Source organism: Parathielavia appendiculata, assembly GCF_033297405.1.
Source record: "Parathielavia appendiculata strain CBS 731.68 unplaced genomic scaffold N657scaffold_1, whole genome shotgun sequence".
NCBI lineage: Eukaryota > Fungi > Ascomycota > Sordariomycetes > Sordariales > Chaetomiaceae > Parathielavia > Parathielavia appendiculata.
This window is the reverse complement of record NW_026944220.1, coordinates 3,986,084-4,235,290: the sequence shown is the minus strand read 5'-3', so window position 1 is coordinate 4,235,290 and position 249,207 is coordinate 3,986,084. Positions and strand designations below refer to the sequence as shown.

Sequence of the window (249,207 nt, the reverse complement as noted above, 5' to 3'; positions counted from 1 at the left end):
TCGACTCTCAACATGGCCACCCGCAGAATACTCTCCCAGGAGAAGACCCTCATTGAGAAAGATGACACCGTCGGCTCAAGCCCAGCAGCAAATGAGAAGTCCAACATAGCCCCGGCCGTTCCGACGTATGCAACTCCAGCCACTCCTTCCCATCCTCTTCAGCTCCTTCCACCCTGATCTACATCACTTTCCGTTGCCCCCTCCAGTCTATGCTGATTCGATGTTTGCCAGATCCGTCATAATGAAACTCCTCGCCTTTACTCTCGGCATGATCGTGATCCCGATCGGTTCATACTTCCTGACAGTAGACACGGTCTTCATGGGTAGGTATTACAAATTGCAGTTACAACAGAAAACTAATCCCCTTTCTTGGTTCCATCAGAAACACATCACAAAGCCATATCTGACTACCATTCCCAGGGAACTCAACATATGCGGGAGTTTTGGCAGCTATCATGGCCAACGCAGTCCTCATCGGCTACATCTTCGTTGCCATGGCCGAGGACCAGTCCGAACAGCTGCCGCAGCAGGCAGCGGCGAAGGGCCCAGGCCAAGAAGGGAAGAAGGACCGGTAAACAGTCTATCCCTTTTGTCCATGTACGCATAATGTTCTATTATAGGGAGTAAAAGGGGCTTTATTTACGGTGAACATCTCGGAACTGATTTTGAATGAAAAGAAAGAGCCTGTAGTAATGTGCCCATCGCTTGCTGTCATTAGACAAGGGTTGCGGGTGAGGTCTAGCTGGTGTGCAGTACCGACCAACTTGGATTAGGATTAGGATACATGATAAGGTATGTTCCCCCATGGACTAAGGTACTTCTCCCTCCTATCTGTATCTCTTGAAGGCATTCGTGCCCCATATAAACAACACAAATGTAGAGAACAAGGAGAGAGAGGCAGTACGAGAGCGACAGCGCGGGGAGAAATCAGTCAACAATAACCTCCAAGACCCATCTCATTATGTTCATTATAATGCGCATAACCCCTTAACCATCACAAGCCCAATAACCCATTTGATACCCGCCCCTACGTCCATAAGAATCGCCTACCAAACAATTCCGAACGACCAACATAACAGAGTTCCGAACGACCAACATAACAGAGTCCCGAACGACCAACATAACAGAGTTCCGAACGACCAACATAACAGAGTTCCGAACGACCAACATAACAGAGTTGCGAACGACCAACATAACAGAGTTCCGAACGACCAACATAGCAAAGTCCCGCGAATGAGTGTCCAACTATTCATACCCGTACAACCTCCCTGATCTGTTTCACGACCCAGAGCTTTTTCCCAGGTCAAAGCAGCGTCACCGTAGAGTGAATGGGCTCCACCAGTTCCTCAGCTGCTGGCCAGAAAGTAACAACCCATACCATGCACGCCTTTCGAACAGTGCCGGCTGACATCCCTGTGTTTTCTGTCGTTGAGAACAGGGTATCGAAACAGCAACAAAGTCAAACAGAATTCGAAATGCCGCTTTGGCTTGTGTCCCAGGGGGGGTCAGAGGTCAACAGTGCCATTATGCGCGCTTGCTGAAGCGTCGCGCAAGCCAACTCTTCCTCTTCTCAGGCTGTGCGAGCCGTACCTCTTGCACATGGCTGGTGCTTATCTGTTTCCTTAAGACCGATCCCACATCTTTCCGAGGCACGGCAGGCGGTACAGGGTTGCCACCTTGATTTGGGTTCCCATAATTTGGTGAGCCGTCCAGTTGGTAGTTGCTGCCGTTCATCCCAGAATTCTGCACGCCCACTGTAGAGCTTGGCGGCTTGTACGACGGGCTCTGGCCAAAGCCGATGCCGTAGTCATTCAATGGTTCCGGCTGCCGCCTTGGCACGGATTGCACGGGCTCGAGTGAGCTGTTATCGCTGCCGGTGGGGTCGGTCTGGTAACCAGTTGGCTCTGCCGAGGAGCCGCTCCCTGATGCGGTTGTCACCGTCTCGTATGACCGATGATTGGGCGGAGTCGGATAGTCCTGGGGGTTCTGTTGCCGGTACGGGGGGCTGTATTGCGGCTCGGTGGGTATCCTAGGCAGGCCCCGTCGCCCGTTCTGCTGGGGTGGTCCGTAGCCGCCATACCCGAAGTTTTGCTGGTCATGATATCCGTCACGTTGTCCCATGCCCGCTGACCTCAAGTCGGGAAGGCTACCATCGGCACGATTGGCGTACATCATCGAAGGCGGGCGATTTCCATAATAGCTGTCGTGTCCGGAACGGCCGAAGTTTCCATCTGTGGATTCCCATGTGAGCAAGTTACACCGCTGTCAGATTGAAGGGAATGCGTACTGCCTCCGTAATAACTGCTCCGCCGACTAGCGCCCCAGGTTGCGCCTTCTGTGTCTACATAGAACATAGTGATTAGCTTGATGGCTTACCCAGGCATCGAGCGTACTCCGAATCATACCTGTGCGGATGATCGACCTACGGTTGCTGTATCCCCCATCAATTGCCGCCTCAAAACTCCGGATTGTGTCCAACGGGCGTTCCCATCTACTGCGGGTCGGATTTGAACGGTCCGGATCGGCTGTATGTGGAGCTCAGGTCAGCCATGTGCCAGAACTTGCGACAGTGTCTTAGATCATACCAATTGGATTTCCAAAGGCGTCCCTGTGTTGGATGCTCCTCAGAGGGGCGAGGGAGGACTTGCCCGTTGCGGCAACCTCAGCTGCAGTTATCTAGAATTTAGCAGCCTCTCAAAATTGAAGTCCGGAAGGGCTACTTACAGGGTTCCGCTTCTTGCATGGCGAGGGTCGGGTCTGCTTTGCTGTGCAGTCTCTTGGCCTCCTTCTCGTCATGTGTCTCATGCAAGTCGATCTTGTGCTGGCTGCCGCGAGACTTGTCCGACTTCAAACTAAAAGTTCTGGACTTTCTTGTTGGCCTCTGCTGCGCTGAGTGTAGCTGGGTTGTGTGTTGCAACGGCGCCTGTTGAAGTTGGTAGGGGGAACTGGATGGAGAATGGTTGTTTGGGACCGCCATCTTGCCGGTCGAGGAGATACAACGAGCTTATTATCTCGCAATCTGGCTCGGGGTCCACGCGATGGGGCCAACCCGTATCCTAGTCACGGAATTCGTGATCGCAAGGTTGCGGATCACTAAAAAAGGAGCTGACAGGCAGCCGTAGCGAAGGCCGGGAATAAAAGTGGATTGGTGGCTGGAACTGAGAGATTGCCTTTCTTGTTGGTGATTCTGACAGACAAATCCACTGACTGAGAGTTCGTCGCTCGTCGCAGGTCTTTGTGTGATTAAAATAGGCCCGGCGCGTCTTGAATGTCGGTCGCGTCGTGATCGGGTTTGGTCTAAAATGGAATGGTGGAAACAGGTGGAAGCAACCTGGAAGTAGAGGTGGTCTACCGGAGTACCCGCGTGGTCTGGCAACAAACACGGTGATAAACTGTGACGAGTGCAGCGTGGCGCACGGTGCGTTGTGAAGCTTCTTGGCGTTTGCGACCCTTATTGGCCCTTGACTTCCTTCACGTCTGATCGGCGCTGTCGATCCCGTCAGAGTCTTGCAGGGCTGGAAACAGCTCCACTGCAACCTGGTACCCCAGAGCACCGTTTTGTGGAGCCGAGACTAAGACCAGGTTACTGACGTCAGCGCCTGAGCCCCACCATGGAAGGACAGCTCGAAGAGCCACCGAAGGGTTTGATAAGACGGAGCCCCGGGTTCGAGCAAATGCTTTTGTTTCCTTTCGATTTTTCCGAGTTATGTCGAGTCCCGCGTTTCAGGAGGTCGACTGCCGCTCGCCGCTCTCGATTGGAGTCCCGTGAAATCGGCAGCGCACGACGAAATCGGTAATTATCAAATACGAGCTTTGGGATTCTTTGCGGAAAAAGGTCGGTGTTGGAACGGTTGAATGTGACGGTGCAGGAATCGCGCTAATACTTCGAGAAGATGCAGCGGCCGCCAAGTTGCGCGTATTTGTAACTTCTTCTGTCGTGTGTGGTATTGGAAACTGACTCGGGCGTAATGGTGTCAACAGACTTTTGTGAATACGATGAAATGAGAGATTGGAAACAACAAGCAACGGTATCGCAAGAGGCAGAGAGAAGACAGGCGCTCACTGCTTCGTAGAGTCACGGGCAAACGAGCGTCTCGAATGGAAGGACTAACGATATAAACGTGTAGGCACACAGCAGAGTCTCGCGCCGGAGTGTTTCAGGACGGAGAGGGAAACAAGAAGTGCGTGGCCGGGCAACGAATTCTTAAGATTTATTCGGTTTCGGAATACAGGACTTGGAAGGCGGGGGAGGGGTTCAAACCTGGGGCCGTTTTGATTTGCCGCTTGCGTTCTATCGGTGTCGTCAGCTTGTGACAAGGCGATGCACCCCTTCCAACACGAGTCGCCGATAGACAACCTTAGATCTTGGTGCTACACAACCCAATCGATCCACCTGTAAAGTCGAGGAGGAGTTTCGTGGCTTCGCTGGATTCCAATTTGGCGCAAGCAAGACATAGGTGGCAACTGGAATCACAGGTGCTGGTCAATCTTTTGCTGGCTCATGCCGCCTGCAGCAGGTTTTCTGGCACAGGGAACTCCTAGTGTGGTTGCTACGCCTCCTCAGATTGAGTCGGTCTCGTTACCGAGCAACTTGGAACAAAAACAATCTGGGATGGCGGCTATCCCCTCGAGCCCGTTGAGCCCCTCTGCGTTACTCCATCTGTGTTCCAGTTACCTTACCACTCAAGCTCTGTGCATCAAATCCCGGTGCTCTCGGTAAACAACCAACAAAGAGAGGCGGTTCGCGCTTACTTGGTTGGCATTTCTACAATGCTGTTCACGGGAAGACCTCGAACGCTTCGTCGTTGAGCAACACAACAAACAGACTTTATTATGCTGACACCACTGGCTCACTTGCAGAATAGACAGTAACCTGGACGGCATTTTCTTGCAGAGCAGGGACTTAGGCGCTAGAAGACTCGCTTTTCGGTGAGGCAATGACTTATAATAGCAGTAACAAGGCTGAAGAGGGCCGTTGCGGAGTGAGACCTGGTCTCAGACTTCGTTCCCATCTGAATGGATATCTTGAAGACGAACCTGGACCGCTCTTTGTTTGAATCGCAGTACAGCTCCATGACTCCAAGAGCGTATGCGTACTGTACCTAGCCGAACGTTCCGGCTGCTGTATCACGACTGAGCCTCACTGTTGCAGGGGCCGTTGAGCTGGGTTGACCGGGAGCTATCAACTGACAACTCGGCATGCCGTATCAGCTGCAGATGCAACGCTCAAACATGCCTGGCCAACCTGGATGGCTAAGCTAAGGGGCAACGGCCGGAAACCTGCATATCTTATTTGAAGGCAGTCGAGGCAGTTTTGGTCAAAAGCGATCATCCAAACTGCGCCTTGCCATATGCACCTACATGATTTTTCCGAAGCAGGTTCTTGATCTCTTGACCCTTGTGTAGGAGCACTCCGGTTCCTTGACCCCGCTCGCCACGCTGCTCCAAGAGAATAGTCCACCTTGGCAGTTCATATCCCTGACCTTATTTGGACTGACATGCGAATGGATACAAGATAATGTTCATAAGGCGGCCTGCATAGACTCCATCCTTCAGAGGGTTCATGGAAGTTCCGGGAGCGCGCCTTTGAAGTCCAAACCAGCCTCAACAAGGCCACCAACCGCACACTGATGCTTATGTCAGACCATACCGCGAGGGCATGTCATTGACAGAAGAGATTTGGTGTTGAGGGGCACTCTGCTGATGTCGCCGTTGCGGGCAGAAAGTCGGACGGGCCGATTCTGAAAAAACGAGTTGACTAGGCTGAGATGACTCGCGAGATTTACGCTCCCTTCGTTTGTGCACACAAAGCCGGAATTGTGCTGTCAATGTGCTGGGTGGAATACCTCCTCTATGCATCGGAACGACCCTTCATTTAAGCCACGCGCTTCCCATCCTGTCCTAACGGGTACCCGCGTAAACGGCTGGGTTTAACCAACATGCTCCCATTGCTGCAGCGGAGTACTCGTTACCCAAACCTAAAGCCCAGAGAAGATGTTTCCGTTGTTCCGTTGCACAATCGGGGCGCGACGTTCCAGGCAGGCGCACCACATCATTCCTAGGGCTAGACTCCGCCAATATTCCTGTCGAGGGCCTGAGTAACACAAGCGGGAGCCAACCTCCGGCGTTTCACATAGCTGACAATCCAGTCAGCGTAGTTTCCTCCAACACAAGATGTACAATCTGGGGGTTATCGTTTTGAAGGGTCAATTGGTCCCCGGGGCTTGCTGGTGTATCTGTTGTGAGGTGTTCAGCAGATCCGGAACCGGGTTCTCTTCAGTCACGATCCCGCAACTTGAACTGTCATTTGGACGCGTTTGTGTTGACCTGTAGGTTTGTAGCCAAGGTTTGGTCATTATCGTTGTTATTGTGACTCGGAGAAGACGGAAGTCTGCCCCTGAACTGCCTCGTGTCCCTCATGAGTGAAGTACTGTCTTGCACCCGATGTTGCGGATCCTCAACGGCATCGTCATTTTGGTATTCCCTTGATTTTGAATGCTAGAAGCAAGGCCATGTATGTCGAGGCCTCGCCTAACCCTGATGCACCGAAATCATGAACCACCTTTACCAACCAACTCCGGCCTGACCCGTTCCTTTTAAATCGAGGAGGGGTAGAGCATGATGCGAACAGAGGCGCCAAAAGATCTCGCAGGAAGGGGGTTTGTGAACTTCGCCCGGACGACACCAGAGTTGCCTGCAGGGCAATCGTTAGCCATGACCATCCAGTATACCGTATACCGGACCATCCGAGCCTACCGTGTGGCCTGGTCACCTTGCCCCAGATGACGCGGATCTTGGTGCCGCGCACCTCCTTCTGACCCCGGTAGACATACGCAACCCTCTTGCCCAAGTAGAAGCTGTATCCCACGTTAATCCGCGGCCTTCCGCACGTGACATCAGGCTCCTCAAACGTACTTGGCAGCAGCGGTGTCATCAACGCCCTCGATCTTGATCAAGCTGGTCTTAGGGTGGGTGTTACGGCGGCCACGCTGATAGCTCAGGTGGCGACCCCTAAAGGGCAAATCGTCGTCAGTCCATCGAGTCCATCGACATCGGTGTTCGGGCGGATTCATCTCGATTTTGCATCTCGATTTTGCGTGGGTCCAGCGCGTTGGCCGTCGAAACTCGGGTCTTTCGGTAGAATCGCCGGGGTCTGCACTTACTTGACGTATACTAGAAGACACGGTTAGCAAAGGTCAACATTGCGCAAGCAAGTGCATCAGCGACAACGAGGAGTCTCTCGCGACCGCATGATCCCTGGTCCGCGCGAGCACCGTTGCCGCATTGAGTCCGGGTCCGCTCACATCTATGACCAGCTTCGCTCGGCATCTTGTCGGTTTGATGTTTCCCGATCGATCAATCTCTCCCGGCCACGGTCAAGGGTGATCAGCAAAATGTCGAGCTGATTCGAGGTCCGGCGTTGGGCGACGTGGGATGGCTGTACTCTCCGATACAGCAAGCGATTTCGAAAATTCGCGTGGTGCGGCTGGTAGGGCTTGGGCGTACTTTTTGCGGGGCGGATTATCTTCGGCACCGGTGCTGGGAAGGTCGAGTGGAGACTTGGCTAACCACAAGCCGATTGATAAGATACCACAGGATCTCTGCTCAGCCTGGCTTGTGGCTTGGATAGTGCGCCTCCAGCCACATATGATGCCTTGAGAAAGACCCAGCATTCGTACCTACAGCACCAAAGCTGTCTCAATCCCTTCACCACATTGACAGCACACTTTGGCCCGGTGCAAACCAATCGCAACATTTTCATCAATCCTAGACATTTTACCATGCCTCCTGTTTGGATGATCCTAATGAATCTTCCCCATCACATGTGAGCGGACTCAGAAGCCTCGTCGGCTGTTCAGCTACAGAGTACGCCCATCACGACCAAGGGAAAACGCTCGAATCCGCAATCTCCGCAGCAGCAACATTTCCGCTCCAGTCATGATCCAGCATTCCAGCGCAATAATAAACCATGCAGAGAGTTGCCGGAGTGGAATCCAGCTCCACAACCTTTCTCCTAAGACTTGCGAAGCCGGTCCGGATTCGGAGGAAACCTCTCTGGCTACGCAGCCCAAAAGGCAAAACGACAAATTGTCCGTCTTGGCCCGCTTCCTTGGGGCCCAGCGGATGTCCAATTGCTCTGCTGCTGCTGCTGCTGCTGCTGCTGCTGCGAGCATCTCAATACGCGCGCCGCAGCCAGAGAACCGATTTCGTTCCCACTTACCTTAACAAAGATTGCCCCGCGGAGATCTGACCGGAGTTGTCAGGTGCGAAATTCAACCATTGATACAAGTGATACATCGGTGTCCTTTACAGTCCCGAGGAGTCGCGAGAGCTTTTATTCGTAGGTTTGACTCCAAATTCGCGCTCTCAATACGCCGAATGAAGCCATCGTACAAGAGGCAGCGTGGGGGGTCAAGCGCACCTTAGTATTCTGCCGGTGGGATCACCCTGGCATCTCAACGCTTCTGTCAAGTCTTCCACAATGTGCCGCTTTTGCCTGTAATGAAGTAATCCGGCGTCGAGACGAAACAGTGTGGTAATTTCTCCGTGGACAACAAAGCTCGTCGCCAAAGTGCGGGAGGGCGACCCACGGGGTAAACCAAGAGGAATGGAGTCTTTGGACGGTAACTAAGCGTGCAGCTCATCGAACCCAAACCTGATGAGTATTGGCTGCTGCTGCCCCACCATCCCACCAGAGATGCAGATGCCCCGCACGGGCTGCATTGAGCCGACAAAGTTGATGTACCGACTCGGGCGTTTTTCCAAACATTGATGCTACAAAACGTGCGACATATCAGAGGCAAGATCAGATTGGTGCTTGATCGCAATTCTCTTCTCAAGTTTATGGCTGCTAACCCGGACGTAGGCCCGGCCTGTAGGTGCCTTGCAGCTGGGAAGAGAAGCTTCGGATGTTGCGGCGTATGTGCAAGCACTTTCCAAGCTGGGATGCACCTGAACCGTATCGTACGGTCATATCAACACATCCATTCAAGCTTGCATCGAGCCGATGAGAGAACTGCAAAACTAAAGCTGGGAGAGAGAAGGCAATGATGCGCTACACCACAACCGTCAAGAATCATTCTTTTTGAATGCTATTGTAGACGAGGCCGTGACCCCAATGCGACGGCCATCTGGTCACAAATCTAGTGAGGGCGGTTTGTGTTACCTTATCCGGAGACGTCGGGACTCGGGGCGTCATAGAAAGAGCACAGTGGGTGAACATGACCGGTAATACCTAAAGGCGGGGTCCATGAGTAAGCTGGACTGCCCCTCGTCACAGCTCCAGTCTTTCTTCTGCCGCATCACTCATCGCCCCTACCGGTTGAAATAACCATTAACCCCGAAACTGGGTCGGACTCCGATCACTTTCCATCCACCATCTTGTCGACGCACCCCAACCCTTCTCACCAGCTTCCTAACACGCGAAACGGTTCTACCTTGATACTACGCCAGTGCCGAGTAGACACCTGCCCAGGTCAAAGCCACCCGACAAGATGGCCTCCAATCTGCATAACTCGGGAGCGTGAGTCTCAAGGCCCGCCATTCATGACACACTTTCGGTGGAGCTGCCCTGGCCAGCTGGGATAGCTCAGCCCGATCGTGTCGAGGCACAATTTTGGCGTCCCTGGCCGCAGCAAGCCACAAGATGCTCTGTGCGATAGACAATGGGTTGCGACGAGCGTGGGTTTGGCATTGATGCTGACTGTTTCCCAGCATCGAGCTCAAGGAGAACACTGTCATTGTTGTGCTCGGTGCCTCTGGCGATCTAGCCAAGAAGAAAACGGTATGCAAGCCATGACAGAAAAGCATATACCCCAGACGCGAAGTGTCAATTGACTGACCTTTGCAGTTTCCGGCTCTCTTTGGACTCGTGAGTCTGCAGCGTTGCCTTCCCGAAACTCGAGGGATCAAGTGACTGAACCTCTGGTAGTACCGCAACCAGTTCCTACCCAAGGATATCAAGATCGTCGGCTATGCGCGGACAAAGATGGACCACGACGAGTTCATTCGTCGCATCAGATCGTACATCAAGACGCCCACGAAGGACATCGAGCAGCAGCTAGAGGACTTCTGCAATCTGTGCACATACGTGTCCGGCCAGTATGACAAGGACGAGTCGTTCCAGCAGCTCAACAAGCACCTAGAGGACTTGGAGCAGGGCAGGCAAGAGACCAACAGGCTGTTCTACATGGCCCTCCCCCCAAGCGTTTTCACCATCGTGTCGCAACACCTCAAGAAGTGTTGCTACCCTACGAAGGGCATTGCTCGCGTCATCGTATGTCGGCTATCGCTGGCTGTTCCCTGTTGCTGCAGTGACTGACGCGGCGGCAGGTCGAGAAACCCTTCGGCAAGGACCTGGCTAGCTCCCGGGAGCTCCAGAAGTCGCTTGAGCCCGATTGGAAGGAGGAGGAGATTTTCCGCATTGACCACTACCTGGGCAAGGAAATGGTCAAGAATATTCTTATTCTGCGATTCGGCAACTCTTTTTTGGGGGCCACCTGGAACAGGCACCACATCGACAATGTGCAGATCACCTTCAAGGAGCCCTTCGGTACCGAAGGGCGCGGCGGGTACTTTGACGAGTTTGGCATCATTCGCGATGTCATGCAGAATCATCTACTTCAGGTCCTGACACTGCTCGCCATGGAGAGGCCCATCTCCTTCTCTGCCGAGGACATTCGCGACGAGAAAGTGCGAGTCCTTCGCGCGATCTCCGCGATCGAGCCCAAGAATGTCATCATCGGGCAGTACGGGAAGTCGCTCGACGGAAGCAAGCCGTCCTACAAGGAGGACGACACTGTTCCTAAAGACTCACGGTGCCCGACATTCTGCGCCCTCGTCGCGTACATCAAAAACGAGCGGTGGGACGGCGTCCCTTTCATTATGAAGGCGGGCAAGGCGCTCAACGAGCAGAAGACCGAGATCCGCGTCCAGTTCAAGGACGTCACCTCTGGGATCTTTAAGGACATCCCGCGGAACGAGCTAGTGATGCGCATCCAGCCGAACGAAAGTGTCTACATCAAGATGAACTCCAAGCTCCCGGGTCTGACAATGCAGACGGTGGTCACAGAGCTCGATCTCACGTATCGGAGGCGATTCTCGGACTTGAAGATCCCCGAGGCGTACGAATCGCTGATCCTCGATTGCCTGAAGGGCGACCACTCCAACTTCGTGAGGGACGATGAACTCGACGCGAGCTGGAGGATCTTCACCCCCCTGCTCCACTACTTGGACGACAACAAGGAGATCATCCCCATGGAGTATCCCTACGGTAAGCAAAAACATAAGTCGACCGTGTCTGCAGAAACTGACTTGTCCCAGGCTCCCGGGGACCCGCTGTTCTCGACGACTTCACCTCCTCCTACGGCTACAAGTTCAGCGATGCTGCCGGATACCAATGGCCAACAACGTCGGCTGCGGCGGGCAACAAGTTGTGAGTCGCTTGTTGGTGCTTGGCGGAGGAATCTGCAAACGACGAGTCGAACAGTAGTTGAAACGATGATTGTTGACGCAGCTGAGCGAATCACCAAACCCGATCACGGCACATGCCAGCACGGCTCGGTCGGTTGTTAGAGACGACTGTGTTTTATGACATGATACGACAAGGTTAGACTTAGGACACTCAAACGAAGCAAGGCGGGCAACACGGGAAAAAATGGGGTGGCAGTCGGATCTTGGTGGGAGCTGTGTTTTCATTTCATTGGTACCAGTGGTGCTAGCCCACAAGCCTTGCAGGAAATGAGGATTACTCGCTTCCCAATGGTATCCAGCATGGGCAACTGTGCGTTTGAACATCTTCACTGCCTTGAAGACATAGCAAATGTCAGTTTCTTCTCCAAAGGTTCATTTGGTATTGGTCTATAGATGCCTGGACAAGGATCAAGTCCGAGTTCGGCAGGGTGTGAATGACGTAGGGTGCCGATAGACGACCTGTACTCCGTAGCCGTACACCTCTTATCAGGAGTACGGAAGGTTCGGGAGGCAACCGCCCATGATGTCTTCCGTGCGCCAGAGATGCGGCTCCAACTAGGTTGAATGCTCAAGATACTCTAAGGCCCTTTTTTCTTTTGGTGGGGTAGTAACGCAATGCGAACCATCTTTCTATATACATCAAGGGCTTAAAGGAGCGGGAAAGGAGAGCAAATGTGATGGACAGAGAAATTAATCCGTCGCGCAGAACGGAATTACTGCGGTACCAAACGTCGATGGCACGGTGCACCTTAACAACCTGGAAGGTTTGGTTCCTTTGTGAAATGCGGCTGGTATTCCAGTCAAGTTACCGTATTATGCCAACCCGACGCCCGATCGAACGCGGAAGATCTTCTTTTGGCCCGACATTCGATCTTACACGTCGTGCCTGATTATTACGGCACCCTCCACCCCAGTTCGTCCAAGCGGCCCCACACCTTCTTTCATCAGTCGCTGTGCATTCCGTTTCTTTGGGGTGCCCATGTGTGTCGCCTCGAAACGCATCAACACCTCACAACCGCGACCACACCGACCGCGACCAACCACGAGAACGGAACAGCATCACCGATACAACGGCGAACTGCTCGCCCGATACCTATTGTCCGGTCCAGCGACCGAATCTGCGCTTGTTACCATCCTGACGACCAGCATCGAACAAACCATCGGCAAGAGGTAAAACGGCGCGGAACCACTTCGTGATCGATCATCTGCCCTCTCTCAACGCGGAATTCACCGACTGAGCCAGCGGAACAACTTCAGATACTACGCGCGGCGCACAGTCGGACTCGGAAGTGATGGGCGATCGCATTCCTTGCCCTGCGCTTTGCTTCTGAACCGAAACCTCCACTGGCGAGAATTGCCTGGGAGTGCAAAGCGCGCCGATGACGCTGCGCGACTGAGGGGGTTGGGAGTTGGAAGTCACACCGACATCCATCTTTTGGGGTGCGGGTCTCTGCCTTCCTCTGACCTAAGTCTAGCGCCCTTTTCCCTCGCCTCTCGCGGAACTCTACTACCCTCAGAAAGCGAACGACCGATTACCCTCACCTCACGTAGTGACCGATGCGCCGCATGGAAGCCGAGGGCCGCTCACACTCGCTTCGCTTGACACTCTTCTGTTCTCCGCACGGTCCGCCATTGCAACCGCCAAAATAGCGACTGTCTCGCCCCGTTCGATAACTCTCGTTTCAACTGCAGGGCCAGTGACGATTCCAACACCGAAACCGACCGCTCCGCTGGCCTCTGGAACTTCTTCCTTCCTCCTCAGATCGACACGATACCCAATTCATTCGCTTTGGACGCAGCACTACGCTTCACGAATTGTCTCACCGGCAGCTCATTGCGTCAGCTTAGCTGGTCGGCATACTGGTCGTCAGCTCTGCACGGATAGAGGCCCTTGTGGCGTGAAGCCGAAGGCGGTTTCAGCATGGACAACGGCATTCACAATAGACTACATTCCGACAAGGCCCAAGCTTCACTCGTAAACGGTGTCAAAGAAGAACCTGTGTCTACTCAGCGAACCCACTCGCCGGATAACAAGGGTGCCGACAATGGAGCGGCCGTCGTACGTGATTACAGCAATCCTGGGAGCAACCTGCACACGCTGCAGAACACCGAGATGGAGGAACTTCCAGACGAACTTCAGCACATCACGGCTGATTCTTTGCCGCTTAGCCTACTTTTGAGCAGACTTGCCCAGTTCTCACATGCAAAGCTTCAGGAGCTCATTCTCAACCTAGCATCGAAGCCCTTGCCAGAGTCGTTTTCCAATGGCAACAGTGGTGTCAATGGCGCCGTTAAGGGCTCTGCCAATGCCGGCGGACATGTGCCTGAGGACACCTCTCCCGAGAGCCTAGACAAGAAAACCATGGTCTTGAACTTCATCCAGGACTTGCATTCAAGATGGGTCAAGGCTTTGGTCATCACAGAATGGGCCAAGAATGCCGACGAGGTTGGCAAACTCATCGACCTAAGGACGCATCTTGCTGATAAGTTGGAGCTGTACAACAAGACTTTTTGGGAGTTGGTCAGGGTCAAGCAAGAGTTGGCCTTTGCCAAGGTTCCAAGTCCGGATCTCAAGACCGCCCTGGAAGTGCTCACCAGTGGCTCCGTCCATTGGATGCCAGACGTATGTTGTAGAACCCCCGTGTTTCTACCAGTTTGTGTGCTGACAAGCATTGCCCCAGTTCGGCTACCTACTCAAACCTCCATTGACAACGCAAGAGAAGTTGCACTGGCTCAATGAAATCGAGGTGACCCTGCATATGAGACTGCAGCTGCACGAGTATGAGCGGATCCCACAGCCATGGAGGCAGTACAAGGTTGAGAATGGCCGGGTTACCTTCACCGTCCCCGGCGAGTTCGAGGTGGATTTGACCATATCCGACGAGGATTTTGACTCGCAATTCTGGTTTCTGGACTACCGGCCGATCTTTACCCCCGCACCTGCCGAGGTCTCGGAGCATGCTCGGGCGTTCATCGAAGCCCAAGTCAACACGGTTCTCCAAACGGAAGGGTTACCCGGTTGCTACAAGTACCTCCACGAGCTGACCCTCACGGCCAAAATCGGAGAGTTTTATCGTCAGGCTGTTGAGCTTACCCGCACTGGGTTATGGGTCCAGACACTGAAGGTGGAGAGATTGGACAGGGCGATGTCCATTCAGTACTGGGCCCAGAGTCCACTCTCCCGGGGCACTCCAAGCTGGATCTTGCTCGGAGTTCACAGCGGCAAGGCTCCAGAAGGGCTCCATGACCCGGGCACTCCGAGCCATATCATGCTACAATGGTTCCGCGAGGGCAAGGAGGCCAAGGACATCTCAATCCCGTTCGACGTCGACACCATCTCAACCGAGAAGGTGCTGACAACGGTGATTTCCAGGCACGTTGAATACCTCCTTGGGTCAATGTACAACGCGCTCCTAGGCAAACCCCGGTTCACCCAACGCCAGGGCACAATAGCCCTTCGGATTGCGGATCAACCAGACACGAGCTCCGCGCTCACAATGCAACTTCTCGGCAAGCACGATGCCACCCTTGGAGTTGGGACGTGGATGGGCAATTTCTATTTTCACGAGCAAACCCCCACCGGGCGTGACTGGGCGCAAAGGTTTAACTCTCTGCGAAATCCCGCGCATGAGGGTGCGAACCTCTTGGAGCAAATCAGGTGGTCTTACACGGCACGGCGCCTGAGAATGTTGCCGAAGCCTGCTATTTGGGTCGTCCTTCCACAGGCCCCCGTCCCCTCGGATGAGGTGAAGAGCGTTGTTTACTCACCCTCTTCGTCCACCCGAGAACCATTTCACGCGATATGGGTCAGAAACACCCGCTGGCGTCCGCAGTGGTTCGCCATGATGAGCTTAAGCCTTGGTGGGGATGGCTGGTGGTTGGTTGAGGTGTAAGTGCATTGTGACACTCCATTTGCGTCATGTCCTGTGCGTCATGTTTTGTGTTCTAACGCGTCGCGTCTTCAAGGTCGGCCGAGGGACGAGGATTCTCGGGGCCGCGCATAACTACCTTCACGCAGCTGCCCATGACACCAAGCGATCCTCGCTTTCCGGAAAACTCATGGTTTCCAGAACTCACCAAGCACACAACCAGCATCATGGCTCACATTGACGATCTCCGTGGGCTCCATCAGCAACGCACTCGATATGGTTTCGGGAAATCCCGCGACTCTCGAGATTTGACGACTTACGTGCGATCACCGGACATGTTGGCGTCCCAATCTGCCCCGGATGACATATCCCCGTCACCATGGGCGACGCAGTTCATCCCGCTCGTCTATAAAGGACCTGCACCCATCCTCGGTCATGAATTTGCCGACCTGATAGCCGATGCCGGCTCGCTTCAGAAGCAACCGGCACGACAGAGGGTGTTGGTTGAGGCGAAGGTCGCTGTCACGAACCGTGCCCGATTCGTGCTGCTCGAGCGCAAGCTCGATCGCGATGTGTTCTACGACCATGAACTGGGTCAATTTACCCTGCGGTTCCGGCCTGACGCCGGCTCCGGGGCTGTCCCCTTACTTCGGGCTCGTATGCTGGCACTCAATCGGCTGGTCGGTATTGTCGACGGTCTCGCCCGAGCTGGCAAGCGGGTGATGCCCGAGAGGGTTACTCTCCGTGAGATAGTATTCACATACGGGGATGGCACCCACGGAAGTTTACCGCCTGATCAGCTCTCCGCGCCCAGCCAGGAAAAGCAGCAGACATGGAGATTGCGGCTGAACCTCGCCAAGGACCAAGGTGTGGACGTCATTCTCGAGGAGGGCAATCCGCACCTGCGCGTCAAAGACTATCTGCAGGCCTTCGCGAATTCGCCTAAGCTCAGGACGATACCTGGGTGGTTGTTCCTCACGCTCCCTCTCTTCCGAGCACTAGAACGGCTGGAAAGCTCGTGGGATTCCGTGCTAGCCAAGGAGCAAGGCGCCTGCTACACCTTCCATAAATCGATGGACTGGGTGACGATCCGATTCGCGCTCTCCGGGGCTAAGGGCCGGCGCATGCACCTCGACATCAAGCCCCGTGACAGGGAAGGCAACCTCGTCTGGCATGTCTACCGGCCGATGACGGACGCCAATGCCACCAACGAAAATGACGAGTTCAACAAGGTCCTGAAGGAGCGCGTCTGGTCAGTCGACGGACAGGGGTTCAAAGGTCTAATGAACGGCGCCTTGGCGTCGTGGGACGGCGGCATTGAGAACCTGATTGCCCTCATCGGCGAGACTATCCAATCCCTCGCCGGCACACCCCCGCCTTCCCTGGCTGCTGCTCAACCCCACCAACTTTCTCAAGCATTATCCGCGGCCCAGCAGCAGCAGCAGCAGCCCGCGGAGCACCATCAACCTGTCGCGCCACCCGGAGGCGGCCCTCAGCCCGCCAGATTCGCCTCTCAACAAGCGTATCAACAACAGCAACAACAAACGCCTTGCCTGCCACAGGCGAGCATGCACCCGCAGGGCCAGCCACAGGTTCAGCAGCAGCAACAACAGCAGCGGACTGGCATAGCCAAGAACAACACGCCCGTGGTGGTGATCGATTAAGACACAACGCGCCGGTTAGCGGACGGCGATCTCAACTCCTCTGGTACTATCCACCCTGCTGGCAGACAGGAGGGGTTTGGTCGGACGATGAACGATGGTATTTAAACCGGCTAAGGCGGGCAAGATGAGAAAGAGTCAGAATTGCTGGGCTTAATGGGAATTCAAGAACCTTTTGAGGGGTTTTTAAGAGTTTGGGTGGACCACCAAGGGAAAGGAGTTGTCCCCGACTGAGACGATGAAGAAGGATGAAAGGGACCGCTGAGCGTCGGGTGGCGGTCCACTGTTTCCCGCCTATTCATTGCCACATGGTCGTTTCTTTTTACCGACTTCAAAGGCTGTGGCTGGCATTGAAGTGTGTGGTGTATTTATTTCTGGCTCCGGTTCGGATGGGGATTGATTGTGTTTCTGAACCGGTCGGCAAAAGGGAACGAAAGGGGGCAGTAGAATGGGTCGCATGGAGGGGCCATACCATATGTGCAGGGACTCTGGGGTTGGCCTGGCACAGGTCTGGAGCATAATGATTGATACCAGCACAAAACAATGAGGATGTGGACGATGATTAAGCCTTACATATTTGGAGGTTCCGTCTGCGTTCAGATAGTGCTCGTAGTTTATCCTTCGCCGATTACGTGTGGTAGGCATGGCATGCCTTGGTCTAAATAAACACACTTTCTCCAAGTTCCATAAGGGACAATCCTACCTCTTTATGTGACAGCCAGACAGACCAAGATATTACACGGCCCATGTTCCATCCGGGCCTCGCAATAAGAATATGATCTAGTACACGGTACATACACACAATGAAACCCACCTTACCTCAACCCCTCCCCCTCTACCCAGCCCCCCCAACCCTCGGAACGACACAGCCGCTCTCGTCCACAATCGCCCCACTGTTATACCTTAACGGCAATAACGCCTTCTCCATGGCCTGGATCACAGGCGGCCTAGTGAACCTTTCGAGCCCGGTATCCCCGACCGTCCACGGTGCCATCTCTATCTCCCCTCCACCGTGACCGCCGGCGTCCCCATCACCGTCCGCGCGCTGCCTACTGATGACCTGCCGCCCGGCAATCTGCATCGCCACGTCCCTGCCCGCGCGCAGCATGCTCAGCACGCCGGGGCTCTGGTACGACTGGCCGGCGACGGCCAGCCGGCCCTTGAAGCCCCACTCGAGCTCGCCGTGGGCGGCGCGCATGCGCGCCGCGTGGCCGACGAGATGTTGCGGGATGCAGTCGGTGCAGAGCTTGGCGCTGCCGTGGGCGGCGTCGGAGAGTTCCGGAGAAAATTTCAGGTGGCGGGCGACGGCGCGCTTGGCTTGCTCGATCGCTTCCTGGGGCGTCGGGAGGGAAGTTGGAGGTAGCGAGTCCCAGTAGTGGCCGCCCATCATGACGGTGAGTTTGGTGCCCTGGAGCGTGTCGGCGCCGCGGTTGGTGGGCTTGGGGTTGGTGGGCGTGGGGAGGGGGAATTCGCGGTCCGAGTCGAAGATCACGCCCAGTAAACACTCTGGGTTTTGGGAGTAGGGGGTAGCTTGCGGGATGAGGTAGCCGAAGCCGTTGTGGGGGAAGTTGGCGTGTGGGACGGGGTACCAGAGGTTGACGAGCATGATAGTGACGGCTTCAGAGGATGCGAGGGAGGGGAGCTTGGGGGTGGCGATCTCATGGAGGCACTTGGCGTAGATGGTTGAGACTACTTTGTCGTAGCGTTGCGTACCGGATTTGGAGGAGACCTGGGTGAAAAAGGGCTGGTCAGCTATGCGTTTAGAGGTGAGTGCTTATGAGGGGCGATGGAGTGCATACAGAGACCTGGTCAAGGCTATCGATGTACCTAATTTCCGTGACGGGTTCGTTCGACTTGACAGTGACGTTGGGGTTGGCTTTCAGTGCCTTGGCGAGCGCATTACCAAGCGTGCTGAAGCCGTCCCGAAACCAGAGAGCACCCGACTCGAGGTGCTTCGAGGCTAGATTGAACACGGCCTTGTCCGCGGCCAACTGTACCATCATTTCATAGTCGGCCATCCGTACTGGGGTTTTGGTGATGGGCAAGCCGTCGCGGGGCACGAGCTGGTCCGCCAGGCCGCCGCTCCCCATGCTCATTTTCCACACGTCCCCGCCGGTGACGCCGTGAATCACAGCTGAGAGGACCTTATCCACCAAGCCCGGGCCGCCAAAGCGGGAAGCAAAGTAGTCCCCCACGGACATATCTGTTCGCCCTTTGAACATGTCCATCCGATATGGGTCCTTGGTTCGAAAGATGCTGATGATGGCAGGGATGAAGTCTCGAAACACGGGCTCGGTCAGAGCCGATGCGAGATTGGCAAGCGACTTGAGGGTGCCTATGGGGTCGATGAAGGGCTTTATGAACACGATGGGGATCGGGACTAGGTGGTCGGGGTAGTAGATGAACCCGAGGACAGTCTCGTCAGCCTGTTTCGAGGACATAAGTTGATCGGTGAGGTTGAGCTTCGTGACCTGGACGAACCGAAGGGGCACTAGCAGTCAGCAACAGTCCACAGCCAGCCTAATATTCCAGACAAGACGCACCAGGTCATAAAACACCAGGTCGTCCCATTTCGGGACCTTCGTTGGCGCGGAAGGTTGGGGCTTGACCATGCGGGCGGCGCGCTCGAAGAGCACAGTGCCTTTCCTGCCGTCGGGGGTTTCAACCTCATGTTTGACTGTGTCTATCCAGCCGCCCAAATTCTCCCGGGCATCGAAGATGGTTATTTTGGCCTTAGGCAGCAGGCGTGTAAGGTACCACGCTGTGGTGAGCCCCGTCAGTCCGCCGCCGATGACGGCGATGTTGCGCGGGGACTGCGTCTTGGAGACAGCTATGTAGTGTCTGCTACTCTGGTATTTGCATACCGGCGGGATGGTAACGACCGATCCTCGTTGTGCAGGCCGTGTTGTCGGCGATGCTGCCGAGAGATGGTGCTGGCTTCGTGTAAGTCGAGTGCCTTGCGAAGCCAAGAATCGATGCCATGTCCGCGAAGTGCTCTGACCGGCGCCATAGCTGCTTCGAATGCGCGCTACGCAGCGCGGACTGGTAATGTACATATCGAGTAGTGCTTTAATGACGGCATCCCGCATTGGAAGTCCGGTGAGCGCAACAATGGCTCGTTGCGGCTCTGGCGATGGCGTGGTTGATCGAGGTTGATGTCCACTCGGGTCGAGCGCAAACGCGATGGAAACGAACCAGCTTGTACCCTAACCCTGGCTCTGCAGAGCTACATGAGGTTTGGAGAGAAATGGAAGAGGCAATGAATAACGTGAAAGTCAAGAAAGAAGACAGATACTCCGACTCGACAACAAGCACTATGCATATATCAGCTGTACATACTGGAGCCTGAGTACGCAAGAGCACAGCGAACACGGTGGAAAGCTTCATGGCACAGATCATTGACACTGACACAGATCGAAGGTCTCAAAAAAAAAGTATGAGAGCGAGCGACTTCATTCTGTATTCTTTGCTCGTGCGGTGGCCTGGTATACGGATACCGCTGCCCCCTCTCCGCTGTAATCAAACATATAAAATAGCCCCGTCTAAGAGGAAATCAAGACCCCTGCCCATAATCCCAATGGCTTCTTGCCCCGTCAACGCCGCGATGATGATATACTAGTACAGTAATAACCCCATCCCTGTAGCAAACTTGTCACATGCCACCTGTGTCCATGTCCTTGAAGGAATTTTGTCCCCTGTGTTCGTTTCCTTTCCCACCCAGCAGGTGTCCAGACTCTCGTGATGTTCCCTTCAGTCCCCTTCGGTCGGCAATATCCACACATACCAAAGCCACCGGCCATTTTTCTGCAATCCAATGCAAACTCAACCTCGAGTCTACACCTAGATGACCACCTCAGCAACATCCGCATCCGACTGATGCTCGCCCGAGCCAGGGAGGATGAGATCCTCCTGAGCCCCCTCGTTGACAAACTTCCTCTCACTGACATGCTCCTTTGACCCATCGTCGGCCGTCCACACCTTATCTTGGAAGGTGCCGCGCTGGCCTTCCTCGTGTAAAAAGGGGCAGCTACGGTTGGTGCATGGGTGATACTTGCAGGGCGTCTTAATGTGCGTGTACTTGCAGTTGGGAACCTTGCACTCGCCCCCGTTGCGGCAGGGCGGCATGGCGGGGTGCCGGAACGGGCAATGCGGGTTCGCACAGTTGGGAAAGAACTTGCAATCCTGTTCGCTTTGGTGCGCCGCCTTGGTTGCCGGCGACGGGTGTCGCCCGACGCACTTTCGGTTCTTGCAGGCCGCGCCAAAGCTGCACACGTCCTTGACGTCGACGGTGACGCCGGGTGGTGCGGCCGGGGACTGGTGGGCAAACTTGCAGTCCTTATTTTGACACCGCAGGTTGAACCGGCAGACCGTCTCTTCGGGGTTTGGCGGCTCGCGCTTAGCTCCTCCCATCTCGACGTCGCCCTGCGAGGCCACCTCCGACTGGCCTGCTTCCGAGGGTTGCGCTTGTTGCTGCTCGGCGTGGCCGTTGTGCTGGTGGTGAGTGACCCCGCGTCGGAATTGGCCGCCCCTGCCGCCCCGGTCGTATTGATGCTTGCCACGGGCAAAGCCACCGCGATGCCCCATGCCGTTCTGCTGCTGTTGTTGTTGCATCAGGAGTTGCTGTTGCATTTGCTGGAGCACCTGGTTCTGTTGCTCCATCATGGCGAGGATATCCGGAGCCACGTAGCCGGCGCCGTTCATTGGGTTCATTGGCCCCATTCCGTTCATGGCCGCCGGGCCAGGGGGGATGCCGCCCATGCTCGCTAGGCCGGCAGCGATGTTAGTAGCGCGCGCATTGCCGATCCGCGGCTGTCTGCCCACACCCATCCTCGGACCAGCTGGTGGGCCCCTCCCAATTCTCTCGTTACCCGACTGGTTACGCACACGGTGCAGAACCGAGTCCTGTGTCCGATCCAAAGCACGGTTGATCTGACCCATGATGCGCTTTTCTCGGCCCCCGCGGACGTTGCCATTTCGCATCGCCTTAGGTCCAGTTGGCCTATTGTTTGTTAGTCCTCCAGGAATCCAGTGGAACGAAGTACTGAATAAACTTACGCATTCAGGGCGGCAGCGGGTGCATCCGACGTATCCATGTTGGTGTCAAAGGCGCCATCCATCGGGTCGTCCCTGGGCCCAAGCATGGCATCACCAGACTGTGCTGGCGCGGAGCCTAGTTGGGCGCTGAGGGCGCGAACCTGTTCGAACAGCCAATGTGCGAAGGCGGGGGCTGTTTTGTCATCGGGGCCGAGTCCCAGCAGGTCGCCAGCGATCTCAGCGGCAATCTCGGATTCTGTCTTTCCGTTGGCCAACATGAGGAGAAAGTACTCTGACATCGCAGAGCCTTCGGTGCCCGGACCGGCCCATTCCAGCTCCGCGATCTTGCCCTGGATTGCCATGTTAAGGGCCTCGGCGAGGGGTGTGCCGAGCGCAACCTCGACCGACATGATTGCGGTTGGGGTCGACAGAATTGTCTTGATGTCGTCGAAATAGAGTCCTGCGGGATGTATTCCGCCAGGAGAAGTGAGATTCGGGGTTGGCGCTCGAGCGGGATCTGGCTGGAGAATCGGCAGAGCAAGCAAGGCTTTGTTGATTGTCGAGAGGCAACTGTGGCGACAATCTGGGCACGCGAGCTACCCAAGGTCAAAGATTCGATGAACGGTATCGCAATGATTCGATGTAGAGAGGATACGGCCGTGCACTGCGGATGATGTTGTGAAGCAAGGTGGTGGCAGGTTTGCGTGATGGTGAAGTTTTAAGATTGGAGTCGTGGAGCCGAACCGCGCCAAAACCAAAGCAATGTTCCGACTTTCACCAGAAACGGTTCGAGTGGCTGGTGCTGCTGCTTGAAGCTTCTAGTGGCGGACTATCACGTGATGGAACATGCAAAGCACTGGCTGTGGCGCATCTGGATTCAACCTAAATACCCGCCTGCTCATTGCTCACAATGCTCAGTCATCAGGAGTCGAGTTTTCTCATCTTCCATGCGACCAAGCACTTTTCCATTTACCGTAACTGGGCAGTACTCAATACTTTGCATCGCAGGACTGCTCTTATTTCTGGCTCAATGCTCCGATCCGAGAGACCAGGTGTCGGCAGCTGCTGGACTGCATACGATCCCGAGTGCATATTTCAAGACCCAGACCTCATCATGCACGTCAACGTCGGCCTGCTCGACATGTGTGCAGCGCAAGAAGACCAGGAGTCCATCAGCCAGGTAATGATTGCACACATGGTACCTTAAGGTAGGGTCGCTGATACCACGAGGCCCCTAGCGAGGAGATTCAAGCTGTCATAGCATTGATTTTGGTTGGTTCCATTGCACCGCTTCACACCTTCCTCTCCAGGAGTTGTCGACACCAATTTCAATGCAGCACATTCAAGTTGCTTCAACAACAAAGATTTCCCAATCCTCTCGGCATGCAGATTGCAACCTTCAATCGCCCTCGCCATTGTTTCCCATGTCCAATTGGTCGAAGCGGGTCCGCAGTTTCATGCCGTTGGATATGTGTCCGTTTGTATAGGGGCTTGCCAAATTCCAGTGCAGCAGCTTTGTTAAGTCGTCGTGTTGTCGACTCACAGTTTCAAGCCCGTGTCCTTCAGCCCAACGGATACCTTAACATAGTCTAAAGGGCTGGGCGGGTGGCTGTGACGCCCATCAACCATGCGTTATGTTCTTGTCTCGGCTACCACGGATTATAACACAAATGATCCGCCGACGATCTCCATGTCTACAAGGATCCATGACAGCAACAGCCACTGCATACGGGCGCCGCCATGCCGGAGGATAGGACGCGATAAATGCGAGGCAAATATGCACACTCGTCTTCTCCAAAAGAATATAGAGCTTGAAGACCATTCCCAGATGTGGCTTGTTGAACTCCGAACAGGCATGGTTCTCCGCGCATCGCCAGTGTAAATGTAAGTCGACTGGGGTAGCATGGGCGTGTAACGTTGCGCCGTTCCCAGATTTACAAGGCAGGAGCAGGCTTGCAATTGAAATCGATCAGCGCCTTCTCCCTCACTCTCCTCGCGAGCAATCAGCGGCGCAAAAGGAGCCCGACCAGCAGCTGATCTGTACTGTATCCAGCCTCGGATAGATCGTGTGCTCCCCGCATCTCGCATCCCGCAGCCCGCGACACCACACGGGAGGTCACAGCCTGCTAACACCGGCAAACCGCCACGCAGTATCTCCCGTCCCATCCCGTCATCACACACCAACAAACAGACGTGGTCATATTTATGGTTATCCGTTCTCGGGCTGCAACCAACCTGTGCAACGGTAGCAAAGAGTGGTTTTTTCGATTGGGTTGCCCCAACCAACGAACCGACTCACCTGTCTCATTATATCCATACCTGAATGAGCATTTCAAGCAACCTATAAACATTCCAGTCGCTCCTCATAGCCGAGCAACCTTTTCCTTGCCTCCTCGCCTACACAACACAACACGTCATGAATCAGACGTCAAAATGTATCCACCACTAGTTTCTTGTCTCTCTCTCTCCCTAATCGCCCTCCAACCTGTTGCCGCCATCTGGCCGGCACCCCAGAGCTTCACCAACGGCAGCTCGGTCCTGTACCTGCACCAAAACATTGAGGTCACATATAACGGCGCATTCGTATGCTGGTTTTCCCCTTCTGAGTCCCCTCATCATGTATGCCTCGAGGAGGGATTGAATACTGAACATTTTGTGTACCAACAGATTCCGTACACGTACGGATATGTGCCCTACCAGTTGACCAGCAAGGAGGTCGTTCAGGCGGGCGTGTCCCGGGCGCTAGCCGGCATCTTCAACAGCCAGTTCGTTCCCTGGAAGCTGCACAAGCCGAATACCCAGTGGGAGCCCGACCTCTCGAAGGGCCAGAACTGGCTCAAGACGCTGCAAATCACCCAGACGAGCGAGGACCAGCCAAGCACCTTCAAGCCCCTGGCCGGCGAGGTGGACGAGTCGTACAACCTCACGGTGAGCACCGAGGGCGACGTTAAGCTGGCGGCAGTCTCGTCCATCGGCGTGCTCCGCGGCCTCGAGACCTTCACCCAGCTCTTCTACCAGCACTCGGCCGGCACCTTCTGGTACACGCCCTACGCGCCCGTCTCAATCCAGGATGCGCCCAAGTTCCAGCACCGCGGCGTCATGCTGGACACGGCCCGCCACTTCTTCCCCGTATCGGACATTCTGCGGACCATCGACGCCATGGCATGGAACAAGATGAACCGGCTGCACGTGCACGTCACCGACTCGCAGTCGTGGCCGCTCGTGCTCCCGTCGATGCCCGAGGTCTCGGAAAAGGGCGCCTATCATCCGAGCCAGACCTACTCCCCCGCCGACATCGACAACATTCAAAAGTACGGAGTTGCGCGCGGCGTTGAGGTCTACTTTGAGATCGACATGCCGGGCCACATCGGCGTGGTGTCGCTCTCACACCCAGAGCTCATCGTGGCCTACAACTTGCAGCCGTACTACTGGTGGTGCGCGCAGCCTCCCTGCGGGGCCTTCAAACTCAACAACACGGCGGTGGACGCGTTCCTCGAGAAACTGTTTGACGACCTGCTGCCGCGGCTGGCCCCCTATACGGCCTACTTTCACACGGGCGGCGACGAGCTCAACAAGAACGACTCGATGCTCGACGAGGGCATCCGGTCCAACTCGTCCGAGGTGTTGCAGCCGCTGCTGCAAAAGTTCATCGATTTGCAGCACGCGCGCGTGAGGGAGGCCGGGCTGACGCCCATCGTCTGGGAGGAAATCCCGCTCGAGTGGAACGTCACCATGGCTCCGGACACGGTCGTGCAGTCGTGGCTGGGAGGCAACTCGGTCAAGACGCTGACGGGCAAGGGCTTCAAGGTCATTGACAGCAACTACAATTTCTGGGTAGGCCACTCACTTCTAAGTCTCGCAATACCCTCTCAAGGTTTCGTGGAACACAACCGCTAATGCGCACTGTTTGGTAGTACCTCGATTGCGGCCGGGGCCAATGGCTCAACTGGGCCAACGGCGCGGCCTTCCAGCTCGGCTACCCCTTCAACGACTGGTGCAACCCGGCCAAGAACTGGCGGCTCATTTACTCGCACGATCCGACGGCCAACCTGACGGCCAACGAGGCCGCACTCGTGCTCGGCGGCGAGGTGGCCGTCTGGAGCGAGACCATCGACGCGGCCAACCTGGACACGCTGCTCTGGCCGCGGGCCAGCGCCGCGGGCGAGGTGCTCTGGTCCGGGCGGATTGACTCCCAGACGGGGCAGAACAGGAGCCAGATGGACGCCGCGCCGAGGCTGAACGAGTTCCGCGAGAGGATGGTCCTGAGGGGCGTCAGGAGCTCGCCTGTCCAGATGACGTTTTGTACCCAGGGAAGTCCCGAGGAGTGTGAATACCCTGCGTGAGAAGAGTGCTGCAAATTGGGGGGTTTCATATTGCCATTTTGTTGCCGGCGCTGGTTTAAGCATTGGGGGATGATCTCTTAGGGGTACGTCACCAGAATGATTCGTCGGAGTGGTTCCGAAAGGGTTTTCGGAATCGGCCCGCATGGCTGTGTCTCGGGGGAGTTTGTTCGGGTCGTAACCGGCGTGGTATCTGTACTTCCTTACCGGACTTGTGCCTGTGATCGGCTCACTCCAGAGCCTAACGCCAATGTGTCCTGTCCGCTAGTAATGCATACACTGTATTCTTTACTGTTCCAGGTTCTTGGCACGTGGTGAGGACCTTGTGAAACAGAAATATCCCGGGCAGGATGGCGATATCTCTTTGCATCTCCTGCAAACGAGGTAATCCCAGCAAGGCGGGGTCGCCGGCTCGCCGTGGTACTGTGTTTCTTACTCTCCGTGACATGCCGTGCGGTTCTAAATAAGCGCCCGTCCGCCGGCCGTAGACTGTCCCAGCCCGAAGAGAACTCGGCCGATCCCGTTTTGAGCGTCGGCACAGCCTTATGTATGCATATGCAGGAAAACCGGTAGATTGGCTGGACAGCATGCCCGTTGCAGCTTGAATATTCGCTCCTTTGTTACAGAGAAGTAGGCCACACAAGATGTTGTTGACCTGCATGTGTCCGCCACACATGTGAAGGGGTAATGGCGTGAGGCTCGATTCCTCGAATCTTGTGTCATGATCTCCAGAAGGTGTGTATCCAAATTGAGAGAAAACAGGCTGCAGAGAGCCCCGCTTCCCCGCATCTCAATAGGTGGGCAACGGTTTCAAAGAGCAGAAGCAGAAGCAGACGCAGAAGCGAGAGAGAAGCCTCGGGATTTCCATGATGGTCGCTCGCCGTCAGAGCTAACCGTCGAATCAACGGTAGAGTGTGTCGCGGACGGGTTCCGCGGAAGGCCGTCACCAGGGAGGAAAAGGTTGGCATCGCTCTCGATACCACTGAACTCTACGGAGTACGTCCGGAGTACAAGTGCAAGAACATACAGTACCACCAGAGTACATGCAGCCCCTGAGCTGGGGAGCGGGAAACCGTTTGATGAGGTCGCTCGCTTCAAGCTGGCCGAGTTGAGCCACGATACGTCATTTGACTTTGTTAAGCCTGTTCTTTGAAAGCTCCTATAAGTTTTCTGGGACTATTCCCGGTTAACTACTGTATGTACTATCCATAAGATACGTCCGTACGGAGTATGGAGGGTAGGTAACTTACAGCGCCTAGGCCAGGCCAGCGAGACCCAACTATCCGTACGATTGTCGTACAAAACCGTCGCTCTGCCTCGCCAACTTAATTCCTCTCAGCATTACGGATATACGACACGATATACGCATCCGTATATTACGACCAGGCAGAATTCTTTGCTTGCTGAGTTCCTATTGATTTCGCAGCTGACTATACCGCTGACTCTGTGATTCGCGTGTGTACCTGCTAACATTATTCGGTCGGTATTACGATGAGGGTGCCGAGCGTTGGCTGCCGCACTTCCCCGTAAAGCACAAGGCTATCAAAGTCCCGGTCGTCCGCAGATGGTGAACATTGCCTCGCGGGAGTCTGTAACGAGCTTGATGTCCAGGCACCGTAAGCTCTTTGACGATTTAGAAATGGCCCTGCTTATGATCCAGACAGCGTATCTCCCAAAGGATGAGTGAATTCTCGACACAATCTTCAATCGATGTGCCTAGCTGCCTCATGCTCGAGGTTCTGCTGGTTGAAATACGAGTGTGAGAATTCCCGATCGACTGAGCCCACGGTAGTGTGACAATAGCTGGGCGATGCCATCTCGGCACGAAAGACATGGCACGCAAGACATGGCACGGTTCCCATCCTCGTAAACGATGCGGGAAATTCACGAGCCGTACCGCACAAGTAGAGTACCTCGCTCCATGAGTACTCGTTGGACCCGGTAAAGGGCTTGAGAACATGGCCTCGGAGTCTCGGTGTTCCCTTTTCTCCGCCCAGCCGACTTCTTGCATGATTCCCTGCTGAACTTGGTGTAAGTCACGCCCTTCCCTGCCATATCTCCCTGGGCCCATATACGATTTCACGCCGAGAAACTGTTCACCCTGTTGTGGCAAAGCTCTAGGGAGCAGAATCATAAAGAGAACGGAGGCCACCCGACGAGACGTACATACTCCGTACATGTAGACCACCCGCTACAAGGCGTCTGGTACGTGTCTCATGTCCTTGCTCTGCAGCGCCCCCTACTTGCTCACTGCCCGCCCTGGGTTGTCCGTCTGTTCAACGTCCGGGCCACAGGGCTCTGTATAGGTTTACTCGCCCACCACCTCCGCAAGCACCCGACTTCTATCCTCCCGACCCCTTCTCTTTCCAGGCGAGGCCTCATAGCGGCCCGGGCAACCACAAGCGGTCCACCATGAGCTTCACAGTTTCTATCTCGGACTATGTCTCGGTCAAGTCGGCCGTGGCCATCTTGCCAGGCCTGCTCATCGGCTATGCTATCATAGCTGTCGTGGTGAGGACGGCACTGGATGAGATCAGGTTGGCTCGGATGCCCGGTGCAAGAGCCGCCAGAGTGCCGTCGGTCATGCCCCCCTTCGGTTCGTTAACCATATCTACTTCTAACTCAAGTGGCGGCTGATATAACATACCACTTACAACCCCAGGGTTTGACTATCTCTACGTGACCATCCGGGCGACCATGAAACACACGAACTTGGAGCTGTGGCGCAACATGTTTGCCCAGCTTGGGTCTCACACAGCCGAGTGCCACATTGTTGGCTCGCGCATCATCTTCACTGCCGACCCCGAGAACATCAAGGCCTTGCTGGCCACCCAGTTTGGCGACTACGGCAAGGGGGTGCCCTTCCACGAGGATTGGAAGGCCTTTCTCGGCGACAGCATCTTCACCACCGACGGCCAGCTCTGGCAGTCCAGCCGCCAACTCATCCGCCCCCAGTTCATCAAGGACCGTGTCAGCGATCTGCACGTCTTTGAGAGCCACATGCAGACCCTGTTCCGCGCCATTGCCAACGGAGGCGCCCTGGACGGCGAGAACCAGCCCGTCGATGTCGAGGCCGGCAACGGGAAGCCCGTCGACATCAGCGACCTGTTCTTCCGCTTCACGCTCGACTCAGCCACCGACTTCCTCCTGGGCCACGACGTCAAGTCGCTGAGCAACCCCCGTCAAGAGTTCGCCGACGCCTTCGCCGAGGTGCAGCGAGTTCAGAGCCTCATCTCGCGCACTCAGAGCATGAGCCTGCTCGTGCCGCGCAGCAGCTTCAACAAGGGCATGAAAATCATCAACGACTTTATCGATCTCTTCATCGAGCGCGCCCTGCGTCTCAGCCCGGACGAGCTGGCCAGCAAGTCCAAGAGCGACGCCGACTACACCTTCCTGCACGCCCTTGCCGCATACACGCGCAACCGCCAGACCCTCCGCGACCAGCTGATTGCCGTGCTGCTGGCGGGGCGCGACACCACCGCCTGCACCCTGTCGTGGACCGTCTACGAGCTGGCCCGCCACCCGGAGGTGCTCGCCAAGCTGCGCGCCGAGATCCTAGCCGTCGTCGGCTCCACGAGGCCGCCGACCTACGACGACCTCAAGAGCATGAAGTACCTGCAGAATGTCATGAACGAGACCCTGCGGCTGTACCCAGTTGTTCCCTTCAAGTGCGTCTATCGTCCCCCTACCCACCAACCACAACCGAAGGTAAGGTACTAACTAACTTTGCCTGACTAATAACCACTGCAGCGTCCGCCTCGCCCTAACAGACACCACCCTCCCCCGCGGCGGCGGCCGGGACGGCGCCCAGCCGGTCAAGCTCCTGAAGGACACGCCCGTCGCCTACTCGACCCTGGTGATGCAGCGCCGGGAAGACTTGTACCCGCCGCCGAGCGCCACCTTCGCCCCCGTCAACGTTTTCTCGCCAGAACGCTGGGCCGCGTGGCAGCCCAAGCCCTGGCAGTACATTCCCTTCAACGGTGGGCCGCGCATCTGCATCGGCCGGCAGTTCGCCCTGACCGAGATGGCCTACGTCCTGACCCGGCTCTTCCAGCAGTACGAGCGGGTCGACAGTTACATGGGCGAGATCGATGGTGGGAACCCAAAATTGAGGGCCGAGATCGTGCTGCAGCCCGGGGATGGAGTCAAGGTTGGTTTTTGGCTGGCCAAAAAAACATGAAGACCTGGGATTGCGAAGGGAGCGAGCGATATTCCAAGGTCTCATGAACATCCTGTTGCTGCTTTCGGGTGATGGTGCTTTACGGGAGGGCGCAATTTGATTTGGCAGATCGTGACGTTTTAAGGCCTCCCGAACGATCATTTGTTGCTTGTCTAATCTCTCTCATTATGGCGAAGATCCAAACGCTAGGCAGCTTATATGAGCGCTGTCTTCCTATTTTCCTGCTGAAGGAAGCCGTTGCTCCTGGTCTAACAAAAGCCATGGGATAGGCGTTCCGAAAGTTCATCAGCGCCTTCTCAGGTACCTGACTCCGATCAGATCTGATAGCTCTCCCTGATGGCCTCGCCAAGTCGTCTAATAGCCTCCCTCATGTTCTCTGGCGTGGCCGCCGCAAATGTGGCCCGGAAGTACAGGCCGGGCGGAGGTCTGTCCTGCTCGGCGCGGAACCAGGACCCACGGGCGACGAGCACTCCCCTGGAAATGCAGCTGTTGAATATCTCCTCCTCCATCTCGAGGATGCTCTTGGTCGAAGCGTGCGGATGCAGTTCATGGTTGACCTTCAGCCAGTGCTGTTGCTCGCGTCAGCACATCAAAAAAAAAAAAAAAAAAAAAAAAAAAAGGGGGGCAAGTAAACAAGCAGATCCACTCACAAACATGCCGGCCTGCGGCGTATTCCAGGTGACCAGCTCCCTCGGCAAAAACTCGTCGCACGCCTCCACCATGACATCCCTCCGCTTGGCATACTCCATCCTCAAGTTCATCAGCCACCTCAGATACCCCTCATGTCCCCATCTCTCGTCGAGCAGCTTATGCAGAATCACCTGCGAAAACCCGCTCGGCCCCTGGTTCGCAACCTCGGCATGGCGAATGAACCTTTCGATGATCTGCTCCGACGCAGTAACCCACCCCAGCCTCGAGCCCGGCACAACCACCTTGGAAAACGAATCCATCCTTAACACCCGACCATCCACATCCATACTCAGATAACTCGGGATCAAGCCCTCCAAAAACTCCTCCACGTCCCCGGTCGTCGCCACCCCCCTCCCCTCCCCCTTACCATTACCCTTATCTGGCATTTGCAGGTAATAATACGGCTCATCTTCCACAATAAACACATCATGCCTCCGAGCGACCTCATAAATTTCCCTCCTCCTCTGCTCCCCCTGCGTCGCCCCCGTCGGATTCTGCCCGCTCGGCACGGTATACAAGACATGCGGCTTCCTCCTCCCCCCCCTCAGCCCGGGCTCCCAACAGTCCAGTATCCGCTCCATGTCCCCCGGCAGCAGGCCCTGCTCATCCATCCGGACGCCCACGACGCCGACCCCGAGCGGCGCGGCCGTCTCTAGGGCGGTGCTGAATGAGAACTCCTCCGTCAGCAGACTGTCCCGCCTCGACGCGACTCCTCCTCCGTCGCACAGCATGCGAAGCGTCTGCTCGAGCGCGGACGTGCTGCCCACCGTCAGGCACACACGCCAGTCGGCGTAGGGGATGGGCCCGTGCACGAGCTCCGTGTGCTCCGTCACGAAGCGCGTCATTTGGGCCGAGCCTGTGGCTTGGGCGTAGTTGAGCGCTATCGAGAGGTCGTATTCGGGCTGTTGTTGGACTTGTTGTCGTGATGGTGGTGGGGGTTCAGGTGAGGACTGTTTTGGCGGTGGTGGTGGTGAGGAGGAGGCGTCGTATTTGCCGATGGTGACGTCCTCTCCGTCGGCCAGCGTTGCCGCTTCGGAGAAGTGAGGCGGGCGCGGGATGTGCAGAGTGAGTGAGGAGATGGGGAAGTATTCTGGGCACGGCAGCCCGCCACCCAGAGAGATGAGGCCGGGCTGCTTGAGGTGTTTGGCGGCTTGCTTTAGCTTGCAGGGCTCACGGAGGGTGGACTCTTTGGTGAGGTGGTCTGGGAGGCTGTCAGTTGAGAAAGACATAGGGAGGGAGGGAGGGGGGGGTTAGAAAACTAAAATGGAGCGTACGGTCCCAGCGCTTGGCTTTCGGCTTGCCTACAGTCTGTTACATCCAACATAGCATGGCTTAGCTGCTGTGCATGTCCAGCCTGACGTGACGGTAAAGTCGTCACGAATAGCATTGGGTTGGGGGGGGGGGGGGGGTTAAGCCACGGAGTGAAGGCTAAGGCTTTGCTTACAGGCGCTTTGAACATATCGGCATCGCTGTAAGACGCCGTCGGCGCGATCAAGCGTCCGGCCTTGGCTCGACGTTCTTTGATATCAGCGATGGTGATGCGCTCGCGGGGCGGCGCGGAAAGCACGGGCTCGGCTTCGGGAAGCTGGGCTGCGGTGCCGAGGGCCTCGGAACAGTCCTGGGATTTTGAGTGGAAGCCGTAACATGAGACAGCGGGCAGCCGGCAAGTGGTGCGGCCCCGGAGGTTGCGGAAGTTGGAGTGGAGCGAGGTAGAGGCGGATGTCCGGAGGTCCCGGAGAGCGCCGGTCCGGAGAACGGTCCGCATTTCGGCCCGGGCGGAAACGCAGCTGTGGATCAATTGGAGACACCGATTCCGTTTGGACTATCCACCCGGTGCAGAACGGATGAACGGGGCGAGACGACCAGAAGCTGCGAATTGATATCGATCTTCAGCGAACCTCTTCAAATTATTGAGTCAAAGGAACAAAAGATTTGAGACAGTCCCCAATTGATAGTGGAAGAGGAGGAGGTGCAACGGTTCTCTGCACGGGGTATGATAAGGGGCCGATGGCGGGGATTCGGCCCGAGAGTAGCCGTGGGTAACCCGCTGAATTGACACCAACAGCACGCCCTTGTGACCACAACTAACACCGCTATTCGCCTTTGTACGTAATATGGGAGATTGGATTGTCAAGGACTGAAACCCCAATTCCAGAGTGGAGAGAAGAGATCTGGGTCCATACCTACCAGATATCAGATATCGATTTGAAGATGGCACTCGCGTGTCGTGACGGTGTCCCATTCCCCTAACGTACTGTACAGCTGCACCCAAGTCTTGCCGCCCGTTTTGCGCTGCTTGGATTGGGCACCCCATCTCGACATCGTTTTGAGGAAGAAATCCTCCACTGTATCCGAACCCCCCCTGTGCTCCTGCGTCGACGCCGTGCCTCTGCTGGTGATGAGAAAAGTGAACCTTCTAGAAACCGCGAATCCCTCCAAAGCCCATGGCTCCCGCAGTTCAGCCTTGAGTCGACCCATCGGCACCGCCCCTTTTCTTGTGCTTGTTGTCCTCGTATGAGACCGCTCCATCTACCGTCATAAGTGTAGCTCAACGAGCCTCCCGAACTTGATAATTGCTGCGCGACTTCCGTGGTCCTCTCTATATATCTTAGATCAGAAGGGACACCCGTCACGTAATAGGTAAGTATGCTATGATATGATACTGCATGTCATGCTGGCCAATGGCCAGGTGTATAAATCCGCGTGGAGCTAGCAGCACCTATGTTGTTGATCCACGTCTTGGGGTTCGTGGCCATCACAGAAAAAGACGCAGATGAGATGAACGGTTGGCATGTCGACGTAACATCCCCATGTTGAATGAAGGAGCGTCTTAATCCGCGAGGATACACCATGGCAGTATTTCAAGGCATCCGGCCTCCTTGAGGCCCGAGCAAAGGATGGCTTGACTCCAGGGATCCAGGGTCCGAGTCCAAATCCATGTCCAGATCACGGTTCTCTTGTCTTCCTGGGCTTGGACTCCTTTGACATGATTTCCCTAGGGGTTCCCGCTCTGGCAGAGCATTTCCCAAAAAGTAACTCCGTGTCTGGGGATCCCATTCCGGTCGGCAATATCCTTCGACAATGGATAGTGTGATGTCGGTGATATCAGTGGCCGTCCGATGTGAGGTCCTTGACGGGGGCCCATGGTGGGCGAAGAGGAGGGAATCGTTTCGGTTGGACTCGAGCGAAGTCTGGACACCACGCTGAGTAGACATGGTTCGGCTGGATCGTTCACTCAATGTATCGATCGAAATTCCTGAAAGCGGTTCCCCAGCCGTAAAGGAAAGGGGCGCTGGCCCGACATGCTGTGAGATTTCGTATATGGCAACCGTGATCAAGCTTAGTGAGGCGATGAAGAGCGGTAGCCAGGGAATAAGGTCGGTCCTGGAGGATCCGGCCCCCACGACGGCGACGAGTAGGAAGAAGAGAGCGGCGGCGGCGGTAAAAGGGCCAAATCTAGATACGGGTCAACAAACCAGAGAACCTAGGACCAAAGTGACCCAGAGCCATTGTTACCTGATGAAGGGCTGAAGGTACAGGGCATGGAAGCCCAAGGCGCTTATTATAAATATTGACAGCGTTCTAGTCTTGAGTTAGTGTCCGTCTTCAAAAGCTGACCTCCCGGTTTAGTTACAAGGCTCGAAACTGGAACCCTTCGACATTCGCCAAAGGGAACAGGATGCCAGTGCCAATCATGCAGCCGCAGGCCATGACCTTGAAGACATGTCGGAGCTCTTGGTCCCTGTGCTGTTGCTGCCTGTGGAAAGAAAGACGCTCCATAGCGGGTAGTCTTTGGGACAGGTCGGAAGCAATGCTCCTCTTGACTTCGTCGTCGCCCGCTTAGCTGACGACAAGGTATGCTAATGAATGGAAGAGGACATTTGCGTGGGCGGAAGTCTTGATAGGCATCAGTCGTGTAAAGTGTTCTGAGAGAGAGAGAGAGAGAGAGAAACAGGCGGGGGGATGCCGCGTAAATAGGGCTTGCTTGCCTGCCCACTCCGTACGGTAAACCGATGTCGATGAATTCCTCTGATAGCGACAGTGTCACTCACGAAGGCAAGAGTGCCGCCGTCAACTGCGGGGAAAGGCTGACTGGCAGACAACCGATACCTCGCCTCGAACTGGCGTGGCTTGTCCCTTTTTCCAATTTCTTTCCCCTCGCGAGCCAGATTGTGTGGGGACTGGCATACATCGAGATCTGAAGAGTAGGGGGCAGCGGTTCGCCATGGCCCTGGCATGGTCCGCAATGGTTCGCCCTGTATGCGACTCAAGAGCTATGCGCAGCTGGATTGGTTGAATTCTTGGAGAGCGCCGTAAGCCCAACAGTCAGCCCTGCCGCCAAAGAGGCAGCCGCTCGATGCCCAATTGGTTTGCCTTGGGCTTTGATGCATGAATGGCGGGAACTGCGAGCCTCGTCCGCCTTGCCTCGCGTACATTGTCTAGATCCGACGAGCTGCATTGCGTGGAACAAGAGAAGGTGCAATTTCCCGGCAGGTTGTTCGCGGTTCTGCGATCACAAGGCAATGGTGCCCGGGAGCTGAGAAAAAGATATTTGTCCAAGCAAGGAAAACCTGCGTGTTCATTAGTACATTAGGGGCAAGAAGGTCCCCCCCCAGCCTTCCGAGAGCCATGGTCAGCCAACTCCCTGAATCCGGACCCCACGGGAAACTTTGGCCGCTTATCCGTCAAACCGACATTCGCACTGAACAATGAACGCTGCGCCATGTTGCTTGCACCAGAAACCTCGGACGGAAGTCCCAGATGCGGGACGTCGGTGTCCGGCATTCGATGTGCTTGAGATCGCCATCAGCTCTCTTTGCAGCGTCGTGATGTGGGAGTTCACGGTCCAGAATGAAGTTCCTCGGAGGGATGAACGAGTTAGTTCGAGGCGGTATGAGATGGGAACGCAAGTCCGGCTAACGGGTTTGACGACTAGGTGCTCGAACAGCATGGAGCCAGAGGGCTGACCGGCATCTTCGATTTCCGACCATCTCCTGCCCTCATGCTCTTCTCGTGTCTGCTATTCGGCTGCTGTGTGTCGTCATTCGCACTCGGAAGACACAGCCGGGATCCATTTCAATCTCTCGTTTTTCTCGTTCTGATTGGGGGGGCGGCTCTGGCCGGGTACGCTGTTCAGGAGGATGTTCACCTGATTCTCCTGGGTTATCTCCCCTGGGCGACGTGCGCGGCCATGGCCATCAGCATCTCGTGCCACAGCCTGTACAGACGGCTGAGGTCGAATGGTGCAACCAAGCAGGGAGACGAGCAAAAGGCTAAACTCTTGGGCTAAGTCATGGGTGAACGGGTAACTACGACACGGTCATGACCGAGCGTCGTCTGCACCATTGCCTCGAGCGGCATTTAACCACGCTTGAGTGAAGGAATGGGCGTGGGTACAAAGAATACGTTTCGGAATCAATGGATGGGTTGGAAAACCGTATAAGCGCGTCTCTGGTGTATTCTGCAGGCAGCGAAACACCCGAGCACAACCGGCGAGGGTGATGTGCCTTTCAAGTTGCCTGAACAGCGAGCGAGTTGGGCCCCGATTGCTCCAGTCGATGTACATCGACTGACCAAGCTGTTAGAAGGGGTAGTTGAGAGGAAGAATTTTTTTTTTACTTACATGATTTTGGGCCGCACTAACAACCGCGATGGAGTGGTACTTGCGAGCATGCTGCCCATAAGGGTATGCGCTGCTCCTTCCCAGACTCGTAGTTCATACCAAAGATGGCTCCATGTTGTTTCACTTTCTCCTGCTGTTTCAATGAAAGTTGCCATTCGAGCTTAGTTCATAGAGCTGACAGATCCAAAGTGACGAGAACCTGTTGGCGGGTGCAGCTGACGTCTCGTAGCTACGCTGGATCTCGATGTGATGTCTCGGACGGCCTTTGAAGGCAACCCCAACGTCTCCGCGTGTCCTTGAAGAGCGCCTGATTAGAGGCTTAAGTACGGAGTACCTACGACCCATTGCACTGAGCTTATGAGAGCTGCGAGTCCAGGAAGGGCGGCACTTGAGAGTCTCGGCTCTCTCACGAGTCCCGCGCAACACTCCTTCCTCGCCCACAACCTCAAGCTGCAAAGGTGATGCCACCGAACCGAGAGCAGGTAGGAGTGTCTCAGGCTGACTTTTGCCGTATACAATAAATCTCAAATCTGGATCATTTGAAGTTGTCAACAAACGACGTCCGATTGTGGTTGGAGAGAGATGAGTGAGCACAAGGCTTGAGTTCAGCTCTTCGGCGGAAGAGAGGGTTGTGGAGTTTGAGTAGTCTCCATCTGTGGCTGCCAGAGTCCTATCAAGATTACCTACTCCGTACGGCGTATAGCATGAATCTCCGCATTTTCTCTTCTCAGGGAAATCGTTGAACGGGGTGAGTTTTGTGAATTGCGGCTCAGCTGGCCGTCACCCTTGCCAACACGAAATAAACGGAGGAAGTGGGGCGCTGGCAATGCCAAGACTTTCCAGCCACCCAGCAACTCGCTCATCCAATGTTCCGAACAAAGAAGTCCCAGCCTCCCCAAGACGGCGCGTTGATCTTCACCACGAACCAATCCTTGCACGCCTGGACCACGGGCTTGGAATCGGTCCCTGGTTTCCACAAGCCGGATGATGACGATTCCAGGAGGTTGGTTATGTTGAATGTAGGTCTTCTTTGTTGACTCCTTTAAAAACCACTGATTAGCGCAGTGTCCAAGAATTCTGTTTGTCCTTTTTGTATTATAATCATAGTTGTACTTTGTACCGTCAAATACAACAAAGCTATCCGTACGATACCTACTCCGTACGCCACTCAAATTGTCTCGAAGTAGACCCCGTCATGTTCAGCAGAGGATGGCGAACAGCAGCAGCGACAGCCGCTGTGCTGCTCAGCAATATGACAGTTGCACAGACCTGGTCAGCATGTAACCCGCTCACATCAAGTAAGTTCACCAGCGCACACTCCTCTGCTGAGTACTTGACGGCTAAAACGCATCCAGCAAGTTGCCCAGCAAACACAGCACTGGGCATGACAATAAACGTGGACTTCACCCAAGGTGAGGTCAACTCGTTCGCCGCAAGCGGAGGGACACCAACATACGGCAAAGACGGCGTGTCCTTCACCGTTGCCAAGCGCGGCGACGCCCCTCAGCTGACCAGCGTCTTCTACATCATGTTCGGCCGCGTCGAAGTCACCATGAAGGCTGCCCCAGGAGCCGGCATTGTCAGCTCGCTTGTGCTCCTCTCAGACGCCCTGGACGAGATCGACATGGAATGGCTGGGCTCCGACGACAGCGAGGTCCAAACCAACTACTTCAGCAAAGGCCAAACCGCCTCGTATAATCGCGGCCAGTTCAACCCGGCGCCCAACAACCAAGCCGAGTTCATCACCTACACTATGGACTGGACCTCGGAGCGCATCATCTGGTACGTCGGCGGCACCGTTGTGCGGACCGTCACCTTCGACGCCGCCGCAGGCCAGTATCCGCAGACACCAATGCAGGTCAAGTTTGGCGCCTGGGCCGGCGGGGACCCGTCCAACCCGCAGGGTACCATTGAATGGGCGCGCGGGCCAACCGACTACTCCAAGGGCCCGTTCTCCATGGTCGTGCGCTCGGCCGTCATCACCGACTACTCCACCGGCAAGCGCTACACGTACGGCGACACCTCGGGCACCTGGCAGTCGATCCGGTCCGAGGGCGGCGAGATCAACGGCAACCTCGGCAAGGCAGGCGCCGTCACCGTGACTGCCAGCGCAACGCCGACCAACTCCCTCTCGCCGACCGTCCCCGTGGGCGGCATCATAGGCGGCAGTTCCACCACCGGCGCCAGCGGCTCCACGCGAACGGTAGGCCCGATCCCGGACGGGTGGGTCATGACATCGGAGGGCAAGATCGTCCCGGTAGGCTCTAGCACTGTAAGTACGTATTATTATTTGCCCTGGAAGCATGTTACATGTACATGGTCTCATGCCGTCTCCGCCGCGATGCTAACAAGCGTCCCTCATATCCAGACACCCCCAAGCCAGTCATCCTCTGGGGAGCCTTCCTCCTCGCCCTCAGCGCAGCCCACAGGCGGTGACACCACCTTCACCACAAGCACCACCGCGGGGACGTCGACGCCGCTCAGCACCAGCGGCGGCCGCGTCCCGACGGCTGCGCCAGGCGTGAACAGCGCAGCCACCCTACGACAGGGTCTCGCGCAAAGTATTGTTGTTCTCACTGGATCAATCAGCGGTGGCATCGGATATATGCTGCTTTTTTGATCATCATTTGGCGGCATTGTGTTTTCTGGGTTATTTTTTAGCGACATGAGAGCGGAGCAAGCTTGTATGATTTGGCGAGCATTTTGGCGGCGTTTGGGAGCATACATGAATGGATATTGGATGCTTGAGCATACTTGGTATGATAGAATTGGAGGGCGATTTTGATGCCATGACATGTATGGAGTACACCAAGACAGAGCGGAGGGGATAATAACTCGAGTTGACCGTACAGCAATGACATGACCTTAGCAGTTCGTATATTGCTCTCGACTCTCACTCGAAATGCAAGCATGGACGTGAAGGCGTTTCTTATTGACCTCAACCCATCGCTCCCTTCCATGTTGACTGTCTATTGCTTGTTTTGACCAATAACTCCAAACAAATCTTGCTCGCAGGCTTGTGACCACTTACATTACTGGTGGTGATGTGGAATGGCATAGCAGTAAGTCTGTCCGAGAGCTAAGACATATGCTGTGGAGGAGTGTGCTTATCCCATCTATCAACGCCGCCGCTCTGAACCGCTCAACTGCCTCCTCCCAGGCGCGCAAACAAGCGCGTGGGGGGTCGAACGAAGCACACCGCCAATATCCCGCTCCCAATGCACTCGATGCCGTAAGCCCAATTCAACTCTGGCTGTCTGAATTTGCACGACAATTGCAACGCACCAACGTCCATGACTCGCTCAGAACTCCCAACTGTCGTCGTCACCAACGGACTGTATGGCCCAGTTAAACTTGTCACGGAGCGTCTTGGAGAAGAACTTCTCGATCGGGACCTTAAACCTGTTCGAAAAAGCGACCGTGAGGCGCGGGTCGATGTAGTTCTACGCAGCAACGTCAGCGGGAAAAGTCGTAAGGAGTTCGACACGGTAGCAGTAACTCACGATCTTGGATGTGCCCAAGGCGACCTCCTTGTTGCCCTCGCGATCCGCAGACTGCAGCTCGAGGGTCCTTATGCGCTCGTCCAGCTTCTCAATGGCAGCCGTCAACTTCTCGACGCTCGGGCTCTTTCCCTCGGCCTCAATCTTCTTTGTCTTGTTCTCCATCTTGAACTTCGCCTCGAGCTCCGTGGAGACCTTCAGGCGCTCCTTTAGCTCCTTATCGGGCATCGGAGTTTTGCCCTCAGCAGAGAGCTTCTCGTTGTCCTTTTCGAACTTCTTGCGGATCTTTTGCTGCAGCTCATCTACCAGGAATTTCTGGTGCTGCTCAATCCATTCCTGGTCCAAGTCAGGGTCAAGTTCAAAGAACTCGGCACCCTTCTTCTTCTTCAATTTGGGGTTCAGGTCGAGCATCATCATCTTGGTACGCCACTTCTGATACTTCAGACCCTTGATGCGGTCCCCAAGCTTCTCCATCTGCGCTTCGTGGCTAGCGCCGACGGTTCGCTTATGGTTGCAGAGGATGGCGACTTCGCGATTGCAGTCATTGTAAAGCTTGATCTTCTCAGCTATGGTCCGGTCTTCCACCTTGAGCTTCTTCAAAAGTTGCGACATGGTCCAGGAAGCGTTGTAGGTACGGAAGACCTTTGCCGTGAGGCCAGGCATGTAGCTCGAGAGATGCTTGTTCAATTGCGAGGTCTGCAGGTCATGTCAGCGGGCAAGGTCTGCTGCTCGGGAAGAAGAGTTTCGAAACGTACGGTCAACCTGTCAAAGATGTCGTCTCCATCCTCCTTGGGGGGTTTCTTGAACATCTTCAGATTCTTGAAGACTTGGCGGTCCACAACGAACTCGTTGTAGAACCGAATACTGTCTTTACCCAGGAAGTCGAAGATGACCGTGTTGGGCTCTCTGAGAGTGACATGCTCGAATTTCAAGGAACAGCAGCCAACCGTCTCGGCCTCATTTTCAGTGTCCTTTTCGTTACCGGCTCTGAGGGCGAACTTGTCGATCAAGTACATGGCTGTGGCCCGCTGCCGATCTGCCATGACCTCACTCTTAAGCTCCCTCGTGTAGTCGGCGCGGATGCGGTCAATGTGCTTCTTGAGCTCGCGGGCCTTCTCGAACTTCTTGAAGTCGGCTTGGCCCTTGATGGTGCTGTTGGCCGCCAACATCACATACTTGTAATTGCCGTTGACGTTCTCCTGCCACATCGCCAGCCAAGTCGCCTTGTTGTCATGCTGAACGGCTTTCCACTTGTGACCTGGAGGGGGGTCGGGAACTTTGGCCTCCTTGCCGATGTTGATGGTAATTTGCTCGGGCATGACTCGCTTTTTGACAGTGCCAGTCTTTGGATGCTCGCCCCGGCCACGGAAGAGACCCGGCGGTTCGACGCGGAAGTTGCCCACTTTTTCTTTTCGGCCGTCCCACTTGCAGTACATGTAGGGCGCCTCCATCTTCTCCTTCTCGGCCTTCTCAGCCTTCTTTTCGGCGGCGGGACGCGCCTTCTTGGCATCACTGAGTCCCTTGTAGTGCTCAAAGATCTTGGTAAAGTCAAGCTTCTTGAACTCCTTGATGTCGACGGGTTTTCCGTTCTGATCCTTGGCGCCGCCCGTCTTCTTCAGTATGTCCTTGAAGTCATTGAAGAAGTTCTTTTGGAACACAGGGTTCTCAACGTTTTGGGTCGAGTGAAGCATGGAACCAAAAAAGGTCGCCACTTCCTCAGCCTCGACGTGCAAGTCGACGGGCTTCCCATCATAGTAGAGCTTCACATTCTTGGGAAGCGGCTCATACTCCGGGGGGAAAAGCACACCGTTATGCTCAAGCGTCGTCCACTTGATGGAGTCGTCCTCCTTCTTCGGAGCGTCCCACCATCGATACTCTTCATCCTCCTCGTCACTGTTCTCCTTGGATTCGTCCTTCACAGGCTTAGCCTCCTTGCCTGCCGGAGCTGCCTTGCCCTTCTTGGGCGCCGGGGCCGCCTTCTTTGCCTTCTTAGCAATGGGCGCGTCTGAATCGGACTCGGATTCTTTCTTGACACCATTTGCCTTCTTAGCAGATGACACACCGTTTGATTGGCGCTTCTTGGGTTTCGCCAGGGGCTCGTCATCGGATTCCTCTTTGACGGCCTTCTTGGGTGTAGCCTTCTTGGACTTGGCATCAGCACGGAGTGCTTTGGCTTCTTTCGCGGCTGCCTTCTCGATCCCGGCCTTCCTTTGAGCGAGCTTTGTCCCTAAGGGCTGGTCGTCATCCGACGACTCGAGGGTTGCAGTTTCATTGACGGAAGGAGGCAGCTTCGCAGCCTTCTGCTTGGCAATCGGCTCATTGTCGCTGTCGGACTCGGCTTTCTTGTGCTTCGACTTCTGACGTTTGGCCTGCAATCGTTAGTCCACAATTGCCTTGATCGATTTCTGGTAGAGACAGAGCAGGCCTACCAAAGGCGCGCCGTCGTCGCTGTCCGATTCTTCTTTGTATTTGACTGCTTGGCTAACTGAGCTTCGAGACTTGCGCTTCGCAGCACCGTTGGTAGCGGAGTCAATGTCCATCCGGTCGTCTACAGGGCCATGACGAATTGAAAGACCTGGAGGTGCGGGACGGGCCTTGGAGGCGGACCTGTCCATCTCGCGGTCGGTGGAAGCTGAAATAGTGGGAGCAGACACTGAGAAAAACAGAATGGTGGTCAGCAACCTAGCGCGATTGTCACATAATAGCATTGGTGGCGCCGAGAATGTGACACGCCAGCACCAGCTCAACACGTCCTGGTACTGCGTGCCACGATGGGAACCAAAGGGACGCAAGCGGCAGATGTGTTGGGTATTAACGTACTGTGACTGGTTCTTGCCAGAGGAACGTCGTCGTCCGAGCTGCCGGAGGGCATGGTTGGTGTATGAGACCGAGCTGGGTGGATGGTGGTCGTCGGGAGGCGCAAGGCGGCGCAGTGAAGAGGGTGAGATTCGCAAATTTAGGTGAGCGACTCGAGTCCCGAATCACTCACAAAGACGGCGGCGAGTGCTGTTAGCAGCCGAGGTCACAAAAAACCACCTGAAAAGACTCAACCAGAGTGTATGGGAAAGCAGGGCAGCAGGGAGGCGCGCCGTATGGGAAAGGAGGAAATGAAGCAAGAACAGGAGGCTGGGAAGGAAAAGGAACTTGGAGGAAGGGATTCAGTGAGACCAAACTCGGGGCGGATGGTGAGGTTAAAGATTGAAACCTTGGGACCCCACTTTTCTCAGTGGCCTGGAACCAAAAGCGTGTTCGCCTTGGCTGCGTTCTCTCTTTGTACCGTAAGGTACTGTGTAAGGTATTTGGACGAGTTACAACGGTGACTAAGCCCCGGATTTCGAGACAGCTGAGTCCCCACTTCCAGGTTGACCAATCGCCAGCTGCTAGGGAAAAGGACAGGAACTGAGCAGGCCGGCCACCCCACAGGCACGAGCAGGAAGCGGAATGAAAGTGGAGCCGATCTCAGCAAACCTCTCACGCCAATTGCGAGTCGTGCGTCCAATTGACCTCAACTTCCCGATCAACTGACGCCAGCACAACACGTTGTGGTCACCCGGGGCCACAGCTAGCAGAGACGGTCACTTCGAATCTGTGCACCATCACATTCAACCATGCTGTCCAGAGCTGCTCGCCCGGCGCTGAGGGCCGGTGCTGCCGTTTCTTCCCGGTAGGTGACCCCCTCCCGGCTCGGACTTTATCATCGCAATCGAGCTCTTGGTGGTGGTCAACATGGGATGTTGCACCTGTTGGAGGGCTGGGGAAGTTCGAGGGAAGCATTGGAACACGGAAACGACGGTCGCGGAGCAGGAAAACAGAACGACTATAGAGGCAAGGAACCTCGGGCTGACCGACGATTACTATGCGCAGAGCGGCAGCTCCCACAGCCACCTTCGCGACGCTGCGTGAGATTGAGGGCAAACTCAAGTCGATTCGAAACATCGAGAAGATCACCAACACCATGAAGATCGTCGCCTCGACCAAGCTTACGCGGGCCCAGCGCGCCATGGCCGACTCGCGCAAGTACGGCGAGACCAGCAACGAGGTGTTCGAGTCGGCCGAGACCAAGCCGCTCGAGGGCGAGGGCAAGAAGAAGTTGTTGGTGGTCTGCAGCTCCGACAAGGGTCTCTGCGGTGGTATCCACTCCGGTCTGTCGCGCTACATCCGCCGGAGGGCGCTCGAGAACTCCAACTTTGACCTTGTCGTTCTCGGCGAGAAATGCAGGTCGCAGTTGCAGCGCACCAACGCCAAGGATATCGTGCTCAACTTCGCCGGTGTTGGCAAGGACGTCCCCACCTTCGCCGAGGCCCAGGCTATCGCCGACCAGATTGTCATGCTCCCGGGCGACTACTCCGACATTGAGATTATTTACAACAAGTTCATCAATGCTACGAGCTACGAGCCCACCTCCGTCGCGGCATTTAGCGAAGAGGCCATTGCTTCGTCTCGTACGCTCACCCTATGCTCTGAATGTTACGTCCGGTCCGTCCGCTGACTTGTAGTACCTAGCCAACTTCGCCGCCTTTGAGGTCGATGAGGAGCTTCTCTCCAACCTCCGCGAGTACGCCCTGGCCAACTCTCTTTTCTGGGCTCTGTCGGAAGGCCACGCCTGCGAGGTCTCTGCCCGCCGCAACGCCATGGATGTGAGTTGCTTTTCTCACATATTTTCCCGCACCCCGCACCTCTAACGCAATCCCTGCAGAACGCCTCCAAGAACGCCGGCGAGATGATCAGCAAGTACCAGATTCTCTTCAACCGCACCCGCCAGGCCGTCATTACCGGCGAACTGGTCGAAATCATCACTGGTGCCACCGCTTCGGCGGACATGTAATTGGGTCGAAGTTCGTGATTCCCAAGACCGGAGTGGGAAAGAGAGGAGCGAGCAGCGAGGAGTTTTTCGTCTTTTCATCTCACCTCACCTCCGTGAAAGGGACCGCAGTGGAGAGGAGGAGGGAGAAAACCGGTTTTCCCTTTGTATATCAAGTCGCAGAAACGTTCGCCCTGCATCCGGCCCTCCGTGTACCATCGCCTTCCGAATACACAAGTTTCTTCCTGATAGACATTTAAAATGGGACCTTGGAGTGGCTGTTCGAATGGCTGCCAGCCAAATAAACCCAGAGCCCCTCCTGATCTATAGCTCAGGTTGCGCTTTGAATCCATACCCGTCAGCGCAACACTTCATCTATACGATGTTGGGACAAAAAGGATACTGTTGGCAGGTTGTTAAACTATGTCGTTATTGCCCCGACACCGAGAATAAAATCTGCACGTTCCTAATACCCCTTTTCCACATCCAGCATCGCAAGCAACAAAAAGCAGCGGACCTGGTTCATGGAACCAACGAAATGCCACACCCGGCGATGAATGTCCCGGCAAAAGTCGTATGACGCCCAGCAACGGTACTCACCGCCACCGCCCCCATTATCAAATCATCCCTCCATGCCCAAGACGGAGACCTGGACATTGCTGAGCAACGTATATACACAAACACAACACATACACAAATACACACCAGTCCGGGTAGAGTGATGCTCGCCTCACTCCTCCATCTCATCCCCTCCCCCTTCGACTTTCCCATCCTCCTCATCCACATCCACATCCATCGTCTCCCCACCTCCCCGCTCTTCTTCCTCTCCCTTTTCCTCATCAACCTCGCTCTCAACCTCAGCATAACTCTCCAACTTCATCCGACTCCTCCTCGCCCCATCCACCTCCGCTTCTTCCCCGCCACCACCACCACAATCACCATCCGAACCACTCCCCGCTCCCTCACTATCAAAGGGATTCTCCCTCTCAAACTCCTCCCTCACCTTACCCGCCTTTCGATCCCACCCCTCCACCTCCGCCCTCCACGACTCCATCGCCTTCCCATACGCCCTTTTCTGCTCCTCGGCCATGTCCACATACGGCCTCCTCTCCTCCTCGGACGCGTCGCGCCACATGCGCGCGCTCATGACGCGCACCTCGTTGGCCGAGGGCTTGCCCCCCTTGCTGGGCCGGCGCCCGGCCTCAAGGCGCTTGCGCGCGTCGTCGTAGTGCGCCTTGCTGTAGAAGATGTAGGCATTAGTGGCCGGTTTCTGCGGCGGCAGGGGCCGCGGGCCGAGCTTGGAGATGACGTGGTCCCAAAGGCGGGTTTCGTAGGCTTCGAGGCGGGATTGGGCGGTGTGCTTGGGTGTGGTTGCCGTGGGGTTGTTGGTGGCGTTGGCGTTGTTGCCATCTAGGAGCGAGCTGGCTTTGCGCTTGCCGATGAGGGAGGAGGCATCTTTGGGAAGGACGAGCGGAGTCGGAACGGGAATGGGGCCGAGCATTGCGCCGAGCACTTCGGAGGCGGCACGCAGGCCGGAGAGGTAGGCACCGTGGACGGTGGCCGGGTGCGTGCCGCAGGTGTGCTCGCCTGCGAAGAAGAGGTTGCCAATGGGGCGGGCCATGGTGTCGTAATCGTCGGCTTTCATGTTTGGGCCTGCGGACGAATAGCTGCCGCGGGCGAACTTGTCCGACGCCCAGCGTGTGACGACCGCTTCGATGGGGTGGGGGACCCGGGACCCGTACACGCTGCGGAGGATGTCGGTGGCCTCGGCAACGAGATCGTCATTGCACGTCTGCTCGGTGTCAAACCCGGCATCGCCGGCCATGAGGGCGATGAGGACCGGCAAGCCGCTGGTCCTTGTGACGTTGAACCACTGGAAGAATCGTCCCCGCTGAGAGGCATAGTCTTTTTGATCCAGACTGTGCCGGTTGGTTGGGTTTCTCAACACTCCAAAAATGTCGCGGTCCTCGTCCCAAAACGGCTCCTTATATACCAGGATGACCTTGTTCAAGACCCCAAAGCCCAGACGTTCGATGGCGTCCGACTTCCAAGACGGCAGCGGCGGCTCAAACGCTATATTTCCATGCTTCAGGACGCCGAGTGGTATTGTGGTCACCACATAATCGGCTTCTATGGTGGAGCCGTCTTCGCACGTCACTGTCGCTGGACCGGTTTGAGTACCAGACGTGTATGTGATTTTGTTGACTGGCGACTTTTGTCTGACGTCCAGAGGCGTGGGCAGGTGCGTGAGGCCCCTCGGAACGCTCTGATACCCTCCGACAACCATGGAGTGGCTGCCCTCCCACTCATTCCCGGCGTCGATGTCCCACCCTTGCAAGCTTAGCTGGTGATAGTTGGTAGCATTGCTGTACTCCAGATTGGCAATGTGCCAATTCATGAGCCTGAAGTCCTGGGCGGTAAGATCCAAGAGGTCCTTGTACTGAGCAATCACCTTGTCGGTTACGCTTCCTAGGGTCGCACCGGGTTCTCTGGTCGCCGACTCAATGTCCAGGTCCGCATCGTCGCTGACGCCGTGCCTCAGCGCCCAACCTATCATTTTGGCCTTGTGGGCCGCCTTGAGGGCTCCCGGCGTTCCGGGTTCAGTATGGATCTTTCCGGTAGCTCGGTCAGTTGACACCGGCACTAGGTTCACCTGTGGCGCGATATTTTGCTCCGCGACGGATGGCGCATACGGCTGGGCGGCGGCGGATTCTTCAGCATGCCGTATCGTCTTGTGTGTTTCTGCTGAGCTGTCCTTGCCCTCATCCATCAAATCCCTGTTGCCCTCAATCAGTTTTGATGTGGGCTGCTTGAACTTGTACTCGCTGACTCGATCGAGGCAGTCGTTGAAGAGATTTTCCACTAGCTGGTCTCGATGCAGATCTACTGGCTTGCCGTTGGCATCGTAAAGTGTGGTTTCCGGCCTCAAGAGGTGGTACGCGAGGCCGAGCTGGCCCCTGAGAAGGATGTTCAACGGATTACCCCTCTCAAACCCAGTGATGATCATCCCTCCCATCTCAGCGGTGTATCGCTTGCCCTCGAATTGGGCCGGCATGTGTTTTGGACGTGATTTGAACGATCGAGAGTAGACTCTGCCGCCGATGCGGTCCCTGCCTTCGAGAACAACCACTCGAGGCGGCTCCTCGCCCATGCTGCGGAACTTTTTTGCATACTGCATGAACAGCCCCTCGAGCTGTCTTGCGCAACCAAGACCAGCCATGCCTGCACCTACGACAACAACAGTTTTCCGTTTGCCCTGGGGAGAATCGGTTTGCTTGTTGTGTCTGCGCAAAGACCGGACCTCGACACAGCCAAAATTGATGTAACCCCCTCGAACAAGCCAGTCAAAACAAACGCTCGCAACGTCAAACCACCTAGGATCCTTTGCACATCCGACAGCCTCCTCTCGGGTGACAGGGATTTGTGGGTTTCGGACCCATAGCCTCAAAATGCCATTTCTGATGTTGAGGTATGTCGTCACCTGGGCGTGGCTGATGTGATCTCGCAGCAGCAGGTACTCTTCTTGGTGGAGAGAATAGGGGTTGAGTCTTGATGCTTCAGCCGCTGCGACGCACTGCATCGCATACTCGGGGAGAGGAAGATTGGGAGGGATAGAGACCTTCGGTCGCACATCCCATTTCCGCCTCGGCGAGTTCGTTGGCTGACTGAGACGGGCAATGCCGGCTGCCGGTGCTGGTGCCTCCCTTGAACTGTCGCCGTCGACAGGGGTGGTAGCCTTGCTCGACACGGATGGCGCGAGGGAGGAGAGATCGGACGGGTCGGATAGCGAGGATAATGAGGATAGCGAAGATGACTCTTTCGCGGGAGTTTCGTTTTGTATCGGTATCGGCTGTGTTTTGAGCGGGGGAGGAGGCGATAGCGGAGGCAGAGGAGACAGATGAGCAAGAACAGCAGGAGACGGAGGTGTAGGTGTTCTACTGCTGGTTCAGCATGATGTGCATATCCATGGCGATGGGCTGAGGAACCGGGAAACGAAGGATGAAGGTGGGAGAAGGACAATGAGCGAGTCGACGCACGCATGCCCTCGTGTGAGACTGGCAGTAGTAGACGAAAGGGGTAAGTGAGACGCAATAAGGGACACGAGACATACAATTTCTCCTCTACAGTTGGAGTGGCGGGCGTAGCCGGGCAGGCCAATTTAGGCGAGTCCATCCCCACACTGTCCATGTTTTCGGTCCAGACGACAATCACGTCCTCCGAGGCGTTGGCTGAATCGTGCTGGACTGTCTCTGAGTCCAGGGCAGTAGCAGACGGTGACAGTGACTTGCTGTGATCCGCGATTGAAGAGCGTGTTGGGCGGCGTGAGTCGATATTCCTGGCTCGTCTGAGAGGTGCCTTTCCTGAACTGCTAGACTGTCTAGTGCGAGCCCGCGGAGAAGTTCCCATTATATCGACCTAAACCACGAACTAGTGAATTCGTGCCTTGTGATTTTCTGCCGATATCTGAAGTCCGGAGAATTGGTCGTCGATGTTGACGGGGCCCGCTCGTTTCGAGCCATATACGGCACTTCGCACCTCACAGAGAAGGGGCGAAGGTTCCCGAGTCTCGAGGACAACGAGGTGTGCCACAAATTGAATTTACGAATCAAGTTCCAGTCGGGATTCGTGTGTGGCTATAAGAAAAAGGACGTCTGTATCTCTGTGTGCACACATTAGCATAACATTTTCGCGATAGACGAACACAAAATACCAGTATGTGAGGGCAGTAGATAGCAATCCAGAGCTGAACTGATTTTCCAATCCTACATTCTGGGGAAGCAACACCGTACCTCGAAAACGCATATCGCTTAGGAATCCCACCATGCCGCTCGCCAGATACACAACCTGGGACTGCTTTCGATCTGAATGATACCAAAAATATGGCCAGCGAGAAGAATTGACATAAGGACGCCCAGACTGGACGTCTCCGTGTAGGTGGGAACGATGAGCTGCTGAGACAGGCGCAGGTGCATCTCCACAGCACGTCGCCAAGCCGAGCTAGGGGCAATTACAGGCCGTTTCAGGCATGGCACCATCACGTGAGGGACCAAACGGCGACTTCGGCCATGCAACATGTACTTTCAACACCCCAGATTCCCTCGACCATTGCAACTCAGTCGAATTGAATCTCCCTTCCATGCTGTTGATTCTGGTCTCTTGCCCGGCGCTCTCTCGACCATCGATTGAATCGAGCGCTCCACGGGCACAACCGACAATAGGGACTCGACTAGGCAACTCAGATCTTCTCCGCAAAGTGCGGCCCCATTCTATCCCTCCGACTATGCAAGCGTCCTTGTGTCTCACGATATAGACATAGACCTTTATTTGGACGCAGTGGGCTGCGGGGTGCTCCTCTCAAATGACTCCTTCTCGATCGCGGCATCCATCATTCTGTTTCCGCTAATGATGGACGTGGTGCAGATAACAATGTCTCTTCGGGCTGCACAAAAGATCCAAGTCAGCTGATCCGATCTGACGAAAGCCCCGGGTTTCGCTTGCCCTCTTGACATACCTTCTTCCTGCTTCGCCAGGAATCGCAGCGCGGCAATTTCGGTAAACGTGATGCCGCCCACGAAAACCACAAACACCGTCTTCTTGTCGCCGTTGCCCGACAGCAGCGCCCGCGCCTTCACGGCCTTGTCCTCGCCCTTTTGCACCTCGTCAAACGTCTGACCCCGGGCGTGCTTGACGGCGTCCTCAAATCCCCGCCAACCTTGGGCGCCCCCGGCTGCCGGCCCTGGTGCAGTGCCGGCCACGCCGCCCCGTGTCATGGAAAGGAGATATTGCTTCTGCAGCACGCACTGCACGAGCCGGATCGATAAGGGAGCATAGCCGCTGTAGACGTAGGCGATGTCGTTGGGATCGCGCTCATCAACCTCGTCCACGATAAGCCGGAGCTGCTTGCGCAGATACGTGTAGTTTGTCTTGTTGCCCTGGCTGCCCGCCGAGCCAGCCATGGGGATCATGGAGGCCAGAGGGGACGACCTGGAGAGGAACATCTGCAACCGCTCCAGGTTGTGCAGGGTAAGAAGGTGCTGATAACCATATCCTTGCAAAATCAGTCGCCGGAAGTGATCCAGTTCTTTGGCCTTGATGCCGCCCGAGATGCACGAGTAGATGCATAGTAGCCTGAGGACTTGGGGCAGTGGGGTATCGCGGGCTATGAGTTCTTCAATGGCGTCAAACTGCGACGATGGGTCCGCCCCTGCCGCGAGGTTCTGCTGCACCTCGAGCAGCTTGTTAAAGCTCTCAGTTCGTGTGTATTTGATGATTTCTTCTTCCATGCCCGTGTGGATCGTCAGGCTTTGCTGCTCGGCTTGGTATCCGGGTAGCTTTCTTACAAATTCGACGAGCTCCGCCGTCGTCTTGGAACTGTGTCTGCTTTCATAGTCACTCCGCAGTCTGCGGGCCACCTTATTCAAGAGGTTGCCGACGATGGCAAAATTGGCGTCCCGGAGCTGCGCAAACAGCGCATCCGAGCCGTCGAGCTGTATCTTGCGCTTGCGCGAATGGCCATTGTCGACTGGCGCGGCCGTCGATGAGCCTGGCCCCGCTGGCTGCGCCGCCGCACCCACGATCGTCGAGTCGACTTCAGTCTGATTGTTTTGAACGCCAAAAATCTCGTCTAGTAGGCCTTCGTAGGTCAGCTGCGTCAGGAGCGGCGTCACGTAGTCGACTTCGCGGTCAATGATAATGACGCTCTCAATTGTCGTGCTGAGTCTCAGCCCGGCCTGGTCCGTTTCGCCCCCTTCTTCGCCGGCCAACAGTTCCTGCCGCATGCGAGACAGCAGATCGGCTACCCGTTTAGCGTTGTCCCCTTTGCCGATGATGCGCGGGAACAGGCCGTGCTTCTGCTGAATTCCCATCAAGGCTCGGGCGAGCAAAAACAATGACGTTGGGTCTTTCGCAAGGTAGATGTGCCGGAAGGAATCGTTCATCTCTAAAGACAGGACATCCTTTTCCAGCGGAAAGAAGAAGAGGGGCAGCTCGGCGACATTGGTATCGCCCAGAACACCGGCTTCCTCCAGCACCTTGTCTGACAGCAGCGTCCGCCGGGGCACCCAAAAAATGTGGAATTCGTGGGAAGATTGGCTCTCGCGCTGGAGCCGTAATACCTGGCCTGCGGAATTGTCAGCACGGTATGATGGCATCAACTGCATGTCTCGCGACGATTAGTGAGGCTATAGGATCGTGCTGGCCTAGACGGCTCCATATGCGGCCCATCTGACTGACAATCGCCGAGTGAAGTGAAGAGCTCGGTGCTGTCTACTCTAGAGCCGAAGAGAGGTGCACTTGGGATGGAGCAGAGGTTTTGAACGAAGGAGATTGCGCTCACCGGCGATGGCATGAGCAGTGCGGGCAGACTCGCCGCGAGCGATGAAGACGACATTCCGCTGGTTCGTGTCGGTATTGTTATTCTCGAGGAAGAAGAAATTGTCGACGCCGTAGTCGCGCAGGGTTGAGACCTTCACCACGACACCAACTGGACCGGCTAACTCCTTTTCAATAACGAGGTTCTTTTTTCCGCGAACCTAGGTGGGCGCGCACTGCTCGTCAGTCTCAGCGGCCCAGAGTCCATCAAAATTGAGCATAAACGGGGGCCGGATATGTTGACTTACTCCCTCGAGGAGATGGAGCAGGTCCTTGCGCGCTTTTTCTCGGACCTGCTCCGAGTCGAACCCCACACGAGGAACCATGATGATGAGCTCTCCATGGGGTGTCGAGTTCGGTGTTGAGCGTAGGTAGACCCTAACTCAGCGCTGGGTGACGAGTTCCACGAGATGGACAGGGAATATTCCTTGGCTTTGGGGAGGGAGCAGGTCCCGGTCTTGGCATTGGTCCAAGCTCCAGCCGCCCTGGGCTCGGTGGATAACGTTATCGCTAGGATCGGTGGTCGGTGCGCAACTTGGCCGAGCACCACTTGAACATCTCGATTCAACCACCAAGATTCCAACAACAACAGTAGGTGTGACTTAATCCATTTCCTCTTGGACGACCTTCGCGTCAGCACGTATCACTTCTCGGCTGTTCAATCTTTCTCCACAGCCAATGTCCACAAACTTGGCACTCAGACCACCCTTTCAGCTGTTTAAATGCGAAACTCCGCGTCAGAATGGTCTTTCCCATGATGTAGTTGTCTCCGCTCCATAGTTAAGGAGGTATGCAGTCCAATATCCGTACCCAGCAGACTGTCCTATCCACCGCTGAAAGTGAACGCCCAAATCCCAAGCCGTAAAATACCGAACGCCACCAAGCAAACTGCCAGCACCCCGTTCCTAACCAGGGAGTAGGCAACAACTGTTTCAGACGTCGTTATCATGGTAGTAAAATTCAATGTCCTTTGGACGGAGTCGGTTTGCGCGGACAAACTCCTCGTCTCCCGGCGGTCGCTCGTCCTTGGTATTTCCCGTCAGCATGCTCTGCAGGCTCATGCAGACGCTCTCCACGTTCTGCACTGGACTCCATCCTGTGCCGAGCAGGTCGAGGCAAATGATGCCGTTGGAATATATGTGCGGGTGCATCGGAATCGGACGATCGGGAACCTTCACGAAGATTACTTCGGGCGGCTCTGCAAACGGAAGGGTTAAGGTCAGTACGTACATGACTCGACCCAAACAAAGTGTGCAAGCGCAGAGGCAAGACAAGGCATACCAATGGGATAGGACGAGCCAAAGCGGAACTTCAACCTGTATTTCTCATTCTGGTAGAGCGGGTTGTTGTCGAGTACTTGGATGTCCAAAAGCCATTCCTCGAGGTTGTTTGCTGAAACCAACTCAATCCCTGGCGGCAGCGAGTTGCTGATCTGAGTCCAAAGCAGTTAGAACGGCCTATCCCGAGGCTCATGGTGCATTGCAAACCTTCTGAAGCTCCTTGCCCAGCCGCTTCGCAGCGAATTGCGCAGGCATCTTCACCGCCGGTGTCTCTCAGAGAGGCAACTACGAAAGCGGGAAGATGATGGAAGCCAAGGTGTCCCGAGGGAATCAGAGTGCTGCACCGCAAGGGCTAAATAAGGTAGGCGGGGGCGGGGAAAGAGGATCGCGATTTTGGCGACTGGGGTTGAGCCTGGCGCAGACGTGAGAGAGGTCGTGTTATTGGATCGGAATTTCCAGGCTGCAAACCGCCTGCTCGATGGTACAAACACGTTCTGTTGCATTCAATCCTTGAAATGCCACGGTATCAAGGTGGACAAGCAGGGAGAAGGCAAACGGGATGGAAGCTGGAAGCTTCTCAACGGCGCCGGCATGGGTGTCGTAATGCAACGACAGATGAGCCCCACCTGCCACCAACGCCTTTTTAAAGTGCCTTGAACCTCGCACCCGGCTGCTCGACGATATCAGCAACCGGGAACCACCAGCCTTACGCATTACCACCTCTCCCAGATTGAGAGACATGACACACCCACATCAGGTCTACCTTACCAATTCTACCTAAGTAGGCTGCTTATCCATTGGCCGCTTCTCATCTGGACGATGCAGGCGGCATCACGGATAAGGACAGGCGGCTCATCAAAGCCTTATTGAAGAGGCGTTGTTTTCGTTTGAACGATGTTCCATCACAGAACAATATCAAATGCTTAATGTTTCCGATACCTCCAGCCGTACGGATTCTGATTGCGCGGGCGCCAACGGAAGGACGTCGAGCGTAATGAAGTTACGGTTACGGCTACGCCGAGTCCAATGGCAGACCGACAAGACTCTACGCCTCTTCAACTGTGCCTTACAATCGAACCCTGCAGTGGTTTGTCTACTAGCCTGTGACGTTTTTGTTCCTACCAACCCACTTCCTGTAATGTGAGTGCTCTTGGAAGCGATACTAGCCGTGAGCGTATGATTGTTTTTCTTACTTTCTCTTCAGCTTTCCTTTCCGTTTCTCCTCTTTTCTCAGTCTCAGCTATTCGTTCTTTACTTTCCTTGCTCGTGTGCTCTCGTAGTTATGCCCGTGTCAAGCGTTACGCTAAACGGACAGGCAAGATTGGTTCAAAACATGCCTGACTACGGTAGGTGGAAGAGGCAGTGCTCATCTACAGCGCTCGGCCGCAAACAAAAGAGCGCACCACAGCCTGCAGTCGGAAGCTTAAACCTGAAAGAAATGTGAGCGAGATGGTAAACTGTGATGACTGTGAGTTGCGCAAAGATGAAGACGGCAACTCAGATATCTAAATTCCAAATACCCCCCTTACCTACCCGACAGTGAAGATATCAATCCGCATCCGTTACCTGCCATGCAGGAGGGATGGGGGGATGCGAACAGACTGTTGTGATCTTGTTTTGGTGGAAACAGACTGCTGCCCGAAGGAATTGACTGAACCCGGGCCTAATGGACTGAAAACAAGATGTCCTTAGCAGCATTTGACACTGCCTTTCCAGTTCGTGCAACCAACAGTATTTCAATGTAAGGACGGCTCTCTTTTGGCAGGTTCAATCTTGCCAAGGCCAACATTTCGTTTCACAGATAACAGAGTATCTCGGGCTCGAAGACTGAGCGTGACTTACAGGCAGGTATGCAGCTGCGTAGGTAGGTTTCATAGACTACGACTTCCTTCCTCGCTCTCGCACGTTGTGTTCCCCGTAGTTCAATCAGTAAAATGTGTGATGTATATTGTTAGCGCCCATGTTTAATTCTAATGACTTACAGTGCTCCGTTCAGTTTTCTAAATACAAAGAAAGGAAAGAAAATAGAAGGCAACCAAGATCTTCTTGAAAGTCGCTGAGGATAGCCCTAACCCTGGTTTTACCCTCTTAATACAACCTTACCAACGGTATGGTTTAGCTGAACAGCCTGTTTCTGGAACAGCCTTATACATTTTATTGCAAAGACACTCTATTATAGCATTTTCATACTATTGTGTCTACTCAATATTGCGCTCAAGGGGTTGGGGCAAACCTGTTCCAACAGACAATCTGTTCTACACCTGTAGGGCTTGCCAGTAGTTTGTTCACAGACCCTGATCCATCCAAGGTGGATCTAGAGCTGGCCTCGCACCGCACGGCGCTTTGTGGAGTTACCCACAGGCACAGCCCAGTGCATGAGATTAGGCTCGACCAGTTCCTGTGGCCTCTGGCTGAAACCAACAATCAATATCTACAATAAAGGGACCGGAGCGCAGTCTCTGTCTGCAGCTTGAGCTCTGGATTCAAACAACGATCTTTCCAACCCAACAAGGTCGCGAAAGACCGGGAGCCATCGTTGTTGACGGTCAACGCTGAAAGCAATCGGCGGGGTACTTTTGAGGTCCGCATCCAGAACCGACCCCTCGTCCAGCACAACTGCCAAGCCCCTTTCGCATCTGCCTCGTCTGCACTCCCGTCGCAGCCCATTCCTACCTGAGCCGTTAGCCTATCATCGTTTTTCAGACCTGAAGTCTTCTCGAACCGCCAGCTTCTCAGCCGCTTCTTGCAATCTCGCACCGCCCGGGCCCTGCCCTGCCCCTCTTGCGGAAAACCCCCCCACTCGTGCAACACAGCCGGCTGAGTCCAGCGCGCCCTGACCGACAGCGACAACATCGGCCGCGCCGAGTAGCCGCAAGCCTCGATCAGTCCGATACTTGAACCTCTTTGACCCTTCCCAACTTCTCTGAGTTTCCTTCTGAGCTTTTCCTCCTGAGAGGCTCGCAACCATGAGCTGTAAGTCACCCTCGATCCGCCAGGCGCTCTCGAGCTTCGGTCTGTTCCATCCAGTCACTACCCCTTACAGCAAGCCTCAAAGTGCAACTGGCCATGCAGAAACTAATGGGGAAATGCTGCGCAGTTACGACCATGCTCAACCGCCTACATGGGCAGCCCGAGAGCTACGACAAGAAGTACGCCCTTGCTCGCTTCCCCCCAACTTCCTCTCCTCGCAGTTCCACTAACACACCAGCAATTCAGAGCCAAGTACCGGTTTGGACGCACCCTAGGTGCCGGCACATATGGCATCGTCAGGGAGGCAGACGGCCCCGATGGCCGCGTCGCGATCAAGATCATCCTAAAAAAGGTCGTCCGGGGCAATGAGCGCATGGTTCTCGACGAGTTGGACATGCTCCAGCGCCTCAAGCACCCGCACATTGTCAAGTTCGTCGACTGGTTTGAATCAAGGGTACGCTGCTTCCGAGTCTTTGGAGCTCGCCAAGCTGATTTGGCCCCTGTGTCCAGGACAAATATTACATTGTAACTGAGCTCGCGACTGGAGGAGAGCTATTCGACCGAATCTGTCAGCAGGGCAAGTTCACCGAGAAGGACGCATCCCAGACCATCAAACAAGTTCTGGATGCTGTCAACTATCTGCACCAGAACAACGTCGTCCACCGCGGTGGGTCATCCTTGAGCCGTTGCCCCAAGTTCCAGTTCTCTAACCGTGAACAGACCTCAAACCCGAAAATCTCCTCTATCTCACCAAGGATCCGGATTCGGACCTTGTTCTTGCCGACTTTGGCATTGCGAAGACGCTCGATACCAAGGACGAGGTGCTCACAACCATGGCTGGGTCGTTTGGCTACGCGGCGCCAGAGGTGATGCTCAAGCAGGGCCACGGCAAGCCCGTCGACATGTGGTCCCTGGGCATCATCACGTATACGCTGCTCTGCGGCTACCCACCCTTCCGTTCCGAGCACCTCCAGGACCTCATCGACGAGTGCAGTGCTTGCCGGGTGGTGTTCCACGAGCGGTACTGGAAGGACGTCAGCGACGATGCCAAGGACTTTATTCTGAAACTGCTGCGTGCGAAACCGGAGGAGCGTTGGACAAGCGAGGTGAGCTTCTACCCCACTTTCAAGACGAAGCCCCTCGTCAGTGCAGTGTAACTGACCATACCCTACCCCCTTTTCCAGCACGCCCTCACCCACCCCTGGCTGAGCGGCAAGAACGCCTCGGACCACAACTTGCTGCCCGAGATCCGCGCCTATCTCGCACGCGCGCGGCTGCGGCGCGGCATCGAGATGGTCAAGTTGGCCAACCGCATCGAGGCGCTCAAGATGCAGGAGGAGGACCCGGAGAACTCAGACATGCCCAAGGACGCCACATTAGCAGCGGACCAAACGCGCCACTTTACGTCTACCGCTAAGAAGGTTGAGCCAAACAGTGCGCCTCCTGCTGGAGACGGCAGCGAAGGCGGCGGCGGCGGTAAGCGCAAGCTGTCCAAGACTATCAAGAGCGCCATCTTTCGCGAGGTGGTCCTGGCCAAGGTGCGGGAGATGAAGGAGCAGGAGGAGACGCTGAAGGTGGCGGGGGAGGCATCAAAAAAGGCTTGAACTGAAAGGGGAGAGATTGGGAATTGATATCACCAAAGAGGCTGAATACGACCGAGGAAGGTTGGGCATTTAAGACGGATTGATCTGCAGGATATTAGTTGGAAGCTGTCGGGTGAGGAAAAGGGTGGATGGAGGTTGCCATACCCCGTGTTGAGCTCTATGACTGAGAGCCGGTTTGTTGTTTTGCATGTGCGGATATCTTGAGAACTTTCTGCCATCTGATTTTGAATCACGCGGTTTTGCTGCTGTAGGTTATCCGGAAGACCTGGTTACCTTATAGAGCGACATTGAGGATCTCGTGTTGTTTCACTGTATCGTTTGCTCTGTGAAGCTGGATGAAGACATATCGTCCACTATCTTTGTCAAATCATGATGCTGAGATATTAACCTCTTGCACGCGAACTGTCGGGGCAGATGGTTCCGAGTCCTGTTCTCATCTGCTCAGCAGAGTGAAGCTGCGAGGATCTGAGTTAGCCGGTGGGCGCATGGTGTTACCCCAGCACTGCACTCTGACTGCGTCAACAACACGATATGCCTGCCATTCCAGAGTACCTACCAGGGCGAGACTGCTATCCTCAGCGCTGAACTGGATCCGCGTAAGGGATTCGCATTAGAAGGATAGCTACTGTACATCATCAGTGCCAGCAAGAAGGCTCATGGCAAGGGCGAGAACTGCACAAGCAGCGAAAAGTGCCTCGAATGTGAGTATATCTGTGCAACATGCTTCATAGAGCAAATGTGAAAAGTGTATATACATGTCGCCCATCACTTCAAATACAACCACTTGTGAGAAAACCACTGGAAGTTCTCCATTCAACAATGCCATGAAGCATCATCAACCAAACGCCAAATGGTAAGAAGATCAACACCACGAATGCCCCCAATGTACAGCAAACCCAACTACAAATGCGAGAAGTACAATCGAAAATCCTTGATATTTCCCCACCGACGAAAAAAAACCGCGCACCCTGACACCAAGCGCCACCGAAATGCCATCATAACTCGTAAACCTCCAAACTTGAAGTTTTCGAAGAACTAGACCCCTGCCTCCACCCCAATAAATCTAACACTTAAGTAAGAAAGCCATCAGGCCAACTCCGCCAAAGCGGCCTCGCACAACTCCTCGTACCGGGCCGGGTCAAACCGCTTCCGTTGCCAGCCATTGCGCCTCAGCCGTTCGATCCTCGCCTGGCGGTCAAGCGCGCGGGCTTCTTCGCTGCTAACTTTTGCCGGTATTGGCGTCGTTGACGATGTTGTTGTTGCTGCTGCTGTCGGGTGGTCCAGGGACGGCGGCGCCGGTGGCTGGGTGGAGACGAGCTGCTGGTGCAGGCTGGCTGAGTGGCGAGCGAGCTGGGCGCGCAGGGCCGAGAGGTGCTCGCAGCAGCGGGTGAGCGAGGGAGGAATCATGGAGGCCGTTTCGGTGTCGTCGTAGTCTTCCTCTTGTTGCTGTTGCTGTTGAGGTGGGTGAGCCTCGTCCGGGGTGGCAGTTTGTTCCTCAAACTTGTCCTCGGGAATGGTTTGCAGGGGCAGCTCAATTTCTTGAAATTTAGACGGGGGCTGCAGAGCCTCGAGGTTGTTTTGCCGGGAGACGGTGGGTTGGAATGTGTCCTCGAAGCCGAGCGTCGGCGAGTCCGGGCGGATGATGGGTTCTGCGGGCATGTGGAGGGAGGTTTCCTTGGGGAGGGAAAGAAATACTTTCTTAGCGCGCTTCGGGGGGGACTGAGGCGACTTCACAAGGAAGCCATCGAAGGAGCAGACGGAGTCGGTGGGCGAGGACACGCGAGTGTCCGGCGTCCAGGCGCGGGAGCTGACGGATCCGGACGGCGAGTGGCAGCTGGAGGCCCGGGATGAGCTAACTGAGCCTGGGCGGAACTTCCTGAGGACCGACTCCTCAGCTGCGCTGATAAGAGCGGACGCGTGATCGAAATGGGTGCGAGCTTGCTGCAACAGGTTGCTGCGCAGAGCAGATGTTGAAGGGAGTGGGCGGGCGCAAATCTCCATCGAGGTCGCTGCGTAGAAGTGAAGGTAGATCAAGTATACCGGCTCAACCTGAGAGACATCTTTGATTCCGTCAAGGACCTCAAGACACCTTGCCGAGCAAGCTCGGTATCGCTTGCCGAAGTACTTCCTCTTGACTTCGCCAATCGTCTTCCTCCACTCCGCCTCCGTGTACGGCAGCACCGGAATAGGTGCCGGCGCAGTGATTGACAAGCGCTTGAACAACATTGGTCTTGCCGCATGCGTCGGTGTCGTCGGACTCGTCGAGCTGGGCAATCCGCTAGAAGACTGACGCCGAGGCGACGTTTGAGAAGGGGCGATAAAACTCGTCCGGGAGCTCGAGGTGAGCATCAAAGGAATCAATCCAGCCATTGTTGTAATCGGTCGACAGTAGTTCTGGAGGAGTTGCTGTGGTACGGCACAGGAAGTTGTCGAGTATCTTCAAAGCTTCGAGCGGAGGTCTGAAGCTTGCCACAGCCGAGAGTCTTCGTTCTCAGCCTGACAAGCATCTACCCTGTTGCTCGGTAAATGATTGCCAAATACGACAATAGGCGCAATTCGCCAAGTTGAATTGCCGAGATGACACAACCCAGCGGGCTGGAAAGGGGACCACGCCGCCCTCCTTGAATTTGGCGCCACGTGCGAAGCACGACGTTGATCTTGGTACGGCCTTGCGGCTCCGATCGACAGCGGAACGACGTATGATCACCCTCGCCTTCAAAGCGAGAGTCGCACGCGACCCGAATCCGATGATCTGGCTTCACGAGTTGCGGGCCGGTATTATTGATTAAGCTGGGTTGATCGCCGTTTTCGAGCGGCCTGAGCGATTGTTCAATCTCGAGGTTTGGCAGACTGAGACACACCTGGCCTGGAAGTATCCGTACCGCAGCTGTGTTGGTGTTGTCAAGCGGTTGAGGAGGTCCCTGCTCGAGGTAACGAGTGTCCGTTGGTTGGAACCTGAAGAAATGAGGGCAGATTACTATGCACACAAGTACAGCAGTAAGTACAAGTACAAACGCTCAACAAGTTGGCCGCGACGAAGGAGTGGATGAGTTGCAAAGGCACTCGATGCAGTCGACACAAGCAGTTCAAGAGGAACAGCAGCAGGACAGGAGGGGGATTGACTCTGGCCCCTGGTGGGTAACCAAACACTGCAGCAGCATTAAGAGGGGAATAACGATTGATCCTCCCAAACCCTCCTTTCGCTGCATGACACCAGCGTCATTTTGGCACAGTTTTGTGGTGGCGTTTGTGCAAAAAGAAGCCCACGGAACTCGAACGTAACATCGGGCCAGGCGCCGCGGACGCAGGGGCCATAGACGGCGACCCTTCTGATTTTACCTCCCCTGCTTTCTATTTGTACTCAGCTAACTACTTTAGGAAGAAAGCTACTCCTTGCTAACTAGAAGTACTAATTTTAGCTAGTTATACTAAAAGTTGTAGATGATATTAATATCTGTAGTTAACTAAAGAAGCTTTTATTTAAAAGAAGTCAGTAGAATGATAAAAGAAAAGTAAAGGTAAGTATAACGTTAATCATACTTATCCTATAATTATAAACCTATGCGCGGTACTTGCTCTACTCTCTAAGCTAATTATGTTTAAGAAACTGCAGGGGACTGTGAGAGATAAGTAGTATTAAGGTGAGGCACTGAGCACTGCAAATGCCGATTCAATTCTGCTAATTGAAAGCTAAGGAAAAGAAGAGGGAGAGGATCAGGATGCGCGTCTGCGGTGCGTGAAGGATGTTGGGCAGCCAACAGTTACATGCTCAAGTAAGCTTAGATCAACCAAATGGTATTGAACAGATTGAGGTATGAAACGAAGCTTGAATTGGAGTCACGATTCCAGAGTGACCACACAAATGAAGGATCAAGATAGTGGGTTAGGGTGCCTCAGGATGTTCCTTTCTTGTCCTTTGAACAAAAATGTCCTCTCTAATCCTCCCAGGGGAATTACCCCCTTATATAGAGACAGTGTGCCATGATATGACGTTTATGTCAGGAACTGCGTCATTGTGATGGATCTGTGTTGACTGAGAGTCTCGCATTGAACATCAGTGCTCAGCCCCTGAATCTTGGTGCCAGGGAACCCACTCAGTTCAACGGACGTAGGCCTAAGTAATGCGCCAGGATTCATAACCCTGGGATAGGTCCAAGGAGGGTCGTAGCAAGGGCTCGTGCCGTAACAGCTGCAAGGGGCGCATGCCGAGCTCCTGGGCCCTAGTCCCAGAGCGGGAAAGCTTTGGCCTCCACCTTTGAATGGACACCACCTCGGGAGGGAAGGTGATGGTCTGATTCTCAAACGCGGGCGAACATCCCCGAACGCTCCCCTCAGACATGGTATGAGACGTCCCCGAGGTTTCGCCAGCAGGTGAAATCCATCGCAGCCAGTTTGATGGTGACTTGACCCACAGTCGACACGCAAAATCAATTGTGCCCGTAAAGATCGATGCTGAGGCGTAGGCTGTATCCGTACACCGCACAGCAAATTCACCCCTGACCACCTTGCTTGCCTACTCTTGGACCTCTTCCAATGTTCAGCTCCCAAAAAAAGCACTGACCGGCCGCGGGACGTTCACGGTCCTTGTCAAACACCCCACCACATGCTCGAAGTTGGGAGTCCGATTCTGTGACCTGGTCTGACGGGAGTCAGGGACTCGTGAACCTAGCTTTCCTTAGTCAACCTTGCCTGGTGACCTGGACTGCTTTAGCGACGAGAGTAAAAGCCCAGAGGAAATCGTTGCAGGGTCGTACTGGTTCTGGGGTGCCGGACAGCTGAGAAGATACCATCAAAGCATCACGAAGCCGTTACGGTTACCGATGCAGGGAAGAAGATTGGTTTCAATGAGACTCGAGACAAAACAGCATATAATGTTAGGCTCTTAATCTTATGGTAGCTTCGTCGACGACGGGACTGTTAGGAGCGGCGGTTGGGGGACTCTAACCCCGCATTGGCCCCTGCCAAAGGTAGGGGTTGTCTCTGAGTAGGTGGCACGGGAGGGATTGTAACGGTGCTTGAGCGTACACACAGTAGGACCTCCAAGTCCTTTGAAGGAGACAGTTTGCCAAAGAACGTCAAGAAAACTGAAGCGCCACAATAGTCTAGTTTTCAGAAGCCAAGTCTATAACCCGCCATGGTATCAGTGCCCTTCGCTCTACCGTGACATATTGCCCGTGATTTCTCAAGCCTTGATGATTCGTAGCGGGCCCCGGCCGGACGGTCTCGTTCCAGAGTCACATTACTCTGCAGGCTGGACCGCCTCTGCAGCGGCTTTGACATCTTCACCCTTGATGCCGTCCACCACCTTCAGGCCCTCGGCTTGCTGCGTGATACTGTCGAGCTGCTGCTTCCTTGCGAGCCGTGCTTGCACCTCCTCAATGAGGTTATCCATGCTGATAAGTTCGCCCTCCTTTAGCGGGTGGTCCTCGGGGAGACCCATCTCCTTGAGCTTCGCCTTGCCCTGAGCAAGTTCGTCCTGAGGGCCGTCGTTAGTTAACCGGTAAATCCCACTGTCAGAACGAAGAACGCATACCTCGCCCAGAATGAGAGCAAACGGCACGCCGCCTGCCTCGGCCGCCTTGAACTGGTTCTGCAGCTTTGGTTTCACCTTGTAGAGGAATTCGGCCTAACCAGTGTTAACCTTGGTATCACTTTGAGGGTTCTATGAGTCCAGCCAACCTTGATACCCGCGTCCCACAAACGGGCACAGACCTGGCTTCTCTCCTTGAGCAGCCCTGTGAAGTCCTTGCCGCCGCCAAAAGCCATGACAAAGACATCAACCTCGTTCCGCCTCTCCTTCTTCTTCTGGGAAGCCTGAATAATGGAGAAGATGCGGTCAATACCGAAGCTGATGCCAACGCACGGCACCTGCGTCTTCCCCGAGAACATGCCGACAAGGTTATCGTATCTACACCCCTGTTAGTTTGAACACAGGTGCAGAGCAACAGACCACACCAACCTGCCACCGGCAGCGACAGATCCTAGGAATGTCAGCGTGCTGTGCATCGGGGTTGCCTCCAAATGTACTTACCTATCCCGAGAGTTGGGTCGTCGGAACGATCCTCCTCCTGATCGCCAGGCTTGCCGCCCTTCTTTTTCTTGGAGATCTGCTCTTTGGCCTCCTCCGAAGCGGGGATTTCAGGGGCAGAGCCTTCTGTTACCACTTCATAGATAACTCCTGTATAGTAGTCCAGCCCTGCGTCATCGCCATCAGTATGGTCGGCGCTTCGCGGCCGATTCCTAGGTAAATCCAATACAACGTACCTCTGGCCAGAGACAGGTCAAATGACACGGTGTGCAAAGCGCCAAAGGCCTCGAGGTAAGTGAAGAGCAGCTCCATGTCCGAGAAGCCTTGCTGCATTGACGGGTTCGCTGCCAGCGCCTCATCCTTCTGCAGCTTCTCAAGAAGATCGCGCTGCCCCTTGAGCACCACATACTGCCCTATCATACCGTCAGTCAATCTCGACAAAGGCGGGTCGTTCTGAGCTACTTACCAATTTTGTCGGCCGCCTCGGGAGCCAGCCCCTTTTCGTCAACCATCTCCTTCCTGACATCAGCCCAAGGCATCTTATCAAGCTTATCCACAGCGGACGAGATGGGGCGAATGAGGTGGTCCGGCACGCCGCAGACTTGGAAGAGGCCGTCGAGGATTTTCCGTGAGTTAAGCTTGATGGTGTATTTCCCTTGCCAGCCTAGGCCCTCAAAAACCTCATTGATGATCCTAATCTGGTGGGGTTGTCAAATTCAGGGCCCAAGTCGAGGGTATGGTGCGATTGGATGCAAAGGGCAGACGTACGATTTCGGCATCGGGAATCATAGGATCGTACACGCCCTAGAATCCCTGTCAGTTTCACGTTACGGGGCATAGGTGCATGAAGCGAGGGTGATATGATAGGTCTTACAGCAATATCAAAACTATTTGAATGCGAGTGAACGGTTAACTCTGACATCCGAGGGAGTTCTTGCATGAAAAGCGTCTTCAGTTGGGACGTCAGAAAGAAACATACTCGCATTGGTACTATGCCGCCATGTCAGTCTGACCATTCATTGAAGGGAAGGCAGAAGGGGCTCTACAAATTCTCTCATGCGGCCCTTCTTCACTGCCGGCTGGTCTCTGCGGTAGACCTTGGCGATGTGGTAGCGCTTGATCTGGGTGACGTCCTTGTTCATGGCCAAATACCGAGCTACACCGTCGTTCAGTGTCACCATCGTAGGTCTTGGGTCGGTTGAGGGCATACCGAAAGGAACTGTCAGGTCATATCGCAAGCTGCAGAGCTCGCCGCCCTGGTCTGCCAGGTCGTACTGTGATGGAATCAAAGTTAGTCCCCAGCGCCTCTCATATGGAGTAAGAAAATAAGCCGAGCCAGAAAGCTACTCACGATGAGTTTGCTGTCCTCGCCGTATTTCCCTGGTGCGGCGCCTTGTCAGCTTGATCCCGGGCGGTCGAAGTGATCAATCTATGTACCTGCAAGAATTTCTGGTTACCGTCAGCTAACATATTGTCCCCTTAGACCAAATCGGCTGCGGCGAGAACCACCAACCCTTCAGCTCGAATACGGGCGTGTCGATGGTGACACCGCCATGGCGCTCTTTTTGTTTCGTCAGTCCCATTTTCTCGGCGCAACTCTTGCCAGACCACACACATACTGAAGACGTCGGTGATGGTCTTGAATATTTTCTCCCTGAGCACCATGTCCGGGCCAGACCCTGGACGTACTATTAGACTTGATTCGAGGAGGGGTTTATCTCGGCAAAACGCACAGTCTCTGGTGCCCTTAGGGGTCCTGCGGGGACTTGATTAGCCATTGCTTCAGAAGAAACCGGCCGGGATAGACGGGCACTGACTTAATCTCGAATTTGGGGGCTTTGGGCGCCATAATCGTGGCAACCGCGGGGTCGGCGGGGTTCGTCACCGAAAGCGTCGCCGAAGAGAAGGAGGAGGACGAGGTCGTCGCGAATTGTGGCGAGGGTTCGAGTTTGAAGGGTGCGATTGAGAGGGTAACCACTGTCCTAGTCAAGCCTGGTCGTGCTCGAGCAGACCGGATGGCGAGGATCCACGGGCTCTGCATCCAAAATGCGGGTGGAATCTGGCGCGGGGTGACTCAAGCTCTGCCTCGCCGTTGAGCGTCGGTGGCCGCCGGCAAAACCTCTGCAATCGTTCTGAATGCGGGTCCTGCAAGGCTGAGTGGAAATCAAAGTGCGGGACGTAGTTCGATTGGTTGCTTGACTGGCTTTTGAATCCGCCGCTAACCTTAAGTTATCAGATCCGTCTTTCAAATGAAACTGCAAACCAAAGCATCAGTAAGGGCGACATTGTCCCTCCGCAGGCGACGACGACTGGGAAAGCGTGGAGAAAGCGGACTCTGGACATGTTGTAATATGCAATGTGCCTACTTGTGGGCCTCTAATCAGACTTGTCCGTGACTGGCGAAATGCCAGTTCTTCGTATTCACCATTCGGCTTCAACTTTTACAACAACACCAGAGCATGGAGGCAACTTGGAGCCCGATGCATCGGGTCGACCTAATACTTGACATTGACACAAGGCTTGATGCGAGATGGAATCTTTCCTTTGCACATGTACTGTGGAGGATAGGCACAGCGCTCCACGACACACATACAGCATCCTTCTCGGTACCGAGTATGCGGTGTACTCCGTTCAGTGATTAAGGTTGGTACTGTACTGTACCCAGGCTGGTAGGTACAGTACGTAGTGTGTCTCGCTAATAACGGGCAGGCTGGCGGGGTTACGGGGTACGGTTTGGATGGCCCGCTTCCTTCCCGTCGCATTGCGTGGTGCTTTTTTGGGAACCCCAACGGCCGCCTTCTTGCATTCAACGCATCACGCCCCTACAGTGGGCTCTTGTCAACAGCTTGACAGAGAACAGGCTTCGTCAGACCTCACGCGTCGTATTTTTCCATGCCAGTCACTCATGACTGGCTGTCAGTTGGATGGGGCATCCGTCTTGGCGGCGCGGGAATCTGATGACAAGACTCGAAAGTTCCATAGCGGCTGATTGCGGCTGGACCAAAGAAAACAACTCTGAATCGCTCTGAACCATCGGGAAACCCTTGGCGCTATCTCACTCAGGTCACTTTTCGTATGCGTATTCCTTGTCAAAAGGCAACCCTTTTTGTGAGGCTCGGTCTTCGGACACTTGAGCACCCCGGCACACCACTACTACAATTCATATCAATTGAGGATTGCTTGCCTGCCTTGGGGCTACCAGGCATCCATTCATTAGTTTCTTCTGCTTATAGTTTCTCGTTTCTGATTTGAACAACACGTCTCGGTTTCATACAGATGGGCCTCGTCTGAAGTCTCCAATGGCCCCAACAGCCAACATGGCCGAGAGCAGCGCTGCTGATAGCGTCGAAAAGTCGGCAAACCCGCCGACTTCGGTTGACGACAATGAAACAAAGGCGGTCCCCGTTGACAACCAAGCCGATAGTGACGGCCCGGCCAAGAAGGACGTCAACGCGCGACCCGAGAGGGAGGCAACCGCAGGCGACTACTTCCGCGTCTTCACCTACGCGACAAAATGGGACTTTGTCCTGATGGCCGCTGCCGCCATCGCCAGTCTCGCCGCGGGCACCACCCTGCCACTGATGAATATCGTCTTTGGCAGGCTTGTCGTCGACTTTAACACCTTCTCGACGCCAAACTCCCCGGCGAGCGACGAATTCTCGAGCAACGTCAACCGCCTGTCCCTCTACATATTCGCCCTCTTCATTGCCCGCTTCGGGCTGAACTATATCAACAAGTTCTGCTTCCGTCTCATTGGCATCCGCATGTCGGCGGCCATTCGGCTGCACTACATCCGCTCTCTCTTCAGCCAGACCGTCCATGTCCTCGACTCGATGCCCTCGGGCGCCGCAGCGAGCACCATCACCTCGACCGCCAACACGCTGCAGCTCGGCATTTCGGAGAAGCTCGGCACTTTCCTCGAGTTCCTTTCCGTCATCGTTACCGCCATCATCATTGCCTTTGTCTACAGCTGGTCCCTGACGCTCGTGACGGCTTCCGTTATCCTGTTTATCTCCCTCGTCATTTCCATTCTTTTGCCCTTCATCATCAAGGGGCAGTCGAGGCTGACCAAGGCAGACGCCAAGGGCACCTCGGTGGCGACCGAGGCCTTTGGCACCATTCGCATGATCACGTCGTGTGGCGCCGAAGCCCGCATGAGCGAGCGATATGCTCAGTGGGTAAAGAAGGCCAAGCAGGCCACCCTCTTCACCTCGCCTTTCATGGCGGCCCAGTTTGGCTTGATCTTCTTTGGTCTGTACGGCGCCTTCGCGCTGGCGTTTTGGTTCGGCATGAAGTCGCAGATCGAAGGGCGCATCGACAACATTGGCACGGTCATTATCGTGCTCATGTCGGTAATGCTCATGGTTATCTCTTTGGAGCGCATCTCAACCCCTCTGATCGCCGTCTCCAAGGCCATGGTGGCCGCCGCCGAGTTCTTCGCCGTCATCGACGCACCCAAGCCCAACATGGGCACGCTGAAAGAGCCCGATGTTTCGGCCGACCAGGATATCGTATTCGAAGACGTCCACTTCGCCTATCCTAGCCGTCCGTCGAAAAAGGTCCTCGACGGCTTGAATCTCCGAATCACTGCCAACTTGAACACGGCCATCGTGGGTCCCAGCGGCTCTGGCAAGAGCACCATTGTCGGGCTGATTGAGGGTTGGTACACGCTGCATGACCAGTTCGTAATTGCCAAGGCCGTCGAGAAGGACAAAAAGAAGAAGGGGAAGGACGAGAAGGACAAGAAGAAGGACAAGAAAGATGATGACGATGAAGAGGATGAGGCGGATGCTGCTGCCCCGCTGGAAGCAGAAGATACGGGCCCTCCGGTCGAGCTGAAGGGCAGCATATCGACATGTGGAACGCAGCTCGGGGACATCGACATCAAGTGGTGGAGGTCGCAGATCGGCCTCGTGCAGCAGGAACCCTTCCTCTTCAACGACACCATTTTCCGCAACGTTGCAGCCGGCCTAATTGGGACCCAGTGGGAGAATGAGTCAGATGAGGTCAAGCGCGAACTCGTCAAGGAGGCCTGTGCTGAAAGTTTTGCTGACGAGTTCATCGACCGCTTGCCGGACGGCTACGACACCAAAGTTGGTGATTCAGGCGCCAAGCTGAGCGGTGGACAGCGTCAGCGGATCGCCATTGCCCGCAGCATCATCAAGAAGCCAAAGATTCTCATCCTCGACGAAGCCACCTCGGCCATCGACGTGCGCGGAGAGCGGATCGTGCAGGCGGCTCTGGAGAGGGCCTCGAAGGGCCGTACCACCATCACAATCGCACACCGGCTGTCGACCATCAAAAATGCCGACCGCATCTGCGTCTTGCAGAACGGGCGCGTGGTCGAGGAGGGGACCCACGACAGCCTGCTTGAAAACGAGTTGGGCGTCTACTACGGGCTCGTGCACGCCCAGAAGCTGTCGCTCGGCGAGGACACGGGCGAGGAGCTCCAGCACGAGGAAGACATCGGCGCTGTTCTCGCGCGCGAAAAGAGCGCGGCTAAGTCGGTGGCGGAGAGCGCGACGCAAGTCGCCAAGTGGAAGGAGCGGAACCTCTTAAACGGGTTTGGAAAGCTCATGTACGAGCAACGCAGCCGGTTCCCCTTCTATGCTATTGCCCTCATTGGCGCCATGGGTGCCGCCGCGGCCATACCCCTCCAAGCTTACCTCTTTGCCCAAGTAGTAAGCGTTTTCCAGGTTCCGGACCTGGATGAAGCTGCCTTCTGGTCAACCATGTGGACTGCCCTCGCCGCTGGGATCGGATTTAGTTATTTCCTCACCGCGTTCGTTTCAACCAACTTGGAGGGCTACATCGCGGCTGTCTATCGGCAGGAGTACTTTGAGTCAATCATGTTTCAGCCGACATCCTATTTCGACAAAGATGATAACGCGACCGGCCAGCTGACTTCGCGTCTCTCGAGTGACCCGCAGGCGCTGAAGGAGCTGCTGGGTATTAACTTGATGATGCTGCTCGTCGGCATCTTCTCCCTGGCAGGTGCGCTAGCCATCTCGTTTGCCTACGGTTGGAAGTTGGCGCTGGTCGCCCTCTGCGTGACGGTCCCGCTTGGCGTCCTGGCCGGCTACTTCAGAGTCCGGTACGAGCTGCAGTTCAACGCCATGAACGAGGCCGTGTTCCAAGAGAGCTCCAAATTCGGCGCCGAGTCGATCGGTGCCTTCCGGACGGTTACCGCCTTGGTCATGGAAGACAGCATCTGTGACCGGTACCAAGAGCTGCTCAACGGCCATGTCATGGCGGCGTTCAAGAAGGCCCGGCTCACGACCGTGATCTTTGCCTTTGCCGACAGCGTCAGCTTGGCCACCCAGGCCCTCATCTTCTGGTACGGCGGCCAGCTGCTCTTATCGGGGGAGTACGACGTCATCGCCTTCCTTGTCACCTACATGGCCGTGATCCAGGGCGCTGAATCGGCCGGCCAGTGGCTGAGCTTCGGACCCAACGCGGCGCAGGCTTCCGCGGCGGCAAACCGTATCTTGCAGGCGCGCGAGACGCGCATCAAAGACTCGGTCTTGCAGTCGGAGCAGATCCCCGAGACGGACGGCGGCGTCAAGATCGAGCTCAAGGACGTCTACTTCAAGTATCCCACCCGCGACGTCTCCATCTTCAAAGGCCTGAACCTCACCATTGAAAAGGGCCAGTTCGCCGCCCTGGTCGGCGCGTCCGGGTCCGGCAAGACGTCCATCATCAGCCTGCTGGAGCGCTTCTACGACGTGAACAAGGGCCAGATTCTGTTCAACGGCAAGGACATTACCGAGATGAACGTCTACGAGTACCGCAAGCTCCTGTCGCTGGTGGCGCAGGAGCCGTCGCTGTTCCACGGCACCATCCGCGAGAACATCCTGCTGGGCGTCGACCCGGCGTCGGTGACGGACGAGCAGCTGCACCAGTGCTGCAAGGACGCCAATATCCACGACTTCATCGTGTCGCTGCCCGACGGGTACAACACCAACATCGGCAGCCGTGGTGTCAGCCTGAGCGGCGGGCAGAAGCAGCGGCTGTCTATTGCCCGCGCTCTCATTCGGAATCCGCGCGTGCTGTTGCTGGACGAGGCCACGAGCTCGCTGGACTCCGGTGAGTATCCTCGGTTGTTAAGTGTTTTGGGATGGATTTGCTGATATATCATGACAGAAAGCGAGAAGCTCGTGCAGGCTGCGTTTGAGCGTGTCGCCAAGGGCCGCACGACGGTCGCTGTGGCACATCGTCTTGCCACGATCCAGGGTGCAGACATCATCTACGTCCTTGGCGAGGGCAAGGTGCTTGAGAAGGGCACCCACGCCGAACTGCTCAAGCAGAAGGGCGTGTATTGGCATATGGTGCGTCGGGCCCTCCACATGAACGGGCCGGATGTCTGTAGACTGCTTGTGCTAACAATTCTGACAGTGCCATAACCAAGCCCTTGACCGGTAGCCTTGGCAGTCACCTACCTTATTGTGGCCACTGCCTGCTTCGCCTTCTTCGTGTAATCACGCTTACCTTTCCTTTTTTTTTTTTTTTTTTTTCGTGCTACGGCTGGAGAGCCTGAATACCATGTTCCACTTACTTCTATGAAAATAACAGTTGAATTATCCGGTTTATTGGGCGCATGGGACGGTGGGAAAATACAGCTCAGGAAGTGTTCAGGGTTACTCGCTTCGCCGCTCGTCAACAGCACCCGCCTCTCTTGTATCAATGCATCTGCCACTCTCCATTCTGAGGAAGAGGAAAGGGCCATCTCTTGTATGTTTTCATATGCTAAATAGACGGCGGAAATCTTGGGTGGACTATTACCACACACGGCAATTATAGAATGCTCTGGTTGCCGTTCGCTCCATCTCCATGTATCCTAGTGTCGTGGGTGTCGAAACGCTGCCGCAATCGCGCCCCTTGCATTGGCGGCTGAGGTGGTCGGATCGGCGATTCAAAGCCTGGACAGGTACTCCGTACTGTACATACACGGTATATCATAATTAAATGCCCAGGCAGGCCTACATCCTCTTTCGCGTCGCGTTCTGCATGTAACATCCAGCCATTCCAACCTATCGCCATCAAAATGGCAGGGACAAACCAGATTTCAGCCGTCCAAGCCGCGAGATGGTTGTTGCCGCCTAAGACAGCTTCCACGGCCGCGAAACATCCTCCCCACTCGTACGGCCGTCCACGCGCCTGCTGAAACAGAGGCTCCCTCCGGCCGGTATTCGCGACGCAGCCAGGATCTTCAAGACCGGGAAGTCGCAGGTTGCCCGCCGCTTCAAGGCTCTGAGGCCGACCGAACGCCCTGCCTACAGCGATCGCCTACCAGGGAGGCCGCGGAAGCTAGAGGACCAACTGGTACGGCCGAGGAGGAAACCCAAAACCACAGACACAACAACTGTTATCTCAACCGTCGGTTACAAGCGGCACAGCCCTCAATACCCCGCCCAGCAACCTCCTGTTATCTGTGGATGTCCAGAACAACCAGACACCGACCCTCAAACCCAATCAACTACCACCACCGAATAATAATACCAGTGCCAACATTCCCAACCGAGCAAGCCACCGATCTTCGGCACCCAACCACCTAATAATAAACACAAGCCCAAACGAAGACGCAAAAGGAAAATGACCACCCCTCTCTCGGCCTCCTCCCCAGACGACGTAACCGCCGTCTGTGCAGCGCACGATCTGACCTTGGACGAGTTCCACGCGCTGCAGTCGCACGCCCAGGAAGCCAAAACCCGCGCCTACTGCCCCTACAGCAAGTTCCGCGTCGGCGCGGCGCTGCTGACTCGCTCGGGGGCATACGTCACGGGCGCCAACGTTGAGAACGCGAGCTACCCCGTGACGACGTGCGCGGAGCGGGTGGCGTTTGGAACGGCGGTTGTTGCGGGGTACCATCAGCAGCAAGCAGCAGCGCAAGCTGGGAACGGGAATGCAGCAGCAGCAGGAGGAGGAGAGGGTGGTTTCAAAGCGGTTGCCGTCGCGACGGATGCAGTTGGGCCCGCGAGTCCGTGTGGCATGTGTCGGCAGTGGTAGCTGTTTTTTTTTTTTTTTTTTTTTTTTTTTTTGGTGCTTGATCCAATGTGAAGGGGAGACGGCTGACTGGTGCATGCTGCTAGTATACGCGAGTTCTGCGACCTCAGCGTGCCCATCATTATGTTTGACAAGGACAGCAAGTTTATCGTGATGAAGCTGGAGGAGGTGAGTACTTCTCAGCCCGCATCATTTGGCTAGCTATTGTGCTGATACGCTATAGCTCCTTCCGCTGTCGTTTGGCCCCGATGCGTTGGGAGCCCCGGACCCGGCCAAGTCGTGAGCTGGATAACCTAGCTCAGTCAGTGTATTCGTGATATTTTGCGAGCATACATGTATTTGTTGGGTGGCCGGAGTTATGGAAGGGCTTATCAAGGGGATAGCGTCAACTTGCGGCTGCAATATGCAGGCGGGAAGCAGATCCGTCAGGAACGATGGGCGCAGCATACTTAGGTCGGGTCAGCAAGCATGCATTCCGATTCCGAAGCCGTCCTCTATAGCTCTGTTAACAAGGTCTCATCAGGGTCGAGAGTTGGCAAGCGGTCAACCAGACGACATCAGCGAACAGATTAGATCCAAACAAACAAGCTTTCTCGCCTCTGTCTCGCCAGATATCGCAATGAATGTCCCGCTACATAATGTACGGTGAGGGAATGGTATCTGGTTTTCGCATAAAGATATAACCCACGTGGTCAGCCCAAACTCCCATGTCCCAACACAAACTATACGCCTGCCAAACCCAGTTCCCAACCAATCCAGGTGTACGCCGCCCCTAATGACCCATAAATATGCCCTCCTTAGAAGACCCGAACCTTATGTCTCACGGCCCTAAAACCCATACCCATCATGCTGATGCATCGGACACCGCCCCGGATGCCTCTCCCACCAGGCATTGATGCACGCCCGATGGAACCGACACAGACACTCGAGCCGGGCCATGGCGACGCCCACCTCGAACTCCTCGAGGCAGATTGAGCACTCGGCCGAGTCGACACAGTCCTTCTCGGTGGCCGCGTAGGGGAACATACCCGTGAGGCGGTACGGCACAGGAGTGGGCAGCGCGCCCGGGTTGTTGCTGTTCCCCTCTCCCCCGCCGGACCCCAACGCTGACGTGCGCCCGCCGGACCATGTGTGGGAGACGAGGCAACTGGTGATGTGTGACTCCCGGAGCGACTCAAAATTGGGGAGGGTGCGCGGCGGGAGCTCGCGGTGGCAGACGGGGCATTCGTCTTCTTCGGCGATTTGGGGCGCTGGGCGGCGCAGGGCAGCGGGCCTCTGAAAATGGCGGATCGCAGATGAGGGAGCATATAGCGCCGCGGCGGATGAAGGACCTGGTCGGTGGCGGCCCTCGGTCAGCGCTCGGTAGTGTGGAGTGGGCGCTGGGTGAGGGCGAGGGGCGTGGGAGGTTGACGATGACACTGGCGGTGTACCCCAGAGAATGCGGTCCTCGTTACTCCTAGGCGGGGGAAAAGGCGATCGAGATGGCAATAACGGCCCAGGCTGCTGCGGCATAGGTTAAACCGAGTCCAATGTGACATCCAAGGAGCATGCTGGCGCCCAACTCACCATAGTGACGCTTCGACTTCTCGTTTGCACGTTGCCGGCAAATTCTCCGGCGCCAAAGTAGTGGCTCCATACACCACCGAGCAGCGGGCTTCCAACCTGTACAGGCGGGCTGGCGTTATTTTGCGGCCCTGACTGGCCTCCTTGAACCTGAGGCGGAGCCGTGTTGGGATCAGGGACGCAAGGGTTGCATAGCCTGACTCTCTCGCCACCACCAATCTCGGGGTACCATTCGCCATTCAGAAGGGCGAGTGAAAGCTCGCCAGGCAGAGCACTAGGCGTGCCGGGCGGCCGGACAATATACTGGGAGGGTATTGTGATGCGGTGCGGCGAGCACGAGTTACACACTACCCGGCCACATTTACTATGATCCGGGGGGTTAGCCTCAAGCCATTAGTCATGTTGGGATCGTGTACTCACCGACAGTGATGTTTCCTAACAAAGATACTGAACTGCGTGCCACAGATCGGGCAGTAGGTCGCTTCCGAATCCGGCTGCCACCGCGGCAGCACCACCTCCGATGGGCGGGCAGGCTGGGCCGGCGTCGACGAGGTTTGAGACGGGGTGGGCACAGGCCTCACCACCGAAGCAGAGCCAGCGGCAGACATGTTGAGAGCCAGGGGGCTGTGTGCAGATCGGCTGTCTCCGCTCAGGAAACCCCGGACTGGGGATGTATGCGTTATGGGCAGGTGCCGTTCTCGAGGCGGGCTTCCGGCGTTAGGCGTCGCCATGGCCGAATAGATGGCAGCACATCCGGCGCGGTCAACGGTTGAAATGCTGTCCAGAAGGCGGTTTTTCAACCAGGGAAGTGTATAAGAATGGCGTGTGTCGTTGGGTGCTAGAACTGGTTAGCCGGCCTCTCCGTCGGCAAGGCCTGCTCGGTCGCCCAGCCGAGTGCCGATGCCCGATGTACCAGAAACACAGTGTCTGCCCAAGAGGTGTGGGCCACAATCAAACGACCGGTGCTGTTGTGCTGAATTATAGGATGCAGTCTTCGAAGGGGGGGAAAAAAAAGCTAGGAGGCGGTGGACCAGTCGAGCGTTCGGGGGTGTTGGTCTAGGGCGGTTCCAGTGTCGCCGTCTGCTGACCTGCTTCTCGCCTCATCAAGCAGGAGAACGGCCGATATCCAGAAGGAGCGCGACGGCTGACTCCTTATAGTGCTGTTCCAGGACGAAAGGCTGACTTCTTCACAGTCCCGACCTCCAGCTTCTGGAGCTGTTTCCGCACCGATCCAGGACAGATGAGGGTGGTAGGTTGGAGGAGCAGTGTGGAGGGGCAACTTTCTCAAACGAGCTGGGTCAACATACCTCCTGTGGTAGGATGCCTTGCCACAGGCCGGGGCCAGATCCGGGGACGATAATAAGTGGGGCACATCGGTCATCGTTATCGCGTCCAGGCGTCAGCGGACAGTGGTGGCCATTGCCCCGAGTTCCAGTGATGTTCTCCGACATATCTCTCGAGATACCAAAAGCCATTGATGAATTAACGGCCTGCCAGATTTTCGAGATAATCATAGGCCGTTCCTTTCCGACCTTTCCCTCCAATATGTTCTGCTTCCGAGTCCTGGCTGTTGGGAAGTAAAGAGTGGGTTGAAACGCAGAGCGGCCCCTAAAAACGGGTTGCTTGACCAAACACCACTGATGCATATATTAGGTAGCTATTGAATTCAAGTCAGACCTTTCAAGACTCTCACCCCCCACACTCGCCCCATCGCTTTTGGGCTGTTTAGGCCGTCGATTTCGGTGATTACTCTCACTCCTGGCTTCGTGCAGCAGAACTGCCCAGAAAACTCTGACAATGGCAGGAATAAATGGCAGGCTCATGTTTTGTGGCATGGCTTGAATCGTCAGCTCTCCTGAACCAAGCTCCCGGCATGGACCGTTGGTCGGAGAATTGCAAGATCGAGCACAGAATGGGGTTCCGTGAGATGGCTCGTCTGCCCTTTGAGTCGGGCCTCTCGCTTTCCTACAGCCTTGCAAGTTGCTCGTGGCATGATCCCTTGCAGAAAGAAGCCAATCAGGTGTTGCGATACGCAGAAAAGAAAGCTACCATGACGCTGAGCAGGCGTTCCATTCTTGCTGCTGGCTAGATTTGAAAGTGGTTGGCGCCCGTGACAGGCCTTCCGGCCGGCGAGCTTACCAGGAAATAACTACTTGTACTACTTGTTGAAGTCGCGAGCCAGTCACTTCCCCTGTTGGATAAAGGCAAGGACAAACCTCAAACGCGGGTTATGCACACGAAGTCATGCGGCGCAAGACAAGACCAAGAAACCTTGACATGACAAGGTCCATATCCTTTCTTTGGTGTCAGCAGCTGAAGAAGGGGCCGGTCAAGGCGTCACGAAACGGTGACTGGTAATCCTGGTTCCAACGGTGGCCATTTAAATGAGTATCATTCCAAGCCACTGCGTTGCTGACCACGAGTCTGAGCTGAGGGTACCGGAAGATTCCATCTCTTTGCCTCGGTGAGCCACCGGCCACAAGCCCACGTACAGTCACACAACACCATGACGCCGAATCTGTAGATTGCCATAAACACCGGTCTTCTCATGACCTCAACAACGCGGCCAGACTGGAGTGAATCTTTGCCAGAATTGGAACCAAGGCTGGGCAGGAGAAGCATATATGCCCCCTTCCCATGCTGCCCATCACCTGCCCCATCCACAATCTTTGAAAGTCACAACCATTACCAGCCTTCACGTACAAAAGTACTCTCAAGCGCCCGAGCATTGGGCAGACCACCCTCCTACCACATCCTGCACATCCACATCTCACAAACCGGCATCCACCGTGGTGTCCACCGACTCCCTAGCGACAACGTCGACACCATGTCCAACCCCGCTTGCGGTCACATCAACCAGCAGGGGTGCTACTGCAGGAACATGTCCGAAACCGGTAAGACACTCTGCAAGCGTTGCGAGGACAAAAATTGCGGCCAGAACAACTGAGGGCCAGGCGGACAGGAAGGCACACCGAGTGATCAAGTCAGGCCAAGCAAATCGTGCAGACGGGGGGCGGTCCTGGAAATCACCAGGGGTGGTGCCTGAGTTACCCTGATGAGGACTGGGGCTGGATTGGTTGCAATTGGCATCCTGCGCCTCCGGGTCTCAAGCAGCAGAGAAGGAAATATAGAATCTCGAGATTGGAAGAGCGCGGCGTGTTTTCTTCCGTTGTTACTGTGTAGAGGGATATGGCCTGGGCATAGAGAGCTCTCGTTGAGGGAAGGGGGTAGAGTCTGAGGTGGGTTGGGAGTGAGGAAAACGATAACGGAGATGTTGCTCAGGGATAGTGCTAAGGGCCTCTTAGAAACCCTAAGCGGCGTATTTCAGCTGTATCTTAAATCAATTCGCGTTGCTTGGGCTTTGTTTGATTGCTTGCCATTGTAGCCTTCAACCCCCGCGATGTGGACAATGTGATAGTGTCCTACAAGTGAGCAATGTTTGGAATGGAACACCACATACGTACTTACCACGACGGCAAACCGGGCTAGCATCGAGGATTCGGTACATGTAAGTGGCCCGCGGCGCGAGTGAGGAGGTAAAAAATCACCATACCAAGGGCCAACCTGAAGGGTTGACCCGTATAGGAGAATGGATTCACCTTATGGTTTCCCTGACTTTTTTGCCCGCGACAATGCTCCGATCCAAGCTATCCCGAGGGCAGGACATGTGATTAGCATGTGCCTTTGCATGCATGAGCTACTTAGCCGATCTGCTGTGTAGATCATAGATCGGCAGACTCTGCAGACTCACTCTGGCAGGCGGTTCCCTTCGACAGGCAATTGCCTAAAATCATTTGTGGGAAGAATCGTCGATGTCCAAGGAGTGCTCGGGGCTAACATCAGACGAGCCAACACTGGGCAGGACCGACGAGTTTTTATCATTGTCAATTCATGCCAGGGTTTATTGCGCTCGCCTTGAAGCTATGCAACAAACCCCAACGAAACTCCTGGGCCATGATGCCCAAAGCCGTGCCGTTGTGGGAGCATTGCTTTCCTGTCTATGGTTCAACATGCCAGCCAGTAGCCCATGTTAAAAAAGGGAAAGCTACCAAGAGTCCCTCTGAGATTTCAAAAGTCCGTTCCCCTTCCCTCCCTCTCACTTAACCGAAAAGCCCCAAACATCGCGTCTCCAGGGAAATAAGTAATATGAGCCGAGTAAGAATCGAAAGTCGAAAAAAAACAAATGAGTCGGTTAGGGTATAAGTCGTAAACGCTAGATAGCTCGCCTCCCCTCCGTCCCTCTCAAAGAAACATCCACGAGAGATGTCGCACTTAAGCGAAGAGAGCAACGCCAGCGCCGAGCACACCGAGGAGCACAGCAGGCTGGACAAAGAGACCGCCGGCAGCGGCGGTGGAGACTGTCGAAGATGGAGCGGCCGTCGTCCTGGTGGACGTCACCTCGCGGCTCGAGGACGGGGCGAGGGTGGCACGAGAGCTGGAGGAGGGGGGGAAGGAAGAACCGGCGGTGGGGCCGCGGGTGCTCGTCGAGTTGGACACAGGGAATGATGCCCAGCTTGTCGTGGTCGAGGTGGTGGTGGAGGTGGAGTGGCCCGGGCAGTTGGTTGCGGACGGGTTGCACTGGGTGATGGTGACCGTCTTGGTCATGGTCTGGGTCGACGTGGTGGTGGTGTCGACATCTTGGGCAGCGACCAGGGACAGGCCGGTGGCCAGAACGGCGACGATGCTCTTGAACTGCATTGTGTCTGGATGGTGTGACTCAAACGCCGAGCGCCGTCGTGGTTGTCGTTGTTGGTGAGGATCGCGAACGATGTTTGGTCTCGAGATTGGCGCTTGGGAGATCGTGTCGGGCGAAGAATGATCAACGAGTCCTGCGTCTTGGAGAATGGGCAAATCGGCGAATCCAGAAAATCGATCGGATTGTTCTTGGAAAGGGCGGTTTTTAAAAGAGTGTGAGGCTGAGAGCCGAAGGCACGAAAAGGAGTGGATAGCTGCTGGGATGCGCTGAGTGTGAAAGGGGAGGAGGAGGGAGCGCGGAGCGGATGGGGTTGGGGATCCGTGTTTTTAGGGCAGCTTTGCGCCCTGGCACAGCTGCCCGGTGCTTGCGAGTTGCGACCATTCCTGCTGACAGCAACCGGGATTGCCACACACTTCTTGGTCGGACGAAAACCGGGTACCTTGCAGAAGTGGAGAGTGACCCTGAGTCTAAGACACTGCTCATTGGCTGTCTGGATCGAACCGCCAGGGGTAAAAGTCGCTTCGTCCACTCATTTGCAGATGCGGGTTCCAACTTGGCAATCTGCTCATCCTTGCTCCTGCCGAACTCTGAGCAGGCGGGAAGCGGGCGACAACTCATCAACAGATGGGATGACGAATGCTGCAAGAGTCTGCAGAAACCTTTTCTTGTTTGCCACGTTTCGGCACATGTACCGTAAGCTGTCTCTTCGAAGAAAAATGTCTCAAGCGAGCGAGTCAATACGATTGGCACGAGATTCCAAAAGTGTTAGGGGTGACAGGGCTTTACTGAAACGGCGTGTGCCATTCGGGTTGTGGCACTGTCTTACGGTGTGCGCCTCTGTCGTGGCATGGTGAGGGCAGAAAACCCGGAAGCCTGAACCTGATCGGGAATTCAGGACGAGAAAACAACGGAAAAAAGGCACGGCCCTCGAGGCTGGCTGCCGCCATTGTGACAACACCAAAACTTCCAACAGGCACAGTAGGTATGGCAAAGTATTGCAGCCGCGCACATGGCACCTTGATTTCGAGATAGATGATGAAGGGACGTGCCGCAACCTTAAAGGTCCCAAGACTGCTAATCTGAGACCGCCGATGTGCTTGGCAGAAGGTTATCCTTATTTCGGCTGTAAATCTCAAGCTGGCCACAAAACCCTCTCGAGCCCCCTTTCCAATCTCCATTAACTGCAGGTCCACCAACACCTGGGGTCGACGCGAGCCAGAGTACCGAAGACGGAGCACAACAGAAGATGTGGCCGTCGTTAACGGTACAATGTATATCCGTATGCCACAGGTCAGTCATCAGTTGCTAGAGCGGCTTTATATGGAGCAGCGATTCGAAAGTCAGGTTCCCGCGAACGGGACCACGGAGTAGGGACCTAGAAACCTGCCGTCGGCACGGACGTATTGGGTTGTCAAAGAAGGTTGGTCAGCCCAGCGAAGGCTTCCAGTACATGGTGTAATAATACCTTAAGTGATGGGCGGAACCAAGGAAAAGACGCTCGCTGAAAGGAAACAAACCACAAAGGCTACTCATTTGCCCTCGCGAGAGGGCTGATAGTCAACCACAATACCTGCCCGGTTTATATTACACTGCACTTGTACACATGCTCAGATATAACGTGATGTACTGCTAACGTCAAGCAATCAATTCCAACATAAACCCAATCAAGTGAGTGCCGTGCTACCTGGAAAAGAGTGAAGAGTGAACTCATGTCAACAAGGGCCCCAAAGATCGGCCACAACACTTTCTTGTCCAGAAGATTCTAGTCCTTCCTCCTGAAACACAGTTCCAGTAGCCTCGGCGGAACATCCACATCCCATGTCCGACCAGGAGTCAGTTTCTCGCCTCCGGCCAGGAGTCCGTTCAAGATTTGGACGATGATCCAGGCTATTCGCTGCTGGCCCCGCGACGAACCATGACGCCGTGAGTTGGGGGGTCGCGCTGTTCCTGAACCAGTTGAAGGCGCTGCTGTGCAAATAGCCCAAGGTGATCAGATATTGCACATACTCCATGGTCCACTCGTTGCAGCGTTTGTTGACCACCTGAGAACACGTTAGCATTGAGCACCAGGGGAGTTGACGCTGAATGGAAGAACATACACCATCAACAGGAGCCCTGACGTCGCTCTTCCCGGGGAGTGGCACCTCAAGAGCTGCCACATCAAGAGGCCCCAGGGCGCGTTGGTCACTGGAAACCTCATCGCTACTTGTATCGGCATAAAGGGATTCACCGGCGTATCCAAGTAAAACAGTCATAATCAACGTCATCGAGTCAAAGGTAACATAGTTGCGCTTGAATTTGTGGTAGAAGCCAGTTAGTGGGTCGCCAACGACATGTATAACTGTGCCACGGCACTCTTCGGCGTCCGAGGCGTTCGGAATGAAGATGGCGAAGTGGCCGTGTTGTTTTGAAGGTCGCCCGTTCCCAAATAGTTAGGCAGAACGGGAAGCCATTGCTGCTGGAAAAGTCAAAGAGAACGTATCAAGTCGAGGAACGTTAGGTATAGAATATAAGAGGAACTGTACCAGATGGTGAAATCACACCCAAAACTTATACTTCTTCGCCCAGAGGGACTATGTCTGGCCATGTGGCACCTATGGGACTGCCTGCTCTCCATCTATTTAAGGATACGACTAGCCGCCTGAAGAGCAAACTCATGCCCTGAGAACGCTGGCAACGGCACTGTGGCAGTTCTCCGTGAAGTCGAAAACCAATGGCTAGTACCTATCATGCGTTGGAGCTGGCTGTGGGACTGACCAGAGCCCATGATGGGTATGCAGAGAGTCGTTGGTGTTGGATCACGCCTGCTCGCGAGCCAGCCTCGAGAGTCAGGGGCAACTCGTATGACTGCTCCCTTGATCTCCATGGGCGAGTAGGCGCGTTGGCTTCGGGGTCTCCATTTTGGCCCGCAGCCCGCGAGGTGGCCACCATCAGCATAACGCTTCAATGTGATGACGGCGGCCCTCCATGGAGGCAGAGTCATGATCTTTCTGTGCAAAGCACTCAAAGACACAATGCAACTCCGCAAGAGGAGCCAACAAGGCCGCAGTCGTTCCGTAGCTTAGCGCCCATTATCCATGGAGAACTAGGTACTGAACGTTCTAGTCGGCTGTTGGCCCCGGCAGAGCGTTAGTGTTGGTTGGTACTTGCAGGGTGGCATCAACGCTCGCCTTTGATCTATGCAAATTAGGTGATACCTGTGGACCACATGCTCCATATAGAACATTGGAAAGGCACGATTCATCAAACCCCGAATTGTGACCCCAATGAGACGCGCGTATGCTGGGTGGGGATAAAGCTAACATGACCAATGAGGAACGGCAATACCGTACGGAATAAATGGTAAGCTGTTGTACTGTGCAGACCAGATTTGTTAGCGAGGTGTAGACTGCGACTGATAGAAGTACTTGGACCTCAGGCCAGACAACACAAAGCCAAACTGTTGTTATCAATCAAATCTTGATTCGTCCTTCTTTCGCAGTTTGGAGATTGGAGCCGGCTGCCGAAAGCTCCTGAGCCCACAAGAGATGCTCAAGGCAAGCGGAGCGCGGTTGGGTTCCAGGGGAGTTGGCGCTTTTAAGAGTTGGGTGTGTTCGTCAAGTACGGCCACCGCATAGTCTCCATTTGGAAGAGGCCCTGGCTCTGTGGTTGTCAATAAGATGTTTCCAGCCGACGAGGTGCCTGCCCCTGAGGTGTTCGGGTGGAAGACGGCTGGTGACAAAGTCCGGGAATACGGATTACAATTCCATCTCCATGGAGTTGATTGCCGGTGAGAGGCTCCGAGACGCGTGGGAGACTTTCAGTCAGACGGAAAAAGAATCCATATCCCATCAACCAGCAAAGATTGTAGGAACCGTGATGTCAGTGGAGCAAGACCCCGCCGATTAGTTCATCGGTACGTACCTAATGTTTGTTAATGTTTCGTGGATTTTGTCGTTGTTTCTACATAACTGTATTCCACCCTTCAGGCTCCTTGAACCGCGGTCCAGTCCAAGATGTCTATTTCAGTCCCGACTTCCAGAAGGACCCATTTGTCAGCGCCCCACAGTTCCATGATTAGGTGCAATTTGTGGCATTATACTGGATGCCCGTTGAACGACCGCCAGAACCGTACCGAGCTATGTTGCCGGAAACCGCGCGGATACGTCTGACCGATGGGGACCTCCATCTCGACAAATCAACCTCAGGTCACCGTGTCGCCAATCGTGGACTGGGAACAAGCTGGGTGGTACCCCGAGTATCTGGAATACTGCAAGGCCATGATCGTTGGGCGTACGGTGATGAATGGCGGGAGGACGGTTAGGTAAACATTCCGCTTCAGCCGTATGAGCAGGAGTTCGAGGCCTTAGAGGAATACTGGGCTTGGAAGTGCCCTTAAGGGGCGTCATGAAGGGGGCGTCACTCGGTCGGGGAATGGCCACACAAGAGAATAAATGGGGAACAGGTTTGCGCCGTCCCGAGACATAATTTTGACGAATCTACAAAGACCCAAACTCCCCGACCCCGCGAGTCTTGCAAGACCCGAACGAACCACAATACAATACTTACCGGTGGCATATGTTATCAAGATCTCAACCACCAATGTTACCACTCCCGTCGCGTGTCCTCAAGCCGAAATAGGGCGGCCAACAGTCCCAATCCGTCGTCTCGGCGGCTCCGCACCAATCTCAAAGAGTGAACTGGCCTGAGTATCGTCAAGCTCGGGGACAGTCGGGCACTTCAGGTTGGCGGAACCGCATCGAGTGCAAACGCAGCTACGACAGCAGATGGCCGACTCTCTGTTGCAACGCCCTGGGCTACCGGACATACCGGTCTCATACTGAGGCTCAGCTGTTGGTGGGCGCGGATTCTCGTCCCTCAGACTGTACGGGGGAGCTGCTTCGGACCGTGTCGGCTCGCCCTCAAGTCCCAGGCGCTGTCTCTCCAGCCGATCCAGTCGGTCTTGGTATCTCCATCTTCGCTGCTCTTCCAGCAGGCTTTGCTCGAGCGTCAGGCACAGCCGTGCCAGAGCTTCTTCAGCTACCACTGCCGAAGCCCTCGTCTCGTCCTTCTCTCGCAGGGAGCGTCTCTCTCGATATGAACGCTCCGAGTTCCTGGTCTCGCCCTCTTCTCGCCGGTGGGATCTCTCGCGTTGTGGACGCTCTAGATCACTCGTCTCATCTTTTACAAGCCGGTGCGATCTCTCTCGGTATTGACGCCCAGAACCCTTCATCTCCTTCTCCCCCCGCCGGTGAGATCTCTCTCCATGGCGATGCTCGGAAATCTTCGTCTCATCCTTCTCCCGGTATGAGTGCTCCGAGCATTTGTGGCAGGAGTACCTGGATCTGTGTTTCCGTGGCTTTTCCCTATGGTTGACGGGTAGCAAGAGACCGATCAGGCACATGTTGATTGGTTATTGGACTTGGATGGTGGATAAGACGATGCGTGAAGGACAACTTGGTTGAATACTCACTCCGAGGCCCGAGTTCAACTGACGGAGGGTCCAGACCGTATATAACACCCTCCATTGCAGTATTCAATGTTCCGGGCATCTCGTTTCTCGATGAACAGAGACTCGAGACGGCGCGTCTTTGTGACGATCCAGCTGGTCTTTGTCCCATCGAAGACTAACCATCCACGCCTTTTCTATCCTTGCGTGTGTGGGAGTCGGCCAACGGAACCAATGTGCTCTCCTCTTGCTGGGGAACGCTCCGAGTCCGGGATTTGACTCAGCCATGGGTTTTCGCCGGCAGTCTCAGATCCGAGTCAATGTAGTTCGTTTGTTGGATGTGTAAGCTTAATGGCCCGTGAGAAAGAGCCTTTTGCTTCTTGAAACATCTCTTCTAGGTGCCGCAACAAAGGAAAGGTGACTGGAATGTTTGCCTGTTTCGATGTGATCTTGCATCAACATCGAAACGATCGTGCACTGCAAACTCACTCGCATCAATGGCGCCACCGATGCTGCAAGTGTGAGACTCCTGTTTCAAGTGTTGCCTTTGATCAACATCACAACCTAAGAACAAGAGTGCCTCAAGCCTTTCAGCTTTGAATTCGATCTTTTTACCTTCTCCCCTTTGTCTTCCAAATTGAGGAAAATAAAGTCAGTTATGCTTTGGCTCTAGCCTCTTACACCTCCATCGTCCCCGGTCTCTTCTGTGGATTTGTGCCCCCTTCCTGGAGCTTGCCAAGGTACCCCGCAGGAGTGCGTGCCCCTCTACTCCAAGAACCTCCTCAATATACCCAACGTTGCGACCACCGTTGTGCACAAAGCGAATGAGCATAAGCGACTTGACACCGACTACGAACGCCATGGCGTCAGAACCCAAGTCGTACTCGACCGACCCTGCACTGTACATCTACACGTCGTTGACGGCTGGGTCCTCCCACATTGTCACGGCAACGTCGCGTCTCGAGACCATCCTGCGTGCCAACCGCGTGCCTTTCAAAGCCATCGACATTGCCACCGACGAGAAGGCGCGGATGCTATGGGGACGCCGTGCCGGAAAGGATGCGAGTGGCCGCGTCCGAAAGCTTCCTGGGCTGGTGCAGATGGGTATGGTGCTAGGGGTATGCCATCTCTTTCTAGACGATAACAAGCTCCCATGCTGACAGTAAATGTCTGTCCTTTCAAAAGGACCTCGTTGAGATCGAGGAATGGAACGAATACGGCGAGCTCAAGGACCACGTCACCTTTTACTACGACGAGTTCACCCAGCCCTCCATCAGCCAGGCCCCAAAGCAGCCTCCCGCAGCAGCTCCCAAGACGGCCGCAGCCCTGGCTTCCACGCCTGCTCCTCCAGCACCGCCAGCACCACCCGCCCCGGCAGCGAAACCCACCCCTACAGCCGCAAAGGCCACATCGGCAGTCTCAACCGCCGCCGCCAAAGTCACCCTCCCCGTCCGCAGCGTAGCCGAAGAAGCAGCAGCTAAAGCAAAGCAAATGCACCTGCAGTCCCTCCGAGATAAGGTCCACGGCAAGGGCTCACCCACTTCGTCCTCAACCACCCCCTCCACCACCACCACCTCATCCGCTCCCACGACAACAACAAGTAGCACCGCAGTAGCAATCACAACCGAACCCAAAGCAGCAGCAGCCGAATTTCTCGACACCCTCGCAGCAGAAACAGCAGGCCTCCAATCGCCGACCTCGTCAGGCTGGAAAGCGCCCTCGGCCCCGTCAACGATCCAGTCGCCCGGCACGACAAGCTGGCGGCAGACCGACGTCGAGCCGCCCGTGACCGAGCTGCGCGGGGCGCCGGTGGAGCCGGCCAGTCCCGAGGTGATTGCGGCCGTGGAGCGGGCCGAGGCGATTCCCGAGGCGCCTGAGGAGGAGGAAGACGACGAGGAAGAGGAAGAGGAAGAAGAAGAAGAGAAGTACGACGAGGAGGAGGAGGAAGACGATGAGGAAGGTGAAAGTGACGAAGAAGAGGAGAAGGGGAGGAAGGTTGGGGTGAAGGAGAAATAAGTGCTTTGTACCAGCAGGATAGGGTATGATTGGGACTTGTTGTCTCCGACAATACCTATGTTGGTGTTGGGGCTCAGGGTTGTTTCGATAGGGTTGACTACATGTACGCAAGCGGAGTTGACTACTGATGAACATGAAGTTGTTCTTGAGTGCGCAGTGTTTGTTGATTGCTGTGTCATCAAACCATCAGCACATATCCATTGATACAAACGACCCTCAACCAATCACTTCTAAGGCAAAGGTAGCTAACCTGTGAAAGTTTGCTGCAGTGCAGCCATACAATTGCGGTCATTGATACACAACCCCGATGATAGGTACAACTAGTCTTCTAGTCATATAACCCATCGTCACCACTCCCCGCCCCATCCCCAAACGGAGCTGCCGTGATTGGCGGCGCAATCTCCTTCCCCTTCCCTTTGTCCCTGGGGCTACACCCCTCCACGACCGACTCGTGATCGCAACGATCATCGCCCCCTTCGTCATACTCATCCTCGCTCCCCAGAGCGATTGCCTTCCCTTTACCCTTTCCCACAGGGGCTTTACCCTTCCCCTTCCCACCGACGCTCCTCGCCGACGCGCCCGAGGCGGTCCTCCGCCCCGCCAGCCCCAACCTCGCCGCAGCCGGCGCAGCAGCAGTCCCATTAATCCACTCCCTGCCCTCCTTATCTTTACTATTCTTGTTCCCTTCAAACGTGGCCCTGACATGCTCGTAGTGCGCCAGCTCGCCGGCGCTCACGCTGGGAATCAGCTCGCGGTGGGCGTCGAGGAAGTCCTGCTCGGTAACCATGACGGCTATGTCCTCGCGCGTGGCAAAGTGGTCGAAGAAGTAGGCGGTCGAGATGGGCGCGCGGAGGTTGTGCGCCGCGAGGTCGGCGTTGATGGCCTTGATCTTGGCGTCAACCAGGCTGGCTTGCCGGGTGACGGCCTTGAGCATGGCGTCGGAGCAAAGGGCGTAGAAATCGGCGCCCGTGTAGGTGAACGGGAGGCGCTCGGCTACGGCGCGGAGGGAGACCGAGGGATGGAGGGTGAACCTGGGGGTAGGAGTTCATCAGTATAAGTATCGGTTGAAATTAGGATGATAGGCCGACAAACTTACTTCCTTGTCAACGCCTCCATTATGGTGAGCTGCTTCTCGTGCGTGTCTGATACACCCAGGTACAGCATCTTGTCGAAGCGCCCTGGGCGTAGCAGAGCCGGGTCGAGAAGATCCGGTCGGTTGGTCGCGCCAATGACGAACACGCCGCCTCCAGTGTCCTCGCCGCCAGACATGCCGTCGAGCTCCGCGAGCAGCTGCGAGACAATGCGGTCCATGACGCCGCCGCTATCGCCCTGGTTCCCGCGTTTTGGTGCGACGGAATCCAGCTCGTCGAAGAACACCACACATGGCCTCGCGTCACGAGCCCGTTGGAACACGCGCCGCACGTTGGCCTCGGATTCACCAATGTACATGTTAAGTAGCTCTGGCCCCTTGACACTGAAGAAGTTGAGGCTGTACTCGGTGGCGATAGCCTTGGCTAGAAGCGTCTTGCCTGTACCAGGCGGCCCGTAGAACAAGATGCCCGACCGCTTCTTCATGCCCTTGGCGAAGAGCTCTGGCCTCTCCAGTGGCAACTGGATGGTCTCGGTCACGGCTTCCTTGACGTTGTTTAACCCTCCCACGTCATCCCAGGTGACATTGGGAATCTTTGGCGCGCCAATAGCGTCAGCAAAGTTCTTGCGCGCGGCCTCGACAGCAACCTCGAAGTCCTGTTTTGTAAGGCCAGACGCTGCCGGGCCGCCGGCGAGTTGTACGTCACGGACTGTCACGGCTTGGTCCTTGCTCGTGGCCTTCGCTGAGAGCTGCTCCAGGCGAGACCGCTGAGCAACGAGAGCCCTGTCGACGACATCGACCAAGTCTCCTGCCACGAGCGCGGCTGTCTTGAGGGCGATACCGCCAAGATCGACTTCCGGATCAAGGAGTACCCCGCGGTCATCGACGATGGATCGAAGAATGCCCTCGCGCTCCGCCTCATCCGGCGCGCTCATCTCCAGTTCATGAGTGAACACGGCCCTGATGCCGTCGGGCACCTTTTCCACCTCCGTCGTGGTAGCAATCAAAACTCTGGTATCCGCCAGGATCTCCTTGATAGAAGAAACCATGCGATCGGCCGTCAGGGCCTCGATATGGCGGATGAGGAGAGCGCAGCAGTCTGGCCCGCAGCTCATGGCACGCTCCGCCCGGGAGGCCAGGAAGCCAGCCGTCTTCACGTCGCTCCCGCCCGCGCCAGAGTCGTTTACGATATCGTAGGCGTCAATGGTGAATGTGTGCAAGCCAATGTCTGCGCAGGCCTGCATCGCCGTTGCGGCCTTACCAATACTCCGCTGCGCTGAGACAAGCAGGATCGCCACAGGGGGCATCTTGAGGTGGAGGGCTGGTTTGCTGGTGGCAGCGGCCATGAGCTCCCGGAGTCTCCTCCTCAGTGGCGAGACGTGTTGCCGATCTAGTTCAGCCAGGAGCGGGTTCGAAGGACCTCTATGCTGCTTGGGGAGTTTCTTGATCCCCAAATAGTATGGCCAAGTATTTGATGTCGTGCCAGGGACGCGGCTCGTGACGGAGCCGGTCTGCTCCAAGTGCGCCATGGAGATGTCCACACAAGCAACCGTGCCCCAGGGGTCATCTTCTTCCTCGATCTCTTCGGCCGAATCCTGCTTCATCGGTTGGACGTGGCCAACCTTGAACCATGCGACTTCGTCGTACTTTAGGTTGCGATCTGGCCGTCCACTGGCAATCATGCCCAACACATCGTCGACAGCTGATTCATCGCTAGCTGCAGTTGACTCCTGAAGCGCGCGACCAAGCTGGGTATCGATGGGAACCGCGATCAAGTCGCCTGTCTTGATCACTCGTAACCTTCTCTCAAAATAGAGTTTTAGCCCAGCCATGACTGCAGTCTGTACATCCCTCTCAACCGCAACCGGAGTCCTGACATGCTGCAATATCACCTCGCGAGCGAAGGGCGGCTGAATGGAGACCGACGACCTTGATTGTGGCCCCTTTGCCTGCGTACCACGCCTGATAGGGGAGAGGCGGAGGTAGGGGGGATTCTCCAGGTTCGACAGCATAATTGGAGAAAGGTACACGGTGGGACTCGAGGACCGCTGGACCTGGGAGTCAAAGAAGGACATCCTCCGGCCATCGTACTTGGAGCTTGCTACGCGGGCGACGGGACGGTTGGAGTAGCCCTCTGGCAGGCCATAGACCCTTGCAGGCCTCCAATCCAACTCATCCGAATCCTCTTCCACGAAGCTTCCCAGGCCGAATGCGCCAAAACCATTCACAGGTGGCGGCTTGGACGCCTCGATTCGTACCCAGTCGCCAGAGAAACAGCCAATCCTCGTCAGCTCTTTTGTATCAACGTAGATGCGCGCCTCTTCATCGTCGACGCAAGCGGGCTTCGGATGTAGGACGTCCGGCGGAATCGGCTGAAGGAGTCCATGGGCCTTAAACAAGCGGCCGCGGGGCCGGTCTGGCTTAACGGTTGTCGCAGTGAAGCTCGAAAACACAGATGCCGCGCCACTAACGCCATTGGTCCGCCGCCCACGTCCCATGGTAGTGGGCGTGCCTATTCCACTCGTAATGGCGGACGACAAGGTGGGGGCCTGAAGGGATATCATATCATCCATTGAGTCGTCTGACAGCACGTCTTCTTCCATCTCTGGTTCCTCGAATTCCGTCTCAGTCGCGGTGGCATCCGTCTCGGCAGTAGCGTCTGTCCGGACGCCTTCCTCGGTGGCAGAGAAGAATTGGTCATTCGACGTGTCTTCGTCGTCCTCGGCGGTACCATTTAGGCCCCGGGCTTGGGGGATTGGGGCCTGGGAATGGCTGTGCTTGGAGTGGACGCGGCCGCGGGAAACGATGATCTTGGTGTTCGGGCCCAGTATGCCCTGGGCGACAGGCTCGCAAAGCGTGATCTTGCCGGGGTTTGGGGGCACGTGAGTGACGGGGTGCGGCGCCAGAGGGAGCGGGAAGAGGTCGCCGGTGTGGACGACCTTCAATGTACCGAGGGCAGTCCGCAACGCAGCCGTCAAGCGCCCTTCAGGGTTTGAGGCAGCCAGGGCCTTGACCTTGCCTCCAGTGGGATGTTCCCGGAAGAAGTTACCTTCTCCATTCTCAAGTCTCTTGGCCAACTCTCCTTCGAGATTCACAAAGACAGTGTCCAACTCAATGGCAGCAACATCCAGAACTAAAACCTCAATTCCGCTCCTACTCCGGGCAGTCAACTGTGAGGGCGCTACCTGTTTCAGGTTCACGGCAAACGACTGTAGAGCGAGGGAGGAGGGCGAGAACTGTATGGTCGAAGGAGCGAGGGCAGACGACGGCGTGACGGGCACTATTGCCCAATTTGTAGATTCGGGAGAATGAGACGGTGTCCATGGGGCGATGGCAATGTGTAGGTGGCTTGGTGGATTCGGGGCTTGGTTCCCTTGATCGTGGGCTGCAATGTGCGAAACGGACTCAGCATGGGGGTTTAGAATAGAGGGCAGGGTGCGGAGAAACACACCGTCCTGCAGATGGGAAAAGAGTTCAGCGAACAGATCCTCGGACACGATGCCGACGTCGGTTTTGACATGGTCGTCAAGCACCAGACGCGCCGAGAGGGGCGCCTTGTCTTGCCGGCGCCTCCGTGGCCGTCTCTGGCGAACGCCGGCGCCCGCATCGTAAGATGGCATTTTTGAGGCGAGTCGAAAGTGCGGGAATGTTGGGCAAGCGGAGTGCGACTGTCCGAACTGTCGACTCGATGTTCGTCCACCGGGGTTCGCTCCGAGAAAGTTGGTGAGCGTGGAGAGGCGCTTGCCCGCCAGAAGCCGAGATGCCCAGTCTTTGGTGCTGAAACTATGATTGGAAATAGTCAATCAACGAAGTCCCGTGGTCTTCAACCGGCATTTGGGATTCAGGATGCCATCTTGACACGGATAACCCTTCGGCGCAACTCTTTGCGAGGTCGAGACCCGCCTATCAGGTACGGGGCAGTTCGTGCGTTGCACCTGGCCCGCGGACGGCTTCGGCTGACTTTTGGCCTCGGCTCATTGAAGAGGGGCCCGAAGCGGAATAACCCCAACCCTGAACGGGAAAATGAGCCTCCTATCCTGCCAAGACATTTGACATGAAGAGCCCCACTCAGCTGCATCTTCTTCAGATGCCGCCCTGCCAACCTGCCAACCTGCCAACCTGCCAACCTGCCAACCTGCTAACCACGCCAACCAACAAGCCCTCCCTTGTGAATTTCGCGCTGATGATGACTGCTGGAAGGCTTCCACTTTCGAAGGGTTTCAGTTCAACATCCAAACCCATATCAACATCAGCGCAGCAATTGTTGATTTCACATTTCGAAAGGTCCGCGGGTTCGCCATTTTCCATGGAGTGTCAGATTGATGGGTTAGGGGATCCCCGCCATGTCCATTGTTCAGCCTTCGTCTTCTTCCCTATTCATCCCAGTTTCCGCATTCGTCCATCCAATTCGCCTCTAGTTCCGGCCAGGAATGGAAATGACGTCGAGGGCGGCCATCCCCTTCGCCAATAGGCAATAAACATTGCAATGATGTCGTCCTACCGGTACCCCTTCTCAGTCTCTCTCTGTGAACTTTCTCTGCGTTGGGTATTCGACAACTGTTGTTTGACTGTTTCTTGCTTACCACCCCTTTTCCCGGTGATTGCGAGATTCGTTTACAACAATGACATTACAAAACACCATCCTGCAAAAGCGGAAAACATCAACTCAACAGGCCCCTTTGAAATTAGAGTCCAGAGGCTCTTGGGATAGGGCCGCTGCAGAGTTCATCAACCAAGCCGAGAAGCTGTCGCACCACCATCCGAGCGAGAGCGACGGGGACGGCGTCGCCATTGAAGCCCATTTTGTTACGCCCCACGACCCAGTTATTGTCACGTCCGATGGCAATCGCTTGCCTCCAGTTCCGTTGGACGAAGCCCACAAACTGAATGTGTTGAGGCAGGAGCTAAACCACCATGAACCAACTACAACAGCCGTCTCGGGAAGCGAAGACCACGCCACCGATGAAAAGCCAGCTGCGTCAGTAACCGAGAATGTGGCCAGAGTCGCGGCGGACAAGACGAAGAGGCGGAGTAAGAAGAGGACACCATCAAACGGGAGCTTAAGGGAGGCGACGCCTCCGACCCATACTAACCCCCTATTTCCTCCTTTGCCGCTCTATGGGCCCCCCTCCCTGCTTAGAAACATTCAATGCCGCATTTTCCAAATGTCGTCCTTTTTTCTCAGCTTGGCCTTTCTGGGCGTCATTGTCCTTGGTGCCCTCTTTACTGGCATCGGCCCTTCGTTGCGGCGTCTATGGCAGCAGGCGACACTCCAAAACCCAGATATCAGTCGCCCCTTTTACGCCGAAGAAATGCAGCGAAAGAAGCATAGGAAGGAAAAGGAGCGGGAATGGACGCGCGGGCAGTCCGCGCCGCATTCGCGCTCATCAGAAGAAGGAACCAGCGCCGACAATAATGATGATTACACACCGACCGAGGGCGGCCTCGACCCGATTATGTGCGACCCACCCTACTACGCCCGCCGAGTTGGTCTCGACATGGAAATGTTCGAAGTACAGACTGAAGACGGCTTCATCATCGACCTCTGGCACGTCTACGACCCCAAGGAACACGAGCCTCTCCCGCCAGAGGAACGCGCCCCTGGCAACCCAGAAATTTTCAAGACTCCAAAACGAAAACTTGCAACCACCACCAAACGCCAACCCAACAAAAAGCCCAAGTTCCCCGTTCTCCTCATGCACGGCCTCCTTCAAAGCTCGGGCGCCTACTGCGTGAACGACGACTCGTCGCTAGCCTTCTACCTCTGCAAGTCCGGCTACGACGTCTGGCTGGGCAACAACCGCTGCGGCTTCCGGCCCCGGCACACCCTGCTCGATTACTCTGACCCGCGCATGTGGTGCTGGAACATCCGGCAGATGGGCGTTTTCGACCTGCCGGCGCTCACCTCGCGCGTGCTGTGCGAGACCGGGTTCGACAAGCTTGGGCTCATCTGCCACTCGCAGGGCACGACGCAGGCCCTGGTTGCGCTGGCCAAGGAGCAGCGGCCCGAGCTGGGTGAGAGGCTGACGGTGTTCTGCGCCCTCGCACCCGCCGCGTACGCCGGCCCGCTCATTGGGAAGATGTACTTCAAGTTTATGCGGGTTATCTCGCCGGCTATGTTCAGGCTCATGTTTGGAATCCATGCGTTCATCCCGTTCATGATGACCATGCATGCAACGTTGCCACCCAGGGTGTATGGGTGGCTGGGGTACAAGGTGTTTTCGTTCTTGTTTAACTGGACGGATGAGAGATGGGACCGCGGGCTGCGGGACCGCATGTTCCAATTTGCGCCGGTGTATGTCAGCTCCGAGTCAATGAGGTGGTGGTTGGGGAGGGAGTGTTTCGCGAAGCATAAGTGCATCCTGGCTACCAAGGAGGAGTGGAGGGCCGAGGAACGGGAGGATCACGAGCTGGCCAAGGGGGCAGAGTCCATCCTGGATGCTGCAGAGCGGGATATGGAAGGGAATGGTGAGGTTGAGAAGTCGGAACGTGCGGCTGAGGCGCAACAGAGGAAGCCCAGGGGATCGACGGCGTGGTACAATCACCAGGCGCCTCCGTTTGCGCTGTGGGTCTGTGGGAGCGATGACCTGGTGGATGGCGACAAGCTGCTGCGGCGGTTTGAGCGCGGGCGGGAGCCGCATGTCAGAGTTGTTCACAGCAAGGTCATACCAGAGTTTGAGCACTTGGATGTCATCTGGGCCATGGACGCGCCAGACCAGGTGTTCAAGGAGGTGCGGGAGGTGCTGTGGAAGACGTGCCATGTTAGGGATTTGTGCCGTGTCCCTAAGGGATGCGAGGAGGTTGAGGCCTGGATACCGCCGGCCGAGGGAGAGGAGGAGGGGACCGATGGGTTGCAATCGAGCAGCAGCGAGGAATTGTCTGCGTGAGGTTGTTCATGCAAGGGATAGAAAGTGTCAGAGGCGGTGCTTGGGCGTTAGGCAACAGATACCCGGCATGGTGGCTGGTGGTTTTACGTTCTAAAGAGACTCCCGATAGAGAAACAGCAACAATTAGGGGGCCAATACACGTGTGTTCGCCGGGCATGCCCTGAATGAGGGTTGGCTCGGCACGACCACTTCCGTCGTTCCATCAAACCAGATCTCCGTGGATCAATTGAAAACTCGCGACTTCAACGGCGTTGTCGGCCTCCAAGGTTTAATCGCAAGTTGTGGGCTTTCTAGCATATAAGGTATCGAATGCTCCAGGAGACTTCATCAAGAGAACAACTTCCCCACGATGAAGCCAGGAAAGCGTGCTTGAAACGTTGAGATAACCCTCACGCAAACCAATGACGGGTTCACCATGCGCTCATACTTGACCCAGGTTTGGATACTGTTAATCTCTTTCTGGAACATTAGGCCATGGAACATCCGCGATAAACCCTGATACCCTTCGGCATTTCATAATTGCCAAGAAGTCCGACCAGCCGCCAAGGTAACTATACTTCGTATGAAGCCACCGACGAGGAGGGTTAGCCTGTTGCGACAAGCCGCCAGAATGTTACACAACCGGCACTTGACCTCCGCTCGGTACTTCCTTGGGAGGTGGCTGCCACCTACCTTATGTACCTGAGTTCTGTCCAGACGGTCACGGCAGGTCGACTGAGAAGGTGGTTGACTGTTTCGCCCAGCCCATGCCGTCATGAAACACATTCAACACGCTTCTGGTGCTTGACTGCGTCCGTGACGAGATAAGATGGTTCTCCCATTTTTGGCCAGCCCCCGACGGGGACGGTTGCTTGGAAATGCTATCCTACTGACCACCTTGGTTCTCTGGCTTGGTTATCGGACGCCCTTGTCGACTGTACATGAACCGTTCGACTTGCACTCGGGTCTACCGCCCAATGTGCCCAAGGTCCAGAAACAGAGCGATGACCACACAGGACCTTCTCAGAATCATTCTGGCCAGGGGGTGGGAAAGGCTGAGAACAGTCTGTACCCGCCGTCAACGCCGGACATTTTCAATGATATCGACGAGGGCGATGTCGATGTCGTCTTAGCTACTACCTCCACCACCACCATCAGCAGCCGCAGCATCCTCATCACCACGACGGCGGCCACAGATAGCACCAGATCAAACCCCACCCCGACGGTGCAGTGTCTCGACTTTGAGACGCTGCAAAAACAGAAACCAGGTCCTCTTTCTGAAGGCAGGCGCAAGTTTCCCTATGTCCGCCCGCCGCCCGAGTGCAGGAAATTCCGTCTCCCTGCTCTGGAGGCCTTGATCGACCGCATGAAGACGGTGATTCGGGACCCAGACCTGTTCCGGCTGTTTGAAAACAGCTATTCGAACACGCTCGACACCATGATTAAGTGGCGGGGCTACGCCATGAAGAAGGACAACGTCACCGGCGAGGCTACCAAGACAGACGAGGAGTTGACCTACGTGATCACGGGCGACATCGACGCCATGTGGCTGCGCGACTCGGCAAGCCAGGTGTACTCGTATCTGCCCCTGCTGGAGGCTTCCAAGGACCCAAACTCTCTCGCCAGTCTCTGGCGTGGATTGATCAATGCGCACTCGCGGTACATCATCATCTCGCCCTATTGCCATTCTTTCCAGCCCCCTCCCGAGAGCGGAATCGAACCTACACGTAACGGGGCGTACCACAACAACCACCCCAACCCGCCGTACGACCCGACGCTCGTTTTCGACTGCAAATGGGAACTGGACAGCCTGGCCTCCTTCCTGCAGATCAGCGCCGCGTACTACACCCGGACCGGCGATCTCGACTTCTTCGCCAAGTACTCGTGGGTCGATGCCGTCCAAGCCGCCGTCGACGCATCTGCAGCCATGCGTCTAGGCACCTACGACGAGGAGGGCCACGTGCTTCCGTCAGCGTGGACATTCACCGGCTGGACGAACCGCGGGTCCGAGACGCTGACCAACGACGGCCTCGGCAACCCGGTCAAGGAGAACGGCATGGTCAGGTCGGCCTTCCGCCCGAGCGACGACGCGTGCATCTTCCAGCTGTTGACGCCGAGCAACATGATGTTTGCGGCCTACCTGGAGCAGGCGTCTCACATCATGCAAGAGCTGGCGGATGGTCGTCTCAGCGACAAGGCGGCCAACCTGACGACAGAAATGCGCAAACTCGCCAAGGGGATCCGCGGGGGCATCGCACTCGATGCAGTCGTCACGCACCGTGACTTTGGCGAGATATTCGCGTACGAGGTCGATGGCTACGGCGGCGCGAACCTGATGGACGATGCCAATGTCCCGTCACTGCTGGCAATGCCGCTGTGGAACTACACCCTGCCTGCAAAAGCGGGTAAGAAGCTGGTCAAGTCTGTGAAACACAATCCTCGGGACGAGGCCATCGCAACAGACACAAGCGAGGACGCTGAACCATCAATGATATCCCACAGCCGATCCAGGAGGCCCGCCTCAACAGCAGGCGACAGCGATACGACCACCAAGAGCTCGAACTTGGCATCCTCCCCAACCGAAAACGAACACGACTACGCCAAAATCTACCAAAACACGCGCAACTTTGTCCTGAGCATGGCCAACCCCTACTTCGCCAAGGGCCCCGTCCTCTCCGCCGTCGGCGGCCCGCACCTCGGGCCCGGCAAAGGCTGGCCGATGGCGGCGATCGTCGCGGCGCTGACCGCGTTTGAGGACCTGGCCGGCTTTGCGTCGCTGCGGGAGCGCGACGAGGCGGTCACCGAACAACTATATGCGGTACTCAACTCGACGGCGGGCACCGGCGTTGTGCACGAGACGGTCAATGCGTGGAACGAGGCCGACTGGACCCGGTCTTGGTTCGGGTGGGCGAACGGCTTGTTTGGCGAGCTGATTATCCGGATTGCTGAGGATGAGACGCGGAGGGGGCTACTGGGGACCAAGGAGGGTTTGTTGGGGCGGTCGTGGCAGTATTAGGTGCTGAGTTGGATGATCGAGATAGATTTCCGCCGAGTGAGGTGCTTCTTGTCGAGCGTGTTGGGTCTGGTCTCCTTTTGTTACAAATACCGGGTATTCGTTTGGCGTTGTTTTATGGTTCTTCTTTTTGCCCCTGATGGCTGATACCTGTGTGTAAGCCTGCCCAGTTGTAGCTCTTTGTTGTTGATGGCTGCTCATAGGTCTTAAGATTTTGCATTGTCTAAGAAAAGTGGCATATCTGGGACATCCTCTTGACGGACACATCAACACTGAAAAAAAAATGATGCAATGGCAAGTGCTTGAACCCTCGACCTCCTTATGTTGTTAACTCCCCAGTCCATTTCTGGATGCAAGTCGAGGCTTCAACAAGCTTTACAGCATCATATCGGATAAAAAAAAAATCGCAAAAAAAATTGGTAGCGTCTCTTTGAGTAGCGTGTCATCCTTAGTGCAGGGGCCATGCTAATCTTCTCTGTATCGTTTCAACTGTGAAATGGTTAGTACTTTTGCAGTGTGCAACTCTTGACCGCTGGGCTAAACTCACATTGACCAAATGTCCCGTAGGACGTTGGTTGGACTCCACCAGCTCGCTTATAACGTACCAAGGCCTGTGCAGCACCCCACTCTAGCAACTGGCGACAGCCGATTGCCCCTCGCTTGTCGGCTCAGTTGAAAATTCAAAGAGCACTGACCCGATATTTTGGATGGAACAGGCGAAGAAATCCCCCATCAGAAGGTCAGTTCGAAGGACAAACCATGTTAACATGCTTGACAGAACGCTAATAGATGGTGTCAGAGGGACAATTGTTTCCAGCAATTCGCAGGGGAAATTTCTGCTTTATGTCCCACCAAGAGGCTCGAGCAGAGGACGCTAGTGCGGGAATTACCTAAATTCTGCGGGGTGGTGGAGGGGCCCGATTTCGCAACTGCCCCTCCATCTCTCATCTGATAGTGATTGATAGGAACCAAGGGAAAAGAACCCAACAGAGAATTACTTTCAGCCTTCGCGCCTGCATTTGATGGTGTGACATAGTTCCGCAGCCTCAACTTTCACTCGGAGCTCAAATTTCACTTGCAGGTTTGAAACTCAACCTTCCTTCTATATATTGCATTTGTCGATCCCACAAACACTCACTGTCTCCAGCTGCTTGCTCAAGCAGAACCAGCTGCGGGCTTCCCGTCGAGAGATAAGGATCCAGCTGATCGTGGATAACTATGTAATTAACCCCACTATCTTGACCGCGGGTTCATGAAATGAAGTACTGACAGCTTTTTGGACAGCTTCAGTTCCTCACGCAGCACCACGAGATCAGTCACAATGGTCGACCACCAGCGGATTGCCATTGTCTCGGTCTATGACAAGACCGGGCTTCTGGACTTGGCCAAAGGACTTGTCCAGCACAATGTTCGCATTCTCGCTTCCGGCGGCACCGCCAAGATGATCCGGGATTCGGGGTTCCCGGTCGAGTAGGATCTCCTGCTTCATTGCTCTCGGGGAGCGTCCGCTAACATAGCCTTCTTTGCACTGTTTGCAGGGACATCTCTGCCATCACCAAGGCTCCTGAGATGCTTGCTGGCCGCGTCAAGACCCTCCACCCCGCCGTCCACGCCGGTATACTGGCTCGCAACCTTGCCTCGGACGAGAAGGATCTCGCCGAGCAGAATATTGACAAGGTCGACTATGTCATCTGCAATCTCTATCCCTTCAAGGATACCGTTGCGAAGATCAACGTCACGGTGCCCGAGGCTGTTGAGGAGATCGATATCGGCGGTGTCACTCTCATTCGCGCGGCTGCCAAGAACCATTCTCGCGTCACCATTCTTAGCGATCCCAAGGACTATGCCGAGTTCCTGAAGGAGCTTGAGGCCGGAGAGATCAAGGAGTCGAGCCGAAAGATGTACGCCCTCAAGGCCTTTGAGCACACTGCCGATTACGATGCCGCTATTTCCGACTTCTTTCGCAAGCAGTATGCCGAAGGCGTCCAATATCTCCCTCTCCGCTACGGCGCCAACCCGCACCAGAAGCCCGCTTCGGCCTACGTCAAGGATGGCCACCTTCCCTTCAAGGTCCTCTGCGGTGCTCCGGGCTACATCAATCTGCTGGACGCCCTCAACAGCTGGCCTCTAGTCAAGGAGCTCAAGAAGGCTCTTGGCAAGCCAGCCGCCGCCAGCTTCAAGCACGTCTCCCCGGCTGGCGCTGCCATTGGCTTGCCCTTGGACGCCGACGAGCGCAAGGTGTACATGGTTGATGACATTCCGGGCATTGAGACTTCTGCTCTTGCCCAGGCGTACGCTCGCGCCAGGGGCGCCGACCGCATGAGCAGCTTCGGCGACATGATTGCTCTCAGCGACACCGTCGACGTCGTTACCGCCAGTATCATCTCCAAGGAGGTCTCTGACGGTGTTATTGCCCCCGGATACGAGCCTGCTGCTCTGGAGATACTCAAGAAGAAGAAGGGTGGCAAGTATCTGGTCCTTCAGATGGATCCCGAGTACGAGCCCGGTAAGACCGAGACCAGGACCGTCTATGGCATCAACCTCAACCAGGGCCGCAACGACGTTGAGATCTCTCCCGAGTCTTTCAAGAACATCATCACGCCCAAGAACTCGGGCCCGCTCTCCGAGAGCGCCCTGCGTGACCTGACTGTCGCCACCATTGCCATCAAGTATACCCAGAGCAACTCCGTGTGCTATGCCACCCGGGGCCAGGTGGTGGGACTTGGTGCTGGTCAGCAGTCCAGGATTCACTGCACCAGGTTGGCCGGCGACAAGGCCGACACCTGGTGGCTCCGTTTCCACCCGCGCGTCTTGGGTATCAAGTGGAAGAAGGGTACCAAGCGTCCCGACAAGAGCAACAACATCGACTTGCTCGTCAGCGGCGAGCTGCCCAAGTCTGGCCCGGAGCGCGAGACCTTTGAGGCCGCGTTTGAGGAGGTCCCGGCTGCCTTCACCGAGGAGGAGAAGAACGAGTGGATGGCCAAGCTGACCGACGTTGTCGTGTCGAGCGATGCTTTCGTGCGTAATCCCTTTCCCAAGCCATTAAATCTGGCAGCTAACATGTAGAGCCAGTTCCCCTTTACCGACAACGTTTACCGCGCCGCCCGCTCCGGCGTCAAGTACATCGCCGCCCCCGGCGGAAGCCAGAACGACGGTCCCGTCTTCGAGACCGCCGAGAAGTTGGGTATCACCTTTGTGGAGCAGAAAATTCGTCTCTTCCACCACTAGAGAACCCAGGGCGATTGGGAGGATCAGAACATGACTTAGATACCCCGACACGTCGTCTTGATTCCTCAGGTTCGATGTACCAAAACGCATCCTCTCTGGGCGTTGATTTCGTTTGATGCTATTTACGTGGATGGGCGGCTGGGAGGGTGGACATGGAAAAGTTCAACACTTTAGCAAGAGTTAGACATGGAATAAACGGCGTTGCGTTTTAGATTGCTTGAACGGGGCCTGAATTGCAATGAGCAAGCGGAACTTGTCAAGACCTCATGTAGCAGTGATACTAATCGTAAATTTGCATAAGGGCTTGGTGTGCTGCTAGATCGAGTGCTAGGATCTTCAAACAAACAACGCCCGAACACCTGCAGTGGAACCGGTGACCGAGAAAGAAGGAAACTCCCTGGAGAAGCTAGCCTAATCCTCATTCTCATCATGATCCTGACCACCATTACGTCCCTCCCCCTTGGACCGCCGAAACTTCTCCCTTCCCGTGGCAAAGTACGCCTCGACCATGCGGCCGGCAAACGCCCGCCCGTGCATGACGCGCAGGCATGCCTCGGCCGCCTCGCGCGTCTGGAACTTGACGCTTACGATCCCCTCTTCTTCCTCGTCGTACAGCACCACGTTGGTCACGGGCCCCAGCTTGGCGCACTCCTCGCGTATGTCCTCCTTGATGTCGAGGAGCGCGGTGGGGTCTTCCTGCAGTTCCTCGAGAGTGAACATGTGGCGGAGGATGACCACGCGGTCCCATTTGCCACCCTTTGCGGCGGAGGCGGAGGCGGCGGTGCTGTTGAAGGGGTCTGGGATGGCGGAGGGCTCGTCGTCGCTCCAGTCGGCTAGTTTGGCCGAGAGTTTTTGCGTCTTCTTGATGATCTTGGCTTTGTCCTGGGAGGGCCGGGTGTTGCTGCCGCTGCTGCTTCCCTCTCCTGGCTTGTTGGAGGTGGGGGTGTTGTTGTCGCCGTCGTATTTGGTCTTTTTGTAACTCGAGTCGGCGGCCTGCACGCGCATCTTGCCGCCCGTGCTTGACGAGCCCGAGGCCGGGAATCGAAAGTCGGTGTCGTCCAGGAGCATGATGGCCATGTCGACGGACTGCGGCTTGAAGAAGACAATCAGGGCGTCGCCTTTGAAGTTCCCGTCGGCGTCCGTGTACATCTTGATGCGCGGCCGGCCGCTGTCGATCTCCTCGGCGATGACGCCGCACTTGCGTGAGAAGAGCTCGGCGACTTCTTCGACGGTGGCATCTAGGGGTAGACCCGTTACGTAGACGGCCGTGTTCTGCTTAGGCTGCGGTGGCCCTCTGTTTCCCTGCCGTTTCGAGCTTTTGGAAGAGCGATCCTTATTGGTATAGTTGTCGTCCTGCTGACGCGAAACAAAGGTTACAACAAGCGGCTGGTCAGTCTCTCCCCGGATCTCGCGCGCGAGCGTTCGGGACTGTTCTTGTCTCTTGACTCTCTGATGGGCTGTTGGGCTATGGTGGGAGGAGGAGGGCATGGTGGCGGCGTGCGGGATGGCCGACGCTGCAGATGTGCATGCGCGCGCAGCTTACCTCGCGGTCGTTGTACGAGTTCATCTTCCTCTTTCTGCTCTGCGCCGGCCGTTCATCGTCGGCGTCGTCGTCAACGTTGGGAAATATGTATCCCTTCTGGTGTTCCTCGATCAGGGCTTCATCTTCTTCATCTAACATAGGTATCCAGCGACCCAATTGCGCGTCGAATTCGTACTCGGTTCCGTCGTCGTGCACGGCGATGTACTTGTTGTCGAGCTTAGAATACGAAATACGCTCATCTTGATCAAACTCATCTAGGTTGGTCGGAAACGACGATGTTGCGGCTTCGGCTGCCATATTGTTGGGCGTTCGCGGAGACGGCTCAACACGGGATGACAAAAATCCAAGCAGAAAGAGAGCTCGAGAACGGGATCCTAGCTGGGGATAACTTAAATCTGAGCAATGACGTTACGCAGGTCCCGCAGAGTACCGGCTTAGCATCGGCAGTAATGTTACATTACATACACGCTGAGACCCTGAAGCTACAGAGAGCAAGCGGGTGAGCACAGCGGTTATCACGGCGGATCATATCTGTGAAAGGCAATTGAGCTGGTCATTCAAGAAAAACAGAGATCTATTAGAGAGACGCTACTGTCAACTGATCTATGCCGCGCCCTGGGTTATGTGTCATGCCTGCACTTTCTTAAGGGCCGCGAGAAGGTCGTTATACAGTGAAATGCAGGATACGTGCTTCATCTTCGCCCGGGACGACCCAGTCACTTCCACTTTCCTACTTCTTCTGCATCGTCTTCTTGACGCCCTCCACAAACGCCTCGACGGCATCTCCGCCGCCCAGAGGAACTCTGCCGCCTCTGACGAGCCCGCCGTTTTCCACCGCGATGCCCAGCGCCTCAGCAATGCTTGGCAGGCCGCCGTCCCTGAGCGCAATTGTCAGACTCGCCAGGCTTTGGCTGAACTGCGGGCTGCGGAGGACCTGCTTCAGCAGCGCGCGCTTCTGGTCCGAGCTCATGGCTTGCTTGGCGGCTTCGATCGATTCGGCGCTAGGCTCTGTCACAATGGCGTCTCCGTCCTGCCCCTGTTGAGCCAGGACCAGCAACATGGGAGGCAGGAAGTTCAACAGGTTGTCGACGTATTCGTCCGTGGCGGAGTCCAGCATGGATATGGCGATGGATGGCTCGAGGAGGTCATTCAGAAGAGGATAAGCCTTGCCTTCGGCGTGGCTGGCCCCGAGGTTGGGGACGCCCTTGAGCGAATCGAGGAGATTCCGCACCGCGGCGGCGGCATCGTTGCCCAGCCTACAGCGAAATTAGCACGTGTGCAAGACATCCGAGTTATGGACAGGGGAAATGAATAAGCTTGTGTCTCAATTTCTCCTCCGCATTTGCCTGATGGCAGAAGCCATGATGTACACGCTATCTGCAGAGATGCTCGATGCCGTACGCCAGACCCAGCTCCTTTCCCAGGAGTAAATAGCAACCGCAATATGTGGACCGAACGCACCCGGGAAACCGTGCCAAATGGGGAAGATAGTCACCTACGCTCGTGCCCCGTCTGCTCCTCCTTCCCTGGAGTCCTCGCCTTCCTGTCTGAAGTCCCCACCGGTAGCATCTGGTCCGGCGCCCCCGTCGCCACTGCGGTGATGGCCATGCCGATTGCCGTGACCTTCAACGTCTTCCATGGTCTCGTCCTCGTCGTTGTCGGGGCGGCTGTCGTCATCATTGTTGCGCACGGCCGCCAACTCGCGGTTTACGTCCACCTCCTCGCCCTGCAGAAGCCTGTCGACGATATCACCAATTTTCAGGTCTCTCGGACTAAGCCAGGCCGGGTCGCCGCTGCGACCCTGAGGCTTGGACTGCAGCCAGAATAGGTGTCGCTGCGAGGAGGAGGCGAACTTGAGGACGAAGATACGGCCATTGGTCTTGGAGGAGGGGTGCGCGGGGTTGCGAGTGTCGTATGGAACAAAGTGGCCGTCGCCGGGGACCATGACCAGGTCAAGATCGGGCACGTCGAGGGGCGCAGACCTGGGGCGCCAGCAGAAGTGGATAAGATCTGTTGTGGTGTCAGCGGTGTTGGACAGCCATGGAGCAACAGCGCGATGGGACAAGTAACCGTACCATCTTCGGAGTAGAGGTAGATGTAACCAGGCGCCGGCTGAGCCTTGATCTTGAAAGGTTTCGAGGATTGCTAATGCCCAGTTAGCAATGCTGGCGTTGGGAGGGGCAATCGACGACGACGAACATCGACATCACAGATGCCCGCCTTGAATGTGATGATTGGTGTTATTGACATGGTTAAAGGTTCCGCGGACATTCGCAGTTATGTGCTTTCGAGAAATTCCAGACTTGTACTTGGGCGAAGGGCGTTGGGATCGACTCTGAATTGGCGAAGAAGTTGGTGTTGTTAGCAGCTTTGAGCTTCAAGTTGCTGGAGTCGGGAGCTTGGTTGAGAGCTCAAGGCGCCGACAGTTGACGTGGGCGCTGTACACTAGACTGCGACACCGTTTGCACACTGTGGGAGTACTGTCGTTTTCCCTACTTGAACGCCGATGGATTCTCGGGAACCAGGGTAAACAGAAAGCCATGCCAAACATCCATCCAGCTGTAGCATGCACCATAGTTCTCGTTCAAGGTATCTATCAGTAGTTATGGCTTCTGGGTCTGGGACACTACAGGATTTTCGCAACATGGAAGCGGTCACTGGCCGTTCGCTTCAAGTGGGTTCCGCCTGATTCACTCTTCTAAATTATGTATACGGACACTGGGCACGAGGTTTTGACACTGTGCAACTTTCGTCTGCGTTTCGAACTGATGAATGCTGCAACTCTATCTTGTGTTGAGCTCATCGGCGACAACCAGCAACCCTACCGACCTCCTTACCATTACCGTCAATCACTGCCGTGAATTAACCTTTTACGGTTGACGCGGCGCACGCTACGTGGGTTGCCATTGCCGGACTGTAAGCCTGTAAGCAACAGCGTCGCATTCTTTTCAGCTCTATGGGTCGCCTTCGCTGAGACCTATTTTGACGAACCCATGGCGCGTCCCATGGGAGCAGTCCGTCTGAAGAAGACGAATCCACTGACTCTTGCCGTCGGCGCGGCGCTTTGCATCTTCATTCTCTACTTCCTACTAGGCTCGTCGACTCCCGACTTTTCGGCTTCTCGAAAGGCCAGCGCCGCCTCCCACCCTCTGTCGCCGCCAACGTCTCCCTTCCGCAAGTCCACCGGTGGTGGCAAGTTGAAGCCACCTCCCGTCACACGATACAACCTCAACAATGTCACCATCACTCCCAAGCCGCTCGAGAACCGCGAGAACATTCTCATTCTAACTCCCATGGCGCGATTCTACCCCGAGTACTGGGACAACATTCTCCGACTGGAGTACCCCCACGAACTGATTACTTTGGGCTTCATCCTGCCCAAGACGAAGGAGGGGAACGATGCGACGAGAGAACTGCAGAAACAAATTGCCAAGACGCAAAAGTCCGGGCCGGAAAAAGACAGGTTCAAGAGCATCATCATCCTGAGGGAGGACATCGACGCACCTCTCATTTCGCAGGACGAGAGTGAGCGCCACAAGCTGAAGAACCAGAAGGTCCGGCGGGCAGCCATGGCCAAGGCTCGCAACTCTCTCCTCTTTTCGACCCTCGGGCCTTCAACCTCGTGGATCCTGTGGCTAGACGCCGATGTAGTTGAGACGCCGCCGACCATCATCCAAGACCTGGCCCGCCACGACCAGGCCATCATTGCGCCCAACTGCTTCCAGCGCTTCTGGAACTCCGACAAGAAGGAGATGGACGAGCGGCCCTACGACTTCAACAACTGGCAGGACAGCGATACCGCGCTGGAAATGGCCAAGCGGATGGGCCCGGACGAGATCCTGCTAGAAGGCTACTCCGAGATGGCAACCTACCGGACCTTGATGGCCTACCTGTTCAAGGAGGACGGGCTTCTCCACGAAGAACTTCCCCTGGACGGCGTCGGCGGCGCGGCATTGCTGGTCAAAGCCGACGTCCACCGAGACGGTGCCATGTTCCCCGCGTTCCCGTTTTACCACCTGATTGAAACGGAGGGCTTCGCGAAGATGGCGAAGAGGTTAGGCTGGCAGCCGGTGGGATTGCCGAACTACAAGGTAGGGTATCCTCCTCCCTCGGGTCAACGGTATTGATCGTGCTAACGATCGACAGGTGTATCACTACAATGAGTGACGTGTTGCAGGTTCTCCTCAACCCTGCATTGTTTCACCGCTAGTGACGGTAAAACACCGGATCTTGACTCTCAGTTGGTGGGAGAATATGTAATCTCTCTTGTTCTCGCAAATGCCGGTAGTCTCAAGGTTAAGGGCATGGCGGACTCGGCTGTTCAAGGCTCGGCTGGCACATGGCGCTGTTCCTGCAATGGCTATCACCTGAGCAGACTCCAACGCCTGGTCATCAGGGGAAGATGCCTAAGCAGAGAATGATTCAAAGCTGTACGATACAGCGTGCCACTTTAGCGGTTACGGGCGCTAGGTTTGAGGGTGGTTTTGACTTTTGGGCTGGACGTTGCGGGCAACCATGAATCAGCTGCGGTAAGGGCGTAAGCATGGCGTTGAGAAACATAGAGGATCTGATGGGTATCATTGTTTTGCGACATTGTTACAAGAACCATGTCGTGGTACCTCGTGGGTGGTGTTCTATATGGTCTCGATGATAAAACGGCTTCCCGACTCCCAAGTGAACAAGCTAACTCCGGCTTCCTCCCTGCCCAGCATTCTGGGTATGTGTATGTACGTCTGTATGTATGCAAAAGACACGCCGGCCAGCGCCACGCTCCCATGCCGCGAGAGAAAAGACAATCCAGAAACTCCATGCAACCTGTACACAGACTCCATCGTCTCTGCCTACTTCCCCTCATACTTTTCCTCCTCCACCCACAACTCAACCAGCCTCCTCGCGCCCAACGCATCCCCGTCCCTCAGCAGCGCCGCGACGTCAACGTTCAGCGGTGAGTCCACGCCGGGCGTGCTCAGCAGGATACGGATCGCCCGCACGCAATTGAGCACGCTGTACGCCGGCGTCCATTTGTCCTTGAGCAGGTCGAGGCATATCTCGCCCGTCTCGAGGCTCACGTTTGGGTGGACGATGGGCGTGGCAAAGGATATTTGGGGCGGTTGGATCGGGTAGGTGGGCGGGATCGAGATGCGGAGGAGCCAGCGGCCGTCTGTTGGATCAGACACATAAATGTCAGCCATTATGGCATGTAGAAAGGGAGAGGGCCGTGAACAGCAATAGGGCGATAAACAGGAAACGCACTCTCGTAGCCGTGCCCGACCCCACGGCCGTTAATGACCGACTCCCAAGTAAGCAGCTCGTCGTCGCTGACGGGGCCGAGGCGCTCAATGCCCTGCTCGCCGGCCGATTCGGTGTTCCACGTGTCCCACTCTTTCATCAGTCGGCGCATGGCGCTGCGGGGGACGTACCCGGCAGCCATCGCCGGTGCTGTTCGTCCAAGGACGGTCCCGTCGTTGCTGAGACCGGTGGTTGAACAAGGAAATACCACGACGGGGAGCAGATCGCTTGCGCGGACAACAAATTATTCGAAAGGTGTAGGTTTCAGGGTGTTCAAGTGGTCGAACCTCAAGATCTGAGGTCTGCAGTGTAATGCGGTTCGCCGGCAGTCAAGCGGTGCGATGCTCAAGTGAAAGTGGTCCGCCCCCAAGAAGCGCGTTGATGAGGCGCGCTTAGCCGAGGCATGGCCCGGTTTATGGCGTATTGCTGTTTTGTGGGGCTCTGGTCGGGCAACGCCACCACGGGTGCCATATGCCTGCCCCTTCATGACGGCTCATGGCTCAACACGCTGAAGTGGCTATGAGAGGCAAAGATACATGTCGACCTCGAGTTGGAATTGCCTTCGGAACAACGTCCTTATTGCATGGCGCGAACATGTACAATATGTGCAGAATCATCGCAGCCTGCGAATCAAATGTCCCATCTCCATCATATCCTCCCCGGTTGCCATCAAAACCGAAGCACACCCTGGCAGTTGAGATTTCCGTTCCTGATTTCATGTAACCTTGTTCCTCATACTGCCATCAGAAACGCCAAAGTCTGCAATATTAGAACCCCGCCGATCCTCTGTAATCCTACATGTAAGTTTCCGTGACAAAGAGTCAGATTCATTCACCCGCTGTTGCTCTCCTTGGGTTTCCAGAACTGCATCATTCGGCTCAGCCGCTTGGTCTTGCTGGGCTTGGCCTTCTTTTCCGGCTCGCTATCCATTGAAACCTCAATCGACAATTTGCTCCGCTCCCCGTGTGAGCTGTTGATCAGGCGGCTGAGACTCGCCAGGCTTGAACGCCGCCGCCCAAAAGCAGTCGACGTGAACGACGCTGGCCTCTGCAGCTCGTTCAACGGCGGATGTCTCGCTTGCGGATTCTGCGCAAAAAGGCTTTCCCTTGTCATTGTCGAGTTGCTGCTGGTCAGAGACGGAATATCATCAACTGATATCCGGACTTCCGGTCCGGGTTCGCCCATGAGCAGCGACTGGAAATTGTCCTCGGTGATGGAGGACGGAGCTGTCGAGATACACTGTGCATCGTACGACATTGGCGACCTGGGAGAGGGAAAAGCCGACGACTCGGTCATGGACCACGGACTGACGGGACCGAATGACGCAGCCGGAAGGTTAAGGGGGCTGACCTCGACAGGGGCCAAGTCCTTGGGGCGGAACACATGGCGGGGAGAAGGAGTTGCAGACCCGCACTCGGCCACGTACGGGGGAGTGGGTTCGACGAGAATTGGCTCGGTGCAATCCGAGTCCGACAAATGGTCCAGTGCAGCAGACGCCATCTTTTGGAAATTGTCATTTCCGGAGCTCTGGTGCTGATGAGATTTCGCGGGAGACGATTCAGCACTGTTCGACTGGGCGAGGTCGTTGCTCGCAGTTCGCACCTCCTCTCCCGACTTTGTTGCTCCTTCGGGTTTCTCGGCTGCAGAGGTGCCGGCAGCAGGCGTTGACGCACCAGTTGAGAGGCCAGTCGAGCCCTCTTCCTCCTCTTCCTCATCCTCCTCAAACACGTCAGCCATTGTTGAGCTGCTCCCAAAGCGCCGAAATCCAAAGCGGCCGCCCTCAAACGGCACTAGCTCCGGTGCACTTTCAGCCCGTCTATGGTAATAGTGCATGCCAGGTCCAGAGAATCGGCTCAAGCCAGCGGCGCTGTGCAGCTGCTTCTTGATGAGGCCTCCCGCTCTCTGAGCAGCCTCCCATTCAGGATTGCGGGGCAAAGGCGTGTTGAAGGGACCTAAAGCCGCATCCAAGTCAATCATTGGGTACGACGTGTCTTCATCTTGAGTCTCAACGGGCTTTGGAAAGGTCCACGCCGCCCAGTCCCCATTTTCAGACGACTGGTCGGCGGGGAGACTGGACACTGGAGCCTCAGGCTCCGGAGACATGTCAGGAATACCGTCATCCACTTCGTCAGCAGGCTCGAAAAGTCGCGGTGGCGGCGGCGTTGGCGCTCGCCGCTTTTGCTTGGCATGGCGATACTTGCTCTTGCGAGACAAGATGGAGCCTGCCCACGTCTTGACCTTCTTCTGCTTCTTGCTTCTCTTCTTGCTGAGAGGCTTGAGCGCCTCTAGGCTGTTTCCGGGGCCCTGACAGACAACATCGACAGGGCGTTCCACAAAATTGCGTTCTGTCAGGCTCAGATGAGAGGCGATCGAGTGAGGGCTGTCAGGCTGCGTCCGTGTCGGCGAGCCCGTGGCGAGAGAATCACGCCCAAAGAATGACCACTTTTTGGCAGATCTCGTGGGGCTCGGAGTGGCTGGGCAGAGCGGAATAGCAGGAGGGAGTGCACCCAAGAGAGGGATCGATCCTCTTCTTCTCGGTGATCTAGCAGCCAGGTCCTGTTCCTGGGCGCCCTGGGACCGTTCCATGACAGCGCCTGCCGTGCTAGGTCGACTGCCACTAAGCTTCTGAGAGGAGGAGACCGATGGGTTCACTTCCCGATCCAAAGTCGGAACGGAAATGACGGAGGAGATGCTCCCCGAAACAGAGTGGCCGGGTCGTGCGGTGACTGTGCTGGAAGTATCGGTCGATACGAGAGACAGAGGTCTCGGGATGTACTCTAGTGTATCAGAAAAACCGACCCTATTTCGCACTGCAGCCTTGGGGGTCTGCTCGAGCTGCGGGGTATGTGGTGACGGATGGCTGGGACTATCGGCAAAGGATTCGAGCACGGGGCTGGGTGCAGCCTTTTCAGCTTCGACGGTCTTGCCGAGAGCTTCGATGTTCCGGTCGAATAGTCGCTCCGCGGCTGCCGGGCTGGCAGGCGCGCTGCTGCCCTTGGTATCGATATTGGGCGGCGGGACGATGATCGAAGCTAGGTCATGGCTAGATATGGCAGCAGACCGACGATGAGCGTGTCCTCTTCGAGGTCTAGCCGGTTGAAGTAGAGGCGAGGCCATGCCGCTTTCCGGTTTAGTTGGGCTGTTGTTGAAGACGGTTATGGCTTCGCCGTCACGGATACTCCCTCCGACAAACTCGCTGCCACCCCTCCGATGTCCATGGCCGCCAGGTCGGGACGGGATCAATCGAGGAGAATTTGGTGCGGACGGCGATTGCGGAGGACTCAGGAACATGTTTTCTAAACCTGTCGGCGGCGGCATGGACGCCCCTGGATTGAAGGAGAAGGCCGGAAGAGCAGGCGATCGCGAGATGTGCTTATCGCCCTCAGTGCTTGCTTTTAGAGCCGAGTTTCGTGGCTCGATAGCAGAGTGCGGCCGTCTTCCTGTGGCTCTGGAGAAGGAAGACTGTACAGAGGACGATGGCCGTGCGGGGAAGACAAACGGCGGGTTCGGAGGAGGCGGGTGCGATCGGGGGGATGCCTGCACATTCGAGGGATGCGGCTGTTGGGACGCCATATCGCTCGTGGTCGGGGCGCAGAGGAGCTCTCCGGGCTCGGGCCCGTCCGGCGAGGGAGGGTCGATCATCAAATCGGGGCCGACTGTCATTGCCATATTACCAAGCCGCGCTGCGGCACCAGACTCGATCAGCAGCTTGGTTGACTGTGAATGACATGGAAATGCTGAGTGCAAAAGGCCGATTGGCAGAAGACTTGCAGCGACTGCGGTCTGGTGCCAGGTCGGGTAACTTGTCGTGGCTCAGCCAATGGTGAAATAAACAATTAAAGGCAATTCCAGCCCGAAATCTGTGGACAAGGTCAGCGCCACCCAGGGAGCAGACGATACACACGATCGCTAGTCGGATGGTCCGAGGATGAAGAAACGCACCATTGAATTGCTCAAAGTCAGCGAAGACAGCGCCGACAGGAATTAGGCAGCTGGACAGACTGCTTCCAGATGAATCCAATGGGTGGGTATAAAGGAGTGGACGGCCAAAACCAGAGCAAATCTCTCGATTTGCTACCGGAATTGAACCAGGTGCGGCGTTGAACTGAGGCCGCTGTTGATGGGGAGGCCGGCTGGGGAAGAACAAGAAGCAAAGTTGAGAAGGGCCAACAGGAACGGGGGAGGCAGGAAACCAATCTGAGATTGACCGCAGCCGCATAGTGTTTTTTGAAAGATACACTGTAGGTGTGTGTGTGGGTCATCAATTGTTCTAATCCCAATGCAGTAAGCCCTCCGATCACTTTCAGGTCAGCCTGGATCTTGGCCATTGCGCGTCCGGGACTTCATCTGTGGACTCGCGATGATGAGGCTCGGTCAGCAACAACATTAAGTACGGTACCTTATTGTGGTCTTTGAATGCGCCTTTCGGAGCGCCTGCAAATAATCTCGGTTATGATTATAATAGTCAATGAGCAGCTTCATGTGCAAAATATAATTCAGAGGAGGGCTGGTGGTATCCGCATCAGTTCAAGACCTCTTCGGAGCAAGAAATGCCCGAAGAGGACAGCAAAGTCCACGCACGTCTCGGCACACACGAGTGATTGTTCAATTTCGTATTCCACCACGATGGACGGCAACGCGACGGTCTGCGCCTCATTGCCTGTCTCGCTGGGTACCCCGCTAATTGTTCCTGCTCATCAAGCGGGCTGGTCCAGGGGTTCAATACAACCCCCAGATCGAATCCTCCACACTGTGCTTCCGAACCGGGCTCTCAATGTGAGCGGGACATGGAGGGGTGGATTCCCGTCTCGTTAATAATCCAATATCATGGTATGTTCAAACTCGAGTTAAGTTATTAACGTATCAGCTCACTACATAGATCCTGCTACTGTGTAAGAAGATACGAGCTTGTGAGGAGCCGCATCGAACTGCCACCGCCGGCCTGTTGAGTTTTGAGACCACTACGGGGCTATCCGTCCAGTACCTGGATATTCAACAGCCGGAATGTGAGAGGAAAGAGATAGGAAGGTAGCGATGCAAAAGAACAATGCAGTGGGGGAGAAGGGGAAGGGGAGCAGGTGTGAGCATCACGGCGAGACGGGGAAATGTCCACGGTGTGGACGCCGTCACTTCTCGCCGCGGCTCCTTCTTGGCCTGCAGCCCATGCAGCCTGGAGTGGCTTCTTGATGAGAAACGATCAAAGTCATCCAATGAGCAATCGTTCAGCCATCAACGCACGTACGATGGTGCAGGAAACCAGGGATTTTCAGCCGACTTGAGGTCTTCCGCGCCCACACATCCCGATTGCTATGACAACCGTCCCATGCGGTCAGATTGACAGCGCACGCTCTTCTCAGATGATCACAATAACCCGGCAGCCAGCAGTTTTCGGAAACGGCTCGGACGGGAGAGCAAGCTCCTTTTCAGAGAGTCAAGGAGATAATCGACTTGGCTGATTTCTTGATAAGGAATAACGGTGTTACACGGAGTGCTCGGCTGGTGACCAGTGTATTTCGCAAATGCTGCTATCTCACGAAGCAGCCACCGTTCCCATGCTCGCGGCCTCCCGATTCATAGGAGGCTTGTTGGGGGTTGGTCCAAGACCAGAAAGACAAGTTGCGCTCATTCTGAGGGTCGGTTCCTTGGTGTTCGATGCCAAGGGTACCCTAAGGGTATGTGGGACGAAGGCATGAGGGGGATCTCTTCATTCTACGGATCCGTAGACGCCAGCGCCAAGGCGCTTCTTCGTCCGACAAGGGCCGGGGCTCCCGCAGCGGCTGAAGCGGCACGTGCACCGTCCAGTTGAGGCGTTTAGGTGGATCCGTATTCTGCCACCAAATTCCGCCCAGATTGGACAATTCTGCCGTTTTCGTTGGAGACCGAGGCTCTGAACTTAGTGCAGTCTCTCCCGTTGAACCCTTCCAATAGAAAGAGAAACAATGTCCGCGACAACACTTGAAAGTGCTCCTGCGCCAGAGGCAGCGGTCTCTAAACAATTGGGAATGCGGAAAAATGGTACGCCTATATTTTTACGTACGTCCCCTCGGGTTTCTGGCTTCTGTTGCTGATTGGAGTTATAGGCAAGCAATGGCATGCCCCGAAGAAAGCTTTCCGACCTGGATCCGGTTTGACTCCCTACGAGCAGCGCGCAAAGGCAAGGGTGGCACAAGCTGCTGTGAAGGCCATGGAGAAAGAAATGAAGGAAGAAAAAGAGGCGGAACGACAGGTGCGTAGTCGATCGAGGGAGGACATGGGGGGCGGACAACAACCCAACGCTGACTCACGCGTTCGCAGAGACGGATACAAGCTCTGAAGGAAAAGCGAGCTGCGAAGGAAGAGAAAGAAAGATACGAGCAGTTGGCGGCGAAGATGCACAAGAAGAAGCTGGAACGGCTGAAGCGCAAGGAAAAGCGCAACAAGTTGCTCAACTCATGATTTCGATCAAGCGGGAAACGGTATACCAGCTCGATGTGGCCCATGACGTCTTCTATCCACGTCTCGGACACCGAACAACACTGCGCATGTCGCAAAGGGTCCGGAGTGCCTGCTTGCAGAAGCAGGAGCCCTTCTGGCCCGACTGGCCGGCTGAGCTTTCTTACGAAGATGTCAATTCGGCAGAATGATCATGGCACGAACAGCGAGGGCTAGTTGCGTGCAGCAAATGAAGTATCAAGCCTAGCAGTCGCTCGAGGATGCCAGCCCAGCTGATCTACTTCAGTCCTCCTGTCATTATGGACTACTTTAGGGACTATTCGTCCACGTACGCTAGATAGCATGCTACATGCAAAATATATTCCAGGGCCGTGAGTGTTCCTGGAGATGTCCCGCTTGTCTTCACATTGCGAAAGGATGGAACGCCGTACTGCGATTACAACTATCACATGCTTGCTCTCCTACCAACCCAAGCAGCTTGTGCCCCACCCCACCACAGACCATCTCCTGCTTGAGTTTGGCTGGTTTCGCCTTTCCCGGTTCAGCAAGCCTCTAGCGTCACTGTACGACTCACCCGCCAAAACGAAGACCATCGGCAAGTGATTTGGAGTAACATGTCCCAGAATGGAGGCGATGAAACCAAAACGTCGTCGCCGGTGCGCCCACGGCATCAGATCACGCGGTCAATTTCCGAGATTTCCTCGCCCATCCGCCTGCATCGACATCATTCGCATCGTACTAACAGGGAGACGGAGCGTGAGACGCGGACCTCAAACCCGCAATCAGCGATACTAGTCGTACAAGGCAGGCGCTCATTCGAGTGGGCACGCTCCGAAAGAGCGACACCAAATCTCACCCCTAGCGCTAGCCGGCGGACGAGCATTCTCTATGCCTCGGGCGATGAAATAATGCCACTGCCCGGAACTGCGAAGAATAACGGGATGGCAGAAGGGCTGGTCAAGGAGCAACAGAGAGCAGCCGCCCGAGAGAGGTCAGCATTAGCTTGCAGCTTGCAGCTTCCCTAATGTCAACGAAGTCCTGAGCTGACCCTGGTGACAGTGGCCTACAGAGGTCGCTAGCCGACCTCGAGACCTTTGCGAGATCCACGACGAAACAGCTTGACGACACATACTACTTGCTCCTCAAGAAGCTAAATACGCTACAAAGCACAGTTGCAGCCCTGAAGGAGCTCGTCGAGCACTCCTCGCAACTGAGCAGCAGCTTCAGTGCCGAGGCCGAAGAGTTAGTCACCGAGTTCGGCGCCCAGCTCGACGGATTCGGGCAGTTTGAGGACCAGCAGAGGCGCATCGAATCACTACAAAATCGCATACAGACGGGGCGAGAGCTGATCAGGTCATTAAGCGAGCGGGTCGATGCCGTCAGTGAACGAATCGAGAGTTGGGCGCGAGCAGACCGGGAATGGCAGGAAAGGACGAGGAAGCGTCTCAAGGCAATATGGGTCGTCACCTCTGTCGCTATCTTCCTCGTGTTTTCATTGTTCATCGGCTCGCAGTATGTGCCTGACGGCCTTGAGGAGAGCGTTGCTCACATCGCGAGCGACGGCTTGAACACCTTACGGGACGTAACCGGGACGAAGGCGGATATGCTGCGCAGCTCCCTGGACACAGGGTCACGAGGAGCCAGCATCACGTTATCACTCAACGGGACAGAACCACCAGGGCTATCATCCCATACGCCTGACATGCTCAGGGTGTTTGATGAGCTGTGAAATACAAGGAATCGGGCCAACAAAATGGCGCTAGTTCACCTTACCCTTATTCATCTCTCTGGTTCGGCTCGATATTTTACCAGCGACTTGACACAGTATGTACCTTGATTTACTGTAACCCTTAGGCTTATCCTAATTTCTCTATCACATTTGGCCCGCCGGTAGTGTATGGATACAGTGTACCTCTTAGCTCGGAGACGAATTTCGCAGACCAAAACCGGCAAGACCTTGCCGCTTACGGATATTACCGGTGCAGTTCAGGGGTCTCTGAGCACAGCTCGCTCAGCCCTGCCGTGGAGGCCTCTTGATCCTGAGGGTCCACATCGAATCAAAGAAGCACGATCAGGAAATCCGCTGTTCCATGAAGAATGCTGAAAAATTGGTAATTTGTGAGGTTGACGATGAGTGGTTTCCAACTAGTTTTTACACAACGACCAATCCGCAAAACTCTAGCATCCCATGGTGTGGCCAAGGTACCCGGAACGGTAAGGCAAACGGGCTTCACCAATTTCAGGAGAGCTTGTTTGCACGTAGCAGGATGCCAAGCCCACGTCATCAGGGACCTGGCGGGGCTTCTCGAGCGCTTCCACTGATCTGCGCCACCTACCCAATGCGTCATCTGGCGCTAGCATGGCCCGGGCTGTGGGAACTGTCTGCCGCAAGAATCACATTACTTTGGCCGACAACTGACGCCGGATTTCCGTTGGCACATATCCTGGTCTCGCCTTAAGTTGTGATGGATGGTCCTGGTTGAATCTTCAGTTCGGTCCTCAGTGCGTGAAACATAAAAGAGATCCATCAGTTTGGATCGCCGTTGATCTGCATCTCTACCTGTTGAGGTCCTCCTACCTACGCTGTCAGGCTGTGTCTGCTCGTTCGGTTGGCCATATCTTTGTTAAACCGACACTGTCAAATTTGATTGTACGTTGTTCCTCGGTCTTCCCCATCGACAGACCCGAGGTGTCGGTTTTCCCTTCTGTTTGCTTCAAGCGCCGGAACGAGTTGACGCACCGTGCCGCTCGCTTCCACAGACTCGGAAACGTAGGAGCGGCCCAGGCACCGGCAGTTTGGGCTCCTGAGCTTACTGAGCGCAACACTTTCCCCAACATCACGACGCAGGAGAAAGCCCTAAGTCTCCCACGAGCCTCAAGCGGTGAATAGGACCCAGCCGAAGACTCCTAAAGACGAACCTGTCGTGAGCTCTCAGAGTTCCCGTCGTACCCGCCCATAATGACAATGGGCTCGGACAACGCCTCGGAAGGATCTCGCAACGTACAGCCTGGGCAGTCGACAGAGCTCCCAGTGCGGACGGCATCGGCACCGGAACGCAAGCAGAGCCTGACAGGAAAGCAAGAACATTGTTTGTGGTCCCCTCCCTGCCCCATCAACTCAAGACCCTGCTTTCCACCTCCCGGCCCGCATACATCGTCCCCTGGCGCTGCTCGCCCGCCAGCGATTTCTAGCTGACCAACTGCTCGTCAGATTTGAAGCGCGAGCTCCTATCGGAGCAAGTCAAATGGGAAATCTCAGAGCTCAACTCTCCCACGGCGCTACGGCGGTTCGGCGCACCGTTCAAGTCTCCGCTCGGGGAGATCTCGCCGCTGGACTCCGAGCTGCCCATCCTCCGATACATCTTCGTCCACCATGTCCGCGAGTTTCCGTTCCTTGACAAGGCGAAGGAGAAGGAGTTTTGGCAGGACAAGTTACAGGTGGTAGGCGGTGCCTCGTGTTTCGGTTTTGAGAGGAAGGTCGGGCGGAGACATTGGGCTAATGTATCAATGGTGCTTCTAGTTCCTCGAATCGTTTGCCAGCAAAAACATTTCGTCATCAGAGGACAGGTTGGAGGAGACCAAGCGAAGGAAGCTGGCCATCAAGGCTCAGAAGCTGGTCGAGCTGATGATGGTGTCGGGAATTCCAACGTCGTCCGGCTTCGAGGAGAGAATTAGGTTTTCCGAGTTGGAAATTGTCGACGCTAATGCCATCGATACCGGTGTCCTCTCGAATCTTCCCGAGGGCAACTACTTGAATGGATGGGATGTCAACGTTGCCGGTGTCCGCACCATCTCCGTCAAGAGGAAGATCAGGCACCACAAGCACGCCGTGAGTTTCGTTTTGGAATGAGAAGCAACCAATCTTCTCGCTAACCATTTGGCTGCAGGAATTCCTACTTCGGGTTCGAAGGAAAAATGCGCCAGATCACTACGTTGGGCGGCGGTACGGTGACTTTGCTCAGCTGTATAAGGGACTGCGCCTCGAGTTTCCCGGCAAGGTCCTGCCACCTCTTCCTCAGAAGAATAAGTCAAATACCACAGCGCTCAGCACGTTTGGGAGCCATGATGGGAACAACTCTGAGACGTCGTCCATCTCGTCGGTCTCGACGCACATGCCGTCGTCCATCTCGTCAGTATCGATGCAGATGCCTGCCAGCCCTGTAACCAATGGCTCCGGGCATCACGGCGACACAGTTCAGAGGCTGCTCTCTGTGAAGGGTTGGTCTCGTCTCCAAGATTCTCATTACAAAGCCCACTAACGCATCCTTTCAACCATCCAGATTACCGCTCCGGTGACCGGCTCTCTCCTCGGAGTTCAGTCGACGGCAGGCCATCGAGCCCATCGCCACTCAGTTCCAAGTTTCAAGAGGTTAGTGTTCAGCCAGCAGACATTGCACGTGGCGGAGGCAGCTAACACTCCTAGGCTGTTGTGCTATTCCGAGAGAGCCAGCGCATCTCATTGCGCGCTTTCCTACGCTCCTTGTTGCATAACCCGCAAATCGCCAACACCAAGGCTATGGAGGAATTCTTGACAAAGGATCCAGTCACCCTGACTGACGAGAATTATGAAGATATTGCGCGCAGAAAACACATGGACGAGAAACGAGTCGAAGAGCAAAAGCAATTCTATGAGGTAGCAAGGAAACGTGCGGCAGAGTTGGATGTTTACATGGAACAGTAGGTTCAGTCCCGGGGAATGAATGCATTGTGTGCTAACCGCCGCTCTCTTAGGTTTCGACAGGACATTGTCGAACGCAATGGTCTGACGATGCTGTTCAAGGAGATTCGAGAAAAGGAGACGATCCAGGACCTGAGCTTGCAGTACCAGAAGTTTGCTGAGTGGCTGCGCATCGAAGTGGCGGCCACCATCTACCACCTCTTCCTCGCCGAGGACAATTCGCCCGAGCTGTTCGCTCAAGCGAAGCGGATCCATTCCTTGATCCCATACACGCTCGTAAAGAATGTGATTCGGGTCGCGAATCCGGCGGCCGTCATGTCGAGCATTCTAGACATCTTCCTCGCGCAGCCGTTCGGCACCAGGTCCCTGATGCAGCGTATCTTCTCCATGACTCTGCATGACGGCATCCGGAGCTTCCAACGGTCGATCGATGCGCTTGCCAATAGAATCGAGGACCCACTGTTCGTTGAGAAGCTGAAGGTGTACACGAATGCCGAGGAAGATATCAAGCAGGCGATTAGGGAAGAAGCCAGCAGCGAAGACGTGGATATCATTGTTGCCATCCTCCGGTCGGAGCTCGTCGGTCCGGCACTCGAACCCGAGCAAACGGGGCGCCTGTACAATGCCTATGTGGCCTTCAACAACGCCATTGAAAACGTCGACGAGGAGCTCCGACAGGGTGCGCAGCTCTTCTCCTACCTCAAACAGTTGTTGAAGCTGTATATTCGACAGAGGGATAAGGCCATGATGTTGAAACTCATTGAGGAGCCCGTGACGCTCCAGCTGTTCCGGGATTTGTTCACCATCTTTTACGAGCCCCTGGTGCGGGTCTACAAATCGGCCAACGTGTACAACAGCGTGACAGATTTTGCGCATTTCATCGACGACCTGATTGTGGTGAGTGCCAGCCAACCCTTTTCTTAGCTTTTTTTCCACATAAACATCAGAGCTGACGAAATGGACAGGTTGTCGAGCGGTGTCGCGAGCAAGATGCTTCCGCGGATCCTAACCAGACCGTGCAAGCCTTCATCGACCTCTGCCAACGGCACGAGGAGAAATTCTACAAATTCGTCCACGAGGTGCACACGCACGACAACGGCCTATTTACGCAGCTGATGGGCTGGATCCAGGGCATCCTCGAGTTCCTCCGGCACGGCCCCAAGAATGGCAGCCTCGACGTCAACGCGCTCTTCGAGGGCGCCACCAGCAGCGGCATCATCGACCGGGACAAGGCCATCGGCGAGGTCAACAGACTCATTGCCTGGCAGGAGGCGCGCAAGAAGTGGCACCACGACAAGACGCGGCAAAAGATGGCTGCCGAGGGGGCGCCCGGGGAAGGGGAAGCGCTGCCGGGGGCCTTGGCGTTCCGGCCGAGCGACTTTGGGCTGGACCAGGCCGACCTGGAGGAGATGGGGTATGACGAGGAGTCGGAAGAGGAGGCGGAGCTCGAGGCGGATGACGAGCTGGATCCCATCGAGGCGGAGCGCCAGCGGAGAGCGAGGAGGCAAGACCGGCTGCGGCGCTACGCGGGCGAGCCGGCGAAGCCCGGGGTGTCGGAGGTGCACAAGCTCAAGGAGAACTTCTTGGTTATGTTGCGGATGGTGCTCGCCGAGTGAGGCGTGAGGGGATGCGCGGAAAGTTGTCTTACAGCGCAGAGATAATAGACGATGTGTGTTGCAGTAGCTGAAGGAGAGGGCGGGTGCATGGGATACAGAGGAGGGCGTTGTCTGGTTCCTAGGTGACGCCTTAAGGGGGCAGTCGCTGTGTCCTATACCCACCTGTGCATTCTCAGAGTTGGATCGGCTTTGGCATCCTACTGGTATCAATAGGCAGTACCTACCTTAGTAATTCATGTTGTTAGGGAGTCGGATAGCATGCGGATATCATGAGAACCCCATGCTGGCAGCCCATCATCGGTGGCCGACATGCGGAGGAATGATTTGGATCGGGGTCAACAAACTCGCCCATGATTCGGACTCCTCTCTGCCTGGTCTTTTCCATACCGAATTTGGGTGACAGGGTGCTTCAAGTTGTAAGACATTGTGTAACTGTGTCAAGGTCCCCAACCTAGACGGGCAGCTGCCAAAATATGAAACAGACAACCTAAGGTGCCTTAGGTAGACGATGATCTGAAGGAGAAACGGAAGGGGCTGAATCTGTTTGCCGTTCAGTTGTTGCCCAGCCGGACGACAGAATCTCGGAACAGCTTCCCTGCCCCACATTGGATGGCCATCTTCCGGTCTCCCTTTGCGTGCGGCTTCTACCGGTGCCACCTCAGCGGAGCCTTGCCGGCAACTCGGGTAATCAGCCTTCGCTGATTGGCCCAGACGCTACCACTCATTGCTGTGCCGAGTCTTGGAATGGCGACGAGTGCATGACATCTGAGCGAGGCTCAAAATATTTCCCTGATGCCCACCACCTCTCCCCTCAGACCTCGTTAGACGACAATGGCTTCCTCAATGGCTTGGAGACGACTGGCCTCGAGCTCAGCGGTGAGTACTGGTTGTCTTTGTCCCCTTCCGCCGGCCCGATTTGCGCGCGGTCTTTTACTCGCTTCCGAAGTGTTCAGAATGGCTCACCCGAGGTCCATTCCGACAGCTCTCGCGTGCCTCTAGAAACACGATCCGGGCATTTTCCACAACAAGACCGGCCGGTAGGTTGGATTGATTCTATTCGCAACAAGCAAGGACACGGCGGCCTGACATATTGTCTGTTCACAGCTCGTGTCATCGCCAACGGGCCGCTCCGCGCAAAGGAGGCATCGCCGTTTGTCAGCACCAAGTACCCTGTCATTGTATGTCCCTCGGCTGGGAACCCTCGCGGCATTGAACGAGAACAAGGGGTTGACTGGGGCTCGAACTAGGATCATGAGTACGACGCCATCGTCGTCGGTGCCGGCGGTGCCGGTCTGCGTGCGGCCTTTGGTCTTGCCGAGGCTGGTTTCAACACGGCCTGCATTTCGAAGCTGTTCCCCACTAGAAGTCACACAGTCGCTGCCCAGGGCGGCATCAATGCCGCGCTCGGCAACATGCACGAGGACGACTGGAGATGGCACATGTACGATACGGTCAAGGGCTCCGACTGGCTCGGTGACCAGGACGCCATCCACTACATGACCCGCGAGGCCCCCGCCTCCATCATCGAACTCGAGAACTACGGCTGCCCCTTCTCCAGAACCGAGGATGGCAAAATGTAAGTGGTATATGGCTGGCTGAATGTAGGGGAGAACCGGAGGCTGACAGTCTCCGCAGTTATCAGCGTGCCTTCGGTGGTCAGTCCCAAAAGTACGGCAAGGGCGGCCAGGCGTACCGCTGCTGCGCCGCCGCCGACCGTACCGGCCACGCTCTCCTCCACACCCTCTACGGCCAGTCCCTCCGGCACAAGACTAACTACTTCATCGAGTACTTCGCCATCGACCTGCTCATGCAGGACGGCGAGTGCCGCGGTGTCCTGGCCTACAACCAGGAGGATGGCACCCTCCACCGTTTCCTCGCGAACAACACCGTCCTGGCTACCGGCGGCTACGGCCGCGCCTACTTCAGCTGTACTTCGGCCCACACCTGCACGGGTGACGGTATGGCCATGGTTGCCCGCGCCGGCCTGCCCAACCAGGATCTCGAGTTCGTCCAGTTCCATCCCACGGGTATCTACGGCGCTGGCTGCCTGATCACGGAGGGCGCTCGTGGCGAAGGTGGCTACCTCCTCAACTCCGAGGGCGAGCGCTTCATGGAGCGCTATGCTCCGACCGCCAAGGATCTTGCGAGCCGTGACGTCGTCTCGCGTTCCATGACCATGGAGATCCGCGAAGGCCGTGGTGTTGGTGCTGAGAAGGATCACATCTACCTCCAACTCAGCCATCTTCCCGCGGAGATTCTCGCTGAGAGACTTCCCGGTATCTCTGAGACTGCAGGTATCTTTGCTGGTGTCGACGTCCGCAAGCAGCCCATCCCGGTCCTACCCACTGTCCACTACAACATGGGTGGTATCCCTACTCGCTACACTGGTGAGGTTCTCACGGTGGATGAGCAGGGCAACGATAAGGTTGTTCCTGGTCTCTTCGCCTGCGGTGAGGCTGCCTGCGTCTCGGTCCACGGCGCCAACCGCCTGGGTGCCAACTCCCTGCTCGACCTGGTTGTCTTCGGCCGGGCCGTCTCTCACACGATCCGCGACAACTTCACTCCTGGCGCCAAGCTGAAGCCCATTGAGGCCGATGCTGGTGCCGAGTCGATCGAGACCCTCGACCAGATCCGCAACTCGAATGGCCCCAAGAGCACGGCCGAGATCCGTCTTGCTATGCAGAAGACCATGCAGCGGGAAGTCAGCGTCTTCCGTACCCAGGAGAGCTTGGATGAGGGTGTCAGGAAGATCACCGAGGTCGACCAGATGTTTTCGCAGGTCGGCATCAAGGACCGCAGCATGGTTTGGAACTCTGACCTGGTTGAGACGCTCGAGCTTCGCAACCTGCTTACTTGCGCGTGAGTAATCCTGACACACAAAGTATGTATGAAAGCAGACACTGACCACTTGGGGGAACAGGACTCAAACTGCTGTCTCGGCCGCCAACAGGAAGGAGTCGCGTGGCGCCCACGCCCGCGAGGACTACCCCGAGCGTGACGACGACAATTGGATGAAGCACACTCTCAGCTGGCAGAAGCAACCCCACGGCAAGGTCGACCTCTCGTACCGCCGCGTCATTGGCACCACGCTCGACGAAAACGAGTGCAAGCCCGTTCCCCCATTCAAGCGTGTCTACTAAGCAGACGCTCATGTGAGACCTGCGCCGTGTGTCAAGACCAAAATCTGAGTCTTGTTGGCCTGCAGGTGGGAAGTCAGACGTAGTTCTGGCGATTAAGGGATGTTCGAGGTCGAATTAGGGGAGATACCCTTGTGGCCGTGGGGCAGGCAACCATAATCCGTCCATGTGTCTGTGTGGTGTGCCATGGAGAGGTGAGATTTTTTGAAGCATAGCATCCTGTTTTGTTTCCCTCTGTCCTTGTTGTGTTTGGAAGTGCGCGGGGGGGCCTGTTTAGGGTATGTGTAGATCAAATTTGTGGGTTCTCACGGTGAATGAGAGGAATATTGCAGACAGGTGCTTCGACGCCCTCGTGCTGGGCTCGGTCGTGTATACAAACAAAAGCAGAATGGGAGGTGAAGAATTGAGGAAGAACGAGGTTACGAGAGGAGGATGAAATTAGTTTTTGAGATACTTGGTGTGCTGATCCTTCTGTCTTGACCCGGTGACTATTCCGCGCATGAAGGCGATGATATTCTGCTTGAATCGCAAAGCCGCACAGAAGCACCAGTACTCAAGCATTACCCTAGGTTTGTTCATATACGGTACCCAATTCATCCAGCAAGCAAAACCTGCCCACACTCATCCACCGCTTCAGGCCCTTCGACTGGGTTTTCCTTTAGACTTGCTTCCCAGCTTGGACGAGCTCCGCCATTCGACTTCGCAGTTCCGCTGTCTGCCAAGGGGTTAAACTCACGTTTCTGGCATTGCCCGTTTGGAAGACTTCAACTCAAGCCTACGATGCCGTGAGTAGAATCTCAGACTTTTCGGCAGTAGTATACCAGATCGCGGCCTCGATGATTCTGCACACGATTCTCAGATCATTCTCGTCTATCCAACACAAACAACCATGTCAGCACCAGCACACCCACTCCATAACGACTACGAGGGACTATGACGGGAAACGTCGTCAACTCACCTCTGGGGGCATAAATCATGGTATATGTCCTCGGCAGCGGACTCTGTATCAGTCCATCCCCTACCGACAAACGTTAGCTCTCTCCGCCTATCCTCTTCACACTCAGTTTTGTCAAAGTTAGGAGCTGTTGGGTTCAAATTTCATTTCACTTACACGCCATGGGATGCCTCTGACCCCAGCCCTTGTCCAGCACCTCCTTGATGTCGTCCGGATGGAGGTTCAAGTGCATGGACCGGTCCGAGGTGTGGATGTGGCAGACCTCGCCGTTGCCGCACACATTGAGCGGGTGCCGCGCGAAGAGGGCGAAGCCGTGCTTCTCCATGGACGACGTCGCCGTGACGAACTTGTCGGGAACGCGAGCGCAGAGGGATTCCAGGGCCGCGCGCAGAGCGGTGGACGCAGGCAGCGAGCCGTGCTGGTTCAGTTGCCGCTGCGGTGCCAGGCCGGCCACGATGGGCCGCGGGCCCGGGCGGTAGGGGAGATTGGAGAGGATGCCGGTCGCGGGCTGCTGAGTTGGATCTCGAGGTGGCGCGGTGAAGGGGTCGCGGAGGGTGAACAACCGGTACCAGGTCAGGCGGGCATAGCCTGATGGGGTCGGAGGAGTGCCACCGGGACCGAGCTTGAGGAAGTTGAGGTAGTCGTTGTGGATCAGGAGGGCTAGGGGGATGAGGATGATGAGGAACTCGAGGACTGGGCGGTCTATGAAGTGCATGCCAAGGACGAGAAGGATTGATACAGCTAACAGGGCTAGGGCGTCGAGGGTGACGTTGAAGGGGTCCTGCCTGATGACCATGTTGGCAGCCATCTGGTTCGTCTCATCCCCAGCCGATGCCTTTTGTGATTCGGTGGCCAAGGTGAAAGACATGGCTGCCGATACTGACACCACCTGATACTATGTGGCTGTCGGGCGGACATAGACGGTGAATGTATGGAGCATCAATTGTCGGCTCCTGGGATGGGATGGATTGTGAGAAGAACTGAGTGGGACAACAAGGAGGTTCAACTGGCCTTTAAAATGCCTCCTCTTTAAAGTTGGTCATACCATAGACGGTCAGCCGGTCAGCGCCCACCAAGTGAAGTCCGTATCAACACAATGGGGAAGAAGACGAGAGCTGGAATAGGAGAGCACCTGATCTCGCATCAGATTAAACGGACAGACTGAATACCTTAGGTAGATGGAGTCTAGATGCTGGCCCGCCGTAACTCAGCCAGCCATCAGAGATGTCGCATGCATAGGACTCGGCAGATCAATGCCAAGAAAATGCAAGACTAAGGGCTCGGCGAGTGTTGGTGTGGCTCCGGGATGCCGTCACCATTGTGTACAGCAGGTCCACGTAGGCCGGCCAAGCATTAGAGGTCCGAACCACTTCAATCCGAAGCACTTCCTCTCCACCTTGTGTCGGGCAGTCCCTAGAGGCGGTATGCACCAGTACCTTTGTACGATACACGGCAAGACCGAGAAAGCGGTGACTGGGTCTCAGGTCGATGACGCCGCCCAATGTCCCTTCTCCCGCCCTGAAGATACGGCGGCCATGCTACCTATCCTTAGCAGTAGTGTGCTGCCTCGTCTCAACCTAGCCGGCCGGCAACGTGCATCTGCCATACATCAAAGACTCCGTGCCTTCGTCCGCTGTAACTGATCCATCAAATGATACCGATAGCTTGCATACGAACTAACGCTAACAATTGCTGCAGCCGACGTGTCTCGGGTTCACTGGCTTGTTGAACACTATCAACGAATTGTCCGCTCGGCTAGGCCGATAGGCAGTGGAAGGAGGCTGACCTTGACGAAGATGCTCGGTACAGTACGGATCCGTACAGGAACGTATCTGACATACCTGAGTTCACTAGTAGTCGTTGTGATACTCCACAGCCTTACGGATTACAACCACAGATCTGCATCCGGGGCACTTCCACTGACTGCGGACGATGGAGTCGTCCATGCACCTGGTCAATTATCAAGCGATGGAAGCCCAGGAGACAAAAAGGAAGGGAGTGGACCCCAATCACCCCACCCTTAAACCAACCCCACTTCTGCAAGCCTGCAACGGTGTCGGTTGCTGGGCAACGGGCGATCCCTTGTATGTCGACAATTGACCCAACAATGGCCATTCAGCGGGCACCATGCGTGCAATGTAAGATCATGCTGCAAGACTGAGCCTCTTGCCCTCGTCTGTCCGAGACAATCTGCGATTTGAGTTCCGGAATTCCACATGACTCGTGCCCTCGAGACCTGTCTCATTGACACTTAGACACTGGGATCGTCTCAAACGAAGGCATCACTCTTCATTCCTCGGTGAGGAAACCAAGTCCTGCTCGTCATGGCTTGTGGCTGACATAGCTGACGGTCCGGTAGCCGGTATTCCCATTGCGACCATGGGGCTGCTGCCCTCCAACCTCTTCCGGCCTCGGGAGACAAAGGAGCCGAAACTCCCACTCTACCAGGAGATATCCTCCTCCTCCTCCTCGTCCAGAACACGCGCACCCCGTACGCCGCGCTCGCCAACCAAGGAGCGCTATTCAGATGCCGACGACTCCTCGGACGAGTCCGATGATGGCGACACCACCGATTCCTCCATCTCCAGCTCGGGCAGTTCGAGACGAACCTCATCATCTGCCGCCTCTGCAGCTCCACTCATAGTGCCCAAAAAGCGGCCCGTGGTTGCCGCCCGCCGAGGTCCTGTTAGAAGATATTTGTATCGTCTGCCAAACAAGATCATCCGCTATCTGTGTATTGCCATGATCTCAACCATCGTTATATTCATTTTTGTCCTTGTCCGAGCAAGTCAGGTCGAAAACAGGAGGATAGCAGAGGGCAAAATAGAAAAGAAACCCGCCGATCCGCCGCCCTGGGAGCAGTTCGACTTCCTCACCAGGTATTACGGTGGTATCAGATCAGTCATTCCACTGGCCAACAATACGCCCCAGTATCCGCGCCTCGAGGGGGAAAGACCTTACAGCGCCACCCGCCAGCAGCAGCAACAACAACAACAAGAACAGGAGCTTGAGCATTCGTCCACAGACACGGCGGCTGTGCCGCCAAGCAAACCGTTCACCGAGCATCCCACCGCGGCCATTCCGAAACCCGAGGACGGAATCCACGGATGTTTGTTGGACGATGCAAACCCGCTACTAAAGGTGCCATCAATCCGCTACCTCGAAGGACGCCCAGAGGGCTTCCCAGACCATATCCTCGGCTCCTACGAGCTGCTCTCCCTGCCCGAAGACATCTGCTTTGACCGCTTCGGGAGGTACGGGCCCTATGGTTATGGCTACTCTGTCCGCATGGGCGGCCTCGGGCTTGGCGAGCATGGCGACCAGGAGGGCGCCGAAGCTGTTTGGGGTTCGAACAAGCAGGTTGACTGGCGCAGGGTAGATTGGGCGGATGCCCAACGGCGATGCTACAGTGTCAATTCTGCACGGTTCCAACCACTGGCGGTGCGCGAGACCCCTCCCCACGGCTTCTACATCGGCGAGGGTCTCGAAAGCTCCCAGCTGGCGACACGCGAGTCCACCGATGAGACCCGCCCCAATGGGCAGAAGCTGCAGGGCGACATTCCGAGAACCGCGGTTGTCCTCCGGTGCTGGGACGAGTTTGTGTGGAGAGAAGAGGACATCGTCAATTTGAGAGCCCTCATCACAGAGCTATCGCTCGCTTCTGGAGGGCGCTACGACGTCCATCTCCTGGTGCAGGTGTGGGACGACGCGAAGAACCCCATCTGGGCCGACGACGACGCATACCGCAGGCGCATCAACGAGACAATTCCCGAAGAGTTCCGTGGGATCGCCACTCTGTGGTCTGTAACCCAAATGCTCGCCGTCTACCAGGGACTTCATGATCTTTACACAAGGGGTCCAAATCTGCCCGTTCACGGCTCCTACCGGGGGCTGCAGATGGCCATGCAGCACTTTGCCTACAACCACCCCGAGTACGAATACTTCTGGCAGTGGGAGATGGACATTCGCTACACCGGCCACTACCATGACCTTTTCTCCAAGCTAGAGTCGTGGGCCAAAGCCCAGCCGCGCAAGGGCCTGTGGGAACGCAACGCGCGCTTCTACATGCCCCACGTCCACGGCACCTGGGAGGACTTCAAGCAGATGGCCCGCGTGCAGACCGAGCACGGCACTGTCGGCCCCGACAACTTGTGGAACACAGTCCCGGGCTCCAAAATTAGCGATCCCAACAAGCTCTCGTCCTCACCAGGATCCCAAACATCCCGCGGCGAGCAATCCGTCTGGGGCCCGCAACGGCCGCTCTCGGAGAACGATTGGTTCGAGTATGAGACGGACCCTGTCCCACCTACTACGTACGAGCGCGACAAGTACACCTGGGGCGTGGGCGAGGAAGCCGACCTTCTCACGCTGTCCCCCATTTTCGACCCGGACGGCACCGGCTGGAAGCTGGCCGACGACATCACGGGGTACAACGAGACGGGCGGCATCGGCAAGCCGCCGCGGCGCGCGCAGATCATCACGGCTTCGCGCATGTCGCGCCGCCTGCTGCTCGCCATGCACCGCGAGACGGCTTTCAAGAAGCACCACGCCTTCCCCGAAATGTGGCCCGCCACCGTTGCGTTGCACCACGGCCTCAAGGCCGTCTACGCGCCCCACCCAGTCTACGTCGACCGTGCCTGGCCGCCCGAGTACATGGCCCGTGTGCTCAATGGCGGCCGGAACGGGGCTTCGGGCGGCGGGCGGACGTCGGTGTTTGGCGATCGCGAGCACAACATGCGTGGGCTGACGTGGTACTATAATGCCGGCTTCTCGGGGAACCTGTACCGGCGGTGGATGGGGCTGAGGGTGAATAACGATGGCGGGGAGGAGTTTGAGACGACGGTCGACCTGAGCGGGGATGACCTGACCCCGGGCACGATGCGCGGCGGCGAGGGCAGGATGTGTCTGCCGCCGATGTTGCTGCATCCTGTCAAGGGGGTGGAGTTGCCTGTTGAGACGGGGGAGGGACAGGCGATGCCTGTGTTCGAATCGGATCCGGCTGCGTAGTTTAAGGTCGGGATGGCTCGTCAGAGTGGTTTCGTTTCCTTTCTTTGGCTTCTGTTCCTGGTTTTGCCTCGGCGTTTGGGTAGACTTGATTTGTAGCTGGGCGATGGCTATGTGTGATATATGCATGGACGTATGAAACGAAGCATGGTAATGACATTGTTCGGTTGCGTGTTGGTATAAGGAAGCGTACAAAAGTCGACACAACTAGTAGGAAAGCTACCAATGTCAGTATCTGTGGTACGTGTCTCCTCATCTTAGCCGGAAATCCCTCGTTTGTCCGGTCGTCGGTCATCGTATTATCGTAACATGGGCCTTCCGGAGGTGACGGCTCTGGCTCATTGTCATGTAAATATTTGATTGTACACACCCGTACATCAGACACAGGGCACATGCTGCACCCAAGACGCCAAGAAGACTCCCAACCGTTGCCGTCCTCTAAGCCCTTCGCACGGCTAGATCTTGCGTCAAACGTTCCGTCATCTCGCACAAGCATCGCAGATAAATAACACGGGTAGTCATTCATGAATTAAACTACCCGCTTAACCTGTTCAGAGAAGCGAGGCATGTCAGTGTCTGCTTCAAACATAACCCTGGGCTGGGGAAGCAAGACTGCCTACCTCAAAGAATCTCCGCAGCCACCAGACCTGGAACACGCTCTCGCCAATGACGACGCCAATCACAAACAGGTTCCACCACTTGACGCGGCTGTTGGTGCTCTCGGCCGTGTTGCGGTGGGTGCGCTCGCGCACGACAATGTAGCTCTGCTCGTCCTTGACGCGCTCCAGCAGCTCCGACAGCTTGCGCACCTCGACCTCGAGCGGGTCCTGCGGCGCGTCCGCCTCGGACACGTAGACGATGCCGTGCACGTTGAACGACACCTCCTTGGATGAGGCGCCCCAATGCTCGTTGCCGAAGCAGTACATGTACTTGCCGTCATGTTTGGCGTCGAAAGAAAAGTCACCGTTCGAGACCGACTTGTCGTTGACTTCGTAACCGCCGCGGGGGTCGATGATCTGCAAATGGAAGGGGAGGAGAGACAGCGGTTAGCGGAGTGTCTGGATCATTGTACCCCTCCTCTAGCTGCACGGCGTGATCATACCCAAAAGTCGATTTCGAGGTTGCCGGCGCTGCCAAATTCGCGGTCGCCGACTTGGAAGGTGACGGTCATCTTGTCCCCCTTGTGCAGGTTCTCGTGGAAGCATTCGCGACCATGCGCCGGGAGCTGGATGTTGTGGGCCAGTGCTGAGCCCAGCAGCAAGCTGGCCGAGAGCAGCAGCTTAGCTGCCGTCTGCAGAAACATGGTGACTGTTCGGCGTTGTGGTGTGGCCGCTTGGAGTCGATCAGTCGATGTGCCAGATTTCTCAGTGCAGGTTCCTTTTTGGGAGTTTGTTGCAGGAACGCAAGGCCACCTTGGCGATTTTGGCGCTAGGCTGGGGCGCAGCTTCAGGGATGTCATACACTGCGGCTGCTAACTGTAGCTTGTGGAAACGAAGCCTGAATGGAAGATAGGAGATGCCCCGGTCCAATGTTGTTCCAGCCACTCCAGTACAAGCCAGATACAGGTGGCGGGGATGGCTTACCGGGCCGACCTCTGCTCATAAGGGGCTGCAGATAAGGTGCCTTCAAGGTACCGTGCACGGACCTCATCGTCCTCAATAGAACCGGCCAGCGCCCCAGTGACTGCCTTCCCTGGTCTGCGGTGGCTCAGCCCAAGAACAACTTTCAAAATCCAACCCGTTTTCCCCTAAGAGAGAGACTTTCCTTCCACACCGCCATCATAGCATCAACTCGACGGTAATTAGCCGCGTCGCCCATCTCGATCCGCCTCGAGAAACAACGCCGACTAGTAAGTCGCTCTCTCAGTCGACCTGCCCCCCCGTCTGTGAATTTGCGGCTTCGGCTTTCTGCCTCGGTCTCCGCTCGTTCTCTTGACTCCCTAAACGACCCAATCCACCACGTCTTGCGCGGCTCAAGGACCCCAGCCAAACGGTGCAGGGCGTCCAATCCGTCACGTTACTGGCCGCTGGGCCCCCCCTCCTGCTTTTCACTCGTAGCCGCCTGGGGGATGCCTTGAGCTTCGCACGTTGCGACGCGCTGTGCATATCTGTCCTCAGATCACGGACCACGCGAGTCAGCAGCTTTAAAACCGTCATCCCCGACTACGGCGGCTCTCTTTGTGTCGCAACACCACCACTTCCATCCCCGCCGTTCGGCCGAACCATTCCCGCGACTGTGCGGTGCTGTCATTGTTATTTACATTTGCTTACCAGTTCGACTTGCGCAGATACATACCGTTAAACCCGCTTCCCTGTTTCGCCTTCAAACTCCGCCAAGATGGGCATAGGAGGATCCAAGATGTGGAGCTGGCTCTCCCTGCTCATGAAGCAGAAGGAGATGCGTATTCTGATGGTTGGTCTCGATGCCGCCGGCAAGACCACGATTCTCTATAAGCTCAAGCTCGGCGAGGTCGTCACCACCATCCCGACCATCGGTACGCCACCCCCGTCCTTGGTCACGCGCCTCGGCTGGATGGAGGAAATACTGACGCTGCTAATTTAAGGCTTCAACGTCGAGACCGTCGAGTATCGCAACATTCAGTTCACCGTGTGGGATGTCGGTGGTCAAGACAAGATCCGTCCCCTGTGGAGACACTATTTCCAGAACACCCAGGGCATCATCTTCGTCGTCGACAGCAACGATCGTGACCGTGTTCCCGAGGCTCGCGAGGAACTGCAGCGCATGCTCAACGAGGATGAGCTGAGGGACGCCCTTCTGCTGGTTTTCGCCAACAAGCAGGATCTGCCGGTGAGTGGTGGCCTTACATGCGGGCTGCAAGACGAATTTCGCTGACGTATTGTTATAGAACGCCATGAGCGTTGCTGAAATCACAGACAAGCTTGGTCTCCACAGCCTGCGGCAACGCACCTGGGTACGCTATGCCCCTTTCCGTTGGGTCTAAATGTCGCGAATACTAACTCTGTCTGCAGTACATCCAATCCACTTGCGCCACTTCGGGTGACGGTCTCTTTGAGGGTCTCGACTGGCTTGCCACGGAAATTAAGAAGAACAACTAAAGCGACCGCGGCTTCTTTCGGGACCGGTTTCCCTCGCCCTCGGATATGCGTGGGTTCGATTGTGCTCTACCAGATATCCCTTAGGCAAACAGTCGACTAGCCCATGACCTTTTTGCGGTCGGTGCCTGCATCGTGAAGACCGTATACGAATGAGAAGATGAATGCAAGGAGGGGAGGGTGGCCGACACTCATTCTGAACTCTAGTCACTTTTCGGAAAGACAGAAGGGCGCATTGGGTTTGGGATCATGTACAATTTGATACACTCGTCAGGAGAGACAACAGTTTCATCCACTGCTTTCCTCGACTCCTGAAACCGGCCCTGGTGGTCCCATGGTGTCTCGTGCTGAGAGGACTGGAGGAGAGAAGGCTTGTTTAGCCGACAGGAGCAAAGTAGCAGGCGTTGTGTTTGGAGAGTGCAAGGAGCGGGGGCTGTTAACACAGGTGGTAATCATCAATGTCGAATTCTTGGTTCGTTTGTCCCTTTCTCTCGGGCTTCCAGCACTGGTTCATTGCCTCACCTACAAAACTTCATCCCCTTGAAGTAATACTCCACAGGAAACATGTGGTCGAAGGAAGACATATGATTACCGCAAGCTCGATCAACCTGTCATTGAGGAAAACCGTTCCCAGGCACAGCCTCTGGGTCTGCGAGCGGACAATCACACAGTCCCGCCTGTTCTCAGGTCAGGCAAGGGGACTGACATCCTCAAAGGGCTAGGCAACCGTATCAGGGGGCCAAGATGTGACCTCTTTGTCTTATTCAAGTCAATATCTGGCAAGATGAATCATGGTAGCCTGTCAGAGGTTTCTCGAGAGTGGAAGCCAAGCCCTGGTCATCCTCATCGCCCCAGCACAATTTACACCGGTGATAGTCAACTGTGGGAGCGGATTATGTGCTTCCATTTGGCATAAATACAATGTGAGGTAGCATGGAGATTGCTCTAAACGCCTCTGAAATGCTCCGCTTCCCACGCCTCATGACTCCAACTTCCCATCTTGAACGAAGCGGCGAGCGCTAGATAATAATACACACAGACCGTTTAACTCCTAGTGTACAACCAAAATCACCATCATCAACCATGGCAGCGTCAAGTTTCCTTGTCGGCATTCTGCTGGGCCCGAATGATCAGGCCGCTCTTATCCTCGTTCATTGCAACAACAGCCACATCGCCCATCTTGATATCCCCCCGAATGATCTTGTCCGCCAGGCCGTTGCCGATCTGGGTCGTGATCAGCCGGTTGAGGGGGCGAGCGCCAAACTTGGGATCGTAGCCTCTCTCGGCGAGCCAGTCCCGGACGTCGTGGGGCACGCACAGCGTGATGCGGCGGTCGTCCAGCCGCTGCTGGAGTTCCTTGAGCCGGATGTCGACAATGTCCCGCAGCGCCTGGATCGAGAGCCGCTTGAAGACGATGAAGGAATCAATCCGGTTGAGAAATTCGGGCGGGTAGTTGGCAGCGACCACGTCCATGACCGCTCTCTTGACGCTCGGATGGATGTCGCCGTCTTCGGTCTCCTTGTATGGGTGAATCGGATCGGCGCCAACCAGGATGTCGGCTCCGAGGTTCGACGTCAGGACGATGATGGTGTTCTTAAAGTCGACTTTGTGTCCTTGGGCGTCGGTGAGGTAGCCCTCGTCCAAGACCTGGAGCAGCAAGGCCGAGATGTCGCGGTGGGCCTTCTCGAATTCGTCGAAGAGAAGGACCGCGTACGGCTTCCGCCGAACCGCCTCTGTTAGTTGGCCGGCGTCTTCGTAACCCACGTAGCCCGAGGGAGCGCCGATGAGGCGGGAAATGGTGTGCTTCTCCTGGAACTCGCTCATGTCGAAGCGGACAACGGCGGTTTCGGTCGAGAAGAGGAAGCCGGCGAGCTTCTTACACAGTTCCGTCTTGCCGACACCGGTAGGACCGAGGAAGAAGAAGGATGCGAGCGGCCGGTTCTCGCCGCTGAGACCAGCTCGCTGCATCCGTACCGCGTCGGCAACAGCCTTCAAAGCCTCATCCTGCCCGCGAACGGACTCGCGCAGAATGTCTTCCATGTGTATTAACCTCTCAGTGTGCCCAGTTGACAGCTTGGATATTGGGATTCCGGTGATCCTCGACACGACGTTGGCAATATCGTCTGCGGTCACCGAGTCGTGGATCAGGGCGCCCTCGCCTTCGGCCTTCTCGCCCTCCTTTGGCAGCTTTTGCTCGAGGGTGGGGATCACGCCAAATCTCAACTCTGACGCCTTTGCAAAGTTGCCTTGTCTCTGAGCCTGCTCCAACTCGATGCGGGCCTTGTCGAGCTCAGCTTGGGTTTGTTTGATGGCGTCAATCTCTGCCTTTTCCTTCTCCCACTTTTCTGTCAAAGCCTGTGCCTCTTCCTGACATTTATTGAGGTCCTCTTCGAGTTTCTCCCGCCGCTCCTTGCTCGCAATGTCTTTCTCTTTCCGTAGGCTCTCAAGCTCGATCTGGATTGTCATAATTTTTTGGTCGAGGCGCAGAATGTCCTCAGGTTTGCTTTCCTGCTGCAGTCTCAGCGAGCTGGCAGCCTCGTCCATCAGGTCGATTGCCTTGTCGGGTAGGAAGCGGTCGGTGATGTATCGGTTCGAGAGGGTTGCGGCAGCTACCAGTGCCCCATCGGTAATACGGACGCCGTGGTGTACCTCGTATTTGTCCTTGATACCGCGAAGGATGCTGATTGTGTCCTGTACGTTGGGCTCGCTGACGAGGATGGGTTGGAACCGCCTCGCCAAGGCGACGTCTTTCTCGATCTGGCGGTATTCGGCCAGCGTTGTAGCGCCACAACATTGTAGTTCGCCTCGGGATAGAGCAGGCTTGAGAAGGTTCGAAGCATCAATTGAACCCTCCGCCTTGCCCAAGCCGAGAAGCGTATGGAGCTCGTCGATGAAGAGAATGACCTCGCCGTTCGCTTGCTGGACTTCAGTGAGCACCTTCTTGAGCCGCTCCTCGAAGTCACCCCTGAACTTTGCGCCAGCGATAAGGGAGCCGAGATCCAGGGTGATGACCCTCTTGTTCTTGATACTCTCGGGGACGGCACCCCGCACAATCTCGAGGGCCAGCCCTTCGATAACAGCGGTCTTGCCGACGCCGGCACTGCCGATGAGAACGGGATTGTTTTTGGTCCGGCGGGAGAGAATCTGAATTGTACGCTGGATCTCGGCCGACCTTCCAATGACGGGATCCAGCTTGCCCGCCTTGGCCTTCGCTGTCAAGTCGACTCCGTACTGTTCGAGGGCCGGCTTCTCCGGTTCGCCTCCGAGGTTCATGCGGTGCGTGCCGCCAGGAGGGTGTGGCCTGCCATTGGAATATGTGCGGACTGCGACGGTAGGAAGGGCGTGTTTCAAATCGGGCAAGGCCGCTAACCGTGGAGCGGGCGCGAGGGCTCGACGGAACTGGTGTTGTCGCAGAGCGCCCTTGGAAGCGGCGGCAAGTCGCCGGGAAGCGGCCGGTACTAAATGCGCTCTTGACTGCATGTTATGGTCTCAGAATAGAGGGGAATGTGGTCGCATCGACGTTTGACGGTCGATGTAAGAGCTCATCTCCCGCCTCTGAATAAATTGTTGCCATGATGCGCCGGCGAGCTGGAGCTCTGGAAAGCTCTCGGAGTTTCGGCCCCACTTCCTTTATCTTATCGAAGCGGTCGGACGTGGAATTGGGCCGTGCGGTCATTGTTGACTTTTTAAAGGGTTTCAAATTTATTTTCAACGTTTTCTTCTCTTGCCGTCTTCTGCACTGAATTATCTCAGTACCGACCGTAGGTTGCAGCTGACCGGTGTATTTTAATCCACAGGCTTCCCTTGAGAATCACTTTAGCCGGCTGGTACAAATTCTAGGTTTGACTTCTCATGGTACGTAGCTGGCCTGTTTACTTTGATCTCCTTCATTCCACTTTTGCCTCTCCTGATGATCCATATTGGTCCGTGTTACCAAGCAGCCTCAAGACCTGCAGATGACGACGAAACCCAGCATTGACATGCGTCTCTGACATCCTACTGTTCTTCATGAGATGAATTGGACGGCCAATTGGAGCTTTCTGCTAATTGCTCATGTCTACTAGATTATTACCCCAGTGTCTGCTGAGCTGTTGCCCTGAAACCGGCGCTCAACCAACTCCTGCTGGAGGCCACGAATGCGGAGTTCAGTCGTTGCCCTGATTCTCGCTCTATAGTTGGGGTTGTGCTGCTAAGTAGAACTGGGGATGCCCTGCGCCGGATGGCCCCAAAACATGAGTTGCTATGCTAGCAGTCATCCTTCGTCAGATAATAACTCAATACTAGGAGATAAAACAAGATGAGGCTAGCGCCCAGAACGTCATGGTGTAATGTAACAGGTGTGAGGTCCTCTCCTCCCCATGCAAGTCAAAAGGCTGGTCGACATGTCAGGTCTAAGCCAATCGCGTCCCATCTGCCGTGGCAGAACACTAGACCGATAACGTGCAATGTTAAAGTTAAACTTGTCTCTCGACATGGCGAGGAGAGCTACCCCGTTGATGATCGGTAGACACCTTGGCAGTACGTGAAGGAAAGTGGAGACGCGACTCCTTCCCAATTGGCTCGCCCTGACACGCCGCGACTTTGACTCTCAGGATCCAACCTGGACCGTTGAAAACGAATCTTACGGAGGGGAGTAGAACTTGAACACATCAGCGCACAACTTGTTATTGAGAAGGCGGAGGGCGTATTTCAAGATGCCTATGTACGGAGACTTGGGTAACAAGCTGGTCTGTATCGTCATAGTCCTCCGTCCTGCACCCAGCTAACACTTGGTCAAGGTCCAACACGCCAAACGGACACAAAACCTGGCGCATCTACCACCATATCAAACTGAGCTTGTTCGTGCTGTGACTCGCGAGGTGCGCGATTTGGACAAGGACGTTGCGAGCTTGCTGGAGCCGTTTCAAGGGTCCTTCGACCCCTCCGCGGACCAGCCCACGGCTTGCACCTTGTTGGTCAACCACCTGTCCATTCGCCGGAACAAGCGCTGCCTTCTTGCCTACCACCGGACGCGCACCGACAAGTTGGAGGAACTCGTGTGGAACGGGTCCGACGTCCTCGACCTTGCCGGGCAGCAAGCAGGTGGCGCCAACGGTGCGTCTGCTGCAGACGGCGGGGCAAGCAGTAGCCTGAGCCCGCAGGAAGAGGACTATGTGCGGCAATACGGGGACCTGTTGGCTGCATATAAGGGTCAGTGGACGGACATTGATCTGACGGGCAGCCTGGAACCACCGAGAGACCTGTTCATCGACGTGCGCGTGTTGAAAGATGCGGGCGAGATCCAAACAGAATATGGGTGAGTTCCCAATTGGCCGCACGCACCTTCTCATGATGCATGAGTGAAGCTTACTCGAATTTTAAGCGCCATCAACTTGACGAAAAACAGCCAATTCTACGTCCGGCAAGGAGATGTGGAACGTCTTATCGCGCAGGGCTACCTGCAGAAGCTCGGATGAACAAGGCCACCTAGAGTTTGCCTATCGTGCCGATGCAGACAATGTCGAGTTGTGCTGTGCCGGGGGCTTGAGGACAAGGGAGCACATTTGCAGGACTCTATCCTGGTAACTTACAGACATGGAGTTCTGGGACGCTTCTCGATGGCCTTCTGAGCAAGATGTGTGGTTCAAAAACGATCGCGCAATCCACAGCAGCGGATGAGGGAAGTCTCGCGCCACATGGACGGCAGAAGATGTCGTTTGTTTCACAGCAGGAGATTGGAGGACAAGATTGCCCATCAGGGTGCTCCGTATACCCTACATTGATTACGATGGTCGGAAAGCAGGCGAGGCAGCAAAGCAGTCGGAAGCATGCCGGCGCCATGAGGGTCGCAGGCGGGCACGGACGCGGAACGGTTCGTCAACTATTGTAACGCGCCTGCAGCTCACATGGCTCGCGAGAAGTTTTCTCACGAATCCTGGGGGCAAAATCCACAGTGGCCGTTACTGTGATGCGTTCTGGGGACTAGGCGAGCAAACGGCCTCTGTCCAAAGGCAAGGCCCATTGATTGTCAAATCGAACTGCTGTTGTGTGCTGTCAGAGGTCGGAGAATTTGAAATCTGCTCTCTCACATCAGAACAGTAATTGGAGGTACCACGGGAATATGCTAACATTTGGACGAATCGCATCCTGCCCCTTTAAGCTCCGAAAGTCAATTCGCACTGGCATTACATCATCCCACTTCCTCGCCAATTCAGCCCCACCAACGGTGCAACCGCTCCAAACGTTCCAGATCCAGCTTGCTCAGGAGAAGTTGCCTTCGGGCATTCTCATTAGTAGGAGAGTACACTAATAAGCTTGTCCAAACAGATCCTGCGCCTGCGTAGGGGAGTTTGGCGCGATATGTGGAGTTTGAACTATACACTCGGTGTGGGGCTCGAAAATATCAGAATGATGGTTTCATCAGCACCATTGACCTTATCTTCAACCACTATCGGGTTCACATGGCAATTGGAACCCGGCTATCTGAGCTTTGTTGGACTTCGTGTCCCAATCAACACACGGCACCTCAGCTATTGCGCTGTCCGTATTTCTGCCGTGGCTCGATTCATAAAGACACAGCGCCCCAACTGCCAACTGCTGCCCGTCAACCTCATAAACATCGACCTACCTTATCTAGTCTCACGTCATCTCAGGTTGTTGTGTCGTTTTGCTTTTGTGGAACCACCATGCCCACGCAGTTGGCTGATTCACCGGCGATCGCGTGTTGAAGAACCTCCTTTGGAAGAGGCTGCGCTTCCCGAATTACTTGCACGATGTCCTCGTCCTCTTTCAGCCCCTCCCCACTGGGAAGGAGGCGCTCGTCTACCTCCTCTCGAGGCTCACATCAGGGAGAGCACCCCGCCGCTTCCAGCCAAACCCAGTTCACACGCACTATTAGCAGTGATCTGAAACAGCTGTCCTCCTCTGTGGGCTCTGTCTCCCACCGCGAGCCCATAAGGTCCTTTATCCACGGCGCTGTCAGGGGCCACTTGGGTGAGTTCGCGCTGCCCATGAATGTGCAGGATAGTTGAGCTGACCGACGCGGCCAGCCCCTCTCGACAGCGCAGAGTCGGCGCGCTCCGTCCGCGAGGAAACTGCCGAGCTGGCCAACTACTTTCTCTCCGACAAAAAGGACGGCCGGGGTGCACCTTTGTTTCGCCGGCCGCGGCCTGCCTCCTCCCAAGCAGTGCGGCAGACCACTGAACAGTACGCTCCGGAGGCTATCTCGACGACGACACCATCCAATGCGATAATCGAGGTGTCAGAACCATCCTCGCCGGGAGAGACTGGGCAGTCTCCGGCTGAGGGACCATCGATGCTCACCACCATGTTTAGGAGATCGCCGCCAGACAAGAGCTATATCTTTGCACAAAAGGATAGCCCTGCTTATGAGGAGAGCATTCCGGCTGATGACGCCGGCGATGATGGTCTCGTCACGCTGAGCAGAGCATCAACCGCCGAGCCGCGCCCATTGCTGGCCCACCGCGATACTGACGACGACGACCCGAGCGATATGTCTCCGTTGCTGGCCACGAGGTCACGCGATGGCCAACGGGGAGGCTATGGCACTGGCCAAGAGAATGGGCACGGCCTTGACTTGGAAGGCCAAAAGCACTCGGGGCGGAGGGAGTGGTTCGGAAGGATAGCGGACGGTTTCTGGAACGCCGAGGGTGAGGTGGCGCATATTCTGCCCATTATCGGCAACCCAAAGCGCTGGAATCGACATGCCCTGTGGGAGAATTTGGTCGTCGCACCGGTGGCTTGTCTACCAGCCGTGGTTGTTGGCCTACTGCTCAATATCCTGGACGCTCTATCTTACGGTGAGCATTCATGGAATCTTGATATCCGGTCCGTACGCTGACAATGCACAGGCATGATTCTGTTTCCTCTGGGAAGCCCAATATTTGCGAGCTTGGGATCTGCCGGGATCTCCATGTTCTACGTTAGCTGCATCATCTCTCAGTTAACCTTCTCAACGGGGAGCATATTCAAGGGCGGCGTTGGCTCCGAGCTCGTAAGTCTGAAAGGCCCACTGAATTCACTGGACACTAGCTCACTCGAGCAGATTGAAGTCGTACCCTTCTTTCACAACATGGCCGCTACTATCACCGATATAGTCGGAGACGACAAGCCTGACGCTGTCATTGCTACGACCATCACCTCCTACGCGCTCAGCTCGATGCTCACAGGCGCCGTCTTCTACTTGATGGGCAAATTCCGGTTCGGCTACCTCGTTGGTTTCATCCCTCGACACATCCTGATCGGTTGTATTGGAGGTGTGGGCTGGTTCTTGATTGCCACCGGCTTCGAAGTGACCGCACGAATGGACGGCAATCTCAACTATGACTTGGATACGCTCAAGCACCTGATGCAGGGCGACACCGTTCCACTGTGGATAATTCCGCTTACGCTGGCGGTCATCCTGTTTTACGGCCAGTCGAAGATCACTTCCAAATACTTCCTTCCGTTATACATTCTCGCCATTCCCGCAGGTTTCTATGCTTTGACCGCTGCCTTGAACTTGCTGAATCCGGACAAGTTGAGAGATGGTGGCTGGGTTTTCGACGGCCCACCGGCAGATGAGCCTTGGTGGTACTTCTACACGCTCTACAGTGAGGCTCCTTCTTCCAGGCAGACTAAGACGCGGCTAACTAAATAATTGCAGAGCTCAACCAAGTGCACTGGGGAGCGATCGCGCAGTGCATTCCAGCCATGCTCGCGCTCACCTTCTTCGGCATCCTCCATGTCCCAATCAACGTGCCAGCCCTGGCCCTCAACACCGGCGAGGACCACGCCAATTTGGACCATGAACTCAAGCTTCACGGATACTCCAACTTCGTTTCTGGCATGGCAGGCAGCATCCAAAACTACCTCGTCTATTCCAACAGTCTGTTCTTCATGCGCTCAGGCGGCAACACACGCCTAGCCGGCTTTGAACTGGCAATCTTCACCTTGCTGGTCATGTTGATCGGTCCTTCGCTGATCGGCTACATCCCCGTCATGATGGTTGGGGTATTGATTTTTGACCTCGGCTTCGAGCTGCTTCTCGAGGCTGTGTGGCAACCGAGGAAGAAGCTGAAGCGCGTCGAATATTTTACGGTGGTGGCGATAGTTCTCGTCATGGGGACGTACGACTTTGTGGTGGGAATTGGCGTGGGCATTCTGCTGGCCTTCATGTCACTGACGTTCCAGACATCTCGAGTCTCGGCCGTCCGAGGCAGTTACTCAGGCGATGTTGTGGGTTCAACGGTGAGGAGGAATCCGACCCAGCAGCACTACCTTCGGCAAGTTGGTCGCCAGATCAATATCATCAAGCTCTCGGGCTATCTGTTCTTTGGTACCATCGTCGGTGTGGAGGACAGAATCAGGAAACTCATTTCCGACGAGGAATTCAGCAGACGCCCGATCAAGTTCCTGGTGCTTGACCTCTGGCTCGTCACGGGACTCGACTACTCTGCCGCAGAGGTCTTTAACACCATCAGCCGGCTGCTGAATGGCAAAGATATCGAGCTTGTCATCAGCGGCGTCGACCCAGAGCACGGCCTGGGCCGCAACCTGCGGGCCGTCGGGCTTGGCGAGGATGGCATCGAGGTCAAACTCCTCCCCGAACTCAACTCGGCTTTGGAGTACTGCGAAAACGAACTTCTCAAAACACTCTTCGTTAACCAGGAAGACTCAGCCAGCACCCGCACCGCTTCAACCGCCAATCTCGACGTGCCCAACCAGCCCGCACCGAAACTTTCAACCCCTGACTTGCTCGGCTCCTCCCCGCGGCGCGACCACCTCCGTGAGGCGGCAATCAAGTCGATTGGGCACGTGGACGCGAAGCGCTCGAGCAGCTGGCTGAGCTTCAAGGAGCCGCTGCGGCTGATGCTGCAGATCTTTCACGACGTGAGCGACAAGAACGAGGACTTTTGGTTCCGCGCGGTGCGCTACTTTGCGCGCGCCGAGTATCCCGCGGGAACGGTCTTGTTCCGCCGCGGCCAGCGCGCCGAAGGGTTCTACCTGGTCGAGTCGGGCATCTTGAGGGCCGAGTACGACCTGCCGCAGGGCTGGCTGTTTGAGAGCATCGTGGCGGGCACCACGTGCGGCGAGTTGCCTTTCTTTTCCGAGACGAACCGTACGGCGACGTGCGTGGTCGAGAGGGAGTGTGTGGTGTGGTGGATGGATGAGGAGAAGTGGGTGAGGCTGCAGAGGGAGGAGCCGGATGTGGCGCAGGAGCTGTTGAGAATCTCGCTGAAGCTGACGAGTGAGCGGATGTCGGTTATCACGTCTTATACATTGACGATGGCTGGGTAGTGGTCTGGATACGTGGGACGGAAGGCTTGGGTTTTGGCTTGGGTTGGTCCTTCAGCGAACATTCTGTTAGAATGGGATTTGGTTCACAAGACCATGTTGATCGATGCGTGTGTTGGGAGCTGTACATATTACCATGGTAGTAGCCCTTATGGGATGTAAGCTACCGGCATTAACTAAAAATCATTGATAAGCTCGGCAATGGCAAGACCAAGATTTCTTGGGGAAGTACCGTTTCTGAGACGGAATGCCCCTATCAGAGCTTTGAATCCATCGTTGTCCCCGTCGTGGGTTTATATTTTGTGACCGTAGTCGAGGTGGGAATCTTGGCAGCGCTTCCTCAGTCGGGATCATGCCTAGGATGCACAAGCATGACGAGACTACCACCCGACCCAGAGGTACCCCTTTACGGCAACACAGGAAGGCGCTCAGATTTGCCAGTTTCGGCGCAGTGGCGACTTTCCCGGACTCGGGGTGGGTCGCGCGCCCTTGCATCGAAGGGCGGCACGGCTGCCTTAGTTCGCTCACTTACAAGCGTTACACATGGTTAATAAATTCCCGGCGCCTGGATCTCGTTCATCCAGGCAAACCCTCAACTCAACATCAACGTCTTCATCATGACTTTACACTCAATCCTTGGTATTCCCCGTGTCAAAAAGCGATCATCATCATCCTCGGCCAAACGCAACTCCTCACCATGGACCTCCTCCCTCACCGGAACAAAGAGCGGCACAATGCCCCTTTCCTCTTCCCCCTCCCCCTCCCCCTCCAGACGCAAATTTCGAAACAATAACGGCACCAACCAGAACAACAACACACAAGTCGAACTCCCAAACCAAGGTCCCACCCTTCCCTTCCTCCCAGTCTCCCTCTCAACCCTCCCCCTCCGCACCCCTCTCCAAATCCATAACCTGATCCTGACAACCATGTTCGACCCCCTCCCCGCCTACAGCGCAGGCCTGGGCTCGGCACGAATCTCTGCCGTCCTCCAGTTTCGCGCCGCCGTGCCGCCCGTGGTCTCGGCCTCGCACCTGCGCGCGCTGCTGCTCGCGTCGGGCGTCGCCAAGTCGCCTGCCGCGGCCGAGAGGGAGGTTGCGGGACTGGTGCGTAGTGGGAACGGGAGGAGGGTGGTTATTCCTACGTTGATGGGAAGGAGGAGCAGCGGGAGGGAGGGGGAGTTGTTTGTTCTGAGTGAGACTCTCGAGGGGATGGTGAGGGACTGTCGAGGGTTGGGGGAGGGGGTGAAAGAACGGTTTGTGAAGTGGTTGAGGGCGAATCCCGGGCGGTTGAGGGTGGAGCAGGGGGAGGAGGGGTTGGTGGCGAGCGAGGTGGATGCGTTGGTGAGGGCTGGGTTTTTGACGGCGGTGAATGGCGGTGGTGGGAGTCTAGGGCTGCGTGCCCGGCCCGAGGAGAGGTATGCCATGATCAGTCTGGAGTCGGTGTCTCGCGCGGCTGCTGGGTCGGTGGCCGCCGCGGGTGGCGAGGGTGTGCTGCACGCCGCCGGTGGAACTGGGGTCCGGGGTATGGCAGGGCCGGTCCCAGCGGGCTCCAGTGAGTTCAACGTTGCGGTCCCTGGGAGCGGGGTGTTTGTCAAGCTGGTGTCGGCAGCGCTGGAGCACCTTGGCGAACTGCTTAGAAAGACACAGTACCGCGAGATGCCGGAGTCAGATCTTCGAGAGAAGTGGGATGGCGGTATTGTTGGGGAGAGCCAGGTAGCTCAGGCTAAGAAGGCGCGGGGCGAGTTTACGGGCGTCATGCCCGGGAGGACGAAGAAGTGGAAGGAACTCCAGGGGTTGGCGTTCAACTGGGTGCTACAGGAGGCCGTTGGTGCCGGCTTAGTCGAAGTCTTGGAGACAAGGAGTGTAGGGCGTGCCGTCCGGTTACTTTGACCCGGGCCAGCTTGCAGTTCGGTTTCCCAGAAGCGGCCACTCATCCAGGGAACGTCATTCGCGGTCCGAAGAGTTCCTTCGGAGCCACTGAGCATGTCACGTTGCTGTGGTATACTAGGGTGGCTGGACTATCGCGATATCGATACGAAGGATACGAGCCCCGAAGTCTGCACGTCCGAAGCAGCATGGGAAGGACACGCACGCCGCAGAGTTATGTAAGGGACGCTCCCATCGAGGTCGGCGCAACATCTTGAAGCTTCAGTTTCGTCGAAACTTGATGCAAGCGTAGGACTAGGGTTCGGAGCCGGTGATTTGAACACGGTCGGCGGCCCGGAGAACAAGGCAGGACCGGGGCCTTGATCCGTGCGGTTCCAGTCGCTGCCATGTCGGGGAGAGCCAGACGGACGGATGAGGTGCGTGTGCTGAGACACCCATGACATGCAATAGCCATGGTCTGCATCTTATAGACGCAAGCTCGGTTATTGTGGAACACCATTCGAAACCGAACAACACAAGAACAGCCTTCGCCGTCACCAATCAGTTGTCACAGAGCGCTCTTAAAACCTGGGGATCAGTCTAGTAGAGCTCAAGATGCGGGTGGTTCCAACTAGCGAGGGAAGAGCAGTGGGAGGAAGAGTCGATGTCAAGCCGAACCGCGACGGACGACCATGGTGATCGAAAGAAGGGTGATTTATTCAGTGCTGAGGTATGGTCAGCTAGCGCGTACCTACCTTGGGTAGCATTCCCTTCTCACTTTTCAAAAACAGAGTTCCATATGAGTTGATATTCAACCCCCCGTTCACCAGCCAGAAAGTCATCGTCGGAGACTTGGCGATGCGCCAGGCTTGCCATCGAACACAATCCGGGTTTGACGCGAGGGCAGAGGAGAGCAGAGCCGGGACAAGTCTGCAGTGTCAAAGCATCAACACAGGTAAGCACTTCAAGGCGAGGGGCGATTTGTTCGAAACGATGCATGAGTCCGGGCAGATTTACAGCCGGCTGTAGTTCCAACTTTCGAGTGGCTGGCTGATCAGGTTTGATGTTTATAGAAAGACTAGACCCTTGATATCCGCGAGGGCTAAGTGTTTCGATAGAGTCTCATGGTAATAGCTGATCCTGGCGAGATGGTGCCTGACAGCCAGAACCTCTCCGCTCTCTGCGGCAGACAGTCGGGGAGGGAAAGGTATCTGATATGTAGCCGAGGTTAAATGCTGCAGTATGTGAGTTAGTTTTGGGCGGATCTGAGCCGTTGCATTGGTGTCGATCATGGCTGAATTATGGTCGAGAGTGGTGGTAGCCCAAGGTCTCGCAGGTCTGCTTCATAGCATATGTAGTACATGAGCGTACGAGACTCGCCACTGGGCTTTGAAGGAATAAGGAGGTAACGTTTAGCAGCCAAATCTCGATAACACGCAGTTAATTTCACGTGTAGGCTCATACCCTTACCAAAGAAACCCTGCCAAAGAGAAGGTTACTTCGCATGCATGCATCTGCAAAGCGCCCCTGTTCAAAGATGCACATTGCGCATGGGCATTCAGCTGCCGGCCTCATAGACAACGACATGCGCCGACTGTGATTGTGTTCTGCCGAGGGCTTCCCGGATTTCTGGCTGCGGCAGGGCTCCGTAAATCGAGTTTTAGGGTGAGATTGCTGGACGATGTGGCGGCCACATGCGTGATGTCGATCCCAACTTGGATGGAACGGCTCCGGATCAATTTCCACGGCAGCCTGTCGGTTCCTCAGCGCTGAGTTGCAGGTAGGGCCTCGCTTTGGGGCTTGCGGATTCGGGGGATGGATGCCCTGGATCAAGTGGGGCAATTGGACGCGGGGAGACCTGCGCGTCGAACGAAGCGCGATTGTGACGGTGGCAATCATCGCCCACCGACCCCCATGCTCAACCATGAAATAAATGTCAAATCAGGAAACCAATGCAATGATTGAGGTGTGATGTGGATGGGGTTCGCAGAAGAGATCCGCGTCGCCTGGGTGCCTGGCCGGCGTCGAGCTGCATGTCCTGCCCTGTTCCTGCAGCCTCAGCGAGCTCGGCAAGCTCCATAGAGGGTGTGGTATGACCAGCGAGCTACCGGTAGGTACTGTACAATAAAGTATCTGGGTGCGCATTTTAAGTTCCCATCCCATGATGCCATTGGCGTCCAACCATGTTCCAAGGTGTTCTCAGTTGTGAGGAGGTGCTGCCGACGCATCCTTATTATCACACTCACCTACGGATCCGTACTCGGCCTCGAGGGTTTTCGGACGGCACTTGCACGTGGGGTGATTTATCCACCGACGTAAACTGAACGGGTGGAGCTGAAGAAACTCCAAATTGCGTGCCGTTAACCCCTGGTTCACCAAGAATGCCAAGCACCTCCAGTCCAGAAACGGCTTGGCGAGCCCGGGGATGAACTCCCAAGGATCAGCAGGGGCCCGATGATGGCCCGGTGAAATTGCTTCTTTTTCGAAGAGAGCCTGAGAGGCCAATGGCTCGGCTCGGATTGACAAGGGCTGCAAATGTGCCTTTTCTGGCAAGGTAGGGGACTGGGACCAGAGGACCAAGGGGGCCCGAAGCAGCGCCTCTGCTGCAGTGCTGGGGGAGATTCCAGGAGGTCCCGCAGGAAGGGGAAATGAGGGAAAAGGAATGATTGCCCACCCGCCTCTCCCGTTCCCCTTCGTTGAACAACCTGAACCACCAGGTGATGAGGCATTTCGACCGAGGGAGGGACGAGGTGCTCTGAGAGAGTATCTGCCGAACGACTATCAGGACCCGCTGATTGGGGGCAACACTAACGCCCCGAGTCTTTGCCTCGACGACACTTTCCCTGGTACCTGATCTCTCGTCCGATCTCTGACCAACAACGCTCCCATTCTGCGCCCACATAGCACATGTCCAGCCGGACCTCTCCAGCGCCTGGCATCACCGTCCTGCACCTCGATTGTCGCTCGTTTCGATCCTGATGCTGGGCAATCCTATCGACTCATTTGACGTCCTTGCAGTCGTTGTCTGAGACCGTGACGCCAAGGTCCGGACCTTGCCCTGGCTCGAGCACCCATTGTTCCCCAGCGCCACCTCGAAACATCGTCTGATCTTCGACATCCCTTTGCTACTCACTCACCTTGCCCTGTGCTCGGTTTATCCCAGCTATTGAGCTCGACGCATCTTGGGGTTTTAACACGAAAACACGCGGAACAACAAAAATCTCCGCCTGTGGCTCCGAAGCGCCTGGCGCGACACATCTTCCGACAATAGCGGCAGCGTGCAGCAACCCTTCCGTATGACGCAGGGCCACGAGCGTCTTTTTCATACCCACCAGCTTCGGCCTGCGCTATCAGTACCACTGCTTGCGAGCCACGCGCTCGTCACTTTCGGCCGCAGCTAGCCCCGGGACCGGTCCTTCGAGTTCAAGGTAAGACCCAGCCAGGCGGTGCACTAGCCTAGAACACGAGGGTAACAGACGGCCAGGGACACAGGACTCGGTTTGGCTGTGATTTAGGTTCAGCTGCAGTGACCGGCGATTACGAGCAACGACCGTCATCCTTGGCCTCGAACTCCCTCGAAAAGGCACGAAAGCGCCTCTTAATCTTTTCCACGAGCTGACGTTCTCTCCACTCATCTCCCAACAATTCACGTCCACCACCACGAATCTCCCCGAAAAGGCCGCCCGAAGCAATCCGTGATCAGTACTTCGTCTTCAGCCCAGCAACTGCAATGCTAGCGGATTTCGCCAAGCCGAAGTCTATCTTGTAGCGCAGCTCATCTCTGTGGAACTCTGCCACCGTGCCAACCACTAGGGTTGTGGTCCAGCAGACATACAGACGAGATGTCAACAGCACTTCCAAGGCCATCTCGGCCCTCAAATGGCCCGCCGACTATCGCGCTCCCAGCGCTCCCTGTGAACAAGACAAGGAAAAGCAGCAGTGGTTTGGGCAGCAAATCCACGCCTGCGACTCCTAAGAGTGGTCTTCGCGCGCCCTCAACGGGCCTGCTCCCTGCTGCAACACCAATTCCTGCAGCATCGCTCCCCCAGTCCAGATCAGTTTCAAGCGTCCATGCCGTCAATTCCCCGGGGAGGACGATAAGGAAAACCGTCAGCATCAATTCATTCCCGCAACCTCCACGGGGGGATGGTCGAGTTATCAGTCTCCCGCCAAGTCCTCTATCCACAAGTGCCCCTTCACGGAAGTTGAGGACACCGACTACACCCACTTACCAACTATCGGTTGGCACCCCAAGCTTTCTCAATGGCACAGCAGAGGGCAAGTCAATATCACGACCAACCACCACGAGAAATTCGGATGGCCTCATCAGCGTGACATCTCCACCACAGAGTCGCAGCTCCTCTGCGCAGGACTCCTACTCAACTTCAGCAACCCAGTATGACGACGTGAATGACTCCGCGCCGCTACAGTCCGATGTCGCCGTGAGCGGAAAGCGCTTGTCAAAGACAGACGGCAAGGGGAATGTCATTGTGAGCGTCCGAGTGCGCCCAGATGCCGGCGGGAATGACAATAAGGCGGATGGGGAATGGTTGGTCGATGGGAGGAAATCATTGATTGCGTACCGGGGCAAAGAAGGGGGAGATTATTTTTACGGTGAGAGTTTTGGAGAGGGAGACTGTTCGGACCTGTGCTAAATCCCTGCTGCAGATAACGTCTTTACGACCCATGACGACAACGCTAGAGTCTACGACCATATCGCCAAGCGGCTGGTACGAAGAGTGATGGAAGGCTACCACGGAACCGTGTTTGCCTACGGCATGACTGGCACAGGAAAGACATTCTCGATGCAGGGCACGGCCTCCTCTCCCGGTGTGATACCCCTCGCAATCACCGACATTTTCTCCTACATCCGCGAAACGCCATCCAGGGAATTCCTACTCCGCGTCAGCTATTTGGAGATTTACAACGAGAAAATCCACGATTTGCTGAGTATGGCCTCAAGCAATGGAAATCAGCAACAGGAGGAGATCAAGTTGCGGGAGGACAGCAAACGGGGAGTCTATGCGAGTCCCCTGAAGGAAGAGATTGTCCAGAGCCCGACCCAACTGCTCCGTGTGATTGCCCGCGGCGACCAGGCCCGTCGGACGGCGAGCACCCAGTTCAATGCCAGGAGTTCACGGAGTCATGCCGTTGTGCAGATTGTGGTGGAGAGCAGGGAGCGCGTTCCGGGAGGTTCTGGAGATAGCAAACGACAGGGTCTTCCACCCGGCGGTGTCCGAGTCTCAACGCTCAGCCTTATTGACTTGGCTGGTTCGGAAAAGGCGGCAGAATCGAAAGAACGGCGACAGGAAGGCTCCCATATCAACAAGAGCTTGCTCACCCTTGGAACGGTCATTGCGAAACTTTCCGAGCATAAGGACAAGGATGGAAAGCCGGCTGACAAGGACGGCAAGCACCTGCCGTACCGAGACAGCAAGCTCACCAGGTTGCTGCAAGGAGCTCTGTCAGGCAATTCGCTTGTCAGCATTCTCTGCACCATCTCAGTTGGCTCCGCGGGGAGCGCTGGCTCTTCCATCACGCACACAAACGAGACTCTCAACACGCTCAAGTTCGCCTCCCGAGCGAAGAACAATATCGTCAGCCATGCCAAGCGTGCCGAGGAAGCCCTGGGTGCGGGCGGCGATGGTGGTGCCAGAGTCCTGCTGGAGCGCTACCGGATGGAGATCATGGAGCTGCGCAAGGAACTGGAGGCCCAGACGAAAGCCAACAATAAGAAGGAGGCTGACGAGGAGAAGGAGCGAGATGCCGAGGAAGAGCGTGCTCGAGAGAAGGAAGCCGAGATGCGCCACGAAGAACAGATGCTGGAAATGCAACTTGCCCGGACCGCTCTCAAGGAGAGGATAGACCACCTCAACAGGCTCATCCTGAGCTCAAAGTCGATAGGAGTAAACGCGAGTGGGTCCTTCAGCGCCCTCGGCATTCACCCTCGCTACTCGCAAGGGTCCATCCGGTCCTCGATGGCTACCTCCGTTAACGGAGGAAAGTTCAGTCTCGAGAGAACAGCATCCCTGACCTCGAGCAACTCAACAATCGGCCGCAAGTCGGCCAGCCATCATTCAACGGGAGGCGGGGAGCCACCCGCGGCAGAGGACGAAGACAGCGTGGGCGAGTACGGAGACGGGACGGCGTCGCTCGCCGCCCAGAACCGTGCGCTCCAGGCGGATCTCGCTGACAAGAACCGATACATTCAAACCCTTGAGAAGCGGCTCCTCCAAGCTCGCCGCGCGAGCTCATCTCGCACCTCGGTCGGCCTGTCGGCAGGCAAGGGGATCATGGTCGGCGAAGACCACAGCGTCTCGGCTCTAATCAAGGAGAAGGACGCCGAAATCGCGGAGCTCCGCGCCCGTCTCGACGACAAGGACCGTATGCTCGCGGCGTTGCGCAGCGCCGCAAGGTCGCGAGACCATGCCGACCGGGTCGAGTCGCGGTCCGAAGTCCGCATGTCGGTGTCGTCGCAGATCCTCGACAGCAACCCCGGTCCGGCGCCGACCGGCAGCCCGCCCGTGGCGCCCCCTTCTCTGCTACGGCAGGTCTCGCATCTCCGGAAGCGGACCAAGAGCGTCGATGAGATGAGCAGGATGCTCGACGAGATGATTCATGAGCGTGTCGAGAGCGGCCAGATCATCCGCGGAAATCGCGGGAGTGTCAGGGTCGCCCCTGAACAGCGGAAGATCTCGTCGCCTATTCTGTCACCGGCTGGGCCGCCTCCCCCTGGCCCTCCGGCTGGACCGCCGATCCAGCTCCAGCTTCTGAGCCGGCACAGGACGTCGTTTGTCTCTGACCAGCAGAAATCGCTGGCGTTGGAAGTCTGAGGGCAGTTTGGTCGTATTATTTCTTGGATCGGCTCGGTTCTTCCGGTCATATCTTTTCCTGAATCGAACCAGGAGCCGGGTAGATTGGGTGCCGATGAGATCAATATACTTGTGATCTGGAGTTGTGGAAGGGCGGGATCGGTATTTCGTGGTTTGTTCGTTCTTGGTTTGATTGACTGTACCCTGTTTTTATATACCCGACCTGTTCTTTCTGTTCTCTTTTTGGTTATAGGGTGTGAATCTCACTCTACCTTATTCGGATAACATTCGATTCGCGTTCTTTCTTGATCCTGCCGACTGAGGTCTCGGGAACGGTGGCTCAGTACTTGAGCCTCGGCAGTGTACATTGTGTATCAGTAATGTCTTTAAAAAGGAAAAGGGGGTGATGGCGGGCAAAGTTGATGGAAACGACATGAGTGGATGAAGGGTGGCCTGGTCTGATGAGACGAATTGGTGAGGTAGCAGGCAAAAAGAATATATTCTTGGTCTTGTGCCAATCGCCAGCGCTGTCTGTTATGGTTCTCGAGTGAATACGGAGAAGATGAGTGAAGGAATGATGTTCTTGGGATCAGAGAGGTGACGCTACTTTGAAGAGCAGACAAACGGAGGAGACGGAGTACTTCATGACCCTGTAAGGACAAAGGACAAAGATCTGGGTCACAACAGATGTCTTTCATTGGCTGCCAATCAGAGGGCCAGACACTCGGTTTGCAGGCATGAGCTGAGTTAATTAGGGCTGAATCGGGCCTCTGCTTGGTGTTGCATTGCGTTTGTGTTCCTCTCGAGCTGACCTTCCCGAGTCAGCAAGATGGGAACATCCCGGAATGGCGCATAACATCGACTTAACTTATATGCCGCGGTTGTCCAAACGGGCAGGTCAGCAGTTACGATTCATGGCTTCCTTTCTGTTCCGTCATGCGAGGCAGATACGAGTTGTCCGGTATTCTAGACTTAGTGTGATTTCGTTGAAAGGTAACGGGTGTCCATGGTCGCGACAGTCAGCCGCTGGCTTGCGGACATCAATGCGTAATTACATACCGCGCATAATCTCCAGTAGATATCCGTGGGAATCGAGACGGGATCTCGCATAAAGGCAATCTTACCTTCCTTGGGCAGCCCAGGGGCCGACGTGTGTAATGTGGTACACCCGCGCTGTAGGTCGGGCCAGCCCGGTTTTAGAGGCAGATGAGGCGGCGTGGCATGAGAACATCGACTTTGCAAACCAGTAACAGAGTTCCGGTGGGAGTGCTGAATTAAGTAAGAGCCGGCTGAGGGCTACTACTATTGAGCAATGGATCCTTGAGGAGCTGCTTTGCCGTCTTTCTGTCTTCAGGGCGCCATTGCAGCATACCTCTCATGAACTCGAGGAATCTTGCTTTGTTCTCACCTTCAAGCCTCTCCTCCGAGGCTTCCAAGCTGTTCTTCTGTGGGATTTCGACATCGGCTATCCAACGGCCTGACATACTGTCGTTAGCAGATGGCGTGAACGGGGCGTTCAACGGGGAGCTCACCATCGTCGGCGAAGAACTCGGAGCTGCGAACGCCCCGGCGGAGCAAATCCAGGGCCGGCGGGCCCAAGACTGCAACCACTTCCGCCAAGTGAACCCGGGTCATGGAACCCTCCCCACTTGGGTCTTGACCGTGAATAGGTGTTTGCCCTCAAACAAGTCATATATCTGAGCCAAGAACGATCAGTACAATGTCCCGAAGTGAATGAAAACAAAGGGCGAAGAACGAGCCCTGCAGCCGACATTCCATATATCCACTGGATAGCTCCAGTCAACCTTGAGCATGGCCTTTGGCGACCTGTACACATCGGCTGCGCATCGTGATTTCGTTTCATGTCCCTGCGGACAGCAGAACCAAGATCGCTGAGCACAGAGACACCCCACTGTCTAGGACGCTTGAACCGCCGGGATAGCTAAACGGGAGCGACCTCCACGAACTTACGAGGGGTGGGGTTGTCCAGGTCAGCTTCGGTGAAGGCATCCAGAACTTGCTTGTCTACAAGTTCCATCACTATATTGTCACCTTTGATGTCTGCGGTGCAACACTAAATCAGTAAGCGCATCCTCTAGGGGGGGTCCGACAAGGCGGACGAACCAGTATGAACCAGCTTGCATTCGGTATGCAGATAATCAAGTGCGAGTAGCACCATCTTGATTCCAGCCTTGAGAAGATCCTTGGTGAATCTGCGGGAGGGGTTGTATCGAAGAAGATCTTTCTAACTGTTGCAACATGGCTTCAAGACAAGACAGTGATGGTCGCCGTCAGGTCACGGAAGAAGCAGCTGGTCCAACGCTCTTCGCACATAGCGAGATCCAGTATGCTGGGAGTCAGCATTGCTGAGTCGCTGATACTTTTGGAACTCATCTCCATTGCTACGTTCTCAAGTATAGACTTTCAGTGCGACATGTTGGTGGTCCCTGCTTGTGTTAGCCTCCTGTTAACATTCTTTCTCCATCATGAAGCCTGGAGATGCTCACAGAAGGTTGCGAGCGAGGTCACACCGTGGACGTGGTTCCGAAACCCAATCTGCCTAGAATTTGGCATTTGGAGGTGGGGACGTCCCCAATGTTAATCGGATAAAAGAGCCCTGCCTTGAATTTCTCGACGTGTTGCTCCTCAACCACCACCTCGGGGGAGATAATCTCAAAGCCTGTTGTCGGGAATCGCAAGAGCGCCAAGGGAGCTCGCCTTGTCAATACCCTGGCCCATTTCAGAACCGATCTCATCCTTACAGCTTCCTTATCACGTTGTTGGAAGAGTTGTGATATCGCAGTCCCTATCATCGAGCCCCGCAGGATCCGTCCGTCGGGTGATGAGTTGCTCCGAGATTGTTGTCTTGTGCTCGCTTCTTGATGTTGAGACGACGGAGTCGCTTGTATGTGTAATTGCAATCCAACCTTGGTTTGTTTGCTAGCGCGGAACTCGGTAACGAAACAGCCGAACTGCCCGGTATTCACTTACGTTCATTTTTCTCATTCTTCTCTTCCTTCTATTATCCTTCCTCATTCTTCTCTTTTGTTTCTTTTTATAACGTTAGTTAGTTATTCTATTTTCATGAGTGTTTTCTTTTCTATTCTTTCCCTTGAATAACTTTCTTTTTCTTTCTCAGCTACCGCGCCTGCCATGTGCCACGCGAACAGTCGAGCGATCCAGGGCTTGATTGTAGGCCGGTGGGGCTGTCGACCAATGACAATTTCCCAGCCATCGAACCTGCGGGATGTCACCCTGCGCGGCGGATAGTGGGGCCTTTGTGCCTGTTCATTGGACGCCTCCTCCAGTTCGAATGTTTCAGAATCGACAAGGGACCTAGAATGCGATCGACCGTTGTCCCGCTCTTGCCTTTTATGGCCAGCCGGCCTGTGAGGGGCACCTTCTTTCTTTCCAACCTGTTGATGGCTGTTTCATGCCACTTTCTTCCGGATGCTCAGTGGATGAACGCATCAGTGCCTCCCGTGTTCCGCTCCGCGGTTCTCCGGTTGCCCGCCGGCGAGCAGGAGGAAAACCGGGGACTATCAGACCTTGACAGCGCGGATCTGTAGCGTGCGTTTGCAGTCATTTACTAAGTTGGTAAAATGAACGTGTGGACAGGGTCTTCTTTATCACCAACGGAGACGGTCAGGTTCGCCGTGATTTTACTGGCGGCTGCCCTACGGAGACACTGCAAGAGGAATGTTGGATGGAACGGAAATGTGGTGGACCATGTGCTTCGGCCCTCACCCCATACAACCCCTGGGCAATAGTCACATCAGATCGACACTCCGCAGTGGGCTTCGGCCGATCTTCCTCATTCCTTCTTCTCCCAATTGCAGTTCTCAGGCTCAGGCTCTTCCAAGATGGCGTTGTTTTCCAGCCGGGGGTTCAGTTGACTGCCCTCAGCATCATCATTGAATTCTTTAGTCGAAGGCTTGAAGATCCCAACTACGCACATTTCATATTCTCCCTCGGTCGCCGCCCCAAGATGTGCTAGAAAACTATCTCATCCGATTCCGCCTCCAACAAACGATTCGCCATTGCTGTCGGGCTGTGCCCGGTTCTGCACTTTTGACCGCTGTCGGGCATCTTCGCCTCTCGCACAGCCGAATACTTAATCCAGGTACTGTAGAGCACTTGCCCTTCCCTCGCGCCGTTATTTCATGTCTGTCCTCCTTCCTCTACCGAACACTAACCTCTGCCCGATGATAGACGAGTGGGCACTGGCCCGAGGGGTGCTTTGACCCTATCTACTGTAATTCAAAATACTTGAACAACTGTGCGCAGTTACAATCACCGTTGTCGGTCCCCACGGCAATACCATCCGTTGCCTGCTACTGCTCCATCAGAAGAATAGTCTTGGGAAAAAGATTGTTTTTCAGATCTCGCTGCTGACACATGAATCGGAATCTTCAACCTCACCGACCTCTGATCGACGTGTCGGCGTAGAAGAAGCCGGCGCAGCCTGGTGGCATTGTGCGACTTGGACTTGGAGGGGTGCCGTCTCGTGTTCACCATCAGTTCCACCAAACTGGGCACATACCGTCACGAGTCTCGAATTCGAAGCCTTGGGTTTGCTGTTGGCGCCCGCTGGGGCCAGGTTGGGGCATGACTTCTGCTGCTTAAGAGTCTCGGCTCTCATCGGGAACATCCGACCGCCCTTCCACCGCCAGATACGGGGAGGGCATTGAGGCCACTGACGACCTGCAACAGGGTCCGGGAGCCGGCCTCTACAGCTCATGGGCTTTCCTCCTCGATACCCATCCCGCGTTGCCAATTCTCAACACATCCAGCTGCCATAACCATCCACCCAAGATGCCGCCAACGCTTGACCTCAGCAGGACCACTCACTCCAAAGTAGTGATATCTCCACCTCGCATCAACCTCCGCAGAGCGGCATCATACAACCATGACCGAGGGCCGGTTTCTTCAACATCATCGCGTTTCAATTTCAATCACTTAGTCTTCTCCCCCCCCCCGTCGCCAGGTCTCCCTTCTCTTTCACCTCACATCAGAAAGACAAAACGACGACTTTTGGGCACCTTACGCCCGCTCAGGTTCATCCGCTACGCAATCCGACTCCTGAGCATCGTCGTGGTCTTCTTTGTGGCCCTAGAAATCCTCACTTGGCTCTTCGGGGAGCCGATCCCGACGCAGATAGAACCTGCGAAACCTGCAGAGAGAGTCATGACCGACGTGGCTTCACAAATCGAAGCGCCAGACTTTCCGACTCCGATGGTTGTAACCGACAACCGAGGCAGGGCCAAGTGGACGGTATCTATACCACCAGGGTCCGAGTTTCCCCTGACGATGAGCCAGTACGCGGATATGTGTCTCAAGTGCCCACAGGTTGCGGAGCGGGCTAGGCACCTGCGGTCTCAAGGACTCGGGCTCCACCAGGTATCTCTCGGGCTCGGCTTGGATTCGACAGATGACTTTGTGGATGTGCAAGAGGCAGAACAGGCTGGCTACCTCCCAGGCAATAGGGAAAAGGGCTGGAATTCGGCCGGAGAGCTTGAAGCGCAGAAACCCGTGTGCAAAAAGAGCCTCACATTCGTGCTGGAGTCGGACGATGCTGGCTTGGGGAGAACGCTGATGATGCTGTGGATAGCATATGGGCTGGCTGAAGAGGAGGGTCGGTCCTTTTTCATCGACGACACCCGATGGGCGTACGGAAAATTCACAGACATTTTCCAACCGCCACCGCTGCCAACTTGCACGGCACCTCCAAGCCACGAGATTCTTCCCTGTCCGCGGCACGCCCGGCACTTGGTGGCCTCGGCTGCGACGATGGACGAGGTGTTTGGTAGCTTGATCAAGGGTGCTGATTCCACATCCGAGGCTCACAACCGGGCCCTTCGAAAGGCCCAATTTGGCCTCGCCCGTCGGGGCTACGAGTCACTCTCCCGACTGACCAAGGAAGACGCCAACTATGTGGAGACTCGCGTCCGCGAGCTCATGGCAAGGAGGATACTCCCCAAATCCAAAGGGCACGGGACCGGTCTCGCAGTTGGCGTCCACGTCCGCCGGGGCGACCGGCACCCGCTCGAGCACCAGTACCGCCACTCTTACTTGCCACTCAATTTATACAGCGACACGGCCCGCGAGCTGATTGAAACAAAGTTCAACCACTCGGCGCCGTTCACCGGCGGAAGCAAGGCGGTAAAGGAACAGAGCATGGTTATCCTCGCGTCTGACGACCCGACGGTGTATGAGAGCGCAGAGCTGGCCGGGGCGAGCCGGGCACAGGAACGCATCAAGCTGGCCAGCAAGCAGACGATCCAGAAGGTCAACCCGGACAAGTCAGTCATGCGCAAGTTTGTGGATGAAACGTTCGGCTGGGAGGGCGGCTTCTTCGCGGCCATGTTTTGGAACCTTGGCGCATCAACCGGCCACGCGACCAATCCCACCACCGGCGGCAGCACTGCTCCCTCTCCAGATACCCTCCGGCTTAGAAGCCTGGTGGGTCGAGCCTACATGATGGACTTGACGGTGCTGGCTGATGCGAGCGACGTAATTGTGTGTACCGTTAGTGCTACCGGCTGCCGGTTGTTAGCTGTCATGATGGGGTGGGAGAGTGCCATGGGCGAGGGGAACTGGGTTAATATTGATGGAGAGTACGGGTGGATGGGGTTGGAGTGGTGATCAGACACGCATAGCTGCACTATGTTATTCTCTTTTGGCATTTCAAGGACGTTTTCCTCGTGCCTTGATCATGGTGTTTTGAACCACGAGACGCAATGAGGCATATGCGAGGGAGCATGATACGTACCCGGATCGGCCTTCAACCGTTATTCATTACAGTCCGGAACAGTGTCCTCCTCTTACCAGTGACTTGAAGGTGCGAGTGGCTTGTACTGTCATGAGAGACTTCAGCCATGAAATTGAACGTGGAACGTAGTAAGGTTCCAAAGGTTAGGGTCGTGGCTGCGTATGTCGAACTCTTGGCAGGGGATCCGTTCTTGATGCAGGTTCATCCGATCCACTTGGGGCTCTTGCGTTTTCGGTACCTGGACGAGAACATCTGCGATTGTTCGGATTCGTGATCGGAACCTGATACCGTGCTCTGCACAAACTTCAAGCAAGAGATCTCGGACTAATCGGTGTATGTGAATCTCAGCGTGACGATGTCCTCCCTAATTCCGATACTCGAGAGTGGACGCATGCTGCGTACGATTGCTAGCAGTCTGTGGCATGATCATACGCCAGGTACCTGGTACCTTTTCGAATCCGAATACGAATGCATCGACTGATTGGCTGCAATATCATCACTCCCAGGTTGCCCCAGCTTGCCAATGTGACGCCTCCCATTCCCATGCGCTGGTTAAAAAAGTTATGAATCTTTGAACTCGGCACCTCCCTACATTCTGAATTTTTTCCTCCAGGCGACGGGGTTCCTCAGTCAAACAACCAACAGCAGGCGCGTGGCTTGTGTCTCCCGTTCAGCTTTCTTCTCCCTCGTACATCTGACAATCCTTTCACCGCCAGAATGGGTCTGGTGCAGGAGCTTGGGGGCCCCCTGGCCGAGGGGTTCGCGCGCCTTGGACTGGCTTCGCAAGTCGCTGTCGCAGTTGGGGGCTTTCTGTTCCTGAGCGTCTTTTTCAATGTGCTCAGTCAAATTCTCTTCAAGAACCCTAATGAGCCACCACTCGTCTTCCACTGGTTCCCCTTCGTGGGGAGTACCATTACCTACGGCATGGACCCTCCGCGCTTCTTCCGGGAGAACAAGGCGAAGGTGGGCAAACCCTGTCCTGGGCTGCGCAATTGGCTATGTAGCTAACACTGCCTTTTGATAGTACGGCGACTGCTTCACCTTCATCCTTCTCGGCAAGAAGACGACCGTCTATGTCGGACCTAAGGGTAACGACTTCATCCTGAACGGCAAGATCCGCGATGTTTGCGCCGAGGAGATCTACACCGTTCTGACGACGCCTGTCTTTGGCAAGGACGTCGTCTACGACTGCCCCAATTCGAAGCTCATGGAGCAGAAGAAGGTGGGTTGATTGGACTCCAGGAGAATGTCGGCCGGATACGGGACTGACTGAGCGGGTTTGACAGTTCATGAAGATCGCTCTCACGACCGAGGCTTTCCGCTCCTACGTCCCTATTATCTCGGATGAGGTCACGAGCTACTTCAAGCGAACCGCGGATTTCAAGGGCCAGTCCGGCATCGTCAATATCTGCCCAAAGATGGCCCAGATCACCATTTTCACCGCCTCTCACGCCCTGCAGGGCAAGGAGATTCGCGACAAGTTCGACGAGAAGCTTGCCGATCTCTACCACGATCTCGACATGGGATTCTCCCCGCTCAATTTCATGCTGCACTGGGCTCCCCTCCCGTGGAACAACCGCCGCGACCATGCCCAGCGGACCGTCGCTAAAATCTACATGGACACCATTAAGTCACGCCGAGCGCAGGGCGAGAGCGGCGCCCAGGATATGATGTACCACTTGATGAACTCGACATACAAGAACGGCGTCAAGGTTCCGGACCACGAGATCGCGCACATGATGATTGCGCTTCTGATGGCGGGCCAGCACTCTTCGTCTTCTACTAGCTCGTGGATCATGCTCCGCCTGGCTTCCCGCCCAGACATCATGGAGGAACTCTACCAGGAGCAGGTCAAGAACCTCGGCGCGGACCTCCCCCCGCTGACGTACGAGGACCTGGCCAAGTTGCCGCTCAACCAGGCCATCGTCAAGGAAACGCTCCGCCTGCACGCCCCGATCCACTCCATCATGCGCGCCGTCAAGCAGCCCATGCCCGTCCCCGGCACTAAGTACGTCATCCCCACGAACCACGTCCTCCTGGCGGCCCCCGGCGTTTCGGCCACGGACGAGCAGTACTTCCCCCAACCGGACCTTTGGGAACCCCACCGGTGGGAGAAGGAGTCGCCAATTGCGCCCAGCATCGTGCGAAACGACCCAGAGGAGGAAGAGGAGAAGATTGACTACGGCTACGGCCTGGTCAGCAAGGGCACCGGGTCACCGTACCTTCCGTTCGGCGCCGGCAGGCACCGGTGCATTGGCGAGCAATTTGCCAACGTGCAGCTGCAGACCATTGTGGCCATGACGGTGCGCATGTTCAAGTTCCGCAACGTCGACGGTAGCAACAACGTAATTGGCACCGACTATGCCTCGCTCTTCTCGCGGCCGCTGGAGCCGGCCAATATCTACTGGGAGAAGAGGGAGAAGCACTGGGAGTAAGGGAGAAGGCTGGACGAGACGGAGTCGGAGTGGTCAAATAATGCCGTGTACTTGATGGAAACGGTTAAACGATGAATTCGGCGTTGGCTAGATGTACGTAGGAACGACCAGGCAAAAAGAGGCCATGAGTCGATCGGCAACGACTGGGAGTGCTATGGGAGAGACATAGAATATTAATAGTAATACCCCTCCATACTTATGAGAGCTTGTTCTGTCCCGCCGTGCATCGAGGGTTGTGGTGGCGGGGCAATTGGGTGGCTTCGCCCGCGGCTGAGGTGTGATGGAAGGAATGGGATGCGTTGCACGTTGAGGACACTCCACTTTGTGATGCCTCGCTCGGATTCCAAAAGAGGGGAGCGAGGCTGGATTGGCAGCGTGTGTCAGCCCAGACCTTGAACGCTTGGTTGAAAAGGGGCCCGAAGAACACGTTGCGAGACGGAGTGACTCACGACATAGCCTTTGTCATCTGGTCAGAGTACGGATTTGGGAGATTCGAGAAAGAAAGACGATCATGAGAAGTGTTTTCAGACTGGAAAAGAAAAGGAATTGAGTGGATGATCGAGTCACCGGGAAGGTGATTATTCCCATTCCAAGATCTGGCTGCAGGTGCAAGAGGACGGAGGGTCATCGATACGAAGAGCAACCGAGGCCGTTGGCCGCTGATATTGAAGGTTTGCATCCCACAATGGTAGCATATGAGAGCATCCGTGGATGAAACCGTAGCAAATACGGTCAAGGACATGGTCAATAATCAGAGCGTGGAAAGTAAAGGAGTAGGCCGAGTCTGGGAAGCATGAGCGAGGTTAGAGCAAGGGAAGTGTAACAGGCAAGTTTAACTCCCAGGAAGCAAGTCAATCACAAAACAAGGGCGATAATGCATGGAAGTTGCTTGTTCCTGCTCGTTGTCTTTGCCGCCATTCGAGCCGGCGTCAAACATGTTGGACAGGGGCGGCGGCGGCGGAGGCTAGGATCAAGCTGACCAACAAGGCTCCTGAGATACATATACGAGTCTTCGGAGCTGGAACCTGGTCAAATAGCTCTAATTCCAGTGCGCTGGACAGAGGCTGTTGATATGGTCACTGAAATGTGTCCTTTCTCATTGCGTCCAGGGCATTTTCATGCTGGCCTGGTGCGTTTGCTTGTGGACACATCTGTTGAAATGTACTCTGAGTTTCACAGTCTCTATATAGTTCACCATCTACCCACTCTTATTGACGTTGGGAGCATCATTAGCCGCCTTCTACTGTTGTTTACTTACTGCCCGAAACATCTCGTTGACCTACTCCAACCATCTCAGTCCGCAACCAAGGAAAACAATTGTCGCCGAACAGTACCCAGCCAACATGATGAGAAGAACAACTCGTCCCGCTAGACGACAGTTGCCCCTGGGCCTTGGCATCTTGCTCTTCTTTTTAATCCTGATATGCCCCCTTGCCGCGATCCCGGCCGTCAAGGCCACCACAGTCGAACGAGGCGAGCCCATCATTGGCATTGACCTTGGAACCACCTATTCCTGTGTGGGCGTCCTGAAAGGAGGCAAGGTGGACATAGTGGTAAACGACCAAGGAAACAGGATAACGCCGAGTTACGTTGCCTTTGCCGAGAACGGGGAGCGTCTCGTTGGTATGTACTTCTCAGGTCGTTGCCTTCGTTGATGGTGCTCTGACATGCCTGCCCTTCTGTAGGAGACGCGGCGAAGAATCAGTACGCCAGTAATCCTACGAATACCATATTCGACATCAAGTGAGCGCCGTCTTTCCATCACCTTACCGACGAACATGCCATTTGACAAGCCCAAAGACGGTTGATAGGTCGGAGCTTTTCGGACAAGGGTATCCAAGCAGACATGAAGCACATGCCGTTCAAGGTTACTGCTGGGCATGGTGACAAGCCACAAGTGGAAGTTGAAATCGCAGGTGATACTCGCCAGTTTACACCAGAGGAGATCTCGGCCATGGTCCTGAGCAAGATGAAGGATGTGGCCGAGCGGTATCTTGGTCAAAAGTGAGCTAAAATGAACTTCGTTGCCTTCCTCCTCTTCCTCCTCTTCCTCCTCTTCCTCTTCTTCCTACCTTTTCTTCTCTTCTTCATCTTCCTTCTCCTCCTGTCTCTTTCACGTTCCTTATTGTCGGGCCGCTCATTGTTTTAACAGGGTTAAACATGCTGTGGTCACCGTGCCCGCCTACTTCAACGACAAGCAAAGGCAAGCAACCAAGAATGCCGGAACCATCGCCGGGCTCAATGTAGTCCGTGTAGTGAACGAACCGACGGCGGCCGCGCTTGCATACGGCCTTGACAAGGTAAGACCGGCCATGTCCGGCTCTGTACTCAGCCAGGAGAACGGCAGGGCAATCACCGGTACCTGACACACCCACGCAGCTAGCAGGCGAACATACGGTTCTCGTGTACGACCTCGGCGGGGGCACCTTCGACGTGTCCCTCCTTTCTCTCGAAGACGGCAGCTTCGAAGTTCTCGCGACAGCAGGCAACACACGGCTAGGCGGCGAAGACTTTGACAACCGAGTCATCAGCCACCTCGCCCGGACTTTCAAGAAGAAGCATCAGCTCGACCTGACTCAGGACCCCAAGGCCATGGGCAAGCTGAAGCGCGAGGCCGAAAAGGCCAAGCGCACCCTCTCCTCGCAGCTCTCAACACGTATCGAGATCGAAAGCCTCTTCGATGGCATCGACTTCTCCGAAACGCTGACGCGGTCCCGGTTCGAGGAGCTGAACATGGACCTTTTCAGGAAAACGCTGGCTCCCGTGGAGCAGGTCCTGAAAGACGCCAAGAAGGACAGGGTCGATGTCACGGATATTGTGTTGGTCGGCGGATCGACTCGCATTCCTAGGATCCGGGCCCTGGTCGAGGACTTCTTTGGAAAGCCGGTTAGTGGAGGAATCAACCCTGACGAGGCGGTCGCCATGGGCGCTGCCCTTCAAGCAGCAGTAAGTGATCCCCTCCTATTGATCGGACATGTCCTTGATCATACGAAACTGATAACGAGGGCTGGGTAGATCATCGCAGGCGAGAAGGTGAAATATGCCATAGGTCGATTCAACCGTAGCATTTTATTGATCCTCGGAAACAGTTCGCCGACGACATTTTGTTCGTGGACGTTAACCCCCTTACCCTCGGAATCGAGACGGAAGGTGGAGTTATGGTAGGCTTCGTCATCCGGCTTCAGGGGCATTTGCGACTCTTCTGTGGCAGGACTAACCCAATCCTCAGGCCACATTGATCCCGCGCAACACCCAACTCCCAACGGTTGGTTGATTGCCTCCATCTTTGCGTTTGAGGCGAGCTGTTGCTGAAACAAGTTCTCTGTAGCGTCGATCTCAGATCTTCTCTACCACGGTCGGTATGTGTTGTGTCAGGTTCGGCTGCCAGGCTCAATACTAACCGTTTACACCAGACAGCCAACCGTCGGTGTTGATAAAGGTCTTTGAAGGCGAGCGTTCCATGACAAAGGACAACAACCTCCTAGGCAAATTCGAACTCACCGGTATACCGCCGGCGCCGCGTGGAACGCCTCGAATTGAAGTATCGTTTTCTCTTGATGTGAATGGGATCCTACAGGTCTCGGCCCAGGATAAGGGCACAGGACGCAAGGAATCCGTCACAATCAAGAGCGATGACGGCCGATTGACGAAGGAGGAAATAGCGCGCATGATCGCAGAGGCCGAGAAGTTCGCGGACGAGGATAGGGAGGCGCGTGAGCGCACCGAGGCCCGGAACAGCCTTGAGAGCTACGCATTTAGCCTCAAGAACCAGATCGAGGACAACAAAGGACTTGGTGGGAGAATCGACGAGGATGAGAAAGAGATCGTAAGTTGCACCCGACGATTACTTCGCCAACGAGTGCGTGGCTTACAGCCTCTCCACAGCTACGGGATGCTGTCAGAGCTGCGACCGAGTGGATTGACGAACATGGGGCGACCGCGACAGCTGAAGACTTTGCCGAGCAGAGAGAAAGGCTGTCCGATGTCGCCTATCCCATCACCAGCAAGCTCTATAATGGCGCAGACACGGGAGCGGCGGACAGTAACGAGTCCAGCGACTTGCACGACGAGCTCTGATACGAAAAAGAGAGCGGACCGGACAGCACGGCCCTGGCTTGTTCAACAGCGGGGGACATGGCCAGAAAGGAGGAATAGCTTGGACTTGTTGTGTTGAACCTAACATTCATACTCCGTATTGTGTCCTGTTTCCTTGTCTCGGCAACTCGCCAGCAAACAAGCCACGGATGGGTCGTATAATGTCAAAGCAGATAAGCTTAGCTAGTGAAAAATCAACCGAAGACTGGTATAATTGTTTTAATGATGGCTTTAGAATAAGTAAACTCGGCGTTTCCAACTGGTCATCAGATCCAGCGGCTGACGTTGTGGTTGGTGTTGTGGAAGCCTCACGTGACTTGAGGGCTTCCCCACAAAATGGCAAGCCAAACTAACGTTAGAAATGGGTCCCATTTGTACTCGGCAAACGCAGTCGCGACCAAATGAACCGAGGTTGACGAGCCGACTCCGCAACCCGAAGAGGCTGTTCGCAGCCTGGTCGTGCCCGTCTCCACTCCATCCATCCATCAGCTGGCTCTGCAATCATCAACTCTTCCATCATCAGGGCGACCGCCGCCGAGGTCTTGCAACCGCGAAAGCGTGAAGAAAGGACTCGAGACTCAACAAGACAGTTACGACTGCCACCTTAATCTCCCCGGTGCCAGCGCGCATTTCATTGTTGCTCAGCCTGTGGCCCGCTGCCCCAGGCTTGGACGTTTCCCAGCGACCTGTCAACCCGCTTTCGTCGCCACCTAGACACCCGACTGCGATCATCACAAGCGAGTGTTCTCAACGTCTTTAGAAGCCATCGCTCTCCAAAACCGGGAGAAAATTTGATACACACCAAAACAAATCATGGCATCACCGCCAAAACCTTGGGAAAGACAGGGCGCAACGCCCGCCACTTCCGGTGTGTATAGCCACTCTTGTTGCGACTCGCAGGCCAGTCCATCCGCTAACGAGCAACGAAACACAGCAACCCTCCCACCCACATCCATGCCCGCCGCAACCGCAAACGCCATGACAACACCCACAACCGCTACGACTACGACACCTTCCTCCTCCACAACACCCGCGATACCTGCGCGACCCGCATCCTTGACGGCCGCTGTCAACCAGAACGCGGCCGCCTATAGCAGACCCTACGGCGCCTCACCGTACGGCACCTACGGCTCGGCATACTCGTCGCCCTACGCTTCACCATACTCCAGAATCGGTGGATACGGCGCTGGAATGTATGGCGGTGGCATGTACGGCAGCTATGGCGGCTACGGGGGGATGTATGGCGGAGGCATGTACGGTGGAATGCCAGGCGGAATGCCCGCAGACCCGAACAATCCGGAGAGTCTCACGCAGCGCTTTAACATGAGCACGCAAGCCACTTTCCAGATGCTGGAGGGCATTGTCACTGCCTTTGGCGGCTTTGCGCAGATGTTGGAGAGCACGTACATGGCGACACATTCGAGCTTCTTTGGTAAGTTGCCGCCCGTGGGTCTGCTTGATGCCAACAATGAAGGGGTTCTAACAAATATGTTCTAGCCATGGTCTCCGTCGCTGAACAATTCGGCAATCTCCGTGATACCCTCGGCTCCGTGCTTGGAATCTTCACGCTGATGCGCTGGATCCGGACCCTGATTGCCAAGTTGACTGGAAGACCCCCGCCAGTGGACGCCAAGGCCCTCACACCGGCCGCCTTTGCCCGCTTCGAAGGGCGCCAGAGTCCCGTACCGGAAGGCTCGTCTCCGAAACCCAGCCGCAAACCGCTCCTCTTCTTCTTGCTTGCTGCGTTCGGCTTGCCCTACGTCATGAGCAAGGTCATCCGCTCGCTCGCCGCCAACGCAGAAGAGGAAGAACGCCGGCGCCAGCTCGTCGCCGCCCAGCAGACGCTCGACCCGTCCAAGCTCGAGTTCTGCCGTGTGCTCTACGACTTTTCTCCCGCCGCCCAGGGCCAGGCTGTCGTGCAGGGCGTCGACCTTGAGGTTCACAAGGGCGATTTGGTTGCGGTGCTGGGCAAGAGCGACCCAATGGGCAACCCGAGCGAGTGGTGGAAGTGCCGCGCCCGCGACGGCCGGATCGGCTACCTCCCTTCGACCTTCCTCGAGGTGTTGCGCAAGCCCGGTGCGCCCATTGCCGCCATCAAGGACACGGCCGCGAGTGAGAGCAGCCGGACGAATTCGCTGACCAGCATTGTCAGTTCCCAGGGCGGTCTGCCTCAGAAGGAGGTTGCTGCGAAGCCTCCTGCATTGCCCTCCACTAAGGTTGGCGACGTAACGGCCGAGAGCTTCCAGAAATCGCAATTCTACACTTAGGAAATCCGTCACGGCCATTGTGGCTAAGAGTCCTGTGAATGGGAACGGGATTGCCCACAACAAAGGAAAGAGACAGAGAGGAACCGGTTTCACCCGGATCAAGTTCTTCCCACCTAGTTCCCGCTTTGCAACAACAATCACAGCCGCCTGACTACGCTTCAACCTTGCTTGGCTGCCAACACCAAATAATATTTGAGTGTGGTTGGGATCGACCCGCCTCACTTTCATTTTGCTTTGTCTCTCTACGCTGCCAAGGAGATGTGCTTTACTCTGTTGTCGGAATCCGAGGGAAGGAGGTTGGTTGAATGAATGGAAGAGGAAAACAGAGCCTGGCGTTTGAGGCGTTGATCGCAAGGATGCGACGACATATATTGCTGAGATAGATGGCTTTGCGATTGTTGGCCTTTTCGCCCTCCTGACTAGCTATCGCCCAATCATGGGTTGGGTTTTTCATCACCCGCAAAGCGACAAGTTGTTTGACGGTAGCGCTTCCTACATAGCAGTGTATATATTCTAAGCAGCTTGTACGTGTATCTATGTGTCTAAAGATGGGCTTCCTCGGAAAGCCTTTTCTTATTGCATATACGCCTTAACTACGTGATGATTCCGGCTTCGAGCAGGTTGAAGCCTTGAAGATAACAAAGCGACAGCATATAACTCGGCACCTGATTCGCTAAAGAAGGCTTCACTGTCGGTCTTCATCAACTTGCATTGACTTTATCTACCAACTGCAGCCGCCCGTAAGGCCTGAAATCCAGGTAAACTGTCGTCATTCCTTCGTAAAGACCCGGCCACGGTTTGTCACCTCAAGGTGTCTTTGACTGGTATTGATACAGTACATAAAATAATCCAACTGTCATGAACCGTGCCTCCCCCGTTTGTCTTGATTCCTGGAAAGAAGTAAGAGAATAGAAAACCGTGAATCAAAATCGAGGACCACTCCGTAAGTCGTCCGCCGAGAGGCAGACGGTATTTGTTTTGTGCGAAAAGAGATAAGCAAAAATCGATGGAGGGACAATTTGTGAAAGTGGAACAAGAGAGGGAATGTCTGGGCTTGTTGATATCTCCCCCAGGGTAACCGATCCCGAAAATCAGTTGCGAAAAATGATGAGGAAGTAGAAATAACCCGGTCTATCTCGGCTGCAAACTCTTTTGCAGAGTGAAGGGGCATCAGTGCAATGGGAAATCGTACTTTCGTTGCCTCGGAAAGGAAAAGGAGATAGCGGCTGGCCAGAGGGTTTGCCCTACCCATTGCTTGCGTGGTATGCGGACACAAGAGCCGAGGCGGAGGCGAAAACCGTGGTTGGTCTTACCACTCATACTCGCCGGTGGCCTTGTGGAAAACATATTCCTTGCCATTGACGGTGAGGACGCCATCCTTGAGAATGCACTTCCTACAAGAGAGAATGTCAGTGGACGGGCAAGGTCTAAGTATCAAACACGTGGAACCAACCATTTGTTCTTGACGCGCTGCACCTTGTCGTACATGCAGAGCATCATGTGGCCCAAGGACTCGTCGTCGTCCTCGTCTTCCTCGCCACCTTCGTCAGGGTCATCGAGGTCCGAGTTGATGGCATCCTCATCGTCCTCTTCGCTCTTGATTTCATCATCCAGCCCGTCAAACCGGCCAGGGCCGTCAGGGCTCTGCCGCTTTGTAACGGTGCCGTGACTCTTCGCGGCTTTCTTCAGGGGTAGCATCAAACCACCGCCCTCCATCTGCTTCGCTCTTGCGGCGAGCTGGGCGTGCAGGTGCTCATCAATCTGAGCACGGCTCATCACAGCCGGCTGGTTCGAATTTAAGAGGGGCTGCGTTGACATGCATTCAACGGCATCAGTAGACCCATCCAGCTGGGCGGTAGGAAGGCCGTTCGGTGGCCGCGGGCGGGGCATTTGCTGCTGCATCTGCTGCTGAATGGCGGCGGCAACCCCCTGCCGATACTGCTGCTGCGGGTTCATGTGCTGCGGTACCTGTCCTTGCCTGGGAACCTGCTGAGCCTGGACAAGAGGGTTGCCAGGGTTCATCTGTGAAGCCATGCCGCTGTGGATGGCGTTGATGGAGGCAGCCGCTCGCTGTCCATACTGGTTCTCGAGGGCTAGAGCAGCGCGTTGGGCGGCGGTCGGGCGCGCCCCACTGGCGGGGTTGTAGCTTGGGTGGACGGGAGCCAGACCCGGTTCCTGCTTGATACCGGGCTCAACTGGGGCGAAGCCAGGTTCTGGCTTCACTGCCACGGCATTGGGGTTTGGGTGGGGGGTAGCAGGAAGCGAGAGAGACTGCGCAGAGGACTGGGGGGTCAGCGTAGACTGGGTGTAGGCGGTGGTGGCTGCGGGCGCATGCGGAGGAGCAGCGACTGGCGGAGCCGTAGTTGTTGGCGCAGACGCGGGCACGGCGGTGGCCTGGGCCGGAGGCTCCGGCTTGGGGTCCCACGGAAATTGGGCCACCTTCATCTGCGACAGCTTGTGTTGCCATGTCTGTTATTCCCGTATTAGCACTGTCCCTGCCTTATTTCTCCGGGGTCAGGTTTCGGGTTGTGTGATGGGTTTTGGCTTAGGGAAAGGGGGTCCTTAGGATTCCCCACGTGATGCGGGCCGCACAGCCCAATCGGAAAACGGCGGATGAGTGATTGGGCGAGGTTCACAGCAGTTGGGCTGGCCTTAAAAGACACCCAAAAGTGCGGGATCGCCCACCCTAGACCACTGCTCTCCACCCCCTCTCGCCTTGACAGTCGGAGGCGGTCACCCGACACTTGCGCCAACTGACGCCGAGTCAAAAAAAAAATAAAAAAAATAAAGGAAAGACGGTTTCGCATATGAAGTCGCACTTGACAACGCACATCGAGAATAATCTTGCCTGTTTGCAAACATGGCAGAGAAAATGAAGGAAGAGCGGTGGGAATGCCGCAGAATGCAGTGGTAAGGACAATGGAGAGATTTCGAGAGCCTCCTCACCTTCTTCAGGTCCTCCAGCGCGCTGTCATCGGCGCCGTTTTCTTCAAAATCGACGCGCACGGCATTGATAACCTCGGAGATGATGGTGTCATAGACGGTTCCGACTGCCGTGTTCGACATGATGATAGATTCCTCTTAGGATCGGAGCAACGACGCTTGCTGTGATGCTTCACCGTCTCCCCCGCAGCAAACGGCTTCTTCACTCTGGTCACCCACCCCGCCTCGTCGCTTTGCGCAGCCGCCGTGTTTCCCCCGCGTCTTCTCTACGCACACCGACAGCAAATCCAGACCGAGTCGGTTCACGGCAACGATTCGGAGTGGGTTGGCCGATCGGATGTCGGGGAGAGGTGGGCTCGGTGGAATGCGAACCCCTCGGCACCGCTGACGGCTGCGCTCAACTGCGTCGTCTGGGACTTCTTAAGTTGGTTCAACAAATGCAAGATATTCGTGACCCTGTAATTCAAATGCTCGGTCGCCGTATCTCCGATTTTGCAGAGTTGCACCGCAGAGTTGGAGACGGCGTTTCGCATGTGTTGGTGTTTTGGGCAAGTTCCAGAAAGCCGCCAGACCTGGTTTGATGTAGTCCAGCCAGCTTAGTCAGCCAGCTGACAACCACAGCCCCACCAACAGAACTAAGGGGTTAAAAGGAGAGGTTCCGAGTCTGCTGAACCTTCAACTGTCTCACGCCGTTATTCAAACGCACCTGCAGTCGTAATGTTGTTGAAAGAACACTTTCAGTATGAGATGGTGAAGCAAAGGAATGCACGGCAGAGCACCACCAAGGCAAGAGAGTGAGCGAGGCAAATCATACCGTTTTCTGGGCAACTTGACTCAACTGTTACGCTGTGGCGCTGTGGTTTCGCTCTTATTGACCAGTCACCAGAGTCACCGGTCTTAGGCATTGAACATAGTGTGCGACTCCTCCGAGAGAACGGTTTCGAAGAAGACACAATTCCATTCTTCCTTCCTTTTGACCCAATTTTTACAGTTATGACACAATACCGAAACAGACCTAGCCCAATGCAAGACCCGTCAGACCAACAACACCCCAATCCAATCCAATCCAACCATGTCCCCAATCCTCGCAACCTTATGACCAAGCCGATGCGATCCATGCTTATTTATCCCGGCGTGATAGTGCCCATGACCGTGCATTCCGGAAAGACCCAAAGAGCTGCTTCCCGAAAACGCCACGCTGAAACCCTTCAACAAGCAGGAATTCCAGAAGGGAAATGTTAATACCTACCGTTGATTGAACAATGTGCTGTTGACGCTGGCTGGTCCCTAAGGACTCTGGACACCGAGGCGACCTCTAGCGGATTGTCATCATCTTGGGCCTGTCGGCCTTTGCGGCCGCACCGGCACTGCCGATGCCGACACCAGATCCGGGCTTCTTTTCGAATATCTTCCAGAACTTCAAGCTCTCGTCGGCAGCTGTGCGGAGCGTCAACAGCCGAACATCTTTTCCGTTATGCGTACTGCAGAAGAAACTACTTACCAGCTGTGGCCAGCATCTGACCATCCGGGCTGAGGCAGCTGTGAAGGACTCTGCTCTCATGGGCGGGGATCTCAACGTTGCGAACGAGGGTGGGGTAGCTCCAGATGCTGAGCGAGTTGTCGGGGAAACCGCTCGAGCTGACAATCTCGCGATAGTGGGGGCTCCAGCGGAGGCTGGTGACTTGCGAACCGGTGTCGATGCTGTTGACGCGGGCGCCAGACGTGCTGTTCCAGAAGTGGATGTGACGATCATATGAGCCGCCCCCGGTAGCGAGCAGGTTCATGTTCCACGGGCACCAGGCGAGAGCCTTGACGGCAGCCCTGTGGTTGGTCTTTGTGAACTTGGGGACGGCCAGGGACCGGGCATCCCAGATTGACACAAGGTTGTCGTTTCCGCCGGTGGCAAGTTGAGCGCCATCCGAGCGCCACTCTAGGCCGCAAACCTCGGAGGTGTGCGACACGAGTTCGGCCACCTTGTGCTCCGCAATGCGGACATCGTGATTGAAAACAAGGCCGCTTCTCGCGCCGGTAGACAGGAGGTGCTTGCTCCAGCCCATGACACCAACACGGGTGTCGTGGCCGAGCATGCTGCGAATCTTGACGCCTTCGGCGACGTCCCAGATCTGCACTTCGCCGGTGCCAAGACCCACGCCGACGTAGGCGCCGTCCCCAGACCACTTGACGCTGCTGACGTATGTATCCGGGCTGGTCTCGAGGAGGCAATTGACTGAGCCCTCGTCCGCTGACCAGACGTAGACGTTGCGTTCCAGGCCAATCGCGACCTGGTTGTTGGAGCTCCAATCGAGGAGGTTGAGATAATAGTCGTCGATAAGGCCAGGAGCATCCAAGACGCGCTCCGGAGCGGTTGCGATGCGGCGCCGGAACTGGGCTGAGGTGGCATTGGCAGGTCTCAGAGGGCGGTTGTACTGCTGCCGCAAGTCAATTGGCTTGGACGATTCCGGAGGCGTGGGCTTGAACTGAAGGATGCGTGTCTTCAAGTTGACGCCGCAAGCATCAGCCAGCGTTTCCTGGTAGGCGACCGTACTTGGCGAAGGCCGCGAGTAGGAAACCGGCTCCTCGTCGTCGATGTTGAGGCCCTCGAGGGCGGCTATGGCATCATCGGTGGCCGATGAGAGGATGGACGAGGCGTCGCCGTGGACGCTTCTCGGGCGCTGATGATTTTGACGTATCCTGATCTTGGCAGATCCGGCGTTGGAAATGGCCGAGCTCGAGGACCGGTTGGGAATAAAGCGATCAGTGTTGTAGGTGAGCTTCGTCTTGCTGGTCTTCTTCCTGACGGGCACTGGTTTCTTGGCGTTGGGGCTGGCGGGTGCCTTGGTGTGGGCGCCTGTGCCGGTGAGCGTGAAATTGGACACGCCGAGCTCCAAGACCTTGCGGGGAGTTGACACCACGCGGGCAATATTTGACTTTGGCGACTCGCGGTGGTTCTTGGAAGCCTTCGCGAAGTGGGCAGCCAAGTTCCCGCCATAGACTGACTTAGATGGGACGCGATGGCCATCATTGCTGGCCCTGTCGGGGGTAAATGGGGAAGAGTTGACGGTCAACGCGGCGGCGCGTTGAATGGGAGAAGGAGTCAGGGGCATCCGCCCGCCGGCGGTGCGGCTGGAGAAGAGCCCGGCATGGGACTTGAGAGGTGTTGATACTGATGCTGTTGCCATGATCGTCGACTGTGCTGTTGCAGTATCGATAACTTTGCCGACGATGCAGTCTTCACCAAGTGTTGTACCCGATGCTTCGTGGAAGCCTGATGGCGCGAAGAAGGAGGAGGTCGAGTAGACTAAGATGGTGCAATGGGTTGTAAAGAGGATGTCCTCCAATAGCCGGATTGATAAACGCGTGATATGAGTTTCGATAAGTGGGTGAAATGCAGGTTTGTTTGATGGAAAGTGTGAGGCTTGGGAAGAAGGAGAGCAACGAGACGGGGAAGGAGGACCTGCCTTATAAGCTGAATGTTTACTTTAGTGGTTGGCCGGGCAGCCGCTCGCGTGGGGTGCTCGCTCACGCTCTGACCTGACCCACCTGCGATGGAAACCGGCAGCGAGTCCAGCTGTGGCTCGCCTCGCATGGCCAGGCCTAATTCGCCCAAGCGTCTCACAACCCTGCCCGAGCGGCTTCTGTGGAGCCAGGCGGGATTGCGGATCCCCCTCATGCCGTGTCTGTCCATCAACAGCCTTCATGCAGCGACTAACGCAAGAGAGCTACCAACACTGACGACGTCGACCGACCGAATCTAGTCACTGGTGCCGGCACGCGGCCCTATTTTGTTGAAACAAACAAATACACCAAAGCATTGGCTTGGACGTGTAGCGCGCTTGTCGCTCCATTCTGAGCCGAATGCCTGCGTTGTAGCCTCGCAGACGATCCCCTGCGTCCACGACCATCAGCCATGGCCCAACAACCACTCCCCGCTACACCTGCAGCACCCGTCGCCGGTCCTTCAATATTTGGCGCACCTGGACAAACCGTTACCGGCACCAACCAAGCACCGGTGTCGTCGTTCGCGTTGGCCCCGACGCCCGCCTCCGCCGCGTCATCCAACAACACCTACATCATGCCCAATTCGCCGCTCAAGAATCGCACCTCCATGGATGGCTACCGACCCAAAGTGACGCGCACGCTTGGCCAGCGGCCCGCTTGCCTCGTCAATGCGTCGGTGACGTACTGTGGAAACAACCAGATCTACGCCTTTGGCGGGTTCGATCAGTACACCGACGAAGTCTACAACCATGTTCTGCGCCTCGACTTGGTCAGCCATCAATGGACACTCGTCGACAACTACGGCGATATTCCGGGTGTTCGAATGGGTTAGTTGTTGTATCCTCTGCGTCTGGAATTATCCAGCTGACCGAAACTCGTTCGTAGGGCACACTGCGACCCTGTACAAGGGCGATAAGCTCCTGGTCTTTGGCGGCGAGAACGAGCACCGGACCTATCTTTCCGATCTTATCATCTTCGACCTCAAAACGGCGCACTGGACGCAGCCACAAGTGACGGGACCGATCCCCAAGGGCCGCGCGAGACACGCTGCCGTTTTGCATGAAGACAAGCTCTTCATTGTTGGTGGGATCACTGGCCACGACAATTACGTGTTGGACGACATATGCTACCTAGATTTGAAGACGTACACTTGGTCGAGGTCGTGGCGCTTTGTCGGGCGTTTCGATCATTCGGCATATATCTGGGGTGACAGAGTCTGGGTCTTTGGCGGGTTGAGCGAAGACATGGATAAGGTCAGCGACTTGTGGTGGCTGGATCTCAAGGGGAACCCTGCATTTGAAACGCCGCCGCAAATTGGGTTCCTCGACCGCTCGGGCCTGACGAGAAGCGCGACATCACCCCGGCCACCTCACCAAACGTCTCAGTCTCCGGTGGTCGGCTCAACTGGATACGCCGCCAACTCGAGGACACCGCAGGTCAACACGCCGTCATTCCACCTCAAGGCATACGCGCCTCCTGCCCCGGGTGCCATCTCTGCACTCAAGTTCGTCAGTGGCAACAACGTGCCCTCACAAATGCAGGGCATCCATTTTCACGTCTACTCATCCGGGACCCTTTTGGATTTTGTGACGCCTGCAGCGACCATCACGGCCAAGGAATGCTCGCTTTACGCTCTCGATCTAGGTACTCTCAGGTGGCAGAGGCTTGCCGAGGGACGCGAGATCTTCAAGTTTGGATACCGGTGGCACTATTGCACCATGAATGAAGATGGCACCAAGGCCTGGCTGCTGGGTTGTCCCACTGAGGCTGGAGCGATTGACCTTGGCGCTAATGGCCTCGAGGAATATCTTTCTGACATTATGGAAATTGACCTGCGTAGATATGGCTTCCTGGGCAGCAACCTGTCATCCGAGGCGCGGACAGACTTGATCCGCCCCTCACTGCGGACACGCAGCGTGGAGGCACCTTCCAAGGGGCTCGGAGCGGATCTCGCCAGGCTCTTCAACCAGCCCCCTGAAACTGGGAGCGGCACCGACTTCATAGTCACTGCTCTCTCCCGCGACTACGACGACGACGAGATCATGGGCTCAGCCCTCATGCACTCGGCCGAATCGGACGAGGCCAGCCAGACGTGGCTCGCCCCAGACGCCCCAACTTCACCCCCGATCCACGTACACCGGCTCATTCTGCAAGCCCGGTGGCCGCATTTCGCGCGGCTGTGGGCCAGCCAGATGGCCGAGTTCCACACGAAGAAGATGCACATCCCCGAGCCCTACAGCGTCGTCAAAGCCTTTCTCTACTACCTCTACACGGACCGCATCGATCCCACCGACGATGACGCCGACAACGCCATGGCCGATCTCTCCGACGTGGCCGGCCTGCTCGTGATGTCAAACATCTACAACATCCCGCACCTGCGGTTGTTGTGCGTCAACCGCCTGAGCAAGGAGCTTGACGTGGACCACGCGTGCATCATTTGGTACTGCGCGGGTCTGGCCAACGAGGAATGGCTGCGCAAGCGCGCCGCCTGCTTCTGCATGACGCACTGGGGTCGCGTGGTGCGCACCGTCGGTTTCCAGCGGCTGCCCCGCTCGGCGCTGGTCGAGCTGTCGCAGGAGGTCGACATGGAGGGCCGCGTCGTCGGCGGCGACGAGCTCGACATGATTGCGGGCATGGACGGCCGCTTCAGCGACGGTGCGTCGGCTGCCTCGCGCCGTAAGGAGAGCGTCAGCAGCAACCAGACGCAGACGCTCGAGACCGAAGACGACGATGACGACGGTATGGAAATGTCCTAGATTGGCATTCGAAAGAGGAGAAGGGGTCGTCGTCGGTGGCGGAGCGGACGGATACTTTGGTGAGCGATTTCTGGCCTCTGAGCGGGCATACGGGCGGCTGTGTTTGAATTAGTGGGAACAACTGTGATCTCGGGAGGATGGGAGGCGATGCGATCCCACGCTCGCTTCTGGGGGTTGCGTGATGCGGGAGGACCTCGTTTGTCTCCCACCACCCCTATGTTCTTTACTGGGTCACATAATGGTATCATGTTACGATAGGTACGGGGCATTGCTAGGCGTCAGACGGCGTGCTTCGGCGTTATAATGAAGGAGATGAAGTTCGGCATCCATCGACTTGACTTGGACCGATGCCGGCATTGTGATTTCGAGGGTTTGACCGACGTCTTGCACGGCAATGAGGCAACCTTCGCCTTTTGATGTACGACAAAGCAGTGGTTGTCCCAAACAGTCTATTACTAACAAACAACAGATACTGGCAACGCTTTTTCCGCCCCCTATGATGCGCTCCAGTGATACCAACAACACCTCGCTAAATCCCTTCCCGGTTTCTTTTTTTTTTATCTGCGACATTTTCCCCGGACTTTGTACCACCCCATCGACCATCATACATATTCATACTTCATCCTCTATGCATAAACAGTCCCCCCGCAAGAGACCAAACCGCAACGTTGACAGGAGGCAGCCCCGGCGATTGCCTGGCACGACTGATTAGAGATTAGGCCGGTACAAGACAGCGTCAGAATATACCGCCGCCTCTTGCCGTTGGTTGGGTGAGAGCGCCACCCTCCCAAATACCTCGCAAACAGCCACCCGGTTCTTTCTCACCCACCAGTCCTATATCGTGCAGTCTATTGGTCGTGCCGTCATTTTTTCGTTTAACCGTTGGCCCAATCTTCTCTATTGTGGTCTCGTGGTGGAGCTGAAAAGGAGGCCGGCAGTGTTTCCCATCCAAGCAACAATCGTACCTGATCTGGGAATTCCGGGGAACGCAAGGTGCTGTCTTTGCCCTGTCAAAAAGACGTGCCGATCCCAAAGTCGGTCCGGTTGGTGCGACACGTCAGCGCTCTTTTCCTTCGATTCAAAGCTCCTCATTTCTGCCTTGCCCTTGGCGCCCCTTTCCTCTGGAATGGAGTTCAAAGGAAGGAAGGGGTATTAGCATCAGCTCCTTACTCTATGTCGGGGTATCTGGCTGTGGCGACTCAGAACAGCCAACGCCGCTCGCTTAGTGATGTAACAAATTTCTGAACTTCATCGATGGAACGCCGAGCTACTATGCTGAAAATGCCGATTCCAAACCCCAGGTGAAAGAGAGAGGTTGAGGCGGGTAATGATTGCTTTCAGGGACGGAAACAAGCGACCCCTGACGCTCCCATTCGTCGCGTTCTTCAACAAAATGGGCGGCACGGAGACTGCCCCGTAGTGCTAGGGGACGCCGAGCAACGCCTGAGTCGGAGCCGATACTGTGAGACCCTTGTCGCCTTAGAGCATCGAGTCCTCGTTGATGTTAGGCAAGTTGCCTTGCTGAAGCGCGAGGAGAGTAGCCGGGTTTTGCATCATCGATGATAGTATAGTCTGGTGTTGAGCCCGGATATCAGGGTCGCACATGGGCGAGTGTTGCTTGTGCTGTAAAGGCGTCAACAACATGTTTATACTTCACGGCTGACTTCGGCGCAGCGCAAACTTACGTATTTAAGTCCGTTCAGGTTCTTGTACCGCTTTCCGCAAACTTCACACTTGAAAGGCTTCTCCTTCTCCATGCCCAGTGTCCCGGGATAGGGGGTGCTGGTTTCCGGGTTGACAATAGAGAAAGTCCCATCGCCATTTTCATGCAACTGCTGGGTTGAGTGACCATGCGTTTTATGGTACCTGACGCAGTGGTGAGTAACAATAGCCGGCCAAAGACATGTTAGTCAACTTACTTCAGACCGTTTTGGTTCTTATACGCCTTCTCGCAGCCAATGACAGGACACCTGAAGGGTTTGTGCTCCTCGGCGGGAGGCATCATCAAAGCTGTCATTTGCTGTAGGACGAGGGCAGGGTCGGTACCAGCAGGGAATTGACTCAAGTCGAGATTCATGGCCTGGAGGTGTTGCTGTAGCTGTTGTTGTAACTGCATTTGTTGGTCGAGAGCTCGCTGTTGGCTGGTCATCTGGGCCGTCCCGCCAGGGCTGAACAGCCGCTTGGCCGGGTCATCAATCGTACCCAAAGTGCCGAACCCCAGGGCCCCAAGCTGTGAACCGCCCAGGTTCATGTTGCCAAGGTTCATCTTCATGGGCATGCCAGGGATCTCGTCTTCCTCATCGCCGTTGCCATCCTGTCCAAGCTGTTGGCCTCTTTGCGGCAATCCTTGTTGCGTTGTCAAGGTGGGCGTATTCACCGATGAGACTGTCGGGTTGTTCTGGAAGCCGAAACTAACAGCAGCCGGCGTCGGCGGCTGGGAGGTGCGGAGCGCTTGGTGAGGGAGACCGGAGCTATTCAGATGCAGTTGCGGCCGCTGTTGTTGGCCAAAAAGCTGACGGGTTTGTTGGATGGTGCGAGTGTTATCGTCCATGTCCATCGGGCCCACCGTCTCGTCCAGTTCCATCTCGCCGACCGCATCCATCTCGTCATTCATGTGCGACAGAGGGTTGACCTTCTGTGAAGGCGCTGTCGCTTGGTGTTGTTGCTGTCGCATCATCTGCCCGATGCCACCAGCGCCCATGCCCGGGCCGACCTGGCGCTGCTGAGAGAACCCGTGCAGTGACTGTGAAGGCTGCAGCGCTCTGCCGGCCGACGGCGCGATCGACCCGGCGCGGCTGGCGGGACCGCGCGAACTTGCTTGGTTTGCGCCGAAGGCGTCCCTCGAGGTGGTAGGCGCCGCCGTTGTCGGGTGATGATTCTCCTCATAATGCTGGAGAAGATCATGAAGGGTCGGCCACGTTCGATCGCAGCATACGAAGTCGCGCATAAAGCTGGCCTCTAGTCTCGGAATGTACGAAGACGAGTGGAACGACGAGGACTGGTTACCACTTATGTACGGTGACGTTCCCGTCATCATCATGCTGTTGCGGAAGCCGTTAGCTGGAAACCAACCATGGTCACGAGGCCTGCGCGAAGAATCCAGGCAATATTGCACCTGACACAACCCAGCAAGATCGGCGCTCGGGTTGGCCCGAGACAAAGCCGAACGAGGGTTTCAAAGAAGAGGATAGGACACGGGACTAACTCACTCTTCCCGGATAAAACTGCCGACCGATATTCCTCCCCAGCTCATACCCCCCATCAAGCTGCCCGCCATACTTTCACGCCGGGCGCGGTTCGCATGGTCGCGATTGGGGTTCGCCATGGAAATGGGCTTTGCGCCGGCGCTGACGAACGAGTCCTGGCGGCTGCGGCCAGTGGCCGAGCCGAAGTCTGGGCCGGTCGTCATGTCGACGTCGGGGTCGCCAGTACCAATATCGATTGCGGTAGTATCTGCGGTAGCGCAGTCGGTGGGCCAAGCGGCGATGGAAGGATCGTCGCTATTGCAATGGTGGCTGGCGATGGGGGGGGAAAAGGCAGACGCCTGTAATTTTGGGCTCGAATTTATCGATAAGTCAATCGGGCCGGGGGTGACTGGTTGTGGAAAGCCGACGTGGTGGATGACAGTCGGAGGCGTTGCCGGCTGAGGTGTCGGTGACGGCGAGTGCGGCGAGTAATCGAGGGGGGAAGGCGAATCAGTGCTTGTCGGCGATGTGTGGTTGCAGCCCGAGTTCTTATTTCGCAGGCCCCTGGTGGGCTCCGCTGGCTCGGGGCTCGCTTTCGAATTAAACCACTGGGTTAAGGACCGCATTGCGACGAGCCAATGTGGATAACCACCGCTGCCTAGCCTCGGATGGATGGGCCCGCCCAAGCGGCAGGATGGGGTTCCTCCTTGATGGCCACCCACGGAAGCCCGGTTCGCCGCTCACTACACAGTGACGCGACAAATCGAGATGGATCCTCGGAAGGTATGACAGAACCGCAGGACAGAGAGGGAGTTGGATATATCTGAGATTAAATAGAGCCGCTCAAATACCTACTTCGGAAGAAACGCTGTTGTTCCCCGCGCCTTGGTTCCGCTCAGGCACCTTGTCGTGGAGGAGTCGACCCAATGAAACCCAAGATGCTGGCTGTTTGTTTAGACCAAATGGAAGTGGAGCATGAGTCGCCCTGTTGAACGGCAAAGACACTGCGATGGTGGACAAATGTGCCGAAATGGCAGGCACGACCAGGCCCTGCTGTGAGTGCTCAGGCAGGGAAATGGCCACTGCAGTAATCCGCCCCAAAAGAAGCAAGAAGTACCTTTAAGGTGGGAGTCAAGTGCAGACAATGCCGCGAGGTGTTGATCATGTCAAAGATGTGGTTTGTCCCCAGAGAACCGTGGTGGCGAGGCTCCGGTGTGCTGTGATAAAGTCCCCAACGGGATGGGGAGTTGGGCTAACGCCAAAAGCTCAGACATCCGTCAGTCCAGAGGAGAGGGATATCGGAGGGTAAAAAGCGGTGCTTCAACACTGGTCGGCCTGCCTTGGTTGTTAAGGTAACTCACTTAAAGCCGCCAGGTACCCCTTGACCCTATGTCTTTTAAAGCAGGTAGCGTACCTTATCAGTGCTCTCTGGGACATTGAGCAGTCGATCCGATCTCTGATGACATGGACAAGTGGATGATCGCGACGTCGCATGCAGCTGCGAGATCGCATTATGTCTGAGACCTGCTGGTGCTTCGGCTCAAAGCTACCCGCTACCATGTGCGTAGTCATTCACATGCTACATATTGTTGGACTATCCCATCGTCACGCTGCGAAACTCAGAGTACTCGGTACTGGAGCTTGTCCATTCTGCTGGCTGTTGCTTGTGGATAACAAACGGAGATTCCCGGGTGGTCCAAAATAGTCACCAGAGTTCCAGAAGGTTTCCAGTTGTGGCCCGCACTGTCCCAGAGGACCGGGACCTAGCCTTGGCTTGCGTCGGGTGGGCCCGACTATCCCAACAGCACTTCAGTACTGTTCTGGATACGGACGTACACTACCTGTACCTTCTTACCATACACCATGTCACTGGCAAGCCTGGTACGGTAAACACCGTGTATGTCTATCACCAATATAACGCACTTTGTGTGAGCCAGGGAAGTAAGCCCCCTTGTTTTGATACCGTATGGGCAAAGCCCCTGGAATCATGGCGGACTCGAGTTCAATGACACAGTCCAGATATTGTACTCTGTACTGTACATTACATGGCAGAGGACAAAGTGGGAGGAAGCCTTTTCGTGTGATACGAGTACCAAGGTCCCGGAACGCCCACCACAGTCTAGCCGTACTGTACTCCATACCCTGCACGCGTACTGTGTAGGTCAAGGGCCATCACGAGGCGATACACAAGTAGAACCACTTGGTAAACATGATTTTCCACAAAGCTGACGCAGTTCCAAGACTGTCCGCGCCGGTGATTGCGCGGCGCGCGCCACTGCACCTGACTCGTATCCAAACACGGTTTCATGAGGTTTGATTAACTTGCCCAATGTGGTAAAGAAATGCACTGTGTATTGAACCGATGTACTCCGTATCGTGACTTTATCACCATCTACAAGACTATGGGACCTTTCGCATTGCGGCTCGGCACAGATGCCTATCAAAGTACAATTCACCCAGGTACTGAAGAGAACTATCGTTAGCAGCTGGCTCACTCCATTGCAATCGCCTGTGCACCTGCTCAAGCATCTCCTGAATCGATTGGGCCCCATCGTTCGATCAGTCGAGCACACGAATACAAGGTAGGACGGATTGGACTCGGACAGGAGTGAGCTTGGGAAGGCAATAGCAGTCCCGTCGACAGAACCACTACTTTTTGAGGTGCTGAAAGCCTGGTTCAGTCTTCCCACGCAGGTCGGCTGGCGCCTACCTCAACGTGGACATTGCAGTCACCGTCAGGTAAGTACAGAGAGTGCCGCGAACACCAGAGTCAGCCATCCTGAAGATCATCAGTAGAGTGCTCCACCTCTCCGCTTGCGCGGCCATGTTTCATCAATTTCTGAACGAGCTTGGCGTCTGATGAATGGTCCCGTCAGTGTCATCTTGTCAAAGAGGATCGGCAGGAGATGAGCTCCATGAATGGGCCGACTACCACGCGCAAACCCCTTGATTCGGCCTCCTCTTGAGTTCATGCCCCCAGCCAGTAGCCCCCTATCCAAGCTTGTCCCCCCATATTGTGGCTGGACGGCGCATTGTGTGGTCAGTTCACTGACATATCCGGTTGTTTCTCCCTCCTCTGACAGTCTAAAGCGAGTGCGCCACACTATTTGCACAAGAAGCTCTTTGCCTCATACAGCGCCATGTCAGGATCACGATGCCGGCCTCCTTACCCTGCAAGGCGATCTAGGGAGTGCTGATTCTGGTTCTTTTGTTCTCTGGTGTACAAGTACAATACTCACGGTAGACTCCGGAGTGGTAGACGCACGCAACTTGGAGCTAAGGTGGATGGCAGGGTACCGGACGGGTTGCTGGCAAAAGAGAGAAGAAATGATACTTGAGATCAGATAGAGGAGGAAAGGGCAGTGAACTATACTCATGAATGCCGAGGTTGAAGAGAACACATACGTGCGCTTATAAAACTGCTCATTGTACAAGCCTTTCCCTTTCTATATAGGCAAGTCAAACATCGATTAGTCTTGTACTTGTACTGACTGTCCAGTACTTTTGTCATCATCGGACACGAGGCTTTGGCCGGGACGTGCTTCTACCCGGAAGATGGGATCATGGATTTTACTGACTCCCGGCAGTACACCAGAATATTTAGGAGCTTCCTCAAACACAGCTGCCACGGTAGTCCAGGGCTATTTACGTGTACTACTCCAACATGGAGACATGTCGAGATGGGCATTGGCACTAAGCTCGACTCAGCAAGGCCGGCATTTGCGACGGGACCGACCCACCCCGTTCAGACAGGTACAAATCTGGATTCAAAATGCTAAGCCCTTGATGGTTTGGATTATTCATCGGTAGGGGAGCACTTCTTGCACTTTTACATTCCTCCCACAGCACGAATCCAGTAATAAGGGGCGGCCCGGATGAGAAACGGCAAAAGTAGGAACGGGGCACGGAAAGACCCGGGCAGACGCCGGGGCACAGGGTCCTCCCGGTGATTCTCCAATCATGCTCAGCTGTCTCGGTCAGCGCAAGAGCCCACCTCACGGCGAAGACTCGGAATTCGCCTCACTCGGGTCGCTGACATCACCATTTCCTCGGAACACAATTGTCGACAGATCCGTACTTACTGCCTTGCTCTTAAGTGGGTTGAACTGCTCCAAGCTGATCTAGATATTATTCTTCAGATTCAAACGTTCAAGCATCCTCCCGTGTGTGCGGCGTGCACCAGCTCACCATTCTCGAGGGTCGAATCTTCTTCAAACCGTGGGTGGGCCAAATTTGGTAAACATCGGCCCCACTTCTCCGTCATCGAAACCCCAGTTCTTCGCATCCACTTGTCCCGGGCCGGCGACTTGAACCATCATACGAGATTTTTTCCCGCAGCATCAGCGCATCAACGCCGCAAACGGACAAAAAGGCACACGAGGGCCGACCTTACGCCATCTCCTAGCAAAAGAGCACAGCACGATTACCAATTCCCTCCTCGCAGCAGCCGACGCCCCCGGCAGCGCCCACCAGCCAATATGAAGGTCATCAGCAAGGAAGAGGAGCGAGAACATTATGGCCAGGTCATCCGCGGTGGCCTCCTTGGAGGCGGCGTGGGTCTCGCGCTCGGCCTAGCCGGCGTCATCGGAGCCTCTAAACGGTACCCGGCCTTCCGCCAGCTTACACTTCCGTTCCGCTCGTTTCTGGTCACATCGAGCGGAACTTTTGGCGCCATCGTCATCGCCGAGCGGTACAGCGTCAACTATCAACGCTCGCACGATCAAATGAACAATTATCTCGAGGCGTCGCACCGCGCCCTGGAGGAGGCCAGGCGTGCCGATAAGACCGAGTGGCAGCGCCTCATGGATTGGGGCCGCCAGAACCGCTACAGCATCGTCTTTGCCAGCTGGCTTGCCTCCATGGGCGTCGCACTGGCCATGGTCGGCCGGAACAAGTACCTCAGCACCAGCCAGAAGCTCGTCCAGGCCCGTGTGTACGCTCAGGGCCTCACCCTCGCTGTACTGATCGCTACGGCTGCCTTTGAGACGGCCGATGCCAAGGCCGGCAAGGGCCGGTGGGAGACAATCATGGTCGTTGACCCCAACGATCCGACGCACCAGAAGATGATTGAGAAGAAGATTCACAAGGAGGAATACGAGGGCCAGGACCTCTGGAAGGGTACGTTGCCTATCAAAAACTGATATGACCGTCGACATGGAATACCGGCTAACCGGGCGTTAGAGATGGTTGCTGCCGAGGAGAAACGAATGCAAGAGCAGAAGAAGCAGCGCGAAGCGACGGCCAGGGCCGCTCACTAGAGCAGTTTCCTACGCTGGGATATCTTGGTTCGTTACACTTTTAAATATGAAGAATCTCTCCTTTTCTGCATTGGAAGGCGTTTTGGGTCAGGCCGCGGGTGAAGGACGTGGATACACCCCAGCGGTATCGGCGTTTGGCATTGTTCGTCACTTTGTTCTATATAAAATTACCGGGAAGAGTTTTATTGGGGCCAGTGCTCCTGGGGTTGAGTAATAGTAGAGGAGGGACAGGAGACTGGTGTCGTAGACGAGTGTTGTCAAAAACCCTGTGTGTAGATGGTCATGTCATCATAGAACGCTCGAAAGCAGCTATTTCCAAGAAACACTATGTTGGTGCCAACCCCTTCCGTTCTCCATTTTCCAGGTCCCAACCGCGACGCCGTATTTCGCTCATACCAATGCTTGCGTGCCTCACTGTCCATCCTCCCAGATCCTGGGTCTCCTCGATATTGCGTCTAAACAACCAGAACACCACCTGCCAGCCGAAAACGGGAGACGATCTTAGACCTCTATCTTGAAATGGCTGATCTGCGAATAGTAGGCGTGTACGGCCAACTCTAGGGACCACACATCGCCAAACACTTCGCTCCCGTCAAAGCCGCCAACCATCAACAACCGGCTGTCATGCAGGACGGTGCCGTGATAGCCCCTGCCGCTCGGGGGCAGCCCATACACCTTCCGCCTATCCCAGGTCATGGTGACCAGGTTCAACAGCAGCACGTCGTTGGAGTACTCGTTCCCATCATGGCCTCCTATCACAAACAGATACGAGCCGACAATGGTAGCCGTGTGCGACAGCCGCCGGTACGTGATGGGTATGTGGACGGATTTCCAGACGTGCGTCTCGACATTGTAGACCCACACGTCGTTGAAGCACTCGACGCCGTCCGAGCCGCCATAGATGATCAGCTTGCTGCCAACCATATTCGCTGTGTGGTAGCCCCGCGCCTTGGGGCGGGTGTCCTTGCCGGCGGCCGGCGGCCTCCCGTCCGGCGAGGACGCCCCGGATATGAGTTTCCACGACATCTTGTTGATGTCGCTGACATCCAGCCGCCAGATGTCGTTGAGCGCCTGTGCCCCGTCTCCGCCGCCAAACACGTAGATGCCGTTCTTGTACAGACAGGCCGTGTGCGCGCGGCGCTTGGACGGCGCCTTGTCGCCCAGGATCCGCGGCTTGGACCAACGGAAGCTGACCGTGTCCAGCACGTACACGTCGTTGTAGTACGCCGGCCCGTCGCCGCCGCCAAAAATGACAAGCTTCTTGCCCACGGCCGTGCACGTCATGGCGCGCAGCGGCATGGGCACCTCGCCGACGACGTGCGGCGTCGACCAGTAAAAGGCGTCGGCGTCCAACACGTATAGCTCGTTGAAGCACGCCCGCGCGTCGCACCCACCAAACACGTACAGGTTGGACCCGACCAGCGTCACCGTGTGCGCCCGCCGCGCCGCGTGCGTAACCCCGGACACGGCCACCCGGCTCCAGTACATGCCCGACGACGGCGCCGGGGGCACGTCTGGCGCCGTCTTGGGATCTGCTAGTGGCGGGAAGAGAGTGTGCGCCGGCTCTGCTGCTGGACCCTTTGCCGGCGCCGCACGACTTGATGTGCCCGCTCGGGTTACGGCGCCGGGTATCGACCCCGCAGCGGGCCGACCTGCTATCGCCGACGTGGCACGGATAACTGTCGGTCGCCGCGAACTTTCCTTACTGCTTCCGGCTGATGAGTCCTGCTGCTCACCATTCTCAGCAATGCTGGGTTGTCGAGTCGAGGTAGGCGTTGGTGTCTTTGTCGAGGCCACAGAGAAGGAGGCGGCCGGGGTGGAGAGCGCCGACGTGATGCCGGATGAGGAGGACGGGGTGATTGCGGCCGCCGAGGATTGTGAGCGCTGGCGTATGGCAAGGTCGGCGGGCTTGTTGTTGCGGCGGTCCTGGCTCCTCGAAGAGAGGTGGCCCGGGGTATGTGAGCGTGGTATCAAGGGGGTTCGCTCCTGTGCTTCGGCTGCGTCATAGTACTCGGAGGGCGGCGGGCGTGGGTCGGTCGGCGACACCTGGGCTATCTTTTGCGAGCGCACCACCTTGATGTTCTGCGGTGACTGTGGCGGTCTCTCACGCCCCGCTGCTCTGGCCTGGTCAGCCATGATGAGGTCGAACAATCATGTCCTCAAGACCGAGAGTAAGGGGCGGCTTGTCGAGAGTCGGAGGCCCGGAAGTGCAATTGCCGTTGTGGTTCGTTGATACGATGGAATGTCGTTGACGTATTACAGAAGCGGTGGCCGATAGAGGTGTTTAAAAGTATTACACTCCAAGGTGTTCGTCAATACCTTACTCTGAGCTGTGTGATGTTGGGTAGAAGGTCAGCTCAAACAAGTTCCATTACGGCGCTGTAGCTTTCGGATCTGACGAAGCGAGACCCCTGTAATGAAACCTCCTTCTGTTAGTGCCCAGACCGGCGGACTTGCTGCCGGCTCACCCCGGTTTCAATGCGAATGCCCTGGGACCCCACACTTGCTTTGCAGGGCCATCTTCCAGTGATGGAAAGTCTCACTCACTGGAGCCTCCGTGATCCTGCCGGCTGTTTTCGTCTATTGTCCTTATTGTACACCGCGCTCAGCTTTACTGACGTCGGGTCTACGCAGCAGAATGCCACTTGTACTGATTCAAAGGACTACAGCACCCATAGAGAGAAAAGCACCTCGATCAACACTTGGACCTTAAATGCTGAGTCTCGTCGCATCCCACACTGTGTCTCAATAGGCTAGCGCTAGACCCCACTGTGGGGCAATGCTTCACTGAACGCTGAACAGCAAATTCGATATCAAGAAAATGCACGGACGGATTGATGATTTGCACCTGGCCAATTTGATCGGGCGACTTGAGCACGGCTTCATCCGCCATCCAGATCTCGAAACCAAACAAAAAGCCATGATGGGGTCGGCAGAGACAGTGAAGCGACCACAAGAGGAAGCCAATGCCGCCGCGATTGCAAATGTCAACGGCACGAACGGTGAACGGGCGCTGAAGAGAATGAGACTCGAAGACTCATCATCAGCTGCCCAGGATGCAGCCGAAACCACAGCAACACCGAGGCCCAGGGTCAAGGGAGTTGCTCCAATCAAAAGAGAGTAAGATACCGCCTTGCTTCTGAGCCTCACCATCACTGACACACCAACCAGATACCTCATCTTAGCACCGAGCCAAGCAGAGAAGGTCGCCGAAACCATCGACGATGCTGCTGCCGAAGGGCGGATTGCTTCCGAACCCCAGGAAGCACAGCAAGCCGGGAAGAACGGAAAGCGGAAGAAGCAGAAGGGCCAGAACAAGGAAAGAGAATTTGGCTCCTTCTCGGATGCCAAGCGACTCTGTAACTCGGTCGCTTGGACTCCCGAGTTCTCTCCTAGGCCCTGCAAGCATGGCGACCGCTGCAATGCGCTGCACGATATCCGCAAGTACCTGAAAGAAGGCAGACGGTCCGATCTCACTACTTTTGGAGGCAAATGCCCAGTCTGGGAGAAGTACGGCCGATGCCCGTCGGGCTGGCGCTGTCTGTTCATTCAGAGTCATATGGACGAAGCCGAACGCGAGGATGGCCGGTCAGAGCTCGTCCTGGTGGGTAACGCTCGCAAGCAGTCCGAAGACGGGGAGGAGGAGGCGGGCGAAGTCTGGCCTGGCGTGGTTAACATGGTGTCTGCTGCTACCAAGATCGACCTGTCCAGGAAAAGGATTAAGCTGGAAAAGTCGGATCAATACTTGGACTGGCTGGCCAAGGATACCGAGCGCTACCGGGACCACTACCACAAGCACAAGAACGAGGCGGACGAGTCAAAGGATTACAGGGCGCAGTACGTCGAGCCTCCCTTCAAGCCATCCGAGAAACGGAGGGTCTATTTCGGTCGAGAGACACCCGTTCTTGCGCCCCTTACGACACAGGGCAACCTCCCCTTCCGTCGCCTCTGCGTCGAGCTTGGTGCCCAGCTCACATACTCGGAGATGGCTCTGGGCCTGCCCTTGTTGCAGGGCCAAAAAGCGGACTGGACGCTGATGAGAGCGCACGAGACCGAGATTGGTCCCCCTCGGTTCGACCCTAGCGGGCCTGTTGTTCAAGGTTACGATAACCCGAAAGACCTCAAGTTCGGCGCCCAGATCGCAGCCAATGTTCCATGGGTCGCCATCAAAGCCACTGAGGCCCTGTCTCGGTTTATTCCCCATCTCCGTCTGGTCGATTTGAACTGCGGCTGCCCTGTCGACATGGTGTACAAGTCTGGAGCCGGCTCGGCCCTGCTGGACGCCCCCTCGAAGTTGGAGCGGATGATACGAGGCATGAACGCTGTATCTGGGGAAGTTCCAGTTACTGCAAAGATAAGAATGGGCGTCAGAGACGATAAGCTTACGGCCCAGAAGCTCGTCGAGCGGTTGGCGTTGGGGAGCGAAGACATGCGCAGCATAGTCGGCGCGCCTGGGTGTGCGGCGGTCACCTTGCACGGTCGCACGAGGCAGCAGCGGTACACCAAAGCTGCCGATTGGGGTTACATCGCCGAGTGTGCGGCTTTAATCAAGCAGTACAAGGAAAAGACTGACGAGCTGGCCGACACGATCCGGGAGGCGGAAGAGAACACGATGCCCAATGGAGGAAAGATGTACTTCTTGGGCAACGGCGACTGTTACTCGCACGTTGACTATTTTGACCACGTCGACAACGCCAAGGTGGACAGCGTCATGATCGGGCGTGGAGCCATTGTCAAGCCGTGGATCTTTGAGGAGATCGAGAAAGGCCAGTACCTGGACAAGTCCGCTTCGGAGCGGCTGACGTACATCGAGAAATTTGTCCGCTATGGCATGGAGGCCTGGGGCTCGGACGAGCTCGGTCTCAATTACACGCGGCGGTTCCTTCTCGAGTTCCTCAGCTTCTTCCACCGATACGTGCCCATTGGACTGTTGGAGCATCTTCCGCCAAGCCTCAACGACAGACCGCCTGCCTACCGCGGCCGGGACGATCTTGAGACGCTGCTTGCGAGTAAGAATTACAAGGACTGGATCAAGATCAGGTAAGCTCTTTGGTCTGCTTTGAAATGTTCAGAGCTCCGCTAATGTGGTATAGTGAAATGTTTCTGGGACCAGCTCCGCCTGGGTTCAAGTTCCAGCCGAAGCACAAGTCAAACAGCTATGAGATTGAGGCAGAGGGTTGAAGAGGTTGGGGAGAGATGTGGCACTACGGGAAGTTCGCCAGCCATCCCCAGGAGGTCGAGGAACTGACGAGCATAATTCGCCCGCCTAGGTCCTACGATTGCCGACAAGTGTCATGGACATGACCGACGGCAAGTCTGCAATGGCATAAAGCAGGCGAGGACACAGAGAGTGGTTTGGATCGCCTCGAGGGCTGCATGCCGTCGACAACGTGGACAGCGACATGGAGGTGCGTTTGCAGTTTTGTACGACACTTGCAAAGAGCCAGCTTATTCATGGTTAGAACACTTAGCCGAATGCCGCTTAACATACCCCTATGAGACAGCCGGGCAGTGAGGTCAAACTGCTCTCCTTAGAAATGTGCGTCGAGGGGTGAAGGAGATGACAGTAAGCATGCACCTCGCTTCACGTTCCACAACACCCGCAAATCAGCAGATGTCAGACATGGTGATCTTGAAGTGCAAATAGCGGACTCTAAGACGGGCTGCCCGTTTCACGATTGGCTTGATGGGAGTCTGAATTACAAGACGACGGCGGAATATCTTACAGGCGAATGTCCCTGATGAGGAGGATGAAGCAGGCCAGACTGGACGGCTCGACCGTTGATGTGCCTACAGAGAATTTACTAGCGGTGCAGGGGTTGTCACTGTCCAGCAGATGTCTAACAGTTCCCCGTGAGCGACGGCTGGCAGCTGTTAGGGAGGCTAGTTAAGAGGCCGATCTATGTATAAAAAAATATGTCGCATCTACAGCAAAGACGTTTGCCACGGCAACGGCAACCTTGTCGGTTACACCGTCATTCTTGCTAGCTGCGGCTGCCGCGCCCGGGAAGAAAGGTGTCGCCCGGACGGGAAGGAGCCGCCCTCATGCAAGTGTGGAAACGATGGCCGAGTCTCCAGCCAAGGGCGGGAATGTGAGTGAGTGAAGCAAGGACAAATTTTGGCAGATAAGTCTTCGCGTTCTGCCGCTCACGTTTCTTGGGCCTTCGATTCGACCGGCGGCTGGCACCGACCGGACCAAAACACCAGTCGCACACATAACTCAAGTGCGGTGTTAACTGTGGTGGGGAGTCATTGACCATGCTATCCAAGTTCAAACATCGGTGACCGTCTCTCGCTGTCCGTTCCGCACTTGATCTTTTTCTTAAAACTTAGCATTTTCTCGCATTCTGTGTGCGCTTACTATGGTACAGGTCATTCAGCAGAGACAACAGTTATCCTTGTACAGCACTAGAGTTGCGACCATGTCGCCAATCTCTCTGATGAGGACTTCTGACCTTGCGTCCGCATCGGGGTCTCCTGCTGTGCTGAGCAGCAGTATGCAAGGATCTGCCTCGGGAGTGTAACATGGAGGCGGTAGTGTCACGATCACTCACTCAAGCCGATGGGGGGTTCTGGATAAAGAAGGTGTCTCGAGTCTCATCCGCGTTGCAGCCAATGGCGAATAGTTGATGCTGTCGAGCATGTTGTACAAGTACAGCATACTATCTGCGCGGAGCTCACCATGGGACTTCCATCTCTGCATTTCCGCCATACACGCCACGCTGGAGTTCGCGGAGGCCATCCGAGGGCCTCTATACCCTGAAACACAAAGGAGGGTTGAGTTTCCTATATTCTGACTCCTACGCTCTGGCTTCCATGGAGTTGCCCAAGTCAGCAGAACCGAGTCAGGGCAGTCTAATCTCGAACATTGGGACTTTGTCAAGCAAGTCCGTCTATCTCGCCCACTTCTACCTCGGGGCTTCATCTTTCCCGGCCACCACAATAGATCGTCGATATCATGGGCGCGGTCAAAAGAGAGACAGATATCGAGAGTCCTTCCTCAACCAACACATGGGACACAGCCGAAGGGAAGATCGTCGGCGGCATCCCAGTCCGCGACATCGGCGGCAGTGACACTCTCTGCGCCAGGATTCAGAGGTTCGCAGGAAAGTATGGCGTGGAACAGAGGGGGATCGAGCGGGTGTCCGACGATGAGAAAGAGGACGCGAGCGTTTTTGGACTTGGCGCCGTGGTAAGGGGCCGAGACATACGCCTGGAAATATGCTCTTCGTCCCGCCAGGTTGCTAACCCGTTCTTCACAGTGGCTCTCGTTCAACATGTCAGTGACGGCCTTCACCATGGGCGCCATTGCCGTTCCCGTGTTCGGCCTCGGATTTGTCGACAGCGCGCTCATCATCATCCTGATCAACTTCGTCGGAGCTCTGCCCGTCGCCCTGTTTTGCTGTTTTGGAGCCAAGCTTGGGCTTCGCCAGATGGTTCTTTCGCGCCTTTTCTTTGGCTACTATATGTCCAAGCTGCGTACGTCCTCCGCTGCTGTCTCTCGTTGTCCAAGTTGCAAAGAGGGCGGCTGTTGTCTGACTCGAAACCAGTCGCCGTCATCCAGATGGTTATTTGCATTAGCTGGACGTCCATCAGCGCCGTCATGGGAGCTCAGCTCTTCCACGCTGTTAACCCCAGCATGCCAGGATGGGCCGGCATTCTGCTCACCATCCTACTGTCGTTCCTTCTTGGCCTGTTTGGCTACAAAGTGATCCATGCTTACGAACGCTGGGCCTGGCTTCCCTGCATGGTCATCTTGGTCATAGTCATGGGCGTCTTCGCGAGCTCGGGCCGTTTCAACAGCCTGCTTCCCCTATCAACGGGGCCGCCCGAGGTGTCATCTGTCCTGTCGTATTGCTCGGGAATTTGGGGGTACATGGCGGGTTGGGCCAGCTTTGCCGCTGACTACAGTGTCTATCAGCGCTCCAGCCGATCGGTGGCCCCCATTTTCCTGTGGTCGTTCGCCGGTCTTTACGCTCCCACCGTATTTGGCGAGCTTCTCGGCGCCGCGATCGCCACGGCTACCGTGCACGAGAAGGACTACCTCACCGCCTACTCGGACTCTGGCATCGGCGGTCTCCTCGCTGCGGTCCTCAGGCCTGTCCTGGGGCGATTCGGCGACTTTTGCATCGTTGTCCTCGCGCTGTCCATCGTTGCAGGTACCTGCGCCAGCATCTACTCGATTTCCTTCTCGCTGCAAGCACTCGGCCAAGCCACGCACAGGATACCGAGATTTTTGTGGACTGTGGTCGGGGTAGGCGTGTGTGCAGCCATCGCGATTCCTGCGTACGACAGCTTTGCCACCTGGCTCTCGAACATCGCGGTCGTCCTTGGCTACTTCACATCAATATACGTCGGTGTCCTGCTTCCGGAGCACTTCGTCTTCAGGCGCAGCTTCAGCGCCTACCAAGCCGATTACTTTGACAAACCCAAAGCGCTTGCTCCTGGATATGCAGCTTCGCTGGCCTTTGCGATTGGCATCGTCGGGGTCGCCTTAGGCATGGCGCAGGCCTGGTACACGGGACCCATAAGCAGGCTGTGTGGTGATGATGGAGGTGACATTGGGTTTCTGTTGGGACTTGGCTTCAGTCTCGTTTCCTATGTCACATTGAGGCCGTTTGAGAGGAGATATTTTGGGCGTTGAAGGTATCTCATCAACATCTGCCCCTCTTTGTGGCCAGTATTCTTCTGTCTGTCGAATACTGCCAACGATGAGGATAAAGTGTAGTGGAATAAGGCGTGTAGCTTCGGCGACATGGTGGAGTAGTTTTGCTGATACGTCAAAGAGGGGTCACAGGTAGCCAGCCAGTAGTACACACACGCACATGCCTGGTCTTTGAGGCCCTTCCACTCTCCTTGACGAATCTCCGACTTCAATAACAACTATCTCAAGGTACCAAAGATTTGCACAAGCACAGCACACCAGGTTCTGGAGACTGTCTCCGGAGCGGGCTGTTGTCGTCATCGAGTTCCAGCCACCTGGACAAGATCTCGACCAGCTGTTGGCGTCTGTCAGCCATGGCCCTTCCCTCTGTTTAAGTGCGACGTTCACCACAATGAGGGAAGTCCACAACCACAAACATCCAGGTCTGGACCTCTCAAAACGAACTCCAATAACTCTCAAGAAAAGCGCACCGACTCTCAGAGCCAAACAACCATGGCGACCTCCGAAAACCCGCGGTATGTCTTTTTTTGTTTGTCGCTGTTGCTACCGGCACTTGTACTCTAGCCTTATCCCAGCTGTTAGCCCGCTGGGGCTCAGCAACGTTGTATTTCAACGACTGGCAAGACCTGATGCTGACATCCCATCCTATTCAGTGTCTTTTTCGACATCACCCTCGGGGGTACCAATTCATTCTTTCTCCCACTGTTATCAGTGAGATAGCTGCTCACCACCCTCTCTAGGCGAGCCTCTCGGGCGCATCACCTTTGAGCTCTTCGCGGACGTGGTCCCCAAAACTGCAGAGAACTTCCGCCAGTTCTGTACGGGCGAGTCCGGCTTGAAGGACAAATTCGGTAATCCCAAGGGCTACAAGGGCTCCAAGTTCCACCGCATCGTAAGCATACCCGGCCGACTTGCCTACTGCTGGTCCTCTTTGAAGGACTGGAGGAATGGAACAGCGCAGTGAAACATCGGGTTGTTTAGTTTGCTAACATCTCACGACCCGACGTCAGATTCCCAACTTCATGTGCCAAGGTGGCGACTTTGAGAAAGGCGACGGCACCGGGTCGATCTGCATCTGGGGCACCAAAAGCTTCGAGGATGAGAACTTCAAGCTGAAGCACGACCAGCCCGGCCTGCTGTCCATGGCTGTACGTCGATATATCTCTTTCTAGTCGGATTTGAAACGAGGCAAGAGGCTGACTCGAGAACTGCGTGAACAGAATGCGGGCCCCAACACCAACGGCTCGCAGTTCTTCATCACGACTGTGCCGACCCCGTTCCTGGACGGCAAGCACGTCGTCTTCGGCAAGGTGCTTGACGGCATAGACGTTGTCAGGAAGATGGAGCACACCAAGACGGGCCGTCGGGGCAGGGATGTGCCCGATCTCGACGTCGTCATTTCCCAGTGCGGTGAGCTTTAGACTGGCTCCGGTAGTACGGTCCCAATATCTCGACGAGCTATGAGTGTGGCATGTCGCATCTGAATGGGAACAGTTATGCGTCGCTGACCATCTTATGCCAGTGGTATAACGTATTGATGACTTTAACTGATCTCCACTGCCCCCAGATGCCTGAACTTGCTATTCGTCTTTACCTTTCATGCATGAGTTCTGAACTGACTTTGTCCAGCGATTATCCCGATCTAGATAAGCACGAATTGTTCCCGAAAGTCTCGGGGGACTGCAGTCCTAACAGCCTACCCCATCTTTCGTCATTTAGGAAGCACGTCCCGTCGGACTCGCTCAACAGCCCAGAGCCAGTCCTTACATACTCCTCGTTTGGTGCAGACGTTTCCTCTGCCGGCTGCACAAAGCACCGTACGTTTTCGACCACTTCAGCAAAAGGCAAGTAATACGTTGGTCGTGAGAGATCTGTTCCGTACCGGTGATCGAGGTCACAGCCAAGGGAGGAGGTCTTGGACGCCTCTTCCATCTGACGCATGGAACAGGAAGCCTCTGAGCGCAAGGCGACCTCCGGTCACCTGGCCGTACACGTCTTCTGCTCTTTTAGGAAGCACGTGTATTGACTCAACCTCGACCAGCGTTGTGATGACCTTGAGGATTAAGGCTGGGTGAACGCGTCCATCGCAGGATGCCCAAGACCAGGAATGTGCTGCGCAAAGAATGAGTGCTATCTCATATGCTGGGGCTTCCAACAATTGATCGTACCTCGATACGCCATGGGTATGGGCGGCCGGCGGTCATTGTTAGGCACGTCGCTCCGCCAGAGCAGTGAGCGTTGAAGGTCACGGCTGACCCAGATGCCGGAGTAGTACTCCTCGGTGACCGTGCGCGCAAATGACTTTGCTAATCCAGCGAGCACAACGTGGTTGTCGTCCGTTTAGCTCATGTCGCAACTGCTATAACTCCTGACCAGCGACCACCATCTGCCTAGGCTGTCATCCTTGCTTCGGGATTGGGAGAACAACTGTCGTTGTGTGTCTTGCAGTTCAGGGAAGGCATAAGGAGACAGTGCCGTGCGTTGTACTAGGAAGTTCTCTGTGAGCAGTGTGCTGGGACACTCGAAAACGGGGAACTTTGACATATGCATAATGCGGGTGCTAAGGAACTGTTCTTGCACAACCCAGGCACGGCTGTACAGAGGTGCCTTGGACCAAGTGAGTCTGATCCAGTCCGGAATCAATGTTGTCTCCACGGTACAACCCAAGTGTTACTTTCCAAAGGCAAATTGCTTCTCCGACCCGCGCGTTCCGACTGGCGAAGATGCTCTGTGTTGCGTCCCTGCTGTCGCATGCTGCAGCAATATTGCAGACACCGTGCCGATAGACATCATCCCCCACGACTGCCTCCCGCGCCCAGTCGAGTGGGCAGTCTTGGATAATGCTGGGACCATGATGAGCTAAACACTTGCGTATGGGATCCGGTCGTATGTATGTACTGTACGTACCGTCGATCCACAGATAATGGAGCTTCAGCCTTCGAGCGAGGAATACGGCATCCCTGAAACACAGTGGCAAGTCACTCAGCGGGATCCCCTGCTTCATGGATCGAATACTGAGGGGAGGTACCTTCAGCAGTCAGCACTGCGGGGAGCCTGCCATCAACTTGATGTAGTGTAACCTTGATTAGGTAGGCGCCTTAGCTAAGGGGATCAAGACCGCTCAACGTGGCAGAGTGAAACCAGCCACGCCACGAGGCACATAAGATTCAAATGCTAGCTCCGTCATAGGTAAATTGAAACACTACCTCCAAGTAACCGAAAAGAGGATGAAGGAGAGGGTGTTGAAACGATAGAGAGAGGAAAAGAAAAGGGGTATCTCCATGTTGCCATGCAAGGCCGCGTCGCCGCCCAGAAGAACACATGCGATGCAACCAGCCCGAGTCTAAATCCCAAACGCCCCATCCATGCGCCGTGCATGCATCAACACATGATCAGAAATCGTGTCAACATCATATACTACGCACATTTAGTCAGAATCGAGCGAATAACATGTGTTATAGAAAAAAGAGCCACTTACCTACTTGTGCCACTTGAACCAGCCTTGCCAAGTTACATGCTCTGCTCACCAGTGAGCCGGCCGCCTGGCGCGAACCATCTTTGCCTTGGGCGCAGGCGTCTTGGCCGCAGCAGCCGCGCCGCCGCTCGATTGCCGAGTGATGGTGACGGTGGCCATGCCTTCGGGAACCGTCGACGTCTCGGTGACCACCACGTCGCCGTCCTGAGCATCCTCGCCGCTGTTGTTTCCACCCGAAGGTGGCGGCGTGACCGCGGGAGGCGCTGCATTGGGCCCGTTCTGGGCTTCAAGGATCGAAGACGGAAGCGGAAACTGCTTGGGCTGCTGGCCAATCAGGACGCCAAAGGGGATGTTCTTTGGGTCGGCGGTGGCGCTGGGGACGTCGAAACCTGCTTGAGGGACCTTGACCAAGAAGGGCTCGGCCATTTGTGTCGCGATACCCCGGGCCGTGGCGGCTTGGTTGGCGTTAAACTGGGCATTGGCCTTGCTCTTCTGGCTCTCGCATGTCGGCCCCTTGACGTCGCCGAGGCTCGCGTCGCAGGGTTCCACGATCTTGAAGTCGAGGACGCCCGTGTAGAGTTCGGGCGTGGTCACGAACGTATCGCCTGAGGTGGCGTTGTAACTAGCCGGAGGTACCGCGACTCCCTGGACATTCATGGTGGGCCAGTCCCACACCCAGATGACCGTCAGGGTCTTGCCGACTGGGGCATCGTTGGGGATCTGGAGATCGGCCTGGCAGAGTACCGCCTCCGTCTTTGTGAACTGCTTGCGGAAGCCCACGATACCTTCGATGTCGCCGGTATTCGGGATGCTCTCATGGCATTGGCCGTCGTCATAGTTCCTCGTCGCGAGGAGCTTTCCCTTTCCATCTCCACCTTTACCATCAGAGGTCCATGTCAAATGGACGTCCATGAGCTTCATGTTGGTGAGGTCGGTCTCTGTGGTTCCGTAGAGATATATGGTGCCACGGTTGACTGGCTTGGTCGGGTTCGTCTGGTCGGCGCGGCTGACGTGGCCGTTCTCACGGTGTTTGATGGCGACAAAGTCGCCGGGGGCGACCGACAGCATCGGGAACTGAGCAGGGTAGCTGGCATCGGTCAACTTCTGTTGGGAGTCTCTCACGAGCTTGAGCTCTGGCGTGATTTGCTTGGAGCCGCCGTTTGGCGGGATGAGGAATCCGGCCGAGTCGTTTGGATCATGGGCTCTGTCGTAGCCCGGCTTTCCGACCATGGCGCCGTTTGGTGCCAGGCGGACGGCTTCCTCGGGCCATGAGTGTGCTTTCGCCGTCCCGGAGAGGGCAGCCAGGAGCCACACGGCCACAAGACCGTGGGTACAGTCCACTAAGGTCTTCATCATAGTCTGGTGTAGTATTTCGGGGTCGTGTCGTTGATAGAGTAAATAAACGTTTCGGAATGTTCCCAGAGAATTGGGGGGGAGGGGGGGTTTGATTGTTTGTCGTTGGGTTTGACAACCGGGATGTGGTTTAAATCTCGCAGAAAATACGTCGACTGGTTATTCGGAAAGTGAAAACAGATCACTGAACGGCCGGCGTTGCTATTGTTGGTGCCAGCGTAAACAATATCAGTCAAGACACCGTGTGCTGAACAGCCGTAGAGGACAGATATTGTTGGGTATTGTGCTATTGTGAGGGTGATCGTGAATAGCAGTCGGAGGACAAAGCGGCGGACAAGGGCGTTCTTTGTTGGCAGTGAGCCGCGGACTCGAGAAACGGCAGCTTCGCGTCGCCACAGGCCAAGTCCTAGCAGAGACGTTCTCGATTGTGGTGTCCCTGATGCTCTCGGAGATGTCGTATTGGAACTGGGGATGTTGGGCAAGGCGGAAACGCGAAGGGGCAGTGAAGACTTGGATAACTCAACGCCAAGTAACGAGAAGCAATAACGCCACAGGATGGCTAGGAGCAACAGTAAATACTCAGTCAAAGCGTGTCTCGCAAAAACCGAGAGAACAAAAGAAGTCGGCCGCGTGGTCGTGGCATCGAGCCTGAAACCTCGTGGACAGTCCGGGCCAGAAACTCAATCTTCCAGAAACCCGGGTCCGCAACACCGGAGAAGAGGAAGTCGGGCCATCTCATGGGAAAAGCCGCGAGATGTGGGAGATACAGGATCGGTCTCGCGCCGGTCGTGGCCGGGGTTTGGGGAGGGCCTGTGGGACGGTCTGGACATCGGGGGACACTGGCCGTTGCTCCATGGCGGGCAGCTTGAGGTTGCCAGCCTGTGCTTGGCTGACCTCAGCGTTGTAACGGGATGCAGCAGGCGCTTTCCAATGCTTTGCCAATGCCAATGGCCTAGGCAGACACGTTTTCTGCCCGGGATGCTTCATAGACGAAGCAGAACCGTTCAAGTCGAGAAAGAGCTTCATTTTGAGATTTGCTAAGCAGCAGGTAGCTCCACTGCGCTAGCTTGGCGCGCAGTGACCTTCCCCAGATCTGTGCCACTTTTTCAGGGCTGCGAGTGGAGCACGATTTACCCGCGTGCTGCGTATGGACCTGCCAAGCTTCAGTGCCGATGCGCCTCATCCACTCGTGTCGTTTCCTCGTCGCAAAGCTCAGATTCGCGGCCATCCCTGGCGGCCCAGAGCGGGCCCACACGGTTGCATCGCCGGGACCCAAGCTGCGGGTGATTCGCTGCAAATGCACCCACATGCGACCCGAGGAGAAACGAGCCAGGGTCTCAGGGCCAAGGCAAGGGTAGCCGCATCCGGAATCTGATCCAAGTACCGGGGAGCGCGCTTAGAGATTGCCGCCTGCCGCCCTCGTCTCTGCGAACCGAGATTTCGTTTTGAAAATTGGGCGTGCTGAGCCTTTGTAAATTGCGCAACAAAGAATCCAAAAGAGATCAATTACCTGTCTTGAGCCGAATTGCCAAAGAAATGAGACCTTCGAGCATCCTGAAGGGGGAGCGGTTGACCACATAACGATTCGGACAAAAGCCGAGAGTTGAGACGAACATTTTGAGCCCTGCCGTGATTGACACAGGAATCTGTCCTTTATCAGTCATCCTGCCATGGACGGCATCAGCCATCTTCTTCCCCAACGGAGTAGTATTTGCTGAAAGTTCTCCCTAATTCCATGACTAATGTGTTTGCCCAAAGTCCAAAACGAAAGCAAGTTACGGTTTGAAGCAAGGCCATCGAGCTTATCGACTGTAACCTTGGGTGCTCTTTTGGGGTTGATGAGGAAGGGATGCGTTGTGCTTCATCAACGAAATCGGTGGTTGTGGTCAGAAAATCCCTGGATGGAAAGAGAATCAAATCAGATATGGCCGGCGAAGGGGGTGTTTATACCTCGAGAAATTGGTCAACTGATGCTGCGGAGTTAGGAAGAGGTCCACAACCGCACCTTCCTTTTTCACCGGCAACCACGGCCGATCTGGAGGAGTCAACCACTTCCCTCGGTCATCATTCTTTTGTGTGGCCGAATAAGGAAGACATCCAGGAAAGATCACCCAGTCGTACCTGGCTAACGGAGGAAGCAGCGTCCGATAATACACTTCACATCTGAGTATTGGGATAGGCATGAATTTCCCTTGGAGATTCAAAGCAACCCTTGGGAAGTCTTCCCTCGGGCACTCCCGAAGAGGATCATCCAGGGTTGTTGATCTACTTTGACAGCTGCTTCCTGACCCGCCACAAAGCTCGGTGGCTATGGGACAGAGAGGACCAAGCGAGACCATCATGTTCCTCCACTGATAGTAGCCAACAGACTTGTTTCTTGCCAATGTTCAACCATTTTACTTTTACGGTTGCTGGGTCTGGCCGTGTCTTCGCACGCCTGTCTGGGGCCCTCAGCCTCAAGCTGGATACCGTATGCAACATGAGACTCCTGGGAAGACTCGAACACCTGTGATGCAACATGTGATGAATCATTGTTGCTAGCTCTTATGTATTTTATGTTCGATGTGACATGCCGTCCTCCCCATTATGAATCCCAGCGATGACGATCAAAAAGCCGAGACAGACACACATGAAACGCTGAGAGCCTGTCGTTCATTTCATGTTATAATACCGCATTTATCACCCAACCGCTCAATGCGCCCAGATATTGGTAGTCCCAGACAATGCAATGGAAGAACCCATCCAATAATCCCTATTGCCCACTCAACCCCGCGACCTCTGACGACGGTACTCGCCTTCGTTCTCAAAGTCAACTGACCGATCCCGCTTAAGACCCTTCGACGTTCCCGGAAAAGCGTCCCCTGCAACGTCAACCGGCGAATCCGTGAAATGGTTCCGATTCTCTGGGTGCGTCTCGACGGCTGACGGGGGCCAAGAATGCGAATCCTCCTCCGTCTTTGGCGGATCGGGTATCTCTTCCCAGTCCTGCGAGAGGTCCGATGCACTCGCAGTTGACGGTGCCTGGATGTGCACCGAATCCTGACTGGCTTCTCGCGTCGGTGCGATGCTGTTGTGGTTGTCGTGGCTCCCGGCCCATGTGGTCGTCCTTTCGTCCGGCGTGTTTGCCGGAGATGCCGGGGTCCAGGGCTCCTGCTCATCGATGCCGGCGGTTGGAGGTTTCCAGGGCTGCCGCTCCTGCCGGGCTAGCGTCTGGTGGCGGCTGCGGTGTTGCTCGCTGCCCCTCCGCGTCGACGCGGTATGTAATTGTGACCCGGTCCAGTTAACGAGCCCGTTGTGCCCATGAGCTCCGCTCGCGACAGAGTATCCCGACGACCATGAGGCAGTAGGATCTATGCCGCCGGCGACACCATGGTCATCCCATCCGTGAATGCCGTCCTGAGCTGCACCGTATGCGGTTCCTACGTGAGCCAAAAAAGGGTCCGTGACGGCCGAGAGCGAGCCATCAAAGCTATGTGAGCTGGTGTCCAGGCCGGCCGTCGTCACCGCCGCATGTGTCGTCATGTACGTCGCCAAGATATCCGGGCTTGTTGAGGCAGAGTCGAATGTCTGGTCAAACGAGCTTGCGAGCGAAGCGCTCGGGGTTGGAGTTGCAAGGCCGGCGTGGCTATTGAAGCTGTCGAGTAAGCCGTTCCCAGTCGTTGTGGCGTGCGTCGATATCGCCTGCTGCATGAAGTGGGCGTCATAGGCAGCCTGGGCCGTTGAAACAGATAGCGAGCCAAGTCCGCCTGTGTGGCCCCACGCGGACGATAGACCTTCCTCGCTCAAGCTCGCGCTCAGGGGTTGCTGATGGGTCGACCTGGAGGACCAGCCGGCATTTCTGGATGCCGGCCGCGAAACACAGCCGAACGCGTCTCGGTATTCATCAGCAGAGACCCGCCGGCCACTGATGATGGCTTGTCTCTGATGATACTCGCTGGCAGGATCAAGGATCGTCAAAAACCGCCAATTCGTGCTGCCTCCCTGGGCAGTCACCAGCCTCGGCTTCCTCTGTTTGAACACGATTTTGTGAATGGTCTCGAACGTCCAGAGTATCACGGCACGGCGCGTCCACCGTCGGTTTCCCCAGTCACTGCTGCCCTCTTCAGCGGACGAGGTGGGCGGAAAAGACCAGATCTCCTGCATCATGGCGATCTTTGGTACTAGGTCCATCTGGGTGGGCCACTTCGTGCGGCGTCGGGATCTCTGACCCTCGTTGTCACCATCTTCCGTCTTTACAGCTGAGCCCCGCTCCCGGTCATGTCTTATGCTCTCACTGGACGGATGGGCTGGGTACTCGGCACAGTTGGTGAGTGTCTGTGCCCAGACATTGGCGGGAAATGGGACAGGGAACGGAACCATGACGCCGTCTCGACGACAGCGCTGTGAGAGGCAGTCGCAGTGCCCACGGCTGTCGCTGCGCGACGCATCGCAGCCAGGCTTGTGTTGGTACTCGAGGGCGAATTCTTTGTGCTCCTCGTAGACGACCTCCGGGGGGCCGTCTCCCTGCGAGTAGCTAAGCTCGAGTGGCCGCACGAGCCTCGTGTCCACCTTCCACCGGTGGTTGACCAGGCCGGGCTTCTCAATGTTGATCTCGACCCACGAGCTGAGATTGGACCCTGAGGGGAACCGGCGCTTTTCCTTTAGTTCGAGTGTGACGTGCAAATGCAGAAAGTCGCACCGTGCATCCGTAGTTGTGGACGTGATTGCCTTCAGCCTCTGATGCAGGTCCGGGAACGCCGACTCCCACTTCCTGGCCATCTCTCTGACGCTGCTCGACTCGATCTGAACCAATTTCTTAGTGAACTCGTGGAGCAGGGCGCCCTTGAAGAACTGTTGCTCCTCCTTGGCCCACGTGTCGCGCTCAAGATTGAGACCGAGGTGCGGGTATTCGCCCTCGGTGAGCTTGCCGCCCGTCGTGGGCAAACACCCGATGCGGTCCTCGCCAACTACCACATCCTGATGCGACACGAAGATCCAACAGCGCTTGGGTTTGAATTGAACCTGTTCGTTTAAGGAGAGTATCTGCGCAAAATACTCGTAGTTGGGCCGCTCCTCAGGAAAGCGGTCTCCGGACAAAGCAATCAGCACTGGGTTGTCCTTGAGCGACACTGTCTCGGTTGGGTCATTCTCCTTGTCTTCTTTTGTTGGCCAAAAGAAGAAGTGGACTGCATGGAGGGCTCTTAGCCAGCTGTTTGCTCAGACATGAAACCTGCAAGTTGGAAACGCCACACAGGCAGACCCTGCCGGGGCGGGGGTGGCCATTGGTCGACTTACAACATCGATGGTGCGTGAAGAAGTCCTTTAACACCTGAATATGGCTTGACACCATCTTTCTCTGCCTCATCATCCGGGGGTCTGGTTCGGCTCCGGGTGGCAGGCCCTGGCAGTATGCGATCCAGAGATAATCACCAATCAGCATGTTCCGGCCGTACGGTCTTTGCTTCATGGTGTATTTTTTGCGCCCCATCCGAGGGATGAGCAGCAGCGCTATGCACAAAAGTCAGCCTACACAACCCTGACTCCGGGGTCCAAGTTTGCTTTGCCGACTCACCGTCCAGGAAAGGTGTCTCCAACACGTCAGGCCATTTTTGGTCATGTTTGTCTGATTGCTTCTTCCGGTAGTTCTTGAAGGCCTGGGACAGGAAGGGCATGAGCGGGTTGGTCCCATGCGATCGCCGCCTCCCATGCAGATAAGCCCCATGCCGATGTTGAGATCTCGAGGGCGCCGTTGCGCAGTATTCTGACACGGTGGACTGTGTCCGCAAGATCAATGGTCCTAGTGGTGGTATCGACGACGGGACTGACGAGTGGGCTTCCAGTTGCTGGGCGTACCACGACATATGAGGGTGTTGTATGTTGCCAGTCGATTCCTGAAGTGGCTGCCTCGACGTTGATAGTCCGCGGCGACCCTCAAACCCATGGTCCGCTGACGGTGAATAGCATTGCGTCGAAAGAACTGGAAGGCTCATGGGCAGTTCCATTGCTGAGCACATCGGAGTTCGCTGCACTACAGTGTTTCCAGTAACAAACACTTGGTCAGGAACGTCAATGAAATAGGAATTGAAGTGGGATTCCCGAGAGGAATGGTTTTTGTCAGGATGAGAGCAACAGAGTAGATATAAGATATGCTGGGAAACAAGACACCCCGGTGGTGAAGGGAGTACCCCACAGTGTATGATGGGAAGCCCTTGACGGTACACGAAGTCCCAAAATCAGCTGTGCCCATCCCGGGGTAGGGATACTTGTTGCGACATCCTACCTAAGGGCGACAGCTGGGTCGGTGCCAAAGAGGGTTGTTGGCCTCCCCTTCAGGACATATCCATCCTGGCACCAACCGGAACGCAAGGGCATCCAGCCCGTGGAGGCGGGCGCCATGGAAACCTGCGTTCTTTCTCGGTTGGCGCGGGGTGTCTCGGGACCGCGGGGCTGCTTTCGGAGGTAGACGCCATGTCAGGCACGGGAACAAGAGTAGCCCTACGCAGGAACTATCAGACGCATTGGGAAAGGGATGTGAAGCTGGTCAAACAATCTTCAAGGGACAGAGGTGGGGTTCTGCAAAGGAGACCGCAGGGATGGACAACGCCTCCTTGGCAAGGGCGGTGTGGTCGCCGAGACGTCTCTGGTAACTGTCTCTGATCCGAGACCTATTGAGAGATCAATTCTTCATGCTGTCATGCGTCGTCTTCATCGTTATCGCCAATATTGATCCTCCTCCTCCCTTCTCCCGTGAGCTGCTGCAAAGTGACCTTGTTCACTTGGCCCCGGATCTTCTTCTCCATCGCCCTAATCTGCTCTTCCGGATCGATCTCGTCGGCCTCTGCATAATCAAGCACCAGCCGGCGCCCGAGTAAATGAGTATCCTTCAATGCGGTAAGAGCATTGAGCGCCTCCTTAGCCGTCGCAAACTCGGCAAAAGCGAAGCCGCGCGACATGTGGTTGAACTTCTTTGGGAGGCGAAGTGCAACCAGTTTCCCATATGCGCTAAATAAGGCGCGCACATCCTTTTTCGAAGCCTCGAATGGAAGGTTTTTGATGACAATCTTTGTCCGCTGCGCCGCCGCCTTCTTGGCGAGGTCTTCACGCCTCCGCTCCTCTGCAGCATCGTGACCCCTGTGCGATGCCTTGACAAGAAGCTTATACCCATCCAGCACATAACCGTCCATAACCTTGAGGGCTGCCTGAGCTTGTTTCTTGGTTTTGAAGGCACAAAAACCAAAACCCATGCTTAGCACCTGGCCCGGTCTCTTTGGGTCAGTCTTGGTCTTGACCGTTGCACTCACGAACCCGTCCAAAGGCTTGAAAGCATTGGTCAACCCCTCGGTAGTTGTGGAGAAGTTCAGGTTGCGGACGAATAGGGAGGTTGTCTCGGTCTGATCCTCATCATCGTCGCCTTCCAACAATGCGGCAACGGACGGCTTTTGGACGCCAGCAGGACGATCTTCTAACGGGGCCGCCGCATGATCTAGGAAAAGCCCTTTCGGGCCTTTCTCAAGAAACAGAATTGACTCTTTGAACCGCGAATAGGCCTTCTTGGCAAAGGCCGCCCGGCAAGCTGCTGGCTGCGCAAACTGAACGATGGCGATGGTACCGCTAGGTGGCATCAGCACCCTCAACACTGTGCCATGCTCCTCGAATAGACCCCTCAACTCTTCAATGGAGGCGTTTCGAATGTTCTTGACAAGTATTGAGGTGTCGCCTCGTTGTTGGGATTTGAACGCCTCTATGTTCACACCGTGGGCGGCGAAGTAACCCTTCGCCTCCTGGATCACCGTGGTCTCAGCAACTGCTTGTTTCACAGCAGCAGACGCGTCGGTGGGATCCAAGAGCTCGTGTTTAGAAACACCGAGACGTTCTGCGACGGCAGTGTTGACGGCATCTTGGCTCATGAAGAGTGAATTCCAGTTGAAGGTGCTGGACGCGGCCTCGGCTTTTTTCTTCAGGAGTTGCTGTTTCTTGAGAGGCAACTTGGAGATCGCAAATTCATCGAGCTTGTTGTCCCGTTTAGCGGAGGCAGGGAGAATGTGAATGATCCGGCCCTGGAAGATCGAGCCATCCGTCTGGAATGCTGCGAGGGCTGCAGCGGGTTGCTCATACCGGACCATGGCAAAACCCTTGCTTTGACCGCGATTATCCAGAGGAACATTCACCTAACCAAAAATTAGTGAGGGTCCAGTGCCGGCAGTCAGAAACAACATGACAACAATCGGCCCTTTTCATCAGAATCTCGAAGCATCTACTAAAATACCGAGCCCAGGATCTCGTCATATGCCACAGGCATAAGCTGTCCCTATCAAGGGATTCATCATGAAGGGCGGACAGGCATTTCAATCAAAGAAACAAAATGAGATGGTTGATGCTTACCTCCTCGAGAGTGCCAAATTTGCTGAAATGCTCTCTTATATCGTCCTCTGTAACGCTGTAGCTGAGGTTCCGCAAGAACAACCTTGACGTCTGTTCAACCAACTTGGCAGCGTCTTGAGAGCCCTCAGATCGCACAGCAGTACTCTCACTCGGTTCTTCCACACTGGCTACAGCGCCGCCAACATGCGAACGGTCTTGCGATTCGGATGTAGGTGCAACGACAGGCGCAGACGGGGGGCCCTGGACTGAGAATTCGGGATCATCGGGGTCCACGAGGTCGAGCAGACGACTTGTCCTTGAGCGGAGCCAGTCATCGTCCGTTGCATCTGCTGACACCTGTGGGACTCCCCCTGGCGGCTCATCTCCGGGGACGGTCACAGGCGCAGGAGCTTGTGCCTCAGAAGCGAAAGCGGCTGTAGCATCGACACGAGTTGGGTTCTCCTGAGCCGGCCGTTTCGCGTGGCGTGCAGGTATGTCCTCGTACTCATCGTCACTCTCGCCGGCTTCAAAGACAGCTGCGGGCACTGCGGACGTCAAGTCTGATTGCAGGCTCCCACTGAGTGCTTCGTCGTCTCTAGATTTCTTGTTCGGGCGACCCATGACCTCGAGGTACTCTTGGAGCCTCGCGTCTGCCTCGTCGAGGACCTCCCGCTTTCTCTTTTTGGAACTCTCATCCTCAAGCTGTTCTATGCGCGAGGCACCAGACTTCAACAAAGCGCCGCTGCTAGCAGTACCGGGACGTGGGCTGTCCCTTGCGGCTGGTCGTGGGGTCGAGTCTGCAATCTTGCACCCAGGATTAGCAGCAGCCCCGGGCAGTTGGGTTGGCACGAAGGCTTACCGGCTTGGCCAAGTCGACTGCAATCCTAGACATGCGGATAAAGGATTTGTTGAAGTATTTGACTGCCCGCACTGCATCATCAGGCGACTTGTAACCAACAAAGCCGATGCGTCGGTTGGGAATGAGTTTGACATCGGTGACCTCGCGTCCTTGGGCCGAGAAGTGTTTGCGGAAGTCGGTCTCAGAGATGTTGGGCGGTAGGTTCTTGACGAAAATCCTTGACGACTCCATGATGCTTGTCCTGTTGCTTCAAGTCTGCCGCTGGCAGAGAATGAAGCTAAGGCTATGGTTCGGTCATTCCGTCATTGACGTGGCTTTCGGTGAAGCATCCATGAAGCGAACAGAGGGTTTGGGTCGTTTTCTGCACTTGTTCAAGAAAATTCAAGGGCCCACTGGCCGTTATCTCGGACTTATCGCTTGCTCCACGAGTCCAACCATAGTTGAACACTGACTGGGAGTACTAGATACAAGATACAGTGCGGTGAGCTCACTGTATAGCGAGTAAAGGTACTTATACTGCAACGCTATGCCAAGGCTCCCCTCAGCTTGTCTCGAGGGAATCGAGGCCAAACCCGTGCTCTGAACCCTTGCGACCCGACCCTTGACAAGAGCAAGGCGCCGGCGCCATTGAATTTGAGTTTGTGGTTCGCGGAGCCGCGCTGACATCGAACCCGTCAACGACATCAATCCAAAAGCACGGTTGTGCACGTCCAGCAACGTCCCTACTCATTTCCCTCCGCTCTGGCCAAAGCACCACGGCCGAATTAACGGGATTGACCGCACCTGCATCCAACCGAAACGACTCGGAGATTTGCATCGCCGCTTTTGAGGCATAGCATTAATCGTTTACATAGGAATCGTTTGCTTGTATGTTGGACCCCATAACTATCCGTGATGCAACAGGCCCGAGATCACGCGCGACTTCGAGCGGCCCCGTTAAATCTCTCTTCCGGACAAACATCATCGTCCACAACCCTTTCATTGTTTTAGGTCAACAGTTACACGGCGAGAGGCTCTTGACTGACTGGTGAGCAGCCCACCCAGTCCAGTAGCTTAACACTCGGAAGACACGATGCCGGGCGACGAACCGAAGCCAGCGGGGAGCACCTCGCCCATTGCGAGGGAGAAGCTCGAGGGTACGTATTCCCATGTTGATTCACCGTCCTTTGGCTACAGACTCCGTTGGCTAATCCTTGCATCATGCGCCTTCAACAGCCCAAATTAAGAGCGCTGACATGGTATTCACTCCTTTCGAGCTATCAACGCTTCCGATGTCTGCGCCGCCGAGACACTAACGAACGAGCCTGCCAAAGACCGAGGACATGCAGCAAGAGGCCGTCGAAGTCGGTATGTAGGAACTACGAAGCAGCTGCGGCCCTCTGGGTCGAGCATCGGCATCAAGCTGACTTGTGTCCATTAGCTCAGGAAGCCATGGCCAAGTTCACCATTGAGAAGGTCCGTTCCGCTCCGGGCCACTAGCGCGTCTGGATTGTACCACATCTGGCGAGTTTCACATGCACAGCATTGCTGACCTCTCGTTGATAGGACATTGCCCAACATATCAAGAGAACCGTACGCGTGTCATTGAATAACTGTACCCGAGTCTTCCCAGCTAACCGGGACTCCCACAGTTCGACGAGAGGAAGGGTCCCACCTGGCACTGCATCGTGGGCCGCAACTTTGGCAGCTTCGTAACCCACGGTACGGGCTGACGGCTTACAACCCCTCGCTTCTTCCAGTGACCAAGCCCACTAACGTGCAGCCGCTCGCCGGAACAGAGACCAAGCACTTTATCTACTTCTACCTCGGCCACTGCGCGATCCTGCTGTTCAAGACCCAGTAGGGAAGCGGCCTCCTCCGTTTTCTCTCGCGCCTGTGAAGTAACACCACATCATTCACAACGGCTGTCCAACCCTACCTAGCAGCGAGCGAACATAAGAAAAGGAAACGGACGGAGGATTGTCCCACGGCAGGCAACCCGGGCTGGCGAAGCAAAGCAACGACGCGCAACGAGAGGCGGCGAAGAAGCACCCCGAGAGCTCCGGGCTGGCCGGACGGAGAGGAGGATTGCATGTTGACAGACACGGCTACATAGGTTAAAGCTTTCGTCGGCAATTGTTGTACGTTTAGGCTGAGATGAGGAGAAGGGGCAACGGCATGCTTCGGATCCCTCCAATTGCGAAGCCAATAGACCCAAACCCAGTTGCTACATCCGGGGCCCCTTGGTTCCCTCGCCTTTTGGTTCCCTCGCCTTTTGGTTCCCTCGCCTTTTGGTTCCCTCGCCTTTTGGTTCCCTCGCCTTTTGGTTCCCTCGCCTTATTTCTTGGTTGTGGATGGCGAGGCGATACTTCGAAGGTCCTACACATCCGTGCAACACGATCAACCATCGTAACCACAGTGCGGCACATGCTTCCCGTTTCCGTCCAGCCAACCTGCCGCCGAGACGCCTGTTGATGGTCAGCGCAGTGGCCAACCTCTGCGGCCTTAGTCTGAATGGTGATATCCGTGTTTATTGAGCCGACAAAGCCAATCATGGGGTCTTACACGCATCACCTGGCCCTTGATAAGCACTCACAGTCGAGGCGTGGGCAGCCTAGGCCAAGGGAAGTCATGATACACGTAACCCAGGAGAAACAGGGAACTTTGAAGGAATTTGTTATTCATTTTATCGTCTTCATCTCTAGAAGCTCAGTAAATCGTGTCGTTCAGACAAAGCGGCATTTCCATACCCGCCGCCGTGGTATCATGAATCCATCCATATGTGTCCTCCGTCAAAAAGCAGAACCCAATTTGTACCAAATCCAGATGGTTCCCAGCTGCGCCGATATATGTGAGGCATTTTCCAGGTAAGATGCCTGATGTACCAGAACCGTATCGACCCAATGCGATGTATCCAGCCAAGTCATTGGCATGACTACCGGTCCATAAGCTGCCTGTGCTTTTCCCTTCCCAATCCCACTTCTGTACTTGCTTGATAAGCCGATGTCCCGGACATGCCAGCGAAACCTCCTTTCGTCTCCATCCTGCAAGCGACACGGTGTGGTGATCCAGCTATGTCCTGAAGAGGGACAGCAAAGCGAACGACACGCTGAAATGAATGGCCAGCTGAAAAAAAGCCTGGGTGCCCAACAGGGCTGCGCCGCCCCTCTGCCAATTGCCTCCCAGAGACACTTAGGCCTCGACAGCGGCATAAATTTCTGTCTTCATTCGGCTCAATCGATCGTACATGTCGTTCAAGTCCGCCACTTTGCCGGGATCCGGGTTGTCGTGGGTCGAAAGATCCAGGTGAAGCTGATAGTATCGTGCATAGGATTGCTTGAACCGAAGTGCCATCTCGATGGTCTCTTGAGAAAGCCGGTGTCGCTTCGCCTTGTTTCCGGACGACGAATCGCCCGGCGGCCGCTTCTTGGCTGTGACGACGCTGGCAGCACTGCTGTCAGTGGTGCTGCTGCTACTGCTACGGATGGCGGTGTCGCGATCCCGCTCCATATCCGATGCGTTCGTCGGCGGAGACGAAGCCAAAGGGGATGATTTGACCGGCGATCTGTTCTTGGGTTTGGGTGCAGGCACGCCCTGGCTGGTCCCGCGGCTGTTCTGGCTGGCATCTGAAGCGGTGCGTGCTTTTGCTGAGTTAACTGGTGCTGGCAGTGGTTTTCCGGCAGGCTTCATGCGTTTACTGAGCGGTGTGCCGGAACTAGAGCTATCGTCGTCGTCAGCGTCCCGTGGACGCTTCGTCGGGGGCCTGATTGGCTTCGCGATAACCTGGGCGCGAATGGTGTCCTGTTCCTTTGCGCTCTTCTGCTCCCGTGGTTGCGCCTTGGCAGCCGCAGAGGGTTTTGCCTTCGCAGCGGGCGCCTCGTTCGTCTTCTCCACTGCCCTTTGCTTCTCAGCTGCCCGTTGCGCGGGTTTGGCTTGAGCACCAGAGGCTTTAGGCTTCCCAATCGACGTCGAAAGAGGCTCCTCATCATCGCTGGAGCTTGAATCCGAAACGAACTCCTTGGACTTGACCCGGGCCGCCTTTGGGGGTGCTCCTTTTGTGGCTGGTTTGGCGGTAGGAGCCTTCGATGGCGGCTTGGCCGTTGTCGCCGCCGTCGCCTTTCTCTTCGAATTCGACAACAGCCGTTTCGCCTGGGCTTCTGATGCCGACAACTTCTTCCTCCCGGTCGATGTCTGAGAACTAGATCTAGACATCGCTTCGCCACCTTTGCATTCCCTTTCCGAGTCACCGCCGCTGGCGCTCGCACCATCAGTTTTCTGTCTGGGTGTTGGGCCGGCGGGTCCCTTGGCAATGGTCGCTTGCAGCCTGCTCAGGCATATGCCCTTCCCGCGCTCCGATTTCGGGAGGAGCTTTTGCCAAAGGGGATCGGAAGCGCTTATCCGCATGCGATCGTAGATTTTAATGGCATTGTTGATGGCCGTCCGGCGGTCTTCCTCATTGGCATAGCTGTACTCGAAGACGTCCAGTTCCTTCCAGCTATTCCTCTTTAACACCCATTTCTGCGAATCCTTGTCAAGGTCGGCAACCTTGCTGAGTGCCGTGGTGAATTCGTCCTCGGTGCCTTCATCCCACCTCGCTAAGAGATCCTCGCGGGATAGTGACTGAACCGCCAGCTCGTGCATGATGGGGAATCGAAGCCGTTTCAGTCTGTCTTGTGTCGTGTTGCTGGAAGGAGGAAGCGAAGGAGAGCCAATTCCGCTCAATGCCGGACTTGGTGGTAAGGACCGAGGCGAAGCAGCGCCGAGAAATCTGCTACTTGCTTTGAGTTTCGCCCCCTTGGAGCTGGGCAGGCCGCCGACAATCACAGCACTAGAACCAGCGTTAGCTCCCAATCCGTTCAACAAAGGCATCCCAAGCTCCTTACGAGTTTCCCCGCTTGTCAGCTTCCAGACTGGCAAGCGAACGCTCCAACCGCAGCGCAGCATCCTCGGGCCCGTCTTGGGAGCCCATACCTTTGGCGGTATTGGATGTCGTGGTTAAGGACTTCGCCGGCTGCCGAGCGGGAGCTTTCTTGGCCATTGGTTCTCCCTTTCCTGGGAGCCTGGGTGCCTTCAAGGCCTTTGCTTTGGGCTCGCGCTTGAGGGCTTTGAGAATAGACATGGTCGGATTCGGCAATCTGGTGGCCCTGGAGGGATCCCCTGAATCCACCAAAAAGAGATCGTAACCAGATGGGTCGGAGGTTTTGGGTATCCGTATCTCGTGGTCGTCGAACAAGAATTTCTGCAGTTGACGGTCAGGGGCTGGATTGCAACGAGGAGCAATGGAGATGCAATTGGTCGTGGTATCTGCAACCGCGCTATTGTGCAGCACCACTGAATGGCACACAATAGACAATAACGTAGCAGAGGGGGAAAAGCTTCAATACTTACGGGATTGCTGCCCAACGCCAATTGGATATCCCCGCCATTCTGCACACAAGCAATCATGTCCTCAATCACGCTGCCACTCAGAGAGATGGCGAATGCCTGCGATGGGAGCTCGGCCGTGGCGTTGGCCGAGCTCCCGAGCAACATGCCGCTGTCAGAGATGTCGAGCGCCATTTCGACTCAGCAAGGTTGAGCGTGCAACTGCTTTCTTCCCTCCACTCCCCCCTGGCATCCCTCTGGTTTCCGGCTCGCTGGCCCAAGCCGCCCCCCTCTCCTGGCGTCCCCAGCTTGCTGGTATGTATATTCGAAATTTCCGGGTCGTGTAAGGGAGTGAGGATCCGCTAGGGGCGTTTGAAGGGACGAATTCTCGATTGACAGCCGTGAACACTTCGGTTAGACTTGATGGATGGCGGCGCCGGATTTCAGTGATTCGCCCACGGCAGCTCTTCAAATTGGGAGTCAACGGTTAAGGATGGTTTCAGAGGAGGAGACGCGTTGCCTGCTGTTGGTGGTTTGCCAAACTTTCACGGGCTCCCAAGCAGTTGATCATGCATTAGCGGCCGAACCGTGACGTGATGCCGGATGGTAGCCACAAGCTCCCACAACCACGTATACTCTCGTCACTGATGACCAATCCTCTGCGAGGAGTTTGTTGGTTTGCGTGTGGTGTTTGTTGGTTTGCGTGTGGGAAAGGAGTAACAGAGGTGCAAATGTTGGGCTGTGTAGGGGTTCGAGTTAGGAGCAGGCGAGCGCTCTGTATGCATCCGCAGCGGCGCTGACATGAGGAGAGATCGGATGCAGGTTTGGCGGCGGACGTGCACGAGACCCCCGTCGGCAATGGGCAAAGTGGGAAACGAGAGAAGGACCAAAGAAGCACAAAGTCATGTCATGGCTTTTGAGATTCGAGAAGAGGAGAAAGAAGGTGAGCTCCAGAAAGAAGAGGACCAGAGAGGCCCTGCACCAAGCGAGGCACCAAGCGTGACAAGCAAAGAGATGGGACGGGGCGGAGCGGGTGGGTTCCACGATGACCCATGTCTCCACAAGCCGTCCTTTGGCACGGTGCCCCACCGATGCATGCTGCATGTACCTGACTGTACACGGCAAACCCGCAGTCCTGGCCGCCCCACTGGCTTCTTTCTCAATGGTGTGGTGCGATGAATGGAAGCAGGCCCCGCGGCCTTTGACTCGCCAGGAAGGGGTCGGGGTTGACTGTGGGTCCCTGTACGATACAGTCAGGTACGCTGCATCATTACGGGACTGGGCACGGCCTGGAAGCTTTCTTTCTTCTTTTTGCCCAACAAGAGGCAGAGATCGCAGGTGAGCAGCGTCGCATTGTACATGTATCCGGTGCGGACCGTAATCTCCAGCCGTTGCCAGCAAGTCATCGACACCTGATCGGGTAACGCTGCGGAGTGAGTAGAAAAACCTCAAGAGATCGAAACAAGTACGTCAGTCCCAGTCCACTTAATGTCAGATATGGGCTGGCAGACTTCCGTGTCAAGCGCAACAGAGAGTCATAATGTAGCAAGCACCAACTGGTCACGCTCCGACGTTCTGGGTTGAGATGACGGCCTTCGCCTAGCCATTGTGGAGCTTGAGTTCCGGCTCGTTTAGTCTCGGGGCCGGTCACAAAGGGTCAAGGGCATGGAAGCAGGTAGATTTGGTCTCACTTCCGCCGTTATCTTCACAGCTTCCAGTGTTCAATTGACAATGGGAAGAGGCAATCAACTGAAAACCTTCCAGGTTCTTTCGCATTCTCTAGTCTGTTTTCTGCTTGCCTTGCTTGGGTGCTTCCCTGCCTTGAGTGAGAGGTAGCTGGCGACCTTCGGATGGACCCTGACCCAGTGACACCTGAGCGTGGCACTCCACTTCGTTGCAAATAGCGTTGTGGAGGAGGCCCAGTCCGCTTCGGTTGCGTTGCCCAGGCAATCTTTGTCCGGAACACGGAGTCGGAGGGTCACAACCAACTAGCAGCGCACTTTGATGAGGACGATGAATCCATACCACCTCAGTTGAGGTCGTCACATTTTCTCAAGGGCTGGGTTTGCTCACGCGAGTCCATGGAATGCATAATTGATCGGACATTTAACCATAACGTATGGAGTACCCGAGTTCAGATACCCACCAACCCGTGCCAAGGCTTTGGGTCGCCCGCCCCTCGGAGCTGCGACACTTTACCAATCCACACCGTCAGGTACCTTAACAAATCATCACCATTGGGCATTGGGCGCTGTGCTGCCTTGTCTCTTCAGCACGACTACGCTTCCCGGAGCGCTACATGATTAGAACCGTTTTAGGTTTTGGGCAGCGGAGGCTCTATTCAATTCCATCCAGAATTCTCCGGCCGTTACGCTCTGAGTCCGGTCCGTCTGCCCCGCCCCTCAGTTCACGTTCGGCTCAACCCCGATGCACCATCGGCCACAACCGAGTCTGCCGAAGAAATCAGTGACACATCTTCGGGGTAAGCAGCTCACACACCACCTCCTCCATTCTCGTAGGGAGGGGAATGGCAGAACATGGCTCTGTTCCCTGTCACCCATGCTATCAAAACTCGAGCTGTGCGGTCGTATCAAACAATGGTACCGAAGATAGATGCTCCTCGACTGTGGTGCTGACTTGCCAAACAATACACCGACAGGACCGGTCTTGACCGAATGGGTGGCCATTGGATGTTCCTCGGCGGCGCAGGATGCCCAAACCATAGCATCGTAACGTCGTACCGAATGACAGCGCATGACATCCATGCCTTTGATGATAGGGCCGTGGCGCTGCAGTGACACAGCATGAGTGGATCGAGCGCGCATTGTGCTGAGCTCCCGTCAGGAGGCAATGATCCTAAAGTATTGGCCGGCTTGCCGGCTTACTCATGGTGCTCCTCCCGCTGACCCTCGCCGACACTCATGGCAGAGACCGACGGAAGAACGAGTGATGCTTGATGGGGTGGTTGTCCAAGAGGACAGGGTAGGCTGAGACAGTCGTCCATGTTCACAGACTAGCCGAATCACCGTCGCATACGTACTTGAGAAGGCATGTCTATATTCTTACAGGTAGGTGAGAGACAGACATGTTCTTGATATGCTGTTGAGATCTATTGCCTCGTTTGGCCCACCTCCCCACTCATAAGTTTCCACTGTTTGGGACTGTGTAAGTTAGTGTATGGAATCTGACCACGAGGGAGCTACACTCGAGCCAGCTTCTAGATCTGCCCTGTCAAACGTAGCTGATCTGGACAGGAGACAACGAACGGACCTTTCCTCCTTCATGCTGACTCTCAAATGTTTGATTCCCCATCCCCGGCCGTTCGCCACGTTGATTCATCGACCAACTCGACTTCGGCTGCAACTGGCACATTCCCCAGCTAACATCAGGTTCCAAGTTCTGCATGTCTTACTGTGTAGATGCTGAGCTGCTCACCTTCTTTGCGCAGTTGCAAGGTATGGAGTGCTTCCGACTAGCGCGCGTAGGGCCGGGACAGTCCGGCTCAAGTTCCGCCGAGAATTGAAGGAGCGGGAAGCCACATGGTGCCGAATCTCAACTCGATGTCCCGCTTGGCTGAGTTGCCTCAACCAGCCCAGCAGTCAATTTTGATTAGCATTTCACAGTATGTATAGGCTGAGGTTTGCTCCAACCATCAAGGGGCTCTCCTCCCTGAAGTCGGTGACTTTGTGAGCGGGGAGAGCTGTGTGCGAAACGAGTTCTTTTCCCACCTGCAGGGATGCTTGCTCGCACGCAGAACCCCGCGGCTGGCTGGTGGGGAGGAGACGGAGTTGCCAACAACGGAACAACGCAGCTCTGAAAGACACAGTTGCGGAAATACTATTTCGCGTATGTCTAAGCCAGTTTAGACGAAAAACGTATAGAAAATCTCTTTCCACGGTGGAACGAAGTTGACTTCAGACCTGGAGGATCGTCCCATCACTTCTCAGGTTAAGTTTTCTGGTTGGTCATACTCGATCTGGGCAGAACTGCAGCAAACCGGGTACTGCAGTACACAGTACGCGCACATACAGGTAAAGGTGCCGGTATCCCAATCGCAGCATGCCGGCAACGTTGTTGCAAGCATCAGAAGCGGGTTCCGTGGCCGAAAATGGGGAACTGGTAACCTCAGGTAGGTAGCACGGGAATTACCAAGACGCCGCAAACACTGGGTAAATAGGATATTTATATCTACACCGGGGCAGCTTCGCCCGTTCAGGCTTCTCGGAACAGCGCGCCGTCTGGATCTGCAAGACGTTTTGCTGGTTGATTACCTACCTGCCTATTGCACTGTCTTTGTAGGTAGGAGAGATTCAATAGCCTCAACACCGTCATCATCCCAACGCCTGCGGGAGGAAACATCTGCCGGCCCTAATTTTCACGTAATTCACAGAGAACCGAGTAGCAGAGCAGAGCATCCGTCGGGGCAGACAAAACAGCTCTAGTCCTCAAGAAAGCAACGAGGGTGTCACGACCCCCACTACGGGCTCTCCACTCGGGCAATTGGCAGGCGAGACACTGTGGATTTCATGGCGAAGGGCCATGGCTCGCAACAGAGGGAGGATATCTGGAGAGCGGGAGACTCAGATTGGAACTTGGCACTTTCCTCTCTCAAGGATCAGTAAGTTGGTCAGTGGTGCACACACAATACAGTCATCTTGCCTGCTCCTCGGTGTGGATCCGGTGCATCTTGGTGAACCTGTGTGTGTCACCCTACAGAGGGCCGCAGCTGCGTTGTGTTGTTCGGATTCGGTGTTACTGCCCAGTGCCCACAAGTGCCGCCCTCTCAATCACCGCAGTGCTGCCCGGCTTCCCCTTCGATGAAGGTCCATGATTCCAGTGTTTCTGTAAGAGTAAGATGGACTTCCACTCCGGGCCCAAGATCGCATGGATCGCCGTTTGCCGACCGCCCCCGGTCACTTCGGGAGTGCCGCCATCGTCACCCACTTCCAAGTTCCGGCCTGGCTGAGACTGCCCTCGCGCACTTCAAAAACTTGCAAACGATTTCCTACCTTATTGTCAAGTACCTGCATGTGATCAGTGCGGAGTTGTTATTGTTATAACCCTTTCCCAGCGCTCCACACCGAATCCGGATCCAGCACAGGCGAGGACCGTAGGTTAGGTTGGGTTAGGTTCCTCGAGGTACCTGCTGCGGGCAACATGGCCTTAGCATCTGCGACCTTGCACCACTTTCCTTGTTGAACCCAGCGAGGTTGGCAGTCTCAACGCGGAAAGACGAAACTGTCGCGGGCACGGTACGGAAGCCGGTAGTGACATTAGAACTAACCGAGAAAGTGGTCTGTGCTTTATGCAGCCACCCCATTGTGTGAATCATGGCTAGGGAGGCTAGCCATAAAAGTTAAGTACTTAACGAAAAGCGGGTCTATCTCATCACTCTTTAGGTCGCATCAATCGCTACTACCCGCTTCCTGCTAATAGCTACCTGAGCACAGGGACCGTCAATTATAGTGGACCGCGACCGCTGATGGTAGTGCATCTCGACCGCCAACTTCAATGTGTTGCAACAGGCAATTTTACTATGTACCAAGTGGATATGGTTAAAGGCTGCGAGTGGCTGCTCCTATAAGAAGCAATTGAAGTTGATGCACTCGGGGTGAGCATATAAAGTGATTTTTCAGTCACATAGTAGTTTCCCAATGTCGCTCCTGGCTTCCGTAATCCGTACAAGGGCCCGGCCGTCCCTTGCCGACCTGAACCCCACCGTTCCTGCAAATTACCAGACAACCTGGAAGTGATCTTGAAAATATAACTGGAGATCCCGGCCAACTTCCCCGAGTATCTTTTAATGATGGAATCTGATGGTATAGACGGGCATCAACTTGACCACAGACAGCTCAGGGACAACGCCACTGTGAACAACCATGGGTGTTGTGGTTGGCCCCGTTTTGCAGCCCAGGGACGGCCAGAGAAGCTGGTCTTGGCCCCAACGAGCCGATCTACATTCCTCACTTCACCGCATGTGCGACATCACCCCCTTCCTGTTTGCTGCCAGACATCTGACAGACGAGACACCTTAGCTTGACATGCAGCCATCATCACGCTTGTCATGTTTGCCATCTGGCTTTTGTTCGACAGAGAGACGAGTAGAGTTTGTCCGATATACTAATACCAGCAGTTTCCACTTCCCATACCATTCTGAGTACATGGAGTGGTGGTGAAACACCAGACCTATCAGCCGGCCAGCCGCCTCGTTGATCGTGTCCAAGCCCTTGGCGAGTTTCGCCCGTGTAGTTATTCGGAGGCCCATCATACCCAGAGCAGGCCTGTTTGAGCTGGCATACGAGGCATACGGAGCCAACATTAGGAGGGGGTGGGCAGCGGACCCGGCTGGTTTGCCGACGAGAGGACTGCAAATCACTCTCGTCTAACACGACTTGATTTGGTTCACAGCGTTTTGTCCAGTAACACCAACGCCATCGCATGTGATATGTACATGTTGGAAACGAACAAATCCGGAATCAGACACGCGTTTACAGGTCGTGAAACTGGTTGGGCAAGCTTGTGGTCAAACTCTTCCTGAAAAAGCGGGGCTCGTCCACATACTCGTGCCATGTCCCATTTGTTTCTCTGAAGACGCGGGTCGACACAGCGGGACAAAAACACCCATTAAAGAACCGTGATCAAAGGTTAGGAGCCGCCTTCATTGCCCGATGCCATGCCCTTTGCAGTAACTCTAGGTCGACTTAAATACGGCGTCTATCCCTTTTCTAAACCATAATTTTTATAGGCTCTTTTAAACCATAATATCATAGGAGGGACTACAAGGGAACTAGAAGAGAACAAGAGGTAGAAAGCCGGAAAAAATAACAAGATAACACGACGTATACGGCCTCAGTCTTAGCTATTACCATGAATCTAGAACACAAGGTGAGTTCAAACTCGATGGGAAACAAGCAAAATAGCTTCAAGTGGTTTGACTGCTTTCTAAACACGGCTGTGGGTTGCTCTTGCGAACAACGGAAAAGAGACGACGAGAGACAGCGCTCAAATCCAGGGATTGAGGTTTGGACCCAGACGGCTTGCCAGGGGCATCATGAAAAGACGAGCCCCTGACATTGTGTGTTGGCGACAATATATTCACCGGCGGCACCTCTGGACGCTGAGCATAGCATTCCTGCTTGGAAGCTCACAAATCGAGATGGACGTCCGTGGCTACGGTCTGCCAATCCATTCTGACGACTCCGCATACCCCGGAGTTCACTCCAACCAAAGGGATCAATACAGTGGCAAACGGGTCAATTCTCTCTGCGACCTCAGCTTGTCCGACGGCGAATATCCCAGAGACATGCCTCCTTGGACCCCCTTTCCTAAGAAGAGCCGCCAACCAGAAACAAAGTATCATGATTTCAGGAAGCCCCTGGAAACCTTGTCGAGAAACCAGAACCCCGGCATCGACATTGCTCTGCGCAACATGAATTACGAGGTCGGCGCCTCGCTCAAGACGTTTCGAGCACTTGTGCAATGTTTTGAGGCCGAGATCGAGCCTCTCCGCGACTGGGCGGAGGAGAGGACACTAAACACGATTTGGAGGAACAGGTCAAGGACAAGTGCCGCCATCAACGAGACAAGGAGAGGTTTGAGGGCGTGACAGGGCGAATCGGAGATTGCAGAGTGGCCCTCAAGGGCGCCGTAAAGAATGCCAAGATCTGGAAAGAGCTTTGGGATGACAGGTACAAAATCGAGGACCAGATACGGACTGCTAAGAAGGCGCTTCTTTACGCCGACTTCATCGTCGACCTTGCCGATAGAGCATCAAGTGAGCGCGTGGCATGCAAGCAGCTGGTGTCTGAGCTGGAAGAAGCGAGATGCTTGCTGGACAGGAAGAAGCATCCATGAATTTGTACGTCGAATTTTGCCAACGGATCTTGGCCCAACGCAAATTTTTCGAAGCGTGCAGGCGTATCGGGTTGTTTTTGGGCTAATCTAAGCGCGCAGACGGCGAAGATGTGACCGAAAGACTACGCTCCGATGTCGAACAGCCACGCCGCAGCACGAAAAGCACAAGAAAGAGCAAGGACGAAGGAGTCCAGAGAAGGGGATCGAGCCGGACGAGCGAGAAGAATAATCAAGCGGACGGGTGAGACGAGATGAAGACCGGAAAACAGGACGAGTCAACCTATCCAGGAGATAGCCGACCGAATCAGCTGCTGGAAGACGCAAGTGACAACCTGGACGGCGAGACATGGTATGCGGGGTGGCTGCAAGTTTGGTGCGTAGGTATGGATTCGTTTGTTTGTCTGGGTCGGTGGTTGTTGAGAGCGGCGGTAGGGCCCAGCGCCGTCGGTCCGGGAATCCCACCGGATGGATCGTTAGCAGTATCCTTATCCTTGAGGGCCAGAAAGAGCAACTCCGTACCTGTGAGAAAAAAAGATTGGTGAAGCCTCGTCCTCAACAGAATAATCGGAATCGGATTGTGTGGTCTTGCCCCCTGGAAGAGGCAAGACCACACGCTGCGTATTGCACTCAAGTGTTGCCCACAAGCTTCGTAACGGCTCTCCCAGAGGAACTGCGGAAACTGACACTCGCGTTGGACGCTAGGCAGCCCCGAGTCCTGCTTTTCTGATGCCAATTACAGACGCGATATCGCGCCAAGCCGTCACCGGCAGAGCCCGCGACCCGTCGAACGCCCGAGAGCGCAGACGGACGAGCCAAAATGTGAAGCTGATTCTCCGAATTTCTCATATGCCAATGAAATGGGTGAAAGCATTGCTTGCGCAAGCTCTCCGTTTGTAGCATAGAAACGCAGCGTTGAAGAGGATGAGGCTTCACGAGGGGAAAAAAGAAGAAGAAAAAGAGAAGTGCAGCAAGATTTGTGTCTGGAGTCATCGAAAAAACTTGCGGCTCTTGCCCCGCGAGCCTGTACTGACCAATCATGGGTCGCTACAACGACCCATCAATTCCCAGTATCCCACATGTCAGGGTCTCCGACTTCCTCGTCAGGGGAGAAATTTGACCCCCACACGTCCCTCTCACCGTGGGCAGCAAAAATTTGGTTCATGAGGCAGCAGTGGGTCACCACCGGCGTGGCACCTCCCGTCAGTCCCATCAGTCATCCTAGACGCAGGACGGGTGGTGCCGGGGATGGAGAGCCCAGACCGCTGGCCGGCGACAGCATCCTGTCGCCAGGACTCCTCCCGGAAAGTGGTGTTTCCTGGGAAGCAAGTCGGTAGTGCACAAAGTGATCTCGGTTCTTATCATAGATTTTTCTTTGGTTAGTCTGTATTTTTACACGTGCTGCACTTTGCACATCCGTCTTTCTCCGGTCCTCGCCGTTCTTGCATCATTGCTCTCCTCCTGAGTCCGTTCTGTGGACATGCGAGACATTGCGCTCCTCCCTCCGCCCGAAAACGAGCTCCCTCATCTCTGGCAGAAGCCAGCGTATGGAGTGCTGCTAGAGTGTCTCGAGAAGCTCCGTCTCGAACCTCGGGTCTGGAGCCTGAGTGTGTCTCGCGCGGATACTGTCAAGGAGCGAAATGCCACATTTCATGATCGCCGAGAGGCCCTTTCCTTCCTATCCGCAATCATTAGGAGCAGCCTGGCATGGCTGGACAGCGACGTCGAGCGAGAGGTGATCTGGGAAGAGGCAAGTAAGCGTCTATCAGAACGGTGTGGCCGGACGGGTACGTTACCTGAGACACCAGAAGACCAGCGGAGGGCTGACCATGACGGCAGCCATGGGAGAGATTACCCGGCGCTGGCCCTTTGAAGACAACGGCCATGGTGCTTTCAGCCTGGCTATTAGGGAGCCTCCTCTGACTGGCGACTCTCTTGGTCTCAAGACGTGGGGCTCCTCGTATGCTCTGGCTCGACTTCTTCACGAACTTGCGTTTGGGCCCCTCGCGCATTTGTTCGTCCCGGGTGCTATGTCGACGCCGGACGAGGTTCTGGAATTGGGCTCTGGCACCGGCCTTTTAGGGTTGGCCGCCGCCTGCGTCTGGAAAACGAGAGTTGTCCTCACGGATCTGCCTACCATCATCCCCAATCTGGCCCACAATGCATCCATTAACCGGGAAGTCGTGGAAGCACAAGGCGGCAGGGCTGAGGTTGCCCGGTTGACTTGGGGCGGCGCCGAGGGGGACATTGATCCGATGTTCAGGATTCCAAACCGCTATCAGGTTAGCAGAGGAAAGCCCCTGGGAAGTGTGGTCGCTGATAACCTGTGATTCTAGCTCATCATTGTGGCCGATCCCCTTTACGACGACGACCATCCGGCGCTTCTAACCAGCGCTGTCGACGAGCAACTTGCTCTCAGTGCGGATGCGCGCGTTCTTATCATGGTACCGCAAAGGGACGAGACCACGAAGGGTCTTCTCGGCGTCCTAAGAAAGGAGCTCTCCCGGCGTCCGAACCCACTCCTGTGTTTGGACGAAGACGTCGTGGATGGGCAAGACGACTGGGGTGAGGATAACGACGACGAGACCCGGCACGTAGGATTTTGGTGGGGTATATTTGGGAGGGCAGAATCGGAAAGAGGTTGAGTTTCGCAGCAGTGTTCGTACAGCCCCAGAGCGCGCTCATCTCCTATCTCGCCCGTCTCCTGGAGGGTGGCGTATGGGCTTGGCTATCACTTGATGGTCTCTTCCGACAACGTGGGCGTCGTCTGCGCATTGCTCGGCGTTGCGGGGCACTCCGCACTCCAGAGCGGCGAAACCTTTGTTGCCAACAGTCTCCCAAGCAGAAGGACAATCTGGCAGAGCCTCTTGGCCAAGGCTTCAAGCGCATCCTCTGGCGTAAGGTGCAACCTTCCTCCCGATAAGTTAACGTTGACCGGCCGAGAATGCCACCGATTGGCATTGCCACTGCTCGGTCACCAGGATCACCGTCTTGTCGTCCGATCCTCACAACTGAATTTGGCAGGTCGACATGTGCTTGGCGACTGGCCAAGAATGCACTCCTTCCAAGTTCCAGTATGATAAGCCGACTCTCTCGGCTGGCAATGGCATTGTCCTTAGGCGGTTGTTTTGATGCGACCAGTAAATACTTATATTAGGTAGCACATTGCCTTGCGTTAAGAACATTAAGACTCCGTCTCCCGCATTGCTTGTGCGACAGTTACGCGCGACCGAACCGTTTGACTTCTCACCGCCCACATCATGTCAGCCGAGAAACGTCATGCGGCGGACGCTGGCGCAACCGAGCGTCAAGTGTCCAACAGCACTCAAGCCGAGGATGAGGCAGTCCGGGTGAGGAAGCCATGGTGGCAACCAGTCGTCGAGGCGGGTTCTGCGGTGCAAATCGTCATTGCCGCCGTTCTTGCCATCGCCATCGGAGTGGCTGTCAGTTATACTGTCGCCGACATTCCTGCCGCAGCCGTGACACTTGTCGGCATCCCGGGCAGGCTATGGCTGCGTGCGTTGAGAGCCTGCGGTGCGTGAATATCTGCAGTGCCATCTCAGAAACAGTGCCCAGCTGACATGCCCTTCGCTTTACTCTTACAGTCCTCCCCTTGATCGTCACGGCTATTGTTCTCGCCGTACAACGGCTGAAGAAAATGTCGGGCGGCGGTCAGAAGCTCGCGAGGGTTACCATCATCTATTACGTTGCTACGACACTTCTGGCCATCGTCATCAGCACCATCCTGACCGATTTGGTCTGGGGGCGACTGATGCAGACAGTTGGAGAGGCCAGTCTTACAGTGGACGCGGACGACGCGGAAATATACGAAGAGCGGAAGGCGGTCGCCATCCACACGGTGGTCCAGGACATGTTCGACTCGCTGATACCGCAGAACGTGGTCAAATCTCTGGCCGACGACGCCTTGCTCGGCATCCTCGTGACCGCCGTTGTGGTTGGTTACTTGCTCAAGCCGACGTCGCACATTGTGCGGGCATTGGAGGAGATCGAGGAGCTGATCACCAAGATCATCACGTTCCTGATCAAGATTGCGCCCATCGGCGTCTTCTTCTTGATTCTGCCAAACCTGTTCCGCCTGGACATCCGAGATATCGGCCACAACCTCGGCATTCTCATTGGAGGCGGCGTCACGAACATGTTCCTGCATCTCTTCATCGTCCTGCCATTGATTTTCTTCGGCTTCACGCGCAAAAACCCTTTCGCGTACTGGATGAAGTGTTCCCCCGCCTGGCTCACCGCTTGGGGCTCTGCCTCGTCCGCGGCAACGCTGCCTGTCTCGATGAAGTGCGTGGCGGCACGGGGCGTCCCCTACACGGTCAACAAATGTATGTCAACTTCGCGCTCTTTTCGGTCCTTTCCAGATGTCTCGGGAGTCATGGGCGTCGAATCGTTCCCTAAGCGGCACTTTTGCTCCCGAAGAACTCCCAAGTCATCTTTATTAGGCATGAAATGACTGACATTGTTGGGCAGTCACCGTGCCCTTGGGTTGCCTGGTCAACATGGACGGGACAGCCATCTACTTCCCCCTGTGCGTCGTCTTTTTGGCCCGGACGCAAGGTCTCAGCCTGACGCCCGCCGACTACACTATTGTTTGCCTGCTGTCGACGTTGGCCTCCATTGGCACAACACCCATCCCCAGCTCGTCTCTTGTCCTGACCGTCATGATCGCACAGAGCGTCAATGTTCCCATCACGGGCATGTACGGCGTCATTATCGCGATCGACTGGTTCCTGGACCGTTTCCGCACCGCCGTTAATGTCAGCGGCGATTTGTACGCCGCGGCCGTCATCACTAAGATCACCGGTGTCGTGGACCCCCCGGAACATGAAGAGGATGGTGAAGTGGGGGAAGTGAGCGACAACAGCCAGAGGGTTTAAAGATGTGATTAGTACCAGTGGCCATTGGACTGCACTGCCTTCTCAGAGCGACATTGAACTCGCATTCTCCTTTCAGCACAGATATATGATTTGTGCTATCGGTGTTGGTCCCATCTGGGAACGTTCATATGTGAGATGACTCCTTGGAGGCCGTCTTGATGGGCCTTTCCGGTTCACCCACCACGACATACGGCCGACGCTCGCTTCTGATTTCCCTGTGGGGTTCAGATAGTGAGGAGCAACAACGAGGAGGAGACTGCTCCCGATCTTTGCAGGAGCTGAGTTCTCCAGACATTTTGTCCCTGCAACCTGATCCTGCCCACAGAAACAGTTAGGATGAGATGAGTGGAGACGCCTCTAGGGTGACGACACATTTAGGTACCTATGTATCTCATTTGACCAATTCTCGCCAGGTGTTGATTGGCGTCTTGGGCCTCCTCCAGCTTGACTTCAGCGTTGGAGTCATCGGATACCGTAGTCGATCTGATCCGTGTAGCTTAGATCATGAGTGCAGAGCCCTCAATTAACTACAATGCTCGTTTGAATGTGTCTGACTTGGGCTGCTGGCGAAGCAGGAGTAGATTTGCCGGTAGAAATGTAAATAGTGTCTTAAACTAACCTGCCTCGAATCTAGTCGACTCATGTTAGAAGTAGAGGTGGCAGTAGACTCGGAGATTGCTTGAGACACCAACTCCCCGGAATGGGGCCTCAGAATGGTGTCAGCCATGGTTGTACTTCCCAGCCTGGCGACACAACTCGGACGGTTCGCGCGCAAGAAATGAGAATGGGCAGATGGATGATATGCTACATCCTTTGTCTACCTTAAGCGATGTTCTGAGCCTTGTTGTTCCCAACATTAGGCCTCAGGACAATGTCCCAAAACACATCTCACAGAACGAAATCACATGGCATCATTGCTGAGTGCAACATGAGGCAGTAACAACAGGTCATGAGAAAACCGAGCCCAAGAAATGATAGGATCCTCAGCGATGACAACACAACACAGGGGAGCAGACACAACCTTGGCCCAACCGCAGTCGAGTACTCAAGATGTATTCACGCTCTTTCCTCTAAAAGCTGAGTTGAGTCAAGTGCCAAACCAGCCACGTTAGGTCTGTCAAACCCCAGTGAGATTGAGGAAGTGGTGCCAACGAAAACCTCTCATTCCTCTTTCTCCATGTCTGCTTCTGTTCGTCAAAGCCCTGTCTCGTGAAACCGGAATCTCGGTTTCGTTTGGTTCGTCATCATCCCTCTAACAGCCTCAACATTAACCACACGATACTCCAGCGCTTGACGGCAGACGGAAACGAGACGGCAGGTATCTGGAAATTCCATCTCATCCAAAAATGACCCTAATATCCCCAGGCAACGACGAGACTTGTGTAGATCTGTTCCCCTTGTACAATACCCACCTCCGGCACCGATTATGAGCGAGAGAAAACGATTCTGTTTGCAGATCAAAGAGACAGGGTATCTAACAGAACTTGGAATGAGACGGAAAAACGACCAATCAGGGATGCGAGGACCGAGATTGATCCAGGCCTCGGGCGGATGGAGGGGGTAAGGTGGTGTTGTAGGACAAGTGTTGGGGCACCTCGCGGAGCCATGAGTTTGTCCGTCGCAAAACCCCGCCGGTAACAGGGAGACAGTCGAGACCAAGTGGACTTAAATGGTGGAATACTATTCCGAGCCGTGGAACGGAGGTGACGGTCAGACCAGTGGAAGGAGAAAGAGGGGGAGATTGACGGCGTTCAACATCGACACAATCGTATGGTGATCGAGATTGGGCGGAAGTGGTCAAAGGATTGGGAATCAAACCATGTTGAGTTGTTGACCTTTCCCAACAAGGTCGGATGCAAAACATGTCGAAACAGCGACTTGGTTGGGGCGGTGTAGGTTGATTCGGAATGCGCAATTTCGGTAACAGAGGCGCGCAGGACCTCTCCTTCAAGAGTAAGGCAGCAGCCAGACTTTTCCACCGAAGCCTGGCCCCTGAAGCGGATACAATGCACCTGGTACGAAGGCCTGCTTATGTTCTCTACACGGTGATTGACATATTCTTCCTCGTCTCGGCATCCTCGGGCTGGGTCCCAAAGACCAGGCGGAAGAGATCCCGTAGAAAGCCGTATTGACCAGAGCGAGCCATCATCCACCCAACGCTCTTGGAGATCTCAACAGCAGTGAAACGCTTTCCGCGAACGGGAAGACTGCCCGAGGCTCTGAACGACGTGTCGTTAAGCACAAGGTTCTTGTAATTCTGGAGCAGCGTCGCATGAGCGGGCAGCGAGCCGAAGGAGCCCGTGGGCAGACCCTTCACAAAGTTCTGCAGGGAGGCGGCACCGCCAGTTCCATTGGCAGAGGCTGCGTCGCGGTTGAAACCGATATTCATGGCGGCCTTGACGATGAGCGCCTTGATGCGCGTGATGTTGATGTCCTCGACAGTGGCGGCCGTAGTGGCTGTGCTGGAAGTATGCTGACTGCTTTGACTGTAGCCCGACAGGTTCGACGCGTTGCTTGACCAGCGGCCGCCGCCACGGTCGCTTCGAGAGTCGGTTGACGTGCCGAGAACCAAGATGTTGGGCATCTGCGGACTAGCGTCGGGCGACATGGGTGTGTCTTCGAACTCGGTGACAGGAGTCTCGGGAACGACGGGATGTGGCCGCGGCCGCTCGATATCGGCGAGGCTGCGGAGACTCTCGCGTTTCGAGTGCAGCGACGCACGGCTACCAGCATTGGATCGCGTGGCGTCGGATTGATGACTGCTCATAGCTTGGAGGCCGTAAGGAGGACCGGCGGCAAAGAAATTGATCTGGTTCGGCCTCGGAGTCCCGCGATCTGGCCGGATCTGGGTCCAACCCTCGCGGAAGATATCGCAGAGCTCCCAACATGCCTGCACGGCCGAGCCAAGCAGCTCTTCGTCGGGCGCCTTGCCGTCTCGCCGATTCTGTCGGAGACTGAAGAGCATCTCGGCGAGCGACCAGCATGCTCGAAGAAGCGAATCTGTCTCTTCGGCTAGATCACTGCGTTGCTTCATCAGTCGGTGACAGAGCGTGATGTAGAAGTCCAAGGTCCGCTCTCTGAATGCCTCGGGGAGCGAGCGGCTATCTTGCGCACTATAGAGGCTGCGATCACCCGTTAGCTAGGGGGTTCTTGGTGCATGGGAACTGGACGAGACGGGCAGGGACATCCGTACTGGTTATTGAGCTCAAAGCTGACTCTCAGGATGGAATCGGCCGTCTCGTCCTTCTTTTGCCGCACATCGAACAATGCCTGGCAGAAGTCTCGGCATAGGTCCAGGTTGGTCCGAACACCGTACGACTCGGAGATGTCGTCTCTGCTCTGATAGAGCCGCTTGCAGAGCTTCCAACAGCTCTTCCAGGCCTTCTCGTGAGCATCTGGTGTCCCTGAACTGTTGAAGACGCGCTCTCGGTGAATCGAGCTCAGGTTAGCAAGTGTGTTACACAGCGTCCAGCACTCCTCGAGAGCGGCCTTGAGCGCTTTGACCTCGCTATCCTGGCCAAGTGTTGGGTCCCTGAATACGTCGGCGTCATCGTAGTCGTCGTCGCCGTCGGCTTCGTGCGTCTCAGGTATCACTGCGAGGCATGTGTCAGATGGGGGAGCTTCCAATAAGAGGCACGACCTGACAAGTCTCACGCTCTAAACTGCTGGCTGTGCTTGACCGCACTTTTGACGAGTCGCTTGCAAGTACATCCTCCAGCTTTTGCGCCTGCGGGGTTGGGGCGTCCAATCCGAACGTCACTGGCTTGACCTTGGTGTTGACTGTGGGTGGTGGCTGACTTGGAGGCGTCTATTTTTCCTGATGTGTCAGAATGAAGCGGATTCTGCGCGACAAGATATATGGAGGCGGGCTCACGACTGTTGACGGCTCGCTGGGCGGAGGACTGCTGGTGCTGGTGCCTTCGGCGCTGGTACCGCTCGCCGAGTTAGAAAGCGTCGACTTCGAAGCGGTCTCACTGGACTTCTGGCGCAATGCTGGAATCAACATGGAAGCTCAACGTCAAGGTAGCATGCCAGGTATCATACCCAATGTTCGAAGCTCGGTGGCGCATGTATTACTGAGACAACCTCTTCGCTCAGGGGCCTTCGAAGGTCATCAGGGATATTCGTCCGTAACATCATGAGCTGGGAGCGGTCAGCAAACCCGGAGGATGTCGCTGTTCGCACCGACGTGAACATACCGAACGCCGCACATGGCCATTTTCTGCCTCGGCGTTCTCGGCCGCCTCATCCTCAATCTCTGTGGTCTCGGTCCCGTTTGATGTTACGGGGGAGGGCCCAACAATGTCACTACTCGGGCTCATCAGGTGAGCCGAGCTTGGCCTGACGAAGGAATGTGGACGTAACGACTGGGAAGAATCGGGCCTCGACGAAGAACTGGCAAAGGAGAACAACAGTCAGGACATGCAGATTGAGGTTTCGAACTCTGGTAGGATTCATACGCCATATACTGGGAGGATAGGGCGGGCGACTCGGGCCCGGTGGAGAACGACATGTCTGCGTACGGCGAGTATATCGAGGTGACACTTCCTGTTGATGACCTCAGGGGCGCCTCAAGTGCCATTGCGCTCAATCCTGGCTCGACGGGTAGCGGGAGGCCGAGGCTGGGAAGATTCTAAAGGCCTAGGACGCACGTGCGATGGCTGCAAGCACAGGATAGGTGCGTTCGAGAAGAAGATGGCTGGATGGGGTCAGGAGCTCGGATGGATGCGATGCTGCTAGTGACGAACGACAAGAGTCAAAGGGTCTACTCTGATTTGGCTGTCGCGGGTCGTCCTGGAAATCTTGTTTTCGCCGGCGCTCGTTGAATAGTGGCAGAGGCGACCAGACGGCTCCAGAGCGTTCTCTTGCCCTGGCACGACGGATCGCCAGCGTGAGCTTTGAATCCTGAGTGGGACTGGAGCTGAATGGCGGACGGCGGATGGTGGACTGAGCTCGCACCCGTCTCGCCAGCGGGGAACAAGACGGGCCGTGTGTGAGGACAGCACGGAAAAACACGACTCGTTTGGTAAGACGTGACCCTGCTTGGCGAGATGTGTGCAAAACCAACGGTGCGGGGCGGCGGCGACGTGGTTTGTCGGCGCGGGAGCGGTGGACGTTAGTAGCTCGTTGGATGGGTTTGGAAGAGGAAATCCGGCATCGAGCGTCGTAGCGGTCGAAGACAAGCACGTCGATGCGCCCGATGAGGAGAAAGCAGCAGCCAAACGGCAAGGGTGCCAACGACCGCCAAGGGCCTGGAGAGTGGGAGCCTTGCTCAACAGGGAATAGACGATACCAACAGACCCTCCTGCAGCAGCACGGCGCGGCACGGTGTGTTAACGTTAGGTACCAAGAAGAGATCCTTCGCCCAAACATCCCCCACAAACAGGTTCGCCATGAAAGCGCTTCCTTCTGTCGAGTGCCTGCTGGTTGGATCGTCCGGTACGGATGCTTTACCCAAGTAGGGTTACCTGCTTTTACCTTTCGCTGGGCCCGCTTGCGGACCTGCCGGAACACAATGCTTTGAAGGATCTCGAAACATAAACCCGGAGTTCTCAACCTGGAACTGTTGAGTGCGTGCAGAAAAGCCGATTTTCCATCCCACATATCCATACAGGCATACAGGGACGGATGGGCGTCGCTGGTTGTCGAGCCAGTAGGAAGCCGGCGAAAAAGCCCCTCTTCTGCCGATGCGCTGCATGGGCATGACACCGGCGCTTAACCAGTTGCTGTGGCTCGCTTTGCCAGCAAGTCAACAGCCTCTGTCTGACAAGCCCCTCCCATGTCCGTGTCGCGCCGGGGTGAGGGGCATTGAAGCGGCCAATGGGGAGCTAGTCGGGCTGATCCCAGAACACCACTTCGTTCCCGGCCAGTTGGGCAACATCTCGATGGTCGTTTGTTTCCCTTTTGTTTGACGAGTTCACCCAATGGGACGAGAGCGCTGCTGCAACACGCGTCTCTCAGGCCCTGGTCGCCGATAGGGCAGTTGGAGCTTTGACTTTTTGGGAGCTTCTGGAAGTCGAGAGCTCATGACGAGGATAAATCATGAAACCAAGCAGGTCCTGGAAGCAGGAACTAGATCAACCTTGCATACCAAAGGCAGCTCGAGATACAACTTCAAAACCTTCGACTTAACAATATGTCGCAGGGCATACGAAACCTGTTCCAGGTGTGCACCCATGTCGATCCCGATGAAGGAGCATGTATAGAGCCGCGGTTCGGCCCTCTGGCTCCGGTGATAGCAGCGTTCCAGGAGCCAGGTGTGTCCGGACACAATCTGTGGTAGCAGAGAGAGACTGAAGCCGGCAATGTGATCCTGCGGGATGTCCTTGAAGAGGCGGTAGGTAACGGTGCAAGCTGGCCTTCGTTAGGGATCCGGAGTCTTCAAGTTTGCTGAGTTGGATCCCAACGATCTGGATCGATTCCCGTTTTAGCACTAACGCTAATGGGCGGGCGAGGGCCAAAGCCTTTGAACACCGCCGTGTGCCTCCTGGCGTTCAATGCGGAAGGTATCCGTACCCGTGTCTTGACCAAAACCTGCTGATGGCCAATTATCGGCCAGTCGTCTATTAAGTCCATGCGACGATGTGCACTTGTACAGATTGATTTCTTTTGTCCAAGCGTTCCGCTCCGGCATGTGACTCTCTCTGTACGTACGGATATGGTACCGGAGTGCACCGTGGGCCGTAAGGTATATTTCTGCATAAAGTCGGGCCTGCAACCTAAGGTTAGCACTGCCGTAGACCAATTCGGCTTCGCTCTAATGTCGTGATTCCAAGCTAGGTTGTTGGTCCACGAGATTTGTCCAGGCTTGAGACGTGAGCCAACGTGATGAATAGGTTGTAAAAAACACAGATTGATTGGCCAGCCTCACCGCCACGTAACCACCAAAAGTTTGGGAACGCTGCTCGCCCCATGATTCTCCATTACCGGGGCTCGCAGTTACTTTGGGGAATGCTCGTGAAATCCTATCAAGGACTGTAAGAATGAACCATCTCCCCGTCGCGAAGCAGTAGAGCTCCATTCATACTTAACTTCCCGGCCTTGCGTACTCGCGGAACTCGAGTCTCGACCCACTGCCAACCCACTGGAAGGGATAGATGCCTTTTCGAATCCTGAACAGCACCCATTGATACCCGGCGACCCTGAGACTCTTACGCCATCCACGTGATCGCAGAAAAATTATTAACCCTGTGCAACATCCGTATGCCACGATATCATCCTTCAGGCAGATAATGCGTTGGCTCCCAAAAAGCACCGTGAAGGACATGGCTTTCCGGACCTATCGCGATCCTGCCGGCATATGCGCCCCTAGCCTCGGAGAACTGACTGACCGACCCAGCCCAAGCCACCTGTCATCCAATATAAACCTTGACGCCGTCCGTGCAAACGAATGCGATTCCCTAGCCGACGAAGCATGGCTCAAGCTTCCCAAACTCCTAGGGGTGAGAGGGAAATGCATGGCCATGCCCCTTGAACGCCCGCTGATGCGTATCAAAAACTGACTCCTGGGTGTGGGTGCGATGGTGCTAATCGTGGTTGCGCTGCTGCATCTCGATCTTCTTGTAGTTTCGACCGTCCGGGGTGTACCTGAGACGAATCGTTAGACCTCGGGCTATCAACAAATATTCTTGCGCAGACATACTTCAGGAGCTTCTCAATGAGGTCGACGTGTGTCATGACCATGCGCCGGCAGCAGTACCGTTTGCACCCCAACTGGTCGAGGGCGTCACTGTCCATCCTTTCCGTCAGCTCGCTGACCAAACTGCGAAGTGCCGAGTGCTTGCCACCTACCCGTCGCTGAGCCCCTCCTCCTCAATAAGCTTCACAAACTTCTCCCACAGGTCGCCCGTCACCTGGATAGCGAGTTAGCCAAAGAGACATCCGTCCAGGTTGTGCCGCGCAACCCACCTTGCCGCAGGAAAAGCAGCGGATCGGAATGATCATGTTGTCGGCGTTGGGCGAGCTTTTGCAATTGTTGGTATTATTCCAGCAGATTGGTGTATGCTGTAGATGCGGCGAAGGCGGCGAGGCGCAACTGTTATGGATGGAGCAAAGATTCTGCAGATCTCATAGATTCGTCGTTCTGGAGCCAGTCGCGGCTTGTGATGGACGAGCCTCAAATCTTTGTTCCCTGGCCAGAGCCCTGGTCTGTGCGTATCACTGATAAGCGGCTGCCCCACTCTAACCTTTTCGAACGTACCTCTCCGCCAAAATTTCTTCTGCCTGCTTTGCAATTGGAGCTGATATCTTCGGCGTGTTTGTATGCCCGGCGTTGGCGCAGGTTGTCCAAGTCCATATCCGCCACACCCGTTTCTCTGCCCGGTCCGCCGCCCAGGATGATATCGAACATAGATGTGAACGGCGACACTGCCTCCCTAAAACGGAAGCGGGAGCCGAAGGACGACACACCCTCATCACTGAAGAAGCACCGCCGAAGATCTAAGCTACCAGAAGATGCTGTGGCGGGAGAAAGCGCCAGCGCACAGGACGACCAACGAATGAGCAATACGGCGCTGCAACATGTCAATGGCGGCCTCGAACTCCCCGATGCTTCATCACAACCCCCAGACGGTGCGGTCCGACAGCGGCTAGCATCATGGAAGGTATCGAAGCCAATGGGTGGCAGGATGCAGGACATTGACCCGGTCTTCTCCCGTGACGAAAGGTGAGTGCGTTCAACTACAAACAGGCGATGGGATTGCAGGAGAGCGGTCAGCTGACAGGGACAGGTACATAATAATTACCTACAACACTTCAATCCAGGTGTACTCGACCGAAGACTCTCTGCTTGTCCGCAGGATTGCCCTCCCCCTGACAAGGACGGACGACGCGACTGAACTCGTGGCGACCCATATCGTTTCTGCGGTATTATCCAAATGCGACACTGATTATTTATGGGTCGCATGCTCCGACGGCCGCCTTTGGCATATCAACTGGACATCTGGGGCAGGCGCAGACACCCCCTTCAGGATCGAGGCCAAGAAGGTGTTAGACGTCGCGGTGGATGCGGTGGAAATTGGCGGCCAGTTTGAAGATGTTCTGCTGGTTTTGAAGAGGCTCACAAAGAGCTCTGCGCAGATAGTCGCCTATAACGTCAAGGCGCTATCGACAAGGAGCGGCAAGCTTTTGCACACCTACGATGAGAGCCCGCAGTTACTCCGGTCCGCTGCCGAGAGCAGGCTGATCATCGCTGCTGCAAAGGAGACAGTGCATATTGGCCTCCTGAAAGCGAAGAAGCTGGCCTCGTTGGATGATATGGCTTACCGCTTCCACTGCTTCAATGTCCCAGATCTTGTCACTTGCCTGGACATTCGACACACAATGCGGGCAATCAAAAAGGGCGGCTCCGACCTCCAGTCTGTGGATCTCGTGGTCGGCTGCGCTCGGGGCGCCATCTATGTGTACCATGATCTGCCGTCCAAGCTCCCAGGAGAAACATCTGGTTCCTCGAGGGCAGGCGTGATCCAGCCAAAGAAGTACCACTGGCATCGTCGAGCCGTCCACAGCGTGAAATGGTCTCAGGATGGTGAGCGCTTTCTTTTGCCTCGGATTGGCTTTCTAACTGACAGGCGACAGGCAATTACCTCATCTCCGGAGGCTATGAGACTGTTCTGGTTCTCTGGCAGGTCGATACCGGAAGATTAGATTTTCTACCACATCTTTCCGCGACCATTGAGAACATTGTCGTCTCTCCCCGTGGAGCCTCATATGCTATTCACCTGGATGACAACTCAACAATGATTCTGTCCACCGCAGAGATGCGACCGACAATGTACGTCTCGGGGATTCAATCACTCGTCCTTGGCGACCGCCCTTCTAAGGAGTCGCTGGTTCGTCGTGTCTGGCGCCCTGTTGAGGAGATTGCGGCCCCTTTGGTTGCGTCTGTTAACCCCCGGAACCCATCACAAATGCTCCTGTGCGTTGGCAATGGTCAGCAAGCATCTTTGGGGGGAGGGTCTACGTCCACTCCTCTCCTCCAGGTATTCGACATCTCTTCATTTCACGGTGTCACCAAGCATGCCCTTGCGCGCACCAATCCTACAGACGCCAATGTTACGAGCGACGGTGTACCCATCATTGAACCAACCGTCACGAAACTTGCCTTTTCTCAGAACGGCAAGTGGCTCGCCTCGGTCGACGAATGGCAACCGCCTGAACGCGATGCAGACGCTCTCTTGACCGGATCAAAAACGTCTGCCGAAGCATGTCGCGAGAGGCGAGAGATTTACTTGAAGTTTTGGGAAGTCGGGGCAGGAGACCAGCCTTTCCAACTTGTCACGCGCATCAATGACGCTCACTATACCGACCGGACACAGACGATATTCGACCTCGCCAGCGATCCGACCTCATCTCGATTTGCCACGATTGGCAACGATGGAACGGTGCGGTTTTGGGCCCCGCGGTTGCGTAGGAGAGACGGGCTCGCGGCTACCGGACTTGGTGGCCAACCGTTGCGGAGCTGGACTTGTTCCCGAACTGTTTCCCTTCCCATCTACGAGCAGCAGGATGACTCTGTCGACATCCCCACAAAGCACACGGCGCGTAGCGGTGCCATCACTTTCTCGGAGGATGGCTCCGTTCTCTTCGCTGCCTTCGGTCCCCCATTTGGTGCAGTCGTGGTCGCCATTGACACAAAGACAGGGACGGTCCGCGATGTTGTCTCTGGCATGTTCAAGGGCGAGATCCGCGCGATCAAGTCCCTGTCATCATCTTTAGTCATGCTCTCGGAGGATCTCGTTGTCTACGATATCGTGTCGGATGAGGTACTTTACAACTACTCCCTCAAGGAAACGTCCGAGGATGCTAAGCACCTGACCCAAATGGCTGTCAACTATGAGTCACGGAGCGTTGCACTTGTTGCACCGGTCCCGAATCTGAATCAGGGGAAGATGAAGAGGGGCGCAAGATCAGAGCTTGTTGTCCTCAACATTGAGGACGACGAGCCCCAGTTGGTCCACACATTTTCGCACCTGATCACGTCCGTGTGCGCGACGCCGTCATCCTCCGGATTTATCGTGGTCGATTCTGCAGCCCAGATTTGGTCCATAACGGAAGGCACCGAGCAAGCACCCCTCCTTCAGCCACTCGCCGATTTGAGGGTAGATGACTACGATGCTACAGGTGGAGAGCCAACACGAGGAGAGGTCCAGCTGCTGGAGGGTGACGCTAGCGATGAAGAGATGGAGGATGCGAACCAAGACGTGGAAATGGAAGATGACGATGACACGCATGCTGCTGTTGTAGCGCCTCAACGTTTGGCCGAGGTATTCAGCGCTGCCCCAGCCTTCGCCATGCCGCCGATAGAGGACATCTTCTATCAGGTGGCTGGACTGCTTTCTACGAAGCCTGTCAGAGCTTAGCGGCGGTCAAATCCATCAGATGTTCTCCAAGTCTCCAATCCCACAAACGGCCCTGGGCCGGCGGTCAAGCTGTGGGGTGCGCCCTCCGTTCGCCGGTATGCCGAAATACACCGTGCCCTGTGCTTCCTCCGGCCCGACCTGTATCTGTAGCGGTCATCAGCGCAGAGCCAACAGACGCAATTCCCGAGCCGTTTCATGGCCAGATTCCCGCCGTTGCCTTCCGAAGTAACCACCGCGAAGGCAGACCGCCGGTTCGGAGATCAACGGTGACGGGAAGGGACAATCTCCAAGATTGATATTCGGCTCTGTATTCGCAAGGGCCGTGCCGAACGGAGGGTCCCTTGACCCCACTGTCCCGCGTCCCTGGTGTTATTGTTGCAAGCTGTGGGGCAGGATGTAGCAAACCCCGATGTCGACTGATTACGCCATACTTTAAGGGCAAGGAGCGAGGAGATCTGGACACTGCTGAGGGACGCTTGCGGGGGAGCAGTGCACAATGTCCAGCCAAAACAATGCTTCGAGAGAGCCTATAGATACCCAATTGACGTAGTCCCCAATACATGCAGTTTGTGCGGAGGCGGATGTCCTTTGCGAATGCCTCAACTCGCCACATTGAAACGAAGCTACCTTCCTCGGAACCAGCCCCTATTCCTCGCATCCAATCCGAACTCTCGCAGAGCTGAAAAAAAGATGTCGTTCACTTCAATTCCCGTCTTGGATCTGGCGCTGGCTCAGGATCCGGCCACGAAGCCCCGCTTCCTCTCCGAGCTGCGACACGCGTTGATGGAGGTCGGGTTCCTTTACCTGAAGAATGTGGGCATCTCAGACGAGTTCTTCAAGCTGGTGATCGAGGAGGGCAAGAAATTCTTCGACATCCCGGAAGAGGAAAAGTAGGGGACTCTCATCGACAACAAATTTCAGATGTGACTGACTCAACCCCTAGACTCAAAATCGAAATGAAGAATGCGCCCTCCTTCCTGGGCTACTCCCGTCTCTCAGCAGAGGTCACAGCCGGCGCAATTGATCACCGAGAGCAGATCGACCTCTCAACGGAGCATCCTCTCCCGGGTCCGGACGCTCCACGGTTCTACAACCTGCTGGCGCCAAACCAGTGGCCATCGCCGGCGGTGCTGCCCAACTTCAGACACGTCTTCACCGAGTACATGAAGCGCATGGGCGAGATCTCAATCTACTTTACCAGCCTGATCGCCGAAGCCATCGAGCTGCCGAGCGACGCTTTCAACAAGTACTTTGACGCGGACCAGCAGCACAAGCTCAAGATAGTCAAGTATCCCGACGTCGGCGAACTAGGTGCCGCCGGCAAGGGCGGGAATCAGGGTGTTGGGCCGCACAAGGATAGCAGTGTGTCCCCCCTTCCCCCCCCGCCCCCCTCCCCCAAAACCACCCCCCATCCCCAGCGACATTTCCCCTTTTTTCTCCCTGTTGTTCTTTCCCTCAATACCATGCCGGATAACTGCTAAAGAACCAGTGCTATCCTCGTACCTCCTGCAAGCCTCGCACCACCGCGGGCTCCAGGTCCAAAACGTGCGCGGCGACTGGATCGACTGCCCGCCGATCGAGGGAACGCTGATAGTAGCAATCGGCCAGGGTCTCGAGGCGCTCACGCAGGGCGTGTGCGTCAGCACGACGCACCGCGTACTCTCGCCGCCGGCGGGACAGGGCGCCCGTTTTTCAATCCCTTTCTTCCAGGGTGTCAGTGGCGGTGCAGACTTTGACGATCTCGAGAACGTCGGCGTCGGCAAGGTGCCCGAGCACGTGAGGGAACAGAGGCGGCGGGTGCTGGAGAGGAACGGGGGCCGGTTGGACGACGTCGAGTTTACGTTCCGCAAGGGGGGCGTGGCCAGGACGCTGGGTGAGGCGACACTCAGGAATCGCGTCAAGAGCCATCCTGATGTGGGCGAGAGGTGGTATCCGGATATTCTGGCCAGCGTTAGGGAGGAGCAGGCCAAGCTGAGGGAGAGGCAGGGAGGGGCTGCCGGACATAGGGGCGTAGAAGACCCTACTGTGAGTGCTCAGTTGGTGGATGCGCACTAGGCAGGTGGCTTGCCAGGAATGATACCATGACTTTCTCCTGTCGATTTGACATAGGTAACAAGCAACACTCAACCGTGTTCCCATAACGCTGAGCGGCAGCTCTGGCGGTTGTTGGGAAGTAGCCTGAAATCATCCAGCTTGAACTCGGTCGCTAAACCCACCACATGCGACAAAGAGCCAAGGAGAAGAGACGGGCAGTTAAACAGCAAATCAGTTTGTTAACGCCTTCCGTCTACGCTATGCCCATAACCTAAGCAGTTCTCGGTCCGTCACACCCGTTTCTCATTGGACTCGTTTGTCAGTCGTGATGCCGTCATTTGGCGTCGGCAGCCTTAAAGTGAGGGAAGCATTGCGGCAGTGTCGAGTTGTGCTTGTTGACGGCGTGCAGTGTAAGCCTAAGTAAGGAAAGCAACAAATGTTAGCCCGGTCACCCATCGGCTGGTACTTGGTGGGATCCGTGGAAAAGAAGGGCGTGGCATCGTACTGTGGTTCGCGGGAAGTCGAGAGAAAGGTCTGCTTGCACACGGCGCAGATGATGTTCATGGCGGCGACGTTCTGTGTGCGAAGAGTCCTCGGTCAGATTCATCCCCGTTGCCAGCAGCACACCTCAAACCTCCAAGATATACGTACGGCCTTCAACTGGGAGGCGGCCTTCGGTGCGGCCTTCTTCTCGTTCCGGGCGCGCTTTTGCGCTGCCTTGGCTCCCTGCGCGTCTAATGTCAATAGATCTGCAGTTTTGGCCATCTCGCTTGCCGGAGAGCCGGAAAGCCAGTGGAGAGAGAGAGGGAGGGAGAGAGACATACGTTACCGCCGCCCATTGTGTTGAGCGGGTGTCTTCTGAGTGTCCTCTCTTTTCTTGTTGCCTCTCAGTGCGATGGGCCGCAAGTTGCCGCTTCTGTCCGCGATTTTCGGTCTTTTCTTGACTCTTTTTCTGCCAGCGGCAAGTGGAGTGCCACCTGAAAATCGGAAGCGGTCAGCGTTGCGACGGCTTCGGCCTTCACATGGAAGGTGTTGGATTTGGCAGGTGGTCAGAGAGGGCAGTTCAGGGGTGACCAATGGCTTGGCACCAGGATTCTCAGGATCAGGAACAGGCAGGGAACTTCTGGAAGAACACAGACAGGAACATCATCATAAATTGAGTGGTTGCCCATCTTTTTGATACCCAATTACTACAGTGCGGCACATTCGTGGCTGTTGGCTTTCCAACAGAAGGCATGCTGCGTGCACGGGTCACCATGAGGCTCGCGCACGGCTGTAGTATTGAAAAACCCTCCCCTAACCTGCAACCGGGTGACAAAATAAGTCACTCTCATAATGCTGAACACGTACTAGATACCTCGACCTCCTAGTATTTTCAAGATAATAAAAGGTCATCTAATGGCACATTAACGTGCTCTCTCTCTCAACCGTATCCTAGATTAATTAATAGAATTATTTTTATTATTTCTATACTACTATGCCTAGGGCTCGCCTGGCCCTCTATCACTAATTATAAAAAAATCATGCTTATAAGGCTGAAATTAAAACCTCTGTCTTCTCTATACTAGTCTGAAGTCTTGAATCTATCTGTTATAGTGAAAAGGAAGGCGTTGTCACGGCGGGACAGGCGGACAATCCAATGACAATTGTATTCGGGCTAAACTACAGTCTAAGCTCTATTCCGTCAGGTACGGGCAGGCTTGATTGTCAAGACGTAGCTCGAGGAGCTACGAACAGGTCTCGCGGCACCGAGGTGCAGAATATTTAACCCACAGGGGCCCGTGCTTTCCACATGCCGGGTTCCACCCGTGGGTCCTAGCAGGCACGGCGCAATCGCCGTGACAGGCGTAAATAGCTAATCAGAGCTATTGAACTAGCTTAGTTCTAGCTGTAAAGCTAGCCTATACTCCAAGAGCCTCTTAGGACATAGTAGCTACCTAATCATCTTCTTTAAAAGCCTTCAGTTTTTGCTTCCCTACCTGTTGAGAGCCCTATATAGATCTCTCTGCCAACGTATCTGTCACGGGATTCCCCGTTCCTGTTCTCATGGTTATGTCATATGCTTGCGGTTATGCATACGTCATGGGGTCTGATCATACGTCTATGGTCATGCTTGCGCATAGGCCTTTTGTCACGGCGATTGCGCCGTGCCTGCCAGGACCCACGGGTGGGGCCCAGCGTGTGGGGGCCCCTGCGGATTGAAGATCCTGCACCTCGCTGCCGCGAGTTCTGTTCGTAGCTCCTTGAGCTACGTCTTGACAATCAAGCCTGCCCCTAGACTGTAGTTTAGCCCGAATACAATTGTCATTCGATCATCCACTTGTCCCGCCGTGACAGTCACCCTCCTAGCTATTGTAGCCTCCAATACCTTACATAAGGTAGGTAAGAGAGCTATAGGCCTACAGACTTTAGCAGTTCTATACGTAGCCAGAGATTTCTCTGACTTCATTAGAACTACTATATTGGCCCTCTTGAATCTTAGGAGAATACCACTGTGATTCTAGGTAGGTATAGAGTACTGCTAGGATCTGGAATAGTAGCCTTCTACAGACCTTTATCAAGCCTGTAAGTATAGGGTTCTCCTAGAGCCTTCTATGAATAGATCTCTGAGAGGGCTCTAGCTATATCCCTAATAGTAACTTCTTATTAGAAGTAATGGCACTTGAAACTCGGAAACTGGGTTGCCGGTGTAGCACCCTAGTCGGGGGTAATACACAGCTGTTACATAAGGTCTGGGAGGTACCCAGGTAACTTGAGGAGAAGAAGGGAAGAGAACTCGATTGACAGATTCTGGGCTGATCCTGGGTACTCGAAAAGTTCAATGTTTTAATGGCTCTCATAAAGCGTGTCACCGTGGAATCGTGGCTGTTGGCTTTCCAACACTTCTTTCCAGACCTCGAACTGTGGTTGGTCGAAGGCTTGATTGAAGGTAGTATCAAGGATATCGCTAAGGTTAGCGGTCCAGAAAATATATCTGAGTCAATAGAGGATTCGAGTTAATAGAAAATCTGAGTCAATAATGAATTACATTAACGTTATATATAATCTAACAGTGCTGCTCCTACTTATTAGCTGCTATCTCATTTATCAAATCATAGAATCTTGATACCACAGTACGTATGGTATTGTACAGTACAGACCGGTATTGATATTGGAAGCTTCAGAGGGCACTCAGGTACGGATACTACTGTACCCAACTTGGACGCGGCCGGCCGAAGCGAGCTGGCCAGCCGCTGAATTCGTCAAGGGTAATCTCAGGGAAGCTCTTCCGGGAAAATCACCTGAACCTGCCCTGAGGTTGTCGGCACTATCACCGGCTCAGGCCAGCGTATCTACGGCGCGCCCTCCCGGACACTCGACTCCGCAGCATTGAGACCCCTGTGGATCTTGTGGATCTCACGATCCCATCTCGCCAGTTGTTGGCCCTGCACTGCAACCCCCGGTCCGGCATCACAAAGCAGCCGCAATGGCAAGCTCAGCCGCCCCGTCGCCGGATACCATTTCCGTCAGCGAGTTTCACCACTACCTTGAAAGATATCCTGCCTGTATTGCGGCCATTTCTAGCGCTAGAGGAGGTAAGCAAATCGCCTGGAGCTTCCGTACCCAGCACCGGCCGCTGATACTCCACCATCACAGCTAGACTGGGCCAGAGAACACTGGCTGCCCTGGATGAATATCGGTATGGGGCGGCTCTCGACACCTTTGGTTCCGGGACCCCGGACGTGGCCATGGGCCTTGATGATGTTAAACAGCTTGTCGAGTGGAAACTGTACGTCGCCTCTGCTCTTTCACACTCTGCACTTCATACCCTTATGCCGACCCGTCTGCTGCCAAGGCTGCCGGGTCCGAGACGCACAACGGAAGACCCTGCATTGATTGATTCGCGCTTATGCTTTAAGCGCTTTCGTATCGATCCCATTGATATCGCTAACATTCTCTGGTCCTATCCATCAGTCGGCATGGGAAGTTTAGGCCCACCTTGATGAAACTGGTATCGTCGAACGAACCACATTGTATCAAGGACATCATTCAGGAAGCCGTCAAGCACTACCAGGAGAAGTCTGACGTATCCGGCGCGCTCAACATTCTCATCAAACTCAAAGGGATTGGGCCGGCTACCGCATCTTTGCTGCTGGCTGTCCATGATCCAGAGCATGTTATATTTTTCGCCGATGAAGCCTTCTACTGGCTGTGCTGCGACGGATCAAAGGCACCCATCAAGTACAACCAGAAGGAGTACACTGAACTGAATGCGCGTGCCCAAGCGCTGGCCAAGCGGCTTGGTGTGAAAGCGGTCGACATCGAGCGTGTGGCATTCGTCCTGATGACACAACCGAGAGATGCGAAGACCATCTCGGCAGGTGTGACCAAATTGCCAACCGGATCCCCTGCCGCGACCACGGGCAAGAAGCCGCCGGCAAAGAGGAAGACTCCGGGTGAGGATCCCGGTGCTGAAACGCATGTACGACGTTCGAAACGAGCCAAACAAGCTTAGGCAGGCCAGTTCCGAACCGGGACACGCAACACTTGGTACGACGGAATTTCGGAAAGGGCCACGACGCGTCGACGGTTCTACATGGATGTCCAACAAGGGTCGGTTCGTACCTACGTGTATGGTCCTTGGCGGCTCTTCCTCAGCCCTGCACAGAATGTTGCAGGCGAAACGGTTAGCAAGATACCCGACAACTTCCCGCTTGCCGCAACAAAATCCCCTATTGGATGACCGCCACGAATATTCTCCGTGCGTTTGCTCGGCCGGCCTGGCGGCCCGTGGCTGCGGACCTGATGGCCCCTGTCGAGATCACCGCTTGCCAAGCACATCCACTTACACAGGGCACACTGGTCAAGACAACTGCAATGATTTCAGGTTTTGGCACATACTCAACCATGAAGAAGCTTGCATGTGATGGCTTCTCCCATCGTTTCCACGCGAGATGGAGCGGTAGATATCTCTCGCGTATCTCCAGCAAGCAGTTTTCCATCCTTCTTCCTCTCTCCCTTTGCTTACCGGTGGGATCCCCGGCAATACTGCAAGCTATTAACCTTTGCTCTTCTCTTTCCTACTTGCTATGCCATGTTGTGCCATTTATTCTCATCATGGCCATCGCTCTTGGGCCTCTTCCGATATTGTCAAGCATGCTAGACCGCAGATTCAGCTCCAAAAGGGGTGAAGCCCAGGTGTCGGCCGGCTCTGGGCCCATTCATCTCACAGCTAGGTTCACTGCTCTCAAGGAGAGCCTGGCATCTGGCAAGGAATCCGCCATCACCTTGTCGTGGCAACGGCTTCTAGAACGTCTTCGCGAGGAGAACACGCTGGTTTCGTCTTTAGGGTCCAGAGCCATTCCTACCATCAACTTTACCGACATCACGAAGCCCCAGCACTCTGAGGGTTTCTTGAGAGATCTCCGGCAAAGAGGTGTTGGAATCATCCGTAACGTGGTCTCGAGGGACACGGCTCTGGCCTGGGAGCGCGAGACAAAGGAGTATCTAGCACAGAATCCGCCCCCAAGACCTTCCCCACTACAACAGCCTCAATCACCAGACGTGTATTGGAGTCCCTCCCAGGTCAAGGCTCGAGCTCACCCCAACGTTCTGGCGGCGCAAAAGTTTTTGATGAGCATATGGAAATCCAAGGACCCGAGCTCCAGGGTTACCTCATGCTTTCCGGTTTCGTACGCGGATCGGATGATGGTGCGTAAGGCGGGTGGGCTCCAGGGCCGCCCATACGCACATGTCGATGGCGGGAGCGTCGAGCGGTGGGAGCCCGACGGATACGGCCGGGCGGGGACCTACAAGGACATATTTGAGGGACGTTGGGAGGATTACGACCCCTGGGAGGTAAGCAACTCCTTCTCCCATGTAGGGTGGGTGTTTGACTCAACTCTCGCATCAGAGCAGCACCCGACTGGGCGTGACGAGTGATCTCTACCACAAAGCTAGCGCCTGTTCCATCTTCCGTATGTTTCAGGGCTGGCTAGCCCTGAAACCCATCGCTTCCGGGCCAAGCCCAGTCCAAGTCTGCCCGCTCCCGCGTCTCGCCACGGCGTACTTCCTCCTAAGGCCCTTCTTCTCGCCACCAAACCCATTGTCGCCAACCGCACCCACCTCGCAAGATGCAGAGGAGTGGACCTTCAACCGCCCCCAGAACAGCCTCCTCCACGGCGCGCTCCCCAGCTACGCGCAAGAAATCAATCCCGCCCTTCACCCGCATCTCGAGCTTCACCGCAGCTTGGTGTCCGTCCCGGACCTCGAACCGGGCGATTACCTCGTCTGGCACCCAGACCTGATCCACTCCATCCCCAATTCCTCCCCAGACGAAGGCAGCACCGACGACGATGGGGACGGTTCCGGCTCAATGGCGTACATGTACCTCCCTGCATGCCCGCTCACGCAGACCAACGCGCTGTACCTCGCCCGTCAGCGCAAGGCATTCCTCCTGGGTTGCCCACCGCCCGACTTTGGGGGTGGCCGGGGGGAGAGTGAGCACGTGGGCCGGCCAGGGGTTCAGGACGTGAACGACGCCGGCGGTGACGACGGGCTGCGGGCGATGGGTTTGTTGCCGTGGGACGAGGAGGAGGCTGATTCGGATGCCGAGAGGGAGGTGCTTGCCATGGCGAATGGGATATTGTTTCCAGATTTGTACGATATGTTGTAGGATCTCTAACTAGTTCGGTGTGTATGATGATGGAAAGAGGGGAACCAGCGTTATTCTTTGCATATAGACCGGGAGGATGGATCCGAGCATAGACAAAAGGACGCTGGGCGGATAGACTCGCGACATACGCACGCTTCTGTACCAGTCGAAGATAGCGCGTAATTAGATTCTTAGATACATCCATGTTTTCCTGATGGAAGCATCCCATTGCAGGTGCAAACAGCTGGCCACGCAAACCAGACGTCCAAGAAACCTCGCCTCGACGATCAATCTAGCCCGTAGTATGTATGTTCGCATTGCACATGGGGCTCGAGACAGAACAAATATATAAAAAAAATTTAAAAATAAAGTAAAGTAAAATAAAATAAAATAAAATGAAATAAAATGAAATAAAATAAATAAAGGGTAAAAAAGGGAAAGGATTAGGAAAACTCCGGGTACAAGTCAAATATAAAGAAAACAAAGCTAAAAGGCCGAAAAGAACGTTAAAGAGAAAGAACGAAAGAAGTACAAGAACAATCGTCAAGCAAATAGGAATCAACGAGAGTGTAGATAGGAAGACAAGGAATTTAAAGATGTCACAACAGAAGCTATAAGAAAGGAAGATCAAGGAGAGATATAAGGAGTGATAAAAAATCGGATAAGGACGGAGGAGAAAAGAGAAGTATAATTATGAACAAACGCTGTAATACCTACCTGACTTTGAGCAGAGTATTTTGACCTGTTTTCTTTTTCCAATAACAAGGCAAACCCAACGTTGGATTGTGATTACCAACTTAATATACAGACTCAGTCCTCCTCCTATCCTTCCCCAGCATCCGCGACCACCTCCGCCCCCCATGCCCAAACTCTTAAGTGATCGGTTGCCGGCCGTAACTAGGGCTTGTTTATTGCCCGCGCATCTTTCAGTCAGCCAGTTCAGGGCGACCAGATGTTCAACGAAGGCGACCTCCGCCGCCTCGGCGTATCGCCCTCATTTTCTTCCACCGACGAAGCAGTCCCCAGCGCATCGAGACCGTCCCAAAGGCGATTATCCTAGATATCCTTCTTGGAGGATCCGTCCTGCTGGGTGCGCCCGTACTTTTCGGCCAGGGCGTCGTACTCCTTGTGGAGGCCCGCGGCCTGCTTCTTGAGGGTGGCAATGTCTTGGTCGCGGAGCTCGACCTCGCGCTTGAGGCGCGATATCTCGCCCGGGTCGCCGGCCATGGCCAGCTTCTCGGCCTGCTTGGTGTTCTTGTCGGTGCCTTCGTACTGCTTGAGCTTCTCCTCCAGCCGCAGCACCTCGAGGATCATGATGTAGGTCCGGTTGAGGATCAGCGAGAGAAAGAGGGTGAAGCCGCAGAGGTACATGTTGCGCTGCGAATAGAATTTGCGGGCTTGCACCTCGAGGCGCTCGTGGCCCATGATGGCGGGCCTGCTCCACAATATTAGTGCTTGTTCTGTCTTATTCTTTCTCCTCCTTCTCTATCTTCGCGCATCCTTGAAACGTGGGGTATGGATGAGGGCGGCAAGACGTACGCAGAGGCGCCGGTGTTCTCGGTAGCGGCTGCCAGCTCGACCTGGACTCGATAAACGCGATTGACGCTATCGATAAAGAGGATCAAGATAAAGACAAAGGTGATCTTCAGCCAATATTGGATCTTGGCCACGATCGGATTCTCGGAGATGAAACTGGAAGAGCAGACAGTCGGTCAGATGGGCATAGTTACCGGGCTGGAGAAAAGTTGGGAATAGCGTACGTGAACACCTTTCTGCGCATCGCAAAGGGCAATGGCATGATCAAGAGCATGAAAAGGGCCATTTCTGCCACGAGGAGCAGAAACACCTGGGAGCATGGTCAATCTGGGTCCCCTAGCTTGGAGACCAGCTGCAGCCTCGCAGTTCGACAGGGAGCACATAGGGAGGAGTGCATACCAAGGTGTAGTAGAGCGTCATCTTAGCTGTCGGTCAAAATCCGCTTTGTTGATTTTTGTGGTGTTGTCGTTCTCTTGTTGCGAAACAAGGGTAAAAGGGACAGCTATCGGGAAGCAAGGGCTAAAGAGAAGCTCAGCGCGAGCCGGGGGTAGGTGTGACGTGGGCTGTGGAACAAGGCCAAGGCGGGCAGCTGCCTTGCGAGTGACCGGCAAGTCGACAACGTCATTGCTGTGGCTGATTGCTAGTGAGTGTGGCGGGTAGAGTGTGGTATGTGCGTTTCTTCCCGTGCATCAGAGCCCTAACCCTCTCACTCCTCTCCGGAACAAGCAAGCCTCATCGTACAGAGGTTGGGCAGTCTATACCTAATCTTGCACAGAGTGCATTTGGAACCTGTCTTAGGTAGTTGTCTTGTGTTACAATATTCCATTGCTTTCAGAGAAAGACAACTTTTTTCAGGTCAGGATTTCCAGTTTCAATCACTACCTGCACTCGTGAAAAGGCTCTCTCTCAGCCCTGGGCTTCCCTCCACTCACCTTAGCTTACAAAGATCACATGAAAATGTATATGCAAAAAAAGTGAGGCTGAGCGAGCTTCGGGGCTGAAGATGCCAGACGGCCGGAACATGGTCCGGACACCGAATCGCCGCGTCGTCGTTGGCCGAGTACACAGCCTAGTTTCCAACTAAGAAATCGCCTCTACCGACTGCGCCGCCCTACTCCGCCTCGGCGCATCATAGCGCTTTGGGCAGGGAGACGGCCTTATGTTTTGATCGGTGGAAAGCGACTGTGTATGAAGAAGGAGCTTGCTATGGCTGGTTAAGATGGCCAAAGGTGTCGAGGGCTTGCATTTGTGCATGGCTGAAACGTGCCACAGACAGGAGGGATACGGCGTGAACGGCTGACCTGTGACTTGGACCGGCTATCGAGCAGAATGTCACGGTCCCCTCTTTGTCATCTAGTTAGGCTGTACAGTGGACATTCGTTGTTCATTTCCCCCCCAGCTCCACGGATATATGCTTAGGCCCCCGAGATCTTTCACTTCTGATGCGAATACTTGTGTGATGAGGCTCATGAGAACAGTCCCACCAAAGTTTCATGGTTCTCATATTCTGAGCACCGCGTGCGATATACTTCTTGTCAGTTTCAAGATTGCCCAGAAGTGGTATATTTCAGTGGGCAATCTTCACAACAATCAAGAAGGCGATCAGAGAGTTGAGCTTCGGCCTCACTGGAGGTCCTTCTTTCC

The 249,207-nt window shown here is 55.6% G+C and overlaps 88 protein-coding genes across 88 annotated transcripts in view; 46 read left to right on the top strand and 42 right to left on the bottom strand.

Moving 5' to 3' along the window:
• N657DRAFT_587586 (uncharacterized protein) overlaps positions 1–931 on the top strand; it is a 1,138-nt gene extending 207 nt beyond the window's left edge. Inside the window, exons 1-3 of the mRNA XM_062789819.1 lie at positions 1–125; positions 232–323; positions 421–931. The exon at positions 1–125 is cut by the window's left edge and continues 207 nt beyond it. Of these exons, the coding sequence (XP_062653308.1) occupies positions 13–125; positions 232–323; positions 421–575 (360 nt within the window). The 5' untranslated portion in view covers positions 1–12 and the 3' untranslated portion in view covers positions 576–931. The remainder of the gene's footprint in view (positions 126–231; positions 324–420) is intronic.
• A 593-nt stretch (positions 932–1,524) lies between these two features.
• Positions 1,525–2,977, bottom strand: N657DRAFT_677138 (uncharacterized protein; the record flags this gene model as incomplete). The annotated part of the gene is made up of 5 exons (XM_062795962.1): positions 1,525–2,231; positions 2,288–2,341; positions 2,406–2,525; positions 2,586–2,666; positions 2,725–2,977. 5 exons carry the CDS (start codon positions 2,975–2,977, stop codon positions 1,525–1,527), a joined length of 1,215 nt encoding a protein of 404 aa, XP_062653307.1.
• A 3,619-nt stretch (positions 2,978–6,596) lies between these two features.
• On the bottom strand, positions 6,597–7,329 carry N657DRAFT_677137 (ribosomal protein L35Ae; the record flags this gene model as incomplete). The annotated part of the gene is made up of 5 exons (XM_062795961.1): positions 6,597–6,694; positions 6,757–6,857; positions 6,916–7,011; positions 7,164–7,173; positions 7,305–7,329. 5 exons carry the CDS (start codon positions 7,327–7,329, stop codon positions 6,597–6,599), a joined length of 330 nt encoding a protein of 109 aa, XP_062653306.1.
• A 2,056-nt stretch (positions 7,330–9,385) lies between these two features.
• Positions 9,386–11,655, top strand: N657DRAFT_640184 (glucose-6-phosphate dehydrogenase). The gene is made up of 6 exons (XM_062791921.1): positions 9,386–9,523; positions 9,715–9,784; positions 9,851–9,871; positions 9,932–10,276; positions 10,333–11,272; positions 11,323–11,655. Exons 1-6 carry the CDS (start codon positions 9,495–9,497, stop codon positions 11,436–11,438), a joined length of 1,521 nt encoding a protein of 506 aa, XP_062653305.1. The 5' UTR covers positions 9,386–9,494; the 3' UTR covers positions 11,439–11,655.
• A 1,738-nt stretch (positions 11,656–13,393) lies between these two features.
• N657DRAFT_677135 (MED14-domain-containing protein) lies at positions 13,394–17,005 on the top strand (the record flags this gene model as incomplete). Its single annotated transcript, XM_062795960.1, has 3 exons — positions 13,394–14,095; positions 14,154–15,361; positions 15,439–17,005. 3 exons carry the CDS (start codon positions 13,394–13,396, stop codon positions 17,003–17,005), a joined length of 3,477 nt encoding a protein of 1,158 aa, XP_062653304.1.
• Positions 17,006–17,837: 832 nt separating this feature from the next.
• Positions 17,838–20,058, bottom strand: N657DRAFT_563990 (uncharacterized protein; the record flags this gene model as incomplete). The annotated part of the gene is made up of 3 exons (XM_062788252.1): positions 17,838–18,746; positions 18,808–19,473; positions 19,546–20,058. 3 exons carry the CDS (start codon positions 20,056–20,058, stop codon positions 17,838–17,840), a joined length of 2,088 nt encoding a protein of 695 aa, XP_062653303.1.
• A 382-nt stretch (positions 20,059–20,440) lies between these two features.
• Positions 20,441–22,915, bottom strand: N657DRAFT_609941 (uncharacterized protein). The gene is made up of 2 exons (XM_062790309.1): positions 22,058–22,915; positions 20,441–22,001 (listed from the first exon to the last, which is right to left on the bottom strand). Exons 1-2 carry the CDS (start codon positions 22,444–22,446, stop codon positions 20,843–20,845), a joined length of 1,548 nt encoding a protein of 515 aa, XP_062653302.1. The 5' UTR covers positions 22,447–22,915; the 3' UTR covers positions 20,441–20,842.
• Positions 22,916–23,574: 659 nt separating this feature from the next.
• Positions 23,575–24,480, bottom strand: N657DRAFT_81244 (uncharacterized protein). The gene has a single exon (XM_062797550.1). It carries the CDS (start codon positions 24,200–24,202, stop codon positions 23,696–23,698), a length of 507 nt encoding a protein of 168 aa, XP_062653301.1. The 5' UTR covers positions 24,203–24,480; the 3' UTR covers positions 23,575–23,695.
• On the top strand, positions 24,470–26,379 carry N657DRAFT_652892 (glycoside hydrolase family 20 protein; the record flags this gene model as incomplete). The annotated part of the gene is made up of 2 exons (XM_062794346.1): positions 24,470–25,870; positions 25,951–26,379. The coding sequence occupies 2 exons, from the start codon at positions 24,470–24,472 to the stop codon at positions 26,377–26,379; spliced, it is 1,830 nt and encodes a 609-aa protein (XP_062653300.1).
• A 2,126-nt stretch (positions 26,380–28,505) lies between these two features.
• N657DRAFT_81111 (cytochrome P450) lies at positions 28,506–30,724 on the top strand. Its single transcript, XM_062797549.1, has 4 exons — positions 28,506–28,581; positions 28,683–28,972; positions 29,039–30,044; positions 30,127–30,724. The coding sequence occupies exons 2-4, from the start codon at positions 28,789–28,791 to the stop codon at positions 30,554–30,556; spliced, it is 1,620 nt and encodes a 539-aa protein (XP_062653299.1). The 5' UTR covers positions 28,506–28,581; positions 28,683–28,788; the 3' UTR covers positions 30,557–30,724.
• Positions 30,725–30,870: 146 nt separating this feature from the next.
• On the bottom strand, positions 30,871–33,011 carry N657DRAFT_560957 (PLP-dependent transferase; the record flags this gene model as incomplete). Its single annotated transcript, XM_062788022.1, has 4 exons — positions 30,871–31,125; positions 31,207–32,447; positions 32,521–32,554; positions 32,691–33,011. The coding sequence occupies 4 exons, from the start codon at positions 33,009–33,011 to the stop codon at positions 30,871–30,873; spliced, it is 1,851 nt and encodes a 616-aa protein (XP_062653298.1).
• Positions 33,012–33,941: 930 nt separating this feature from the next.
• Positions 33,942–35,364, bottom strand: N657DRAFT_80941 (uncharacterized protein). Its single transcript, XM_062797548.1, has 4 exons — positions 35,299–35,364; positions 34,881–35,235; positions 34,763–34,828; positions 33,942–34,702 (listed from the first exon to the last, which is right to left on the bottom strand). Exons 2-4 carry the CDS (start codon positions 35,024–35,026, stop codon positions 34,108–34,110), a joined length of 807 nt encoding a protein of 268 aa, XP_062653297.1. The 5' UTR covers positions 35,027–35,235; positions 35,299–35,364; the 3' UTR covers positions 33,942–34,107.
• A 586-nt stretch (positions 35,365–35,950) lies between these two features.
• N657DRAFT_640175 (uncharacterized protein) lies at positions 35,951–36,802 on the top strand. Its single transcript, XM_062791920.1, has 2 exons — positions 35,951–36,123; positions 36,183–36,802. Exon 2 carries the CDS (start codon positions 36,249–36,251, stop codon positions 36,534–36,536), a length of 288 nt encoding a protein of 95 aa, XP_062653296.1. The 5' UTR covers positions 35,951–36,123; positions 36,183–36,248; the 3' UTR covers positions 36,537–36,802.
• A 1,262-nt stretch (positions 36,803–38,064) lies between these two features.
• Positions 38,065–39,489, top strand: N657DRAFT_561733 (glycoside hydrolase family 16 protein; the record flags this gene model as incomplete). The annotated part of the gene is made up of 2 exons (XM_062788076.1): positions 38,065–38,167; positions 38,225–39,489. 2 exons carry the CDS (start codon positions 38,065–38,067, stop codon positions 39,487–39,489), a joined length of 1,368 nt encoding a protein of 455 aa, XP_062653295.1.
• A 1,328-nt stretch (positions 39,490–40,817) lies between these two features.
• N657DRAFT_80900 (uncharacterized protein) lies at positions 40,818–42,172 on the bottom strand. Its single transcript, XM_062797547.1, has one exon. It carries the CDS (start codon positions 42,058–42,060, stop codon positions 41,053–41,055), a length of 1,008 nt encoding a protein of 335 aa, XP_062653294.1. The 5' UTR covers positions 42,061–42,172; the 3' UTR covers positions 40,818–41,052.
• A 1,734-nt stretch (positions 42,173–43,906) lies between these two features.
• N657DRAFT_640172 (ATP synthase gamma chain mitochondrial precursor) lies at positions 43,907–45,636 on the top strand. Its single transcript, XM_062791919.1, has 4 exons — positions 43,907–44,033; positions 44,234–44,811; positions 44,873–45,006; positions 45,066–45,636. Exons 1-4 carry the CDS (start codon positions 43,978–43,980, stop codon positions 45,192–45,194), a joined length of 897 nt encoding a protein of 298 aa, XP_062653293.1. The 5' UTR covers positions 43,907–43,977; the 3' UTR covers positions 45,195–45,636.
• Positions 45,637–45,900: 264 nt separating this feature from the next.
• Positions 45,901–49,053, bottom strand: N657DRAFT_609922 (uncharacterized protein; the record flags this gene model as incomplete). Its single annotated transcript, XM_062790308.1, has 1 exon — positions 45,901–49,053. The coding sequence occupies exon 1, from the start codon at positions 48,748–48,750 to the stop codon at positions 45,901–45,903; it is 2,850 nt and encodes a 949-aa protein (XP_062653292.1). The 5' UTR covers positions 48,751–49,053.
• A 1,247-nt stretch (positions 49,054–50,300) lies between these two features.
• N657DRAFT_640170 (Sec1-like protein) lies at positions 50,301–52,924 on the bottom strand. Its single transcript, XM_062791918.1, has 4 exons — positions 52,790–52,924; positions 52,507–52,702; positions 50,683–52,290; positions 50,301–50,610 (listed from the first exon to the last, which is right to left on the bottom strand). Exons 1-4 carry the CDS (start codon positions 52,865–52,867, stop codon positions 50,492–50,494), a joined length of 2,001 nt encoding a protein of 666 aa, XP_062653291.1. The 5' UTR covers positions 52,868–52,924; the 3' UTR covers positions 50,301–50,491.
• Positions 52,925–53,473: 549 nt separating this feature from the next.
• N657DRAFT_561753 (UBC-like protein) lies at positions 53,474–54,076 on the bottom strand (the record flags this gene model as incomplete). The annotated part of the gene is made up of 3 exons (XM_062788080.1): positions 53,474–53,739; positions 53,823–53,973; positions 54,029–54,076. 3 exons carry the CDS (start codon positions 54,074–54,076, stop codon positions 53,474–53,476), a joined length of 465 nt encoding a protein of 154 aa, XP_062653290.1.
• Positions 54,077–56,787: 2,711 nt separating this feature from the next.
• On the top strand, positions 56,788–58,395 carry N657DRAFT_652884 (Pkinase-domain-containing protein; the record flags this gene model as incomplete). The annotated part of the gene is made up of 6 exons (XM_062794345.1): positions 56,788–56,833; positions 56,919–56,970; positions 57,038–57,245; positions 57,302–57,458; positions 57,512–57,897; positions 57,976–58,395. 6 exons carry the CDS (start codon positions 56,788–56,790, stop codon positions 58,393–58,395), a joined length of 1,269 nt encoding a protein of 422 aa, XP_062653289.1.
• Positions 58,396–59,351: 956 nt separating this feature from the next.
• N657DRAFT_80089 (uncharacterized protein) lies at positions 59,352–61,037 on the bottom strand. Its single transcript, XM_062797546.1, has one exon. It carries the CDS (start codon positions 60,763–60,765, stop codon positions 59,482–59,484), a length of 1,284 nt encoding a protein of 427 aa, XP_062653288.1. The 5' UTR covers positions 60,766–61,037; the 3' UTR covers positions 59,352–59,481.
• Positions 61,038–62,139: 1,102 nt separating this feature from the next.
• On the top strand, positions 62,140–62,485 carry N657DRAFT_640163 (uncharacterized protein). The gene has a single exon (XM_062791917.1). It carries the CDS (start codon positions 62,210–62,212, stop codon positions 62,378–62,380), a length of 171 nt encoding a protein of 56 aa, XP_062653287.1. The 5' UTR covers positions 62,140–62,209; the 3' UTR covers positions 62,381–62,485.
• Positions 62,486–63,282: 797 nt separating this feature from the next.
• N657DRAFT_640157 (histidyl-tRNA synthetase) lies at positions 63,283–66,738 on the bottom strand. The gene is made up of 18 exons (XM_062791916.1): positions 66,241–66,738; positions 66,157–66,179; positions 66,043–66,102; positions 65,937–65,984; positions 65,861–65,872; positions 65,775–65,803; positions 65,634–65,697; positions 65,470–65,579; positions 65,403–65,413; positions 65,298–65,310; positions 65,192–65,227; positions 64,890–65,121; positions 64,660–64,836; positions 64,427–64,591; positions 64,355–64,376; positions 64,075–64,303; positions 63,929–64,021; positions 63,283–63,871 (listed from the first exon to the last, which is right to left on the bottom strand). Exons 1-18 carry the CDS (start codon positions 66,462–66,464, stop codon positions 63,635–63,637), a joined length of 1,785 nt encoding a protein of 594 aa, XP_062653286.1. The 5' UTR covers positions 66,465–66,738; the 3' UTR covers positions 63,283–63,634.
• Positions 66,739–67,740: 1,002 nt separating this feature from the next.
• On the top strand, positions 67,741–71,845 carry N657DRAFT_560889 (P-loop containing nucleoside triphosphate hydrolase protein; the record flags this gene model as incomplete). The annotated part of the gene is made up of 3 exons (XM_062788014.1): positions 67,741–71,509; positions 71,567–71,751; positions 71,819–71,845. 3 exons carry the CDS (start codon positions 67,741–67,743, stop codon positions 71,843–71,845), a joined length of 3,981 nt encoding a protein of 1,326 aa, XP_062653285.1.
• Positions 71,846–73,015: 1,170 nt separating this feature from the next.
• N657DRAFT_677119 (cytidine deaminase) lies at positions 73,016–73,709 on the top strand (the record flags this gene model as incomplete). Its single annotated transcript, XM_062795959.1, has 3 exons — positions 73,016–73,425; positions 73,513–73,594; positions 73,650–73,709. The coding sequence occupies 3 exons, from the start codon at positions 73,016–73,018 to the stop codon at positions 73,707–73,709; spliced, it is 552 nt and encodes a 183-aa protein (XP_062653284.1).
• Positions 73,710–74,254: 545 nt separating this feature from the next.
• On the bottom strand, positions 74,255–75,597 carry N657DRAFT_677118 (FYVE-domain-containing protein; the record flags this gene model as incomplete). The annotated part of the gene is made up of 3 exons (XM_062795958.1): positions 74,255–74,929; positions 74,993–75,353; positions 75,410–75,597. 3 exons carry the CDS (start codon positions 75,595–75,597, stop codon positions 74,255–74,257), a joined length of 1,224 nt encoding a protein of 407 aa, XP_062653283.1.
• Positions 75,598–76,418: 821 nt separating this feature from the next.
• Positions 76,419–77,354, top strand: N657DRAFT_640150 (uncharacterized protein). Its single transcript, XM_062791915.1, has one exon. It carries the CDS (start codon positions 76,800–76,802, stop codon positions 77,076–77,078), a length of 279 nt encoding a protein of 92 aa, XP_062653282.1. The 5' UTR covers positions 76,419–76,799; the 3' UTR covers positions 77,079–77,354.
• A 1,907-nt stretch (positions 77,355–79,261) lies between these two features.
• N657DRAFT_677117 (uncharacterized protein) lies at positions 79,262–79,687 on the bottom strand (the record flags this gene model as incomplete). The annotated part of the gene is made up of 1 exon (XM_062795957.1): positions 79,262–79,687. One exon carries the CDS (start codon positions 79,685–79,687, stop codon positions 79,262–79,264), a length of 426 nt encoding a protein of 141 aa, XP_062653281.1.
• Positions 79,688–81,252: 1,565 nt separating this feature from the next.
• On the bottom strand, positions 81,253–82,175 carry N657DRAFT_78851 (uncharacterized protein). Its single transcript, XM_062797545.1, has one exon. The coding sequence runs from the start codon at positions 81,950–81,952 to the stop codon at positions 81,398–81,400; it is 555 nt and encodes a 184-aa protein (XP_062653280.1). The 5' UTR covers positions 81,953–82,175; the 3' UTR covers positions 81,253–81,397.
• On the top strand, positions 82,176–83,141 carry N657DRAFT_78746 (uncharacterized protein). Its single transcript, XM_062797544.1, has 2 exons — positions 82,176–82,718; positions 82,811–83,141. The coding sequence occupies exons 1-2, from the start codon at positions 82,399–82,401 to the stop codon at positions 82,944–82,946; spliced, it is 456 nt and encodes a 151-aa protein (XP_062653279.1). The 5' UTR covers positions 82,176–82,398; the 3' UTR covers positions 82,947–83,141.
• A 618-nt stretch (positions 83,142–83,759) lies between these two features.
• N657DRAFT_640145 (uncharacterized protein) lies at positions 83,760–84,039 on the top strand. The gene has a single exon (XM_062791914.1). It carries the CDS (start codon positions 83,770–83,772, stop codon positions 83,986–83,988), a length of 219 nt encoding a protein of 72 aa, XP_062653278.1. The 5' UTR covers positions 83,760–83,769; the 3' UTR covers positions 83,989–84,039.
• A 222-nt stretch (positions 84,040–84,261) lies between these two features.
• Positions 84,262–85,209, bottom strand: N657DRAFT_640144 (uncharacterized protein). Its single transcript, XM_062791913.1, has one exon. It carries the CDS (start codon positions 85,066–85,068, stop codon positions 84,292–84,294), a length of 777 nt encoding a protein of 258 aa, XP_062653277.1. The 5' UTR covers positions 85,069–85,209; the 3' UTR covers positions 84,262–84,291.
• A 52-nt stretch (positions 85,210–85,261) lies between these two features.
• Positions 85,262–85,921, top strand: N657DRAFT_640142 (uncharacterized protein). The gene has a single exon (XM_062791912.1). It carries the CDS (start codon positions 85,540–85,542, stop codon positions 85,711–85,713), a length of 174 nt encoding a protein of 57 aa, XP_062653276.1. The 5' UTR covers positions 85,262–85,539; the 3' UTR covers positions 85,714–85,921.
• Positions 85,675–87,129, top strand: N657DRAFT_686819 (uncharacterized protein; the record flags this gene model as incomplete). Its single annotated transcript, XM_062796853.1, has 2 exons — positions 85,675–86,231; positions 86,299–87,129. The coding sequence occupies exons 1-2, from the start codon at positions 85,938–85,940 to the stop codon at positions 87,127–87,129; spliced, it is 1,125 nt and encodes a 374-aa protein (XP_062653275.1). The 5' UTR covers positions 85,675–85,937.
• Positions 87,130–87,457: 328 nt separating this feature from the next.
• On the bottom strand, positions 87,458–92,138 carry N657DRAFT_686818 (AAA-domain-containing protein; the record flags this gene model as incomplete). The annotated part of the gene is made up of 2 exons (XM_062796852.1): positions 88,226–92,138; positions 87,458–88,160 (listed from the first exon to the last, which is right to left on the bottom strand). The coding sequence occupies exons 1-2, from the start codon at positions 91,837–91,839 to the stop codon at positions 87,458–87,460; spliced, it is 4,317 nt and encodes a 1,438-aa protein (XP_062653274.1). The 5' UTR covers positions 91,840–92,138.
• Positions 92,139–92,343: 205 nt separating this feature from the next.
• Positions 92,344–95,408, top strand: N657DRAFT_640140 (alpha/beta-hydrolase). The gene has a single exon (XM_062791911.1). It carries the CDS (start codon positions 92,842–92,844, stop codon positions 95,104–95,106), a length of 2,265 nt encoding a protein of 754 aa, XP_062653273.1. The 5' UTR covers positions 92,344–92,841; the 3' UTR covers positions 95,107–95,408.
• Positions 95,409–95,733: 325 nt separating this feature from the next.
• Positions 95,734–98,362, top strand: N657DRAFT_640139 (glycoside hydrolase family 125 protein). Its single transcript, XM_062791910.1, has one exon. The coding sequence runs from the start codon at positions 95,915–95,917 to the stop codon at positions 98,099–98,101; it is 2,187 nt and encodes a 728-aa protein (XP_062653272.1). The 5' UTR covers positions 95,734–95,914; the 3' UTR covers positions 98,102–98,362.
• A 1,057-nt stretch (positions 98,363–99,419) lies between these two features.
• N657DRAFT_677112 (AICARFT/IMPCHase bienzyme) lies at positions 99,420–101,326 on the top strand (the record flags this gene model as incomplete). The annotated part of the gene is made up of 3 exons (XM_062795956.1): positions 99,420–99,568; positions 99,637–101,116; positions 101,171–101,326. The coding sequence occupies 3 exons, from the start codon at positions 99,420–99,422 to the stop codon at positions 101,324–101,326; spliced, it is 1,785 nt and encodes a 594-aa protein (XP_062653271.1).
• Positions 101,327–101,591: 265 nt separating this feature from the next.
• Positions 101,592–102,980, bottom strand: N657DRAFT_640137 (uncharacterized protein). Its single transcript, XM_062791909.1, has one exon. It carries the CDS (start codon positions 102,812–102,814, stop codon positions 101,738–101,740), a length of 1,077 nt encoding a protein of 358 aa, XP_062653270.1. The 5' UTR covers positions 102,815–102,980; the 3' UTR covers positions 101,592–101,737.
• A 504-nt stretch (positions 102,981–103,484) lies between these two features.
• N657DRAFT_640135 (uncharacterized protein) lies at positions 103,485–105,227 on the bottom strand. The gene is made up of 4 exons (XM_062791908.1): positions 105,069–105,227; positions 104,945–105,014; positions 104,369–104,879; positions 103,485–104,125 (listed from the first exon to the last, which is right to left on the bottom strand). The coding sequence occupies exons 1-4, from the start codon at positions 105,117–105,119 to the stop codon at positions 103,600–103,602; spliced, it is 1,158 nt and encodes a 385-aa protein (XP_062653269.1). The 5' UTR covers positions 105,120–105,227; the 3' UTR covers positions 103,485–103,599.
• Positions 105,228–105,823: 596 nt separating this feature from the next.
• On the top strand, positions 105,824–107,034 carry N657DRAFT_587507 (glycosyltransferase family 62 protein). Its single transcript, XM_062789818.1, has one exon. It carries the CDS (start codon positions 105,863–105,865, stop codon positions 106,994–106,996), a length of 1,134 nt encoding a protein of 377 aa, XP_062653268.1. The 5' UTR covers positions 105,824–105,862; the 3' UTR covers positions 106,997–107,034.
• A 319-nt stretch (positions 107,035–107,353) lies between these two features.
• On the bottom strand, positions 107,354–108,520 carry N657DRAFT_78499 (putative ubiquitin protein). Its single transcript, XM_062797543.1, has 2 exons — positions 108,123–108,520; positions 107,354–108,030 (listed from the first exon to the last, which is right to left on the bottom strand). Exons 1-2 carry the CDS (start codon positions 108,298–108,300, stop codon positions 107,711–107,713), a joined length of 498 nt encoding a protein of 165 aa, XP_062653267.1. The 5' UTR covers positions 108,301–108,520; the 3' UTR covers positions 107,354–107,710.
• A 469-nt stretch (positions 108,521–108,989) lies between these two features.
• Positions 108,990–111,821, bottom strand: N657DRAFT_652872 (uncharacterized protein; the record flags this gene model as incomplete). The annotated part of the gene is made up of 2 exons (XM_062794344.1): positions 108,990–111,190; positions 111,224–111,821. The coding sequence occupies 2 exons, from the start codon at positions 111,819–111,821 to the stop codon at positions 108,990–108,992; spliced, it is 2,799 nt and encodes a 932-aa protein (XP_062653266.1).
• A 2,276-nt stretch (positions 111,822–114,097) lies between these two features.
• Positions 114,098–114,593, top strand: N657DRAFT_630373 (uncharacterized protein; the record flags this gene model as incomplete). The annotated part of the gene is made up of 3 exons (XM_062790977.1): positions 114,098–114,173; positions 114,239–114,384; positions 114,453–114,593. 3 exons carry the CDS (start codon positions 114,098–114,100, stop codon positions 114,591–114,593), a joined length of 363 nt encoding a protein of 120 aa, XP_062653265.1.
• A 388-nt stretch (positions 114,594–114,981) lies between these two features.
• N657DRAFT_640130 (uncharacterized protein) lies at positions 114,982–116,660 on the top strand. The gene is made up of 2 exons (XM_062791907.1): positions 114,982–115,581; positions 115,650–116,660. Exons 1-2 carry the CDS (start codon positions 115,205–115,207, stop codon positions 116,317–116,319), a joined length of 1,047 nt encoding a protein of 348 aa, XP_062653264.1. The 5' UTR covers positions 114,982–115,204; the 3' UTR covers positions 116,320–116,660.
• An 889-nt stretch (positions 116,661–117,549) lies between these two features.
• N657DRAFT_630371 (succinate flavoprotein subunit) lies at positions 117,550–124,024 on the top strand (the record flags this gene model as incomplete). Its single annotated transcript, XM_062790976.1, has 16 exons — positions 117,550–117,679; positions 117,802–118,031; positions 118,111–118,419; positions 118,478–118,808; positions 118,871–118,959; positions 119,104–119,267; positions 119,322–120,165; positions 120,234–120,880; positions 121,288–121,300; positions 121,386–121,568; positions 121,700–121,760; positions 121,838–121,921; positions 121,989–122,062; positions 122,132–122,460; positions 122,490–123,743; positions 123,805–124,024. The coding sequence occupies 16 exons, from the start codon at positions 117,550–117,552 to the stop codon at positions 124,022–124,024; spliced, it is 4,962 nt and encodes a 1,653-aa protein (XP_062653263.1).
• Positions 124,025–124,459: 435 nt separating this feature from the next.
• N657DRAFT_630370 (uncharacterized protein) lies at positions 124,460–125,844 on the bottom strand (the record flags this gene model as incomplete). The annotated part of the gene is made up of 4 exons (XM_062790975.1): positions 124,460–124,586; positions 124,801–124,891; positions 124,980–125,039; positions 125,133–125,844. 4 exons carry the CDS (start codon positions 125,842–125,844, stop codon positions 124,460–124,462), a joined length of 990 nt encoding a protein of 329 aa, XP_062653262.1.
• Positions 125,845–127,083: 1,239 nt separating this feature from the next.
• Positions 127,084–129,991, top strand: N657DRAFT_668460 (uncharacterized protein; the record flags this gene model as incomplete). The annotated part of the gene is made up of 2 exons (XM_062795445.1): positions 127,084–127,114; positions 127,321–129,991. 2 exons carry the CDS (start codon positions 127,084–127,086, stop codon positions 129,981–129,983), a joined length of 2,694 nt encoding a protein of 897 aa, XP_062653261.1. The 3' UTR covers positions 129,984–129,991.
• A 120-nt stretch (positions 129,992–130,111) lies between these two features.
• On the bottom strand, positions 130,112–131,520 carry N657DRAFT_640125 (supernatant protein factor, C-terminal domain-containing protein). Its single transcript, XM_062791906.1, has 3 exons — positions 131,083–131,520; positions 130,601–130,996; positions 130,112–130,527 (listed from the first exon to the last, which is right to left on the bottom strand). Exons 1-3 carry the CDS (start codon positions 131,281–131,283, stop codon positions 130,510–130,512), a joined length of 615 nt encoding a protein of 204 aa, XP_062653260.1. The 5' UTR covers positions 131,284–131,520; the 3' UTR covers positions 130,112–130,509.
• Positions 131,521–132,317: 797 nt separating this feature from the next.
• On the top strand, positions 132,318–133,057 carry N657DRAFT_562531 (ARF/SAR superfamily; the record flags this gene model as incomplete). The annotated part of the gene is made up of 4 exons (XM_062788144.1): positions 132,318–132,474; positions 132,544–132,788; positions 132,847–132,912; positions 132,971–133,057. 4 exons carry the CDS (start codon positions 132,318–132,320, stop codon positions 133,055–133,057), a joined length of 555 nt encoding a protein of 184 aa, XP_062653259.1.
• Positions 133,058–134,146: 1,089 nt separating this feature from the next.
• Positions 134,147–136,534, bottom strand: N657DRAFT_609850 (P-loop containing nucleoside triphosphate hydrolase protein; the record flags this gene model as incomplete). Its single annotated transcript, XM_062790305.1, has 1 exon — positions 134,147–136,534. One exon carries the CDS (start codon positions 136,532–136,534, stop codon positions 134,147–134,149), a length of 2,388 nt encoding a protein of 795 aa, XP_062653258.1.
• A 1,121-nt stretch (positions 136,535–137,655) lies between these two features.
• Positions 137,656–138,521, top strand: N657DRAFT_77704 (GINS complex, Psf1 component). Its single transcript, XM_062797541.1, has 3 exons — positions 137,656–137,781; positions 137,833–138,350; positions 138,417–138,521. The coding sequence occupies exons 1-3, from the start codon at positions 137,749–137,751 to the stop codon at positions 138,508–138,510; spliced, it is 645 nt and encodes a 214-aa protein (XP_062653257.1). The 5' UTR covers positions 137,656–137,748; the 3' UTR covers positions 138,511–138,521.
• Positions 138,522–139,806: 1,285 nt separating this feature from the next.
• Positions 139,807–143,332, top strand: N657DRAFT_561944 (uncharacterized protein; the record flags this gene model as incomplete). The annotated part of the gene is made up of 5 exons (XM_062788097.1): positions 139,807–140,026; positions 140,083–140,853; positions 140,905–141,047; positions 141,099–141,645; positions 141,699–143,332. 5 exons carry the CDS (start codon positions 139,807–139,809, stop codon positions 143,330–143,332), a joined length of 3,315 nt encoding a protein of 1,104 aa, XP_062653256.1.
• A 244-nt stretch (positions 143,333–143,576) lies between these two features.
• On the top strand, positions 143,577–145,324 carry N657DRAFT_77717 (uncharacterized protein). Its single transcript, XM_062797542.1, has one exon. It carries the CDS (start codon positions 143,947–143,949, stop codon positions 145,216–145,218), a length of 1,272 nt encoding a protein of 423 aa, XP_062653255.1. The 5' UTR covers positions 143,577–143,946; the 3' UTR covers positions 145,219–145,324.
• A 976-nt stretch (positions 145,325–146,300) lies between these two features.
• On the bottom strand, positions 146,301–147,141 carry N657DRAFT_640120 (uncharacterized protein). The gene is made up of 2 exons (XM_062791905.1): positions 146,659–147,141; positions 146,301–146,581 (listed from the first exon to the last, which is right to left on the bottom strand). Exons 1-2 carry the CDS (start codon positions 147,118–147,120, stop codon positions 146,483–146,485), a joined length of 561 nt encoding a protein of 186 aa, XP_062653254.1. The 5' UTR covers positions 147,121–147,141; the 3' UTR covers positions 146,301–146,482.
• Positions 147,142–149,036: 1,895 nt separating this feature from the next.
• Positions 149,037–152,027, top strand: N657DRAFT_652861 (kinesin-domain-containing protein; the record flags this gene model as incomplete). Its single annotated transcript, XM_062794343.1, has 2 exons — positions 149,037–149,808; positions 149,863–152,027. 2 exons carry the CDS (start codon positions 149,037–149,039, stop codon positions 152,025–152,027), a joined length of 2,937 nt encoding a protein of 978 aa, XP_062653253.1.
• Positions 152,028–153,280: 1,253 nt separating this feature from the next.
• On the bottom strand, positions 153,281–154,762 carry N657DRAFT_652860 (uncharacterized protein; the record flags this gene model as incomplete). Its single annotated transcript, XM_062794342.1, has 8 exons — positions 153,281–153,483; positions 153,539–153,685; positions 153,840–153,918; positions 153,955–154,067; positions 154,131–154,219; positions 154,307–154,395; positions 154,429–154,470; positions 154,538–154,762. 8 exons carry the CDS (start codon positions 154,760–154,762, stop codon positions 153,281–153,283), a joined length of 987 nt encoding a protein of 328 aa, XP_062653252.1.
• A 2,059-nt stretch (positions 154,763–156,821) lies between these two features.
• Positions 156,822–158,651, top strand: N657DRAFT_562856 (uncharacterized protein; the record flags this gene model as incomplete). The annotated part of the gene is made up of 1 exon (XM_062788167.1): positions 156,822–158,651. The coding sequence occupies one exon, from the start codon at positions 156,822–156,824 to the stop codon at positions 158,649–158,651; it is 1,830 nt and encodes a 609-aa protein (XP_062653251.1).
• A 678-nt stretch (positions 158,652–159,329) lies between these two features.
• Positions 159,330–161,529, top strand: N657DRAFT_640115 (eburicol 14a-demethylase). Its single transcript, XM_062791904.1, has 3 exons — positions 159,330–159,741; positions 159,803–160,000; positions 160,065–161,529. Exons 1-3 carry the CDS (start codon positions 159,496–159,498, stop codon positions 161,211–161,213), a joined length of 1,593 nt encoding a protein of 530 aa, XP_062653250.1. The 5' UTR covers positions 159,330–159,495; the 3' UTR covers positions 161,214–161,529.
• Positions 161,530–162,433: 904 nt separating this feature from the next.
• Positions 162,434–165,554, top strand: N657DRAFT_587463 (heat shock protein 70). The gene is made up of 10 exons (XM_062789817.1): positions 162,434–162,836; positions 162,899–162,956; positions 163,014–163,217; positions 163,366–163,513; positions 163,593–164,159; positions 164,279–164,374; positions 164,443–164,478; positions 164,542–164,572; positions 164,627–165,039; positions 165,099–165,554. The coding sequence occupies exons 1-10, from the start codon at positions 162,557–162,559 to the stop codon at positions 165,288–165,290; spliced, it is 2,025 nt and encodes a 674-aa protein (XP_062653249.1). The 5' UTR covers positions 162,434–162,556; the 3' UTR covers positions 165,291–165,554.
• Positions 165,555–165,700: 146 nt separating this feature from the next.
• On the top strand, positions 165,701–168,036 carry N657DRAFT_609831 (uncharacterized protein). Its single transcript, XM_062790304.1, has 3 exons — positions 165,701–166,176; positions 166,243–166,740; positions 166,806–168,036. The coding sequence occupies exons 1-3, from the start codon at positions 166,122–166,124 to the stop codon at positions 167,573–167,575; spliced, it is 1,323 nt and encodes a 440-aa protein (XP_062653248.1). The 5' UTR covers positions 165,701–166,121; the 3' UTR covers positions 167,576–168,036.
• Positions 168,037–168,884: 848 nt separating this feature from the next.
• Positions 168,885–170,641, bottom strand: N657DRAFT_630356 (transcription factor IIA, alpha/beta subunit; the record flags this gene model as incomplete). Its single annotated transcript, XM_062790974.1, has 3 exons — positions 168,885–168,969; positions 169,029–170,044; positions 170,522–170,641. 3 exons carry the CDS (start codon positions 170,639–170,641, stop codon positions 168,885–168,887), a joined length of 1,221 nt encoding a protein of 406 aa, XP_062653247.1.
• Positions 170,642–171,333: 692 nt separating this feature from the next.
• On the bottom strand, positions 171,334–173,707 carry N657DRAFT_640110 (WD40 repeat-like protein). Its single transcript, XM_062791903.1, has 2 exons — positions 172,020–173,707; positions 171,334–171,955 (listed from the first exon to the last, which is right to left on the bottom strand). Exons 1-2 carry the CDS (start codon positions 173,695–173,697, stop codon positions 171,834–171,836), a joined length of 1,800 nt encoding a protein of 599 aa, XP_062653246.1. The 5' UTR covers positions 173,698–173,707; the 3' UTR covers positions 171,334–171,833.
• A 718-nt stretch (positions 173,708–174,425) lies between these two features.
• N657DRAFT_652852 (uncharacterized protein) lies at positions 174,426–176,772 on the top strand (the record flags this gene model as incomplete). Its single annotated transcript, XM_062794341.1, has 2 exons — positions 174,426–174,843; positions 174,902–176,772. The coding sequence occupies 2 exons, from the start codon at positions 174,426–174,428 to the stop codon at positions 176,770–176,772; spliced, it is 2,289 nt and encodes a 762-aa protein (XP_062653245.1).
• A 1,479-nt stretch (positions 176,773–178,251) lies between these two features.
• Positions 178,252–180,181, bottom strand: N657DRAFT_562112 (uncharacterized protein; the record flags this gene model as incomplete). Its single annotated transcript, XM_062788112.1, has 4 exons — positions 178,252–178,395; positions 178,458–178,638; positions 178,692–179,813; positions 179,982–180,181. 4 exons carry the CDS (start codon positions 180,179–180,181, stop codon positions 178,252–178,254), a joined length of 1,647 nt encoding a protein of 548 aa, XP_062653244.1.
• Positions 180,182–184,435: 4,254 nt separating this feature from the next.
• Positions 184,436–185,215, top strand: N657DRAFT_677086 (uncharacterized protein; the record flags this gene model as incomplete). Its single annotated transcript, XM_062795955.1, has 2 exons — positions 184,436–185,075; positions 185,139–185,215. 2 exons carry the CDS (start codon positions 184,436–184,438, stop codon positions 185,213–185,215), a joined length of 717 nt encoding a protein of 238 aa, XP_062653243.1.
• A 227-nt stretch (positions 185,216–185,442) lies between these two features.
• N657DRAFT_640106 (galactose oxidase) lies at positions 185,443–187,572 on the bottom strand. The gene has a single exon (XM_062791902.1). It carries the CDS (start codon positions 187,349–187,351, stop codon positions 185,717–185,719), a length of 1,635 nt encoding a protein of 544 aa, XP_062653242.1. The 5' UTR covers positions 187,352–187,572; the 3' UTR covers positions 185,443–185,716.
• A 566-nt stretch (positions 187,573–188,138) lies between these two features.
• Positions 188,139–190,396, top strand: N657DRAFT_652848 (FMN-linked oxidoreductase; the record flags this gene model as incomplete). Its single annotated transcript, XM_062794340.1, has 3 exons — positions 188,139–188,335; positions 188,387–190,255; positions 190,309–190,396. 3 exons carry the CDS (start codon positions 188,139–188,141, stop codon positions 190,394–190,396), a joined length of 2,154 nt encoding a protein of 717 aa, XP_062653241.1.
• Positions 190,397–192,316: 1,920 nt separating this feature from the next.
• N657DRAFT_76891 (uncharacterized protein) lies at positions 192,317–194,086 on the top strand. Its single transcript, XM_062797538.1, has 2 exons — positions 192,317–192,694; positions 192,766–194,086. The coding sequence occupies exons 1-2, from the start codon at positions 192,493–192,495 to the stop codon at positions 193,857–193,859; spliced, it is 1,296 nt and encodes a 431-aa protein (XP_062653240.1). The 5' UTR covers positions 192,317–192,492; the 3' UTR covers positions 193,860–194,086.
• Positions 194,087–194,372: 286 nt separating this feature from the next.
• N657DRAFT_652846 (peptidyl-prolyl cis-trans isomerase) lies at positions 194,373–195,301 on the top strand (the record flags this gene model as incomplete). The annotated part of the gene is made up of 5 exons (XM_062794339.1): positions 194,373–194,395; positions 194,534–194,559; positions 194,621–194,772; positions 194,891–195,028; positions 195,101–195,301. The coding sequence occupies 5 exons, from the start codon at positions 194,373–194,375 to the stop codon at positions 195,299–195,301; spliced, it is 540 nt and encodes a 179-aa protein (XP_062653239.1).
• A 1,796-nt stretch (positions 195,302–197,097) lies between these two features.
• N657DRAFT_76949 (uncharacterized protein) lies at positions 197,098–198,987 on the bottom strand. The gene is made up of 2 exons (XM_062797539.1): positions 197,359–198,987; positions 197,098–197,297 (listed from the first exon to the last, which is right to left on the bottom strand). The coding sequence occupies exon 1, from the start codon at positions 198,709–198,711 to the stop codon at positions 197,404–197,406; it is 1,308 nt and encodes a 435-aa protein (XP_062653238.1). The 5' UTR covers positions 198,712–198,987; the 3' UTR covers positions 197,098–197,297; positions 197,359–197,403.
• A 1,467-nt stretch (positions 198,988–200,454) lies between these two features.
• N657DRAFT_76706 (uncharacterized protein) lies at positions 200,455–201,149 on the bottom strand. Its single transcript, XM_062797537.1, has one exon. It carries the CDS (start codon positions 201,048–201,050, stop codon positions 200,622–200,624), a length of 429 nt encoding a protein of 142 aa, XP_062653237.1. The 5' UTR covers positions 201,051–201,149; the 3' UTR covers positions 200,455–200,621.
• A 322-nt stretch (positions 201,150–201,471) lies between these two features.
• Positions 201,472–208,267, bottom strand: N657DRAFT_660802 (uncharacterized protein; the record flags this gene model as incomplete). The annotated part of the gene is made up of 10 exons (XM_062795064.1): positions 207,908–208,267; positions 207,070–207,852; positions 205,455–206,855; positions 205,187–205,224; positions 205,040–205,134; positions 204,260–204,691; positions 203,983–204,195; positions 201,962–203,873; positions 201,714–201,928; positions 201,472–201,683 (listed from the first exon to the last, which is right to left on the bottom strand). Exons 1-10 carry the CDS (start codon positions 208,136–208,138, stop codon positions 201,472–201,474), a joined length of 5,532 nt encoding a protein of 1,843 aa, XP_062653236.1. The 5' UTR covers positions 208,139–208,267.
• Positions 208,268–208,680: 413 nt separating this feature from the next.
• N657DRAFT_640096 (uncharacterized protein) lies at positions 208,681–210,147 on the top strand. Its single transcript, XM_062791901.1, has 8 exons — positions 208,681–208,774; positions 208,943–209,043; positions 209,123–209,145; positions 209,221–209,254; positions 209,328–209,362; positions 209,453–209,479; positions 209,539–209,608; positions 209,686–210,147. Exons 2-8 carry the CDS (start codon positions 208,980–208,982, stop codon positions 209,748–209,750), a joined length of 318 nt encoding a protein of 105 aa, XP_062653235.1. The 5' UTR covers positions 208,681–208,774; positions 208,943–208,979; the 3' UTR covers positions 209,751–210,147.
• A 931-nt stretch (positions 210,148–211,078) lies between these two features.
• Positions 211,079–213,445, bottom strand: N657DRAFT_677078 (uncharacterized protein; the record flags this gene model as incomplete). The annotated part of the gene is made up of 3 exons (XM_062795954.1): positions 211,079–212,714; positions 212,770–213,125; positions 213,275–213,445. The coding sequence occupies 3 exons, from the start codon at positions 213,443–213,445 to the stop codon at positions 211,079–211,081; spliced, it is 2,163 nt and encodes a 720-aa protein (XP_062653234.1).
• Positions 213,446–219,947: 6,502 nt separating this feature from the next.
• On the top strand, positions 219,948–220,925 carry N657DRAFT_76306 (uncharacterized protein). Its single transcript, XM_062797536.1, has 2 exons — positions 219,948–220,135; positions 220,234–220,925. Exon 2 carries the CDS (start codon positions 220,302–220,304, stop codon positions 220,854–220,856), a length of 555 nt encoding a protein of 184 aa, XP_062653233.1. The 5' UTR covers positions 219,948–220,135; positions 220,234–220,301; the 3' UTR covers positions 220,857–220,925.
• Positions 220,926–222,448: 1,523 nt separating this feature from the next.
• Positions 222,449–223,768, top strand: N657DRAFT_76172 (uncharacterized protein). The gene is made up of 3 exons (XM_062797533.1): positions 222,449–222,888; positions 222,941–223,383; positions 223,438–223,768. The coding sequence occupies exons 1-3, from the start codon at positions 222,582–222,584 to the stop codon at positions 223,744–223,746; spliced, it is 1,059 nt and encodes a 352-aa protein (XP_062653232.1). The 5' UTR covers positions 222,449–222,581; the 3' UTR covers positions 223,747–223,768.
• Positions 223,769–224,361: 593 nt separating this feature from the next.
• On the top strand, positions 224,362–225,999 carry N657DRAFT_630341 (glutamate transporter; the record flags this gene model as incomplete). Its single annotated transcript, XM_062790973.1, has 3 exons — positions 224,362–224,635; positions 224,707–225,447; positions 225,593–225,999. The coding sequence occupies 3 exons, from the start codon at positions 224,362–224,364 to the stop codon at positions 225,997–225,999; spliced, it is 1,422 nt and encodes a 473-aa protein (XP_062653231.1).
• Positions 226,000–228,037: 2,038 nt separating this feature from the next.
• Positions 228,038–230,581, bottom strand: N657DRAFT_561228 (uncharacterized protein; the record flags this gene model as incomplete). Its single annotated transcript, XM_062788046.1, has 7 exons — positions 228,038–229,121; positions 229,193–229,592; positions 229,654–229,807; positions 229,874–229,978; positions 230,044–230,142; positions 230,199–230,394; positions 230,460–230,581. 7 exons carry the CDS (start codon positions 230,579–230,581, stop codon positions 228,038–228,040), a joined length of 2,160 nt encoding a protein of 719 aa, XP_062653230.1.
• N657DRAFT_640087 (uncharacterized protein) lies at positions 230,460–231,627 on the bottom strand. Its single transcript, XM_062791900.1, has one exon. The coding sequence runs from the start codon at positions 231,607–231,609 to the stop codon at positions 230,641–230,643; it is 969 nt and encodes a 322-aa protein (XP_062653229.1). The 5' UTR covers positions 231,610–231,627; the 3' UTR covers positions 230,460–230,640.
• Positions 231,628–232,293: 666 nt separating this feature from the next.
• Positions 232,294–232,864, bottom strand: N657DRAFT_76157 (uncharacterized protein). Its single transcript, XM_062797532.1, has one exon. The coding sequence runs from the start codon at positions 232,699–232,701 to the stop codon at positions 232,381–232,383; it is 321 nt and encodes a 106-aa protein (XP_062653228.1). The 5' UTR covers positions 232,702–232,864; the 3' UTR covers positions 232,294–232,380.
• A 661-nt stretch (positions 232,865–233,525) lies between these two features.
• N657DRAFT_677073 (uncharacterized protein) lies at positions 233,526–233,943 on the bottom strand (the record flags this gene model as incomplete). Its single annotated transcript, XM_062795953.1, has 4 exons — positions 233,526–233,586; positions 233,642–233,728; positions 233,791–233,852; positions 233,908–233,943. 4 exons carry the CDS (start codon positions 233,941–233,943, stop codon positions 233,526–233,528), a joined length of 246 nt encoding a protein of 81 aa, XP_062653227.1.
• Positions 233,944–234,335: 392 nt separating this feature from the next.
• On the top strand, positions 234,336–237,359 carry N657DRAFT_560751 (WD40 repeat-like protein; the record flags this gene model as incomplete). Its single annotated transcript, XM_062788002.1, has 3 exons — positions 234,336–234,664; positions 234,729–235,525; positions 235,576–237,359. 3 exons carry the CDS (start codon positions 234,336–234,338, stop codon positions 237,357–237,359), a joined length of 2,910 nt encoding a protein of 969 aa, XP_062653226.1.
• Positions 237,360–237,455: 96 nt separating this feature from the next.
• On the bottom strand, positions 237,456–238,274 carry N657DRAFT_75528 (uncharacterized protein). Its single transcript, XM_062797531.1, has one exon. It carries the CDS (start codon positions 238,015–238,017, stop codon positions 237,553–237,555), a length of 465 nt encoding a protein of 154 aa, XP_062653225.1. The 5' UTR covers positions 238,018–238,274; the 3' UTR covers positions 237,456–237,552.
• Positions 238,050–239,414, top strand: N657DRAFT_561708 (Clavaminate synthase-like protein; the record flags this gene model as incomplete). The annotated part of the gene is made up of 3 exons (XM_062788073.1): positions 238,050–238,249; positions 238,303–238,721; positions 238,849–239,414. The coding sequence occupies 3 exons, from the start codon at positions 238,050–238,052 to the stop codon at positions 239,412–239,414; spliced, it is 1,185 nt and encodes a 394-aa protein (XP_062653224.1).
• Positions 239,415–239,727: 313 nt separating this feature from the next.
• Positions 239,728–240,232, bottom strand: N657DRAFT_677070 (DUF1909-domain-containing protein; the record flags this gene model as incomplete). Its single annotated transcript, XM_062795952.1, has 4 exons — positions 239,728–239,809; positions 239,899–239,969; positions 240,045–240,119; positions 240,218–240,232. The coding sequence occupies 4 exons, from the start codon at positions 240,230–240,232 to the stop codon at positions 239,728–239,730; spliced, it is 243 nt and encodes an 80-aa protein (XP_062653223.1).
• A 2,426-nt stretch (positions 240,233–242,658) lies between these two features.
• On the top strand, positions 242,659–246,207 carry N657DRAFT_609780 (DUF1479-domain-containing protein). The gene is made up of 6 exons (XM_062790303.1): positions 242,659–242,968; positions 243,030–243,162; positions 243,348–243,862; positions 243,945–243,975; positions 244,529–245,231; positions 245,287–246,207. Exons 1-6 carry the CDS (start codon positions 242,860–242,862, stop codon positions 246,046–246,048), a joined length of 2,253 nt encoding a protein of 750 aa, XP_062653222.1. The 5' UTR covers positions 242,659–242,859; the 3' UTR covers positions 246,049–246,207.
• Positions 246,208–246,836: 629 nt separating this feature from the next.
• Positions 246,837–248,046, bottom strand: N657DRAFT_640081 (B-cell receptor-associated 31-like protein). The gene is made up of 4 exons (XM_062791899.1): positions 247,963–248,046; positions 247,788–247,873; positions 247,567–247,719; positions 246,837–247,462 (listed from the first exon to the last, which is right to left on the bottom strand). The coding sequence occupies exons 1-4, from the start codon at positions 247,981–247,983 to the stop codon at positions 247,084–247,086; spliced, it is 639 nt and encodes a 212-aa protein (XP_062653221.1). The 5' UTR covers positions 247,984–248,046; the 3' UTR covers positions 246,837–247,083.
• Between the last annotated feature and the right edge of the window lie 1,161 nt (positions 248,047–249,207).

Bases quoted from the DNA above. Each gene is read 5' to 3' on its own strand.
- N657DRAFT_640096 (XM_062791901.1), top strand. From the start codon at position 208,980: ATGCCGGGCGACGAACCGAAGCCAGCGGGGAGCACCTCGCCCATTGCG. The intron at 209,146-209,220 runs GTATTCACTCCT...AGCCTGCCAAAG, and splicing joins AAATTAAGAGCGCTGACATG to ACCGAGGACATGCAGCAAGA. The intron at 209,255-209,327 runs GTATGTAGGAAC...TGTGTCCATTAG, and splicing joins GCAAGAGGCCGTCGAAGTCG to CTCAGGAAGCCATGGCCAAG.
- N657DRAFT_76306 (XM_062797536.1), top strand. From the start codon at position 220,302: ATGAAAAGACGAGCCCCTGACATTGTGTGTTGGCGACAATATATTCAC.
- N657DRAFT_640130 (XM_062791907.1), top strand. From the start codon at position 115,205: ATGTCCCAGAATGGAGGCGATGAAACCAAAACGTCGTCGCCGGTGCGC. The intron at 115,582-115,649 runs GTCAGCATTAGC...CCCTGGTGACAG, and splicing joins AGAGCAGCCGCCCGAGAGAG to TGGCCTACAGAGGTCGCTAG.
- N657DRAFT_78499 (XM_062797543.1), bottom strand. From the start codon at position 108,300: ATGGCTGCCGGGTACGTCCCCCGCAGCGCCATGCGCCGACTGATGAAA. The intron at 108,031-108,122 runs GTGCGTTTCCTG...CTGATCCAACAG, and splicing joins GGTCGGGCACGGCTACGAGA to ACGGCCGCTGGCTCCTCCGC.
- N657DRAFT_640172 (XM_062791919.1), top strand. From the start codon at position 43,978: ATGCTGTCCAGAGCTGCTCGCCCGGCGCTGAGGGCCGGTGCTGCCGTT. The intron at 44,034-44,233 runs GTAGGTGACCCC...TACTATGCGCAG, and splicing joins GGTGCTGCCGTTTCTTCCCG to AGCGGCAGCTCCCACAGCCA. The intron at 44,812-44,872 runs GTACGCTCACCC...TGTAGTACCTAG, and splicing joins AGAGGCCATTGCTTCGTCTC to CCAACTTCGCCGCCTTTGAG.
- N657DRAFT_640184 (XM_062791921.1), top strand. From the start codon at position 9,495: ATGGCCTCCAATCTGCATAACTCGGGAGC. The intron at 9,785-9,850 runs GTATGCAAGCCA...TGACCTTTGCAG, and splicing joins ATCTAGCCAAGAAGAAAACG to TTTCCGGCTCTCTTTGGACT. The intron at 9,872-9,931 runs GTGAGTCTGCAG...AACCTCTGGTAG, and splicing joins TTCCGGCTCTCTTTGGACTC to TACCGCAACCAGTTCCTACC.
- N657DRAFT_609831 (XM_062790304.1), top strand. From the start codon at position 166,122: ATGGCATCACCGCCAAAACCTTGGGAAAGACAGGGCGCAACGCCCGCC. The intron at 166,177-166,242 runs GTGTGTATAGCC...AACGAAACACAG, and splicing joins CGCAACGCCCGCCACTTCCG to CAACCCTCCCACCCACATCC. The intron at 166,741-166,805 runs GTAAGTTGCCGC...AATATGTTCTAG, and splicing joins GACACATTCGAGCTTCTTTG to CCATGGTCTCCGTCGCTGAA.
- N657DRAFT_76891 (XM_062797538.1), top strand. From the start codon at position 192,493: ATGTCAGTGACGGCCTTCACCATGGGCGCCATTGCCGTTCCCGTGTTC. The intron at 192,695-192,765 runs GTACGTCCTCCG...ACTCGAAACCAG, and splicing joins CTACTATATGTCCAAGCTGC to TCGCCGTCATCCAGATGGTT.
- N657DRAFT_640142 (XM_062791912.1), top strand. From the start codon at position 85,540: ATGTTTGCCTGTTTCGATGTGATCTTGCATCAACATCGAAACGATCGT.
- N657DRAFT_81244 (XM_062797550.1), bottom strand. From the start codon at position 24,202: ATGGGACGGGAGATACTGCGTGGCGGTTTGCCGGTGTTAGCAGGCTGT.
- N657DRAFT_640140 (XM_062791911.1), top strand. From the start codon at position 92,842: ATGACATTACAAAACACCATCCTGCAAAAGCGGAAAACATCAACTCAA.
- N657DRAFT_80941 (XM_062797548.1), bottom strand. From the start codon at position 35,026: ATGGAGCGTCTTTCTTTCCACAGGCAGCAACAGCACAGGGACCAAGAG. The intron at 34,829-34,880 runs GTAACTAAACCG...ACTCAAGACTAG, and splicing joins GGGTTCCAGTTTCGAGCCTT to AACGCTGTCAATATTTATAA. The intron at 34,703-34,762 runs GTAACAATGGCT...ACCCGTATCTAG, and splicing joins TACCTTCAGCCCTTCATCAG to ATTTGGCCCTTTTACCGCCG.
- N657DRAFT_640081 (XM_062791899.1), bottom strand. From the start codon at position 247,983: ATGACGCTCTACTACACCTTG. The intron at 247,874-247,962 runs GTATGCACTCCT...CCATGCTCCCAG, and splicing joins TGACGCTCTACTACACCTTG to GTGTTTCTGCTCCTCGTGGC. The intron at 247,720-247,787 runs GTACGCTATTCC...CTGCTCTTCCAG, and splicing joins ATGCGCAGAAAGGTGTTCAC to TTTCATCTCCGAGAATCCGA.
- N657DRAFT_640110 (XM_062791903.1), bottom strand. From the start codon at position 173,697: ATGGCAACAGCATCAGTATCAACACCTCTCAAGTCCCATGCCGGGCTC. The intron at 171,956-172,019 runs GTAAGTAGTTTC...CGCTCCGCACAG, and splicing joins TCAGATGCTGGCCACAGCTG to CTGCCGACGAGAGCTTGAAG.
- N657DRAFT_640087 (XM_062791900.1), bottom strand. From the start codon at position 231,609: ATGGATATGTGGGATGGAAAATCGGCTTTTCTGCACGCACTCAACAGT.
- N657DRAFT_80900 (XM_062797547.1), bottom strand. From the start codon at position 42,060: ATGCTTCACTCGACCCAAAACGTTGAGAACCCTGTGTTCCAAAAGAAC.
- N657DRAFT_640175 (XM_062791920.1), top strand. From the start codon at position 36,249: ATGCTCTTCTCGTGTCTGCTATTCGGCTGCTGTGTGTCGTCATTCGCA.
- N657DRAFT_640106 (XM_062791902.1), bottom strand. From the start codon at position 187,351: ATGGCTGACCAGGCCAGAGCAGCGGGGCGTGAGAGACCGCCACAGTCA.
- N657DRAFT_640115 (XM_062791904.1), top strand. From the start codon at position 159,496: ATGGGTCTGGTGCAGGAGCTTGGGGGCCCCCTGGCCGAGGGGTTCGCG. The intron at 159,742-159,802 runs GTGGGCAAACCC...GCCTTTTGATAG, and splicing joins TCCGGGAGAACAAGGCGAAG to TACGGCGACTGCTTCACCTT. The intron at 160,001-160,064 runs GTGGGTTGATTG...CGGGTTTGACAG, and splicing joins AGCTCATGGAGCAGAAGAAG to TTCATGAAGATCGCTCTCAC.
- N657DRAFT_76157 (XM_062797532.1), bottom strand. From the start codon at position 232,701: ATGCAGAAATATACCTTACGGCCCACGGTGCACTCCGGTACCATATCC.
- N657DRAFT_640144 (XM_062791913.1), bottom strand. From the start codon at position 85,068: ATGTGCCTGATCGGTCTCTTGCTACCCGTCAACCATAGGGAAAAGCCA.
- N657DRAFT_640145 (XM_062791914.1), top strand. From the start codon at position 83,770: ATGCCCGTTGAACGACCGCCAGAACCGTACCGAGCTATGTTGCCGGAA.
- N657DRAFT_587463 (XM_062789817.1), top strand. From the start codon at position 162,557: ATGATGAGAAGAACAACTCGTCCCGCTAGACGACAGTTGCCCCTGGGC. The intron at 162,837-162,898 runs GTATGTACTTCT...GCCCTTCTGTAG, and splicing joins GAACGGGGAGCGTCTCGTTG to GAGACGCGGCGAAGAATCAG. The intron at 163,514-163,592 runs GTAAGACCGGCC...ACACCCACGCAG, and splicing joins TTGCATACGGCCTTGACAAG to CTAGCAGGCGAACATACGGT.
- N657DRAFT_77717 (XM_062797542.1), top strand. From the start codon at position 143,947: ATGACTTTACACTCAATCCTTGGTATTCCCCGTGTCAAAAAGCGATCA.
- N657DRAFT_78851 (XM_062797545.1), bottom strand. From the start codon at position 81,952: ATGACGTTGATTATGACTGTTTTACTTGGATACGCCGGTGAATCCCTT.
- N657DRAFT_76172 (XM_062797533.1), top strand. From the start codon at position 222,582: ATGCGAGACATTGCGCTCCTCCCTCCGCCCGAAAACGAGCTCCCTCAT. The intron at 222,889-222,940 runs GTACGTTACCTG...CCATGACGGCAG, and splicing joins AGAACGGTGTGGCCGGACGG to CCATGGGAGAGATTACCCGG. The intron at 223,384-223,437 runs GTTAGCAGAGGA...CTGTGATTCTAG, and splicing joins GGATTCCAAACCGCTATCAG to CTCATCATTGTGGCCGATCC.
- N657DRAFT_587507 (XM_062789818.1), top strand. From the start codon at position 105,863: ATGGCGCGTCCCATGGGAGCAGTCCGTCTGAAGAAGACGAATCCACTG.
- N657DRAFT_609780 (XM_062790303.1), top strand. From the start codon at position 242,860: ATGGCAAGCTCAGCCGCCCCGTCGCCGGATACCATTTCCGTCAGCGAG. The intron at 242,969-243,029 runs GTAAGCAAATCG...CCACCATCACAG, and splicing joins CATTTCTAGCGCTAGAGGAG to CTAGACTGGGCCAGAGAACA. The intron at 243,976-244,528 runs GTCCAACAAGGG...GATATTGTCAAG, and splicing joins GTCGACGGTTCTACATGGAT to CATGCTAGACCGCAGATTCA.
- N657DRAFT_640137 (XM_062791909.1), bottom strand. From the start codon at position 102,814: ATGCCCTCCTCCTCCCACCATAGCCCAACAGCCCATCAGAGAGTCAAG.
- N657DRAFT_640125 (XM_062791906.1), bottom strand. From the start codon at position 131,283: ATGTTTCTGCAGACGGCAGCTAAGCTGCTGCTCTCGGCCAGCTTGCTG. The intron at 130,997-131,082 runs GTATGATCACGC...TTCCATTTGCAG, and splicing joins ACCTCGAAATCGACTTTTGG to ATCATCGACCCCCGCGGCGG.
- N657DRAFT_78746 (XM_062797544.1), top strand. From the start codon at position 82,399: ATGGCTAGTACCTATCATGCGTTGGAGCTGGCTGTGGGACTGACCAGA. The intron at 82,719-82,810 runs GCCAACAAGGCC...TGGCCCCGGCAG, and splicing joins AATGCAACTCCGCAAGAGGA to AGCGTTAGTGTTGGTTGGTA.
- N657DRAFT_640163 (XM_062791917.1), top strand. From the start codon at position 62,210: ATGAAACGAAGCTTGAATTGGAGTCACGATTCCAGAGTGACCACACAA.
- N657DRAFT_80089 (XM_062797546.1), bottom strand. From the start codon at position 60,765: ATGGCTGGATTGATTCCTTTGATGCTCACCTCGAGCTCCCGGACGAGT.
- N657DRAFT_609941 (XM_062790309.1), bottom strand. From the start codon at position 22,446: ATGTCGGTCGAGGTTGCGCTCGGCACACCCCTCGCCGAGGCCCTTAAC. The intron at 22,002-22,057 runs GTAAGTTTATTC...AACAAACAATAG, and splicing joins CCCGCTGCCGCCCTGAATGC to GCCAACTGGACCTAAGGCGA.
- N657DRAFT_640120 (XM_062791905.1), bottom strand. From the start codon at position 147,120: ATGGTTGAGCATGGGGGTCGGTGGGCGATGATTGCCACCGTCACAATC. The intron at 146,582-146,658 runs GTATGAGCCTAC...ATTCCTTCAAAG, and splicing joins GCAGGGTTTCTTTGGTAAGG to CCCAGTGGCGAGTCTCGTAC.
- N657DRAFT_640135 (XM_062791908.1), bottom strand. From the start codon at position 105,119: ATGTCAATAACACCAATCATCACATTCAAGGCGGGCATCTGTGATGTC. The intron at 105,015-105,068 runs GTTCGTCGTCGT...ACTGGGCATTAG, and splicing joins CGGGCATCTGTGATGTCGAT to CAATCCTCGAAACCTTTCAA. The intron at 104,880-104,944 runs GTACGGTTACTT...ACACCACAACAG, and splicing joins CTACCTCTACTCCGAAGATG to ATCTTATCCACTTCTGCTGG.
- N657DRAFT_640139 (XM_062791910.1), top strand. From the start codon at position 95,915: ATGGTTCTCCCATTTTTGGCCAGCCCCCGACGGGGACGGTTGCTTGGA.
- N657DRAFT_81111 (XM_062797549.1), top strand. From the start codon at position 28,789: ATGAGCTTCACAGTTTCTATCTCGGACTATGTCTCGGTCAAGTCGGCC. The intron at 28,973-29,038 runs GTTCGTTAACCA...TTACAACCCCAG, and splicing joins GTCGGTCATGCCCCCCTTCG to GGTTTGACTATCTCTACGTG. The intron at 30,045-30,126 runs GTGCGTCTATCG...TAACCACTGCAG, and splicing joins TACCCAGTTGTTCCCTTCAA to CGTCCGCCTCGCCCTAACAG.
- N657DRAFT_76706 (XM_062797537.1), bottom strand. From the start codon at position 201,050: ATGATGGTCTCGCTTGGTCCTCTCTGTCCCATAGCCACCGAGCTTTGT.
- N657DRAFT_75528 (XM_062797531.1), bottom strand. From the start codon at position 238,017: ATGCGAGGAATAGGGGCTGGTTCCGAGGAAGGTAGCTTCGTTTCAATG.
- N657DRAFT_640150 (XM_062791915.1), top strand. From the start codon at position 76,800: ATGGCAGGCTCATGTTTTGTGGCATGGCTTGAATCGTCAGCTCTCCTG.
- N657DRAFT_640157 (XM_062791916.1), bottom strand. From the start codon at position 66,464: ATGCAGAGCCCGTGGATCCTCGCCATCCGGTCTGCTCGAGCACGACCA. The intron at 66,180-66,240 runs GTCAGTGCCCGT...AAGTCCCCGCAG, and splicing joins GCCCCCAAATTCGAGATTAA to GACCCCTAAGGGCACCAGAG. The intron at 64,592-64,659 runs GTACGTTGTATT...GCGATGACGCAG, and splicing joins TGACCTGTCTCTGGCCAGAG to GGCTGGACTACTATACAGGA.
- N657DRAFT_76949 (XM_062797539.1), bottom strand. From the start codon at position 198,711: ATGATGAAGACCTTAGTGGACTGTACCCACGGTCTTGTGGCCGTGTGG.
- N657DRAFT_640170 (XM_062791918.1), bottom strand. From the start codon at position 52,867: ATGGTTCCTCGTGTGGGGTTCGACTCGGAGCAGGTCCGAGAAAAAGCG. The intron at 52,703-52,789 runs GTAAGTCAACAT...GCGCCCACCTAG, and splicing joins TGCTCCATCTCCTCGAGGGA to GTTCGCGGAAAAAAGAACCT. The intron at 52,291-52,506 runs GTGAGCGCAATC...ACAATTCCGCAG, and splicing joins CACTGCTCATGCCATCGCCG to GCCAGGTATTACGGCTCCAG.
- N657DRAFT_77704 (XM_062797541.1), top strand. From the start codon at position 137,749: ATGCCTATGTACGGAGACTTGGGTAACAAGCTG. The intron at 137,782-137,832 runs GTCTGTATCGTC...CACTTGGTCAAG, and splicing joins GAGACTTGGGTAACAAGCTG to GTCCAACACGCCAAACGGAC. The intron at 138,351-138,416 runs GTGAGTTCCCAA...TCGAATTTTAAG, and splicing joins GAGATCCAAACAGAATATGG to CGCCATCAACTTGACGAAAA.